This window comes from Zosterops lateralis (genome assembly GCF_965231275.1).
Source record: "Zosterops lateralis genome assembly, chromosome: 12".
NCBI lineage: Eukaryota > Metazoa > Chordata > Aves > Passeriformes > Zosteropidae > Zosterops > Zosterops lateralis.
This window is the reverse complement of record NC_139772.1, coordinates 13,584,165-13,809,952: the sequence shown is the minus strand read 5'-3', so window position 1 is coordinate 13,809,952 and position 225,788 is coordinate 13,584,165. Positions and strand designations below refer to the sequence as shown.

The following is a 225,788-nucleotide window of genomic DNA, read 5'->3' as shown; positions in this document are numbered from 1 at the left end:
TGGGAAGGAGCAGCCTGTAGAAGGATGTGGTAAGCTCCATGGCTCACATGGGCTTGACACCTTCACAAGAAGAACTTTCCACATCAGACCCACACAACACTGGGAACAGGTTGATCTCATGCCCCTTCCCTGGTCCCCTGAGCCAGGACATTCCTCACATGGCCATGAGCAGACAGTCGCTGCCTTGATCTTGCCTCCTCCAAGCCAATGCCCATTCCCTGATTGTCAAGTGTAACACAGCACCCATGGAGGGCAGCAGACCCAGGGGATCCAGTCTCCTGGCAGAAGGATGGGCACCTGCATGGCCAGCACATCACCAGCTGCTGGCCTTGCACTCCAGCAAGACACAAAGGGCAGGCTTGCCACATCTCAATGCAGCATCTGTGTCCTTGCATCAGGCATTTCTGCCCCTCCAGAAGCTGGCAGCCAGGGGCACAGGGAAGGAGGGTGTGAGCTGCAGCAGGGCTGCTGTCATCAACATCTCCACCAAACGGGGCTCCATCGGGCTGTGCCTCAGGGTGCCAGAGGCCCCCATGTACCCGTACCGGGCCAGCAAGGTGAGGTGCCAGGGGAGGTGCTGGAGATGCTGTCCCAGACATGGTGCCCATGGAGGGGAGGGAGCCCATGGGTCACCCTCTGCCCCAGACACCCACCCCCTGTCTGCTTCTCCCAGGTGGAAGCACAGAGACCAGGACAGCAGCAGCCAGGACTGAGCCTTTCCAGCAGCTCAAGCTGATGCATTGTCCCAGGACCAAGTTCCAGTTCCCACCTCCACAGACATTTTCTTTCTGCCTGGGAAATGTCTCCTCTCCTGCCCACCTGATATAATTAACCCTCTGCCCACCTCCTGGCGGGCTTTGGCTGGCTTAGCCCTTGGGAGGCCTTGGATGGAAATATACAAGGGACAAGACAAAAGATATCAAAAGAAGCTCTTGTCCCGGGATCTTTGTCCAAGGTGTTTATTCTTCGAGGAATCCAGGGCAAAAGAGAGAGAACAAGGAAAAGTGGAGCATTATGTAGCCTCCCACTCAGGAAGAAGATAGCTGGACATCTGCCAATGAGGTCAAGAGGGGAAGGAATGGTTAAACTATATGGTTTCATACTCCAGAGGTCTTGGGCGGGGGGGGGGGGACACCATTCCCCAGAGAAATACAACAATTCCCTCTTTTTTGTTTAACAAATTTACAAGAAAAACCTTAGGCTCATTTTGACACGGGATTCAGGCTTTTCCACCACTTGCAATTGGTAGGGAAGTCAGATTTCTTCAGATTCAACCACTCTATGTGATTGACTTCTGAGGTAGAAAGTATGAGGCCATTGACAGCCTTGAAAATCAAATGACGTAGGATCCCGAATGCAATTGTTACAAGGAAAAGGATTGCAAGAAATAACAAATTTGTTTTAACTATGAAAGTCCACCACCCTGTGGAATCCCCAGCCCCTGAACTGTTCTTTGAACCAATCCTCAGATTCTTGTTTCACTTGTCTGATCAAGCTGTTCATGCTTCGAAGGGCAGTATGGATGTTTAGAGCTTTCGAGGTCAGGTTCATGCAACAGAGTCCTTCAAATTCCTGGCATTCATGTCTATGCAGGAGCAGGAGGAAGTCGATCGCAGCACGGTTTTGAAGTGTGGCCTGTCTCGTAATTTTCTTGTCCTCTAGGAGAGAGCTGATGGCAGTGGATGTCAAGTCTGCCTGTTTGACCACCCAGCACTCTAGATGGCCCAATTCACCTAGAGCTTTGGCTGCTGCAACCCATGGAAGGAACAGGGACACAGCATCTCTTTTTGACTTGGCCCAATGAAAAATTTCTGAGTTATAATTTGGGTCCAATTTGTTAGCACTCCTCTTTTGAATTTTGTTTGCCAATTTGTTTTTGTGAGTCCATTCACCAATCAAAGTTTGGTTGGGTGTCAATACGGACAATCACCCTATGGTACATGGCCCTCCTAATAAAAGTCAAGACGGAATTCCTGCCCATGTTTGATCTCCACAAATCAAGAACAATCCCTTAGGGAGGCTTTTGGGACTTGAGTCAGATGGGTTGTCAGCTGCAATATGGCTTATATTATGATACCACCTTTTTGCAGTAAACTTCCCACAATATTGTCTTATATCGTCAGTGCTATGAGGTTTTGGGACGATGGAGAAATGTATGCAGTATGACACAGGGGAAGAACACAATAAGTCTAACTCTTGGGGTTCCTGAGCTACCTTGGGCAAGCTTCGTAACCACTCCTCCAAGGGCTTCACGATCCCCACAGCTTGCTGCAGATGTTATTTGTGTGGTCAAGGGTGTGTGACTAGGATTTCATTGGACCTATATGCGGCCAAACCTGCTGGAAATTCTCCAGCCTGCAGTGGAATTCCTACCAGACAAGTGGACATAGGGTTCTTTGCTGTTGCAGTGGACAAACATATGTTTTCCTGCTGAAGTGTCTGTGCCACGGTCACCCAGACATTTTGGCAGCTGAGGGACAATCCATGCCGTTACCAGACTGTTCAGTATTAACAAGGTGACAACTTGGATGGGGCTCGTCATGAGGTTGAGCATGAGGTAGGTTTTCTCTAAAAGGGAAAAACAAACATTTTTAAAACATGTTGAAAGTTTCTGTTTCTGCCGGAAGAAACCCACACCTAAGAAAATTCTTTTTCCTACATCCGGCAGTGTCTTCTCTTTGAAGCAACGGCTACTTGCCTCTCATCCCCTTCTGCTGGAGCTGGATTTTTGGGGACAAAATGTTTCATCCACTTCTGGGGAATCCACCGAGGGCCTGAGGGAGTAGCCACACATGCATAGCTACGACCCCAAGTCACGAGCTCATAGGGACCTTTGGTTTCCCAAGTTTCTGGGTCCCTAATCAAGACCGGTGGATGCTGAGACAATTTGAACCGATTGCCACTGTTAAAATGATGTACCACAGGTGGACTCATGTTTTGAAATTAACAGTTCAGAAAATTGACGGTAAACATGGCTTTGCAGAGCTTCTGCTGTGGGGACATCCACGCAGTTGAGCTGCTCTGTCTAGCCAAGACCTGCTTGAGCGTCTGGTGTGTACACTTGACCACAGCTTGATCTGTGAGGGAGTGAGGTATGCCAGCCTTACATTCTACTCCCCAGTGCTGGATAAATTCCAGGAACTCCTTGGACACATACGGTGGGCCGTTATCAGTTTTGATTTCTTTCGGAATCGCCAATACTGAAAAGGCTTGCACTAGGTGCTGCTTGGCATGTGCAGACTTTTCTCCTGCATGGGCAGAGGCATACACTGCGCCTGAATACGTGTCAATGCTCACATGAACATATTTGAAGGCACCAAAAGTAGGAATGTGTGTGATGTCTGTCTGCCACACCTCCCTACTGCCAAGGCCCTGGGGGTTAACCCCTGTGCCCATCAATGGCATGGCCTGGAGCTGGCAATTGAGACAGGTGGTCACAATGGCTCGAGCCTGACTCCATGTTAGCAAAACTGACGGATCAGACCTGGCACATTTTGATGGTATTGTTGGTGACTCAGCTTTGCCTGTTGGAAGATGTCAGGGAGATGTGGTTTTTCAACGGGTGCAGCAAGGGCATCTGCATTGTGATTCCCTTCTGCAATTTGACTTGGCAAATCGATGTGTGACCTTACATGCATCACATAGAATGGATGTTCTCTATGAGAAATTAAATAAATTAGCCTTGAAAGCAACCTGAAAAGATGTTCATTCTCTATTTCTTTGAGCACGGCCTGCTCTGCTCTGGACACTATCCCCGCTATGTAAGCAGAGTTGGTTACCAAATTAATTGGCTCCAAGAACTTCTCAAAGGCTCTTACCACTGCGGCCAGTTCAGCCACTTGGGGGGATCCTTCCACAAACTCAACATCAGCTTCCCAGTGCTGAGTCTGTGGATTTCTCCACATCATCACTGACTTGTGAGAAGCCCCGGATGTGTTCGTGTACACTGTGAGAGCCTTAAGTGGTCTCTGACTCCTCTTCTCACGAGGAATGAGGTGGAATTCCTCATTGAACAACTTGTGAGATGGGGCATGGACTGATATTTGTCCCCTGTAGCTGTCCAGAGATAACTGGAGACTGGTATTGCCCTGGAGCAAATGTTCAAACATCTCTTTGGTCAGTCTCTCAGGAGAGTTCCTTCCTCCTCAGAAAGTTTGACAGGGAGGTGGATGCATGTAAAATCACAACCCGCCAATTCACACAATCTCACCCTGGCCTTCTGAATCAGCTGAGCTATCAATTCTTGTGGCTTAGTGGATCTTTGGTGAGAGAGGAAGACCCACTCTATGATCAAGAGTGAATCTCTCTGCCCCTCGATCCATTGAAAAATCAAACCATGTAAATGTGGCAGCTTTCCTAGAACAATTAAATGGAAAGGCATGTTTGGCTCACGCCAATGAGCCTGTCTCTCTGACAAGGCCTTCTGTACCTTTTCGATTGCCATCTTTGCCTCTGGGGTAAGTTCCCTGGGAGAAACCAGTTCCCTCTCCCCCTTCAATAAATTGAAGAGGGGGGCTAGATCCTCATTTGTGAGGCCTAGCCAGGGTCTTACCCAATTCAAAGATCCACACAAGGAGTGAAGATCTGCTAGGGTTTTGAGATTGCACTCAATTTGCAATTTCTGCGGAACAACAATCCTTGCAGTATTTCCAAACCCCGGTACTTCCAAGGTGGCATCCTTTGAACTTTATCTTCCTGCAATTGAAATCCAGCAGAGGTTAAAACCTTAACCACTAGGTCAAGTGTGTGTTGGAGTATAGAGTCATTGGGGGCACACACAGGCACATCATCCATGTAGTGAAGGATGACGGCATCCTTTCTCTCGGCACGTACCGGAGACAGCAATGAGGCTACATATTGTTGGCATATAAAAGGGCTGGATTTTAGACCTTGGGGCAAAACTCTCCAGTGATAGCGCTTCACTGGGGCTTCTTGATTGATGGTGGGAACTGAGAATGCAAACTGTGGGGAATCTTCTGGGTGTAATGGGATTTGGAAAAAACAATCCTTGATATCTAGGACAGCCAATTTCCAATCTCGAGGAAGCATTGTTGGAGTAGGCATCCCTAAGTGGAGTGGTCCCATGTCCCCTATAATTTTGTTTACTTCTCAGAGATCATGGAGTAGCCTCCACTTGTCCTTCCCCGGTTTCTTTATTACAAAGACTGGGGAATTCCAAGGGCTTGTTGTCTCTTCTATGTGTCCTTGAGCCAATTGCTCCTCTACAAGCTCCTCAAGCACCTTGAGCTTCTCTTTGCTTAGCAGCCACTGTGCTACCCATCTTGGGGTATTATCCAACCACATTAACTTTTGGGTAGGGTGCTCCACAGTGGCTATTTTCAAAAATCCTGGGGTGTCTTAGGAATGACCAACTGGACTCCCCATGGGACATGGTGTCTCTCCTCCACAGGTGGGCCTTGTATTCAGCAACAAACGGACGGACACTTGTCAATTTCCTGTCAGGTCCCTCAATTTGCACTATGTTTTTTGAGATTTTTGCCTATGCGATTCCTCCTATGCCCTGAAGTTTGCCGCTAGAGGTTGCAATTCCCAATGTGATGGCCACATGGTCTTAGGTATAACTGTGACGTCTGCAGCTGTGTCTAACACCCCATCCACATGGAGGTGCTCTGAGCCACAGGCTATGTCACATGCCAGAGAGGGTCTGTCTTCTCCCAACACCTCTGCCCAGTAGACTTCCGGTGATTTTCCATCTGCTGTGATCTCTGCTGGAACAGGAATGGCTTGGGCAAGAATTTGCCCCTCTACCAGGTAAAATGGTGGATGGATACAACGTGCCAATAGCATCAGGCCTGTTATCTTTCCCTTAATGGTCATAGGTGGTATCTCAGTCTGTGAAGGCATGTGTGCTGTGTCCCCAGTAACAAAATACTCACTGTCCAGTCCCATGTGGTAAACCATCAGGTCCTGTGAGGTGTTTGACAGGTCCACTGTAACAACAGCCCAATCAGCAGACGTGAAATGAATACATTTGGTAGTCACAAGCCTTATTCGGCCTCGCAGATGCCAAACCTTGTTCGTTGAGCATTTGGCATTTTTATTTTTCTGCACCCCCACACTGTGTGTCTCTTCCTCCCCCTTTTTTTTTAAGAGAGAGGCTTTAGTCAGTGCAGGTCCCGCTATATTTGTGTCTTTGTGCGTAGCAATATTAACTGTGGGGTCGTGCTGTGAACTCAGTTTTTTCGTTTGTTAAACTTCTTCTGCTTCTGGTTCTGTGGGCAGGGCCTGGCAAAGTGTCCTGGCTTTTTGCAACGAAGGCAGACGATGCGCTGCAGCTGTTCTGGTGACATTGGTTGCTTCCTTGGTCCTGGCACTGCAGCTGCCGCAGACTGTGGTTGTGTCAGTCCTGCATTCCTTTCAGGTGCACTGAACAATTCTGCTTTCCTGGTGCAGGCTTCTATCATATGTGCAAGGCTAGGCACTGGCTCCAGCGGGAGGCTGAGGATAATTCTATGGCACATCTCATTAGCATTTCTTTGAGCCATCTCTTTGATCAATTCTGCCTGCACCAACAGATCTTGCACCTGTCTTTCCACTTACGTTCTCAGCCAGTCCACAAACTGCAAGAAAGTCTCTGAAGGAGATTGTGTTATAGTTAGACAGCTGCCCTTAACTTCAATTGTCAGTAACTGGTAAAATGTTTTCTCTGCAACATTTCAGATCTTATCTAAAAGTGACTTGGATAATAATTGAGTTTGCTTTTCTGGGCAGTACAAAGCACCTTCAACAAAGAGATGGTCGTGTGTAATATCATAACCATCATTGTCTTTAGTTTCACTAGGAGTTTGGTGAATCTCTTGTAATAATGTTGACAATGCCCTTTTCCATCTGCTTTCCCACAGATCATACTCTGAGGGAGTTAACAGGCATCTGAGTAAGTCCTTTATGTCACTGGGTACCATCTCATTTGAATTAAGAGTTGCCCTCATCATGTCTTTAAAAATTTCACTAGATCTTCCAAATTCTCTCTGTATCTTGCAAATTTCCTTTTTATCTTGGTAGGATAACGGCTGATAAGTTCTCCTGGCGTTTCTCCTACCAAGATAAACAACAGGTGCCACAGAGGGTATGCTTTCCTCAACATTTGTCTGAGTTGTTAGAATTTCTGCTGCGCTTTCAGTGCCCAGGGAAGCAGGAGGTATCCCCTCTCCCACCCCCTGGGGTCTGGCAAGGGGCAGCCCCCCTGCTCCATCCCAGGGTCTCAGGGGAGGCTGCTCCTGTACCCCTGCCGTGAGGGAATACCCTCTCCCCTGGGGCTGCAGAGGACCTGCCTCTGTCACTGTGGAAACTCAGAAACTCAGAGGGAGGGGTAGGCAGTGGGAGGGAGGGTGGGGTGGGACAGGCAAAGGCAGGAATGGGTTGGGTAGAGGGTATGGGGTAGGGGCGGGGATTAGGGAGGAGAAGGGATGGTGAGGAGGGCAAGCAAGCACACGAGGTCTGCTGTTGCTCTCCACCAGGTGTTGCTGTGGGTAAGTCAGGAGTCCTGTGGCGATATGGTCATTCCCAGGGTCCTGTTTCTGTCAGGGGGGCTCGTTAACCCCTCCAGTTCAGGCACAGAGGAATCAGGAAAGAAAGAAGGATTATTCGGAGGATTTATCTGTGTCTGTCTGCTGTTCTCTGCCTCCAGCAACTGCTTGTGAGCTTGTAAGAATATTGGAATAAATAAACATTTTTATCACCATTTTCAACTTTTAGAGTTAATAATTGTCCAATTTTGTCCCAAAACGAAACGGAATGTAAATCTTGCAAATCAGAATCTGGAATTTCAGTGCTTAGCCAGTAGACAAATCTTATTAGTAGCTTTCTAGGGATTTTAGCATCAGATAAAATATTTTTAAGGTGTGTTATCATTCTCTTCTGAGGGACAGACAGCCGCACGCCCATATTTCTTGATGTTTTAAAGGCTGTTTGTCCAATATCTACCTCCTGACGCGAAAAAAAACCACACGGCACGATTTCCCCAGCTCGCTCGCTGCTGAGAGAGCAGAGACGAACGGGGGGAACCCGCAGTGCCGTGAGAAAGTGTGACACGGGGGGGTCCTGCCACCCTAACCTGGCCCTGGGACCTGACCCGTGCCATGCAACCCCCAAAACGCAGTCCATGCCAGGCCGAGGCGACCCCACATGCCGCAGATCTCTGGCCGGCAAAAACCCAAAAGAAAAAAACCCGTGTTTATTCCCAAGCTGCATCTGCTGGGTCCTGGTACCCCCGAGAGCCGTGGCTTCCATGGTAGTCCACTGGCAAACCCTGCCCCACGAGGTGCTAATCCTGGGGCAGCTGCAACAAGGGGGGATTTTTACCTATTTCCTGTGGACTGTGGAACAGCATCAGAAGTTCTTGTCCTGGGGCACGAATTATTGGCCGCACCCCCAAGCACCCAGAGCTGCAGAGAAATGGAAGGGTAGGTGACAGAGTAGCTGGATCCACTCAAAAGCTTATGAGACCCCTAAACAGGGCTCCAGCTACTGCATGGGCTTTCCGTATTTCATAAAAACCGATGATGAATGCCAACTGAAAAAATTAACCCTCTGCCCACCTCCCAGGGGACTTTGGCTGGCTCAGCACTTGGGAGGCCTTGGATGGAAATATACCAGGGACAAGACAAAAGATATCAAAAGAGGCTCTCCTCCTGGGATCTTTTTCTAAGGGGTTTATTCTTCAAGGAATCCAGGGCAAAAGAGAGAGAACAAGGAAAAGCGGGGCATTATGTAGCCTCCTGCTCAGAAAGAAGATAGCTGGACATCCGCCTGTTGCCCCACGTCTTTAGAGGGGCAACACGTTAAGACGTGGGAGTGAACCTTAACAGAAGACAGCAAGCAGCAGCTTGGTAAATCATAGAAAGCTCTTTATTATCTGACTCCAAAGGCTTATATACATTTTGTACAGAGGGCCAAGATTAGTCCAAGGAGGTTACAACCTCCTAACTCCATTGGTCAATATGACCATTAGTCAAGTTCTCTCTCGGAGAACAAAAATGCAAAACATACTGATAATTTCTAAAAATAAAATATTGTTTACATGAAGCAGCGTGAGAAGCTGCTGCAAAGACTCAAACACTTGAAAGCAAGAAATTCAAGAACAACATCCGCCAATGAAGACAAGAGAGAAAGGAAGGGTTAAAGCATATGGTTTCATACTCCAGGGGTCCGAGGGGGAAAAACCATTCCTTAGAGAAATACAACACCCAACCATTCCCTGGCTTGTGCAGGCAGGGCTGTGCCTCTTCCAGGATGCCCAGAACATGGGGATGAGGTGCTTGGTTGTGGAGCTTCAAGAAGAGAAGGGCTTGGTGTCCTGGGCTGACAGTGCTCTCTATCCCATATCGTGGACTCCTTTGTTATGTCTAACAGTTGTCCCTTCCCTGTAGCTGGGTGGGCACTGTGGGCTGGCTCCGCTCTCTCGCTCTGGCGCGGCTTTTGCTTTGGCTTCCTGGCTTTTAGGCGTGCTTCGCTGCCTTGCAATTTCTGCTTATATTCTTGCCCTTACGTTTTTCTTTTCTCTTTCTGCCGCCTCTGTGCTCTGTTTGTTTGTTTTCCTTTTTCCTTTCCCTCTTCTCCCTTCCCCCCCCCACCCCTTTAAGATTTAGGACCAGCACCCGGAGCTGATCTGGCTGGAGGAGTCCGAAGAGGATCGCCGGGGCTCGTGAAAGAAGCTCTGCGCCCTCCCCCTCACAGTAACCTGAGCTTTTTCTGTTCTTTTTTTTCCCTTGTGTCGGGGGGTGTTTATTCATTTGTTAATAAACCGGTTTTTTCCACTTTGTGTTCAAGAGATTCCTTCCCAAACCCAGGGTTGGGGGAGAGGTGGTGGAGGTTTTGTTATTAGGGGACTCATTGAAGGTTCTCCCCTAATTCAACCCAAACCAGAACACCTGGGAAGCACCTTCCCTCCCCTTCCCCAACCCACATGTGTCCCTGTGGTCTCCCTGTACCCCCAACCTTGGCAAATTCTGGCAGCCAATGTCTCTCTGCTCTGTCTCCACACCCAGCCTTAATCCACCCCTGTCTGAGCCCGGGGCAGGATCCCTGTGCTCTGCCCGAGCGCTGTGTGTCCCTCTGTCCCACCTGTGACCAGCCATCCCCCAGATGAGGGCAGAGGACAGCTGGTCCCTGTGACCCACAGCCCCTCAGGCAGCTCAGCCTGGGCAGGGGAAAGCCAGTCCTGCAGGGGCTTGGAAGATCCGTCTCCTCTCAGGAGAGGGGCCCTGCTCCAGCTTCTCCAGTGCCTCCTGGAGGGGAGGTCTCCAGAGGGCAGTCACGGTGCCATGAGACACTCATGGGGATGCCAGTGACAGCTGTGAGTCGAGGGCAGCTGTGGCACCACTGAATCCCAGGATGAGGAGTGAGCTATCTGGGAAGGGGCCATCTCATGAGCTGGCAATGCACAACAGAGCTGGAGGTGCTTGGCAGGAATTTATTGAGGGTGTGGGAAACGTGGGAGCAGTGGCACAGGGTCCCTTCTGGCTGCCAGGATCCTGAAGTGGTGTCTCACCAGGGTACGACCTTCCCTTCCCAGTCCAGGAAGGCGCCAGTGTCCTTCTCTGAGAGGGAGGAGATGACCTTCAGCATCCCTTGCACGCTGTCATCCACTGTCACAGGGGGCTGTGGGGCAGAGGGGGAGATGCAGCCCATGCCTGAGGCCCTGGCCCAGCCAAGGCTGGGGGAAGGAGGCGCTCCAGGGGAAAGGGGAAAGCTGAAAACTCTGAACAACCAGGACAGAGGGGCCGAGCAGGGAACCAAGGGGGATGGGGACACCCAGCACCCAGGACCAGGACAGGGGCAGCTGCCCCAACAGCGATTGGGCAGGCAGGGAAGCCATGGGCATGGAAAACCAGCACAGGAGCTCTGATGGCCCCACCCCAGTGGAATTCCTACCACCACTTTTCCGCCACCGCTGCCCATGTCTGTTTGCACCCAGCCAGGGTGGAGAGCGATGCAGAGGATGCCGTGCTCCTTGTACGCCAGGGACTGGCACTTGCTCAGCATGTTCAGAGCAGCCTGTGGGGAGACAATGAAGGGATGGTGGTGGGAAGGGAATGGGAGCCTGCAAGAGAATTCAAAGCTGGGCAGGGGTAGCAAAGGTGTGACAGTACCTTGCTGCAGCGGTATGAGGTGGCTTGGACCACGTCCCAGCGAAAGCGAGACCCGATGGAGCCGCCAATACTGGATATATTGACGATAGCAGCCTTGCTGCAGCTCAGCCCTGAGCCTGGGCTCCCCTGGGCAGCCCTCTTCAGCATGGGCAGGAATGCCTGTGAGGAGACAGAGGGGACGGGAGCACACACAGACATGGCCCAGGGCAGGGGAGAAGCTCCTTTCACAATGGAGAACACTGGCAACAGCACTGAGACATCCCCTCTCTTCTTCCCAGTGCCCCAGCCTGTCTGTCTCCAGCTCCTGAGCTCCAGCCCATGGCTCCACAAACTTCTCATGAACTGAGAGCCCATCAGGGCACCAGAGCAGTGACAGGAGCCCCTCCCACTGGCCCTTCACAGCCTCTATAATGTCCAGCTTGAGGACAAGGGAAGGGATTCTTCTGGAGCTGTGCTGTAGTGCAGGGGACTCACCTGGCCCATCAGCAGGGGCCCAATTGTGTTAGTGGTGTAAATCTCTCTCATGTCCTCTGATGTTTCAGCATCAAGTGTGTTCATCTTCACAATTCCAGCATTGTTGATGAGGAGGTTGAGCCCAGAGCCCCCCAGGTGCTCCCCAACCTTGGCTGCAGCTGCCTTGATGCTGGCAGGGTCGGCGACTTCTGCAGAGCCTGTGTCCCCGTGGTGGAGTCCCCTCTGTTCCCCCAGAGGTGGCAGTGCCCCATGGCCCCGCAGGCACCAGCCCCTTGGCACAGCTCCCTCCCAGCACGGGGCTCCCAGGGTGTGCCCAGCCTGGGCACTCGCCAGAGGAACTGGGGCAAAGGATCCCCACCTCGGGGCACCTACCGAGCGGGATGATGATGATGTTGGGGTGCTTGGAAGCCAAATTCTGTAACACCTGTAAGAGAGGGCACTGTGTAGGCATGGAGAGGCTGAAGGGGCTGTGCAGAGGCTCAGTCTTTCCCAGGCAAAGCCCATGTCACTCCATCTCTGTCCCTGCACCACTTTGTCTCCAACACCTGCTCGAGCTGCCACATCTCATGGGGCTCTGTGCCTTCTATACGTGCCATGTGCCATTCTTCCCTCCACACATCCCATGCACAACTGGTCCTGTGGTGTCACAAGCCAGCTGACCTGTGCTGCAGGTGCCCGACTGCATCTCCAGACACTTGCAAACACCATTCCTGATCCAGTCTCCCCCTGCCCCGTCTCACCTGTGCTCTCTGTCCCTTGGGGTCCCGACAGCCTGCAAAGATCCACTGTGGTGGTTTTGGCATCCTCAGGAAATGCTGGACGAGCCCCAGGCCGATGCCTCGGTTGGCTCCAGTCACCAGAACAGAGTGGACACACAGCTCTCCCATGTTGCTTGTCCTCCTGTGCTCCTGCTTCCACTGTTTGCTCTGCTCCGTAATATTTCCTTATATCATTTTCCACAGACACCCCACCCACTCAGGGTTTACACCAACCCTTGGATCCAGGAGGAGCAACTGATCCAGCCCTTCAGATTCCAGGAAATAGATCGTAGCTGGGAGCCAGTCCTTGTATACAAAGGGCAAAAACCTTTGGTGAGTTCAGGCAAATTCTGCTGTCCTTGGGAAACCCAGTGCCATAAGGCAGGAGAAGATGGGGGTGAGGTGGGAAGGATCAGCCTGTAGAAGGATGTGGTAAGCTCCATGGCTCACATGGGCTTGATACCTTCACAAGAAGAACTTTTCACATCAGACCCACACAACACTGGGAACAGGTTGATCTCATGCCCCTTCCCTGGTCCCCTGAGCCAGGACATTCCTCACATGGCCGTGAGCAGACAGTCGCTGCCTTGATCTTGCCTCCTCCAAGCCAATGCCCATTCCCTGATTGTCAAGTGTAACACAGCACCCATGGAGGGCAGCAGACCCAGGGGATCCAGTCTCCTGGCAGAAGGATGGGCACCTGCATGACCAGCACATCACCAGCTGCTGGCCTTGCACTCCAGCAAGACACAAAGGGCAGGCTTGCCACATCTCAATGCAGCATCTGTGTCCTTGCATCAGGCATTTCTGCCACTCCAGAAGCTGGCAGCCAGGGGCACAGGGAAGGAGGGTGTGAGCTGCAGCAGGGCTGCTGTCATCAACATCTCCACCAAACGGGGCTCCATCGGGCTGTGCCTCAGGGTGCCAGAGGCCCCCATGTACCCGTACCGGGCCAGCAAGGTGAGGTGCCAGGGGAGGTGCTGGAGATGCTGTCCCAGACATGGTGCCCATGGAGGGGAGGGAGCCCATGAGTCACCCCCTGCCCCAGACACCCACCCCCTGCCTGGTTCTCTCAGGTGGAAGCACAGAGACCAGGAGAGCAGCAGCCAGGAGTGAGCCTTTCCAGCAGGTCATGCTGATGCTTTGCCCCAGGACCAAGTTCCAGTTCCCACCTCCATAGACATTTTCTTTCTGCCTGGGAAATGTCTCCTCTCCTGCCCACCCATTCCCTGCTTTGTGCAGGCAGGGCTGTGCCTCTTCCAGGATACCCAGGACATGGGGATGAGGCTTTTGGTTGTGGAGCTTCAAGAAGAGAATGACTTGGGAAGTGTAAAAACATCCGAGGTGCCAGATTGTAGGAACATTCCAGGACAGTAGGGAGAAGGAACTCTGCAGACCTGAGATATTCTAGAAACATATGGTTTTATTGCAAGGGTTGTGGGTAAAAATGGCTTTGCCATCAGCCACCAGCCTCAGCTGAAGGGAAGCCCCAAAGAGAGGGAGAGAGAGAGGGTATGAGGTAAGAGAGACCGCAGGGATAAAGGAGGTAAGAGAGCAAGGATGTTATTACAATACATTATGTTTCCTTTTGTGTTGAATATTCTAATTTACAGTGACCAAAGGGCACACAATAAAAAACCTACAAATATTGCATACAGCCAGTGAAAACTACTTTATTACCTTATCATCCTATATTCTAAACATTAAAGACTATTTTTCTTATCTACCTTTAACCTGATAACTTGTCAGGGCTACTCCCTTGAGCCTTTTCTTTTCTATCCCTCAACCTATCTCCACCTTATCACCGTCTTCCTGCCTGCCATGCCCACATCTCAAAGCTGGGTTTCATTTCTATTTCACTCACAGGTTTTATATCTTTAGTTTTTCTGGCCAGGCAATCATATTTATAAGCTTTTCCTCTCTCATCTTTCCCAACAGGGAAGCACCTTCCCTCCCCTTCCCCAACCCACATGTGCCCCTGTGGTCCCCCTGTACCCCCCACCTCTGTAAATTCAGGAAGCCAATGTCTCTCTGCTCTGTCTCCACACCCAGCCTTAATCCACCCCTGTCTGAGCCCGGGGCAGGATCCCTGTGCTCTGCCCGAGCGCTGTGTGTCCCTCTGTCCCACCTGTGACCAGCCATCCCCCAGCTGAGGGCAGAGGACAGCTGGTCCCTGTGACCCACAGCCCCTCAGGCAGCTCAGCCTGGGCAGGGGAAAGCCAGTCCTGCAGGGGCTTGGAAGATCTGTCTCCTCTCAGGAGAGGGGCCCTGCTCCAGCTTCTCCAGTGCCTCCTGGAGGGGAGGTCTCCAGAGGGCAGTCACGGTGCCATGGGACACTCATGGGGATGCCAGTGACAGCTGTGAGTCGAGGGCAGCTGTGGCACCACTGAATCCCAGGATGAGGAGTGAGCTATCTGGGAAGGGGCCATCTCATGAGCTGGCAATGCACAACAGAGCTGGAGGTGCTTGGCAGGAATTTATTGAGGGTGTGGGAAACGTGGGAGCAGTGGCACAGGGTCCCTTCTGGCTGCCAGGATCCTGAAGTGGTGTCTCACCAGGGTACGACCTTCCCTTCCCAGTCCAGGAAGGCGCCAGTGTCCTTCTCTGAGAGAGAGGAGATGACCTTCAGCATCCCTTGCACGCTGTCATCCACTGTCACAGGGGGCTGTGGGGCAGAGGGGGAGATGCAGCCCATGCCTGGGGCCCTGGCCCAGCCACGGCTGGGGGAAGGAGGCACTCCAGGGGAAAGCTGAAAACCCTGAACAACCAGGACAGAGGGGCCGAGCAGGTAATCGAGGGGACCGGGACACCCAGCACCCAGGACCAGGACAGGGGGAGCTGCCCCAACAGCGATTGGGCAGGCAGGGAAGCCATGGGCAGGGGCTCAGGACAGCAACTCCCACTCAAGGAAAATCTGCACAGGAGCTCTGAAAGCCCCGCCCCAGTGGAATTCCTACCGGGTGTCCAGTAGCGCTGCCCAAGTCGGTTTGCACCCAGCCAGGGTGGAGAACGACGCAGAGGATGCCGTGCTCCTTGTACGCCAGGGACTGGCACTTGCTCAGCATGTTCAGAGCAGCCTGTGGGGAGACAGGGAGGAGATGATAGTGGAAGGGGAAGCAGGGGCTGCAAGAAAACCCGTGGCTGAGCAGGGCAGGGTTAGTGAATTTGCCCCCAGCAGGTGTGACAGTACCTTGCTGCAGCGGTATGAGGTGGCTTGGACCAGCTCCCAGCCAAGGCAAGAAGAAATGCAGCCTGCAGTGCTGGATATGTTGATGATGGCAGCCTTGCTGCAGCTCAGCCCTGAGCCTGGGCTCCCCTGGGCAGCCCTCTTCAGCATGGGCAGGAATGCCTGTGAGGAGACAGAGGGGATGGGAGCACACACAGACATGGCCCAGGGCAGGGGAGAAGCTCCTTCCACAATGGAGAACACTGGCAACAGCACTGAGACATCCCCTCCCTTCTTCCCAGTGCCCCAGCCTGTCTGTCTCCAGCTCCTGAGCTCCAGCCCATGGCTCCACAAACTTCTCATGAACTGAGAGCTCATCAGGGCACCAGAGCAGTGACAGGAGCCCCTCCCACTGGCCCTTCACAGCCTCTATAATGTCCAGCTTGAGGACATGGGAAGGGATTCTTCTGGAGCTGTGCTGTAGTGCAGGGGACTCACCTGGCCCATCAGCAGGGGCCCAATTGTGTTAGTGGTGTAAATCTCTCTCATGTCCTCTGATGTTTCAGCATCAAGTGTGTTCATCTTCACAATTCCAGCATTGTTGATGAGGAGGTTGAGCCCAGAGCCCCCCAGGTGCTCCCCAACCTTGGCTGCAGCTGCCTTGATGCTGGCAGGGTCGGCGACTTCTGCAGAGCCAACACAGGGGAGGTCAGAGCCTGTGTCCCCGTGGTGGAGTCCCCTCTGTTCCCCCAGAGGTGGCAGTGCCCCATGGCCCCGCAGGCACCAGCCCCTTGGCACAGCTCCCTCCCAGCACGGGGCTCCCAGGGTGTGCCCAGCCTGGGCACTCGCCAGAGGAACTGGGGCAAAGGATCCCCACCTCGGGGCACCTACCGAGCGGGATGATGATGATGTTGGGGTGCTTGGAAGCCAAATTCCGTAACTCCTGTTAAGAGACAGGACACTGCGTAGGCATGGAGAGGCTGGAGGGGCTGTGCAGAGGTTCAGTCTTTCCCAGGCAAAGCCCATGTCACTCCATCTCTCTCCCTGCACCACTTTGTGTCCAACACCTGCTCGAGCTGCCACATCTCATGGGGCTCTGTGCCTTCTATACGTGCCATGTGCCATCCTTCCCTCCACACATCCCATGCACAACTGGTCCTGTGGTGTCACAAGCCAGCTGACCTGTGCTGCAGGTGCCCGACTGCAGCTGCAGACACTTGCAAACACCATTCCTGATCCAGTCTCCCCCTGCCCCGTCTCACCTGTGCTCTCTGTCCCTTGGGGTCCCGACAGCCTGCAAAGATCCACTGTGGTGGTTTTGGCATCCTCAGGAAATGCTGGACAAGGCCCAGGCCGATGCCTCGGTTGGCTCCAGTCACCAGAACAGAGTGGACACACAGCTCTCCCATGTTGCTTGTCCTCCTGTGCTCCTGCTTCCACTGTTTGCTCTGCTCCGTAATATTTCCTTATATCATTTTCCACAGACACCCCACCCACTCAGGGTTTACACCAACCCTTGGATCCAGGAGGAGCAACTGCTCCAGCCCTTCAGACTCCAGGACAGAGATCCTGGCTGGGAGCCAGTCCTTGTATCCAAAGGGCAAAAACCTTTGGTGAGTTCAGGTAAATTCTGCTGACCTTGGGAAACCCAGTGTTATAAGGCAGGAGAAGATGAGGGTAAGGAGGGAAGGAGCAGCCTGTAGAAGGATGTGGTAAGCTCCATGGCTCACATGGGCTTGATACCTTCACAAGAAGAACTTTCCACATCAGACCCACACAACACTGGGAACAGGTTGATCTCATGCCCCTTCCCTGGTCCCCTGAGCCAGGACATTCCTCACATGGCCATGAGCAGACAGTCGCTGCCTTGATCTTGCCTCCTCCAAGCCAATGCCCATTCCCTGATTGTCAAGTGTAACACAGCACCCATGGAGGGCAGCAGACCCAGGGGATCCAGTCTCCTGGCAGAAGGATGGGCACCTGCATGGCCAGCACATCACCAGCTGCTGGCCTTGCACTCCAGCAAGACGCAAAATGCAGGCTTGCCACATCTCAATGCAGCATCTGTGTCCTTGCATCAGGCATTTCTGCCACTCCAGAAGCTGGCAGCCAGGGGCACAGGGAAGGAGGGTGTGAGCTGCAGCAGGGCTGCTGTCATCAACATCTCCACCAAACGGGGCTCCATCGGGCTGTGCCTCAGGGTGCCAGAGGCCCCCATGTACCCGTACCGGGCCAGCAAGGTGAGGTGCCAGGGGAGGTGCTGGAGATGCTGTCCCAGACATGGTGCCCATGGAGGGGAGGGAGCCCATGAGTCACCCCCTGCCCCAGACACCCACCCCCTGTCTGCTTCTCCCAGGTGGAAGCACAGAGACCAAGACAGCAGCAGCCAGGACTGAGCCTTTCCAGCAGCTCAAGCTGATGCTTTGCCTCAGGACCAAGTTCCAGTTCCCACCTCCATAGACATTTTCTTTCTGCCTGGGAAATGTCTCCTCCCCTGCCCACCCATTCCCTGCTTTGTGCAGGCAGGGCTGTGCCTCTTCCAGGATGCCCAGAACATGGGGATGAGGTGCTTGGTTGTGGAGCTTCAAGGAGTGAAGGGCTGGGGAAGCAACTTCTCTCCCCTTCCCCAACCCACATGTGCCCCTGTGGTCCCCCTGTACCCCCCACCCCTGTAAATTCTGGCAGCCAATGTCTCTCTGCTCTGTCTCCACACCCAGCCTTAATCCAGCCCTCTCTGAGCCCGGGGCAGGATCCCTGTGCTCTGCCCAAGCGCTGTGTGTCCCTCTGTCCCACCTGTGACCAGCCATCCCCCAGATGAGGGCAGAGGACAGCTGGTCCCTGTGACCCACAGCCCCTCAGGCAGCTCAGCCTGGGCAGGGGAAAGCCAGTCCTGCAGGGGCTTGGAAGATCTGTCTCCTCTCAGGAGAGGGGCCCTGCTCCAGCTTCTCCAGTGCCTCCTGGAGGGGAGGTCTCCAGAGGGCAGTCACGGTGCCATGGGACACTCATGGGGATGCCAGTGACAGCTGTGAGTCGAGGGCAGCTGTGGCACCACTGAATCCCAGGATGAGGAGTGGGATATCTGGGAAGGGGCCATCTCACGAGCTGCAAATATGCAACAGAGCTGGAGGTGCTTGGCAGGAATTTATTGAGGGTGTGGGAAACGTGGGAGCAGTGGCACAGGGTCCCTTCTGGCTGCCAGGATCCTGAAGTGGTGTCTCACCAGGGTACGACCTTCCCTTCCCAGTCCAGGAAGGCGCCAGTGTCCTTCTCTGAGAGGGAGGAGATGACCTTCAGCATCCCTTGCACGCTGTCATCCAACGTCAAAGGGGGCTGTGGGGCAGAGGGGGAGATGCAGCCCATGCCTGAGGCCCTGGCCGAGGTAAGGCTGGGGGAAGGAGGTGCTCCAGGGGAAAGCTGAAAACCCTGAACAACCAGGACAGAGGAGCCGAGCAGGGAACCAAGGGGGATGTGGACACCCAGCACCCAGGACCAGGACAGGGGGAGCTGCCCCAACAGGGATTGGGTAGGCAGGGAAGCCATGGGCAGGGGCTCAGGACACCAATTCCCATCCAGGGAAAACCAGCACAGGCGCTCTGATGGCCCCGCCTCAGTGGAATTCCTACCCTGTATTCGTCAACGTTTCCCATGTCTGTTTGCACCCAGCCGGGGTGGAGAGCGACGCAGAGGATGCCGTGCTCCTTGTACGCCAGGGACTGGCACTTGCTCAGCATGTTCAGAGCAGCCTGTGGGGAGACAATGCAGGATGGTGGTGGAAGGGGAAGCAGGGGCTGCAAGGTGACCTTTGGATTATCAGGGCAGGGTTAGTGAATTTGTCCCCAGCAGGTGTGACAGTACCTTGCTGCAGCGGTACGCGGTGGCTTGGATCAGCTCCCAAGGAAAGGGAGAACCGATGGATCCACCAAGGCTGGATATATTGACAATGGCAGCCTTGCTGCAGCTCAGCCCTGAGCCTGGGCTCCCCTGGGCAGCCTTCTTCAGCAAGGGCAGGAATGCCTGTGAGGAGACAGAGGGGACGGGAGCACACACAGACATGGCCCAGGGCAGGGGAGAAGCTCCTTCCACAATGGAGAACACTGGCAACAGCACTGAGACATCCCCTCTCTTCTTCCCAGTGCCCCAGCCTGTCTGTCTCCAGCTCCTGAGCTCCAGCCCATGGCTCCACAAACTTCTCATGAACTGAGAGCTCATCAGGGCACCAGAGCAGTGACAGGAGCCCCTCCCACTGGCCCTTCACATCCTCTATAATGTCCAGCTTGAGGACAAGGGAAGGGATTCTTCTGGAGCTGTGCTGTAGTGCAGGGGACTCACCTGGCCCATCAGCAGGGGCCCAATTGTGTTAGTGGTGTAAATCTCTCTCATGTCCTCTGATGTTTCAGCATCAAGTGTGTTTGGCTTCAGAATTCCAGCATTGTTGATGAGGAGGTTGAGCCCAGAGCCCCCCAGGTGCTCCCCAACCTTGGCTGCAGCTGCCTTGATGCTGGCAGGGTCGGCGACTTCTGCAGAGCCAACACGGGGGAGGTCAGAGCCTGTGTCCCCGTGGTGGAATCCCCTCTGTTCCCCCAGAGGTGGCAGTGCCCCATGGCCCCGCAGGCACCAGCCCCTTGGCACAGCTCCCTCCCAGCACGGGGCTCCCAGGGTGTGCCCAGCCTGGGCACTCGCCAGAGGAACTGAGGCAAAGGATCCCCACCTCGGGGCACCTACCGAGTGGGATGATGATGATGTTGGGGTGCTTGGAAGCCAAATTCTGTAACTCCTGTAAGAGAGGGCACTGTGTAGGCATGGAGAGGCTGGAGGGGCTCTGCAGAGGCTCAGCCTTTCCCAGGTAAAGCCCATGTCACTCCATCTCTGTCCCTGCACCACTTTGTGTCCAACACCTGCTCGAGCTGCCACATCTCATGGGGCTCTGTGCTTTCTATATGTGCCATGTGCCATCCTTCCCTCCACACATCCCATGCACAACTGGTCCTGTGGTGTCACAAGCCAGCTGACCTGTGCTGCAGGTGCCTGACTGCAGCTGCAGACACTTGCAAACACCGTTCCTGATCCAGTCTCCCCCTGCCCCGTCTCACCTGTGCTCTCTGTCCCTTGGGGTCCCGACAGCCTGCAAAGATCCACTGTGGTGGTTTTGGCATCCTCAGGAAATGCTGGACGAGCCCCAGGCCGATGCCTCGGTTGGCTCCAGTCACCAGAACAGAGTGGACACACAGCTCTCCCATGTTGCTTGTCCTCCTGTGCTCCTGCTTCCACTGTTTGCTCTGCTCCGTAATATTTCCTTATATCATTTTCCACAGACACCCCACCCACTCAGGGTTTACACCAACCCTTGGATCCAGGAGGAGCAACTGATCCAGCCCTTCAGATTCCAGGAAATAGATCGTAGCTGGGAGCCAGTCCTTGTATACAAAGGGCAAAAACCTTTGGTGAGTTCAGGCAAATTCTGCTGTCCTTGGGAAACCCAGTGTCATAAGGCAGGAGAAGATGAGGGTGAGGTGGGAAGGAGCAGCCTGTAGAAGGATGTGGTAAGCTCCATGGCTCACATGGGCTTGACACCTTCACAAGAAGAACTTTTCACATCAGACCCACACAACACTGGGAACAGGTTGATCTCATGCCCCTTCCCTGGTCCCCTGAGCCAGGACATTCCTCACATGGCCGTGAGCAGACAGTCGCTGCCTTGATCTTGCCTCCTCCAAGCCAATGCCCATTCCCTGATTGTCAAGTGTAACACAGCACCCATGGAGGGCAGCAGACCCAGGGGATCCAGTCTCCTGGCAGAAGGATGGGCACCTGCATGGCCAGCACATCACCAGCTGCTGGCCTTGCACTCAAACAAGACACAAAGTGCAGGCTTGCCACATCTCAATGCAGCATCTGTGTCCTTGCATCAGGCATTTCTGCCACTCCAGAAGCTGGCAGCCAGGGGCACAGGGAAGGAGGGTGTGAGCTGCAGCAGGGCTGCTGTCATCAACATCTCCACCAAACTGGGCTCCATCGGGCTGTGCCTCAGGGTGCCAGAGGCCCCCATGTACCCATACCGGGCCAGCAAGGTGAGGTGCCAGGGGAGGTGCTGGAGATGCTGTCCCAGACGTGGTGCCCATGGAGGGGAGGGAGCCCATGGGTCACCCCCTGCCCCAGACACCCACCTCCTGTCTGCTTCTCCCAGGTGGAAGCACAGAGACCAGGAGAGCAGCAGCCAGGACTGAGCCTTTCCAGCAGCTCAAGCTGATGCATTGTCCCAGGACCAAGTTCCAGTTCCCACCTCCACAGACATTTTCTTTCTGCCTGGGAAATGTCTCCTCCCCTGCCCACCCATTCCCTGCTTTGTGCAGGCAGGACTGTGCCTCTTCCAGGATGCCCAGGACATGGGGATGAGGCTTTTGGTTGTGGAGCTTCAAGAAGAGAATGACTTGGGAAGTGTAGGAGCATCCGAAGTACCAGATTGTAGGAGTGTTCGAGGACGGTAGGGAGAAGGAACTCTGTAGACCTGAGATATTCTAGAAACATATGGTTTTATTGCAAGGGTTGTGGGTAAAAATGGCTTTGCCATCAGCCACCAGCCTCAGCTGAAGAGAAGCCCCAAAGAGAGAGGGGGAGAGAGAGAGGGTATGAGGTAAGAGAGACCGCAGGGATAAAGGAGGTAAGAGAGCAAGGATGTTATTACAATACATTATGTTTCCTTTTCTGTTGAATATTCTAATTTACAGTGATCAACGGGCACGCAATACAATACCTACAAATATTGCATACAGCCAGTGAAAACTACTTTATTACCTTATCATCCTATATTCTAAACATTAAAGACTATTTTTCTTATCTACCTTTTCCCTGATACCTTGTCAGGGCTACTCCCTTAAGTCCTTTTCTTTTCTATCCCTCAACCTATCTCCACCTTATCACCGTCTTCCTGCCTGCCACGCCCACATCTCAAAGCTGGGTTTCATTTCTATTTCACTCACAGGTTTTATATCTTTAGTATTTCTGGCCAGGCAATCATATTTATAAGCTTTTCCTCTCTCATCTTTCCCAACAGGGAAGCACCTTCCCTCCCCTTCCCCAACCCACATGTGCCCCTGTGGTCCCCCTGTACCCCCCACCTCTGTAAATTCTGGCAGCCAATGTCTCTCTGCTCTGTCTCCACACCCAGCCTTAATCCACCCCTGTCTGAGCCCGGGGCAGGATCCCTGTGCTCTGCCCGAGCGCTGTGTGTCCCTCTGTCCCACCTGTGACCAGCCATCCCCCAGCTGAGGGCAGAGGACAGCTGGTCCCTGTGACCCACAGCCCCTCAGGCAGCTCAGCCTGGGCAGGGGAAAGCCAGTCCTGCAGGGGCTTGGAAGATCTGTCTCCTCTCAGGAGAGGGGCCCTGCTCCAGCTTCTCCAGTGCCTCCTGGAGGGGAGGTCTCCAGAGGGCAGTCACGGTGCCATGAGACACTCATGGGGATGCCAGTGACAGCTGTGAGTCGAGGGCAGCTGTGGCACCACTGAATCCCAGGATGAGGAGTGAGCTATCTGGGAAGGGGCCATCTCATGAGCTGGCAATGCACAACAGAGCTGGAGGTGCTTGGCAGGAATTTATTGAGGGTGTGGGAAACGTGGGAGCAGTGGCACAGGGTCCCTTCTGGCTGCCAGGATCCTGAAGTGGTGTCTCACCAGGGTACGACCTTCCCTTCCCAGTCCAGGAAGGCGCCGGTGTCCTTCTCGGAGAGGGAGGAGATGACCTTCAGCATCCCTTGCACGCTGTCATCCACTGTCACTGGGGGCTGTGGGGCAGAGGGGGAGATGCAGCCCATGCCTGAGGCCCTGGCCCAGCCACGGCTGGGGGAAGGAGGCACTCCAGGGGAAAGCTGAAAACCCTGAACAACCAGGACAGAGGGGCCGAGCAGGTAATCGAGGGGACCGGGACACCCAGCACCCAGGACCAGGACAGGGGGAGTTGCCCCAACAGCGATTGGGCAGGCAGGGAAGCCATGGGCAGGGGCTCAGGAGACCAACTCCCACCCAGGGAAAATCAGGACAGGAGCTCTGATGGCCCCGCCCCAGTGGAATTCCTACCGGGTGTCCGGCAGCGCTGCCCATGTCTGTTTGCACCCAGCCGGGGTGGAGAGCGACGCAGAGGATGCCGTGCTCCTTGTACGCCAGGGACTGGCACTTGCTCAGCATGTTCAGAGCAGCCTGTGGGGAGACAATGCAGGGATGGTGGTGGGAGGGGAAAGGGAGCTGCCAGGGAATCAAAGCTGGGCAGGGGGAGTGAAGGTGTGCCAGTACCTTGCTGCAGCGGTACGAGGTGCCTTGGATCAAGTCAAAACCAAAGCAAGAAGAAATGGAACCACCAATGCTGGATATATTGACAATGGCAGCCTTGTTGTAGCTCAGCCCTGAGCCTGGGCTCCCCTGGGCAGCCCTCTTCAGCAAGGGCAGGAATGCCTGTGAGGAGACAGAGGGGACGGGAGCACACACAGACATGGCCCAGGGCAGGGGAGAAGCTCCTTTCACAATGGAGAACACTGGCAACAGCACTGAGACATCCCCTCTCTTCTTCCCAGTGCCCCAGCCTGTCTGTCTCCAGCTCCTGAGCTCCAGCCCATGGCTCCACAAACTTCTCATGAACTGAGAGCTCATCAGGGCACCAGAGCAGTGACAGGAGCCCCTCCCACTGGCCCTTCACAGCCTCTATAATGTCCAGCTTGAGGACAAGGGAAGGGATTCTTCTGGAGCTGTGCTGTAGTGCAGGGGACTCACCTGGCCCATCAGCAGGGGCCCAATTGTGTTAGTGGTGTAAATCTCTCTCATGTCCTCTGATGTTTCAGCATCAAGTGTGTTTGGCTTCAGAATTCCAGCATTGTTGATGAGGAGGTTGAGCCCAGAGCCCCCCAGGTGCTCCCCAACCTTGGCTGCAGCTGCCTTGATGCTGGCAGGGTCGGCGACTTCTGCAGAGCCAACACAGGGGAGGTCAGAGCCTGTGTCCCCGTGGTGGAGTCCCCTCTGTTCCCCCAGAGGTGGCAGTGCCCCATGGCCCCGCAGTCACCAGCCCCTTGGCACAGCTCCCTCCCAGCACGGGGCTCCCAGGGTGTGCCCAGCCTGGGCACTCGCCAGAGGAACTGGGGCAAAGGATCCCCACCTCGGGGCACCTACCGAGCGGGATGATGATGATGTTGGGGTGCTTGGAAGCCAAATTCCGTAACTCCTGTAAGAGAGGGCACTGTGTAGGCATGGAGAGGCTGGAGGGGCTGTGCAGAGACTCAGCCTTTCCCAGGTAAAGCCCATGTCACTCCATCTCTCTCCCTGCACCACTTTGTGTCCAACACCTGCTCGAGCTGCCACATCTCATGGGGCTCTGTGCCTTCTATACGTGCCATGTGCCATCCTTCCCTCCACACATCCCATGCACAACTGGTCCTGTGGTGTCACAAGCCAGCTGACCTGTGCTGCAGGTGCCTGACTGCAGCTGCAGACACTTGCAAACACCGTTCCTGATCCAGTCTCCCCCTGCCCCGTCTCACCTGTGCTCTCTGTCCCTTGGGGTCCCGACAGCCTGCAAAGATCCACTGTGGTGGTTTTGGCATTCTCAGGAAATGCTGGACGAGCCCCAGGCCGATGCCTCGGTTGGCTCCAGTCACCAGAACAGAGTGGACACACAGCTCTCCCATGTTGCTTGTCCTCCTGTGCTCCTGCTTCCACTGTTTGCTCTGCTCCGTAATATTTCCTTATATCATTTTCCACAGACACCCCACCCACTCAGGGTTTACACCAACCCTTGGATCCAGGAGGAGCAACTGCTCCAGCCCTTCAGACTCCAGGACAGAGATCCTGGCTGGGAGCCAGTCCTTGTATCCAAAGGGCAAAAACCTTTGGTGAGTTCAGGCAAATTCTGCTGTCCTTGGGAAACCCAGTGCCATAAGGCAGGAGAAGATGAGGGTGAGGAGGGAAGGAGCAGCCTGTAGAAGGATGTGGTAAGCTCCATGGCTCACATGGGCTTGACACCTTCACAAGAAGAACTTTCCACATCAGACCCACACAACACTGGGAACAGGTTGATCTCATGCCCCTTCCCTGGTCCCCTGAGCCAGGACATTCCTCACATGGCCATGAGCAGACAGTCGCTGCCTTGATCTTGCCTCCTCCAAGCCAATGCCCATTCCCTGATTGTCAAATGTAACACAGCACCCATGGAGGGCAGCAGACCCAGGGGATCCAGTCTCCTGGCAGAAGGATGGGCACCTGCATGGCCAGCACATCACCAGCTGCTGGCCTTGCACTCCAGCAAGACACAAAGGGCAGGCTTGCCACATCTCAATGCAGCATCTGTGTCCTTGCATCAGGCATTTCTGCCACTCCAGAAGCTGGCAGCCAGGGGCACAGGGAAGGAGGGTGTGAGCTGCAGCAGGGCTGCTGTCATCAACATCTCCACCAAACTGGGTTCTATCGGGCTGCCCAGGACATGGGGATGAGGTGCTTGGTTGTGGACCTTCAAGGAGTGAAGGGCTAGAGAAGCAACTTCTCTCCCCTTCCCCAACCCACATGTGCCCCTGTGGTCCCCCTGTATCCCCCACCCCTGTAAATTCTGGCAGCCAATGTCTCTCTGCTCTGTCTCCACACCCAGCCTTAATCCAGCCCTGTCTGAGCCCGGGGCAGGATCCCTGTGCTCTGCCCGAGCGCTGTGTGTCCCTCTGTCCCACCTGTGACCAGCCATCCCCCAGATGAGGGCAGAGGACAGCTGGTCCCTGTGACCCACAGCCCCTCAGGCAGCTCAGCCTGGGCAGGGGAAAGCCAGTCCTGCAGGGGCTTGGAAGATCCGTCTCCTCTCAGGAGAGGGGCCCTGCTCCAGCTTCTCCAGTGCCTCCTGGAGGGGAGGTCTCCAGAGGGCAGTCACGGTGCCATGGGATACTCATGGGGATGCCAGTGACAGCTGTGAGTCGAGGGCAGCTGTGGCACCACTGAATCCCAGGATGAGGAGTGAGATATCTGGGAAGGGGCCATCTCACGAGCTGCAAATATGCAACGGAGCTGGAGGTGCTTGGCAGGAATTTATTGAGGGTGTGGGAAACGTGGGAGCAGTGGCACAGGGTCCCTTCTGGCTGCCAGGATCCTGAAGTGGTGTCTCACCAGGGTACGACCTTCCCTTCCCAGTCCAGGAAGGCGCCGGTGTCCTTCTCGGAGAGGGAGGAGATGACCTTCAGCATCCCTTGCACGCTGTCATCCACTGTCACTGGGGGCTGTGGGGCAGAGGGAGAGATGCAGCCCATGCCTGAGGCCCTGGCCCAGCCACGGCTGGGGGAAGGAGGCACTCCAGGGAAAGAGGAAAGCTGAAAACTCTAAACAACCAGGACAGAGGGGCCGAGCAGGTAATCGAGGGGACCGGGACACCCAGCACCCAGGACCAGGACAGGGGCAGCTGCCCCAACAGCGATTGGGCAGGCAGGGAAGCCATGGGCAGGGGCTCAGGAGACCAACTCCCACCCAGGGAAAATCAGCACAGGAGCTCTGATAGCCCCGCCCCAGTGGAATTCCTACCGGGTGTCCGGCAGCGCTGCCCAAGTCGGTTTGCACCCAGCCAGGGTGGAGAGCGATGCAGAGGATGCCGTGCTCCTTGTACGCCAGGGACTGGCACTTGCTCAGCATGTTCAGAGCAGCCTGTGGGGAGACAATGCAGGGATGGTGGTGGAAGGGGAAGCAGGGGCTGCAAGGGAACCTTTGGATTATCAGGGCAGGGTTAGTGAATTTGTCCCCAGCAGGTGTGACAATACCTTGCTGCAGCGGTACGAGGTAAATTGCATCAGGTCAAAACCAAAGCAAGAAGAAATGGAGCCACCAATGCTGGATATATTGACAATGGCAGCCTTGCTGCAGCTCAGCCCTGAGCCTGGGCTCCCCTGGGCAGCCTTCTTCAGCAAGGGCAGGAATGCCTGTGAGGAGACAGAGGGGACAGGAGCACACATAGGACAAGGGAGAAGCTCCTTCCACAGTGGGGAACATTGACACCTGCACTGGGCCATCTTCTCTCCTTTCTCCACTGCTCCATCCTGCCAAGCTCCAGCTCCTGAGCTCCAGCCCATGGCTCCACAAACTTGTCATGAACTGAGAGCCCATCAGGGCACCAGAGCAGTGACAGGAGCCCCTCCCACTGGCCCTTCTCACCCTCCAAAATGTCCAGCTTGAGGACATGGGAAGGGATCCCTGTGGAGCTGTGCTGTAGTGCAGGGGACTCACCTGGCCCATCAGTAGTGGTCCAGCTGTGTTGGTGGTGTAAGTCTCGGTCATGTCCTCCAATGTTTCAGCCTCAAGTGTCTTAGACTTGATCATTCCAGCATTGTTGATGAGGAGGTTGAGCCCAGAGCCCCCCAGGTGCTCCCCAACCTTGGCTGCAGCCGCCTTAATGCTGGCAGGGTCGGCGACTTCTGCAGAATCAACACACTGGAGGTCAATGACCCTGTGGTGGTTTGGAGTCCCCTATGTCCCCCCAAGGAGTTGCCCCTCACAGCTGCCTCCAGTGTGGAGTTCCCAGGGCTGTGATGAGTGCCCATGCATTCACTAGGGGAACTGGGGTGAGAGGGATACTACCTAGAGAGATGATGACCAGGTTGGGATGTTTGGAGGCCAAATTCTGTAGCTCCTGCAAGAGGAGTCACGACGTTAGCACCGACAAGCTGAAAGAGCTGTGCCAAGGCTCACCCAGCAAAGGCAGCCAAGCTCCATTCCTGCACCACCATGTGCTCAGCACCCTGCTCCATCTGCCCTGATCCTAATGCACGGGGAACACTTCACAGCTCCTGCATACACCACGTATCTCTGTCCCCTCCACACATCCCATACACAGCTGCTCCCACAGTGTACCAGCCCAGCTGCCGTGGGCCATGGATACCCAGCTGAAGCTCCAGCTCCTTGCAAACACCATCCCTGTTCCAGTCTCCCCCTGGCACTGCGTGCTCCCATCCCCTGGCTCCAAGAGCTCCCATCCTCCTGCACAGCCACTGCCTCCCAGCCCAGTCTCACCTGTGCTCTCTGTCCCTTGGGGTCCCGACAGCCTGCAAAGATCCACTGTGGTGGTTTTGGCATCCTCAGGAAATGCTGGACAAGCCCCAGGCCGAGACCCCGGTTGGCTCCAGTCACCAGAACGGAGTGGACACAGAGCTCTCCCATGTTGCTTCTCTCTCAACTCCAGCTTGCACTGTTTACCCAGCTCTCTAATATTTCCTTATAGCGTGTCCCAGCCCACGCACTCATGGCTTGCACAAATGCTAGCTTCTCTCTGGGAGGAGCAACTACTCCAGCTCTCTGAGCTGCAGGATATCGGTCCTGGCTGGGGACCAATTCTAGTCCCCTAACGGCACAAATCACTTGGCTTTTCCAGCCAAATTATGCATTCCTTGGGTAACCTGATGCCATAAGCCATGTGAGGCTGTTTGTGAAGCGGGGAGGGAGCAGCATGTGGGTTGATGTGAGAAGCTCCATGGTTCGGGTGGGCTTGACACCTTCACAAGCACCCTGTGGGCTTGATAGTCTTTGCACATTGTACCAGGCTGTGCCTCAGGTGGCCCTGAGCAAATGTTTTCTGCCTTGTTCCTGCCTCTTGCAAGACAATAAGCTCTCCCTCATTGTGGAGCAAAAGACCAGTGAAGTAGGAAAGCAAACCCAGTGTGGTCTCCTGGCAGAAGGGTGGGGACCTGCATGGCTGGCACAGCACCGTGCTGCAGGTCATGCACCCCATCCCTTGGGATACAGTCCTAAGTTGAGCTATTCCTTTGTTCAGAGCCTCAGAGGACTCAGGCACCTATGACATTTACCTGCAAAGAAAATGCCCTTCTCAAAGCCTGTTCTTCACCTTGCCTGTTGCCATGAGGCACTAACTGTTCTGTGCTACTGCCAGTGGAGCCCAGTGCTGTTCGGTACCTCAAGTAATGCATTACAGGTCTGCAAGGCTGGATCAGGTGCACGTGTACATCATGTATTCCTTCCCCACTGTAAGTGAAGACCCATCTCCAGAAACCTCTTGCCAACCCCTTGTCTTCCTACACTGAGTCCCAGAGCCATTGCACAGGCTGCTGGGCACCAATGGAGACAACACTGCACACATGTCACCTTCTGCCCCAGGATATCTTGGCAGCAGCATTGACTAGAACAGCTTCATCCCAGTGGCAATGCCAAGTGTGTCTCCATGCTCTGGCAGCAGCTGATTTCCTCCTGCCCACTCCAGCCTGTTTTCTGGGGCTCAGCTGGCAGATACTGTGAGATAAGCAGGTCCTTCCCTGCTCTGACTTGGGACCACCTGCACAGGGTACCCTCCCCAAACCCATTTGGGAGGACACACATTGGCTTCTATGGCGAGTCAATCCCTTATCTTCTCTCTGCCAAGTCTGAGCCTCTCCTTAAGTTCCATGCAATTTTTTTTCCCACTTTGTCTCTTGAGGTTAATTGGACCTCTGTCTACTTTTTGAATTTTCCACACTGGGTTGAGACATTTCTTTCCCTTTGTGAATTCCTACCACTTACCAGCAGTACAAATCTTTGGGTCTTTTAGCTTCTGTCTCAGACTGATCTCACACTGAGGATCTCCCAGATGGCTGGACTGGCATTCAGGCTCCATAGATCATTTCAGTATTTCCTTTCCAATGACCACAGCCCTCAACTATACTTGCCAACAGACACACCAGAGCTCAAATCCTCCAAAATAAACTTCCATGGTTTTCTTCCTCTAGGTGGAGGATGAAGCCATCACACACAGCCTTTTTGAAACCTCCACAGTGCCTCAGAAGCAGATAGCATCAGAAAACAAATAATTAACATTTTAAGTCTCCTATTTTTGCTGTGTTACCACATTTGTGTAGCCTTCCACTGTTTTGGAGCTGTAACTTTATAATATTGACTTTGCTCTGGGGCCCCACACTGCATTATTGATTATTAGAGTTTAAACAAGCACTGCTTCACCAGGAGTTTAAGCCCTGGTGAAGTTGAAGGAGTTTAAGCCTGGCATGAAGAGGCAGAGGAGAAAGAAAGCAGCCCAGCCTTGTCACAAGGGCTGCTGCTGTCCCCAAGCCTCTGGAAAGGATCTTGGTCCAGCTCCTAAGAGGGGATTCAGATGCTTCCTTTGCTCTGAAATGTTCTTGCATGATCTAAATTTCAAGCTGAGCATTAAAGTTCTCAGAATCATAGAATCATTTAGGTTGGAAAAGGCCTCTGAGATCATAAATTTCAACAATTAAGCTAAGAATGACAATTCCAGCACTGAACCACATCCCCAAGTGCCACAACCATGCATTTTTAAAACACTTCTGGGATGGTGATACCACCAATTTCCTGGGAAGCCTGTGTACCAGTGCTTGCCAGTCCTTTCTGTGAAGAAATTTTTCCTAATATCCAATTGAAACATCCCTTGGCACAACCTGAGGCTGTTACCTCTCATCCTATAACTTGTTACTTTGGAGCAGAGCCCAACCTCACCTGGCTACACTTTCCTTGTCAGGGAGCTGTAGAGAGTGATAACAGTCCCCTGATTCTCCTTTTCTTCAGGTTGAGCCTTCCCAGCTCCCTCATCAGCTTCTTATCAGACTGGTGCTTCAGACCTTCTCCAGCTCTATTGCTCAATGTCTTTCTTGCTGTGAGTGGCCCAAAACTGAACACAATATTCAAGGTGCAGCCTCACAAACACCAAGTTCAGGGGCACTGTAGCTCCCCTCCCACGACCCCCCAGGCTGCTGCACATTTTACCCATGGATTGTTTTCACATCCCCACAGTGGGAAGACTCAGAGCCAGTTTTCCAAGAGGCAGTCAACCTTTTCCACCCTCAGCTGCTGGAGGCTCAAGCGTGCTCTCAGTCACTGAAGTGATTGCACAATGACAGTGCTGCTGACAGAAACATGGAGGAACATGCTTTTCTCTGCCTGCCAGGGGAACAGGGGTGTGGCAAATTTAGTTTTAGTACACTTAATCTACTGTAAATAAGAAATAAACTCACTGGTATTTATCAGGCTGATTTGCTCCACAAAGTATTCAGATCTGTCATCATCTATTAATCATTTGCTAAAGAATCAACTGATAGTGATAAGTGAGCCAGCCACTCATCGAGAGGTGGGGTAAGACCAACCCAGCACTGTAACTGAAGCTGGGCAGTACCCATCCTCCCTGATTCATTTTCTTTCGGGCTGAAGAGGATTAGTGATCTAGTGGGGGTTGGAAACCCATGGCAGGAGGGTTGGAACTGCATAATGTGTAAGGTCTCTTCCAACAGAAACCATTCTGTGATTCCATTATATGATTCTGAATAGTGACACCCCATTGTTGAAGGGACTAGGAGTGAGAGCCTGAGCTTACCTGCAGCTCCCAAGTGAAGTTCCCATGGCACCTTTGTTGTTTTACAAGCAGACTATCATAGCTGGAGAGAGACAGCACAGATCTTTGCTGAACTCCTTTTCTCTGCTTCTTCTTTTCTCTAAGGATAGGTGGCTGGGTTATCCTTCATGCTTTAGCATAGTGCCATGAAGAGGGACCTCAGAACCACCAAGCAAGATGAATTTGCTTTCCCAGTATTAGATTTGCGAACAGAGATGGCTGAGAACAGGCTGTCACACATGGCTGATATCCTCCATCTCAGGAACAATAAGGCACAGGCTAAATGATCAGCTTGTGACTGCCTTGGCCTGACATCCACATGTTGGAGTGAGAAAAGGAGGCACATGTAGGTTTAGGAATAAATACATGATAATGCAGATGTTAATTTAAGAATCCAGTTGAAAAGAATCATTAAGTCTTATTAAGGAAAGACATTTAAGCAGGAAAGAGTGAGTATAATCTTTAAATTAAAAAGCATAAAAGAGACTATTGAAAATTTACTTCCTGTAAAGTTAAAAGCTGAGCACCATGCTACTTCAAAAATGCCATGCCAACCTAGATGATGTGACCCATTGCCCACTAGCTGGGCAGAAAAAATGCAGTCTGTGAACAGCAAAAACTCAAATTGTTCTATAAGTAGCCGTGGACACTGCTTGAGTAAAATGGGCTGTTCATTCTGGTTTCAAATCATATTTGTAAAAAGGAAGAGGGGGGGGAACCTACTTACCTCTTTTTTTTTTTTTTTTTTTTTTTTTTTTTTTTTTTTTTTTAATTAAGATGTTCCTCCTCTTCCTCTAACTGCATTTTTTTCTAAATCCAGTGACTTAAAGCAGCATTTATGATGGATCCATCAGCTCAGTGCAAAGGACATGTGCCCACATGTATTTTGTTCTTTACAGTGCAGAAACTTTAACCAAATTACAGCATCAATGAGCTGATACAGGAATTACTAGTTTTGATTTTTAGCTAAGTGAACTCAAATACTTTGCCTTCTTAGGGACGTCTAGTGGAAAATGCCCTGCCCATGGCAGAGGGGATGGAACTAGATGATCTTTAAGGTTACATTCAACCCAAAACATTCTAGGATTCTATGATTTATACCCCAAAACAATTCACCAATATCAGACTTGGGCTTGACCAGGCAGCTCGAGTTTCCCAATGCCTTTTGTAGTGAAACTAGAGCACTCGGATAAGCCTTGGGGCTTTTTTGCTTTATTATTATTCATTGGTGTTCTTTTTCTTTTGATTGCATTTCTCATTATTACCTGCTGGAAGCCTTACAACACTTAACTAACAAGGTTTTCAAAGAATGAATGGATAATCCTCTATTTCATTCATGGGGAATGGAGGCAAAAAAAAGCAGGTCAAGCAATGTCCCCGCCTGCCAGAAGATACTCAGTTACTGATACTTGGAGCTGCCTTTCTTTCTGGGTTCACATTTGAATTCAGAACAGGCTCCTCCAGCCCTCAGCTGTGGCTGCACTTTAACTGTTTCTGCACAGCAGATTGCCGGGGGTCCCAAGGCTTTTCAAACAAGCACTTTTTGGGAAGAGTTCATCAACGTAATTTTCCTGCAGTATGTAGGATCTGTGTGGCATAGGTGGCCAAACCTTGACTGTGGTTCACCCTGAGTGTTTGTACCCCCAGGTCATTATTTGCTAAACTTTGCTATAGACAGAGCAGCATTTCTGGTGAGAAGTCACCAAATTAATGGCCTGAATACGGAAGAAGGCAGCAGAAGGAGAATGGGACCTTTAATCCCAATATCTGCTAAAAGGAAGGTTTTTTTCTTAGTATTTAGTAGTATAATCAAAGATTTATTTTTATTAAATCAAAATAAAATCAAAGATTTATTCTTATTAAATTCCAAGTTCTGTAAAAGAGAAGAAAGGTCTAAAAAGATTTTAATATCCTGAAGTAAATTAGGGAGCAGAGGCTCCTGTGTACTTGAACCACCACGGAGCAGGATAGAGGATAGAGTTAGCACAAATCATCTGAAGCTATTACCAGACTGATGTAAATATTTAGTTTCTGATTTATTTATCAGTATCAGAGATGTTTTGTGTAGTGTTTGTCAAACACTGATAAAAAGAAGCAACATAAATAACAACCTTTATAAACCTCAGAGTTGCTCAGTCATTATTTCACTGTTGAGATCCCAGTTGTGTGCTCACCATAACGGGATTTTAGTGGGTATCTGGCTGTCCATACAACAGCTAAAAATAAAACAATAACACCCACCTCAGGCTGGCAGCAGGGCTGGTAAATGCAGACCCCCTCCAGACAGCATCCTCCAGCTGATGCTGATTATCTCTATTCTGTTCTCCCTTTCCCTCCAGCCCTGTTTTCCCATCCCTAGATACCAGCAAACCTTTTCCTTGCTTTACTCTACACTACCCCTTTGGTGCAGCGGTTTGACAGGTACCTGACACTCAGCAACAAAAATAAGGGGAAAATATCCCTCAGAACACCTGGAAGCCCAAACTGCTGCCTAAATCACAGAATCATTTGGGTTGTAAGGAACCATAAAGACTATCTCGTTCGACCCCTCTGCCGTGAGCAGGGACACCTTCAGGCTGCCTGTCCAACCTGGCCCTGGACACCTCCAGGGATGAGGCAGCCACAGCTTCACTGGGCAACCTGTGTGTGATAAATGTGACATTGGGGTAAAAATTCGTGATGAAAAATATAGAAATATATGTTAGATTGGTGTTAATATAAGAATGTGAAAAGGTATAGTCTGTTTTAAAAAATTCCTCTCTAGCCAAGTGGCTGCCCATACAGCAACCACTTCTCAGCCTGAGACAAAGAGCAGGACAGGAGCCATCAGGATGGACAAAGACACTGGCTGACCAAGATAAGAATTGGCATCATACCCAGATGAAAAAATTCCTCCCCGAATGAAGAGAGATTCCTCATCGGAGACTACACATCGGAATAATCATGGACCAGCGGGCCTGAGCCGCATGTGAAAAGAACCTTCCCAGAATACAATTTGCAAAGTTGGACAAATCCGAGAAACCCATTCAAAGATGTATTTGGACTATTTGCTAGACTATTCCCCACACCTGTTTTGCCTCGGGACACGAAAAACCCTATAAAACCCCGAGCTGCAATCCGCTCCATGTGGATTTGGGAAATCTATACCTTAGAGTACAGACCCCTGTCCACCCAGCGCTGCGCTGCACGTCCTATTTGTGGTTTCTCTCTTTATCGGTGATTAGGATTGTTTTTCTAATAAATTGTTTCTTTATTAATCCGATTTTTGCCGTTGCATTTATAACATGTGGAAGGGCCTTGCCACTCTCATAGGGAAAAATTTCTTCCAAATAGCCACTCTAACCTTGCCCTCTGTCAGTTTGAAGCCATTCCCCCTTGTCCTGTCACTGCAGGCCCTGGTCCAAAGTCCCTCCCCAGCTCTCTTGGAGGACCCTGAGGCACTGGAAGGGGTTCTAAAGGCTCCACAGAACCTTCTCATCTTCAGGCTGAATGTGATAAATGTGGCATTGGGTAAAAATTCGTGATAAAAGAATATAGCAATATATGTTAGATTGGTGTTAATATAAAATGTGAAAAGGGTATAGTCCGTAGAAACTTTTCCCCAGCCAGGTTTCCACCGTCCCCAGTCCTGGGACAAAAGAACAAGACAGGAGCCATCAGGAGGAACAAAGACACTAGCCAACCCAGATAAGAATCGGCATCGCACCCAGACAGAGAAATTCCTCCCTGAACGAAAAGAGAATTCTCCGCCGAGGAATACACGTTGAAATAAACATGGGCCGATTATTGAAATAATCATTGAAATAACCACTGAAATAACCATGGTACCTTGAGGCACTGGAAGGGGCTCTAAAGGCTCCACGGAACCTTCTCATCTCCAGGCTGAACAACCCCAACCCCCTCAGCCCGTCTCTACAGGAGGGCTGCTACAGCCTCAGAGTATCTTCGTGGATCTGTATACCGGATGTATTGCATCTGATAGTCCTGGAAAGAGCCAAATCATGTGTGTTTCCAGGCAGGCAATGAAAGCAGCTTGTAAAGGGACTGGTACTTCCCCATGCTGAACTGGTTTAGTTTGGGCTGGTTTGGTTTAATTTTACTCTTATCTGTGGTGAAGGTCGGTGTGCTAAAGGTGCTGAAGACACCACCCCGGACCTGTGCCAGCTTTCTCCCTCACCCACCGCCCTTGGCCAGAGTCCCCTCAGCCTCCCGCTTCGCCCCAGACCCCTCCAGGGGGGGCCGCCAGGGCCGGGACGCGGTAGCTGTGTTTGCCCCGGCCCTTGGGTGGGCAGGCAAACACACACACAGGCACACACAGGCACACACACGGTCCCTCCCCCGCGGCGCTCATTCCCGGGCCCGGGGCAGCCGTGAGGCCCGCGGGGTGGGGGGCGGCGCCAGGCGGGCCGGGCCGGGCCGGGCGGCGATGGCGGCGGCGCGCGCGGTGCTGCTGACCGGCTCCAACCGCGGCATCGGCCTGGAGCTGGTGAAGCAGCTGCTGGGCTCGCCGCGACCCCCCGCCTGGATCTTCGCCACCTGCCGGGACCCCGAGGGGCCGCGGGCACAGGTCAGTGCGGGCCGGGGGGGCGGCGGTCACACGCTCGGCCCCTGTTCCCGGCCTGAAGGGCTCTGCGGCCCCCGCCCTGCCCGCCCTACCCTGCCCCGGGTAAAGCCACCTCGGGAGTGCAGCCGGCCAGGAAGCGGCCGTGTCACCCTTCAGGCTGGGCTGTTTGGGCTGCGCTGGATGTGCCCGAACCCGCCCTCTCGTGCCAAGGCTTCTCTGCACGGGCAGAGCTGGGCTGGCCTCGGGCTGCTCGGGCCGGTTCTGCTGTGTCACGCTGCTCTTGCAAACTCTGGAGGTTCAGAGCATGGGGTTTCCAAAAGCGCTGGCCAGCGGAGCTGTGGGATGCCCCTGTCCCTGCTTTCCGCTTTGCTAAAATGGGAGAGACTCACACATGTTGCTTCTGCAGGGAATCACAAAGCTTCCCTGTTCTCCCAGCTTTCTTTACATCCAGCTTGTCTTCCTCTGCTTTCTGCATCCCACTGAAATACTAATAAGGGAGAAACTTGCTCTCTGATAGATCCTGGCTCCAGCTAATTTGTTTGTTGCATCTTCTTGTACGTGTGTATTATTCCATGTCAGTAGTCCTGGCGCAGTGAGAACCCACCCTGCTGCCAACCCAGGAGTGCCCAGCTCCTGCTGTGGCTGGTGCCCACGTCGGCTGGGTCAGAGATAGGCCAGGTCTTTTATTTTTGCCCCACTCTTCCTCCCCACGACTTGCAGGGCAGATGAGATCAGGGCTGACTGGAGGCAATTTTCCTACAAGGTGGTCCTCATGCACCTCTCCTAGCCAGGGGGTCCTTCCCTAAGCCTTGTCCAGCTGTGGTACAGTGAGGGCAGTGTTGTCAGGGTGCTGCTGAAGGCATGACCGCAGGACACAGAGAGCAGAGTATTGTTCCACCAGGCTGGTGTCACATCACTTCTCGTGCCCTTTTGTGTGCCTGGACCCAGTGTTGGGGTGGGGGAAGTTCCTGCTGGGATGGTATGAGGCTGTTGAGGCAGGCAGGAAAAACAGGAGAGGACAAATACCTGTCGGCCACCACAAACCAAATAATGGGTTTTACATAATTTCCTGTGCCCAGGGCTAATGTGGGAAGATGGGGTCTGGTGGGGAATGCCCAGAGATAACTGACAGTGAACCACAGCCAGTGCCAGCAGCTCTCCTGCTCCCTCTCCCTCTCAAAATAAGCCACCAATTTCTGTTTCTCCTGTGGACATGTTTGAAAGAGGTTTTTAGTTCCTTTTGGGCACATTGAACAAGGTGTTTGGTTTCAGGTGGTAAGGTTCCTGCCATAGTTGGAGACTCAGAGCAAAGAGCTGCTAGGAAGCGTGAAGCAGAAAGTTTCCTTTTTGAAAAGAGCTTCTGAATCCTCCACTATGTGAGTTGGCACAGGCAGGCCTAAAACACATAGAGTAAATTTATTTCTGTTATCTTGATAACCAGGGGATCCCTGAAGCAACACCAGGCAGAGGTACAGCAAGGTAGAGATACAGGAGACATGGATACTGTTAAGATCCATGCTAGTGGATCACTGGCTGCTGTTTACATGGTTTATCAAGCATTATTCCCAGCTGTAAAGTGACTTTAATGATTTACAGTCTTCCTCCCGAGACTTTTAACCCACTCCTCCCAGTATCCACATAAGGTGAAAACAACCAATAAAAATGTCCAAAGTGGTTAAATTCGTTAATCATTAATAAAATCCAGAGAAAGTGGATCTGGGACTGGCCTATCCAGATGTGATTTCCTCAAAGGTCAAGTCTGACATTGGCACTCACAGGTGTTCCTCCTCCACCTCATTTCCAGCAGCCTCTGGGAGACACTTCACATGATTCCCCTGGTAAACTGGTCCTTCACAGTTTGCTCCCATCCTTTGCTGTGGGTCTGGCTGGGCTGTGGATGACCCTTTGGGAAAGTGACCACAGCATCTTGCAGTCATGGCCATGTCATGCCCTGAGCATGTGCACATTGCTTTGTGGAGCCTGGGAGAAGCCTGAGAACTAAGCCAGGTCCCCATCACAGCTGTTCACAAGCACTGAGTAACACCTGGAAGATGTTTCCCTCAGGGTGGGCCATTGATGGCACCCACAGCACCTTTGCCTCGTGCTGATTATTTCCGTGTCTCTTTTTGTAGGAGCTGAGAGATCTGGCATCCAAACACCCAAACCTGGTTCTTGTAAAGCTGGGTATGTGTGCTCTGCCTCTGAGCTGGTAAATTTGTGACTGCCAGCCATGCGTGCCCCATTTCTCCTTCCCTCCCTCCCTCCCTCCCTTCAGGCTGTACTTGAGGATCTAGTTCTTCAGAGCTGCTTCAATTTCTGCTGCCAAAACCCCAGCTTCTCCAGACCTGTCTCAGCCTCAGTACCCCATTCCCTGGAGCCTTCTTGCTCCATGGCCACAGAACCAGAATGTTCTTGAGACCCATCCTGGCTCCTGAGCCCCTGGCTCCCCCACCTGAGTGACCACATCCTTGCTGTGCCTTGATCCCAAGTCCTAGGCAAGCCCGGGAGGGCCCTGGAAGGAAGGCAGCTCCTGTGGAAATGCTGTAAGATCAGCCCAGAGCTTGAACAGGAGCAGAAGTACCTTGCAGAGCTATCCCACAGCAGGTCCCAGCACATTTCTCTTGGGGACTTGTCCCCCGGAGACTGCCCTGGGTACTCCGGAAATTGCTCAGACATAGACTTTGGAGACGGTGGCTGCTGGGAACTGATGCAGCGTGGCAGTCACAGCAGCGGCTTGCCCCCAGGGTGGGCTTTTCCTGGTGGGAGCCCTCAGCTGGGGCGGAGGAGGCGGTGTTGGGATGAGCCGGGATGAGTTGGAGCTGGTTTCACAGCACCATCTGGTGCCCATGGATGGAAGGGCCGCGCGGGCCAGAATGCGCAGCGTTCCTCGGCATCCTCCCATCCCTCTTCTGCCCCGTGGCTCTCAGACTGTTCTCTCCCACTGCAGATGTCGAAAACCCCTCGGCTATCACCGATGCGGCCAAGGTGGTGGAGGGGAAGCTGAACGGGATGGGGCTGAACCTGCTGATAAACAACGCTGGCATTTACACCCCCACAGCCTCGCTGGAGACGGTCGATGCAGAGGACATGGTCAGGGCATACAAGACAAACGCAGTGGGGCCAATGCTGATGGCCCAGGTATGGGTGAAACTCTGGGGATGAAGTTTGGCCCAAGTTGAGGGTAGCCCGGGCTGTCCATTTCTGTCACCACAGAAATCTTGGAGGGCTTTGCCAAATTTCTCAGGGCTGTGCAATGGAGGGCTAGGGCTGCTCTTCAAGCCTAAGCCTTCTGCAGCCTCTCTGAATTGTGCAAGTCTAACTGGGAGCAGGCAGGGCCACTGCAGCAACCCCTGGGCTCTCCTGACATCCTGCTGTTCTTCCTCCCCCTCCCTGGGTTGCAGTTGCTATAAGTGAGACTGTCTTGAGGGACAGGTGTCTCACTAGGTTGTTTCTCCCCAGGCCTTCCTGCCTCTGCTGAAGAAGGCTGCCCAGGACAGCAAAGAAAAGGGCCTGAGTTGCAGCAAGGCAGCCATCATCAACATCTCCACCATCTTGGGGTCCATCAAGAAAACACCTGATTCCTTCTTCCACCCTGTCATCTCCTACCGCTGCAGCAAGGTATGGAGGGTGGTGACCTGCCCTGGCTCTTGAGTCCATGGGGGTCAGGGCTGCCCTTGCCAGGCTGGAAGCACCTGGGATCAAGAGATGGGACTTCCCAAGCTCCTATGGCATCTCCATGCCCACCTAGGGGAGACACACACCATCTCTTGAAGATCTGGAATTGCTTTTTCTCCCTCACCAAGAGGCAGTGATGGGAAAGGGAACCTGGTTCATGGAGCCTGTTGCTGCCCATGGATGATACTTTCTTCCTCACCCAGGCTGCCCTCAACATGCTGACCATGTGCCAGGCTCTGACCTACAAGGAATCTGGGATCCTGTGCGTGGCACTGCATCCTGGCTGGGTGAAAACAGACATGGGCACACAGGAGGTGAGTTCTGGCCAAGCAGGTTAACAGGGTTAATAGGTGGAACCCAATGCTACAAACCTGCACAGGAGGTGTCCCCAGGTGGCCAAGATGGCTCTCTGGAGGGAGGATCCACGTGAAAATGAGCTGCCTCTCAGGCTCCAAATTGCCCATGTCTGTGTTGGGCCCCTGCAAAACATGTGGATGCTGTCTGGGAAGTAGCTTCAGCACATATCAGGCTGCTTGTTCGGGGGGCAGAAAGGGGCTTTAGGCAGCCTGGAAGATATGCAGAAAACCTGAATCCAACAGAGCAGGGAGGAGAGGAGCAACATCATCCTATCCTGTGCCCCATTTCTTGAAGAACTGCAGCTCTGTGAGGTTTCCACTCATCCTACAGGATCCATGTTTTGCAGTACAGCACTGGAGTTTTGAGAAGGCTGCACAAAGCATCTCATTTGCAGCAGGGATCTGTTCCTGTTTAGTTAAATCTGTGGCTGGGTTCCCAGCCCAAGCCACCTCCATCCAAGCCAGCAGTGCAGATACCCAACCATCCTCCCACATAGTGGACTTGCCCCAGCTCCCGTGGCTCTCTGCTCTCTCTGGGTGGAAGGAGCCTTGCTGTCACTGCACATGAGACACATGGGTGCTGCTGAATGGCCTGGAATGATGGTGGTGTCTCATTTTGCCCTTTGCAGGCTGACCTGACAGTGGACACAAGTGTGCGAGGCTTGTTGTCTGTGCTGCCAATCCTTTCTGAGAAACACAGTGGGACTCTGCTCAACTGGGAGGGTAAAGCTATCCCCTGGTGACTGCTCTCTATCCCTGCCAGGGACTCCACAGTGCCACAGGACTCCCTGAGTGCACCAGGGTGCTTCGCCCTCTGTGGTCTGCAAGGGACCTAATTGGGACTCCAGTGGGTGGGCAGGATGTGTTCCCTGTCTTCACCTTGCTAATAAATAAAGTCAGTTAGTACCTGTGCCTTCTCCCAGATGCAATGTCTCCACTCTGACTGTCTTGTCTTGCCCCTGCAAAAAATAGCCTGGCGTTATTGTATGAACTTGGAGGTGTTTTTCCTGTGATCTGAGCAATCTGCCTGCCTTGGCTTCAGCTGCTCTGAGCTGAAGTGATGTCCCAGGGCACATGTAACTCACCCAAAGCTCTACTGTCCTCCTGTTGTCCTGCCTGGCTGCTGGGTGTGCCCAGGTCTGCCTGGTCTCTGCCATGCTTCCACCAAAGCATGGTGTATTTGCCATAGTTTGCTTGGGATCACTTTGTGTTGGACATGGTGTCTTTGGGAGCAGCCTCATGGTTGGAATGGGAAGACTAGACACTACAGTCCAGTTCTGCAATTCCAGGCAGGCAGCTCTTCCCATGCTGGTGCCTCAATGGGGCATGGTACCCCTGGGTGGGGGAAATCTGGTCCCATGGGGGATCACCGCACTTCTGTGGGATGGAGAAGCTGAGAACCTTAATAAGGTTGCTGGGCAACCCTGGACTGCATGTGAATTTGACTAGGAAGTGGTACCAGCCCCAAAGAAATGGATTTTGGGGTGGTATTGGGGTTTCTCAGGAGGGTTTTACCCTTTTTGGAAAGAGTTTCTCTTAAAGGAGCATGGCCAAAAGGAGCCAGGACTCCTGCAAAACCAAGCCTGGTCTCAGGTGGGCAAAGCAACCTGGCCTGCAGCACAGGCAACCCCCTGCTCCTTCCCCCTGCCACCAACTTTTCTTTCTCATCTGGAGGACCAGCTGAAACATCTGAGTCCCTCTGGACTTTGCTGGGATTGTACCTCTTCCTGGAGTGGGAGCTTGCCTGCCACCACGAGCTTTCCTGGGAATCTTGAGGCCAGGCCCCACCTGGCTGTGCAGAGGAGCTGTGCTCCCCATGCCCAGGCTGACATGCTCTTTTCCAAGCCTATACTGTGCTCTCCAAGGCCCTCAAGAGCCAGCACTGCAAGCAGAGCTGCAGGGAGCTGTACTCACATCAGGCACCCACTGCTGCCTGGGTATCCCCTGCCAGGGAGACACTGCCTTCAGCCTCATCCTCAGGAGAGCTCTGAACCATCTGGGCTCTTCCACCTAATCCAGCCACCCGATTTCCCATGTAAATACTTGCTCTTTTCTTTCCCAGCTCATTTCTGTGCCAGAGTGGTCAGTGCCCGCTTGGGCACCTCCCTATCAGTGCTGCGGTAACAGCAGGAGAAGGGAAGGAATGGCTGAGGGACAGGAGCGTGGGTGAGGGGCCTAATCCTGCCAGTGCATTGCTGTTCTCAGCCCAGTGCTGGCTCAGAGACATGGCCAAGCCTCCCCCGATGTGCCCTCCCTGCCCCTTGGCAGAGGTTCTGCCCCAGTTGCTCCACACAAGCCAGCTGGAGCCTGGCCAGCCTCCACAGCCTGGCTCCATGCCCATCTCTCTCCATGTTTCTCCCTTCTGTCCCACACCACGTGCTGGATCCTGGGAGATGAGCAATGCCAGAAATCCCACCATGGATTGCTGACAGCTTACAGTCATCATCCCCCTCATGGTCCTTGCCAACCCCATGAGATGTGTGTTACTGCTCCCTTGGGAACGTGGCAGGAGACAGGACTGCTGATGGCTGGGACAAGCTCCATCAGCCTGGGACATCACCTGGGATGTGGTCAGGTCACCCAGGGCATGGGCAGCCCTGTGTCTTGAAGGTGGTAGGAGGAGGAGTGGGAAGCTGTGCAGGTGGAATCCAGTCTGGCACTACTGGACACAGCTCCTGGGAAGAAGGACTAACCCCAGGGCACTGCTGGGCATTGAAGCACCTGGATCATCAGCCTGTAGGAATCCCAGTGCAGTGGTCTTTCCTGTGGGTGTTGGGATAGCAGGCTAATTTCTGTGCAGAGCCAAGTGGAAACAGGTAAGTTCATCCCATTTTTAAAGCCAACACAAGACTGGGGCAGGATGACCCAGCTTGGACCTCTCTGCAACTGGGATTTACCCTGGTGAGTGCTTTGCCTTTACAAGTGCAGCCAAGTGCTCTCCAGGAGGCCACCCTTCCACCCTCTGAGACAAGGGAACATATGCTGGAGCTAAGCCTCCAGGGGCTGTGCCACCCATTGTAACTTGGAGGCCAGGGACCTCTGAGAGCCTTAAGGTGCTCCAGGGTACGTGTTCTTCAGGAAGCCTCAGTAAAAGGCCAGATGGGCAGGTCTCCCTGCTCAAATGCTTGCCAAGTAGTGTCGGCTTTTCCTTTGCACAAGTTCCGGGTGTTTGTGCTCATGGAGCTGATTATCTCCCTGTTTCCTCTCCTGCCTGATGTTTCCTGCCTCCCTCCCTCCCTTTTGCTGCTTTTGCCCTTTGTGTCAGGCTTATTTCCTGGCTCTAGGAAGTGTCAGACCTCAGTATCCCCCCTGCCCACTGGGATGGCAGCACATAACCCTGTGTCCTTTCACTGGGTGCACAGCAGTGCCCCAGGAGATAATTGAAATCCCAGCTCTACCTGACCAGCTAGCTGCTCCCTGGGAGCACAGGTAGCTTTGGACAGAGTAAATGTATTTTAGTAAGTATGATCCATCTGCTTTTACCAGCTGGTCCATCTCAATTCTGAAGCTGGGGCACAGGTGCCAGCATTGGTTTCAGCAGTGGGGATAGCCAGACAACCCCTTGAGCACTCTACTCTTCCTGAGGCTGCACAGGGTCGTGGAAACATGTCTGGGGACTTCCAGAGACCATGGGTAGGGGAAGCTGTCACCCAGAGCAGCTCAGCCAACCTCCCTCGGCCTCTTTGGAGCCATAGTAACATCTAGGGGCAAACATCTCTCTGCTCCAGGGAGCCCAGCAGCTCTCCAGGCTGCAGGGATTGACCTCAGTGATGGGAAAGTCTCGCATTTCCCAGGGTCTTCCAGCAGCTGCCTTAATCCAGACCAATAACCACTGGCAAAGACTTGTTGCACCAGGAGCTGGAGTCAGGCAGGTTTGTGGGTTGGGGTAGGAGCAGTGAGGACATCGGGAGTCCTGACCTGACTTGACAGGATCAGGGCAAAACCCATTTTGAGAGACACCCTCCCACACCCGACTGGGGCAAACAGCAGCAGGCAGAGCCTCCGTGAAAGGCAAAGGCTGCTACAGGAGGAGAGGGTCAGAAAAAGGAAACAACGGAAAAGGGCTGCCCCGCGACAGCGATGCAGCTGCGGAGGTGGAGCAGCAGGCAGGTCACAAACAGCCGCACACGAGGAAGTGCTGGGACACCAGCCAGCGTGGCCAGGCTGCAGCAGCTCCAGGTGCAGCAGATCTTTGCTGAGAAGGACCAGGAGCAGAGGCAACCAGAATTGCAGGGACCGCAGCCAGGACCTGGAGATCCCCTTTGCAGGAGTCATCTTCCAGCCAAACTTCCTTCTGCCAAGGTGTGCACAGTCTGTGATGTGGGGGGTGGGGCAGCAGGATGGTCGCTGTGGGGACCACGTGCTGGGTGGCACCGTGGTCCTGGGGCTCTGAGGCCTGGGAATGTGACCATTCCCAGAGCCCCCAGCAGTGGGAAACACTGATGCTGGGAAGGCTGGACTGTCTGGGAGTGCAGGGTTTGGGGGGTGCTGGGGTCCAGGGCTGCCGTCAAAGCACAGGGACCCGACTTGAGTCCGTGAGAAATGAGGCTCTGGAGGAGGAATGACCGAGTCCCTGCAGCACCAGGGCTGCTGAGGAAGCCGAGTGGGACCAGCAGATAATGTGCTGAGGCTTCCTCTGGCACAGCTGCAGCTGCAGGGCTGGGGTTGCTCCATTGCTATCAGCCCCTGCAGAGCCCCGTGCATCCCTTCTCCCTCCTGTATTATTGTTTGCTGGGAGGAAGCAGCTCACCAAGTCCCACCTCGAGCTTTTAACCCACTGGTGCCTGCCCTGATGCTCTCTACTCACATCAGCCAGAGCCAGGCAGGCTCCACATCTTCCCTGGGAGGATGGTTTGCTACTGGGAGCTTGCTCCAGGCTTTGCCTCCCTGGCAACCGGCAGCAACCCTTGACTCATCTCCCCCAAGCCATGTTGTCTCCCACAGGTCTCCCACAACCCCTTTTGCAGAGGGCAGACACTGGCATTGTCTCCTCTAAGGCCCTGAAAGCTTTAGATAACAATTATTCCCTCCTTCCTCTCTCTTCCCCTTTTTAGCTGGTTGGATCCTGTCTTGTGCTTCCTCTGGAAGCCCCCTGGTCTGCTGGGGGGGGCACCATGGAGGCAGCAGCTTTACCAGCTTCACACAGACTTAACCCAAAACCCTAATAAGGGGTTTGGAGGAAATCCATCTTGGGAAGAAAACTGCAGCACTTCACCAGCTTCGTTTGACAGGCTGGGATTTAATCAAACCCTGAGATCTCCAGAAGTGCTCCTTGGGGAAGTGGAAATCAGACAGAACATCTCAGCAGCCTTCTCCAGATTGTCATCTTCTCAAAAAACTGAGCTCTGCCAAATTGTCCCCACTTCTCGACTGGCAGGGAGGGGACATCAGTGTCTCATCAGCACAAGCTGGGCTGTGCCCTCTCTGGTGATGACCACCGAGGGACATCTTTCCTGAGCGTCAGTGTCCCTGCAGGAGCAGAGGTAGGTCAGCCTGATGGGGTGATGCAGAGGTGCTCCACGTCCCCTGTGAATACACACGGATGTTGATGAGACCATCACAAGCCCCTGTGCTCCCTGTGCACCCCAAGAATAAACCAGAGGTTTGCCTGATCTGTGCCCTAGGGCCCTGACACTGCCACACCCATGGATCTTAAAAAAAACCGAACCCATTTGGGAGTGCAGGAGGGTGCACCCATGGGTCACAGAGAGGTGCTCGCCCTTCCTCCCACAGATGGGCTCTGCCCATGCCTTTGCCCCCAGGGATGCCCACAAAAGGGATGATCCCTTGGCCATAGCACCCAGTCCTGCTCTGCAGGGTCCTGCCAGGGGTTTGGAGCAGGTCAGCCTCTCCCTGCCCATCCCATGGCACCAGCTGGGCCTGAATTTCCAGCTTTTGCAGAACAAGGTCCCGGGTGGCTGCACTTGGAGCTGGCACTGTGCCACGATGCCAGAGTGCCTGTCCAGTGCTGTGAGTGTGCAGGGGGGGCTGTGGGGGTGGCAATCAGCTGTGGCAGGCTTCCTGCTGCTGTCTGCAGGACAGGAGTTGCTAGAGGGGTCATCTCCTCAGTCCCCAGAATGTCAGCACACAAACGTATCTGTTCCAACTCTCGACCCAGACCTGCTGCCCTGGAGCATCTTCCCCCACTTGTTGTCTCAAGGCAGTGGAGTTAAGACCCTGTCATGGCAAGAGCAAGGATCCAAGCTTATTCTAATGAGTTCTCTCCCCCATGTCCCTCTCCTTGGAGCCAGGGAAGTGACGCTGGGGAGGAACTTGGCTCCTCTTGTTTGTTATTACAGGATAAAGTTACCCTTTAAAGCAGAGCCAGTGCTGTCAGGGCTGCATACCATCCGGGAACATCGCTCCTTCCAGCAGCTCCACACACTTCTGGTTATTGTGCTTGCACAGAGCCAGCCCAGCCCTGGTCACAGCAAGGGGGATGCAGGTGGGAGGATCCAAAAAGGAGCCTCCAGGCTCTTTTCTTCCCACCCTGGGAAATTTGGGAGAATAGGGAAAAGGCCTCTCTCTGGAGAGCTTTTCTGACTCTAGAATATGTGGAAAAGAGGAGCAGAAAGCAAAGGCTGGGAGCAATGAAAGGAAAGGGGGAGCTGGATGTGGTTGGGGTGTTTTGGGGTTTCTTTCGTCTCCTGGGGTACTCACTGGCTCAACTGGGGACCCTCTGGATAGGGCATGTAGCTGGTTGCCCCAGTTCACAGGCTGGGCAGCAGTGTGCAGCTGGCACCCATCCCATCACCCCACAAATCCAGTGGCAGCTCAGCATCTCCAGACAATGTGCAGAAGGGAAGAGGGCTGGCTTCTCCTTTGAGCTGCAGCCTCTGTCCCTGGGGGTCCCAAATCTAGGGGACCCCTCGCTCCTGTGAGCTGCCCCCCCAGGAGACACCCCATCACCCCAAGGCTTTGCAAGACATGGGGTTTTCTTAGCAGCAGCCTGGCCATCCTGCCCACACTAGACCCTCTGGAGGTGGCTGGGGACTTGCTCAGGGTTTGACTGCCCCATGCTGAGCTATGACACGCCTGCAGGGTGGAGGGGAAGGAAGCTGACCCAGTGGAGCCGAGCCAGGAGAGCTTCCTGGCAGTGAGCTCCAGTCTCCAGTGCCTTCCAGCCATTTCCAGCCATTCCCCAGCCTGGCATCCACCAGCTCTGTGCCGTTCAGGAGGCAAACGCCAGCTGGGGCCCTGACACCGCCACCTCAGCGGGGTGTCGAGGGAAGCCTGACTCATCCCCAGCCGGAGAATCTGAGACTTGCACATGTAAACAGAGCTGGCCCTCGCATGCCAAGACATGTGACAGATACAGGAGAGACCGGCTGGAGCCACAGCCTGGGGCTGGTGCCATTCACACAAGTGCTAGAGGCATGAACAAGAGCTGGAATGGGCCCGGCTCAGGAGCATCACTTGGCTGGGGAGGGTGTGGCAAGATCCCTGCTATCAGCATGTTCCCCCTCTGCTACCCCTACCCCATTGGCAGCTTTTAGCAGCTGGTTTTAGTCCTGATCTTTCTGTTTGACTGCCACTGCTTTCCTCCAGGGACACCCTTCCCAGCACAAACTGGGACTGTTTGGGCCAACAGCTCAGGAGAGGTAGAATAGCTGCAGGATGACCAGGGCAATGGTGGCCTTGCCACCTCTGGAAGCATTAAAAAAACACATGGATGTGGCATCTGGGGGACGTGGTTTAATGGTGGGCTTGGCACTGTGGGATTAACAGACTTGATGATCTTAGAGGTTTTTTCCAACCTTAATTATTCTGTGAGAGAAAAACTCCTGAGATACCATCCCACAGTGCTAGCTTCAGAAGCAGAGTACAACTTGCAGTGTGAGGAGGTCTCCCTGTATGTCATGCTGGGATGGAGAGAGTGTGGAAGTGCCAGTCTGGGAGCACAGAGGCTCCCCAAGTGCCTGTTCCATCTCAGGAGCAGGAATCACTCAGAAACCTCCCAGTTATTCAACGTGCTCTCCAGCACGTGATTTCCCTTGGGTTTCGATGTGCCTTGCTGTGGGCTCCGGGCTGGGAGAGCTGTAGGCCAGTGAGGAGAGGAGATATCACAGCCACTTCCTATCCTTGTTTACCCTGCACAGCCGGTTTCATTTCCTTAATCCCCATCCCAGCATTTTCTTTGTTGTTTTCTTTGGAGGGGAGGGAGCTTTGCTGGAGGCTGGTGCTCGGGGCAGTGAAGGAAGCACTTTCACGCTCTGGGAGACCAGAGTGGGTGCCCACTGCCTGTTCCCAGGTGGACTCACTCTGCTCTTGGGTGTAGCAGGTGCAGCTCACAGGGGGACAGGGACCCCACCTCAGCAGTGGAGCAGATCAGGGTGTGTGTGGGATCCCCTGCCCTGCTTGGGAGGCCTATATTTACATGCATTTGCATACAGCTCTGCCAAATTTGCAGACTCAGCCCTGCCAAAACACCTTGTGCTCGGAATGGCCTTTTGCTCTCACATCCTTATAGCTTTGGGTCAATGTATTCCTACCTCAGCCAACCTGACTGGCCAAGCTTTGCTTCATCTGGTGCAGTGTTGAATCCTCAAGGCTGCTGACACCTCAGCTGTGGTCCAGCTGTGCCATTGTACAGTTGTGCCAGTTGCCTTGCCATTGGCTACGTCTGCTGGGCTGGGCTGGTTTCTGGACTTGCCCACAATCTCAGCCTTCCTGCTCAGTGTTGGACCATAGCAAGGGACTGTAGGAATCTTGTGAATCATGGATACTTTTGGAGTGATCCTGTGGGTGTGTGCATGATCTGGTTCCTGCTGTACTGAGGTGGGGATGGCTGCCTGGTTGCAGGAGGTGGAATGATCCCGGGGGATGTTCAGCCCCCCAGGCTGAGCTGGGATAGTGGTTGGAGATGCTGCCAGTCACCTTCCCAGAGTGGAGGAGGGAGTTAGGAGGGGGGACAGGTGGCTGGTGGCTGGAGAGTCTAGACCAGTGCTGTTCTGCAGCTCCTTACCCTCCTGGCCTGTGCTGGGGCTAGACTTAATGAAGTCACAGTCTGGATGTCTTCCTGGCTTTGCTGCAAAGCCCTGACCTGGATCCCAGATTGCTGGCCAGAGTCTGGGAGAGCTAACCAGCACCCAGTGCTGGCCAACACTGGGTTTGTGGCCACTCTGGGGGTATCCTGTCTTCCCTTTCCCCAGCCCCACGGGACACCCCATGGAAAAGGACAGATTGGGTCAAGGCTGTGCCCCAGCCTGCTGCCACTGTGAGCTGGCCCTGAGTGTCGGGGAAGGTTTTCCAGCAGAGCTCAGAGGACCTGCTGGCACAGCCTTTCTGTGCTGCTGGCCAGTTCCCCAGCATGGCCAGGGCCCTGGTGAGTCAGCTGGAGCAGCAGCTCACATTGCTCATGCTGCATCAGCGCCGCCCTGGCTCCCTTAGCTTTTTACCAGGTTGTGTTCCCCAAAAATGCACAGCTGGAGGGATGTGGAGCTCAGTGCTGGGGTGCTGGGATGCTGGATGCTCATCCCTGAGGTGGTGGCAGGGATGGTGGCAGGCTCTGTGGAGGCACCTGAGCTGCTCAGGGGGGTGGTGGCTCTGAGTGTGCTCAGCCCGCGTGGCTGTCCCAGTGCAAGGCTTGGAGCCCTGGCCTGTGTGTGTTGCCTTGCTCCAGCACTGAGCAGGAATGCTGAGCACGCAGCAGCTCCAGCCTGGAGCCAAGGGCTGGCCTCCAGCCCTCCAGAGAGAGGGGAGAGGAAGACGTGGCTCCAGGCCCAGCCTGCAGTGAGAAGAGCAATTTGGGCAGAGACCCGCGGTGCGGGGCTCCGCCAACAGCTCAGACCTTTCTCTGTACCACAGCAGGCGGCTGCAGGCAGCTGCCACGGCTGTTGCTGAAGCTCCAGGAGGAGGGGAATGTGCTTGGAGTGGTCTTGGGTCACCAGGCTCTGGAAAGGTTTGATCCTGTGCTGGGAGGAGCTCACTAATGCCAGCAGGTTCTCAGACTAAGTGCCCTTGGGTTCAGGGACTCTTCCCTGCACCAATGCCCAGCTTCTCAACCAGACTGCTGGGAAGCCTCCTTCAGCAACAGGAGTCCAGGAGTATCCATATCCATGCTGGCAGAGTTAGCCCAGGAGTATCTGTATCCATAATGAAAGGATTAAACTAGGAGTATCCATCCATATCCATGCTGGCAAGATTAGCCCAGGAGTATCCATATCCATAATGAAAGGGTTAAACCAAGATTATCTGCATCCATGCTGGGAAGGTTAACCCAGGAGTATCCAAATCCATGCTGGGAGGTTTAACTCCTTCCTGCAGCAGGCACCATACCTCCATAAATCCAGGAGGGAATTTTGGAGGGCAGGCAGGCCAGGGGAGCTGCCGGAACTCGGGCAGGAGCCTGTCCTTGTTTTTGTTTGCCAAGCTGGTCCGTGCTGAGCAAGCTCCCAGAGCAGCCAGTGCAGTGTGCCAGCCCTGGCCTTGGCACAGGGAGTGCTTGGCTCCACAGCCCAGCCTGGCAGGGCAGGCAGGCGTGTGGCCGAGGGGAGGGTGCAGTCCCCTTTCCTGCTGTCTGCAGGGATACAGCTGATCCCCAGCAGCAACCAGGAATGCGGTTTTACTTTGGGATGGTGGTGCATAGGTAAGTGGAATGTGGTAATGTGGGTCAGTCTACCTCCAGGCACCCCAAGTTTTTACTGAAAAGGTGGCCAAATCCTGGAACAGACTTCCTAGAACAGACTTCCTGGAGAGGTGGTTGGGGTCCCAAGCATGTCAGTGCTTAAGAGGCATTTGGAGGGAGCATAAAACAACATGCTTTAACTTTGTGTCAGACCTAAAGCACTCAGGCAGCTGGCCCCAATAACCCCTGGATGTCACTTTCAACTGAAAATGTTCAGTGGTGACACCATGTCCAACTTGTGGGTGGGATTCAGCCCCCCACTTGATCCAGGTAGGATGCTGGATCAAGTGATGACAGGGTGGCACAGTGGTACTGAGTGTGCCGAGCACCCTGGTGGGACCAGGGACAGTGACCCAGGCACTGGGACCTGGGTTGAGAATGGAAGGACATAGGGGTGTTGGTTGTACAAGAAGCTCAGCATGACCTGGCCATGTCAGCTGGCAGATTAGAAAGCCAAACATATTCTGGAGTCCATCCTCAACAGAGTGAGTAGCTGGCTGAGAGAGGGGATTCTGCCTCTCTGCTCTGCTCTGCTCTGCTCTGCTCTGCTCTGCTCTGCTCTGCTCTGCTCTGCTCTGGTGAGATCCTATCTGCAGCACTGCATCCAGTCTGAGGACCCCAAAATAAGAAGGATGTGGACCTTCTTTGAGTGAGTCTGAGGAGGCCATGAAGATGCTCAGAAGTCTGGAGCATCTCTGCTGTGGAGACAGGCTGAGGGAGTAGTGGCTATTCATCTGGAGATGAGAAGGCTCCAGGGAGACCTTGGAGTCCCTTCCAGTATCTAAAAGGGCTCCAAAAGACCTGCAGAGGGACTTTAGAAAAGAGCACAGAGTGACAGGAGAAGGGAGAATGGCTTCCAACTGACAGAGGGCAGGATTAGATGGGATATTAAAAATAAATTCTTCCCTGTGAGGGTGGGGCGGCTCTGGCACAGGTTGTCCATAAGAAGCTGTGACTGGCTCATCCCTGGAAGTGTTCAAGGCCAGGTTGGATGAGGTTTGGACAAACCTGGTCTAGTGAAAGGAGTCTCTGCTCATGGCAGAGGGTTGAAACCAGGTGGTCTTTAAAGTCCCTTCCAACACAAACCATTCTGGGATTCATCAACCACATGGCTTGGTGGATCCACCCTGGCAGCCTTTCCTTGTTGGCCTTTTGGCTTGGCTTTTCCCTGGTGGCCTCAGGACCTGCTGTCTCCTCTCCCATTTTTGCATCACTTCTCCTTCTGTGTAACCAGGCCAGTCTGGAGAACTGGGCTGGGAGCTGGGATGCCCTGGTTCTCACTGAGCAACCTCGGCAGCAAATGCTCTGCTCCTTGATGTGGCCCCAGGAGAGTGAGAGTGGTGCAATGATTTCCTTGTCACTGATATTGCCCTGCTCCACTGGGCTCCAAGACCTGATGATGGTCTAATTAGTGTTTCTGCCTCACAGGGCTGGCGGGAGCACTGCGCAGCCTTGTCCTTGCATGGAGGGTGTCTCACCAGGGCTGCAAAGGCTTCAGTTCCATTTAAAACTGGGTCGACTCAGGAGGATCCAGGACAGATAGGAGAGAGATAGTCTTGGGAGAAAGGAGAGGAGCAGGGTGCATCCCCCCAACAGGCATGTGGGTTCCTCACCCCTCCACCCTCAGGGATGCTCAGAGGTGTCAGGGTTTAGGAAGTGGACTGGCAGTTGTGGAAGCAGCACTGTGTGACTGTGGCATGCCTCGGGTGACAGCCTGCATTTTATACTGCAGCTGCCTGTCCCTTAGTTGGGGAAGCTGGGAGCAACTCTTCTGCTGCTTCCCTAGGATGCTGGAAGCTGGTGGGATGGGGAATGTGGATCGGTGCCAATGCTCTGCTTCCCCACAGTGGACTTTCTGATTGGCAGAGGTTTGAGCATGGCTCAGTTGGATGCAGGAGCTGTGGGGGGAAGGCAGGGTGGGGTGCTGGATGTCACAGAGGTAGGAGCAAGGATCTTGGGGTGCTCCCTCTGCCACCGACTGACTGACTGCACAGCCTTGGCCGCGTCATTTCACTGCTGGAATGTGAAACATGCCCGGGGTCTGTCACAGAGCAGTGACGCCTGGGAGGCTGCAGTGGCCCTTGTGAGGGGGAGACGGGGGTGGTGAGGGAGGAGGTGTTGCTCCAGCCATCGCTTCCGTGGCAAGGGGAGGCTGTGGGTGCTGAGTGCGGCAGGAAGGCAAACAGCCCGGGGCCAGGCAAGCCGGGCTGCTCCCACTCCCCTCGCCTCGGGGGAGGTGGGACCCTGCTCCGGCTCATGGCGGGGCTCGTGGAGCCCTGCGGAATGTTGATGGGGCGGCGGGTCTGGAACCCCCGCGGGGCCGTGGTGGCGGTGGCAGGGGTGGCAGGGGTGGCAGTGGTGGCGATGGCGGTGTCGGCAGCGGTGTCGGTCGCCTCGGGGAGGGAGGTGCTCCCGTCCATGCAGCTGCCATTGGCGCTGGCTGGGCCGTGGTTTCCTGCCGAAATCACATGGCTCCCGCGTTTCCATGGAGAGAGCCGGGGTGGGCGCTGCCAAGAGCCTGCACGAACTCCCCGCTTGCTCCCGTCCATGGGAGTGGAACAAAGGGGATGCACCGAGCCAGGCCCGCTTTCGCCCCGCGCCTCGTCCCCCGCCTCTCCTGGGACATGTGAGTGCCAGCGGCACCTCCGCACCCCGCGGTCACGGGGGGGTCGTGGGGAGCGGGGTTGGTGGCCTTAGCAGGGCGACACCCTTGGGGGGGCCACGTCGCCGCAAGACACCGCCCGCCCGCGTCCCCCCTGCCGCCACCCCGGTGGGCGCCCCGCGCCGCGCTGGGGGCTCCGGGCACGGCCGGAGGGCGGGGACGGGGACACGGACACGGGCTCCGCTCCCCCGCCCCACTGCGGCTCCGAGGACCCTCCGCGCCCCGGCCGGGACCGTGGCCGGAGACGCCCGGAGAAGGAGCCGCCTGACAGCGGCACACCAGGGCGAGCACCCCCGGTGTCACACGGTGCTCCCCAGACCCTGTCTGGGATAGATCAGCTTCTCCAGCCGCTCTTTTCGCTCCCGGGTTTGGAATGACGCTGGCGGCACGAAGCGTGTCCTGCCCCGGCTCCCTTGGGGCTGCAGGCAGGGTGCGGGCAGGGGTACGGCGGGCGGAGGAGAAGCCGCCCGTGCCCATATAGGGCCGTGCCCGAGCGCCGGCGGGACGGCAGAGCCCTGCACCCCGCGGGAGAGGCTGCAGCCATCGCCCCCAGCCCAGCCCCGCGCCCGGGCGGGACCCGGTGGCTCCGGGGGGACCGGGGTGCACCATGTCAGCCGGGCGCCGCCTCCTCCTCCCGCCGGGGTGACGGAGGGAGGAATGCTCGGGGGAATTAATGAGACAGATCTCGCTTTGTTGCTGGCCCGATCCTCCTGTCTTCCCAGCCCTTCCCAGCCTGCCAAGAAGTGCTCGGGAAGGCCTCGCACCATTAACCCTTCCCCTGCCGCACCTCCGGCCATCCTAGGGCGTGCAAACAGCCCCAGCGGGTTTCGCCCTTGCCACATTCCCAGAGGAGACTCTCGAGGGCACTAGGAAGTCCTGGCCATCCCATAAACCCCATGTCTCCCGTCTCCTGGCTGGTGGCCTCACTGCGTCCCCCGGCAGGGCTGGGACGTGAGGCTGTGACGCCTCGCAAAATCCGGCAGTGCGGGGCTTGTCACCAGCTTGTCACCAGCGGCGTCGCCTCCTCTCGGCTTGTGGGGGTCTCCAGTGCATTGCCACAGTCCCCTGGTGGAGAGGAGCTGTGGTGGCATGGTAGTATCCCTGGCACGGTGGTGGCTGAGTCCCCATGGAGGACATGGCAGGATGGAGTTGAGCATGGAAATGGGGGCAGCAATGGACACGGCAGTGATGGGGGATGTCAGGCAGGGGGTGCAGCTGAGAGGTGTTGGGGTGTAACCAGGGGATAACTGTTAATCTGTAGTGAGGACAGTGGTGAGGACAGGGGTACGTGTTCCCAAGCCTTGCTGAGGCTCCTGGTCAGAGCTGCTGCTTTGCCCAAGAATCTGCTGGCTGGGTTGCAGCAAGGTGCCTGCGATGGGCATAGTCCAGTGCTGGCTGGACGGGAGGAGCTGGATGGGCACAGGGTGTTCCCCAGGAATGCCACCAGGCTGGGCTCCAGATGGTCCCTGTGCCCTCAGCGGATGCACTGGAGCTCCTGCCATGACACTGACCTAAAGGACAGGACCCTGGGAAACCCATGGCGGGCAGGGAGCAGCTGGCATTTGAGATCCCCAGGGCACAGTGAAGGCAGCCCAAGCCGTGGCTTTGCGTGGGCTGAGGCCAGTGCTGGGCTGGGACGAGCTCCCCGCCGCGTGCTTTGGGGTTATTTATAGGGCTGCCATTTATATCGCTTCTATTTCTGCTGCCGTGTGGGGACCATGCGAGGAAGCGAGGGGGGAGGGCTCGAGTCTGCCACCGCCCCGTGCCCGGCCCCTCCAGGGAGGGATGCTGCTGACAGCTTTAGGGCCAGCCTGGCTGGGGGTAGAGCCTGGCATGGCACAAGGGCTGCTCCTTCTCCAGCCCTCAGGGCATCCACTTGTGGAAAAAACTCTGTTGGGCTCCCAGGATTTTTTGGAGTTGGCTTTGCCAGTTTTAGCAGAAAATAAAGTCTGAGCAGTCAGCTGTAGCACTGTGGTGGAGGTGACCACCTGCAGCTCTAGGACCAGCTGTCCCAGTCCAGGACAAGTCACTTGGTCACTTACTGGGCTTCTCCTTCAAGCCATGACTATGTGTTTTCTTGCCGAAATTGTCATCTCCTGGCTTTTCCCAGGACTGCCCCATGTCCAGGAGCTTTATGCCCCCTCACCAGGCTGGTGCTGATTCCATCCCCACAAACCCTTTTTGCCAGCCATGACTTTTGACACTGACTGAGGCTGGCCTATGCTCTTTCCTGTCAGGTTTCCAGCTGTGGTGACATTCCCAGGCACTTAAGGATGTCTGTGGCTGGGGAGCACTTGTCCAAAACAGTCAGAAATAGCTTCTTCATCACCTTGGTCTTTGGTTCTGGTGCCACCAAGGCAGTGTCATGTTGGGGCTGGTAGCTTCTCCAGGGGTGAGTGGGCTCAGCCTCAGTGCTGGTGGTCCCTGGGCCAGCAGGGAGAAGCTGGAGAATTTCCCTAGGACTCTGCTGGCAGAATGTGGGATCTATGGAAAGCTGGTCTTCTATCCCATGGAGGGCAGGGAAGTGGGAATAACCTGCTGGGTTTTTCTGCCTGTTCATAAACTGGCCGAGGCTGTACATGTGTGTCTAAGAAAGGCTGCCTTTTTTTTTTTTTTGCATGTTCAGCTGTTGTGGTTGGGGTGGGGATGCACTGGGTGGCTGCCCAGGCCTGGTAAGAGGAAGACATAAAGGGACATCCCCAAAAGAGAACACCTGGGGCATTACACCCACATCCCTGATGCAGAGGAGATATTGAGGCATCCACCCTGGCAGGTTGAACTGAGCCAGAGTGGTGAATATGCAGGGAAGCCCCCTGGGCTGAAGAGTCACATGGAGTTGTCCCTTCCTTGCACCCACTCCCTATCCCTGCCCAAGCCAGGAACAGGGACTCATTTAACTCAATTACCACCCTGGAACTGCTGGTGTGACTTGTGCCCTTCCTCTGCCCTCCCTTGGCAAGGTGTCCTGACCTGTCAAACCCTGCCAAGTGCTGTGCAGGGTGCTCTGAGGTGCTCAGAGGGCATGACTGATGTGATGTGTCCTTCTCCATTGCCCTCTGCCACTTTTGGAATGCCTGACGCTGCCTTCCTGCCTGCTCCTGGTGGTCTCCCCAAGGGTGATGCCCGGGGCGGTGCCATTCCAGGCACCTCACCCAAGTGTCAGCTGCCACACAGATCCCCCTGGCACTGCAGGCTACGGAGAGGCAGAGTCTCTGTAAGCAGCACAGCCTGGCTGTCACCCCTCCGAGGGAAGCCTGGAAGTCCCCTCACTCTGCGTGGCACCGGGGAACGCCCCTCCCGCGGCTGGGGCAGCTTTAGCCTGGCTCTCTCATTAACCTTTAATGAGAACAAACAAGCTGGCATGGGCCGGCGCTGCGGGCGCGCTGCCTGGCCGTGTGCCGGGCGCTGGCCCCGCACGGCTGCCAGCACGGCGCAGGCTTTGCACAAGGATGGTCAGAGCCGGGGCGGTGCCGGCAGTGATGCCGTCCCCTGGGGAGAAGCAGCACGGGGTGAAAAGCCGGGTGGTGGCCGCTGCCCACGGCAGCCGCCAGGATGGGACTCTGCCCGTCGGTGGGGAGAGCCGGGGGGATGCGTTGTGTCCAGGCAAGGTAGGAGACTTGGTCTTCATGCAGGTTCTGGAAGGCTGGGGTGGAATTGGGCTTTGCAGCGTGCTGGGCTGCCGGCTCCCCACGGCCCGGGCACTGGCATGGAGGCTGCAGGATGGTGGGCACCTGGGATGGTTCTTCTTTGGATGCTTCTCAGAACCAGCCCAGCCTCACCAGCTCCAGCTGCTCTCCCAGTGTGGCTGATGCTGTGCATCCACCTGGGCACCCACCTGGGCACTGGGACCGGAGGGTGCCCGGGGTCACAGCACTCTCTGGTGACACCACTGCAACCCCAGCTCTGCAGGCCTGGCTGTGGCTGGCTCCAGAGCCACTTGTGGGTGCCCATAGTGGGGCAGCCATGCCACCATACATGGGAGTCCCTGATGCTTCTTGTCCCCTAAGGGACCTGCAGGGAGAGGACCTGCTCTGGGCTGGGGAAGCAATGCCACAACAGGCTCACTCTCTGGGGGAGGGGTTAACTTTGTGAGAGGACCTCATATCTGCAAGGCCCAAGACTGTCCCAGTGCTTTTCCTCCTGAACCTCTTCTGACCTTGCTCTAAAATCAGCAGCAAACAGGAAAGAAGCCTGGGAGGGAGGTGTTTCTTCCTGCTCCAGTGATGTGGTGAGGGCAGCTGATCCCTGCCTGGACAGAGCTGGCTCCTCCAGCCTTTGTCCGACCTAGAGGGGGGTGCCAGTCTTGGGTACTCTCAGGACCAGCACCAAAGCATGGGACATCTGTGCCACAGAGTCTCCTGGTTGTTTAGGGTGTTGTGGGCCTGAGAGGTGCTGCTGGCTGCTGGGATTGGCATGGAGGGCAGGAGAGTCTGCCACACTGTGCTGTGGGAACTGAACCCCCATGGAAAGCAGGGCAGACATTCTGACATGGGAATTGCACCCCAGCATCTCTGGAGAGCCCTGTGACAAAGCCCTGGCTGAACTCCTCCAAGGCTTTGGATATTCAGGATACAAAGTAGGGACTTTTGAGCAAGGAAACCCTTTTCCCAGTGGCTCTTGGGTCTTGGAGGGTGCCCACAGGCATGCCACGGGATTACATGCTGTGGGAAGCCTACAGCAAAGCCACGGTGGTTTTATATATACATAAATATAACTATATATATTTACTGTATTTGTATATACTTATATTTAAACCCAAGCAATGCAGAAGCGAGCGGCAGTGGTTGTGAGCATCAGCTGCCCACGGCTTTGTGCCTGCCCGCAGTGGAGCCAGCAGGGATGGGGCGAGGGGCTGTGCATCCCCCACCCAGCCTCGGGGGCGGCTCAGGGCCGGCGGTGCGTTCGGCAGGGCGGTGTGTGCTCCCGGGCGTGTGCTCGGCCCTAGGAGCCGCCGGGAGCGGGGTCTCCAAGGGAAGTGATCCGGAGAGGGGCTGCAGGGGGGGTTTGCAGTGTGTTCCCCTCCCTTCCACCCGTGCCTCGGTTTCCCTAAGGAAGCGGTGGGGAGGGAAGAATAGGGACCGAAGTGTGCTGTGCTCCTGGAGTAGCCGGTGCTGGTGGGGCTCCTTCCCTCCAAGGGGGTCAGGCATCCTCCCGTGTCCTCCCATCCTCCGTCCCCTTGAGTCACGCCGGGGCTGCGGCGCTGGGCAGTGATGTCAGCCCGCGGGCAGGGGAAGCGGGGGAGGAGACTCTGCCCGGGGGAGCCCTCCGGCCGCGGCCCCCGCACTCGGGAGGACAGACGGACGGCATGAGAGAGCAACCACCAGCCGGGACGCTGAGCCCAGCCCGAGGGGGATGTGCTGGCGCAGCACGCCATGAATGGCAAACCGAAAGGTACCGAGCACCGGCAGCTCCAGGGCTCCCCAGCAAACGGCGATAATTTGGGGACCCCCAGCTGTTTGAGGCTCCCGGGGTGATGCGGCTGGGCTCAGGCGGGGTTTTTTGGGGCGAGGAATTTTCTTGAGAGGAAAGCTCTCCCTGACAGGGACACCAAGGACATATGCACCCGCCACCTGCAAGGGACACGGTTGTCACCGTGGCTTGTGATGATGCTGTGTCAGGACAGGGTGTCCGTGCAGCACAGGACCCCCTGGCTGCCTGATCTTGCTGTTGCCTACACTGAGATCCGGGATGGGCTCTGTATCTCAAAGGAGAGGGGCCACAGCTACCAGCTGCTCTGGGGTGATGCACCCCTGATGACACAGCAGCCCCCGATGCCATGGCAGCACAGTTTTCCTCGACAAACTGGGGGTTTTTTCCCCCTCGTGCCCCCATGTCTGAGGAGGACAAACAGCCCATCTCCATGTCAAGCATCCCTGGCATGGTGGCCCCAGGGGACCTGGGCAGAACAGAGGGCCTTGGGGTTGCTTTTGTGCACTTGGAGCAAGTTGGTCTGGGCAGGATGTGTAGGGGCAGCTACTGGTACCCAACAGAAGACCCTGGAGATGAGGTGGTTAGGGGGAAGGTGGCATGTGGGACCTCCACAAGATGATGCCAGTCCCAGGAGGATCCTTCTAGAGGATCCCAGCACTTCTGAGAGGGATCACAGCCCACTCAGGAGCGGAGTCTGCTGCCCGTGGCCAGGATGCAGCCCCGTCTCACAGGGTATGGAGATGAGTGGTGTCCACGGGGATCCTGACTGGCTCAGTTTGTGCCTTTGGTGGTGGGGGACTCACTTCACCAGGACCTGGGCTGGTTCCCAGCAGCCATCCTAGAGGACACATCGGGCTTGAGCTTTGCCAGCTTCTGGGAAACCCCCTCTCCCAGTAGTGGTCGCTTCCCTTCGTTACGGCTTGGGTTTGCATCTCCTTCTGGCTGGAGACAGGGAGCCCATGGGATGAGTGGCCAGGTCGGGGGCTGTGAGCCCCCCCAAGGAACTGGCTGTGAGTGTCTGCCTGTGCCGTGCCCTGCCCTTCCGCAGGGATACTCCGCGGGGTAAATAAGCACTTCCTCCAATTCTTCCCATTCGCAGCTCCTTCCCTTTCCTGCTGCCCTCCCACTTGGCCCAAGGAGCCAGCAGCCTCCCATGGCCGCTGATATCAGCGCCATGTCCCTGCTGCCATGGGGCTGACAGCACCCAGCACCCATCCAACCCAAACTGCCGAGAGCAGCCAGCGCCCAAACAACCAAATCCACCATTCCCTGTTCCGGTGGGGGCTGTGACCTTTTGGCTGGGACTTTCTCTCCGAGTGAGTCACAGGAGCCGGGATACCATTCACTGACTCATCTCTGATTCCCAAAAGCCCCCAGTCCCTCTCCTTGCTCAGCACGGGGAGAAGCCAGGGCTGTCCTGCCTTCCTGGAGGAGAGGCAGAGCGTGGAGAGGTCAGGGAAGAGGCGGCTCTCAGGCTCCTTGTGACCAAGGCGGCATGACTTCAGTCCCCGGATGCTCCCATCCTCTGTGCTGCGGGGGGATGAGGAGTGATGGGAGGGAAGAACTGCTCCAGCCCACGCTGGGAGCCGGCCAAGGGCCGTCCCGGGGCCGGAAGGGGCCGGCGGGGGCCGGGGTAGTGCCTGGGCTGGGGCAGCGGGGCCGCAGCTGTGCAAACACGGATGCAGCGGCTGCTCCGGGGGGAGCCGAGCCAGCGGGCCGAGTTCACAGGCTCCCAAGGTCATCCCCGCCGTGCGCCCAAGTTTCACCCAAAGGTGCTGGGGCGGGGCGTGGCAGGACCCCCCACTTGCCGCAGACACCACAGGCGGGATGGATGGTCCTGTGGCCATGGTGGCCTCCCGCACTGAGGGACGCTGGTGCCCTGCTGTGCCCCGAGGACGGCCGCAGTGCCATCAGTGCAGGGACCACAGCCCACCCACCCCCTCGGGGGCCCGAGGTGCTGCTGGTGGCGAGTGGTGCTGCAGTGTGCTGGGTTGGCCACCCTGGGCATGGGTGGCCTTCAGTGAGTGACATCCCTGGCAGTGCTGGTCACAGCACCCCCAGTTCGCAGGGCTGCAGGGCCGGGGACTCAGGGGGAGCCAGTTTGGGGCGTCTCCGACCAGGGCAGTGTTGATAAACCCGCCGGAGCGACCTGAGGCTGGTGTCTGAGTGTCGGAAACAGAAACCAGCTGGGACCAACCCAGCCGGTCGGACTGCCCCCTCCGCTGCTCAGACCAGCATTCTTGGGATCCCAATCATCTCCAGAGCACCGGGCGTCGAGAGAGGAGCCAGCGGCCGGGCTGGAGAGCCCCGGGGTGGGCTCCAGCACCCCGCGCTGTGCTGCCCGCTCAGCTGCTCGCTGTCCTTTTGGCCGCTGCCCACGGGCAGTGCTGGCCAAGGACGGACAGAGGGACACACTCCCAGGATTGCGTTTCCTACGCTGGAAGATCTGGAGGCAGTCTGTGGCGCGGAAAAGGTGAAAAGCTTGATCGAGAGGCAGGTTTGTTAGCACTGAGCCCTAACTAAGGGCGGGGGGTGGTTGGGCTTGCTGGGGCTGAAACTTTGGGGCAGGACCTCTTCTGCTCAGGAGAGAGAAAGGATGTGCTTTAGCCCATAGCAGGGGCATGTGTGTGCTGGTGCTCTGCTGGTGCCAGCCTCATGGTAAGCCTGTCACTGGGCTCACCAACCTGGGCAAGATATGATGCTCAGAGGTCCCTTCCAAGCGTGCCCCAGGCTCTCCTCCCTGCGGGGGCTGGCTGTGCTGCTGGTACCAGGTACCTCTTATCTCGGTAATGTCAGGAATGCACTATGCTGGGGATTTTTCCTCCTCTGTGAGCCAAGCCCAAGAGTGCCAGGAACAGAGACCCCACATCCTGCCTGCCCGGCATGTAGGCAGTGCTGCCCTTTGGCACCCGGCTGGCTGCCTGCCAGTGCTGGGCTGGAGCATCCTTGGGGCTCCTGGAGCATCACTCCTGCAGAGCAGGGGTAGGGTGTCCCCCTCCTCCAAGGGGGCTTGGAGTCCTGGCACAGGATCTTGGTTGCCAGGCCTGGGGATGCAGGGTGCCACGGTGCGTTGTTGTGGATGTTTGGGGAGAGCCAGGTCCAGGGCTGGAGTGCAGGGATGTGGTCCTGTCAGCAGCCACTGCTCCCTGTGCCAGTGAGGGAGCCTCCAGTGCTTTGGAGCAGGACCCAGCATGGCAAAAATGTCTGCTGGAGCCTCTGAGGTGCCTGGGCAAGTGGCTGCAGATTGCTCTGCCTGCTGGGGAGTTGTGCTGGGGCATCAGTCCCCTCCAGCACATGCAGCATCCTTCTCCCCCATCCAGCATCCTCCTCCCCTTGATGCTCTCAGCATCCTTCTCTCCTTTGACAGCCTCAGTGTCCTTCCCCACTGCGGGCTCCTGCCTGGGAAACCCTCCTTAGAGGTCCTTCTGTGTTCCAAAATGGCAGTGTGGGCTGGAGAAGGATGGGTTAGCAGGACTGTCCTCACCCTGAACTGTGACCTGCCCCACACATGAGAGCCTTGTCCTATGGGTGGTGGGTGCTCTCCCTATGGCTGAGCCACTGCAGCACCCAGCTGGGAAGCAAGCATGGGTGCCACAGGCGCTCCTCACTCAGTGGGGAGCAGATTAAAGAGCCCTGCAGAGGGTAATCTGCCCAGGCCTGCAGGTCAGCCGGGCTGCCAGGGATTACAGCTCTTCATAATGAGCTTAATTGGGACAGTGTTGTCCTGGAAAATGGAGGGACTGGCACCCAGATAACGCGGTGTCTGTGGGACCCACCGAGTGGCTCTGTGGTGTGGGCTGGGACACGAGTCCCAAGGGGGAACCAGATGGACCTGCTGCCTCCTGGCTCCACTGGGATAGAGGTGAGTGGTGGTGGTGGATAGCTTTGGCTGCAAATGGCTCCGGCACATCCTGGGGCTGCAAATCCTTGGCCCGAACCTAGTGTGTGGGGTGGTGAGGGGCACAGTGCTGGGGGAAGCCCACCAGTGCCTGAGTGGGTGTGAGCCATGTGGGACCAGGCCAAGCTGGGTCCTGGGCATGGGGAAGGAGTGGGGATGGTGGTGGAAGCACCAGCAGTGTCTGTGTCCCTGTCGTGTTCACTGTCGGCCATGCTGGAGACAGGAGGAAAGGCAAAGTGAGCTCCTTAGGATGGAGGGAGCTGGTTCTGGCTCAGTCTGTCAGCCAGAGAAGCTGTGCAGCCCTGGGGTCCTGCCTGGCTGTCCCTGGTGGGGGGTGTGACTGCCAGGCACTGTATGGGCTCATCCCCAGCAGCTGCCACAGCTCTGCTCAGGGCTGGGACAGAGGGACTGACCTGCCATCAGTGGTGACCAGAATGAAGTGGAGCGTCCTGCATTCTGCTCCTCCATGGCTGCCCTGTGGTCTGGGCTCCTCCCTGTGCTCAAAGTGGTACTGCTGAGGGTGGCAGGGCCAGGAGCCCTGTTCTCCCCTGCACTTGCCTTGTCCTTTGGGCTGCCCTCCCCAAGCTGCAGCCCTGGCCAGGGCTACAGGAATGGTTCCTGTAGGAGCCAGGTCCAGGCCCTGATACTCAGAAATCTGCTCCATCCTCAGTTGGCATCAACTGCATTGGCTGTGATGGGGACAGGCAGGCAGGTCACAGCAGTGGTTTCAAGGCTTCTGACACTGTCACCGCCAGGAGCAGAGGACGGGGTGCAGCAGCCATGGGGCTGGACACGTGTGGCCTGCACAGACTTTCCAGGGTCTGGCAGGGAATGGCTCAGCCTTCCCCCACACAGAGCTCCTGGCAAAGCTGGGAACTTGCCAAAGTACTTTTTTGTCCTTGGGTTTCCCTCCTGGTTGCTGTAGTGAGCGGAAGCAAGTGAGGAGACAGTGAAGGGCTGGGCAGCCGGGTCCAGCCCTGTGCCTTTCCTGCCCCTGAAGCAGGGTGGCACGGGTGACAACGGATATGGGACAAGGTGGGCTTCAAGAGGAGGTGTCTGGGCTTGGGGACCATGTCAAATTTGCCATGGACATGTCTGGGAAAAGCCATGATAGGCACCAGGCATCAGCCCCTTTCTGTAACTCCCATAGGGCCAACCTGGGACATATCTGGGTGTGTCCACTGAGAGCTCCCAGTGGTGTGCCCACTGAGAGCTCCACTTCACCAAGGGCAGTATCTCTGGGAGTAGCATGGGATCTGTGTCCCAGTACCAGGAACACCAGGACTGAGAGAGTGGGAAGTCTCCCAACCCATGGTCCGTGGGTGCCATTCTCAGTCCTGTCTGCATATGTGTCCTCACCCTGCTGGTGGTGACCCTGATGTCTCATTGTCCCCAGGGCGGCCCTCCAGGTCACACTCAACGATGTCACTGTCTGTGCGCCCGCAGCGCCGAGTCCTCGTCACCAAGATCAATAGGAGCCAGTCCTTTGCCGGAGTGAACTCATCGGCCGACCGGCCCTTCAGGTAGGAGATGGGTGCTCATGCTGCCTGCCACGAGGAATGGGGACAGGCCTGGGCTTTGTGGTGCATCCTGAGGCTCCTTCCTATCCAGCTGTCCCAGCATCTCCCTCAGGGATCTTTTTGGTAGCCAGGGGCTGTTGCACAGGGGGCTGCAGGGAACATTGAGGCCATATCCAGGCCCATCATCCCAGCCTTTTGCCATGTCATGTCCCAGGTGGGGTGAGGACCCTGCAGCCCTGTGTTTGCTGCCATGAAAGCACAGAGGGGGCAGGTGTAGCTCACCTCATTTTTCAACCAGCTCTTAAGACTTTCCCTGTGATTATCTCATAATGTTTAATGGGTGCAGCAGAGCTGGGGTGGCTTTGAAGTGTCTTGAAGGCCTTGACATCCTGTGGCAGCCAGTTTCAGGGTTGAGTGCTGGTGTGAATCAGGGTTTCCTCAGGGCCACCTCAAACCTACCATTTGAAAGGTTTTGCCAGCTGCCCACCAGCTGTAGTGTGAGGAGCAGCTGTGCCCTGCTCCTTCTTCTCCATCCACTGGTGATGTTATGGTCCCTTCATACCCTTCCTCCTCCTCTCTGCAGCATCCCCACATGCTGCACTTCCCCACCAACCCTCTCTGTACCATCCTTAGTTCCTGACTACCGTCTTGCAGGTAGTTCTTGGGTAGCAGGCAGAGCCTCCCTGTGCTCTGACCTCCCACCCTGCTCAACTTTGTCCCCAGGTCCTGTCCAGCCTCTGGGTCAAGTGACACTTTCCAGGTCACCAGCACATTGCTGGATTTGTGGGTACCAGAGGGGCCCCTTAGAGACAGAGAAGAGGGAGGAGTTCTAGATGCCTGCAGCCAAGTGGTTGCTGGGGAGATGCTCGTGGGAGATGCCTCCAGGGACCACGGAGGATGGGAAGAAGAAAGAATGGTGGAAATTAGGTGTTTACCCATCGCTTGGGATGAGGCCAAGACATTCATTTCCCCACTGATGATTCGGGGAAGTTTTTTGGTCACTTCTGTGAAGAGCAGCACAGGATGGGAGGTACAGCCTGAGGCTGGGAAATGAGGAGCCCACGGTGTCTCCTGGGCACTGGTGGCGTGACGGTGCTTTGGAAGGAGGAAGGGAAGAGCCAGTGTGAGTGAGGCGTTGCTGGCTGGGCTGGGGAGTGACTCCATTGCACAAGGCAGGAAGGGTGGTGTTCGGGTCCCAGCGCTGGGTCGACATCCCGCGGGTTGGCTGGGGGAGGCAGCTCCATCCAGCAGGTTTGGTGACATCTGGAGAGGCATAGCATCAGTGAGCACGTCCCTGCCCCATGTCACTGTGCTGGGTGATGAGGTGACAGGGCTGCTGGTCCTCACGATGCTTCTGTGCTGGATTGGGATCCTTGTCTGACCCTGGAAGCACAAGGTGGCATATTTCACCCTCCCAGAGGGAGCAAGTCTATGCCCCTGGCAACCTGGGTGCTGAGATGGAGCCAAGCATGGCCCCTTTAGAGGCCAGCCAGGGCTGGAGATGTCACCATGTACCCTCCAGGAATTCAGTTTGACTCCAAATGGTGCCATCTTCCTTTGCCTTGTCTCCCCCCAGCTGGCACCAGGGATCCCCCACCTCAGCAGAGGCTACACCAAGGCCAAACTCTTGGACCCCACTGGGATGGTGTTACCTTCCTGTTCTTCTCCATCTTCTTTTGTGGTTTCTAGTTGTCTTTCCCATGGCTTTGGGGCAGCCAAATGCATTGCTGGGGGCTGCAGGCATGTGGTGCAGGCAGCACTGCCCAGTCTCATGGCTCTGTGTCTTCCAGCCCTGCCGGGTGCTTAGAAAGACTGCCAGGGAGTCCTGGGAGGGGCAGGCAGGTCCCAGTGGACTTGGCCTCCATGCCAGAGATCGCCCTCATCTTGAGACAGGGTGCCTGGCTGGTTGGGGCACCCAGAAGGACACTGGTGCTATGTGCTGATCCCAGCCTCTCTCCCCAGGAATCTCTCCCCTTTCACCCCCACTGTTTCCCGCAAGACTGGCTCCAGGGTCAGTAGGATGTTCTCAATGTCCCACAAGTCCCCACCACCCAAGGTGCCTCAGCCCAACCGCCTGGACGAGGTGTATGAAGCTCTCAAGAAGGGCCTGACGTAAGTGCTGGGTGGATGGAGGTGGGGAGCTCCTGAGGGGCATGGGGACAGCTTGTGACATGGCTTAGGGTTGGCAGCTTTCTGCTCTCACCAGGCAGGGACATGCCAGATCTCTTGGGCACATTGCCTTGGGGTCCCAGATTGGGCAAGGTCCCACATCCCACCACATCCCATGTAGAGGCATATATGGATTCCCACACCGGTGTGCTGGATCAGAGACTGGGGATGTGTTGCCACCTGTGCTGGGTGGGTGTGGGCTATGGGGAGCAGGAGCCCTGGACACAGCATCCCAACCTGACCCCCATGATGTGGTTGCCCCCAGAGCCTACCTGGAGGTGCACCAGCTGGAACTGGAGAAGCTCAGCACACAGATCCGTGAGTCCAAGAGGAATTCGCGCCTGGTGAGTGCCACTTAGGGGAAGCCCTATGGGGAATGGTGCTCCGGGTAGATAGCTGGGGTTGTGGGCACAGTTGTAATAACTCATGGTCCATCTGTGCCTGGGGCAGAGCCTGTTTCTGTGGTGTTGTAGGGGCCAGCCCAGGCTCTGGTGTTTGGGGCTCCCATCCCTCTGTTATGCACTCTCCAGCCCTGGCTGGGTGCTGCGTATCCCACTGCCGTGCTATGGGTGGTGGGTGCCATGTGCTGGGTCTTCTTTGGGTGGGCAGAGCTGGCTTTGTGCTGTGTCTTATCCCTCTCATCTTTCCTCCAGGGCTTTCTCTACGATCTGGATAAGGTAAGCGGGATCAGTGTCTCATCCCCCTTGTATTCCCCTTCCTTGTATCTGGGATGTGCTACTGCTAGCCTTTCTCTGCTAGCACTGCCCTGATGTCCTGTCCCCTGGGAAGGAGAGGATATGGAGCTCTGCAGGCAGGGTGGTCCAGGTGGGCAGGGAATGAAGTAGAGATGATCTTGTAACCCCTTTCAGGTAAACAGAAGCTGTTGTTAGTGAGTGCAGGCCTTGGGTTAGCTCACAGTCTGGGAAAAAAAGCATTCTGGAGCCTGGCTTGGCTCCTGGAGGACCTTCTGGTGCCTGGGAGTCTGGAGGAGGCTGCAGCACATGGGTGCCTCTCGCTGGCTGCCACCCTGCAGCTCCCTGCAACTCCCAGGACCTGCTCCAGCCTCAGTGGGGACACAGAGGCCACATCCTGACCTGTAGCTCCTCCATGGAGGGGCTGCACTGCTGCTCACACCATCTCCTCTGCTTTTCCAGCAAGTGAAGTCAATCGAGCGGTTCCTGCGTCGCCTGGAGTTTCATGCCAGCAAGGTGAGAGCTAGGGCAGTGCTGAGGTGGCCATGCTGTCCCCAGCCCTGCACCCCACTGCAGCTCTGGCCTGTCCTTGCAGATAGATGAGCTGTATGAGGCTTACTGCATCCAGCGGCGGCTCCGTGATGGAGCCCACAACATGGTCAAGGCTTACAGCACAGGCTCGCCAGGCAGCCGGGAGGCACGCGAGAGCCTGGCTGAGGCCAGCAAGGGCTACAAGGAGTACACGGAGGTGAGGCAACTGGCTGGGGTGGGCTGGCACGGTGCTGAGTCCATGGGTGGCTGCTCATGGGTCTTGTCCATCCGTCTGTCTGTTCCCAGAACATGTGTCTCTTGGAGAATGAGCTGGAGAGCCAGCTGGGCGAGTTCCACGTCCGGATGAAAGGTACCATGTCCTGCTCCATCACTATCCTGCTGCCTGCCTGCCTGCCTGCCTGCTGCCTGCTGACGCTCCTCTGCCTTCTCTTGCAGGACTGGCAGGCTTTGCCCGGCTTTGTGCTGGTGACCAGTATGAGGTTGGTGGGACCATATGGGTTGGGTTCTGCTTTTCCTCTTCCCTATTGTCCTAGGGGTGTCACAGGGGTGTAGGTGGGTGCTGGCATGGAGGGCATCTTGCAGGGTGGTGGTGGGTGGCATGGGTCCATGGCCATGCCTAGGGACATACAGAGAGCACCCATCACCCTGGGGTTGTGTCTCCCCCATACCCATATCTCTGCATCCCCAGATCTTCATGAAGTACGGACGGCAGCGGTGGAAGCTGCGAGGGCGCATCGAGGTGAACAGCAAGCAGGTGTGGGACAGCGAAGAAATGGTTTTCTTGCCTCTCGTCACAGAGTTCCTCTCCATCAAGGTACAGTGTATAAAAGGACAGGGATGGGGTGGGCCAGCTATCCCCCTGCATCATAGTCATTTAGGTTAGAAAAGACCTCTGTGATCATCAAGTCCAACTGTTAACCCAGAACTGCCAATCCCACCATTAAACTGTGTCCCCAGGTGCCACATCCACATGTTTTCTGAACATTTTCAGGGATGGTGATTCCACCATTTCCCAGGGCCTCCTTCCAGCACCTCACCGGAACATGACCCTCACTGGGCCATGGTTTCATTTCCTCCTCCTCTTTCTCTCCTCCTTCTTCAGGTGACAGAGCTAAAGAGCCTGGCCAACCATGTTGTGGTGGGCAATGTGTCCTGCGAGACCAAGGACCTTTTTGCGGCTCTGCCCCAGGTAGTGGCTGTGGATATCAATGACCTGGGCACTCTCAAACTCAGCCTGGAGGTGACCTGGAAGTGAGTACCTCAGCAGGCATTGCTGGTAGCACAAGGCAGTGCAGGGGATGCCCAGCAAGGGATGACCCACCCCAGGCTGTCTCCCATCCCCAAACTGGGCTGTAATTATAGAAAACCAGAGCTGGTCTGGAGGGGGTAGTGGTGTCTTGGGACCCCCTGGGCTGGTGCATGCTCCTCACCTCCCTGCTGTCCTCCCCAGCCCCTTCGACAAGGATGACCAGCCCTCGGCAGCCAGCAGTGTCAACAAGGCTTCCACGGTGAACAAGAGGTTCTCCACCTACAACCAGAGTCCACCTGACACACCATCCCTGCGGGAACAGGCATTCTATGTAAGTGTGCTCCAGGCAGGGCTGCTCAGGAGACATGGCCAGTGGAGGGTTCCACACAGGGATGTGCCTAGGCAACGTCTCAGAGGGTGGCACAGCTCAGGGATGGGTAGGCAGCTCCTTCCTCTCCAGCCATCCCACCAGGACTCCCCAGTACCGGCACCTGCTCCTCCCTCCCACGTTCACAGCTCCTCTTCTCTCTGCCCAAGAGCCCGGAGCGGGCGGCTGACAAGCGTGGTTGGTCCTTGCTGGACATCTTTCGGGAGACACTCTTCGAGAAGCTGTCTCAGAGCTGCTCCTGCGGCGATGTCTCCTCGGCCGAGCTCGGGAGATGGCCGCAGCAGGGCCGTGTAAGTGTGGGGCTGGAGCAGGCCAGTAGCTTAGCCCAGCCCTGTGGCCATCCCGCAGTAGCTGTAGCCACTCCTTGTCTCCTACTCACTATCCCTCGCTGATGCCCGAAGGCCTGATGCTGCCAGGCTGGGTCTGGCTGGTCCTGCAGAGCTAGGGGAGCCTGGGTTCACCCCTGTACAAGAGCTGGGCACTAGTGAGTAGACAGCTTCTCTGTGTCCCTGTGCTGGTGGCATGGGTGTGGTACTGGTGATGGTGCTGGTGAGATGGTGCTGGTGTGACAGTGCTGGTGTGGCACTGATGTGATGCTGTCATGGTGCTGGTGTGACTAACCTGGAATCAGTTCAGTTCTGGTGAGCCACAAAATTGGTCTGGTGGCCGGTGCTGTCCCCACCAGCTGGTGCTGGAGCTGTTGCTGTCCTTGCAGCTATGGTGGTTGGTGTCCTTGGCTCCATGTCTTGGAGCATGGATGTTGGCATCCCACTGTGCTAGGAGTCTGCTGGCATCCCAAGGCTCCAAGACGTATAGGGCTGTTCATGGGGAGCTGGATTGCCTAGTGGCATTGGGTGAGATCCAGTGCTGGAATCTGCCAGGTGTTTGCTGACCATCCTGCTGTGCCAACAGAGCCATGGCAGCCTCAGTGCCCTCCAGCTCAGATCAATCCTGCCCCTACTTGACATGCAGACAGCTGGAGGAGATGGGGCCTTAGGAGCAGGGTTTCAGCTGACACCATTCTCCCCCTCTCCAGAACATGCTGCGGCGCCAAGAGGAGCTGGAGAACGGCACAGCCTGGTCCATCTCCTCTGAGTCCTCGGATGACTCCTCCAGCCCCCAGCTGTCCAGCAGCGCCCGCCATACCACACACAAGCCCATCGTGCAGCCTGAGGTGCAGGCCTCCGCCCCCGCCATCGAGATCTCCTTCTCCCAGCAACCAGAGGAGGCTGACGCTGTGCTTGGGGCCAGTGGCAGCAGTGTCCCCTCTGCTGGGAGCCAGCCGGAGGAGACAAGTAGCCGTAAGAAGGAGACAGTGGCCAACGGGCATGTGCCCTACTCCCGGACTCTGAGCCACATCAGCGAGGCCAGTGTGGATGCCACAATGGAGGTCAAGACTGCGGAGAGCCCTTGGGAACCTGCGCCCAGCACAGAGAACTCAGGGATGGATGAGCAAAATGCACACCCTCTCCCCGGTGCTGTGGTGGCAGCTGCTGTGGCAGGGCAGGACAGGGCCACTGAGGCCAAGCCCCGCGCCTCCGTGGCGTGGGCCACCTCCTGTGAGGAGGAGGCTGGCAGTGCAGAGCCAGTGCAGAGCCAGGCGCCAGCACAGAGTGACTATGGCACCGGGATCCCCACAGCACTGGCACAAGCCTCTGCAGAAGAGAGGCCCATGTCAACCCCACCACTGCCCACTAGCACCCCTGAGGTGCCACGGGGGAAGATGGTGGATTCAGGTCTGGAGGAGGCAATTGGCCTCCTGGGCTCAGCTCTGGATGACTATCGGGGACAGTTCCCGGAGCTGCAGCCCCTCGAACGGGAGCTCAAACGTCTGGAGGAGATGCTGCTGGTGAGGGGCTCTCAGCAGTGTCATGGGGTGAGGGTGACAGGGTCATTCTGGCTGGCAGTGCCTGGGGATGATGGGGCAGGGCAAGCCATGGTGGCAGTGCTCAGAGAAAATGGAGACAAGACGATCCCTGCTGGCAGTGCCCAGGGATGATGGGGATGGGGCCATCCATGATGGCATAGCCTGATAATGCAGGTGGCAGGGCTATTTTGGCTGGTGAGCCAGGATTCAACTCCACCATGCCTTCCTCCACAGCAGAAGCAAGGTGTCTTCCTCAGCCGAGCCTCCAGCATCAGCCTGACAGTGGAGCATGCGCTGGAGAGCTTCAGCTTCCTCAACACCTCTGACATGGAGGACTCAGAGGGCTCTGAGGAGGAGCCTCTTCAAGATGAGAGGTACACAGTGGGGCTCATGGCATGGGGCACAGGGCAGGAGATGGCCTTGGGGCAGTTGGAATGGGGGATGTTCAAGGGTGCCCAAGCATATTTAGACCTGTTCATCACAGCTTAGGGAAAGTCCAGGTCAAGAACCAGCAGTAACTGGTCATCCTGGTGGCACAATGTCACCCTGCAGCTCTCCATGAGGGGTGGGCTGGAGGCAGCCCCTGTGCCCCTGGGACTTGTCCTCTGCCCTGTGGATGGGGAAGAGCCAGGTTCAGGTGTCCTGTGCTGATCCACTGCCTTGATCTCTCCTTGGCTTGCAGGAGAGCTGGCAGACCTCTGCGCAGCACCAGGGCCCCCAGCGCTGGTGAGATGGGAGCAGATGACACTGGAATGTGCAGTGGTTCTGAGGCCAGCACTGACCCCATGAGTACTGGCAATGAGTTCCTCGATAAGGCTCTGGTGCTTCACCTCAACAACTGCAACCGCCTGCTGCTGGTGAGGACCAGAGTGGGATATGGCAGCAGGGGACACCCGGGGGTGGGCTGTATGTATCCCCTTGAAGAGGGTCTTGCTGCAGCCTGGAGGCTGTGATGTGGGCAGTGAGCTCATCCCTGAAGTCCCTGGTTTGGCTGTGCCTTGCAGAAACTGGGCACCTTTGGTCCCCTGCGGTGCCAGGAGATGTATGCCCTGGACAGGCTGCTGCGGGAGTCACAGGTGCTGGAGATTGTGTGCCAGCTGACGGAGGAGCGCGCAGGAGCAGCCAGCTCAGCTGCTGATGGTAAAGAAACATAGCTGAGGGGACCCTCTGTGCCATCCTGGAGGCTGTGTGAAGCCTGTATCCCCAGTGCTGGGCAGTGAGGGACCATGCCAGACAGAGGGCAGCTGTCACCCACCTGCTGCCATGGCCTTGGGGAGGTTTGACACTGCCTGTTCCCACAGTGGTGCAGTTCTCGACACGGAAGGAGGGTGTGCTGCCCCTTTGGGACCTCTGTGTGGAAGCGCCCAATGTCTACACCTGCCCCGTGGAGCGGTTCCTGCAGGTTCTCAGTGCCCAGTATGCAGCTCCCATCAGTGAGCAGCACTCCGGTTTGGCCGATGCTGGTGAGTGGGTGCCCAGGGCTGTTCAGGGAGTTGCCAGCCTCACTCAGTGACCATGAGTGGGAGGATATGGGTGCCAGGATCTCCACAGAGGGGTGACCGTGGCTGCTGCAGACCGTAATCCTGATTCTTTCCCACAGTGTGTGTGAAACTGGTGGAGGACGTGCTGAATCGGCGGCTGCCCCGGCGGCCTGGCAGTGCCCAGAGCGAGCAGGTCACCATCTTCCAGTACTGGAGCCACTTTGAGTCGCTCGGTGCCCTGGTTCTTGACACCTACATGATGGAGCTGGCAGAGGAAGGTGGGTGTCCTCCCACCCTCCTTAAGTGCTGGGATGGGGTGCCATAGTATCACCATAGTGATTGATCACCTGCAGCAGTGCCATGACCATTCTGGGGCATCACCCAGAGGTTCAGCCATCCTTGGGGTGCGCAAGTCAGTCTGATCCAGAGTGCAGCCCAGTCCCATGCTGCCTTCCCATATCCTTGCTGTGGGTCCCCAATTCCTTGGGGGGCAATTCCATGCATTGGCACCTTGTGTGGGGCCCCCTCTGCCCAGCATGGATCCCAGGTGCCCAGGGATGGGTGGCAGGGGTGTGCCACTCCCCACACCTTGGATGGTTTCCCGCAGCACTGCTGGCACAGAACCTCAACTCGGATGACCAGGACGTGGTGCTGCGTGCCCTGAAGCGCATGCCCGAGGGCCACCTGAAGAAGGAGGGACTGAAGGCACTGAGCCTGCTCCTTGTGGAGGGCAACAGCAAGGTGGTGAGCGCCGTGTCAGCCCAGCTTCGCAGCCTGGCAGAAAACCCCCGCTTCCGCCAACGGGTATGTGGTACATGATGAAGCCAGGGATGATGTGGGCTGGTGCCACAGCCCCTGGGGTGCTGCCCCTCCTCTGCTACAGATGGTGGCACTGACTCCCCCATCTTCCCCAGGCTCTCGTGTGCTTCCTGGAGCAGCTGGAGGATGAGGAGGTGCAGACACGTGTGGCAGGGTGTGCGGCGCTGGGCTGCTTGAAGGTGAGGGATGTGGGGAGGAGGCGGCAGGACCTCCAGAGGAAGAGGAAACCCATGTGTCGGTGACTCTCAACACACCTGCACAGCCTCCTGCTCCTGGGAGAGAAGAGCTGGAGATGCCCTAAATGTGCTGTAGCAGCAGGCAGGGGCAGAGAAAGAAGGAAAATGAGGAGAAAAAGAAAGGATGAGGGGCTTTTCTGCACTATGGGGCCTGCAGCGCCTTGTGCTATCTTCCTCATCTGACTGTGTTTCTGCTCCAGCCCTGAGAGCTAAAACTCATCTTGTCCCTTCTTCTGCAGGCCAAGGAGAGCATCGAGCAGCTGGTTTACCTGTGCCAAACAGACAAAGAGCCTGTGCGGGAGGCAGCCAAGCAGAGCCTGATGCTGTGTGGTGAGTGTCCTGCTGTTTCTCTGCTTGCTCCCCACCCACAGTCTCGAGTGGCATCTCCTGGTGCCAGCAGTGCCCATGGGAGATGGGGCTCCATGGCTACTCCACGCACTCTGGTTCATCATGCCCCAAGCTCTGCCAGGCAAGAGAAAGCTGGCAGCGAGGGCCAGGCATCCTGTAGCCACAGCACTAAGCCTGGTTGTTATTTATTATTTGCTAGATGGCCCTGAGAGAACCATCTGAGTGTGTCTCTAGGCCTCCAGATCGCGGCAGCTGCTGCACAGGTTGGGACACGTGAGCTGTCCTCGTACCCCTTGTCCCTGCTCTGGCCGCTTTGCTCACGAATGTCTCTGTCTTAGAGCCTGTCAGCTGTGTCACATTTTGGAGTCTGTGTGTCTTGACTGTTGATAGTGCACATCCCACTGGCACCCTGACACATGTAGATGCCTTGTGTCTTATGTCCCAGCAGATTGTCCATGTCACCATCTCTTGCTGGGGATGGCCGCTGCAGGCAGATTTGCAGGCAAAGACCTCAGAGTGAGCCTGTAGCATGGATGTGTGTATCCCTGTGTATGCCTGGGGGTCCTGGGGAAATCTTTGGACCCCCATGACAGTGCATGCAGATGTGCACAGTTGTTGGAACCACCAGAGCTGGCACAGCCCTGAGCTCTGGTACCTTGGGCCCAAGTGAGGCTCTCCACAAGCCAACACTCCTGCAGCCCAAACACAGGTTATCCCTGCCTCACCTGGGCAGCTGAGAACAGGATTTGCAATCTCTGAATCAGAAGCTCTGGGGACTTTTGATCCAGGTCTCAGCTGGGATCCCAGGGTGTGCTATAGAGAACAAGAGAGGTTTCCATGCTGTGGCCATAGCACGGAGGCTCAGCTCTACCAGGTGTTAGGCATGTTTCCCTGGAAAGGTCGGGGTAGGTGGGCAGGGGACAGAACTTCTGCAGTTTGTGTCACTGATTGTGGCATGTACTTGCAGGGGAAGATGGTAAATCAGCTCACCGGCGACTGGAGGAGACCCTGGATAGCCTCCCGCGGATCTTTGCACCAGCCAGCATGGCCAGTACAGCTTTCTGAGACCCACGCGCACCCACCTGCCATCCCTGAGGGCAAAGGCACTGCTGGGCCACCCGGGCTTGCACGGACTGGGGACCCGGCAGCACACCACAGTATTACCCCGCCCGCCGGCAGCTCGCCACGGCCGCACACTGCCTTACGGAGCACCGCTTCCCTGTCCCCTGCCACCGCCCCACGGGTGCCGCCTCCGCACCTCTGGGCAGGGGCTCGCTGCACATCCCACCCTCTGATCGCTATTTAAAGTACCCGGGGAGCCCACCCTTCCTGCCCCCCTTGTCCACTACAGCTGCCAGGACTGGGGTGGCAGGAGAGGTACCGGATTTCTCTGCCTCCTCTTGCCTTCCTCTTGCTTGAGGGCACGCGCCCTGTCCCGGAAGGACCTGCACTTTGGAAACCTCGCTGTTTCTTTCCAGGAGCTGCCAGGGCCATGGGGACTGCTGCCCTCTGCCACCTGGAGTCCCCAGGACTTAAATAAAATGAAATATGAGATATTAATATATTCTGCTGGCGTTTCTTCTTTCCAGCTCCACGTGCTCCTGTCCCTCCCCTGCTTGTGGCTGTAGGGAGTGTAGTGAGATGTGGCCTCAGCCCAGAGCCTTTCCTGGCCTGTTGGGAAGTGCTGTGGAGGGCAGGGGCAGGAGGAGCGATAGAGGGACAGACAGACGGATGGACAGAAGCTGCCACCTTTTTTGTTTGTTTTGTTTTATTTTATTTTTTATTTACAGATTTTTGCAGAAAAACAAAAGCAAAAAATTCTTTTCTATAATGTCTCTATAAATCTATATATAATGTAATTACAGAGAATGACTAATTTTGATTTTAAAGCAGAAATAAAAACCTTTAAAGAGTGTCGGTGTCGCTGTAAGGGTGTTTCTTTGTCCTCAGTGCCCTGGGACAGGGCAAGTTGGGTGTCAGCATAGCTGCCTGGAGGGTGACAGAGGATGTAATGGGAAATAATTGTGATTTTTGGCTCTGCAACTCAGCCAGATGTTGCCAAAATTTGGCTGCTGGGCGTGGGATGCATCACCCAAGGTGGTACAAGGTGGCCACACAGGATGAGAGCCACCAAAATCAGGGCTGCCCCAGGAATGGAAACAGCCCTGTGTGTGTGTGTGTGTGTGCGTGTATATCCACACATTCTCCATCTCCAGCTGCTGTTGGTTATCTAGGCCTTGACTTCCAGTTTGGACTGGTAAGGACCCATGTCCAGCACTGGAAGCAGATTGCAGCAGCTCTGGTGACCAGGCCATGTTCCCAAATGTCCCCACACCGGATGGGTGTGACAGGGAATGCTAAAACACCCTGTGAGCTGCTCTGTCTCACTGGCTGTGCCTTGTCCCAGGATATCCGCTGTCCCCACCTCACACAGGGACACACCACTGGGCTGGAAGGGAGGCTGCTCTCTGTGACTCCTTTTGCTGCTTGTCCCTCACCAACTTCCCTGAGGCTGGAGGTTTTTTTGGAGGTTTTTGTTCCCCTCTTGTGCAGCTCCTCAGCACCAATGAGCTGCTGGATTGTTGGAAGCTTACTGAGAAGGAAGGACTGTTTCCTCTGGCTCTCCCAGGAACTTTGCCCTCTTGGTGGCTGTGACAGCATAGTGCAGCAGCATGGTGTGGGCCACCTCCCTGACACTCACAACACAATTGGTTCTCACTGCTTTGATTAAATTTCCTGAGTTCAGTGGCCTTGGCAGTATGTGGCTGGTGACATGGAGCCTTCCACCCCACCGAGGAGGAGGCGGCATCAGGCTACAAAGTGCACGGCAGAGTGTTGGTCTTGTGCCACCTCCCAACCAGGCTGGGCAGAAAGGGGGGGATCCTGAATATTTCTGCCCGCATCATGAAGTAGGGCTGCTGGGGCCTTGCTCCTGCATCCCTGCGTGGTGTCACCGTGGGTCTGGGGGCCCCCAGAACTGCTCCCCCCCCTCTCTGTGATGTGTCTTTTTTGATGGTGATTTTTTTTTAAGCTTGTATCATTTGCCTTTCTCTTCTCAAACCCCACACATCACATTCTGCTGGTTTAAATCCCTGAACATCCACCATGATGATACACCTGGGGAAAAATAACTCCATGCACCAGTACCTGATGGGGGCCAACCTGCTGGGAAGCAGCTCTGCAGAGAAGGACCAGGGAGTCTTGGTGGACAAGAAGCTGTCCCTTAGCCAGCAGTATGCCCTGGGGACTAAGAAGACCACTGGTATCCTGGGATGCATTAGGAACAGCATTGGCAGCAGGTCAAGGGAGCTGATCCTGCCTGTCCAGCCCTAGTGAGGCAACATGTCATGTGCTGTGTCCAGTTATGGGCTCCTCAGTACAAGAGAAACATGGAGTTCTTGGAGCAGATCCAACCGAGGAATACAAAGATGATTAAGGAATTGGAGCATCTCTCTCACAAGGAAAGACTGAGGAAGCTGAAGCTGTTCAGCCTCGCGAAGTTTCCACTGAGAGAGGACCTCATCAATGTCTGTCAGTATCTGCAGGGAGGGTGCCAGAGGATGGATCAGGCTCTGCTCAGCAGTGCCCAGCAACAGGACAAGAGGCAACAGGCAGAAACTAATGCACAGGAAATTCCACATGAAAATGAGGAAGAACTTCACTGTGCAGGTGACCATACAAAGGAACAGGTTGCCCAGAGAGACTGTGGAGTCTCCCTTACATGAAGTGTTAAAAACCATTTTGACACAATCCTGTCAATGCCCTCTAGGATAACTGTACTTGAGCAGAGAGGTTGGACCAGATGATCCATAGTGGTTCCTTCCAACCTTACTAGTCTGTGATTCTTTACCCCCTGCCAGGTATTAACAGACATGGACAAGAAGCCCCCTTCCAAGCCTTCATTTTTCCAGCTCTCATGACAGCTGCTCCAATCCCTTAATCATCTTAGTGGCCCGTATGGTCCTGGGAAGAGAGTAGTTTAGACCCCAAAGGCAGCAGAGGCAGGGACATCTCCCCAGTCCTGCCAGCCACCAGTGCCAGAGCAGGGGCACTGCCATCACCAGTAGAGCTGGGGATTTATAGTCCCCAGGCCAAGCAAGGCCCATCTATCAGTGCTTCCCATGGTTTCTAAGCATATCCCAAGGATTTACAGCCTTCACTTCCTTCTTCCTCACTGTAGCAGAGCTTTTGGGGGCTGGCTTAGGCAGAATGTAGCATGTCATGGTGCATGTGGTCCCTTCTGGAACACCCCCTCAGCATAACCACTTCTGGATGCAGTTTTATCTGCAGATGGGATTGTGGGGAGGTGTAACTAGGGGACACTGCTGCATTACTCGTCCCTTAGCCTTCATCCACCTGCTTTGGGGGCTGGATGAGCTCCAGGAGGGAAGCACAGTGCTTTTCCCAAAGCACTGCATCACACTGTCAGCTTTGGGCTGCAAGAGATGAGGGATGTAGGTCCCAGCTGGCATATGCAACTGCAGACCAGAGCACCTGAGAGGTGGAAGGTGGCCCAGCCCTCTCACACATTAGATCTCTTTTGCCCTTTCAATAAGTGCTGAAAAATAAAACCAGCCCAGTGCTCTAGTGGCCAAAGCCATGAATTTAATTCACTCACCTACCTGGATGTTCTCCTTGCCCTGCAAAAACCTTGTCCCCTCCCTGCAGCACAATTCCACTTTCCAAGATAAGCTACACCTTGACTGTAGAGATCAGAGCAGGAAAGCAGACTTCTGTCAGGGTAGGCAGGGAACTGCAGGCCAGCACAAAATTACTCTGCTCCTGGAATTGCAAGCAATAATCCCGTTATTTATGTGGCTGTAAGAACATGTGGGGAAAAAACCTCAAATAGATTAACTTAGGAATCTATTGCCCAGCCCCTTGCTGTGAATGGGTCTATGCTGGTATTGCCAAAAACCTCTGCCCTATTGACACCACCAGGTCACCTGGAATTGCAGGACTGCCATTTTCAAGGACCGAACTTCAAACAAAAGTTCTTGATTATTGGACCTCTCAGCTTCATGGGTGAACTCCCTGAGAGCCACTTTCACAGCACACAGGGACAGACACACCAGTGCAGAGCACGTTTTGCGGCAGCATTTGTTATTTCAAAGGAGACAGTGTGCCAGCACCGTGTTTGTCAGCCAAATCTGTGTCAGCACTTAAAACATCCCCCTCCTGTACGGACGTGCTTGTGCTCAGCAGCTACTTGCTTTTCTTGTAGGAGCTGCAGCCCGTGGGAGGGTGTCTGTGTCACAGTTATATTATCCATGTGCTCTGGCTTGGGGAAGATGTTCCTTTTCCTCGCTTACTGCTGGTTTTGCTTTTTTCAATTTCTTTTAATTGGAAGGGTGCATATGGATTCTGGAGCACTCTGTGGTATCGCTTTTTACCTGCTAGTTTCAGGAAAGTGTCCTGAGGAGCCCCTGAAGACCATCAGCACAATGTTCCCTCCTCATGCACAGCATCTGGGCTGGTGCAGCTGCCCGTTTGACACCAAGAGCAGGCACCAGCTATAATGACCCCAAGGAGACACTGCCACTTTGTGGCAGCACAAACCTCCTATCAGTCATTCTATTAGAAACCACTTAAATATTGATGCAAAGTCATTTTTGGGGGTTGCAGTTTATGACTCTCCATTCTGAGCAATCTTAAAGTTGGACCTCCCACCTTTTCCCAGGCTTGCGGGAAATCATGTTTCCAAGGCACTCACTGGGGCACTTAGAGATGACTGGAACAGCTAAGCAGCCTCAGCTGAACCACAGCAAAGCAACAGCCTCCCTGTGAGCACTGACGTGTTCCTTGCAGGGCTGTCAGGCACATCTGTATGGGCTTGTTCTCCAAGGACCACTCCTGGAGCAACAGCCGGGGCCTTGTTTCATAGAGAGACCAAATAGTGCTTCAGGCAGCCTTCAAAATTTAATTTAATGCTCTCAAGCTCAACTACTGTCTTCCTTAGAGCTGATTTAGAGTGGTGACTCCTGAAGGATTGTGCAAGTGATGCAAGAGCAGAGCTGGAATGAGGAGGGTGAGCCCACCGGGGGCCTCAGCAAGGTAGTCGGGAGCTCCTTGGCTTCCGTTCTTTCCATTCTGCTCATGAGCAAGGCGTCTCTGGGAAAGGCCTCGCTCAGGCAACTTTTCTAGATGGAGCATCTGCCTCTGGGTGTCTAATTTGGACAGGCTCGGAGACTGATATTCAGGAGCACTCACAGTTAGGACTGAAGCTGGGGATTTGAATTCCCTGCAAATCAGCTCAAAAGCGCCTCCAAGTGAGGAAACCCAGGATCAGTAGGGCAGACCCCCGCACTCGCTGGTGGATGGTCGGGGACATTTCTGGCAGGAGAGGTCCAGGAATAGGTGCTTGCCAGGAAAAAAACTTCTGCTTCCTAAGCAGAGACATTCCTACTAGAAAGATGCGACCGTCTGCCATGGAATGGCTCAAACAAAAGGCAAAAGGATCATTAGCACCCATTTACACCCTGCCCTGGGCGAGTATTCAAAGCAGTTTTACACACAGGCACTGCTCCTCTCCATTTTGATTCGTGCCTGAGCTAAATTTTGAGCTTAAAGCAGGATTCGTGGCTACAGACGAAAGATATGCCTTTCTCCCAAAAATTGCAGCATGAGAATTGATGGCTTGACAGTTAAGAATGTACGTGATTTTTTTAAAAACTCACACTACAGAAATGTTCTGAGCAGATTCTTCGTGCTGTGCTGACTTAATTTTCTTCTACACCAACTCATTTAGTGGCTAAACGGAAGGCCATGGATATGTGGGGGGTTTTTTTTATTTATTTTAGCAAATCTTTTGATTGTCCAACACTGGACTCAAAGATCCTTGTAAGCATCCTTCAAATTTTGAATATTCTGTTTCAATGATTCAAACTTCTCATGCAGTGAAGACCCCGGAGCTCACGGTTGTGGGCTACACCGTCACCTCTCATAATTAATGGGCACTTTTTTTACCATTGCTTTGTAGGTAATTTATTTCTCCTTCAGCCAAGGCTCCATCCACACAGCTCATCCTTTCTACCCCCTCGGTAAGCTGCCAATGCCCCACTGAAACGGGCTAATGGACTTATCTCTGCCATGATCCTGAGAAGGAAACTTGTTGTCAACAATCCCCAAAGGAGTATCGGCACTCAGAACACAGCCCACGGCGCTCTGCTGCTTTGCAAGGACTTGAGAGAGCTTAGGCTTAGGCAGGAGAAACCCGTAAAGCTGGGTCAGGGCCTGATCTCACTCTCAGCCCAACTCCCCTGGCAGAGGGACCCTTCTCCCCACAGCACAGCTTAGCAAGTCATCACCATTATTCATAACAGGATTTAAAGACACAGTTTACACATGCTAATGTATGCTAATTTTATTTTTTTTCTGATGGGTTTTCACTTGTTAAGCAGGTTGTGGTAAAGCCTAGGCTGTTGAACAGCTTTTACCCCAACCTGCAGTGATATCTCAAGAGGTACAAATTTGAGGCAAGATTTTTAGCACTCTTTAGTTCTACCATCACAGGTTTGTGTTGAGGTTTCTTTACATTTAGATTTCTCTCTGAATTCCTGACCTTATTGTCCTCCAGGGACTGATAGGGGAGGGGAGTAAAACGAACAAAAAAAATGCAGCTTCCTTCCAATGCGTCTGATTTTCGAACTATTAATATTTTAACCCATTACTCTTGCTCCATTTCACATGGATTTATGGAAAGAAAATACCAAGAGGATGCAGCATGAGCTCATAGAATTCTCCTCAGCTTGCCTGTCAATCAGCTCTGGGTCTGCTACAACACTGCTGGAGATGAGAAAATATGTTAAATCCAGAAGATTCAGCAACTCGGGGAACTGCAGAAAATGAAAGGCAAGCCCCTGTGTGTTCTCACATAAATTCATGCATCTCACCAAGGGTGCCGTGGCTCTTTTCACCATTTGGGGATAAGTTGTGGACAGAAAACACCATGGTGTCTAACTTCTGACAGAAATTAACCTTACTGACTTGCCCAGGAGCTCCCTACTAAACACCTGGTGGCACATCTACCACTCCTGCTGTGCTGAAGCTGACTTGACCTGTTTTGTCCTACTCGATTGAGATTGCAAAGCCCAAGATCCTTAAAAACACCAGGAAACACCATCTTAAACCACAGAATTGTAGAATCCTAGGATCTCCTGAGTTGGAAGGGATCCACAAGGACGATCAAGTCCAAATCTTGGTCCTGCAAAGGACATCCCCAAGAATCACATCACACGCCTGATGTCCAAATGCTTTTTGAACTCCGTCAGGCCTGGTGCTGTGATTCCTGGAGAACCTGTTCCAGTGCCTGCCCACCCTCTGGGTGAAGAACCTCTTCCTAATACCCAGCGTAACCCCTCCTGACACAGTTCCATGCTGTTCCCTCAGGTTCTGTCACTGGGCACAGAGAGCGGGGCTGCCCCTCCTGAGGGAGCTGAAGCCCACGATGATCTCTGCCCTCACTGTCCTCTTTTCTAGGCTGAACAAGCCGAGTGCTCTCACACACTCCTCACGTGGTTTCCCCTATAGACCCTAATTCCAGTCACTTGTTTATTTACAAAACTATCCTATGACTTTCCTGCTGATTCATTCATGATTGTACTGACTCCTTCCACCTTAAGGAAAGTTTGCAACCAAGCCAAATCCCTCCTCAGCACAGAGCATTGACTTTCTCTGTGGCCTTATTCTCCTGAGGAGCTCCTTCCCACGGAGCTGAGGCAAAGCTTCCTGCTTTGAAAGTTTTGCAGAGGTGAAGGGGCAGTTTTGGCTGAGGTAAAGAGGTCGGTTTTTGATAAGGAGCAGTTTTAGATGAAGTGAAGCGGCCAGTTTTGGCTGAAATGCAGGGCGGTAGCGGCTGAGCAGCCGGCAGTGCCTGCCTGTCCGTATCTCGGGCATCACTAACACAGACCGGGCCCAGGCCGCCCCTCACACCGCCCCGCCGGCCGCGCGGTGCCCTGAGGGGAGGGAGGGGCGCTGCCTCTGGCCCCCCCCCCGCTGCCCGCCCCTCGGCGTCACGTGACGCGGTGACGCACGCACGCACAGGCGCGCGCGGGGTGACGCCGCGGGCCCCGCGCGTTTGAAGTTGGCGCGCGACTCGCGCCCCGGCTCCCCCCCCGCCCTTGGCCCCGCCCCGCCCCGCCCGCCCGCTCCCAGCCTGCCCCGCGCGGCCGCTTCCCCGCGCGCGCCGGCCCCCCCCGCCCCCCCTTTCCCCCCCGCCCGGGCCGGCGGCCGCGGCAGAGCCGCGCTGGGTGGCGCGTGCGCACTGCGCCCCGCCCGCCGCCATTTTGTGTCCGAAAGCGACTGTGGAGCGATTAAACCGCGGGGCTGGTGCCGGGGCGCTTAAAGCGGCGGCGGCCGCGGCGGGGCGTGCGGGGCGCGGCGGCTCCTCCGCGGGGCCCGCGGGCGGCGCGGGGCGGCGGCGGGGCCCGGCGGCCGGAGGGAGCTCGGCGGGGCGCGGGGCGCAGGTAAGCGGCGGCGGCGGGGGGTTTGCAGTCGCGTTCTCCGGCCTCTAGGTGTCACGATGGGGCTCCGGCGCGGCTGGGGCCCCGCAGCGGCCGCCGCCGGGGCAGCAAGGGGGGCTTTGTCTCCCTCTACCGTCCCCGCGCCGCCGCCGCCGCCACCGCCGCCATTCCCCACAGCGCGGCGCTGGGCTGCGGCACCGCCCGGGCCGCCCGCCCTCCTTCCCTCCCTGGCCGCCGCCACCCGCCGGCCCCGACTCCATTTTCTTTCCTTTGTCTCCTCCACCGCGCCACCGGCGCTGATTAACCGCCCCATTACCGCCCCCTCCCCGCCGCGCCTGCCGCCCCCCCCTTTCCCTTCCCTTCCCGTCCCGCACGTCCCTTCCTTCCCCCCCTCCCCCGCCCCGCCGGGCCCGCTCCCCTCCCGCCCCGTCACCGCTTTCCCCCCCCTTTCTCGCACCTCCGCGGGGCTCGCCCGGCGCCCTCCGCCCGCCGCCCGTGTCCTGCCGCGGTGTCTGGCCGGGCGCTGCCCGCGGGGACCGCTGCGTGTCCCGCTCCCGCCGGCCGCCGCCTCGCTGCGCTGGCGTGTGCGGCGGAGTGAGAGGCGCTGCGAGGCGCAGAGCGGGACTCGAGCTCCCTCTGCAAGGCAGGCTGAGCAGCGCCATGCAGCAGCACCGGGGCGGGCACGGCTGGGGGGCGCCCGCTCTCGCCGCGGTGACCGGCCGGCAGCCCCCCCGCGCCACTCCCGGAGAGCGGCGGCCCCGCCGTCCTGTGTCCACCCCCCCATCCCCCGTCCCGTCCCCTCCGCCCCACTTCGGGCCCCCGGTCCCCACGGGGCTTCAGGCTTCGATCGGGAGCACCTGGGCTGCCACCGAGCCACCGACCAGCTGTGTCGCTTGCTGGGACCTGGCCCGGCTGCCCGACTCGCGGGACACCTCCCGGGGAACCTCCCGGGCCTCCGCGGCCGGGCCCTGCCCGGGAATGGGGCCCGAAATCTCATGGCAAAGGACGGCCTTATTCCCCCCTTTCCGTGGGTCTGTGCTGCTTGGGGGGGGGAACACAAAACCCAATTCTTTTTGTGATGCAGAGGAGGAAACCGCACATGCTCTGTGTCCAAACGCTTTGCTGTTTGTTCTCTACATCAGCTTTAGATTTCTTTAGAATATATGTCCACACGCTATCGGATTTGGCCTTGTGTTAACCTTGTGAAATGACTTCGATAGAAGGGTTTTGTCGTGTTGTATGGTTCCTTCTCCGTTCAGTGTAATCCTTAGGTCTTGCCTGTTGGTGAGAATGAGCTCTCTTTCCTGTTTGTGACTTCCTATTTTTTTGCCGAGCCTTTCTTCCCTTAAATGCATGCATGGCCGTTCCTCATCTCTCACCAGTTACTGGTAATAAACTCCAGAGGTTTTTCTAACTCCATTAGAAGCATCTAAAACACTGTTTGCCACTTCCAGTGTACGTGCTTTTGTTTCAGTGCAGGAAGTGTGTAAATATCGCCTCAAATTCTCCAGTTTATTCATCTTGTGCAGAGCCTGTTGAATTTGTAGGAGCCCGTTGAGTATAAGAAATAATCCCGTGCAGTGTTCAAGCTGTTCTTAATTAAACGATCCCCCTAACACTTTCCTTTAGTGTAGAAGACATCAGCAGAACCGAAGAAAGACGCTATTTTAGTAATAAGGGCAAAGCTTGCTGCCTTTTTTTTTCCTTAGGTTGATGGATTTTTGCTTCCATTTTGTTTTTCTTCTGGATGTGTAGGGCTGGCTCAGTTTTAGCGTCATCCACTGTACATGGATGGTTATTAGGATGCACAGAAAGGCTCAGGAAACTTTGTGGGGTATTTTTGATGAGTAATATCTGAGCAAAAGGTCCAAAAGTCGAGTTCCTGTAGCCTCCAGTGGCCCTGCAACTGAAATGATACAGCAAGGCTCGTCCATTTCAGACAGAGCTTGGAGAACTGTCACTACAGTGTTAAGTTTGCTGGTGACTCGTGCCTGCAGTTACTGAGGGAAGGAGCTATTTCCAGAGCTGTGTTCGTGTGAGCAGGCTGGATCTTGACTATGATCCGTAGCTAATTTGTGCATCCTCACCAGCTCCTGGGGCTGCAGGTTGGTACCCGCCTGCTGCGCTCCCGGGGCTGTGCCTTGAAATGCCAGAAGCTGAGCCGTGTTATTCTTGACTTAATTCAGTATTTACCTGAAAAATCTAATTATGTAGGATTACTAACTTGTTATGGAATTTCTGTGCACAGCCTACTCCAGAATTTAATTTCTTCTCCTCCCCTGAGGACTTCATGTCCAAGAACTCATGCTTTTCTAGATTTTTGGAAGTTGGATGTTGAGTATTATTAGGCCTGTCTGTTCTTGGAGCGGAGCCAGCCTGTTCCTTTACTTATCCCTCATATTTAAACAGGTTCCACTGACCTGTGGATGGCTCTCCCTGCTCTGTCCGAATGGTTTTTTGTACATTAGCTCTTTCAGCTACATTGTTGATTTTATTTGCATAAAAAGGCCCTAATTCCCCATCCTGCCAACTTCATCTTCTCTTAGCTCCTTACCAGAAAGAGAATGCTCGAGGGAATAATAAGCATTAGGATCCCAAATGTGCTTGTATATGCTCTAGAAATCCGTGTAATAAGGAGCAGCCACTGCTTTACCTGAACACAAGGGCACACACTGACAAGAGCTGAAAGAAACCAAAGCTTTGACTGCTTGTTTTGTTTGTGTTAACTTACTGAACTGTACTGATTTATTTGCTTAACTGTAAACCCCTGTTCATCCATTTGGCTTTAGTTCAGATGCCCAGTTCACTCTTTGTTGTACTAAACCTTGAAATGTCAATACAGTATCAAGCTCTGCTACTCTGTAACCTCCGTGGTCTTAAAGACACACACAAACCAGGAAGTTCCCTTTTACTGGTTATGTTTAGTGCTGATAACAATGGTTCAGATCATACGTGGCCCTCATTCTTTCAGGTTTTTTACTGAAACTTAGAATCTGTCTGTCCTGACTGTAGCTGAAGATACTGCTTTTTTGCCCCCCCCCCCTTTTTTTTTTTTGTGCTGAAGGATATTCGAATTTCATTTACAACACCCTGTTCTGCTGCTCCTCCCACTTCTCCCCAATAATTCATCAGTTCTTAGGAATTAAGTGAGGTGTGCTTATCCCAGACATATTTAATATGAAAGCTAAAGAGTTGTTGCTCAGCTGACTGATCTGTTTTTCTCTGATTAACAAAAATAACCTCAAAAAGAAGAGCAGAATAAACAGAAGGTGAGTAGGGAGTTTTATGTTTCAGGTCATGTTAACATTCAAGTAACAGTACACAGAACAACTCAGTTTGGGTATCCAATGTAAATTAAAGCTAAAGTGAAGTTTTCCTCAGTATTACTAAAAACTTGGAAGCTATAAAATCTTAATTTCCTTCCAGTGTGGTTCTTAACAGGTGAAAAGAGAAGTAGTGCAGAGCAGCTCTCAAGAATGGCGCAGTTAACGTGCGTTGGCTTAGGGGACATCTCTCATAGAATGGACTCCCGAAGCATTATTCTCTAACTATCCCTACAGGTGAAGTTTTGAGTCATAGATAGAGTTGCATTTCTGATGTAAAGGTTTGTTTTTAGAGACCCCCCCCTCAGTTCAAGCCCTCCCACAGTTACTGTCAGCTACCTGAGGATTTCAGTGTGCTGTGTGGTGCTCGTGTAAGAGGTGATGCCAGAGATGTTTGAAAGTATCTAAAAGCACAAGGGCAGTGATCAGTGTTGAGATATGCTGACCAATGACACCAGTAAGGGCTTCTGTAATGGGAGCAGTGCAGCAAGCTGAACAACAGGGTATTTTTTTATTCTCCCTGTAGTTCAAGTAGTCTGCCCAAATATATATTATTATGTCAGTCAGTTAGCAGCAGCATCTTATTTTTCTGCTATAGCTGCAAAAATTCATTAAATTTCTAAAGTTTCATGGATTTCACTGGAAAGCTTTGCTCAAATGTAAAGACAGGGTTAAGTAAGTTCATCTTAGAGTGTTTTCCCATACTGTAAAAAAAATTCTGTTGACAGCATTAAATTTGTCAAATTCTGGCAAAACAGAAGACAAATTGCAGATTGTTTGGCATGTGAATTGCACCCCTGTCTGTATTAATAATGCATCACCATTAGAAGTTTGTACATGTCTTAAACATCCACAGGTAAAGTATATTAAAAAAACAAACACAAGCCAAAATTTAACAAGAAAACTATTTAAAACCACCACCCCCCGCTAGAGTCCATTGGGAGGTGAGAGAGACATTTACCTTGGCATATTGGTATATTTTTCCACCACTGGAATATTTTTAACTGCAGTATTGGAAGAGATATTTTATAGTCAATGCATTTTGGAACAGTAGTGAAATTCCAGGAGGTCGGAGAACTGCTGGTTTATCAGTACTAAAAGGAGGTGGAGTGGATGAACATGGCTGTGCAGGGAGGGTGGCAGGCCCTAAAACACCTTGAGTGTTTCACTAGCTCTGCGTGGTGTTAACACACATGTAGTTCACTTTATTAACAGCTCTCCCATTTATTCTTAATACAGAATTTAGTTAACCTAGAGAAAAGTGTTAATCCTAGTAACTAAGGCTTTAAGTAAACAAGAGCTTGTTAAATTTGTTACTTGATTTTGTTAAAGGACTTGATCTTGATGACCTTACTGTGTATTAATATTGGTACTAAGTATCAGTAAATGCCATTTAGTTCAGGATTAGTCTGGGGGTGTATGAGAGTGAATAGTTTCCATGGATATTCAGCAAAAATTAGTAATTGCTTGTCACAATTTGTTTTCATTAATGATTTTGTTGGTGAAAAATGTCTTTAAAAACTTGTTCACGATAAACTTCTGGTTCATGGAAAATCACTGGGCACTGAGGCAGCCATTGTGACTGTCAGGTGGAGAAGATCCAGTACAGTGTGTCTGCCAAGGCTGCTACATGTAAAGCTGTGCACCTGGGAACAAGGTATTCCAGCTGAATTTAAATCAAGGCACATGGTATCCTAGAAAGCAGTGACTGAAGTGTTTTGGAGTCAGAGTGAACAAACAGCATAAACACAAGTTTCCAAGGTGATGCTGTTCCAAAGAGGCTGATGTAGTCATTAAATACATTAGTGGAATAAGCAAGGGTAATGTTCTTGCCCATCTTGTGGGATGGGATGAAGTCATTCCCAAAATCCAACATATGGTTTTGGCCTCAGCACTCAAAGACCTCCAAAAAATTGCTGTGTGAAAAAGGATTCATCTCCAATTTGATGGAAAATTAAGCTGTATTGCCATGCAGTAAAATGTTGAATGTGTGCTGTGCAGCTTCTCATCAAAACTGAGGTGACTTGATGAGAGTCCTCAGATATGTCCCTGACAAGATAATACTGGATATTGGTGAGCTTGCTCTAATCTTGCTGACAAACACAATATGAATTTGTAGCCCAGTAAGTTCAAATTAAAAGGCCTAAGTTTTGGTGATTAACTATTAGATTGGTATGAAGAGCAGTTGTGTATTTCTTAATTTCTTAACTTCTTTGAATCAAGATTGTGGGGGGGAAAAAATTCTGACAATTGCTTCAGTGAGCTGCACAGTTTCTTATATATTTAGAGAAATGTCGTTCATGAGAGATCAGACTCAGTGACAAACCAGGGGTGCTAAAGAAAAAGGATGGATAGCACCTCCTTTTCTCTTGAACCACATTCCCTCTTTTTGAACAGGAAGAGGTTTAGGACTTTTCCATTTCAATCAAGAATGTGATCAAACCAGTAAAATCTTCTAAATGGGGGAAAATAAGCAGATATTGATAAATATTGGAGGTTTGTCAAATAGTGTCCTACATACTTGGTCCAGACTTGTGACTAATACATCCTGATCTGAGGCTGTGGCACTGGGGAGCTGTTGGAAAGATAAATGTTACTTCTCTGCTGCCAGGACAAGATGCTGGCTCGTGTCCAGCTCACTGCCTACCAAGCAGCCCAAGGACCTTGGCATGAGCACTGCTGCCCAGACAGTGCTTGTATCAGCAAAAGGAGTTTTTCCTTCCTGGTTCTAAGCATGGAAAATGCTCAAGAGGGTGAAGCAAGGTGATTTTTATTGAATCCACTAAAGAAAGCATAGCTACATAAAATTTTGTGTTACATAAAATTATTTATTGACTCACTTTATATATTGCATTTGTGTATGTTGTGTGGAATTATATTGTCTGCAGTGATCCTAGTTTTAAACTGGATGCTGAGTAAAATACTGACTTAATCAGGAATTAAACTATGAAGCATAAAGCTGTGGAAGAAGGAGTAAACAACACAATAATTTTAAGCTATGTTAATGCCTTGTGTGGAGACTTGACACAAGTGTTTGACACTTTCTGAGCTCTCCAGGATGTTACAGTGAACAGCTTGATGGTGGCCTAAGCATCTCTAGGTGGAGATTGCTGGAAGCTAAGGGTTTTTTTTCATGTCTTACTTATGTTAAAAAGATGAGAAGGAGATATATAATCTTGGGAACTCAGAGCTACAGAGCAAACTTGCATATAATCCATGTGCTTCTCTGTGTGGTAGTTTCAACAGAAGCAGATGATGCTTGAGTTTGGCAATTCTGGTTTCCTCTGGCTGTTTTTAAGAAGGTGAATGGTGTCACTCTGCTGCTGCCCCTTGAGTTCTTCACAGAGCTCAGTCTGTGCCCAGTCTGGCTGTTGTGCTTCCCTGTGCTCACACAAGCCCAACTTCTTGGGTAAATGCAATGAGTTCTGTGGTGAGCCTATAGCTTGTACGAGTAAAAAATGAGGTAAATATACCACAATTGATGGAAAGCCTGTTTTGGTCAGAGACTGTGGAGATACTGTAGGTTTGGAAGGGGATCCTCAGGTCCAGAGGCAAAGATCCCTAATCCCTTGACTGGGTGTTGGGATATGGGTGGTAAACCACAGACATGACTGATTGCTCTCCCTGCACGGTGTTTCCTGCTAGAGTTTTTGGAGACACAGTGCTGGACTAAATAGACAGTGATCTGTCCTTGTAGGGCTTTATTTTATGCTTATGTTGGATAAAGGATTTCTTTTTTTTCCTTTTTTCTCAACCTGTTGATAAAAGCTATACAAGGATGTTTTAAATTCTTGATATTTTGGGATAAACACCGTAGCATTTAGGGAGGTAAAAGTCAAGGCTTCCCTGGAAAATTAGGTTGGCTTGCATCAGGATTGTTGTGGCCCCATCTCCTTCCACATGTGTGCTAGCAATTGCATCCCCAAGTGATGAACTGGTGAGCAGAATTTGAGTCATGAGGGCAATAGCATGTAAGTGGATGTGGAAAAATGCAGCCTCAAGTTTGATTTGAGCCTTCATGGAACCATGCCCCAAAATATTTTGGGCTAAGTAGAGGCTTTCTGCAAAGGAAGCCAAAAGCACAAGTAGAAATAGCACCATTTGGCTATTTGTAAACATTTTTTACTCTTTTGAAATGGATCTGTAAACTTCCCTGTATGTTTAAAATTGTTGTCCAGGCAATTGAATTCTCCTATTGTTCAATGTTGAAAGAGTCACGGTTTCTCTGGACTGGCTCCTGGAAGAGCCTTTCACTGCAGTAGAACCAGTAGTGATTTTTGGCTAATTACTTCAGCTTCTTGTATAGTTTTTCTGTCTCCTTGTATTTTATTTGCGAAGCTCTTCCCTTGAAACCACTTCTAACATCCAGAGATTTAAAATGAAAGCAGGAAATGCTACTGAATTGAAAATACCCCCTGGTTTTGGTTGTATAATTCAATGACATAAGTTAACATTTTAACCAGTAGCTTTCTCCTGTGTGCTAAACCGTTTGCAGTGGAAGTGCAGTCTAAACTTCAGTTTTGCTTTCCTAGTATGTACTGAAAGAAAACCCCTTATAGAGGCATTTCAAGAGTTTCTACATTACAGGTTGGAAAAAAAATTACATTTTTGAAGGCTAGTAGTTTCAGTCAAAGCTTATCAGATTATTAAAACCTTTCTTCTTTTCTTTTCGGAGGATGGAAGAAGTTAGTGTTATCCAGCATTCCTGCTGAGTATATAACTTACTGCCACCTCTGATCTTTTAAGAGAGATTTATCGCTTCCTGTGGCAATACTGAATACTCAAAAGGTACTCATTGATTACTTGATCCTTGCCTACCTTCCGTATTTATTAATACTCTTCTCTCCTTCCGAGAGTGACTGCTGTTGACTCCTGCCTGCTCTGAGCTACCTGGAGCATTATATGATCTCAGACTGCCTTATGCTTTCCTCCTGTAGTGTGTGTGGAATTAATTTTGTCCTGTTAAAGAAGCTGTATCCTCTCCTCGTCCTACCAGCATTTTGACCTACAGGAAGAAGAATTTGTGAGCTTCCATGACAGTATGATGGAGCCACCTGTCAAATATTTAGATTCCTCACTTCCCTGACATGACATCTGTAATGTTTTTGGAGACATCTGCTTTGAGTGGCTTGTGTAGACAAATCCTTAGGGGTGATTTCTCCCTGTCCACCAGACTCAGAGGAGGGAAATAGCACTGAATGTTTGTCCTGCTGTATTATTAGTCTGTCTCTTCCTGGTTAGAAGTGCTTGATCCAGTGCAGTTGTTGGTCAGTACGATGTGCTCCCTCTTGAAACAGGCTGTCCAGTGCTGGCAGCCAAGGGAGAGTTTTCATCTGCCTTTTGGCACCTTTCCTATTGCCTATCTGACAAGATACAATTTCTTGTTAACATCTTGGAGAAAAGAGCATACAATAGCCCTTACTACTTCAAAGACAGATTTTTCCTTTTTTAGTAGTTTAGATTTACTCACTGTGGTCTTGGGTTTTCTCCTGCAAATTAAAAATAGTGAGGTCTCTGGTCAGTACTGCTTCTTCTTTTTCTTACTGAAGTTCCTGTAGGATCCTTGTCTGATGTGGGTCTTCATACTTCATAGCACATGTGATTCTCTGTCTCCTAAACAGTGAAACACAATATTTGTGCTTTTCAAATGCTGTTCTCTTCAATACTGGGTGGATTTGGATATCCACCACTCTGAAAGTGCAGATCCCCACTAGATTGCTAAGAGTTACTGTACATCTGTTCATTTGCTGAAGAACTCATGAGTATATGAGAGCTTGCAGAAGTGTTCCAGGGCCTCTGGATCATGTGTGGAAGTGAGTGCTGAGACCAGTAAATCTCAGTCCTAGGAGCATCATAGTTATAACTGTGTAGATGGAAAAAGGTCTTAATGTTTGTGTTTGAAGTTTATCCTTCATTTTATGTAGTGCCAGAGAATGGTAAAATAGTTTTGCTTGGAAGGGACTTCGTGTACCCTGATTCTACCCCTGACTCAGTGCAGGGCCAGCATTGATGCTAGATGAGGTCAATTAGGGTTGTATTTAGGAAATATTCCTGTTTCCAGAGCATCTCAGAGCAACCTGCTCCAATACTTGACCACTCGTTGTTGCAGCTGGTCTGTTGCACTTGTCCTTTGACTCTCTGCTTCCAAGAGTGTGGTTCCATCTTCTCTTTGCTTCCCTTTAAATTTAGCAGTAGGATCTCCCCATGGTCTTTTTACACGACATCCCCTGGGTTTTTTCACAGCTAACTTTGTCATTCTGCTGTGTAGGTATTCTATTCCAGCCACCTCATTGTTCTGGCAGCCTTCTGATGTATTTTTTTCCCATGTGTTCTAAGCTCAGCAATGGACATGTGAGTGAAGCATTTTAAATTTTCAGTTTACGCCTGTTTTCCTTCAAGCTTATCAAACATTGCCCATATGTCAAAGATCTGATGGAATGTAAATTCATGCAAGGTATTTTATGCCAGAGAAATACAGCAGGTATTTAGCAGAAGTTTAGTATCATCTTTGCAGTGAAGGAGAGTAGAAGTGACTTACTCTCCCTTCAGGACATTCCCTCGGAGTGGATCAGAACAAGAATGCCTTGCATTTTTGGAGCTCCCTGGGTTGTACATTAGTAGGTTGATACTTGAGCTGTGTCCAAACAGCTTCAAAACATCTCTTAAAAAAACTTGACAAGTAACTTACTCTGTTGATTAGAGCCAATATCTTGTAAACTGAGAGGAGCAATGGCTGTGCCTTGCATTAACTCCCCAGCAGTGCTAATCTACAGAGATCCCTGGGAAATAGTCTCTGTTTGTGTTATCTCCAGTGTAGAAAAGAGTTGCAATTACTGGTTTGTTTTCTCTTCCTCCTTGTAAGAGTTTGGGTACAATCTTTATTTAAAACAGCTTTCTTTACTATTAAATAATTTCCCAAGCAGAAGATTAGCTTTGAAAAATGGAAGAAAACTATTCCTTGATTCTAAATTTCAGGAAACCCAAAGTGGATAAAAAGATACTTCCATTGAATTCAGTGTGTTCTGTTGTCTTCTTGTGTGTGTGACAAAACCTCTGAGGTGATAATATTCCACGTGGGAGGTGTTCATTTTGTATCAAGTGTCATCTGAAGGGAGAAGTCCTTCAGTCTTGAGACTTCCTGTGTTAATTGACAAATATCAAGTAAAGTTCAGGAAATCTTTTCCCAGGGTTGCACAGCACAGAACCTGGCACGGATGCAGCTTGCATCAGCAGTCTTAACATGCCCTTAGCAGTGGAGCACACCCCATGTATCCTCTGAGCATCCTCTTTCCTGGTCAGGGCTTGTGTGTAACATTCGTGATTTTTGCAGAGTGAGTGTTAAATAAAAAGATTTCCAGATTTTTTTAAAAGCTTATTATCACTGAGCATCCACAGCTCCAACAAACCTCTTATCAATAATGCTCTTTGAAGCTGATAAACAATTAAAAATAGACTTGCCAAGTAAAAAATGCAGCCATGACCCAGACTTGAGTGCCTTGTGCTAATTAAATGACAGAAGAACCTGGAGGTGAAGCACTTAAAATCAAAGGGTGTGAAATCCAACACTGCTTGGCCCTCATCACTGGATGCAGCAAGAATACATGCCTCTCTTGAGAATTACTCCTCTGGACTTCCTTACCATTCCCAGTTTTTTTTAGCATGTCTGCACAGTGCAGGCTGACTAAGATTACAGAAGAAGTAATGTGTTGTCTTGTAAATACTGTATTTCTGTAAACGTGACTATTTTAAGCCCTTAATTGATAAGGGTAGTGAGGCTTGCTTCAGTGAGCAGAGACTGCTGTTTCTTAGGGTATCAAGGTTAGAACTGTGGTAGAGCTGATTTTGTTATTTGATATAAACAGTATATCCACTGCTGTACTGACCGTGTGTAAGGAGTGATATTCACTCTAATTTACACCTCTTCAGTGATAAAACCTCCTTCAGTGTGCAGTATGCTATTCCACAGCACAGGAGAAAAAGGCCATCTGAAGTAGGCAGAGCTGACTCTAAAATGTCACATTGCACTTGTAATCTGACGTGAGGCATCTGGAGCTTTAGGTTGTCAGAACTGTAAATGCTAAAGAGTTTGAGAACAGGTAGGTAGAGAAGCTTCTAAAATGAGTTAAATCATCCTAGTGAAAGTATTAAAGCTGATTAAAATATTCCTTTGGTTTTGCTTATGGCTCTTTAGGTAAGTGAAGGGGTCCTCAAGCAGTTATCAGTGCTGCTCTGTTAGGGGTGTGGGACTACACCTTTTGTTAAACAAGCATTAAATATTGAACACTGCTTTTATTTACTCCCTTTTCCCCCTGCCTGTTACCTTTCTCTTTTACGTAGTTTCACTAGTTCATCTGTTCTGTTCCAGAGTGAGTTCTGACCTCGAGCTGCATGAAGAATAGCCAGCATGAAGAGAACAAATCAGTCCAGGCAGAAGTGCAGAAGCGTCAAGAACATAAATGTAAATTGAGGGGGTTTAAAGTGTGGTATGTGTTCCATGCTGAGGCAGTAGTTTCCCGAACATAAAGCTTAACATTGTGCTAGTAGAAACCCTTTTGCCCTGCTTCTCTTTTGGCTGCCCTTAGTGTTGGGGCACGTGAGAGACCTAGGGATGGAAATAAGTATCCTTGGCTTGCTGAGTTCTGGCCTGGATTGATTTCCTGAGCAGTAGCTGCAGTCTTGAAAGTGCTTGTGCTAACATGAGGAATAGCTGGGCTGATGAAGGGAATGAGTGGGCAGTTTAAAGGCAGGAATGGTTTCTTTGCAGAGTGGGTGTGTTTGGAAATGAGACCTTACTGCTTCCTGGGAGAAAGGTTTGGTTTCTTCCAAGGTCGAGTGCCTTTGTGGGATTTTGGGGTTTTTTTGCTTCATCTGCTTTGAAGGTTGATTGTAGCACTTTTAGGTCTTGGTGTATGAGAATATTTGGAATATGAGTCCAAATGAATTAGGGGTGTGTTTAAAACAATGAAGCTTCTTAAAATTTCAGCCTGAAGGTCACTTTAAAAGACTCACCTGGATTTGATTCTGTTTGTCTGCTCCAACACTTACTAATTCAGACTAACTTTTCTGTGATTCAAAAGCAAGGATGTCTTAATTTAGGCTCTGGGAGTTTGTCTTGTCCACCACCCTTCTGCCATAGGTACTTTCAAAACTCTACTGGAATTTCCTGTCCCTGCTGCAACAACAGTAAACTGCAGCTCTGTGTTTGACAGCCTGACATTAAGTTAACTAGCACTGACTTTAGTTTTCCTTATGTGCATCAGGGTGTGATTTGTGGGGTGACTAATAGTGCATGGGCAGCAATTGTTCATGGGGTAGGACCCAAGTTACCATCCCAGGGATAAGCACTTCCTGCTCCTCCAATTTGAAGCCTGAATTCCCTTGTCCTGGTAGAATATCACTACTTAATGAGTATTTGTGCAGAGATAAAAGAAGTAGCTGTTCCCCAAAAGTTTATTCTTGGATACTTGTTCATCTAGATGAAGCCTCAGAGGAAAACAAAATCCAGATACTTATTATGAAGTCTCTAGAATGCCATGAAACTTGTTGCACAGGTCTTTTTTTCAGGTGTGGGAGTGGCTGGTATTGCCATTTTGGTATGACGCAACACTGCATCAGATGGCCAAAGAATCCTGTTCTGCTCAGACTTATTTTGAAGAAATATCTTCCTTTGCTGTTAGCAGTTTGCCAGCAGCCTAAATGAAAGCCTAAATTAATGTGTGATGGGAGAAATGACCACAAATACTTGTTGATAAAACAAAGAATCTTTTCCAGTATCTTCCCATGGTATAAGGCTTCACTTTTTGTGGCAATGGATTTTACAGACTGTTTAACCTGAAATAATTTTTGATTCTCAATTTAATACCTATAAGTATTCTGATGGTCTTTCATCACTTTTACATTATGAAGACCTGTAAAAGGGAGGGACTGATTAGTTTTATGGTCTAACATCAGCTAACAAGAAATTCCTTTGTGACTGCTTCTTTTAAAGCGTAAAGCTTCCTGTATTCTACACCTGATTATATTGTGTGTTTGTCCTTCTGAAATGGGCTGTCAGGTTAGCAAAACATGATGACTTCCTTACTAAATTAAGGAAGGAAACTTCTAAAAAATTATTGATGAGAGTATATTTCACTTGCATTTCTCAGCTTTCAGTAGAGAATTCTCTGAATGAATAAAGACCTAGTGTCATCTAGTGAGATGCGCTGGCAGTTATTGAAAGATATAGCGAAAAATTAAAACTAAGATTTGAAAGAATGTTAGATAGGAATGGAAGGAGAAATTAAGGAAGAATGGAATAAATTTTAAGAACATTAACTAATTTTGTCTCTATTACCTTCTCAATAGACCTTTAATTCTCCAAATCTAAAGGAAAAGCAAGGGAAAAGTTACTATTCCAGAAATAAAGCTGAAATGCTTTCATCAGTCTGCTTTCTTCATCAAGGCTTTCCTTGTTAGATAACAGGACATCCCAAGTGACTTGAATATGTTGGGAATTTGTTGTCAGTAACTGCAGTGATTTTTTTTATCTTTTGTTCCACAGTGCAAGTTTCAAGCAGTTGATATTATTGTATCTGCTTTTCTCTCCATTGTAGGCTGCAGCTTATTACAGCAGAATTAGCAGTATTAGTTCTGGAAGAGCCATGATCTGGGGCTTTCTGCCACTGTCAGGTGCAAGGATTAAGAGGGAGCTTGTTCAGCAAACAGCTGAGGAAAGATGTGGAATTGAGTTTCCTTCTGCCTGGCTGGGGGCCCTGGATATATTTGTTTCCATGTCTTGCATGAACTCCCCGAGTTTCTGATCCAAAGTGAAAGGTCAGCTTTATTCTGAGTAATTGCAGGAGATCACAGGTGTGTGCTACATGCTGAATGAAAAATAGGGGTCAGTGCTGAATGAAGCTTCTCATTGCTTTCCATCATTTCATGAGACACAATGAAATTGGAAAGAGCTCTGCTGGAATCCCTGAGCAGGAGTAGCAAGAAAATTTCTTCTGTAGGTTACAGGAGGAGCAGGGGGAAAAGAAAGTGGGGAAGTATAGAAATGGCACAAGATGCATTTTGATTCTAACTGCACCAAGCTGGCTGTGGGGAGTGTCCTGTAGCCAGGGACAGGCTTGGCTGTGCCCTTGGGAGTCTGTAGGGATTGAAGGTAAAGATCACCTTTGATAATATCTGGGCCAAAGTGTGCTGCCTTCATGTGATCATAATAAAAGGTAACTTTGGTTCGCGGGTAACAACTCAGTGAATAAAGTACAAAAAGTACAATATAATAAAGTACAGAAGGGAAACTATATAATCTATATAGAGATAAATACTATGAAATTCAGACTGTCTGCTTCCCCACAGACTCACTGTAACCCAGAGGGATGCAGTATGCTTGAGAGAAAGCACTTTCACTGTAGTGTGCCCTGGGTGGATGTCACAGAGTGGAGGGACACAGCTCAGTGTAGCCACCTAGCTCACCAAATGCAAGGTTCCTTGTGCTGTGGTTTGCTGACAGCTTTATGCTGGTACTGCAGCTTGAAGTGGCCCTGGTGATCTCTTTCCTCTACCAAGCATTTGTGTGAGGAATTAGGTCAGGAACTGAACATGCTCTAACAGAATTGTTTTTCTCTGCATTAGTTTTCAGCTGGAATTAGTTCTCGATCAAACTGATTATGGTGAATTATTCTGTCACTGTGAAGGAGGAAGTTGAGAGCAGCTCTTTGGACAGTGAGTGCTGTGTCTGCCTGTCTTACAGGGACCATGAAACTACTACACAAGTGAAAAATCTGGTCTCCTGTCTTGTTAGTGAGGAAAAAGTGCATTCCTCTAGATGTCAGCTTAGTGTAGGGATCCGCTTGAAAGCTTTGAATCACTCCCTGGAACAATGTGCTCTTCTTGCCCTATTTAGACCAACCTCTCAGCACAGACACCTTGGTTAGGCAGTCACCACCAGCACTGACTGTCTTCTCTGATCCCTTTACAGGGTCAGCAGTTAAGGAAACCATCCTTCTACAACTCTGCATTTTCCAATTGCAGCTCTCATTCCCATAGCTGGTTTATGTATTTCTTGGGGCTTAATCTTGACAGGGCCCTTTTCATGCAGAGAAAAAGCAAAACCATTTATTAACCTGTGGTGAAGTTTGCTTTTCTCTTCTAGGTTTCTTGCTTTTATTTATGCCCTCCAAGATGCTGAAGTATTTCTCAGAATAATTGCTTAATAGTGGGTTAATGAGATTGCCCCTTTTTTTTTTTTTTTTTTTTTTTTTTTTAAAGCTGCAATAAATGTTTGTCCATTTCGCTCTTGTTTGCTTTCAGTACCAGTGTTGTAAGTGACAAGGAGGAAATGAGAAAATAGCTGGAGATGGGTGTAGCAGTCATAACCAGTGGATATGGAATTGATTGCAGTAACCAACTAAAAGTCTTAAGTTTTTACTGTGAGAAAATTACTTAGTGAAAGAAACTTACCCAGTGTTTTAGTTTCTCCTGTTGGTTGCAGCTCTTTGAAGTTTTGTATACGAAAGGCTCAGCTGGCCTGTTTGGATATATGTCTGTCTGCTTTAGCATAAGTTAAGCTCATGCCATGTTCATCTCTTATCAGGGTGGCTCTCCTGGAGGAAATGGAAAGAATGGAAAGGCTGCCTACCTGTTAAACTGCCTTATCTTTGGCCGTGCTTAGCTGGGAGACTTTTCAGGGAAAAGATACAGCTATTTCATAGTGGGAAGGAGAATGGCCATGCACTCCTGCAGTTAATCTGCATCTGCTTATGCCCATAAATACTTAGACACGTGTGGACTGCAAAGAGGAAAGAAAAAAGTCTGTTGTCTATAAACCCTGTTGGAGATATATATAATGTTTTTAATGCTTCTACAATTCCCTTCAAGTACCTAGAGGAGCTTCAAGAGAGCTGGAGAGGGACTTTGGACAAAGGAATGGAGGGACATGACAAGGAGAATGGCTTCCCACTGACACAGGACATGGTTAGATTGGATATTGGGAAGAAAGTGAGTGTATCTGGGCTGATAGTCCCCTGTGCTGTAATCAGTAGGACAGTTGGCATTAAATTACTTTCTCTCAATCAACCTTTTGATTCCTTTCATTCAAATGAAGTGTCAGTTGTATGAAATGAACAGCACTTCTTATTTCTGCTTGTTCCAGCTTTTTAGATGCGCTGTCCATCAGTTGTCTGAGCAAGCTTAGGTCTGTTGTTTGGATGTCACAGCTCCTTACCTGGCTAATTGCATTGTGACAGTGCACTGAGCCCTGGTGTCATGGTGTCTCTTGGTAGAGCCTGCTGAGTGAGCCCCTGTGCAAGGGCTGGCTTGAGCTATTAGTGGGAATTTTGTTTTCAGATCTTCTTTGGTCTTTTTTTTAGTCATTCTCCTTATTGTGGAATATTTTCTCTTTTGCTTTTTTTCAGTCTTGATTTACTGTATCTTTTAACCTGCTGCTTTGTTTTCCTTTTTAGATTCAGTCATTGTGGAACTGAGCTGTGGTGTAAGGTAGCAGTGCCTGGTAGGAAGAGAGCTGGAGACAAAAGCCAGAAATAAAAAGTTGAGAGAAATTCTGCAGTTTTTATTCCTGATGTTCTGCTATAATGATCTTAGTCATAGCAAATGACACGTGTCCTCCAGTAAATACAAAACTTGCCTGTGAGACTCAGTTTATGAAAAAGGAGAATTAGGGTAAAGAAAAAAAAAGTAAAAAATTAGCAAATTGTTCAAGACTGAGTAAATGAAAAATGGCATGGACAACTAGTGCAAAGCTTACTGCAGCAGAGATGGAGTCTTTACAGAGAGCTTGCTTATTTAATAGGAAAGCACCCATACATTTTCCTCTCAAATTTAGGGTACATCCTGTGTCCCCACCCTGCAGCTGAAGAAGTTTGAAATTCGTAAATCCACGCTTATTCAGAGGAAATCTCAGCAGTTTCGTGGGATTTTTGAGCTATTCAAAGCATCAAGTGAGACAACTCCTGTATGTTTTTGTAATTTTATATGTTGTTAATATGGCATTTAGTATATTGTGACAAATCCCTGTGGCCAGAGTTTGGTTTAAAACCGGACCTTTTCAGATGCACTAATTTTGATAGAAAGGAACAGACAATCGTGGATACTTTGGAATAGGCAGGAGTAAATGCTGGTCCGTGTGCTGAGTGTTGGAGGCCAGGAGGTCTGGATCAGGATGCAGCAGCAGGCAGGAATAAACAGATGCCTTGGAGGTGGCAGGGTTGGGGTGCAGTGGCAGGGTTGGGGTGCAGTGGCAGGCAGGGATGGAGGTGGCAGGGTCAGGATGGAGGTGGCAGGGTTGGGGTGCAGTGGCAGGCAGGGATGGAGGTGGCAGGGTTGGGGTGCAGTGACGGGCAGGGATGGAGGCGGCGGCCCCAGCCCCGGTGCAGTACAGCATCTCGCCGCTCGGGGGCAGCCGTGCCCCGCCGTGTAACCCGCGACAGGAAACGGGGTGAGAGGTGACAGAGGGACAGGGAGCAATAGCGGGGTCTGGGTTTCTTTACCGGACGGCTGTAAGAATCCATCCATTCCTTTCACACAGGTACACCCCTCACTGTGAGTGTCTTCAGCCTGAGTCTTGCTGCAGACATTTCCTTGGTCTCCCTATACCACCTGCATTCCTAGGCTGGCAAACTTCCTGACGATGTGAGCCATATGCCAAACTCTTCATGTATGCCAGTAGCCTGTTCCTTGGTGGACATAGGATTTTCTGCTTTACAAGTCAGAAGTGATGCCTTTGTACTACTCCACTAAAGAATCATAGAGGACACTGGCAAATTTTGGCCAGTTGGCTTGCTTTCAGGTGACTTAGCAGTGTTGTTACCAACTAATATTGACAGTGAATGTGAAGGTCTTTGTGAGGGCTCCACCTCTGCTCAGAGCTGCCTATGCTTGTATTAAGGTTGTAGACCTCTGCTCAGCACCAGAGTTGCATGAGCTTTACAGATGGACTTCTGGCATTTTTCCCTCAGTCTTGCATATTTTATTGTTACCTCCTTGCCTGTTTATCACATTTTTGTGTTGTTTAGCTGTGTCCTTCCTTTATTTGTCCAGACACTTTTGGTCACTTAGAAAGTCTTCCCCCTGCAAATACTTAAGATAATTGTAAAACACTTTTGCAGTTGCTGTAAGCCAAAGACCTGCTCTGTTCTGATTGCCTGCTGTCTGGTGTTAAGTACTTACATCATCTCGTGTACTTCAGCTGTTTGTCCATATGGATTTGCTCCGACTTGAAAAGCTGACGGGTGGTAAAGGGAAGGAGAGGCGGGATCCCTGCAGGGAGTGCACATGAAGCCATATGTCGGTATTCCTGGGTATCTGGTGCCCTCTGGAGACTGTGCCTGCCCACGACATCATGAGTGTCAAGACAGGACATTAATTTATGTCCCTAACCTGGGCAGGCTGAGGAACATTTCAAGTTTTATTGTTTTCACAGTGGAAGTGGAGGATACTAGGAAAGACAGTAAAGCAAGAACTGTCTAAAACCAATAGAAATTACATGTCTTATAATTTTTAAAGCTAATGGAGACTTGTGCTTCATGTTTGTCTTGTGTAAAATCAAAATTGAGTACACAAGATTAAGCATAGATATTTGAAAATAGTATGGGGATTTTAAAGTGTTGAGTTAGCAAGAGAGATTAAATATTTATATTAATTCACTTAGCTGGTCTGAGAGGCCAGTCAGTCTAATGGGAAAATACAGAGGTCTCTTAGCAAATCTGGAACTGGATTCAGGAATTTTTCACAGGCATAGTAAGGAGGCTGGCTTTTTTTGTTACTTTCTTCTTATCCAAAATTGACCTTGGTACCTTTTTAATGCTTAATGAGGGGTATAAGAAATAGGATCCTGATGCCAAGAAAGTGTTTGGTGGGTTAGGGACCTCCTTTTATTTTTACGAAGTGAACCACCTGGAACAGAGATGGACTTACAAAATGCTCCTTTACTATAATCGTATTCCTTTCATTTGGGAAAAAGACAGCTGCAAAATGATAATTTCTACTAGCTGTTAATACTCTTGAAACAACCTTCCTGCATAATGAGAATAGAGGAGTTTAATATTTTTCCTCATGTGCAGTGAAGAGCACTGGGTGATCTGAAGAGGCACAAAATCTCAGTGTTGTTTGCATGCAGCAATTGTCAATTACGGTTTAAGGCCCACCAAAATGCTGAGCTTCTATATTGATTGTTTGTGACCATATGGATGGATTTAACACAGGTATCATGAGATCTTTTGAGTCCAACCAGCTCAGAGTTCACATCATTTACACTGAATTAAAATTTTACCTGAGCTGTGTCTCCTGCTGTGGCTAATTCAGCCAAGGAGGGAGTGCACAGTGCATCTTTGGATCTGCTCAGGGTCCAGTAGTGCCAGAAGTAGGAGCAGGAATTGAGCTCCAGGCTGCTTACAAGAGACATACTTGCCTAACTCCTTTATGTCCTTACGTTGTTCAGAGGAGTTTAGACTTGAAGTAATAGTAGTTTGATATGAAATAAGTGCAATTTATGTTCTTGTGCTTAATTCTTAGTGCCTTCCTGGAAAAGTTCAGCAGTTCTCAAATGTAGTAATTTCTTTAAGGCTGGCTTTTTGATTTTAACAGTGTGGTAATTTTGTACCTTTAAAATTTGTAGCCACAGACTGCTTCTGGTACTGCTAAGCTATGTGAAATGATTAAACAAGCTCAGTAAGGAATAATACTGCTGTGCATCTTGCTGGTGGGATTTGTGGTCTTTTAGAAATGGGAACATGTGTATCACTTAATCTCTCTTCCTTGCATTCCTTCCTTTCCAAGAAGCTGACACCATTGTCTCGCTGCAGGCAGCATTCTGTGATTGTCTTGGTTTGCAGTGGTGATGGGCTTGTGGAGACCTACAGCTCTCAGCTCCTGTTTTCTGAATATGATCAGGATGGGTTGGGTGTTTCTAGTTGGGCGACTTGTTCTTCTGTGGGGTTTGTGCAGTTGTTAAATACATTGGATGGTGTGCAGCATTCATTTTCTTGTTTTTACAGCAGGAAGGTGAAATGGAAGGTGAGGCAGTGGACGCTATTGTGGAGGAATCAGAAACTTTCATTAAGGGAAAAGAGAGGAAAACCTATCAAAGACGCCGTGAAGGGGGACAAGAGGATGATGCTTGTCATATACCACCAAACCAAGCAGATGGAAGTGAAGTGGTGCAGGATGTCAGCAGTGGGGTGCAGATGGTGATGATGGATCAGCTGGATCCAACTCTTCTTCAAATGAAGACCGAAGTAATGGAAGGTGCAGTGCCTCAAGAAACTGAGGCTACTGTGGATGACACACAGATCATAACACTTCAGGTTGTTAATATGGAAGAGCAGCCTATAAACCTTGGTGAGCTTCAGCTGGTCCAAGTACCTGTACCAGTGACTGTACCTGTTGCCACCACGTCTGTGGAAGAACTGCAGGGAGCTTATGAAAATGAGGTTTCCAAAGGAGGCCTGCAGGAGGGGGAGCCCATGATCTGTCACACCCTCCCTTTACCAGAAGGCTTCCAAGTTGTGAAAGTGGGTGCAAATGGTGAGGTGGAGACCCTAGAACAAGGTGAACTTCAGCCACAGGAAGATCCCAACTGGCAAAAAGATCCAGACTACCAGCCACCAGCCAAAAAAACAAAGAAAAACAAAAAGAGTAAGCTTCGCTACACTGAGGAAGGCAAAGATGTGGACGTCTCTGTATATGACTTTGAAGAGGAGCAGCAGGAGGGTTTGTTGTCCGAGGTTAATGCAGAAAAGGTGGTGGGCAATATGAAGCCACCAAAACCAACAAAAATTAAAAAGAAAGGTAAGTTCCTCATCTACAAATGGATTTTGAAAATGCTTTTGTTGTGGTGATTGCAGTGTGATTGAGGCAAATGAATACGTGCACGTGGGAGGAGATCAGACATGCCCAGTGCTGCTAGTTCACAATGTAATAGTGCTTGACTGCAGTATTTCTTGGGCACACCTCCCTTTTCCTCTCTATAGGCTGGCAGGGAGATCATTTTCCACAAGTATGATACTGTGGCATTAATATTCTTATACAACTATGATTGAAAAGATTGTTCTCTTTGCTGTACTACACATGTAACAGTTCATGTGCATGTTTTACATCAGGAGCCAATGGTATAATTAATTCTGTGGGCTTTTTCCTAACCAATTGCTGGGTAAGGTAGATGGTGCAGAATACAGTAATAAGTGTGTTTGATTTTTGTTAAAACTAAGTTAAGGAGCCCTTTTTAGAGTGCAGAAGGAACATTAAGTGCTGGCATACCAGTGAAAATTGAATCCAAACCAGCCACAGGCAATGCGGTTGGATTTAGTGATGCATGGTGATTCCTTGCAGTAGTTACACCTCAAGAGTCTTTCCTCTTACGTTAGACCACAGTACTGTCAAAGACTAAAGATGATTTCCTTCATGACAGGTGTAAAGAAGACATTCCAGTGCGAACTGTGCAGTTACACTTGTCCGCGTCGTTCCAACCTGGACCGCCACATGAAAAGCCACACCGATGAAAGACCACACAAGTGCCATCTCTGTGGCAGGGCTTTCCGGACAGTCACATTGCTGAGGAACCACCTCAACACTCACACAGGTACTCTTGGTTTTGCATACATTGTTTTTGTAGAATCTGCTTTACCATCAGAACAAATAGATTGAAGACAGACCCTTCTTATTTTCCTAATTCCTCTTATGGAACAAGTTGTTTAAAGGAAGTTCCTTCTTTTTTAAAAGAGGAAATGGTGTAGTTGTTTTCTGCGTGGCCAGGTCAGATGCAGAGCTTGTCCTGTTCACAGGTACAAAATTGAGCTGAGGCTTGATCTCAAGTTACCTGAAGTTACAGAAATGTTCTTTTTGCCTTGAGCATTAGCACTTGTGTTTTCAGCTTGTGCCCTACTGCCAAAAAAGGCTGTAATTCATAATCCCTCATTTTCTCTGCTTACTGAAGCTATTTCTAACTAGCTGGTTTCTGATGTGTAAACAAGCAAGTGGTACAAAAATAGAGGAGTCTATTTCCTCACTGAAAGGATATTAATTCTCTAAGATCTTAAATCTATTAGTTATTTATACAAAACCTCTGACTTTTGTGCATTCTGTTGCTCTAATTTAATCTTTCAAAACATGAAAGCAGTGTTGCTAATTCACTTTAAAAACATAAAATAAAAACCCACAACCAGCACTGTCTCATATTTTCTTTTGTCACTAAATCTCTGTGTCACTGCCTTCCTGTCTTGCTGCACACCATTAGGTACTCGCCCTCACAAGTGCCCAGACTGCGACATGGCCTTTGTGACCAGTGGAGAGTTGGTTCGGCATCGCCGCTACAAACACACCCACGAGAAACCATTCAAATGTTCCATGTGTGACTATGCCAGTGTGGAGGTATGGGACTTGTTACAGTGCTGAGTGCTTCCTTGTGCGCTTCAAAGCTTCTTCACCATCTGTTACAAACTCTGTTCTTAGGCATTTCCTCTTTGGACATTTGGTTGAAAGGCTCTGGGCAAAAGAAGTTGTAAATCAGGGCTGCTCTGGGAAGCAAATGGTGAGGTTTCCTCAGTGAATCAGAAAGTAGTTTGAGATCACTTACAGAAATTCTAGGTGATACCTGTTTCCTCTTTGGAGACAATAGTAGTCACAGTTTCTTAAATTATTTGTCCTTTAAGCTGATTGCAGGAATTGTAGTGTGCCTCATGTTAAAGGAGACAGACGTTTCCTGCTGCAGTGGGATATCCTTTCAGTCCACAGTGCCCTCCCATTTTAGAAACATGCATTCTGCACATCATCTGTTTATGCCATGAAGGTGTCTGTAGCTAGAACTAATGAGCCTTTGTTTCAGTATTGGTAAAAAGCAGCTTTGCTAATGTTAGATGATAGCTTAACTTGCCTGAGCAGATTAGACATTCTTGAATGCCTTCTCTCCATGCAGTATTGTTAGATATTTTATAGGGCAGCTTTTATATTGTGAAAGGAAATTTGAGCCAGATGATGAGCAACAAAATTTTAAAAAATGGGATGTCTGCAATGGAAGAAGGCTACAGTGGGAGAGCTTGAATAGGGGCTTCAGGGTTTTTTTTTTCCTGCCCACGCTGTGCCTGCAGTGCTGTCACTTCAGGTCCTGTGGTTTGAGAGCTGAATAAGTTATGCTGCAGAGGTTTTCTTAGTATAAATTAGGAAAGAATAACCAAGTTGGTCCTTATGAGGTCATGCTGCTTTTTGTAGGCATAAGTTGGTGATTAAGCAGCGTGATCAGGCTGAAGTAGAAAATGCCATAACTGTTGGTGTTCTTGCTTTGAGCTGGGTTTGTACCTTCTAAATAAAAGCAGGAGAAGAAAAGAATTAAGCTTCCCCACACCACTTCCCTGTGTCTCTCCAGGATATTTTAAAATTTAGGGTATCTTCAGATGCTGAGATGGTCAGTAACAGTAAGGTAGCACAGAGTGTAAATCAGGCCTCGGTGAGTGTGGGAACAAGCATCAGGCAAGACTGGGAGTGAAGCAGAGAGGTGACTGGGAGGTGAGGTAGAGTGGGCAGGAGCAAGTGTGTGCAATGGGAAAATGTCACTAAAATGTGCTTGTTTGGTTTTGTGCCTAAGTAAATATAAACTGCCTTAAACTCTTGACAGGTTTCTTGTAGTTTTGGTAATCTGGCTTGCTCATCTGTACTAAGTTCAGTCCTACTCTTGGCTTCCAGGTTAGCAAATTGAAACGCCACATCCGTTCGCACACCGGGGAGCGCCCGTTCCAGTGCAGCCTGTGCAGCTACGCCAGCAGAGACACCTACAAACTGAAGAGGCACATGAGGACCCACTCCGGTACTGATGCCATGTTCTCTTTGTGTCAGAGTGCTGAGGCTACTGTGTCTGCTGATACACAGCAAGCAAATATTATTGTGCAGTTTAATATAAAATCTTTATAAAGCGTGTAGCTGTTGAGAAGGCACCGTGTTTTGCAAGCACTTGCAGATTTATAACCTGATGAAATTACTGCACTGAGAAATGAGCTTGGAGGATTCTGATTTCTAGTTTGATTGTGAGGTGGTAAAATGCAGGCACCTCTAGTATGAACAGAAGAAACTTCTGTTGGCAGTGTTCTAGTTAGTTGAAGGGTAGAGCCATTTGCAGTTTCATGCTTCAGTGCATTTTTAAAAGCATCCCATGCATGTTTGTTCATAAAGATGCTAATTTTTTCTTCAATATAAATAGGGATGATTTTAGCACAGAATGTGACTGCAGTGCCAAATTAATCATATTGCTAAAATTGAAGGGGGGAAAGATGCCCTTTTATGTATACATGAACATTCAGAACTTCCACCCAAAAAAATCTCATGTCACTTGCTCTCTTCTGGCAGCCTGCATACAGTATTGCCTGCATTTCTCAGAGTAAGAATAATTTCACTTCCTTAAGGATTCAACTTCAGTTTCTTTGTAGAAAGATGCTTACTGGAGCTACAACTTGCAGAGAAAGATGCTATTGAGAGCTTTCAAGAATTACAATTTCTGTTGTCTAGCTGCATGTTTCAAGTTTCTGGGAGGTTGTTTGGGACTTCTTAGTGAGATTTCTTTTTAATAAAAGTACTGGTTCTATTTTTTCCTGAAGGAGAGAAGCCATATGAATGTTACATCTGCCACGCTCGCTTCACCCAGAGCGGTACCATGAAGATGCACATTTTGCAGAAGCACACGGAGAATGTGGCCAAATTCCACTGTCCTCACTGTGATACTGTTATAGCGAGAAAGAGTGACCTGGGTACGTGTCTCCCAACTGTGGCCATGTGCTGAAGATGGTACAAAACTTCCCAGAATTAGAGTTCACAAAACCCAACCACTGCCTCTTAACCCATTACCCAGTCTGGTAACTGCACAACATGAAGCACAGCTTCACATCTGGGCCTGGTAACACACACCTTTAGCTTACCATGGCTGCTCCAAGTTAGAACAATTTTCAGTTTCTTCTCATTATTTGATTTTTTTTTTCCCCCAAGCATACAAGGTAAATTACTGTTTTCCCATAGATACAAGGCATTTATTGAACTCGGACTGACATTTTGACAGCATAAGGATTAGGATCTGAAAAGCAAGATCACTTGACTTAACCTCCTGCACATTGGAGGCCATTAAGTTCCATGCAGAGATATTTTCATCAAGTTAAAAGGTTTGAATTAGGCCAAGCATTTAACTTTTCAGGATTTGGAGCTGTGTGCTCAAAAAAGCCCTGAGTCCTTGCAGTAGGACATTGCTGATCTAGAGAGCAGTACCCAGTGTGATTCCAGCAGGCAAGCTCTTACATTTCTAGAAGGTGACAAACAATATTGTGGCCAGAGCAGCTGAGGGGAAGGAGCCATGATTTGGCAGAACTTTCTGTCTTTAAGCAGAATTATCACCCAAGTAATGGGAAGGCAGGCTCCTTTCCAGTAAAGACAAGTGCTACAGTGAGAGGCAGTTTGAGAGGAAGGCAGTCAGTTGATGTCAGGAGCAAACAAGCTGATTTATAACAGAGGAAGACCAATGTTAGCTATGAAGAATTTTTCTTCTAATAATGCTTTAATCTACCCTAAGCTACCTCGTGCAGCTGTGGTATGCTCTTAGTTGGAGGATTTTAAAGAAGTGACTAAAACCTCTGTTGGGGATTATCTGTTGGTATCCCTATTGCCTTCTAGTCCTGTCACTCTGACTTCTAATCCTGCAGAAAATCCTGTTTCCTCCACTGAATTACCTGGCTTCTGGCTGTATCCAGGCAGTTCAAGTTAGTCTTAAACATAACAGTCCACAAGACATTTTAGTTTGACAATCATGTGTCATCAGATTCAAATCCTTAATCAGCACAGATTGCAGCTAATAACCAAATATGGAATCCTGTGGAAAATCTTAATAGTTTTTGCAAGCTCTTGCTCTGTTTAGAAATTGTTCTAGTTGGTTTTACTTGAAAGTCCTTCAGGTTTTTAGTTGAATCCTAAGTTAACTATTCCACTGTTTCAGCTGAGCTTGGGAGGGAGGATCACTGAAGAGCCGTGGGATCATCTTTGATGCTAGGAAAGCCTTGGTGATGAAAACTTTTGATTCTTTTTCCTGTAGGTGTCCACTTGAGGAAGCAGCATTCCTACATTGAGCAGGGCAAGAAGTGTCGCTACTGTGACGCTGTGTTCCATGAGAGGTATGCCCTCATCCAGCATCAAAAGTCCCACAAGAATGAGAAGCGCTTCAAGTGTGACCAGTGTGATTATGCCTGCAGACAGGTGAGCTATAGGAGTGTTAGGACAGCAGCTGAAAGTACAGGTTGGAAATCTTAGCTGTTAGATTTGACCAGCTGTCAAGATCAAATTAGCTGTCTAAATTTTTGAAGGGTGTAAAGGAGAATACAAGTGGCCCTTTCTTGATGCGATTCTGTCCTGTACAGAAGAACCTTCTGATTCACAAACATGCTGTACCCGTTGACCAAGGGATAAGAGTCCGTATAGGATGGAAGCAGCTAGGACTGAATATGCCATGAACAACAATCAAGATGTTCTTGCATTGCTGTGGAATCATGCTTTTCCTGATACTAACAATAAAATTTTGGCCTTGTTTTAGCTGAAAATTCATTTTTCTGTATCCATTTATGCAAATTTCCATTTTTCCTGTCCATGCCAGGAGCGGCACATGGTCATGCACAAACGGACCCATACTGGAGAAAAGCCTTATGCCTGTAGCCATTGTGACAAAACCTTCCGCCAGAAGCAGCTCCTCGACATGCACTTCAAGAGATACCATGATCCCAACTTTGTCCCTGCTGCCTTTGTCTGCTCCAAGTGTGGCAAAACATTCACTCGCAGGGTAAGGGAGTATCTTTGGACTGGGGAGGGTTGGGGTGGAATGAGGCTTTTTTAGCCAAGGGGAGGGAATTGTTTACCCAGAAGGAAAGATGGATGAGGTACTGGGTAAAATGTGAGTCTTTTGATAGATCCCTTCTCTCTGAGGAGAAAAGAGAGAGAATTCAAAGTTGGTACCAACACACACTTGTGTTGACATAATGAGCAATGTGGAAATGCAACTTTGTTCATTAAGTTAATAAATGTACGCATTCCTCCTAAAGAATCTCTCTTTAAAAAAGCAAAAGACACAGTTACCAGAAATGTGTTTGAAAACACAGAGCCAGAATGTCTAATCTTGAATTTAATGCATATTTTAACTTTTCTTGTGTTTTTAATCTTTCACTGAGTAGAACACAATGGCCAGACATGCTGATAACTGCTCTGGCCTAGATGGTGGGGAAGGAGAGAATGGAGGCGAGACAAAGAAAGGCAAACGTGGCCGAAAGAGAAAGATGCGTTCTAAGAAAGAAGATTCTTCTGATAGTGGTAAGAACAGCTCAGTACCTTCTGAGAATTACAGGTCTGTGATTCACTGTGTGTGTTAGCTGCTGGTTTGCCAGTTCGGCAGGTCTCTTCTGGCACTTGAAAGAGTCTTGTCTGGTTGGCAAACACAGAATGTGGTGATACATGGCCAAGTATAGAGGGATGTACTGCCTGTGAGGGATAATATAGATTCTGCTGTCCCAAGCCTGTTCCAAGACAGTAGTTTAAAAAACACTGTCTCACACCCCTCATGTCAGCTGTGCCATTCCTGTCCTGCCTGTGTGGGAAACTCTGTGGTAATTTTTTTCAGAGTCCCACTGTGGGACTCTGAAAGTCTGTGTGGTTTTTGCAGTGCGTTGCTATGAAATGTTACTTGATCATTCTTCACCATTACTGGTGGCATGTCCAGACAACTCCACCACTGAATAGTTTGGCTACTTCTGTGGGGGAAGGCTGGAGATTAATATGAAGGAAAAACTCAGTCCTAGTCCTGTCTCCTGGTAGATGAAAAACTTATCATGTCTTCAACAGGAAGAGCCAAGTAGAATCTCAAGACCAACCAGTTCAAAGATGGTTTTGCAAAAGGAGTGTTGCTGATTAGTCTTTTATCTCGAGTGCTTTATGTAATTAATTAAGGGGTGTAGGTTGGGAGAACAGGGATATTTCTGGCTAGACTGTGTATCTGAAAATCTTACATGGCAAACAAGTTTTAGGATGAGTATGATCAAATGATTTGCGAATCTTGATTCAAAAACTGTAGAAATTGATGCTTAAACTCGTATTTGTATAGATATTTGGAAAAATTATTTGTATAGATATTTGGGAAAATGTACTCGGTGAATTAACTAATTGTCCATTTAAAACATGAAAAAGTAATGGAGGCAGGGTAAAATAACTGATGGAAGATAATTCAAGATGTGGCATTCTGGGGTATTGCGTTCTTAAAATCTGGGAGTTCAGCCTGTTCTGAAAACTTTTTTATTTATTTATTTATTTAGTCTAAAACAGTTTTTTGTGGGGGAAGCTGGTCAAAAGTCAGGCTTATTAATGAGCTGATGATACACAGTAAATGATGGCCGTGATGTTCTGTGCTGAGGGAATCCCTTCAGCCTCAGTGGAAGCGCCAAGTGTGGGTTGAGCTCAGGAGTCATTTGGTAGATATGAAGAATTGACGAGTGAGAGCTGAGTAGCTGTAAGAAAGATGTGCTAATCACCTTCTTGAGGAATTGCCTTATTCACTGTTGTGTTTATTTGGTGATCTGCAGTTTCCTGAGGTTTGGCAACTACTAAATACCTAAAACTTAAGAGCAAAGCTGGGATGAAATAAACCTATTTGTGTTAATTTGAGGAGGGAGGAGGGGAAAGACTAAATAGTGAATGATAGTTTTGTCTCCCGGCTGCCCAGCATTAGAGAGAATGTTAATTGATAGTCGAGGGGAAATTGCAAAGAACCTCTAAAAAGGTGAGACCTGAGAAATCCAGTAAATAAATTCCTCATGGGAGATATCCCTTGAGTGACTGTAAAATTGTGCAGCATCTACATGCTTTCCCTTTAGTTAGATAAAAAGAAGTATCCTTGTGGCCCATGTATTCTTGGGTGAAGCTACTCCTCTAGTGAGCAGCCTTACACATTAAAGGACAATCATTTTGCTGTCCAAACAATATTATCCTCTTTGACATCTCTCACTGCTTTTTGTCTGCTCTGGTTTTGCCCAGAGCGTTCTGAACGTGTCAATGGGTCCTCACCTATTAACTTTAAGGAGTGCTGTGAAGAATAAAGAGAGCTTGAGGGGTAGGAGACTGGATACCTGTTGGGGTTCTTGTATTTCACAGAGATCCTGGAATGGCTGCTACAGCAATTTATGTGGGATGAACCTCTTTTATCCTTTTGCCCCTCTATTTTCCCCAGACTTCTTGAAATCACCTCATCCCCTCCCCCAAACCTTGTAAATAGTCCTGTGCTATCCAAAGTAGCCTTCCTCCTGCATGTTGTTGTGTCCCAGCCGATGGTATCAAAGGTGATCTCAAGAGCTGCTTCCCGTGACTCACTGGGATGGGTTTCATACCTGGTGGCTCTCCTTGAGTGTCCTGGACAAGAAGTTTGTTCCTCGGAAGCTGTGAATTCTCACCTTCCATTGTGCAATGCTGTGCCCTCTGTGTTGTTTGAGTGGGACTTGAATGGGCTGTTGGACCCTCTGATGGGCTTGGGAGTAGCCCAGAGGTGTTATTTGGTCTCTTGTGCTGTTGTCTCTGAGCTCCTTTGTGCATGTACAGAGTAGCTTTTACGACATAATCTAATATAATTAAATTGCCTTTTGCTTTCTGAAGGACAGCTTGTTCCTTCTAAGTGAGGGTAACAGATTAACAACCTGTGGCAACAGTTTCTGAACAAAGGCCTTACTTGCCTTCTTTCTCGGCTGAGTTGACTCCTTTAAATTCATCCCTTTTGGGTGGGATTTGATGGTGCTTCTCTGTAGATTAATATGTTTTATTCCTGTTTAAACTGAAGATTTATCTGACATCCTTTCTTACAGAGGAAAATGCTGAACCAGATTTGGATGATAATGAAGATGAGGAGGAGACAGCAGTAGAAATTGAGGCTGAACCAGAAGTTGAGCAAGAGGCTCCTGCACCACCTCCCAGTAAGAAAAGAAGAGGACGACCACCAGGCAAAACTGCTGCGCAACCAAAACAATCCCAGCGTAAGTCACTAATTGAAGCTTACCTTACCCTGCTTGCTTGAGCACCTTTTTCCTTGGATTTCCTTGGTTCTTGTAGATGTGATCCCTTCAAATGAGATTCTTTTAGAAGTAGGTAATTGTACTTGTCTCTACGTTGCTAAGAACTTACCTTGAAATTTGTTGCAAGGGTCATGAGGGAACATGGCCACTTCAGGCCATGCTAAAAAAGATAGGACATTATTTTTTGTTTAATATTGTTTCATTTCATTGTTGGGGAAACTGCTCACTTCTTTTTGTACCAGTTTTGTTGTCTCTGCTGACATATAGTCCTTGGGAAAACAGTGGTCAGTAAAAACATCATGGCATTCTTATCTGGCTAGCTTTTGCAGGTGTTGCCACAAATGAACTTGGCTTCAGGCCGTTAGTTTTGAGCAAGGACTGGTGTAGATGTTGTTTCAACTCTACAGGGATGTCCTTAAGAAGAGACATTGTAACTGTGTGAAGTCGAAGTAAATAAATTTGGGGCTCAAAGTAGGACAGGAAGTTAGATTCTTTAAGGAGATGGTGGCTTCCTCAGTGGCTTGGCTGTCTGCTCAATGCTACAAAGTATGGCCTGTTTTCTCTCTGGAATTATTCTGTGGAAACATTTAATGCTGAATTTTTCATCACTAAATTCCCATGAAATTTAAGTTTTGCCTTAGGCCCATGTATTGATATGGGGTTTGGTTTCATTCATTATTCTACAAAATCCATTGTTTGAAAAATGTTTTAGTATGAAAATGCACACTGGAACTGTTGTCCTGGGAGTCCATCTTCATAAAGGGGCAAGAAAATAGATGCTTGATGCTTGGGTGAGTGAGGTGGGGTGAATTGCTCCCCACTGTGGTAGTGCTTGCTGTGGGCCTCACCTTTCCTTGCCATGGAAGAATCTTAAGGATCTACCCAAGAGCTGCTTGAGGCATGCAGGCTGGCTCTGGAAACAGTAAAGTAATCTGTTTCTCCCCTCCTCCTCCTTTGTTTTTGCCCTTCCAGCTGCAGCAATCATTCAGGTTGAAGACCAGAACACTGGTGAAATTGAAAATATTATAGTTGAAGTGAAGAAAGAGCCTGATGCAGAAGCAGCAGAGGAAGAGGAGGAAGCTCAGCCTGCTGTAGTGGAAGCTCCCAATGGAGACCTCACCCCTGAGATGATTCTCAGCATGATGGACCGGTGATGGAGGAAGACCACGTTGGCTGACTGAACTGGCCTGGGCTGTGTTTAAGCGGCTCAAATCTATTTTTTTTTCCTTTAATCTTTTTTCTTGGCTTTGGGAAATGCATCATTTTAGACCATTTTACCAAACATACTGAGAAATAAAACGATGTTAGAATGTGATTTAACTAGAACTTGCTGTTTTATGTTAGCATTACAGGATCATGGAACATTAGGAAATATTTTGGAGTCCTTGAGGGTTTCCTCTGAGATGCTTGATTTAGTTTTGCTCTGAACTGCATTGTAAAGCTGGTCCAAGGGCCGTGTTTACATGCACCAAGTTTTAATATACAAAAGTGGAAGCCTTGACTAGAGTATGTGGAAAACCACTCCGGACTTGCCCTTCCAGTTCCCAGAGTCCTTGAGCCTCTTCTCTCGGTAGTGTTTTTAACTGTAAATGCAGACTTGGGAGGGTTCTAGACTTTTGAAATATTTTTTTGGTTGGTTTTTTGTTTTTTTGTTTTTTGTTTTTGCTTTCTCCCACTGAGTAGCTCCGGTTCTCCAAGTCAGCTGCACATGGTAGTTTTGGCATGCTCCAACTGGTTTCTGTCCTTAATATGCTTTGCTTTCTGCAAAGCATTTCTGTAATGGTCAAGCTTGTAAATAACTTTTTTTTTTTTACATTTTAATCTTTTTCCATTAATTAAGAGGTATGCAAAAATGCAGTTTAAAGAAACCCCAGTATTCTAATTCCTTTCAAACTAAGTGACAAGAGAATTGATAGAGTGTAAATGTTGGAAAAGCTGTTGATAAGGTAGAGAAAAAATGTACCCAGACTATTGTTTGCAGAACAAGAGAAACTCACATGTGAAATCTGGTTTTGAAGCACAAAAAAATGTATTTTATAGAAATTTAGACTGGCTTGGGTTAGAAGGCACTGACAGACCATCTAATTCTACCCCCTGCCATGGGCAGGGACACCTTTCAGTAGAGCAGCTTGCTCTGAGCTCTGTCCAACCTGGCCTTGAACACTTCCAGGGATGGGGCAGCCACAGTTTCTCTGGACAACCTGTGCCAGGGCCTCACCACCCTCACAGGGAAGAATTTCTTCCTAAGAGCCCATCTAACCCTGCCCTCTGTCAGTTTAAAGCCATTCCCTGTTGTCCTGTCTCTCCATTCCCTTGCCAAAAGTCCCTCTCCAGCTCTCTTGTAGGCTACCTGCAAGTTCTGTAAGGCCACAATTATGTCATTCCCAAACCTTCTCTTCTCCAGGCTGAATACCTCCAGCTCTCTGTCTTTCCTCATAGGAATGGTGCTCCATCCCTCAAATCATGTTTGCGGCCTCCTCTGGACTCGCTGTGGCAGTTTGATGTCCTTGTCCTAGGGATCCCAGAGCTGGATGCAGCGCTGCAGGTGGGGTCTCACCTGAGTGGAGCAGAGGGGCAGAATTCCCCCTTCCTGCTGCCCACAGGGCTTCGTATGCAGCCCAGCACACACCCCTGGGGCATATCCAGTCTCCCTCACCAGCTCCCCCAAGTCCCTCTCCCCAGGGCTGCACTGGATCTGTTCTTTCCCAGCCTGGACTGATCCCAAGGGTTGCCCCAACCCAGGTGCACCACTGTGCCCTGGGTCTTGTTAAGCCTCCTCAGATTTCCATGGGCCACTTCTTGAGCTTGTCCAGGTGTGGCCTTGGATGGCCTTGTCCTTATTAGTGTGTCACTGCACCCTAAGCTTGGTGTTACCAAACCTGCTGAGGGTGCACTCGATCCCTTCATCTATGCCATTAATGGTGATACTAAACACTGGTCCCAGTATGGATCCCTGAGGGACAGCAGTCACTGCTGTCCATCTGGAGTCTGACTATTGACCACTGCCCTCTGGATGTGACCATCCAACCAATTTGAAACATATAATTAACCTTTTTGAGTTATAATTTCACAAATACATTTTCTTTGCTCTGTCTTGTAGTTGTATTTTGTGTTTATGAATCCTATGTTAAGACAAAAGTGGTGATTTATAAGTGGGTCACTGCAGCCCTCAACCTGGGCCAGGAAATTTTATTAATAGGTCAGTAATTCTACAATTTTTGAATCTCTGATAAAGACAAAAAAAGGAATAATGTGAAATACAAATGATGCCTGTATATGAAAATGTCACATGTTAAAATATGTAAGCTTTTTATAGAGCCTCAGTCTTGCTGATTTCAAACAAATTTTTCTTCTATGTATCGCTTTTAAGAGAGCTATCAGTTTAGCTATCAGACTCTAGGTTGATGCATTTTTGTACTTAGCTGTACTGTGTGATATTTTTCATTATTTTAGGAAGCCAACATGGGAAAAAATACTGTTATAAAATATGTAATGGGGTTTGAAAGCTGGGAAGGAGAATATACTGCTGTACAGCTAATAAATAATAACGGATTAACACGTGTGCTCACTGGCTGCTTTCTTTGTGTACATCAACGGTGCGACCTGGCAGCCATCTCCAGATGGAAGAGCTGCTCTTCCCAGAAGGATGCTGTCAACAGGGACCAGCTCTTTTCTCGCTGCAGGTGTTCCCTCTGCCCCATGCCAAATGCAAGGTACCTGTCCATGACCTTAAAGCGGAGTGTGCTGCCCTGTGTGTAGGGGAGGGAGGATGTGAAATGCAAATGTTGGCATTCACAGCTTGAGCTTGGAGTAACATGGGAGTAGTTGTGACTTCTGTTTGTTTTGACTGTGATTTGATTTTAAATGGTTATAGCTGGTGGGTTTGTTAACAGGAATATTGTTTCCATTTCATTCTGGAAATTGAGACTGGTACTTGGGTGAAGTTTCTGTTGTTTTTTTTTTTTAGTTGCCTATGACAGCAGCTTAGAGTGCCAGCTGTGGGCAGTCACTGCAGGTTCAGGATAGTACCTCCTACTGCTGGTACAGAAGTCACTGCAAATGACACTACTTAGGAGACTGTAACCAAGCACAAGAGTTGCTAGTTCTGGTTTTCACTAGGTTTTTGGTGACTTGTTACCCTTGGTCTTTAGAGATGGTCCTTCTATGACTTGCCAAGGAAAGCCTGTCTGGAGGTGGAAGCTTGGAGTCCTGAGCAGGCTGGAGGTTTCCTGTAGCAGGTGCGAGAGATAAGGGCTGCTTCTGTGAGAAGTCAGGTCTGGCTGAGAAACTGGTAAATCCTCAAGTGCTTTCCCAGCTGGGCTTCTGCATTCAGGAGCCAAAGATGTCTCAGTCTGAGGCAGTGCTGAGATGGTTTTACATAAGCCTGGAGCTAGGGAGGCTTTGTGGTGAGCAGGAAAACCAAAGGTGTCCTTGGAATCTGTAAGGGGAACCACCATCATCACTTAAACCTTGTGGCTCAACCCAGTGGTGACAGGTGAGGTGTGAAGGATGGTGCAGTGGCTTTGTTTTAGGTGGTGCCACACGTGCCCCAGCAGAGCCCTCCATTGGCCGTTGTGAGTGTTCCATGTGCAGCAGCTCATGCTGTAGTACCCAGGCCTGGGTGACACCAAACCAGGTGCTGCAGCTCTCCTGGAATTCAGAAGAGCTGGGAGGAAGGTGGCTGTGTGTGAACAGCCTAATGAGAGGCTGAAAGGAAAAGAGCCTGAGAGATGTATTTGTCTGAAGACCCCAGGTGTGGTTGGTCCCGAGTGGCCTCTGTAGTGTTCATCTGAGGAAACACCACTCCATGAAGGGTTATGGGCTGTCACCATGTGCTGACCTCATGCTCTGTCCTTTGAGCCCTTCAAGTGCCTGCCCCTGAGGTGGCCCTGCCAGTGGCTTGGCCATTCAGGGCCCAGGTGAGCACTGCCACCCCAAGAGTCCATGACTGAGAGCTCAGCCAGGGTATGGGTGACTCTGGGGGGAGCAGGGCACAGCCCCACCTTTAGCCAAGCGTGGCCGACCCCTCCCACCAGACACAGGCACTGGCAATCCAAGAGGTTGTGAGACATGCAACATCCAGTCTCTGGCAGGTACCTGCCACAGGTGCCATCACCCTGCTGTGATGCCGTTGCAATTGCCTCTTCCACTGCCAGTGTCCCTGGAGCTGTAGGCTCAACAGCTCTCTGAAGCCTTAGCCTAAGGCACAGGGCAGCTTGCCACTGGGGTCAAGGTGCCCATTCCTGTGGGGGGGGTGGTTTCCAGATCAGAAAGGTGTAGGAGCAGCAATGCTGGGGCCTTGGCAGGCCTTTTCCAGCACCAGTGTTCCTGGAGCTCTAGGCTCTTTGGCTCTCTCACCCCTAAGCCTAGCCCTAGCCCTTAACCCCAATCTGAGGAGCAATTTCTGAGCAACTTTTTTACTATGATCTCATTCTAGAACTTTCTTCACAGAGCCCAGTAGAGGTTTAGTGAAAATGGAAGCTGACACCCTGTGGATGTCCTCCTTTGTTCCCCAGCCTCGCATGTTACCTTGCGATCTGCTCAGTTGACCTGGTTTTTCTGTGCTTGCTCAGTCAAGGGTCCTGTTACACAGACTGGGTTTTATTTGATTTGAGCTTGGGCTCCTGCCTTGGGCAGGGATCTCTGCTTGTGCCTCTTGCAGCCTTCTGGTTTGCCCTCAGAGGAGCTATTCATGAGAGATGCAGAGCATTATCCCAGCCAGATGCCGAGGACACGCATCCAAGGGCAGCATCCAAAGCCTGTATATGGACAGAACAATTCTGCTCAACCCAAGAGCTGTTACCAGTGCTGGCAAAGCTGGGCCTTGGGCTCTGAGTGGAAAGCCAGGGCTGGGATGGATCCAAGGAGCATTGCTGCCTCTGCCAGTGGCCTGGCCTGGCTGCCATCCCTGGTGCTTGGGCTGCTGTTCTCTGCTGGACACAGAGGAAGGGGGTTGCTCTGGACATCCTGATGTGCCTGTGCTTGCACAGAGGTAGAGAACACTTGTGCACATGGATGTCTGGCCCACTCCTGGAGTATATGTCCTGCTGCACTGGTGCTCACAATGTTCCAACATGTGGAACCAGTATTTTGGGGAATGAGCTTTGGATGCAGCTTGCCTGGAGCTCCTCTGTGCTTCAAGTCTTCCAGAGAAGCCATTCTGATGTGTGAAAGGGGACAGCTGCTCCCTCTGTGTCCTGAATATCCTGAATATGACAAAGCTGGGACATGGTGCCCTTTTGAAAAGTTCAGATACCAATAGCCTGGACTTCTCTCATCCTGGAAAAAACATGGATCCAGCCAGCACTGCTGCTGCTGGTGGCCCCTGACTCCACTGGGTTGTGAACACCCTGTGCCCTTCATCCTCCTGGTGCTCATTCATCTGCTGATGTAGCTCAGGAGGCTTGAGGAGGTGCCTCGACGGAAACTGGTCCGTGCCCTGAGCCATGTTCTCCCCCATCACCTCCTTGAGATGAGTTTTGTGCTGTGGTTGGGCTCTGTGAAGATGACGTCCCTGCAGGGAGATACTTCCTGCCTTTGCCTTCACACAGAAGGTGGTTTCAGAAGCTCTGTGGCCACAAATGCATGTGGCAGGAGGGCAAAGTCACCCATCCCTTCCAGGGACCACCTTCTCCTGAGTCATTCAATCTCTGGGAAAGCTCGGTGAGCTCCTGGTTGGCAGATTGGAGCCTGGAGCTTGGAAGTTTGTCAGAAAGGAGCAATTTAGGAGAAGCATCCTGATGGATGCTGGCCACAGGGACCCAGGCTGCCGGCTGAGAGCAGCTCTGCCTCTCTCTCAGCACCTTTCCTGAGACTCTAATGGGGCCAAGCTGAGCCAACAGTGGGAAATCTTGAGTCCAGGGAAGCTGTGCAGCATGTCATAGGACACAGTAGCTCTTCCTGGTCCAACAGCTTCCTGGATGAGTGCAGTGGTTGATGTGCTCAGTCCTGTTGCTCCAAGGAGGTTACTTGGCTTCTGCCTCTTGCCCTTGCTTTGGGACAGCAGTTTTGTCACTTCAGCAGAACACCTGGGGCATTTCTGTTCTGGAAAAGCCCTTCCTCCAGCATCCTGCCATGGGTACCTGCATCCATCCTCCAGAGAGCAGCCTGCAGTGGGCATTAGCATCCATCTCCATTAGCTCCCTCTGCAGATTCCCAGTGCAAAGTGATGGAGCTGGGCTGACTGCCCAGTGCTGGGAAGGGTAGACTTTCCCATACCCCACTCACCGGCCATCTTCAGGCTGAAATATGTCCCCATGAAGCGCCTCGGGAGATAGGGAGAGGTCATGGATCCCCAACCCTGGAAGGCCGGAGCTATGGGGAGATGCTCCGTGCCGGGAGGGGTGTCCTGCTCACGCAGGGGAAGCCAGCCGGGAGAAGAACGGTGCTGTGCAGCGACGCCCTCTCCTCCCGGCGGGGCCGGTGGGCCGTGGGCACCGTCGCTTTCATTTCGCTTCTCTTGCTCAGGCGGTAAATCTCGCCTGACGGGGCAGGAAGAGGCACCGGGAGGGGGAGGAGGCACCGAGGCGGCGGCGCTGCCGGTTGATAACCTCAGCGCTTCCTCCCGGCAGGGTGCCTTTCCCGCGGCGCCCAAGGATGCTGCCCTGACACCCCGACACCTCATCCCCGGGCAGGTGACCCCGCGGTGCCAAGCATGGCTGCGTTCCCCGGAGGGATCCCCAGCGAGCTGCAAGGTAAGCATCGCCCGCCGCCGCGCTGCCGGGGCATCGCTGCCACATGGAACCTGCCCCACGGGGCCTGCTTGGCCCCACTTCGCCTCGCCGGGGCTGCCAGAGTCACTTTTGGGTCCCTCAGCTGCCACAGATGAGGTTCAGGGGGCTCAGTGTAGTATCTGGAGGCTCCTCTTGTCCACAAAACTCATTTGCCTGAGTATGGACCTTGGACCAAGAGCATCCCCAGATAACCTGGCTCTTCAAGGATGGGATTCTGCGCAGCTCAAGCTGCCAGATTTGTGGGTGCAGCTTGGTGCTGCTCAGTCCCATGGGCTTGGGTTCCTCTGGCTAATTGGGAATCCCCAGCAGCTCCCCAGGAAGGCACAGCCTGCAGCTCAGTGTGAGGGCGTGTGAGGTACCACCGCTCACAGCCTTCCCTTGGCTGATGGAAAAAGCAAAAGGCCACAGAGATCTCGGGGCCCTTCAGCCTCATCAGCCCCACCGAGGCTTGCAGTGAGGTGGGAAGGAGCTGGGTCACCGTGTCCCCACAGCCTCAGGTCGTGGCTCTACCAGAGTGGGCCCCTGGGGATGTGTGGCTCAAGCCACTGGGCCCATGGGGCTTGATGTCATTGTGAAAGCCTGATTTGCTCTGCACAGTGGTGGACAGCTGTGGTTTAGGTCCTGTTTCTCCCAGTGAGAGGCATGAATCAGAAGGCATGGAGGTGGTGCTCAGGGCAGGAGCAATGCCCGCACTGGCCACTGACTGTGGGAGTGACCAGTGTGTGAACTCGGGGAGGCTGGCACATGTGACCACCCTGGCTGCTCTGTGGAGAGGAGGGACTTGGGTGACCAGCTGCTCCCAAGTGGTAAATTTGGAAAGGAAGAGAAATCAGGACCCTCTTATCACTCAGTGCCAGCTCCCAGTGGGTGAGGCAGCAGGGGCAGTGTGAACCAGCAACCCCAAAGCCCTGTGCCTGTGGCAGAAGATGGGGAGGTGGGTGCATCACCCAAGAAGTGAAGGAGATCCACAGGTGGTGAAGTGTGAACCTTGTCTGAGAGCAGCCGGGGTCTGACTGTCAGGTGTGGACAGAGAGAAGATTATTCAGTTGGGGACAATATCCCCAAGAGCAGCAGGGTGCGTGGGAGAGGACCAAGGTGACTTCAGCCACCTAATTTCATGTGGACATTGTTTTTTTCAGAGGGCATCACCACCTTCCTGGGGACAAAGAAGGTGCTCCTGGTGCTGAGCATCCAGTTGCAGGTGAAATCCAAGTATGATGACTTTATCTTGGTATGTGCAGAGTCTGCCCTGGTTCCTGCTTTCCTGGTTTCCCCAGGAAGGTGTTTTATGGCTGCAGTGAGGGACAGGGGTGGCTGCCATGTCACCACGGTCCCTTGTCACACCTTGCCTAGGTCCTGACACCCTGGCGAGCCTATGTGCTGTCTGTGATGCTGCCTGTGAGAGTAAGTGTGGAGACCCTGTGCCATGGTACAATCCTGGGGTTCCTGGGGGTCTTGGGGCACTGAGGGGAGTGACCCATGAATCACCTGGGCCACTGGGTCTGGGAAGGCCTCAAGAGGAGGACGAGGAGAGAGATGGGGGGAAGGGGAGGGGGTCTTGTTTGGGGACTGGTGAAGGGTGAGGCCAAGGACTATTTGAGGCATGGGAAAGTGTGGGAGCTGGGGAGGAACCCTTGGGTTTCCTTTCTCCATCAGCACTGGCATTGATCCTGCTCCTCTCACCCACAGGTTCACAGCAGCTTCAGCTTCCTGGAGGTGAGGGAGATGATGGTCCAAGAGCCCAGTGTGGTAAGTGGCACCAGCAACTGGGACAAACCCAACCTGGGCATTATCCCCCCCTCTGCCCACTCCCCTGTCTGGAGCCCACCGTAGGATCTGGGGGTGTTCTGGTCCCCACTGCACATTGAGGGTCACCAGTGTTGATCCTCGTCAGGGTATTACCCTGGAGCTGGAGGGGCAGGGAGGCACCCAGGGGTGCTGGGTAGATGCCTGCATTTCTTCCCCTCTGGCATCCACAGACAGTGCCTGGCCATAGCACCTCCTGCTCAGCAGGGACAAGGTGACAAATGGCTGCAGGCTTACCAAGGTGAAGACAAATTTAGCAGGAGGGTGTTTTAAACCCTGTTAATCTTCTTAGAGAAGAGCGGGCACATAGGGCAGATGTGGCAGTGGGAGGAACCATGGAAGAGAGGAACTGGATATCAAGGCTTGGATGTGTTGGCCGAAATAGGGCAGTGGTCCTGGTCAACCTCCTGTCTGGTCCTTTCTAACATCCTGTCTGGCTTTTTCCTGTTAAAGCATCATCAGCAACCATGGCCTGTCTCCACCCAGGGTTTCTGCTGCTCAGCAGGCTGCATGGCTGAGCGCCGGGGGAGAGAACTGAAGGAGATGGGCAGAGACTGAGGGGTGTAGGGAGTTGAAACCTCAGGGTGGAGGGGGGCGAGACATCTGACTGGGATATGGAAAGCCCAGGGATTGTTAATGTGCAGGCAGTCCCACGCTCTCCTGCCTCCACAGCCCCGGGCACTGGCGGAAGCGCTGTCCTCGCGCGATGCCAGCAGATAATTGTCATCCTGCTCCCACGCCTCAATCAGCGTGTAATTAAATCAGGGAGCATGTTGCCATGGGATTTTTTTTTTTTTTTTTGGTAGGAACCATAAGCTAAAAAAGCCCTAAACCTCGATTAAATAAATTCAGGGAGGAAACCTCCATCCTCCAGCTGCAGCTGCTGCAGGCAGAGACAAGGCTGTTCTCACCTCACTGCATCGAGCTGCCTCTGCATCAGCTTAAGTTGAATTTTCAGGAGGTTTATGCCTTATTTCTGCACACTAATGTATTTTATCTCAAATTCCTGGTGCTCACATCATTCCCTGCACTTATGGTGCCCTGGCTGGGTTGGCAGTGAGGAGCTGATGGCTGTCACCATTGTGTCTGGGGGCTTGGGGACACTATGTGCTGCCAGCTCACTCAGGCATCTCTCATCCTTTGGACCCTGCAGGTTGTCATAGAAACAGATGCAGCGTCTTACGCCTTCCGGTTCATGTCCTTGGATGATTTGGAGCAAGTTGTTATCCATGTCACCATGTCTCTTAAGAAGGTCTTTCCAGACTCATCCCTTGGGTAAGAGTCTTCTGCTCTTGAGAGGTGGTTGTGTAGGAACCAGAGCAACCCCTTTGCCCAGAAAAGTCCCTGATTGTAGAATCCTGGAATGGTTTGGTTTGGAAGGAACCTTAAAGATCATCTAGTTCCAACCCACCTGCCATGAACCCGCAACTAGAAAATCCCAAATATAGGATGGGTCTACAGCAGTGCTTTTAGCAGGAGAAAAACTCATGGATGGAGGCAAGACCCTGTTCCCTCACTGAGTATTTCTGGCCACTCTACACACAAGGGCTGTAGCTAAGCTCTTGAAGGGGTGGAGATGCTCTTCTCCTGGCCCACTCTGACACACCCCTCTGCTCCATCCCCAGGACACTGCTCAAGAACTGCCCCCCCAGCCTGTATGAGAGGATCCAGCAGATCACAGACTCACTGGAGGAAATGCTGCAGATCAACCCTGGGCCTTGTGGTAAGTCCTGCCATAACTTCCTTCAGGCAGGACCAGGAGGGTTGGAGCATTCTGGGGACCATTCCAACCCTGCATCCATCAACAGCACCTCTGCTGACAGCCCCCACCTCTGCCAGCAGGGCACCTGTGATGGCTTTGGTCAGATGGAGCCCTGCTACTGGGGTCTGCTGTCAATCAGCCCCCCCCATCCCATGGGACAGCAGCAGGTTAGAGGGAATGTAGTTCCCCAGGAAGAAGCAGGACAGTAGACAATATTGCTCAGAATCTACCTGCAAGGACCTGTAGCTCTGCATGCTTCTATTCACCTCATATGGCACCACTGCAGAGCCAGGAGCTTTTCCTGTAACCTGGTCTGGAGCAGGATACCTCCATTATCACCACAGCAATGTGCCCTGCCTGGTATCCACATGGATCAAGCAAAGCAAGTCACAGTGGCCCCTGTTTGGGGGCTGACAGTAGATCTCTCTCCCCTTTGATAAAGGAAGGGGGAGCCCTCAGCAACTCTTCTGAGTCCCTGTCATCCCTCTCCTGCTTCCCACTCTCCCCAAAGTTCCCCTCCAATGTCACTGTCCCCAAAACTGCCTTCTCTTTGCAGGGGGCTTTTCAGAGACCTACGCTGCTCTGTGTGATTACAACGGCTTTGCCTTCCGCGAGGAGATCCAGTGGGTAAGGTGGCCCATCCCATGGATGTGACACTTGGTGGGCAGGGAAGCAGGATGCTTGTGGGTGCCTTGTGGAGCTGCTGGGGCTGGGACAGTCTGGGAACTGCAGCTTTGCCTGGCTTGAGTGCCCACTGCTCCTTGGTGGGTTGGAATCAAAGTGCAGGTGGGAGTGAGGTGCCTTGGACCACGTTGTTTCCCAGACTGTGATCGAAGGGGAGTCTCTGGAAAATCTGTGACCTTGCTGGGTGTCCTAGTAGAGGAGAATCCTGCTGAGACCCAGCTATAGCAGGACTCACTGTCCCCCCTTCCTCTGGACACTGATCCCAGATCACATCTCCCCACTCCCTCACTCCCACCAGCCTGGGGTGTGTTGCCTTCTGACCATTCCCTACACAAGTTGTCCAAGACTCACCAATCTGTCCTACCAAACCAGGACGTGTCCTCTGCCAGCCAGAGCATTAGGGAAGGTTTTAGGCTTTGGGTTTAGGCAAGGGACTCCCCAGAAGAGGCTCCCCAAGGGCTCAGCTCCCTCCAGCAGCACCAGGCATCTGAGCCCTCCTCAGAACCCTGTGCTGAGCCTGATCCATGTGTCCATCCTTCTGGGAAGGATGTGGACAACATTTACCACAGCCAGGACTGCCGGGAATTCAACCTGCTGGACTTCAGCCACCTGGAGAGCAGGTGAGTCCCCCAGACATGCTGCCTGCAGTGTTCCATGTACCAGCACTCATCCTCATTCTCCCTGTCCCTACTGGGGGGCCCAACATGCTCTTCTGCCCACATTAGAAGCTTTTATAGCTTTACACGCCCCAGGGATGCCACATCTGCAGCCTGACACTTCCTGTCACCAAACGCTGAGGCCTGTCCCATGGGGCAGCAGCTGAGAGTCCAGACAGCCTCTCTGTTCATTTTTAACTCTTAGATCAGCCTGGGAGCTGTTTATGGGGCTGAAAACCCAATGTCACGTCAGCTTCTTGCAGCTCGTGGCTGTCAGGTGTTTCCCTATGCAAAGCAGCTGGTGCAGCTTGCCACCCTGAAACTTGCACTGCTCCCTACCAGCCTCCCAGATATCTGTTATGGCCTTGTTATCATCTCATATCATCCCCTGACAGTGGGGCTGTGAGCTCCAGCTCTGCCTGGAGTTCTCCATGTGGTGCTCAGCCATGTCTCCATCCCAAGAAAGATGGAGCAAGGTCTCAGCTCTCAGGAAAGGCAACTGCCAGGCTGGCCTGCAGGGAGTCAAAGTTCTGGGTTGAGTGTTTTGGGGAACAGAGGATCTGTGTTCAGCTGACTGAAAAGGAGACCGTTTTAGAGATTTCTTTGGATGAGGAAGTAAAAAACAAACTTGTTTCCACTCAAGCAAAAACCTGTGGTGTTGTTCACATGAGAGCTCAGAGTTAAAAAGAATTCAAAACCCCGAGGCTTAGATAGAAGCATGCAAATATTTTGATTAATTTTATTTTCCCCAAGGGAATAATCTGGAGAAGATGATCTGTACCTGTGGGTTGCTTTAAACCCACAATCCCCAATCCTGTTCTGTTGAATGTTGTATTGGGGTGCATTGAGGTTGGGTGTCTTGGAGCGTCCCAGAGTTGGGTCAGTTGGAGCACCCTGGTTTTAGATGTGTTGGGGCACCATGGAATGGGTGTGTTCTGGCATCCTGGGTGTCTTGGGGCACCCTGGGGCTGGATATCTTGGGACACACCTCAGCTGGGTGTTTGGGTCACCCATTTGGAACTGGCCTTGGTTCATCCTGGCCCTTGACTCCCTCATCCCTGTCACCCTGCAGGGATGTGGCACTGAGTGTTGCTGCTTTGTCCTTCAACCTGTGGTTCACCAAGCTCTCCTGCAAGGATTTCAGGCTGGTGAGTGCCAGTGCTGTGGCTCTGGGTGCACTGGAGGTGGCCAGGTTCCTCAGAAAAGCTTTCTTCTTCCAGAATCAGGAAATTTCAGAGCAGCTGCTCTACATGCTCAGCAAATCAGTGACACTGGAGGAGCTGGTGCTGGAGAACAGTGGATTGAAAGCGTAAGTGAAGATGTTGCAAGGCAATGATGAGCAGGATCTTGGCAGCCTGGTGGTTCTTCCCTCAGTGCATGGAGCAGGGAGGTCCGTGCATGGACCCTTGTGCCAGGGGTTGGTGGCTCCATCCCCTCCATACTGGGAAGTTCACTGGGAGCAGAGGCACACATAGCCTGGAAGGCCAGTGAATACCACCCACCCTTGGAGATGCTCTGCTTCCTTCTGGCTGCTCAGATGGAGCCAGGTCTGCCACACAGACAGGAACTGGTAGCATGTCCCTGTAAGACTACAGGGTTGGTGGCTGTGTGTTCCCTGGAGGTATCCAAGCATTACTCAGATGGGTGACCCTTCTCCCCACAGTGATTTCATGCAGAGGATGGCCCAGGCACTCAGCAGCCATCCCAACTCTGTCCTGCACACCATCAACCTCGCTGGCAACCAGCTGGAAGACAGAGGTACTCAAATTCTGGGATGGGATGAGTTTACACCCACAAAAACTGATGTTCAACTCCAGATCTCACCAGCAGCTGCCTCCTGTCCTGGAGGTTGCAGCTCAGGGCGGGATGGACACCCAGCTGTGCTGGCACAGCCATTCAGGACTCTCTGCTCCCATCAGGGGTCACTGCCTTCAGCCGGTACGTGGAGAAGAATTCCAAGGGTCTGCAGAGCCTCAGCTTGGCCAGGACAGTGCTCACAGCCAAAGGTAGAGCCCAGATGCCCTTGCCCCACTCCACAAATGGAGTGACCAGAGGGGCTGCAGAGACACCCTGGAAAGGGCACCTTCATGGATGAGATGTCCTGCTGCCCAGCTGGAGGGAAGTTCCTTTGCTCTGCTCCATGGCTCTCCCCAGTGCAGGGAGCCTATAGCCATCCATCTCTCCCACTCTCTTCGAGCAGGGATGAGCACATTATGCAAGGCCCTCACAGATAACAAAGCCATTGGATTCTCCCTCCGGCACTTGGACCTCTCTGGAAACCCCGGCACCCTGGCTGGGGATGACATCAGTGTGAGTATGCATGCTGTGATGGGGTAGGGTGACATCACTCAGACCCTGTCCCCAGTGTGGTTTGGATGGCTTTGGTCTCCTCTGCTCTGTGCCCTGCCCTGCAGCACCCCAGGGATGGAGATGTCATGGCTGCAACACCCCATGCCTGCCTGGGAGCAGCTGGGGACACCCTGGGGACATCCCCCTGAATGTCCCTGTGGGAGCGTGGGAGATGCCATCTGCAGCAAGGATGTGTCCCATGAGAGGGCGGGTTCCTGTGTGCACAATTCACCCCTGTGCTCAGCAGGAGGGAGGGGACAGGCTGGAACTGGGATTCCAGGGCTGCAGGGTTCTGGATGGGGGGTGGGATGGAGGGGCAAAACTGCTGAGCCCTCTCTGCTCACAGAACCTGCAGAGCCTCCTCCGCCATTGCCACTCGCTCTCCCACCTTAGCCTGGCTGGCACAGACTGTCCTCTGGATGTTGTGAGTACCATGAGGGGGTCCTGGCAGTGAGCCCTGCCCTCAGTCCTCCTCCATCCCCGGGCTGTGTGAGGGGCTGCAGTGCCTCTGAGTCCTCCTCCACATGGCTCACATCCCCACCCTGGCAGCTCTTTGGAGCCCTGGTCCACGGATGCCACACCAGCCTCATCCACCTGGATCTCTCCAAAAATGTGTACTCCCACAAGTAAGCCCTGAGATGGTGTGAGGGGGGTGTGGCACCCAGGGGGGGTGAGGTACCCAGGGGGTGGCTGGTGCTGGATTGCAGTTGTTGCCATGTTGTGCCCATCCTTTTCAGGAGGCTGAAAACCATCTCCCCTGACATCAAGGAGTTTTTCAGCCAGGCCTGCTCCCTCAGACACGTCTCCCTGGCAGGTACCAAGCTGCCAGCCGATGTTGTAAGGTGCGATTGGGCTGTGGGGAATGGATCTGGGGTGAGCACAGCCTGGGGAGACCTTGGTCAGGGCTGATGGGAGGATGGATGGATGGAAGGGGCTGTGAGAGGCAGAGCTCTGGGAAAGACACCTTCTCCAGCATCTCACTGCCTGGACTGTTGGGGGTGCCCCATGGCAGGTGCTGGTGCCCCATTTCTTGAACTGATGGGAGGGGCTTTGGTGACTTTTCCAGGGCATTGTTGCAAGGGCTGGCAGACAACAGTCACATCAGTGACCTGCACCTGGATCTTAGCAGCTGTGAGGTGAGGGCCCAGCAGCCATGGGCACCACCCCTCTGGCCAGGGGGCCCCACTGTGGCAGTGTGGGGAGGTCTGTGCCCTGTCTGACTTCCCCGACAGAAGGATCTCATTTGCAGGGATTGCTGCCTCCCCTTGTACTGATGTCTTGCTGTTTCTTCCAAGCTGAGATCAGCGGGGGCCCAAGTCATCCAGGATCTCATCCCTGATGCCAGCTCCATCAGTCACCTGGATTTGTCTGACAATGGTAGGTTGCCTTTTCCCAGCCTGGGAGAAAATCTCCTCCATCTCCTGGGCCTTCATGTCCAGTCACCCGGCAAAGGGAGGGGGGTGATTTCTTTATGCTCTCCTGCCTGAAGACTTGCCAAAATTTCTCATTTCACATATTTCTTGGTACAGTCCACTTCACTGAATCTGAAGTGGTCTCGTGTCGCTGGTTCAGGGTTTGAAGCACTGAAAGGGTTTCCCTGGGCAGAAACTCTTCCCACCTCTCTGCAGGTGTTTGTAGCCTTTGTTGCCAGCCTTGTCCTGCTGTGGCCTTGGAAGCCATGGGCAAGTGATCCTAATCATCACAAACATCACTTCTGCCAGTTGTTAATTTCATCTAGAAGGTCCTAAACTCTCAAACAGCCTTGCCAAGGTCTCACAGCAGACCGTGCAACTCCTCAATACCAAATGGCTCTGGGAGAGCTGATGTGATTTGGAGTCCTTCAGGACACTAGTGCTCCAAAAGTTCACACTCTCACCCAAAATCTCTGGTCAACTTTTGCCAAAATATGCTTCTATTTTTGGCTTTCCCAGTAGAGCATCTCTGTGCAGGAGGGACATACGTGGGTGTTGGTGCCTCGTGCCTTTGGCTGGGTGGACTTCTGGGTGAGAGATCCCTACTCATGCCTCTGGCCAATTTCCCTGGTGATGGTTCAGCCAGGAGGATGGCAGTGCAGGCAGCTGCCTGAAAGCTGAACTTGTCCCATGCTGTCCAGGGTGGTGGGTGGGTGATGGGGGGCACATCCCTGAGGAGTGACAGAAAGCAAGTGCCATCTCCAGCTCCCTTAGTTCCCCCATAGCTCACCACAGCCTTGGCACTCCAATATCAGCAGCCCACAGTGGCTGCTCCTTCCCTGAGGTCATTTCTGGGACCTCAGCTCTGCACAGGCCTTCAGTCTCCTTGAGGAAGTCAGGAAGGGAGGAAGATGCTCAGGAACTTCTCAGGAACTTCTGGGCATCTCCAGCATCCCAGTGTGGCAGCTTGGTGGCTCTGCAGGTCTCCTGTGAGGGACCACCTTGGTGCCACCTCCATGGATTTGTTGGAGCATCTTGGTGGGTGTCTCCCATCTCCCGCAGGCTTTGACCCCGACATGGTGACTCTGGTGCTCTCCATTGGCAGAAGCAAATCCATTAGGCACGTCTCCCTGGGGAAAAACTTCAACATCAAATCCAAGTGAGTGCAAAGCAGTAGCACCTAGGCTTGGAGCCATCCTGTAATGGTGCACCCACCTAGACTCTCTCTCTCCCATCAAAAGCCCATGGGCTGGTAGGAGTTGCCTGTCCATCCTGACTGCTCCAGTGCGGAGGGTCACCACTGCCAGCACCTGGTGCAGTGTCAGAGATGAGTCACATAGCCCAGGCAAGAGTGGGAGCTAAGACAGAGCTCTGCCAGCTGCCTCTGTGGCCCCAGGGCATGCACAAGTGACCCCCCCCACACATATCTCTCCTGCAGGGAAGGCCTGTTGGATGTCCTGCACCGCATTGTCCAGCTCACCCAGGAGGAGGATTGTGTAAGTCCAGCTTGCCCTCAGCCACCAGAACCATCCCATCCATGCACCTAGTCACCCTCAGCCACCACTGTGCAGTCTCCATGCCAGGGTGCCATCCAGATCCCTCCCACACAGGCTGGGAGCAATCCTCCCTCTCTCCCACTGCCATTCAAGTCCTTCTGCTTTTATTTTTCCTCAGTCTGAAGCAGAAGCTCAGACAGAGAAGTGGGAGCTGTTCCCGTCCATCTGGGAAAATGGGAGCTTGTGTCTGGCTAAAGGCATGGAGGAGACACTTGATGTAACCTGGATTCAGCACAGCTTTCCCAAAAAACCTCTCTTTTCTCCCCACTGCCTGCCAGGCATCTGAGCTAAATCCAGCCTGTTGCCTAAGCACTCATTGTCCTCCTGTTTCCTGGGGTTCAGCATCACTTGTTCTCTCCAAAACCAGCACCAGCCCAGAGGCTGCTGGACAGGAATGGAGGCTGAGTCTGAAGGGTGACATGGACCTTGACATGTCCTGGCCACCTGTCCCCCTCTTTGTTCCTTTTCCAGCCTCTCCAGTCACTGTCTGTGGCTGAATCGCGCCTCAAACTGGGAACCAACGTCCTGCTGAGTGCCCTGGGCAGTAACACCAGCCTCGTCTCCCTGGACATCAGTGGCAATGCCATGGGGGACACAGGGGCCAAGATGCTCGCCAAGGCCCTGCAGATCAACACCAAGCTCAGGTAGCAGCAGCTCTGTAGCACCTGTGGGTGACCCTGTGCTGGGTGGCCCTGATGTGATGGTTGTGATGCTGATGCCATCAGAGGAGGCTTGTCATGGCTCCTGATGGCCATGGATGCAGTCCTGAACCACCCCTGGTACATGGTCAGATGCTATGACTGCATTTTGCACCCATGGCAGTCATCTGGCAGTGCTGACTGGGGACATGTGAAGGACAAGAGAGCAGCTCAATCCCTGCCCTGGCGCTTGCCACCTCTTTTCCAGACTCCTGCCCAGCCCAACATACTGCAGACAGACCTTTATGGTCACTGCCCTCGCCTCATGCTCTGCCATCAGTTCCTAAAACACCATTTTTGACCACACTGTGTACACAAAGCCAAAGCAGGGGCTTTGCAGAGGATGGGGAATGGTTTTCAGCCAGGGCTGTTCCTCTGGGAGACATCTGTCCACAGGATGGTGCCTGAATATGTCCTCCTGGCCCTTCACTCCCTCCAGGCACCTACCTAATTTATAGCTCCTTGCAAAGTCCAAGTTCAGGGTTTGGATACTGAAAATTGTAGTTTTTAATCCCACTTTTAGGCTCTCTGATGCCTGGGGTCAGCCTTGGGCTGACTCTTGCTGGTACCCACCTCAGGGTGGTGTGGGTGTGGACAGGGCTCACCCAGGTCCTTCTTTTTGCAGGACTGTGATTTGGGACAGGAACAACACAACTGCCCATGGGCTCCTAGAGGTGGCTCAAGCTTTGGAGAGGTAAGGAAGGAGGGTCTTGGTCCTCCTGGCTTGTTAGCACCGTGCAAAAGACCCTCTGTCACCAGCATGTCACTGTCCCCAGGGCCTTTTTTCCCCTTGAATGGCAAGGCCATCACACAGTTTCATACGTGTCCCATGGGAGTTGGCCCACAGCTCTGGCCTTGCAGCCAGAAAAGCAACCTGACACCCATTTGGTGATGACACCCCCATTTCCAACCTCAGGGACTCCCCAGGGCTCTGCATATCAACCAGCACAGCCTCATGTCACCCAAGGAGCCCCCAGTGAGCAGGGGCACCAGGGGGATCTGGTGGGGGTGGTGATGTGATGCTCCTCTCCTCCCTGCCCGTGACAGGTGGGTAGAGTTTGTTCACCTGCTGAGCACACCCACCACCCTGTCTGGTGTTTGGCTGTGCAGATCTGAAGAAGGAAAGGTGCATGGAGAGCCTGGGCAGGTGGTCACTGCCACCCCATCAGGGTCTGCCAAGGGCTGGAGTTTGGCCATCCCTGCCTGTAGGGCTGGAAGTCAGGACAATGCCCAGTCTGCTGTTGGGTGGGCTCTGGGCCTGTGTCATGTCTGTGGGGACATGAACAGCGGGGATGAGCCCTGGGTGCAGCAGCACCTGCTCACCCCACTCTGCCTCACAGGAATTACACGCTCAAGTTGATGCCGCTGCCGATGAGCGACGTGGCGCAGGCCTATCGCAGCAACCCCGAGAGGACGGAGGAGGCCGTGCACAAGGTGGGGGGACGTGGGCTGGGGAATGCAGGGCCAGGTGCCACCATTACTGCTCATGGCCTCTTGCCCTTGCAGCTCCAGTCCTGCCTGACAAGGAACCAGCTGCGGCAAACGCTGCCGGCACAGACCTTCCAGCTGCAGCAGGGCATCCTCACCACCTCTTCCGAACAGGTTTGATGGACAAATTTCTGCATGGGGCTGCTCCTCACCTGCCCCAAACGACCCTGGCTTGCTCATGTGAGCTCTTGCAAGCAGCAAAACACTCTTAACCTTTTCTGAGTGGAAGGCAGAGCAGATTGGAGGGATGGAACAGGTTGCTCAGAGAAGTTGTAGATGCCAAATCTCTGGAAGTGTTCAAGACCAGGCTGGGCTTGAAAGTGTCCCTGACCATGGCAGGGGTGTTGGAATGAGAGGACTTTTAACATCCCTTCCAACCCAAACCATTTCATGGTTCTCTGGTGAGGGTGGGGGCGGATGGAAAGCAGATCTGGAATCCTGCTGATTACATCCATGCATTTCATGCATATGCACTGCTGAGATAACTTGCTGCTACACTAACCTATGCAGTGTGTTCCTGCCTCCTGTGCACTCTTGCCAGCAAATCCCTGCTGTGTGGCATCCCTGGTTATTAGGCATGGATGCTCTCAGAGGCTGTAGCCTGCCCGTGCCCCCTCCAAGCACATTCTTCTCTGGGAAAGTCACAGCAAGGAGGGGAACTGGCAGTGCTGCTCCACATGACACAGCCTCTCTGTGCTCCAGATGGTGAATGAGATCTGCCTGAGTGTGCAGAAACACGTCGATATCCTCAGCACCTGCACGGGCAGGGAGGTGGAGACGGACATCCTCTGTGCCGAGGAGGCCATCAGAAATGCCAACCTCTCTGTCAGTGTGAGTCCAGGGTGTGGGGAAACCCCCTCAGCTCAGCCGGAATCCATTCGGGATCGAAGCAGGGCATTGATTTGTTAATGACATCATTAACCAGCAGTCAGGGAATTCCAGAATGTCGATGCAACAGACACCACCAAGCACTTGCAAACATTGAAGTACAGCTGAGAATTTCTGAATTTTCTTCTAGAACAAAGATCAAAATATTCTTAATCCCCTTGCCCCAGAGACACACACCTCTATGCACATCCCCCACAGGGTTACAACCCCTCTTCCTCTGGTATCTCATGCTCACATGTCCCTCCTGTGGAACACCACCAGAGATGGGTGTTCCAGCTCTGAGAACACCCTGCAACTCACAGGGGTCCCTCCCTGGGGCACCTTCGTCCCACCCCAGCAATGAGAATTGTGGGCCATCAGCCCATGACAAAATCCATCATGTTGGCTTGGCAGCTCCTGGCTCTGTCAGACCTGGTTTGATCCTCCTGCTCTTGGTTCTCTCTCCCAATTGCACCTTTTTCTCCTCCTCTACTTCTCTTTAAACCACCTCCTTTCCCTTTTTCCCCAACTCTCTGGCACCCCCCTGGTTACCTAATCTGGCAGAGACAGGATGTAAGAAGACAATACTGATGTTGGAAAGGTGGTGAAAGTGTTGGTTAAGGGTTTCCCTGATGCAGGTAGCAGTGGAGTGGGGTGCAAGAAGGGAAGTAGAGGTGGTGGGGGGAAATTGAGGAGACACAGGGATTTGCATCCTCATCCTGTGAGGGATGAGGATGCCCAAACCTGGCCCAGCAAAGCCAGAAGATCACTGTGTCTCCCCAGCTGATGTGGGTGATGCTCTTCCGTGGGGCAGCCATGGATGCAGGTTGTGCATGGAAATATGGGAAGATGAGGTGACACGGGATGATTCACACAATCTCCCTTCCCATGTCAGATCCTGCCCCTCTTGTATGAGGCAGGAAACACCCCCTACCAGAATGGCAAGCTGCAGCACAAGCTGGAGTGTCTCACAGAGGAAGCATCACAGACCTGCAGCCGGGAGATCCAGGTGGGCACCCATGGGCAGCCTGGGAGATTTGTCAGCCTTGGCCCAAGGATAAGAGGGATGGTGTCTACTGAACACCATGTGAATCCTGATAGAAAGGAAACTGAAAGCTTTCTTTCCTCTCCAAACTTCAGGCAATCATGCAGGCGGTGCTGGACACGGCCCATGGCCTGTGCCCAGCTGTGGTGCGGAAGAGTGGGGTCAGGGATCAGCTGGTCAATGCCATGTCAGAGCGGATCTGCCTCCAGGACCACCTCAGCCTCAGCACTGTCCTGGACCAGATGGTCACTGATGTCTTCAGCAAGCTGAAGTGGGTGATGTGCTGTTCTTCCTTCTCGCTCAGTCACTGGCACTGACCCATGGGGCCAGGGGAGCATTCTGGGGGCTCTCTACCAACTTGTCCTCTGCCCACATTGTGGTAGAGTTGTACTGGGTCCTGCTTCTGTGTTTTTCCAGCTGCAGTTTTGCTTCCTGCTTGGATCCACTTTGGATGAGTCCCTAGGGTGCTGGGGAAACCCATGGGGTGATGTTGCTGCATGCACATCCCCTTGGCTGGCCTTGACCATCAACAATGGTCATTTGGCATTCTCCATCCCAGCCTGTGCCTATTCCCATTCCTGCTCTGGCAGCACAGAGCCAGCAAGCCACAGCACATGGACATGTCTTGGGAGCCCTTCTGTGAGCCACAGCCAAGCATCCATCTCCTCAGCAAAGCCCTCCTGGGGAGGTGGCCCCATGGCTTGCAGGGTTGGTGGATGCTGGCCCTGAGAGCCCTCTTTCTGCTCCCAGTGAAATCAAGCTGTCCATCACAGCTGCTGTAGCTGACTGCATCGTGGATGCCGTGGTGGGAGACCTGACCATCGCCCAGTGCAAACTGGTGAGTGCCGGGGGCTGCCAGCACCTGTGGGATGGGGTTGGGATGCATGTGGGGCTGGGATGGAGAATGGGGGGCTGGGTACCCCAGCATTGTCTAAGTATCTGGACAAAAATGCTGTGACCATGGATTTGCAGTCTGGGAAGCAGGACAGTTCCCAGCCAGGCTGGTTTTCCTCCCAGGTAATGGTAATCCTCTCCCAGTGTGGTCACAGCAACATTAACACCCTGAGCAAAGTTCCAGCGCTGCTGCCGTGAGGTGGGGGGTGCTGGGGTGACGCCGGGCACCGGCCACTCCTGCAGCAAGGCAGCTGTGCTGGGCTGGACACCGGCTAATCAGGCCTAAATCCGCTCACAAATCCCAGCCGTGGGTAGAGAGCAGAGCAGCACGGAGCACACAGGGCAGCCGAGCACGCTTCAGCCCCTGGGATAATTTAAGCGCTTCCTAATGGTTTTAGGCAGAGAGCCTCTCCAAGCAGGGGCTCGACCTCCTGGTGCTGCTGCCGGAGTCGGCTGAGGACGATGCCACAGCACTGGCACGGGGCAGGATTCCTCCGGACCTGGCTGCAGAGGAGGTAGGGTCTGGACCCGCCGCCGCCGCGTGATGCCCGCGGTATAACCGCCCTTTATCCGCCTTACCGGATGATGCCGGGCTTAAAGCCACAGCCTCTCTGGGTGCACCCCCCGGCACCCCCCCAGGGCAGTGCTAAGGCAATTAGTGCCGAGAAATGGGACCATTAACCTGCCAGGCCATGCTGCTGGCACAGGGAATGTGTCCTTGTGGCTGCCTGGCTGCTTGTACCTTGTCCGGCTGTTGCTGCTTTGGGGCCTGGGATCCAGTGTAGTTCATGGTTCTGGATGGGGAAGTATCCGGTCCAGCACTGTGGGTAGTTTTGGAGCTGGGACAAGATGGGGGGAGGATGCAGCCCTGACAGCCTAGGGGTGATGGAGGATTGCACCCATCACTGGGCAAAGCCTGGCTAGCTCAGGCTGCCATGGGATGCCTCTCGGCACAGCCAGCTTGTCCATGCCAGAGCTGCCACCATCTCTCTCTCCCTGCAGTACAAGATGGCCCTGCGGAGGAGAAACAAGCATTTCAGGAGCATTCGGCCCACACCGACTGTGAGAAGTAAGGTCACTGTGTAACTGTCCCTCTGCTGCAGCCGTGGGTGCCACGCTGCCTCCACGGGGCATGGCAGGGGTGGGGGGCTCACAGCAGCAACCCGGGAGCCTCATGGTCAGAGCCCCCCACAGTCATGGGCTGAGGGCATGTCTTGGGTTGCAAAAAAGACAGGACAGCAGGATCTGGATTCTTCAGAGAGCCTCTCCCAGTGCTGTGGTCAGGGGAAGCTCACCTTTACCTTGCTCTTGTGCTGGTTTTGGGCCTCAGCTGGCTCAGTGTCCTTGGGCAGTGGAGTAAATGCCCAGAACTCCCTCCCCACATAGCCAGCCGGGGGTAGGAGGTTTGTCTGTGATTGTGGGTGCCATGGTATCTCCCACAGCCATCCCAGGGTCCACCCTGGAGATAGACATCACCCACTCACCCAACAGCCTTGGGGAGAAAACATTGCCCATGGGTTTTCCTTGCTGCTGGTGTTGCCCCCAGAGTCCTGCATGTCTGGGAGGGGAGTGAATGTCAGGAAGGCACAGACAATGTGCCATCAGCCGATGGGTGACTCTGCTTTGGCTAAAGCAGAGCTCATGCAGACTCCAGCACCCCTGTGTCCCCAGGGGAACCCTGAGCCCCGCAGCACCCTGCAAAGTACCCATTCAGAAGGTACTTGAGGGGCTGAGAAGCCTGCAGAGCAAACCCGGGTGTGTTTGTGAGTGCTGCTCACCGGGCCAGCGCCGGCAAAATTCGTGCCGCACCATTGCAGGTCTCAGGGCTGCCTGCGGGGCTCGGCCCGGCCCCTTGCCTGAGCATCCCCTCACAATCCCCCCACAGCATCATCCCCTGCACGCAAACCTCCGGCGGCGGTGGCAGGATCCATCCCGGCCGCGCCGCAAAGCCGCCACGCACGCCCCTGGCGGGCACGGCCGCGCTCCCCTCCCCGCGGCGGAGCCGCTGCCCCGCTGACCCTCCGCGCGTGGGCGAAGGTGACGGCGCCGGTGATGATGATGGTGATGGTGATGATGATGGGGAGGCCTGGCGAGGGCGGGTGTCAACAGGGACCCTCTCGCCTGTCGTAGGTGTCTCGGAGCTGGAGCCGGCAGCGGGTCGAGACGCCAGCGGGCTCCGAGCTCACCGGGCGCCGCCGTCACTCAGCCCCGCCGCGCCGCCGGCACGCCCTGCCTCCACAAAGGATGCTGAGCCTGCGAGCGGCTCGCTCCCCGCCACGCAGCCTGCCACCGCCACCGGATTCCTTATGGACCTGCCGACCGCCGGCGAGAAGCTGGAGCATTGCACCAAAGCCAGGCCCCGGCCCAACCGCCGGCACAAGCAGCCGCCCAGCAAGCCGAATGTAAGGGGGGGCATGGCTGGCAAGGGAGGTGGGGTGTATTCGGTGTGTTTTTCCCATTTTCTTTTCCGCTTGGGTGAATTACTGCGGTCAGTATTTGTTGCAAGGCAGGAAAATGAGATGCGCAAAGACGCGGTGGGTTTATTATTCTGCATTTCAGCTGCTGCCGGAGCCTCCTCCTCGGAGGGGAGCAGCCTGAAAGGATGGGCAAGGGGGCTGGGGAGGGTGAGGGGAATCATCCATCCTCTTTCCTGCTCCCCACCGGGAGATGCTGAGCGGTGGGAGCCAGGAGAGGAAAGAAAAAACCTGCAGAGTTTGGGTGCAGAGGGCCAGCGATGTGTTTGGCAATGGCTCCAGCTGCCTCCCTCCTGAGCTCCATTTACTCCCCCTTATCCAAAATCCATCATCCCTGAAGCACTGGTGGCCACCACGGCTCCCGGTGATGCCGGTGGGGCTCTGCCAGCCGTGATGAGGTGGGTTGTGCTCCCCCCATCCAACAGGCGACTGGATGGGGATCCTGCCTTTGCACCCCCCCTTCCCAAAGGAAAAGTAACTTTTGGGTGCAGTCAGTGGCGAGTGCATCTCTGTCACCGTCTCTGGGGCTGGATCCTGCTGGCATCACCTCACCCCCATGCCACCGTGATGCAGCTGGATCCTTTCACTTGCTGGAAAGCCCAGGCTTGCACGGCTGTGGTGATGCTTGCCCTTGGATCATGGTGGGATCAGGGCTGGCATGAGGCCGGAGGGGAGGCAGGAGCTGTGTCCCACGGGCAGGGTGGGTGCTGGAGGTTGGCAGGGCCAGAGGGCCATCACCCTGCAGTGGGACAGGCTCGCCTGGCACCCAGGGTGGGCCAAGGCTTGAGCAAGGACAGGCTTTGATGGATACGATGTGACAGGGAGAGCAGATCTCAGATGGCTGGAACGACTCCTGAGCAGCATCAATCCAGCCGTAATGAAAAGTCATTATGGATTGAAATGCCACCGATGGGGAAGCGCCTCCCTCTCATCAATAGGAAGCCACTGATGCAGTGCCACATGCCAGGGAGAGGAAGGTGCCACGGAGAAAGGCTTGCCCATGGCATGGACCACTTTGTTATGCGGATGGAGCAGGTGGCTCTCATGCAGGCTGTGGTGGAACTCTAAGGTTGGACTCGAAATATCTGAAGGATGCAGATATGAGTCCTTGCAGGTCACCTGCTCCATCACCCTCCAGCAGCTCAGGGGTCCCTTTCTTGGAGCTCAGACGGAGGAAGCATCCCTGCCAAAGGCTTCTCCCACAGTTTGAGTGCCATACCTCAGCCACTGTGCTGGGCAAGGGGTTGTGAGGAGCCTGGGGCTGCCTGGACCTCCCAGTGCTCAAGGGAGGGAGCAGGATTAGAACTCAGATGCAGCTGATAACACCATGGTTTGGTTTTAATGCTGGGTACAACATGGAGCATGCCAGCCTCCATCCTGCAGGGGCACACACTTTTTCATGCCCAGTGCTGGGTGACACACCTTCATGCCTGGGGTCACCTTTGCCCTGTGCTGGGCTGACAGCAGCTCTCACTCACAGGTGCAGCCCGTGGCCTGTGAGAACAGCGAGGACAGGAGCATCACCCGCGTGGACGAGGGGCTGGAGGACTTCTTTGCCAAGAGGCTCATCACAGAAACACTGCCGTAAGCCTCAGGGTGCTCAGGGCCCCTCACCTGCCCAGCACACACCCATCCCCAGGGTTTCACTGCTGGTCCCAGTGCAAAAGGGATGCTGGGTAAAGCAGCTCACCCAGGGATATTGCCAAGGGCAAGGTTGGGGGAAGAGGAATGAGATGGCAGCCATGGTGTGCAGGATGTGGAGTCTGTTCCACAGTGGGAGGCAATGAGGCAGCACCCATGGGAACCATGCTGGGAATGGGTGCCCTTGCCAGAACACTGCTATCTCAGGTGGAGTGTCCAGGGTCTGGATCCATCTCTTTAGGGTGGGCAGGGAGAAAAAAACCTGATCCCTTACCTCTTGGCAGCCTGGAGCTCACCTTTTCCAATGCTTCATTTCTCCTCAGCTCCACAACTCCGGAGACCTGCCTGGGATCAGCCCCTCTGGCTCCCTCTGGTTCCCGCACCCTCAAGAAGAAAATTGGAAATTTTTTTGCCTTCAAGAAACCCAAATCCAGCCGGGGCTCGAGATGTGAGAAGGAGCCCGAGAGTGGTCCCACGGCCCCTAGGAGCAGGCGCTCGATGCTCAGTGACATTTTACGAGCCCCCAGTAAGGCGGGCGAGCCAGGGAAGCCCCTGAGTAAGTCGGAGGAGGGGGGGCTCTCTGCCGAGCCCCACACAGAGCCTGAGCACTGCCAGACCCCTGACTCTGCCCGGAGGATCCGGCCCAAATACTCTCGGGAGGGCAAATCCCAGTCACTCATCTTGCTGTCCGGGGAGGATGAGGATGCACTGGGGGTCAGGCATGACAAGGTAAGCACTGTCACAGTCACCAAGCTACCACCACTGCTCAGCTCACCTGGTGGATGCTGCTCCCACCCATGGGTGTCTGTGGGGTTACCAGGGGGTGTGGGGACACTGGAGTGATGACTGGGGATATCCCCACTGGGTCTTGTCCGTGTCACCATCTCCTGGCAGCATGGGGTTGGGAATGTGGGTGCCCCGCAGGCAGGAGTGTGGGTGCCATAGGTGCTGTGGTGGGTCCATGTTCCTGGCAGGGTTGTGTCTCTCCTGCAGAAGAGGCACCTGGAGAAGAGCGAGGGGGAGTTGTCCAGCTCCTTCGAGCAGCGCATGCAGGTCATGCTCCATCGCATCGGCGTCACCAAGGGCCCGGCTGCTGAGAGCAAGAAGCAGCAGGTGGGGACTGGTTCCATTTTTGGGATGGACGCTGCCCCTCCAGGGTGGTAGGAGATAGTGGTGCATAGAGTGGTGGACATCTCCCCTCTGGGACTGGCAGCACCCAGCTCTGTGCTGCCACTGCCCACAGCCTCTGCCCTATCACCTAACCCCCTGCAAGGGGTGAATTCCTAAACCCTGCATGGTGTCTGTCAGCCTGTTCCTTCTTGCCTGACATGCACCCATTCCCTGCAGCCACATCAGAGCCTGGCAGCAGCACTCTGCCATCTGCACCCATTGTCTCTGTGGGCACTGCCTGGCACCTCCCTTACCAGTTTTTTCCCCCTTGCAGAGCAAAGACAACGAGATCAAGAAAGCTGGCTCAGATGGTGAGAGGCTGCACCTGACCCCCACCCAGCTGGGCACCCATGGGTTGCCATGGGCAGACCCCCTTGGACTCCCAGCTGTGGGTCCCACTAAATTTTCCCCCTGTGGGCAGCTGGTGGCAATGGGCAGACCCCAGCTCACTAATGCTTGTGCTTGCAGGGGACATCGTGGACAGTTCTGCAGACTCCCCTCCATCCTTGAAGGCCCGCACACACTCTGTGTCCACAGGTGGGTCAGCAGTGGGTGCTGGGGGGTCACAACAGCCCTTGGGGCAGAGGGCTTTATCCCCTCTCTCTCACCAAGCATTGGGACTGGAGCCAACAGGGACTGGTGGGCACAGGCATGTGGGCAGAATTCCACCCTCGGGAGGGTGCCCTACACCCATGGGTGCCCATCCCTGGTGACGGCAGATGGACACCCAGCCCATTGCCCAGTCTCTGGGCTGGCTGCAGGCTGGTTTCCAGCACCAAGAACTGCTCCTGGGGCTGTCACTTCTGGGCGCCCACAGCTCCATCCTGCCTGCCCCACAGACGCACCCTTCCGCAGCCCAGCCGCCAGGACGGAGCCCAGCGCCGAGCCCCGGCCAGCCTGGAAAGCCCTGGGAAGGCAGCTGCCCGCTGAGCCACCGGCCACCAGCTCTGACCAGCCCCGGCGCTCCTTCACCCTGGCAGAGCCCAGTGGGCTGCCGGAGCCCGGGGGCCGGGAGGGCTGGAGCAGCAGCCTGCCACGGCTGGGCAGGAACGTGCCGGTGGCGCTGCCACGGAGGGTCAGCCATGGTGGGGAGGTGGGTGCTGGCACCCTGCCCGCCCTGCCCACACCACCCAATACTGAAGGTAGGGATGTATGAGGCACCCATGGGTGCTTCATTCCACTGCTGGCCTGTTCTTGGAGCCCTTGGGGATGGAGGGCAGCAGGGAGCCAAGCACACAGTGGGTGCTGGGTGATGATGGGGCCTGCCAAGCGGGGTGCTGTGGGCTATGCTCCAACAGCACCTCCCCATTGCTTACACAGACAACCGGCTGATGGCACGGCTGGCAGCGCCACGGGGGACCAGCCGCCGAGCACTGTCTGTCCATGAGGAGCAGCTCAGGGAGCCCGAGGGCCCGGCAGAGCTGGGAAGTAAGTTGGGTCTGGAGTGGGACCCCAAGCCCTCCTTGCACCTAACACCAATGGAGGTGGGTGGTGGTGTTCCATGTGCATGCTGGTGTTGCCTCTCCCAGCTGGTGGGTGATAGACAATGGCACTGCCACACTGGGAAGTTCACAAGGGGAATTCAGCACTAGGGTCAGTTCCAGCAGGAGCCAGGTCACAGTCCCCTTCTTTAATATGGGGCTGGGTTGTGTTTCCTCCAGTGGGCACCGTTCCCCTGCGCCTGCGGCGTTCACCTGTGCTCAGGCACAGGACCAAGCACGAGTCCCTCTCAGAGATGGAGGCTGAGCCTGGACCAACCTCAGATGCTGAAGGTGAGATGTTCCCCTCCCTGCTAAAGCAGGTGTTGGGGTTCCAAGGATCCCCCCATGCTTACACCAGCTCCTGTGACCCCTGTAGGTGCCACGCTGCAGGACTGGCCCCGTGCCGGGCTGGAGGAGCCGCAGGCTGGCACAGGCACTGAGGGTGAGCAGCCGCAAGCCCTGGCACAAACTGTTGGGAATGCACAAGACTCAGCTGCCGTAGACCAAAGACGCCCAGTGCCGGGCCAGGAGGAGCCGGCCCTGGGACAGTGAAGCCCCTGCATGTCACCACGCTGCTCCCAATAAAACCCTGCAAGCAAGTGCACCGTGCCGGGGTGCTTGGCAGCTGGGGTGCAGAGAGGATAGACGGGGCACCAGGCTGGCATGGATGTGCCAATGATGGCATCGCCCAATTTTCGCCACGGGGACAGCCGGGCCACCAGCATTGCCCAGGGACTGTCAGAGCCTGCAGGACACACCCAGTGGTGTTGCAGTCCCCAGAGCCCTCTGTCGCTGTGGGCTGCAGCGGGGGAGCCGGTGATTTTAGGCAGCCAGCTATTTTTAGGAAGCGTTCCCAAGGCACTTTCACCACTCCAGCTCCTGACCCCATGGGGTACTGCTCTCTCCAGCCCCCGCCAGACGCAGGCTTCCATCAGCGGGACCACCACCCACTGCCTTCCAGCACGCAGCTCCATCCCCGCAGCTCCCTGACGGCACCAGCGTGATCCTGACACCCCAGTGGCTTTCTCCTGTGTTGCCCTCTGCTCCGGACCAAACGCATTCCTTACACGGATGTTTACGACAAAGCAAGATGCTTGTTTTGGTTTTTTTTTTTTTTCTTTTTCTTTTTAATACAAGAGCTGTGTATTTAAAAAATATACAATTTTTAATTTCTACAGCATAACCCTGCGGGATATTTTTTGTAATAAACAGTGCAGGACCCTACCTAAACTTATTCAATAAACTATCCAAACTCCTGAGGTACCTTCGGAGCACGATCAGGTTGTGCGGCTTCTGCCACTGCTGCTATGGTGGCACTAGGTCACCTTTTGTCCCCACTTGTTGGGACAAGGCATTTGGAAAAGATGAAGAGGTGGGAGAGGGATGCTGGCTCACATATAGGCACTCCTGAATGAATGCTTTACACCCCTCTTAGCAGTGAGGGTATTGGCTTTCAACAGGTCACGTGCCAGCAGCCCTGGAGCCAGCCCACTCATCAGTCCTCTGGGGCACAGAGCTTCTGGTGTCCCCACACCCCTCCTTCAACCACTCTTCCCAGTGTTTTGACAGACCCATTGAAGAAATAAAAGAATGAAAGATGGGCTGGGCTCAGGAATCCTCCTCCTCAGCCAGTATCCAGCATGCCCACTTCAGCATTGCCTTTGAGATCCTGAGAAAACAGACAGGAGGAGCCAGGGTGAGAAGAAATCCAGCTGTGGATTTCTTTCTGCCCACCACTGGGGCAGCTGGTGACAAGGGGTAAGGCAGAGGTTGGGGACTCACTATAGGGATATGAGTCCCACTGCAGGAACAAGGGACAGCCACAAGTCCATGGCTGATATGGCACTGACCTGATAGATTGTACCTGCTGGCAGAGCTCAGGGCTGGGTGCCTCGTATTGGTACTGGGGTGTTCTTTCCACGAACTAGAAAGGCAAAGGGGAGGGTGAGATGGGTCTGCTCCAGCCACAGCACCCAGAGTGCTCCCCATGCAGCCTGAGAGCCCAATAACCCCAGAAAAACACCTAGGATTGAGGTCTCTTTCCCTCTGCTCTTTCAATCTTCTTTTACCCAGATAGCTAGGAAGATGCTCCAGCAATTGTTTGTTCCCACCCAATTGTTTAGCTCAGGCTAAACCACATCTCCACTATCTCTGGAGGGATTTAAAGGCCTGTGGATGTGGCAGCTGGGACTATGGTTCAGTGGTGGGCTTGGCAGAGCTGGGGAACCACTGGACTTCCATCTCATGGGCTCTTTTCCAGCATAAGTAATTACGTGATTCCCTCATGATGCACTCAGTGTTCCCAGATCCTCCACCATCTACATTGACACCTGCACTCAAGTTCCCATCCCCACTAGCCTGGTGAGGAAAGATCTTGGGGATGGACACCAGTGGTGTGAGCACAGAGAGCCTCCTCAGGCACCCCCAGCCCTCGGGGCTGCTTTATATTTACCGGCTCTGGAACTCTGCACTGCTCTGGCCTGGAGCTGGGCCCAGCTCTTGCAGAGGATGCTTGCTCTTCCTCCTCTTCCTTGTCCTCCTCAAGCACCTTTCTATGCTGCAACAGTGTCTCCTTTCTGCTCTTCTTTGCACCCTGTTGGCTCATGAGCTCCGATCTCTTGCCTGTGTCTCTCCCCTTGCCCTTCGAGGTGCCTGGGGGATGCTGCTGCCCACTGGGGGATGCTGCTGCTGGGTGCCTGGGGGATGCTGCTGCCTGCTCATCTTCCCCCATCAGCTTCCTCTTGGCACCTACAGTCTCTCCTCCCTTTGTGCTGGCATGAGCCAGTCCAGGCTTCAACACATCTGGAGAGGAAGCAGTGCCACTGGAGCAGGCCTGCTTCCTGTGAGGAATCCTGCTGGGTGTGGATTGCAAGCTGCTGCTGGGGTAGACTGGAAAAACTGGAGAAAGAGTGGGCAGGGTGGCCTGAGAGCCACTGGATCCCTGCAGGCCTTGATCAGCACACAGGACATCCCTGGCTGCCTCCGCAGCTGGTGCTGCCTCACTGGTGCTGATCTCCAGACTGGCCCCGCTGTAGGAGTGGAGCAGGGAGGGTGAGGAGGCCTGTACTGGCTCTCCCTGGGGCAAGCCCTCAGGAGAGCCCTGGCTACACACTTCCAACAGGTCCGTGGTGTTGCTGTCAGCAGCCACATCCTTTTGGGTGTTCAGGGGAGGGTCAAGTTGAAAGCTCTTCTCTAGTAAGAGGAAAAGCATCATCAGTTTGAACAGGGGGCTGGTGGTGGGACCTGCCCCAACACAAGAACAGTGTCAGGGCTGGAATGATGCAGGGCCAGGGCTATGGGAACACCGCAGCACTGCTTTATGGCCAAGGGAAATCAAGCCAGCATCCAGGGTGAGCTACACCCATTGAGAAGACAGGAGCTGTCTCCTGCCAGGAATGCAGGCGGGTTGTCCTGGGACATGGGGGACTCACCATCTGAAGAGCTTGGGGTCAAAGACAATGAGGGCATCCTGTTCCAAGGGTTGTCCAGGGATCCATCCAAGCTCTCTGATGAGGTCGGTGATGCAGCATCTGCAATGAAGAAGCTGGAGGGTTGATTTTGGCAAAGAAAGCAGCTGCCCATTCCCTGTGGGTCCCCTGTGCACAAGGTCTCAGAGAGACATAATCCTTGAGGGGAGCTCTGCAGCCCTTTCCAGCCCAAAATGTGGTGTATTCCAGTGAGACCCTTTCCAAGACCTCATACAGCAGGCAGTGGAGAGGCAGACACTGCCCAGAGAGCAGGCAGATATGAAGAAGGCCTTCTCCTACACCCTGCACTATTCAGGACAGTTCCTCCCTTCAGCTCCTCCTCTACATGGAGCTTCTGCAGGTAATTCTGCAGCAAAGCTTGCTGACACCAAGCCAAGTAAGGTGACACAAACCCATTCTGCTGCTGAGCCAGAGCCAGTGAGGAGCCCATACCAGGGCAGGAGACTCATGCTCAGTGATGGCACCAACATGACTTCTTCTGCTCCCAGTAAAATCAACCAAAGCTGCAGCTTCAAGAAGCTGGAGGATTGGGACCGTTCCCTACTTGTTCAAGGTCTTCCAAAGACCTGGCCACACCAGTACCTCCTCCACTCAATCCAAGGAGATGGGCTGAGTCAACTGTAGAGGAAACTAAAGGCTGGATGGGATCTGGAGCATTCATAGAAGGCCATGAGGACGATCCAAGGGCTGGAGCACCTCTGCTATGGAGACAGGCTGAGAGAGTTGGGGTTATTCAGCTTGGAAAATAGAAAGCTCCAGGGAGACCTTAGAGAACCTTCCAGTATCTAAACAGGCTAAAAAGGGCTGGAGAAGGACTTCAGACAAGGCCATGGAGCACCAGGACAAAGGGGAATGGCTTCACACTGACACAGGGCAGGGTTAGATTAGATATTTGTAAGAAATTCTTCCCTGTGAGGGTGGGGAGGCCCTGGCACTGGTTGCGCAGTGAAGCTGTGGCTGCCCCAGCCCTGGAAGTGTTCAAGGCTAAGTTGGACAGGGCTTGAAGAAACGTGGTGTAGTGGAATGTGTCCCTGCTCATGGCAGCGATTTGGGCTAGCTAGTCTTTAAGGTGCCTTCTAACACAAATCATTCTAGGACCTGGAGATCCTGCTACTTACAGCTGGTTTGGGATACAACACTTGGGTCTCCTGGCACTGTCCTGTCATCACTACTCTTTTCAGGACCTGCTTGGCTTGTATCTGCAATGAAAGGGGCACTGTTGGTCATATCTCCAGCATGAGGCACACACAGAGCAAAGGAAGTCTTCCCCCCACCCTAGGAAGCCCCTCATTTCACATGCCCCTGTGCTGCACTGCCTACCTGTGTACCCTGCAGATGCTGCCTCAGAAGAATCACAAACAACTGCCTCCTCCTCAGGAGGGATCACCAGGGCGCTGACTGGGACCATGAAAATGTCCTCACCCTGCTGAAATGAGACACATGACAGGGTTTTTTCTGGGCAATCCCTCTCCAGATGCAAGGACCAACCGTACCTGTCAACCCAACACCATCTCCCTCCCCAGCAAACCTCCAGCTCTGCCCAGTCCTTCCTCTTCCTCCTCCCACCCACCAGAGCACCCCAAGCTGTCACAGCCCCATCTCAGCCAGTCCCAGCAGACGGACTGACTGACTGACTGACCTCCTTCTTGCGCTCTGCCTCCCACTGGGTGATGGGAACCTCGTCCTCCACTGTCACTGGCTTATCCTTTGGTTTCCATAAATCCAAGCACTCCTCAGCATTTTCCTTCAAAATCTCTAGCTGGTTCTGTCCTATGGCATCAATCAGCTGAGAGACAGAGGGCTCTGGAACACACAGACATCAGTGGAGGAGACAGCTGAACTCAGGCAAGCCTCACTTGCAAACAATTTTACCCTGCTGCACGACTTGGTGACTGCCATGACACTGAAACCTGTGGGAACACCTAAAATTCTGCATTTCCTTTGCTTCTAGAAACCATCTTTCCTTTCTTCACACATCCTGGACCAGCAGCATGAGCACAGGCATGCAATGTCCCACTCTGCTTCAGCTGTCAGCATTATCCCTTCCTGCTTTGGGCTTAGCAACATATGCTTTTGAGATCTGACCAGGTTTGTGCTACCTCTGCCTAATATGGACCAAGCTGAGGAAACCCAGGGCTCCCTCAGGCAGTCAGAGCATTGTATGCCTCCCACAACCCTTTACCTGAGCAGGGAGCATTCTTCACAGCAAGATTCCTCCTGCAACAACCAAGAATACAAAGCCAGGTTAGGGCTGGGACACACGCAGCTCTTGGTCACAGATCAAGCACCCTGGATTGGAAGCAGCAACTTGTGAAAGTAGTGGATCCCCCACTGGGTGCTGATCTGGCCACTGGCCACATGCTCAGTATGCTAGGAATAGCCATCAGGGAGCCTCACCCCTGGAGATGGACTGATGGAAGGCCCTGAGGATCTCCAGTATTGGATCTCCAAGGATGAAGAATGAGCTGTGCAGGGCTCACCCACGCAGCTGTGCTGCCCACCACTGGCAGGAACAAGCTCCCCACAGGTGTTTCCTCCTAGCTCAGAGGAAGAGGCTGGCAATGTGCCACCACAATTTCATTTTTCATGGTCTACTCAAATCTGTCATGTTCCAGGGCAAGGAGTCACACAGGTTAACCAGGAGCTGCCATAACCTGTGCCAGCCCTTGCCAGTCTGCGGTAACCCAGTCTGAGGTTGCACACTCTCATCAGGGTGTCTGGATACATCCCTCAGCCCCATACTTACTGCCAGAGCTCCTTTATCTTCTTCACCACAGAGGGGTCTTGGTTCCTGCAGCAAGAGAGAAGGCAGTTACTGATTCCCTCCAAATTTCCATCTCTCTTCTCCCTCAACTTGGAGACAATCCCTTTTCCAAAAGAGATTGCCACAAGCAGGGCACATCAGAACACCCAGGGTCAGTGCTGCTGTGAGGAAGATGAAGTCCCCCTGAGCACAGCCCTCACCCACCCATCCCATGGGCCATACCCATCAGATGATTCCATCCTCTGCCTCTGCATGGGCAGCACGATGAACTGCTGGGCCGTGAGGTAGAACTCGCAGTCCTCCTGTGGGGAGGACAGAGCCTGTAAGGCACCCTTGAGTCCCACCTCTGCCCCTGCTTCCCCTGGGACCAGCCAGCACTCCCATACCCACCCAAGCTCTGCCACCAACCCTCCAGTCTAACAGAATGTCCCCTCAAGAAGGACAACCCCCTTGCAAAGGGGAGTTTGTATCTTCCTGCATCAGCTGATTGCTCTGCAAGAGCCACACACCAGGGGGGCCAGCCCAGGGCAGTCTGTGGGGACACCTCTGAACCCCTGCAAGGGGACAGTGGGCTGCTCTGCCACTAGCTCATGCAGCTCTTCTGCAGCTGCCCAACAGGTGACAGCCAGGTGACTCTGGGAAAGATGCACTCCACCCCCAGCCAGGGCTCATCCCTGCCCAGGTCAGCTGCCACAGACCCCACAGGAGCTACAGATGAAAATGAAAGGCCACCCTCACCTGCCTTCAGCTCCTGAGAGCAGCTGGAAGCAGGCAAGAGTGCAGGAGGCACAGCAAGGTAAGGGAACAGGCTGCTTCCAGTCCTCAGAACACTTACCAGCCTGGCCTCGTCCTGAAAACACACCGTGTACTTCTGGAGGACGATAATTCTGCAATTAAGGCTGGAAAGCCTGAGCTGCAGGTGGGCACTGGAAAAGGAGCAGAGCAGGAATGCCTTGAAGAATGGAGCCAGACTCCCTCTGACACACACAGTGGGGCTCCCACAAGAGCTCTGCCAACCATACCAGGGCATTCTGGAACATGTCTCAGCATGAGCAGCAGGCACCAGGGGCTCTTTATTCCTTACTAATTTCTGCCTAAAAGGAGCTTCTTCCTGCTGCTTATCCATGGCTCTGCTACCAGCACCCCAACAGTTGAAGGATGTCCAAACAGGGAAATGGAGGAAAGCACTGAAGGAGCAGCCCAGGCTACCATGGTTAATGCTCTGGCTCCTTCCACAAAACCCAAAGACTCTACAGTTCTCTCTAGTGGCTTCACAGCTTCTGCCATGAATCCCTGCCCAGCCCAACCAGAAGACACCGGAGCAAGGGCATTCCAACTCTCTTAGGAGCTCTTTCACACCAGCTTCCCACCCTGAGGTTGCTATAGCTTAACACAACCTGAAACAAGACCAGGCAGGAGCCCCAGCTCCTCACAGCAGCTGTGGAGAACTGCTGTCCCAGCCATGCCAAGTCGCGGTGGAACCCACTTTTCCTCTGCCTGCAGAGCTTCGGATGTAATGACCACACGGATGTAGCAGGATCCATCAGAGACCTGCACCACGGCGTCCTGGAGGACCCCAGGCTGGCCAGGAGCAGCTGAGTCACTCAAGACCTGTCAGGAGATTGGAGAGGAGTAAAAAAAGAACTCTTATTCATAGACCTGGAATAAGTTTCACAGGAAGGCGGTCAGGACACCAAGCCTTTCCTGCTCAAAAAAAAAAAAAATTAAAATCAGAGACGTTGATGAAGAGTTGCACATCCACAGCCACCAAACAGGGAACCACTGTGCACTTCCCAGAATTTAGATTTCAAAGGCTGTTGGAGCCCTTTGGGACAGTCCCTCTGGGTACCTACCCGTACCACCTGCCCAGCCAGGAAATTCTCACGCTCTTCCACTTGCTCATAATTCACCAAGAGGTCAGCAATCCATGGCTCCAGGACGTAGAGTTTGGGAGAAGCCACATTCTTGTCCACACACACAAGACTACATGAGAAGAGACAAGATGCTAAGTCATAAGCAGTGCTCCATCACCCTGGGAAGGGTTTTGCACCCCAAGCACAGCCACAAACCCAGGAGATTGCTCAAATCCACCCAAGTGCACCCACTTCTCTGCAAGGACCCATCCCAAGGGCATTGTGCTGAGGAAGCCACGCTGCTGGGGGCACACAGGTCGTGCTGCATCCTGCTCGGACAGTGGAGGGGTACACGCGTAGCTCTGGAGTATGCCCGGCCTTCTGCAGGACAGGACATTTATTTCTACCTCTTTCCATATCGTTTATTATCACCCAATAACTATTTTCCTGGGACCAACTCTTAACTATAACTGTCTGAAATGTGAAAGGGAGAAAAACTGAGGACAGACACGGGTTGGGTACCGGCTGGGCTGGGACAGATGCGGTTGGGGACAGGAAGGGGCTGAGGGCAGGCGGGAGATGAGGGCAGGCAGGGGAAGATGAGGGCAGGTGGAGGATGAGGGCAGGCAGGGGATGAGGGCAGGTGGAGCCTGGACCACACAGGGGCTGAGGGCAGGCGGAGGATGAGGGCAGGCTGGGGATGAGGGCAGGTGGAGCCTGTACCAGGCAGGGGCTGAGGGCAGCAGGGGATGAGGGCAGGCGGGAGATGAGGGAAGGCGGGAGATGAGGGAAGGCGAGGGATGAGGGAAGGCGGGGGATGAGGGAAGGCGGGGCTGGGCCCGGGGCTGGGCCAGGCGCTGAGGGCAGGCAGGGCAGGCAGGGCAGGCAGGGCTGACCCGGCTGACCCCCCTCCCGGCCCCCCTCACCGCTCCCCCGCCGCCAGCCCCGCGCTCGCCCCGCCCGGCGGAGCAGCCGCCGCCGCCATGGCCGCGGGGCCCGGAACAGGAAACGGGGCCCGGCAGCGCCACTTCCGGCGCGGGGCGGGGCTCGGGCCCGGCTCCCGGCCCTCCCCATCCCCGGCCCGGCCTTCATCCCGCCCCCGGCCCGCTCCCCGCCTTGTGCCCGCCCTTGTGCCCGCCCTGTCCCTGGGCTCGGCCCCGCCGCTTTCCTGGGCGTGCGCGTCCCCGTCTGGTAGAGACGGGTCTGGGGAGACCTTGGATCTTCTAAAGGGTTACAGGAGAGCTGGAGAGGGACTTTGGACAATGCCACGGAGTGATAAAACAAGGGGGAACTGCTTCAAACTGAGAAAAAGGCAGGTTTAGATTAGATCTGAGGAGGAAATTCTTCCCTGGTAGTGGCATGGGTCGCTGGCACAGGCTGCCCGGAGAAGCTGAGGCTGCCCCGTCCCTGGAGATGTTCAAGGCCAGGTTGGGGGGGCTCTGAGCCCGAGGGAAGGTGACCCTGCCCGCGGCGGGTGTTGGAACAACAGTCCCTTCCAACCCCGGCCATTCCAGGATTCCCCATCTTTTGGCCAACTCTCTAATACCGTTTGCCGTTCAGCGGTTCACACGTGATGCCAAACCATCCCTGGAACTCCACCTTGTTTTTCTTTTCTTTTACTTTTGGCTCCAGCTCCAGGTAATCCCAGGGTCTCCCCAGAGGGCAAGAAGCATCTTGCCACAAGAGCATTGCCCATCTTGTATCTCATCTTAAGGTATTAAAGCCTCCTCGTCAAACCTGTCAAACAACCTGGGAAATGTTCTGGCTGAAGGGACAACCCGGGAAATGTTCTGGCTGAAGGGATGGCAAAATGCTCCCCTCACCCAGCTGAGTTGTGAGCTGGGGCAGTCAGTGCCTTTTCATCCCTGTGCCAGAGGCTGTGGTTCCACCAGTGGACTGACGCTGAGGGCAGTGAAATGGCACAGCAAGATGGATGTTATTGTCACACTGTATTTGTTTGTAAGGCCAGGTTTTGGTGGGGGGAAGGTCTTTAGGGGTAGCTTCTGTGGGAAGCTGCTAGGAGCCTCCTCCATGTCCAGCAGAGCCAGTGCCAGACAGCTCCAGGATGGACGTGTTGCTGGCCAAGGCCAAACCCTTCAGCCACAGGGGTAAGGCTTCTGTGATAACATATTTAAGAAGAAAACAAAAGGGTTATTGTGCAGATGTAATTGCAGCCAGGGAAGAGTGGAGCGAGAATATGTGAGGGGAACAGCTCTGCAGACACCAAGGTCAGTGCAGAAGGAGGGGGAGGAGGTGCTCCAGGCACTGGAGCTGAGATTCTCCTGCAGCCCCTGGTGCAGACCGTGGTGAGGCAGCTGTGCCCGTGAAGCCCATGGAGGGCTTGGGATTGCAGAGATCTATCTGCAGCCCCTGGAGGAGCCCATGCTGGAGCAGTTGGATACCTGGGAAGAGGCTGTGAACCCATGGGAATGCTGTGCTGGAGCAGGGTCCTGGCAGGAACCTGCCAATCCATGGAGAGAGGAGCCCGTGCTGGAGCGGGTTTCCTGGTAGGACTTGTGACCCTGTGGGGGCCCAAGCTGGAGCAAGCTGTGCCTGAAGGGCTGCACCCCATGGAAGAGTGATGCATGTTGCAGCAGTTGGTGGAGAATTGTTGCCCATGAGGTGGACTCACATTGGAGAACTTCATGGAGAAGTGTCTCCCATGGGAGGAACCCCACGCTGGAGCAGGGGAAGGACTCCAATTTCTCTTCCTGAGTAGCAGCAGAGAACACCTGATGAACTGACTATAACCCCCATTCCCTACACTGCTGGGCAGGAGGAGGTAGAACTGGGAAGAAGGGAGTGGTGGAGGGAAGGTGTTTTTAAGATTTATCTTACTTCTCATTACCCTGCTCTGATTCTGTGAGTAACAAGTTCAGTTTGAGTCTCTTTTGCCTGTGAGGGTATTTGGTGAGTGATCTCTCCTGGACCTTATCTCCACTCATGAACCTTTGTTATACTTTTTCTCTCCCCTGAGCAGTTGCAGAGGGAAGTGATAGAGTGGCTTTGGTGAGTGCTGGGCATCCAGCCAGGGTCAAGTCACCACACACATAGAAGAACAGGCAGCAGGGTTTGCTCTTACAGACTAAAGCTGATTTCTTTGGAAAGGTTGCCTTTGGATGGAGGATCAGATCTTCTGAACATGACACCTCATCATTGTCCATTTGCAAAGGTCCTTAGAGCAGCATCTCCAGCTGGAGCAGGAGAGGTTCCACAAACTGGTCCCCCCTAGTCCTGCTCAATCACATCCTGTATAAGTGATTATTAATTACTTTAAACTATCTACACAACATCTCTGAACTCTCTGAAATGTGTACATTCCACTGTGTGCAAATGGTCTGTGCAGTTTGGGTGATGCTGCAGCAGGAACCAGCTGGGGAGGCCATGGGATCATAGAATCAGAGATTGGAAAAGACCCCTACCACCACCACCAAGTTCAATCCATCCATCATGCATAGGACTCCCAGACCCTCCCTGCAGGGCGGGGACACATGGAATCATGCAGGCCATTGTTCTCCATTGACTTTAGGTGCAACAGGAGCTCCTGGGGGATGATTCTATGATTTGGTGCTCCTCAGGCCTGTCCCAAAGCTCCTGGATCCAAGAGTCAGACGCTTCCCTGGGAGTTCAGCCCATCAATTGGTTCAGTCTCTACTGCAGGAAAGAGCTGGGGAGTACCTGGCCCACCCTGGGGCTGGATGTTTCCCTGCAGTGTGTGCCCTTGGGCACAGCCCTGGCTCCCAGCCACACCACAGTCACACCCAGGGGCAAAACTGAATTTTATCACAGGATCACCGAGCCATAGTTTGGGCTGGAAGGGACATTAAAGACCATGCAGTTCCAACCCCCCTGCACACGCAGGGACACCTTACAATAGACCAGGTTGCTCAGAAGCCCATGCACCCTGTCCATGAACACTTCCATGGATGAGGCAGGGATTGTCCTTCTATCACAGTTAATTATTATAGGTGCTGTTAGATAGCAGACTCTGAGGAGAGGGGTCATTCTGATCAGCCCTGGAGGGTTTTTCCCAGTGGTCTTGGAGGGTTTCTATGTTTCTCAGCCTGTTCTTGTGGCCAAGGAACACTTGTCTGTCCTGGCTGCTCTATCCTCAAGTCCTCAAGGGACATTCACCTGTCCTGACTGCTCCATCCCCAACCCTGGCTTTGGCATTGCACAAACTAAGGCCAACAAACTGCACTGTAAAGAGTCAGCGCGTCCAGCCTCGCCTGCCTGACCTTGGGTGAGGGGAGGGACAGTCCTGGGATCCCAAGAGGGAGGGAGGTGGTGAGAGAGAGAGAACCAAGTAGCAAAGGGCAGTGGCAGAGTCCAGGCAAGAGCAGTGCAGCCACAAGCAGAGCAGCATGGCAGGGCTCCACATCCACTCCGTTTTTGTGACTGGAGCCAACCGAGGCATTGGCCTGGGGCTCGTCCAGCATTTCCTGAGGATGCCAAAACCACCACAGTGGATCTTTGCAGGCTGTCGGGACCCCAAGGGACAGAGAGCACAGGTGAGACTGAGCAGGGGGAGGCTGGATAAGGAATGGTGTTTGCAAGTGTCTGGAGATGCAGTCAGGCACCTGCAGCACAGGTCAGCTGGCTTGGGACACCACAGGACCAGTTGTGCATGGGATGTGTGGAGGGAAGGATGGCACATGGCACGTATAGAAGGCACAGAGCCCCGTGAGATGTGGCAGCTCGAGCAGGTGTTGGACACAAAGTGGTGCAGGGACAGAGATGGAGTGACATGAGCTTGGCTGGGAAAGGTTCAGCCTCTGCACAGCCCCTCCAGCCTCTCCATGCCTACACAGTGCCCTCTCTTACAGGAGTTACAGAATTTGGCTTCCAAGCACCCCAACATCATCATCATCCCGCTCGGTAGGTGCCCCGAGGTGGGGATCCTTTGCCCCAGTTCCTCTGGCGAGTGCCCAGGCTGGGCACACCCTGGGAGCCCCGTGCTGGGAGGGAGCTGTGCCAAGGGGCTGGTGCCTGCGGGGCCATGGGGCACTGCCACCTCTGGGGGAACAGAGGGGACTCCACCACGGGGACACAGGCTCTGACCTCCCCTGTGTTGGCTCTGCAGAAGTCGCCGACCCTGCCAGCATCAAGGCAGCTGCAGCCAAGGTTGGGGAGCACCTGGGGGGCTCTGGGCTCAACCTCCTCATCAACAATGCTGGAATTCTGAAGTTGAACACACTTGATGCTGAAACATCAGAGGACATGAGAGAGATTTACACCACTAACACAATTGGGCCCCTGCTGATGGGCCAGGTGAGTCCCCTGCACTACAGCACAGATCCGGAAGAATCCCTTCCCTTGTCCTCAAGCTGGACATTATAGAGGCTGTGAAGGGCCAGTGGGAGGGGCTCCTGTCACTGCTCTGGTGCCCTGATGAGCTCTCAGTTCATGAGAAGTTTGTGGAGCCATGGGCAGGAGCTCAGGAGGTGGAGACAGACAGGCTGGGGCACTGGGAAGAAGGGAGAGGATGTCTCAGTGCTGTTGCCAGTGTTCTCCATTGTGAAAGGAGCTTCTCCCCTGCCCTGGGCCATGTCTGTGTGTGCTCCCGTCCCCTCTGTCTCCTCACAGACATTCCTGCCCATGCTGAAGAGGGCTGCCCAGGGGAGCCCAGGCTCAGGGCTGAGCTGCAGCAAGGCTGCTATCGTCAATATATCCAGTATTGGCGGCTCCATTTCTTCTCCCTTGCATTGGGACATAATCCAAGGCACTTCGTACCGCTGCAGCAAGGTACTGTCACGCCTTAGCTTCCCCTACCCAGCTTCGGATATCTTTGCACTTCCTCTTCCCCTCCCACCACCATCCCTGCATTGTCTCCTCCCAGGCTGCTCTGAACATGCTGAGCAAGTGCCAGTCCCTGGCGTACAAGGAGCACGGCATCCTCTGCGTCGCTCTCCACCCCGGCTGGGTGCAAACAGACATGGGCAACTCTGTTGGACACCCGGTAGGAATTCCACTGGGGCGGGGCTATCAGAGCTCCTGTCCTGATTTTCCCTGGGTGGGAGTTGCTGTCCTGAGCCCCTGCCCATGGCTTCCCTGCCTGCCCAATCGCTGTTGGGGCAACTCCCCCTGTCCTGGTCCTGGGTGCTGGGTGTCCCGGTCCCCTCGGTTCTCATCTCAGTCCCTCCCCCTGGCGTTGTCAGCTTTCCCTTTGCCCTAGAGCAGCTCTTTCCCCTGGCTCCAGCTGTTCCAGGGCCCTCAGCTAGGCCTCGGGCATGGGCTGCATCTCTCCCTCTGCCCCACAGCCCCCTTTGACATTGGATGACAGCGTGCAAGGGATGCTGAAGGTCATCTCCTCCCTCTCCGAGAAGGACACCGGCGCCTTCCTGGACTGGGAAGGGAAGGTCGTACCCTGGTGAGACACCACTTCAGGATCCTGGCAGCCAGAAGGGACCCTGTGCCACTGCTCCCACGTTTCCCACACCCTCAATAAATTCCTGCCAAGCACCTCCAGCTCTGTTGTGCATTGCCAGCTCATGAGATGGCCCCTTCCCAGATAGCTCACTCCTCATCCTGGGATTCAGTGGTGCCACAGCTGCCCTCGACTCACAGCTGTCACTGGCATCCCCATGAGTGTCCCATGGCACCGTGACTGCCCTCTGGAGACCTCCCCTCCAGGAGGCACTGGAGAAGCTGGAGCAGGGCCCCTCTCCTGAGAGGAGACGGATCTTCCAAGCTCCTGCAGGACTGGCTTTCCCCTGCCCAGGCTGAGCTGCCTGAGGGGCTGTGGGTCACAGGGACGAGCTGTCCTCTGCCCTCATCTGGGGGATGGCTGGTCACAGGTGGGACAGAGGGACACACAGCGCTCGGGCAGAGCACAGGGATCCTGCCCCGGGCTCAGACAGGGCTGGATTAAGGCTGGGTGTGGAGACAGAGCAGAGAGACATTGGCTGCCAGAATTTACAGGGGTGGGGGATACAGGGGGACAACAGAGAATACGTGGCATGGGAAAGAAGACAGAGGCTGTTTCCCAAACCGATTCCCTCTCCCAGCAGTGTGGAGAGAGCTGAGGATGAGGAGGGGTGACAATGCAGAGTGGTGAGCCAGCGAGCAGAGGCTGCAGCATGGGCAGGAGGCACCGTCCATTTGTCCATCACCAGGGCAGGCTGTTCCCTTCCCAGTCGAGGAAGGCTCCAGAGGTGTCCTGTGAGAGGCTGGCCAGCACAGACAAGATGCCCCTCACGCTCTGCTCCACTGTCAGTGGTGCCTGCAGAAAAGGACAATGGGCTGTAACAGAGAGCAGCTCTTGGGGAGGGTGCATGCCTGGGAGCAGCATCCATGGTGCTCATAGGGATATTTTTCCTTACTGCCACACCTGCTCTCCAGGCTGGCTTGGGGACACAGGGCTGGCTATCCCACGTACTCATTATGTTGCATCTTGCTGCCTGCTCCCTGCCTGCTCTGCTCCAGAAGATGGTCCTGGCAGCCCACAGCATCACACAAGATCCCCCAAGTGGCCCTGCTCTCCCCAAGACATGGGGATTCAGTGAGGGTCCTGCTGACCCTCCCTTGCACAGCCCAGTACCTCCTCTGTGCCCATGTCAGTCTTCACCCAGCCAGGATGGATGGCCACGACCAAGATCCCCTTGTCCTGGAGTTCTGCAGCCAAGCACCTCGTCACCATGTTCTGGGCAGCCTGGAAGAGGCACAGCCCTGCCAGCACAACCCAGAGAGTTGTGAATTTCCCTGTCCCCAGAGAGTGGCTGGGCAGGAAATGAGACATTTCCCAGGCAGAAAGAAAATGTCTGTGGAGGTGGGAAATGGGATTTGGTCCTGGGGCAAAGCATCAGCATGACCTGCTGGAAAGGCTTAGGCCTGGCTGCTGCTGTCCTGGTCTCTGTGCTTCCACCTGGGAGAAGCAGACAGGAGGTGGGTGTCTGGGGCAGGGGGTGACCCATGGGCTCCCTCCCCTCCATGGGCACCATGTCTGGGACAGCATCTCCAGCACCTCCCCTGGCACCTCACCTTGCTGGCCCGGTACGGGTACATGGGGGCCTCTGGCACCCTGAGGCACAGCCCGATGGAGCCCAGTTTGGTGGAGATGTTGATGACAGCAGCCCTGCTGCAGCTCAGACCCTCCTTCCCCGTGTCCTGTGCTGCCTGCTCCAGGAGTGGCAGAAATTCCTGATGCAAAGACACCAACGCTCCATTAACATGCAACAGAACCCCAATTTGATGACCATCCTGGAGGGCTCTGTCACAGACTGTGGACAAGCAGCTGGACAGACACTCCTGGAAGAAGTGCAGGGGATGGGGACGATGACCCAGTGAGGGGCCAGGCTCCAGCCTTTCCCCTCCCCAGGAAAGGAGTGAGCTGGTACAGTGAGCCTGCTGCAGGCAGACACTCCAGGTGGGGAAGAGCTAAGCACGGGGGATGCTGGGCTGGGCTAAGCTGCTGAGCTCCTCTACATAGGCACAGGAGATCCGTGGAGGTGACCTTATTTCCATCAAGGAACATCTTCCCAAGCAGGAGAACCTCAAAAGGTCCAGACGTACCTTGACAACCTGGAGTGGCCCAACCACGTTGGTGGCAAACACGTCGAGCATCTCCCGCGAGTCCAGAGAGCGCAGTGTGGCGTGGGAGCTGATGCCTGCATTGTTGATGAGCAGGTTCAAGCCCTGGTCCTTCAGATGATACCCCACAGCCTGCATGGCCCCTTGGATGCTGAGCAAATTCACTGTATCTGCCAGGGAAAAAGCAAAGTGAAGGACAGCTCTGAGGGGTCACACAGCAGCCACCGGAAATTGTGCTGTAGGTGGAATGAGCACTTCTTATCCAGAAAGGATGCAGCAGGTTTAGCAGATTAAGCACACTGGAATGAGCAGCAGTTTGTCCTCACCTCTTGGGTTTGCAGCCTCAGCTGAATTAAATCTTAATTCAATTCATTTTGGGTCGTGTTGGCGCTACTGGTAGGAAAAACTTGTCTGTATTTGCTCTCTGTATTCAAGGAATTTATGATCACACGAGGGATGCTTGCTCCTTGCATACTGAGACTCCCAGGTTTATTTCCACAGGGAGCCATGTTTTGCTTCATGCTGTTACCCACAAGGTTTTGGAGCTGACAGATGAGCTGAGGTGAGTGTAAGTAATAAAAGATTTGGGATGTAACCTGCAGTATTTGGTTGCAGGTTCTCAATCTGAATTTCCCTGTCCCTAGTGACCAAGTTGGGGGAACAACCCCGCTCATGCAACAAGGCACAACTGAAATTGGGCTAACAAGGATAAGCATCCCCAGTGCCTTTCTCTTTGCTTAAATTTTGGTGTAGTTTTTTAAATTCTGCCATACTTTAATTCCAGGATTTTTCTGACTTAGGCAATAAAAGTGGTGGTTTTTAAAGTTTGTGGCCAGCTGTCAGGGTTGCTTGTTAGGATTTACATCCTGTCCTGGATACTCACCAACTGAAGTGGCCATAGTTTGTTTGTTTAAAAGGGTCATATCAATACCTGCAGAATGTGAAATGGGCTGGTTAGGCCAATATTAAACTTTATATATTGCTTTTTTATACCTCAGGTCTATCACAGAGCCCTTAAAACCATGAATATTCATGTGTATGGGCAGGTTGGAGTGTGCCCTTGTTCCCGTGCACATTTCTGTGCCTGTTTTTTGCAGATGCCAATGTGATGAGCCTGCTGGGAGTGGGGGATTGCAGGGCTAGATTCCTTATTTTTGGCATCACTCTGATCCCTGAACTGTGTTTCTCCTTTCATGTTTAGAAAAGAGTGACTTAGCAAAGGTTTGCAAGGCTGAACATTTCTTTCTTAGAATATTTGCACACTGATAGACTGAAAAAAAAAAATTCCTGGAATGTACAACTAGCCTGATGTCTTTGTGGTAGTGAGCAAGTATGTGAGCGGCATGAGACTTGTTGCTACCTTGCGTTGTGCAGCACAGACCTTTGTAGAAGTGTCCTGAAAACATTTGAGGGGAATACCATGGAATAATCTGCTGTGGGGCTGCTGTGAGGGGAAGGAGCCTCAGGATTTGAGAGGATATTGCATGTCCAGTTGCAGGACAAATCACAGAGTGCTTTGGAGTTATTTTCTGGATAACAATGGGATGAAGTTCAAGGTTCTGTCATTCTACTACATGTGAGGGATCTTTTGGTCACCTGGTGAATGATTAACTGCTCTGTTTGGATTAGCTGAGTCATTGCTCCAAGGCATGTGGGACCAACATATTTTTAGTCCTTAACCCCCAAATTTGCTGCAATAACAAACTCTTGTCACCCTGGAAGAAATAAGGGTGGGAAATAAAGAGAGAAAATGAAAAGAAGGGAAAGATCTTACACATTTTTGAGTTATTTTTTAAACTTTTCTTTTTGAAAATCCATGCCTGTTACTGGTTTGAAGACAACTCTTCCTTACTATGGAGCAAGAGAGCTTGAAGTAGCTTCTCTTTTAAAAACATATCCTGTTGCTGTTGGTATTTAAGAGCTTTTAAGCTTATTTTGGAACTTTATTGACAGTCTGGGGCTTGTGAGTATGTTTTTAGTAAAGAGTGTTCATGTAGCGACCAGTCTCTTGAGATGTCCCTTTTACATTGGCCATGCTCTTCCCATGAGGTACTGCCAGTTGGGGCTCACAGCTCATTTATTTTTTTATTACAGAGAAGGTGTTTTACTTTAAAAATCTACTTAATAGCAAAAGAGAAATTTGCTGCCTCTTTCTAGTAAAGCCTGAATTCAAGAATGTCTTATTTTCTAAGAAATATTAAAAAAACCCTGAACTTGAACTGAAGTTACTTGAACTTTTCAGGTGCTTTTAAACAAATAAATAGGTAGGTAGATAGGAAGGTACTGATATGGCATAACCTTGATTCAGTTTTCTTATTATTGGCTTCAATGAAATACAAATATTTAGAAGCTGTGGCTGCTTCCCACCTCACTTATTACAGCAATGGCAATCCCAGTGCAGGCACTTTTCCAAAACATTTCTTTTGGATTTGGATGTTCTTTTGCTTCTTCATTAATAAAAGCAGCCCCCACTCTCTCAGACACAGGGGAACACAGGAAATCTCTGCTCCTCGAGACAAATCCTCAGCCTGGTGCTCCTTGTCTCCTCCTTGTCTTCACCCAAACATTGTCCTCCCCAGAGAGATCCTGTCCCTGTCCTGCAGCCTGGAAGCTTCTTTCCTGTGAATACCCCAGCTTTGCCAACTCCAAATGCCAGCCTGGCTGTCCTCCCTATGCTGTCTAGCTCTGTTTGCTGACCTGTGCTCCCAAATGCTACAGAAAAAGGTCACTGACTTTGGCCCACATCCATTGAAGGAGGGAATGACCAAGAGGACATCTCCCCAGTCCAGGCTGTGGACATCCCATGCCTCTGGGTCAGAGCATCGGCCTGGGATATCAGGCTGGGCAGATTTCCCACGTGTCATCTCTTGGGTCTTTTTTCTCCCTTTTTTACCTGAAAGAAATGCCAACCACGGCCACCTCCAAGCAGATCCCAAACCAACCCTCCTACTTAGGAACCATCCAGGCAGTTAGTGTGCCCTGCCTTGCTTCACCTTGTGAAGCCATGTGTCCCAGCCCAAGGCCTGGGCACTGTATTTAGCATCTTTGGGAAGAGACGTCATGCCTTTTCCCATGAAACTTGCTCAGCTGAGGTGTCCAGAGCCACCTCTGCCTCATCTAAAGCCAGTCTGACTGCTCCAGCCAGAGCACTGCTTAATTTGGGGGGAGAAGCTTGCTCAGGTGTGCATGGAACCCTCCCCACCTGGCAGGGCTAGAGCTTCCTGCAAAAGCTGCCCCTGGTCCCACCTCTCAAGTCAGCAGAGAGCTGGAAGCAAAGTTGGGTGCAAGGAGAAAGGTTGCTCCATACCTAGCTGGACCAGTTTGATGCTGGAGTGCTGGGCAGCTAATTCTTGCAGGGCCTGGAAATAAAGTGAGGGAGCAAGGGAGGAGGTCAGAAGCCACCAGTGGCATGGTCAGGTGTCCCATCCCTGCTCCCAGGTCACTGAACCAGGGTGGCTTTGCTTTCTTGGGGGAAAGAGCACAGAGCCATCCCAAGTGGATGGGGTAGGGCAGCAACCCCACAGTCAGCTGGGCTTAAGAACTGCCCCCCATCCTGGGTGATCCCAGCACAGAAAAGGGGTTGGCTGGCCATTGGCACAGCCAGGAGCGAGTGCTGAAGACATGTCTGCCTCTCCAGCCACATCCCACCTGGCCACACTGGGCGCTGCCTTATCCAGGGATCTCGGGGGCTTAGGAGACCCCAGAGCACTTCTGCCCCCACTCCTGGGATCCCCAGCCAGGCCAACAAGCCACCAGGGCTGCGGGGACTGCGGATCCCCACCGCCCACCTGGCTCAGCACCATCCCATTCCCTGTGCCCGCACTGACCTTCCCTCTTGGGCCCTTGGGGTCCCGGCAGGTGGCAAAGATGTGCTGGGGGGGCCGGGGGCTGGCAGCGAGCTGCCTCACCAGCTCCAGCCCAATGCCCCGGCTGGACCCTGTCACCAGGACGCTCCGAGCCAGCGCAGCCATGTCCCCAGCCTCTGCGCCGGGCGGTGACACATGGCAGGGTTGCCGCCTGCTCGGTGGAAAGAGGAGCCCGGCACAGCCCAGGGTGTGGCTCTGGGCACCCACGGGGACTGGGACAGTGCCAGCACCTGGCCCCTCACCTGCCCCAGATGGAGCCAGGCTCCCAGGAGGACCCAGGCCTCCCTCACAGTTGGCACAGGGGGCTGCGTGTCACCTGCATTGCTCAGATTCCCACCACTCTGCTCCTCTAAAGCCCCAGCTCCCAGAGTCTCTGTAACTGCAGAAGGGTCAACCTCTTCCACAGGCTTGGAAGACCACTACCAGGAAAAGAAGAACAGGTTCACATCTAGCTATGGACAGCAGTCTCCTGGTTTGGGGGCTGAGTTTGGGATGGTTGAATTCTGAGATGCTAATCCAAAGCCCAGTCTGGGAAGCACAGGGAGTGCAGTTTGTATACTGCAAGTTCCACTCCTGCCAACACTTCCCCCCAGAGCATCCAGGAGCCAGCAGAGAAGGACACCCCAACTCCCTGTAGCCTTGACCAGCCACTGCTGGATCTTCAATCTCACATCCATCACCTTCCTCCTTGCTGGAGGACAATGCTGGACGCTTATAAGGCCAAGAAGTGCTTGTAAAAGCAAGACTCCTGCAACCCAGGCCAGCCTGGGGGCAAGGATTTTTAGGATGCAGAAGTGTAAAAGAAGCAAAGAGCAGCCATGTAAAAAGCCTCAGCTGAAAGAGAAGAACTGAGGCAACATGAATATGAGGTGGAGCAGGAGAAAAGAAGAGGAAAGTAGTGGGGGTGGCTCCATCTCATTTGGATGTGCCTTGTGACACATATCTGTTGCTCAGTGCGCCAGGCGGACAGAAGTCCTTATTCCCTGAGTAACTGAGTGGTTCTACATTTGGCAATCACCAAAGAAACACTCAAGAGATGCTGAAGGGCTCTTACGTTTGGAAGATGAGCTTTCAGGTGACACATATCATGAAGGAGAAGACGCAGTGATGTTTCCTTCCATGGTGATGGACAGACTATGGCTCCCATGAGAGGTAAGCATGCTGGGCGTGGATTTGGATGGCGTTGGAGTCAGACCTGCTGTAGCAGATGTTCTTGCAGGTGTAATCACCCGCACAAACAATTGCACTGCACAGACTAGCCTGCTCTGCCAGCAGCATCCAGAGCAGAGCTCCCATTAGGAAAAAATTAGACCGGACTTTCCTCTTTTCCTCCCAGTCTCCTTGGGAAGGAAACAGCAGAAACAAGCGAAGAGGGCTACAGGACCAGGAATGGCAATAGGCCAGTGCCATATAGGGGAGTGACGTTTGGAAAGGGCTGACCGATGGCAGCCAAGGACAGCAGCACAATCACACTCATGCCTCCAGAATCACAGCCCTGGGCCAGAAAATATGCACCAGGGAAGAGATGAGACCAGCTACAAGATCCCAGTGCTATAGAGGCACCTAGGAACTATCCAGGTTAGAGGAACTGAGAGAACTCTACTAAAAGGCCCACAGAAGGAGCAGGATCAGCAATGACTTTGGAGTGAGTTGCCCAGGGCTTGAATCTGACCTCAAAACCCTCTAGTGAACCCACAGACTTCCCAGACCCCCTTTCAATGCTTGACTGTCCTGAGAGTGACTTTTTTTTTTGTCAGCGTGGTACTCCCCTGCATACATGCTGTGCCCCTTGGCCTGGGTCCACAAGGCCTTTCCCATGAGCTCCATGACCGGAGCCATGCACTGACTCCTCCTGCATCTCATAGCCTTGCCTTTGACCCCACAGAGCCCTGCAAAGACCCTGTAGCCATTACATCCCCCAGCAGGGCTTTGTTCACCCTCTAGCACCCCCAGCTCAGCACCCCCAGCCAGCTCCTCTCTGCCCCAGCCCCTTGGGGCTGAGCCCCACAGCTCCTGCTCCCTCCCTGGGAGCCGGCAGCATCATTGTTGCAAAATATGGGATGTGTCAGTATTATCTGAAGTCAGGCTGTTCTTTGATGTAAGACCTTTGTATACTTTCAAGCCTAATCAGCTGGAAAGGAGACCTAATCGCTGGAAGAGGCAGCAGCCGGCATCCCTCACTCAAGGACATTCTGGAACGAAAAAGATTTAGGGATTGCTAACTTGGCAAAATACTCCGGGTCCGTGTATCTTAGTGCTAAATTATATTCATTGTAACACTAAAAATCACACCTACAGAGCAAAAAGACGCTTCCGATGTGAAGGCCCTTCCCCTAAGCATGAGTAGAAGTTAGCTGGGGTTACATGATTTGTATGGAAGATATTAGTAAATCCTAAGAGAAGGGCTGTAGTTGGGAAGTTACTAATCCTGAATTTCTGTGTATAAAAAACAGCATGGGAAGTCCAGTGGGGTGCGCTGGGATTTGTGGAACACCACGAAGCACCCAGGCCGGGGCAGCGCTGAGTCACTATGTCTCACCCGAGTGTGTCATTATCGGCTCGCTGCACACCAGGGAACGAACCTGATTTTTGGGGAACATCCCAGTGCCGGCAGGGCGGGGACCCCTAAAATGGCGGGACCCGCTGAGGGCTCAGCCCGCCCGCGTCACGCGCCCGCCGTGTCCCGCCATTGCATCAGCCGGGGGCGGGGCGCCGCGCGGGGGGGTGGGGCTGGCAGAGGAGTGACAGCTCCCGCAGCCAATGGGAGGTGGCGTCCGGCGGAGGGGCGGGGTGGAGCGGAGCGGGCGCTGCGGCGCGGCCGGAGGAGCGGAGCGAGGGGCGGCGGTGGGCGCGCAGGTACGGCCCGAGGGGCCTGGGGAGCTCTGGCCGCTGGGTTTGGCTTCCGTGGTCCGGCCGGGACCCGCGGGCACAGGGGAGAGGGGCACGGAGAAGGCAGGGCGGGAGGGTGGCGGTGCGCCGGTCGCGCCCCATGCGGGCCCGCGGGTGATGCCGGGCGGCGCTGCCGGACACCGCTGTGCCCTCAGCCCTCCTCGGGCACTGCAGAGCGGGTGTGACTGGGCAGAGGCTCTGATAGGCCCTGCGGCCTCTGCTGTGCCTGCTTCTCCCCACCTCGGGTCCTTCCCTCCTGCAGCATCGAGGTTGGACTCGATGGTTTCAGAGGCCTTTTCCAACCTAATTGATTCTATGCTGTGAATACTCCCAGGCCTGCTCCTAGGGGGAATTCCCGTCTCTCCGCGCCGCCGCGGGCTGCTGGGATCTCGCCTCCCTCCATGGATGCGCATTGCGCTGAGCTGTCAGGGACAGCCCTGTATACCCGTAGGACACGGGCGGTGCTGTCCTCCAGGCTGTCACTTGCCTCTGGTGTGCGTGTGGGGATGTAGGTCCCCTCAAGGAAGGTTTCCAGGCATCACTAGCACTGTCTCTGCTTTGAACAGTGAGGATGGACAAGGTTATATTCGGAGGTCATTTTCAGACTTGCCCGTTCTATGATTTAGTCATTGAATCACAGAATGGTTTGGATTGGAAGGTCCCTTAAAGACCACCTGGTTCTAACACCCCTGCATAGGCAGGGACACCTTCCACTGCACAGTGCTGCTCCAAGCCCCATCCAACCTGGCCTTGAACACTTCCAAGGATGGGGAAGTCACATTTTCTCTTGGCAACCTGTGCTGGGTCTTCACCACCTATGCGGGGAAGAATTTCTTCCTAATACCTAAGCTAAATCTCTCCTTTTCCAGTTTAAAACTATTCCCCCTTGTCATATCATTATCCTCATGTAAAAAGTTGCTGTCTGTCATTTTTATAAGCCCCCTTAAATACTAGAAGGCTGTAATGATGTCTTTTCACGCTGCATTTAATCACCTTGAATGCTTGGTGACTTGGCAGTCCCTCTGTCCCCAGCAAGGCAAATGCAACTTACTAGGTTTAGTATCCATGTGAACTTGATACTTTATAACTATGTATTTTCAAAGAACAGGTAACTTGAGGTAGAGCCCCAGAAATCAGGAAGTTTGGGGGAGAGGAAATTTCAGGTTGACCCTTTCAGGAGTTGGAGACAATGATGCTGGTGTTCACCTTGAGCTGACAACACATCAGAGCGTTGTTTGTTGTTGTTTTTTTCAGACTGCACTGAGGTTTTGCCACTTTCCTGCCACTTGCTTTGGACAGTGGCAACTTGGAGCTTCCAGATGGAGACTCCACTCACTGCCAGCCAGATCCGGCAACGGTTCATTGACTTCTTCAAGGAAAACAAGCACACCTATGTGCACTCATCCTCTACAATTCCCCTGGATGACCCCACACTGCTCTTTGCCAATGCTGGTATGAATCAGGTAGGTTTCCCACTCTGGCACTGCCATCCTATGAACATATCTTGTTGGAACCTGTGAAGCTGTTTGCAGAGCTGTTGGGAAAATTATTGCTTTCTCCACCTTCCTTCTGGTCACAGAGAGATGGTTGGTGTATCCTCTGGAGTCCTCTGTGCTCTCTCAAAATTGGCAAGAGCACTGGAAGAGGTTCCTATGGTGAGAGCTCTGCCAGTCTTGTTTCCTTGACCCTTGGTAGCAGACCAGCCCTGGCACAAATAACTAATGGTGTCTTTGAAGAGCAGTTGAGAGTGCAAGGGCTCTGCTCCTGATCAGCACCCAGTTTTTTATTTTTCGTCAGCTGGGAATCTGACAACTTTCAGTCCCTTTGGAAGGCCTAGGGTTTGGTGGGCTGTAGGAACACCTGTGTGTGAGTGAGTGCTGAGTTCTAGACAGCCTCCTCATGGACAGGAGCAGCAGATTTGTTTCTGAAAGGTGCTTTGGGTATGTTCAGGCTACTGATATCGTGACATAAATGGCACTTACTGCTTTGCTGTTGCTTGCAACGTTTGAAAACAGGTTCTGAGTGCTTTTCTCTGTTTCTCAGCTTTTCTAGCAGTTCACTTGCCCTTTTTTCTCTCCTCACAGTTCAAACCCATCTTCCTCAATACCATCGACCCCTCACACCCGCTCGCTAAACTGAGCAGAGCCACCAACACTCAGAAGTGCATCCGAGCAGGGGGCAAGCACAACGACCTGGATGACGTGGGGAAAGATGTGTATCACCACACCTTCTTTGAGATGTTGGGGTCCTGGTCCTTTGGGGATTATTTCAAGGTAAAACAGACTGGGTGCAGCTCTGAATCTCTTGCACAGATTTATCCGTCTCTGTAAACTCAGCAGAGCAGTTGCCAAGAGGAAAGGGAATATATTGGCACAGTGGTGCATGTGGCTCCTTTGAAATAAATGAGCTTGGAAGCTGCCCCAGCCCTGCAGAATGATTTGAGATTAATTACTTAAGGTTTACAAAGCTGATTAAATTAACTCTGCTAGTTTGGAGCCTTCAGGTAGAGATTTTAGTGGCTGTCCCGGAGATGTGGGGGCTAACATGTACTATGCAGTTATGACTGACCTTCAAACAGGACTGATGATACAATAATGATTTCCTTTCCCCAGCTTCTTGCTAGTGTAGTATTCAAAGTTAGAATTAAAAAGCTTTTTGGAGGCAGTGAACATGCTAGGAGTTAACTTGGCTGCATCAAGACAGTCATATGACATGTTTTTTGCACCCTTTTCACAGCATGTAGGTTTTTTTCTTTCTTATGTCAAAAGTCAGAAAGTATTCAGCTGCTGATACCTACAGTAGCCAGTACTTTGGATTTTGAACAAAAGGTGTCCTTGCATTTGCTTGCTGACCTCATGTTTCCTTCTGCAGGAACTTGCTTGTAAACTGGCACTGGAACTTCTCACCAAGGAGTTTGGCATCCCTGCTGAAAGACTCTACGTCACTTACTTTGGTGGAAATGAGGCTGCAGGACTGCAACCAGATCTGGAGTGCAAGCAGATCTGGTTGGATTTGGGGTAAGACCTTTCACTGAGGAAAGTGCATGTTTTGACAAGCAATAGTTATTTATTTGGTTTGGATATTAGGGAAAATTCTTCACAGAACAGACTGCTTAGAGCAATGGTGGAGTCACCATTCCTGGAGGGATTTCAAAGCTGTGTAGCTGTGGCACTTTGGGGCATGGTTTAGTGGTGAGTTTGGCAGTACTGGAGTAATGGTTGGACTTGATGATCTGAAACGTCTTTTCCAACTTAAGTGTTTCTGTAACTCAATGATGGCCTGTGTTATGTGGCAGAACACATGTAACAGGAGACTTCAACAAAACTGAAGTGTCACAAATACCATTTGCAGGGGTGATGGAGCTCCCAAACCAGAGGAAAGTACTCATATTAGATAGAAGATACTGAGAGCTCTGGTTTCAAAATCTCTTGTGTAAGCTTTAGAGTCCTGCTTGGTCAGGTGAATGGGATGTCCTGCCCAGTGTGCTGCCACTGACAGCATTTGAGAAGATCATGGAATCATAGAACTGTAGAATGGTTTGTGTTGGAAGGGACCTTACAGCTCATCTTGTTCCAAGCCCTGTCCAACCTGGCCTTGAATCCTTCTGGGGATGGGGCAGACACAGCTTCTCTGGGCAGCCTGTTCCACTGCCTCACCATACTTACAGGAAGAATTTATTCATAATTTATATTATGCATCTGCCCTCTGTTAGTTTAAAGCCCTTTTTCTATCACTCCATGCCCTTCTAAACAGTTCCTCTCCAGATTTCTTGTATTCCTCTTCAGGTACTGAAAGGCCACAACAAGGTAATCCCAGAGCCTTCTATTCTTCATGCTGAACAATCCAAATTCTCTCAGCCTTTTCTCATAGGAGAGGCTCTTCATCCCATCAATGTCTTCTTGCTGATGGCTTTACTGAGGTGTTATGTAATTCTCTGTCTCCATCTGGGACCACTGCCAGGTGCCAGTATTCACTTGATCCCCTCAGCAGGGATCCTGAGTGTTAGACTCTTGGATTGACCTGTCTCAGGACACTAAGAATTCATCAGCACATCTAGAGAATTAGTGAGTTGTGGTTTCTCTGGCATAGCCTTTAGTTCGAGGAATTCTTTTAGTTAGTCTCTGTTGTTCAATAAATTTCTTCTTACAGGCTGGCTGAGGGCAGGATTCTGCCTGGCAGTATGAAGGATAATTTCTGGGAAATGGGAGACACTGGCCCCTGTGGCCCTTGCAGTGAGATCCACTATGACCGGATCGGGGGCAGAGATGCTTCACACCTGGTCAATCAGGATGACCCCAACGTCCTGGAGATCTGGAACCTTGTGTTCATACAGTTCAATAGGTGAGCCAGACCTGCTTCCAGTTTCCAGGTGAGCCAGGTTACTCTAGCTCAGTTTGGGAGGCTGCTTGGGCTGTGTGTTCTTTCAGCTGCCCGTGGCATGCTCGCCATTCCCAGTTATCCAGCAGCTGAGCACTTTGTGATGCTCTGCCCCCTTACCTCTTACTGGTACAGAAGGGGTTGGCCCTGCCTTTGGGACAAACTGAGAATATTTTCTCTGTTTATCTCCCTGGAGTTCATTAGGGAGTAAGTTGTTGTCTGCTCTGGGTCTAAGTTGTTGCTGAGGGTCTTGTTAACTATGTTTTATCAAAGTTGTCCTTTGTGTGGCTTGTGTGTGGTCTTTTGTCACAAATCTGATGGAACTAAATCTTACGGAGATGAAGAGAGAAATGGGGTTCCCCCTGAAGAGCTTCCATCCTTAACATTTCACCTTTCTTGGGCAGGGAAGCTGATGGGACACTGAAACCCCTTCCTAAGAAGAGTATTGATACTGGGATGGGCCTGGAGAGGCTGGTCTCTGTGCTGCAGAACAAGATGTCCAACTATGACACTGATCTTTTCCTTCCTTACTTTGAAGCCATCCAAAAGGTATGAACTGAAGTCTGACCTAGCTGCGTCCATTCCCTGAATATCTTGGGGAGATATGTGGGTCTGGTTGGACAGGGTGGTCTCTGCTTTCCCAGCTGCTGTGAGCCCCACACATTTGTACTTGGCTGAGGTTAGGAACCCAGGCTGACACAGTAATTGCTGCCCTGGGACGTATTTCCAGGGGAAAACAGGACAGTGAGTGGTACACTTTTCCCAGTTTCTGTGAACTGTCCTGATGGACACTCCTTGATCCTCTCCCAGTGGGAGATGCTCTGCAGTCCAACATGGCCAAGTGCCACCTTTTTGCCACATGCTAGAGGGCACGTGGTACTGCTAACCCAGAATCAATTTGTCCTTCAGTCTCAAACCTGGAAAATGCTGATGTGTAGAAAATTCCCTTAGCCAGGAGTCCTTTGCCATAAACCACGACAGTCACTTGCAGAACCTGTGTGCTGTTGCTGCACTGTCCTGGGTGGGGACCATGTTACCCATGCTGGGAGTTCTGTGTGCAGGTCCAAGGGTTTTTTTACCTTCGTGGAGGAGGCAGAGCTCCCTGGCTGTAGATCATGCTGGATAAAATGCAGGGAGAAGAGCCCAGGCTCCTGCCCCCTCTAAGGAATGAGGTGCCAAGCTCCAGAGTTGGAACTGGAGAGCTGCCTTTTTTCAGTGTTAAGTCCACTGGCTAGACACAGCCCCTGTGTCATTGTCTGCCTTCCTGCCATGTGCTGGGAGCCTGGCTGAAGGGATTGTGCCCATGGCAGGACGTTAGCACCATGTGCAAGCAGTGCATGGTTACAGCAGTATATCTTTCCCTAGGATATGAATAAAACCATCCTAAAAGAGGAAAGCTGGGACCATCTCCTGTGGGACAGAATTTGAAAGGTTTTTTGGCTGGGCAGGTTATGCCAGGTTGGAGTCCTTGAGCAAATGTGCAAAACAGATGATTTCCCTGTACTCTTCCCCTCTTCCTCTCTCTTGGGCTCTTAATGATGGGATAAATTGGGTTTTCTTCCCTCTAGTCTGGAGAGCTCTTGGGCATTGAAATGTGGGCCGTGGCACCATGCAGAGCCCACAGCTCCATGCCTCCCCTTGGTTCACTGAGTCGCCTCTTTCCAAGAGGAATATTCTCAGCTGTGGCTGTGGGTGCTGGGGTGGGCTTGGCTTCTGAGGCCCTTCCCTGTAATTGTGCCATGGTGCCACTGTCAGTAATTGTACCCTCTGCCTACTGCCTTCTCCTCTGCAAAGGGCACAGGTGCCAGGCCATACCTGGGGCAGGTCGGGGCCGAGGATGCCGATGGAATCGACATGGCCTACCGTGTGCTGGCTGACCATGCACGGACCATCACCCTGGCCCTCTCGGACGGGGGCAGGCCTGACAACACTGGCAGAGGGTAAGAACGAGCTGCTGCATTGTCACCACTCCCATTCTGTTCCACATGCTTTCTCTCAAGACTCTGGGATCTCTTTGGATTCATCATTAAAGCAATGGGTAGCAGAGTGTTTGCTCAGGATATTTGATGCTTGAATTGCTGTAGTAAGGTTCACCCAGAAGGCCATGATGCACAAGTCTGAAGGTTCTTGTGATCACCATTGCTGCTGTGCCAGCCCCCAGATAAGATAACTGTGGGCAGACAGGCACAGTGTTGCATAGTGCAGTGTTGCTGTTGAAAAAGCAAGGAATTTTGGGCTGGGGGGCTGTGCTGCAGGTGCCAGTGGACTCCATAAGCACACAGTGCATCATGGAACTAGGGCCTAGCACCTCACCTGTGCCTTGCTGCTGCCATGAGCAGCTGCTTGAGGAGAAATCCCTGTGCTCTTGGTCCTGGGATGGGATGCTGGTAGTGGGTGCTAGTGAAGCCCCTGAGAACAACTCAGATGTGTAACATTTGCGTGGGGGGCTCTGCTATTCCCTAGGTATGTGCTGAGGCGGATTCTCCGACGGGCTGTGCGCTATTCCCATGAGAAGCTCAATGCCCCCAAGGGTTTCTTTGCTACTCTGGTTGATGTAGTGGTGCAGTCACTGGTAAGTTCTCCTGTTCCACTGTATCTGCTGAAGACTTCCTCTGCTGAGGTGTGCAGATCTCCATGTTAAAGGGCTCCTCCTCTTGGGTCTGTAGGGAGATGCCTTTCCTGAGCTGAAGAAGGACCCAGATATGGTAAAGGACATCATCAATGAAGAAGAGGATCAGTTCCTGAAAACACTGAGCAGAGGCCGTCGCATTCTGGACAGGAAGATCCAGAGCCTTGGGGACAGTAAAGTCATTCCTGGTAAGGTTGTGACTTCTGTCTGGATGCAGCAAAGGACATTTATTATCCTGGATCATATAAGGGCTTAGGGAAGTTAGGGGAAGGGAAAGGGTGGGAAAATTAGAAGTGATGGGAGGACAAAATTGGAATCAGAAGACATCTCTTAGAGCTGAACCACCCATCTCTCTTCTAGCCTGTGTTCACTTGCTCAGGTTTTTGAGCTGCCCTGACACACATCTCTGTGCTGTCAGGGAGGAGCCTTTTGGATGTTCACGTTCTCCGAGCCTGTTCACTGTCCTGCCATAGCTCAGAGCTGGTGGGGGAGCAGGGAAGGAGCAGTGTCTCATGGAACATGAGAGGTGACTGCTTTCCCCTTTATCTGCAGGTGACACTGCCTGGCTGCTGTATGACACCTACGGATTCCCTGCAGATCTCACTGGGCTGATTGCAGAGGAGAAAGGCCTTGTTGTAGACATGGAGGGCTTTGAAGAGGAGCGGAAAAATGCTCAGGTGGGTAACAGCTCCGGGGCAGCTAGTTTATGAGGGGGCAGTAGAATTCCCTTCCTTGCAGTTGGTGGTCATGAGTTGCTCCTTTCTCATTGAGTCTGCTCACACCTCATATGCCCCATGGTTTGTCCCATGGGAAAAACCAGGACAACTGCAGTTGCTGTGGGGCATGTCTTTTCTGTACAGCTGGGGTTGGTTTTGCTCACTAGCAGAGCCTGGAACCTTGAGCTCAGCCTTCAGACAGAGAGAGCAGGGTGCTGGGAGCACCTCTGCTGTCCTGTTCTGGTTAGGGAAGTTATCCCCTGTCCAAGGATCAGTATCCAGGCAGGCCTGCACCTTGGGTGCATTTCTCAGTATGTTTGCTGCAGCAGCAGGGAGTGGCATTGACCAGCTGGGTACTTGCCTTGTCCTTACTGGACTCAGGCCCACTTGGTCTGCATGCTGCAATTGGCTGCTCTGAAGCCAGAAAAATTGGCACGCTCCAGGTGCTGGCACACAGCTTCCCAGGGCAGAGCTCTAAATCAGAGGATGCTGAGGGATGTAAGTGAGATGTGCAGCTAGGCTGGCATGCATTGGTGTTTCTTAAACCTTGATATTTGGCTGATCATTTCTCCAACCTTCTTCATTGGCAGCTCAAATCGCAGGGCAAGGGTGCTGGAGGGGAGGATCTCCTCATGCTGGACATCTATGCCATTGAAGAGCTAAGAGCCCAAGGGCTGGAGGTGACAGATGACTCACCAAAATACAACTACGCTTCAGATCCGAGCGGTACCTATGGTATGAAACAACCTTCTTACAGTCATGTTCTGCTCCTAAAGCTTCCCTGGCATGTAGCTCTGGGCTCCCCTTTCCTGGGATATGGAGTTGGAAGTGGAAGGCTGTGCAGATGAATAGTCTGCTTGTTACTAATTGAGCAGAGAAAGAGGACAGACTGTTTAGGGGCTACTGTACTGCTGTTGCCAAATTAAGGGAGTTCCTGTTCCTGCAGCTTTATGTCTCCACACTCCTGTGTTGGTGTTTCTCAGTTGCTCCTTTGCCAGTGCTGCAGGAGACTGCAGTTTCTGCTTGGCCTGCTGGAGGGTCCTTGGCTTGCTTGCTCTGGCTCTTCCTGCTAGTTTTTTGATTCGATGGAGATTCAGGGGGCGGTAGCCATGTGTGCTGCTGACTTTTGCTGCATAGGTGTGGAAGACAGTGACAGTCCCTGACTTGGAGGGCACTAAATGAAATTTCTAACTAACTGTTGCCTTACTCCTCTCTCCTTATCCCCTGCAAATGAGCTCCTGCAATAACTGGGAGAGGTTGCTATGACATTCTGCTCCCACGTGGTATCTACAAGGTTTTCCTGTTTTACTGACACTGCCTGTCATCCCGGTGGCAGATTTCGGGAGCCTTGTGGCCACAGTGAAAGCCATCCGCAGGGAGAAGAAGTTTGTGGAGGAGGTATCCACTGGCCAGGAATGTGGGATAGTGCTGGACCGGACCTGCTTCTACGCCGAGCAGGGTGGGCAGATCTATGACCAGGGCTACATGGTCAAGGATGACGACAGCAGGGAGGATGTGAGTTGGCCTGAGAGCCTTTTGCTAGACACAGTCTGACTCGGGGCCTGAGCAGAGGGGAGAAGGGGCCAAGCAAGCTCCAGCAATTTCCCATCGAAATCGTGACACCAGGTGTCACGCATTGCACAGGGCTCCTGTCTGGGGGTGCAGCATGGCATGGATGGGATGGAGTTTTGTTCCCCTTGCTCCTTGAGCTCAGTTCTGTGCTGCTGTTACCAGAATGTGGGTGCCTGTGGTGGTGGTGCTGAGGTGGGGAGCTCTTTCTGTGCCCTTTAACTGTGCCCCACCTTAATTCACTTCTCTGCTTTGCTGTGTGCTGTGCCTGAGGACACTCAGCTTTCTCCAGCACACACACCACTCTGGCTCTCAGCTGGGATCTTTCCAGTTGCAGCACAGACCTCTAGCTGGATGATGTCTCCCCTTGGCCTCTCACCCTGCTCACATGAGGCATTTCCCTCTTTGTACAGAAAACAGAATTCACTGTGAAGAACGTTCAGGTCCGAGGAGGCTACGTGCTCCACATAGGAACTCTGTATGGGAGCTTGAAAGTAGGAGATCAGGTCCACCTGACTATTGATGAGGTGAGTTAAAACATGGTGTAACACATGGGCTTGTCTCTTTTCTCTGGATTTTGTCTTGTTTCTTTTCATTGGTGCCACTCTGGGGGCCTGATATTTGGGTCCTGCTCTCCCTACAACAGATGATCAAGCAGTGTCTGGCTGACTCCAAGTCTCTCCTGCTTCATACCTGGCTTTCTCCTACCACAAGGCAGATAATGCCCAGCTAGCTCAGAGCCACTCTTGCTGGGTTTGCTGATTACAGGCAGAAACACATTTTGGGTCATGACTTGCAGGGAGGACATGTGTGGTGCCCCGCTGTGTGGGGACAACAGCACAGAGCCTGGGCTCCAAACATTGGTCCTGTGGGCTCAGCTGGCTGAGTAGGTGCTGGGTTGAGCACAGTCAGCCTGATGCATTTCCCTTCCCTATAGAGCCAGCACCTTTAGAGGGAGAGAGAAGGCATCTTGGAGTGCTTTTCCCTGCTGAGGAACAGAGATTGGTTATCTGTGTCCTGGTCTCTCCTTGGCCTCTCTCCACACAGGCCCAGCAAGGGAACTGCCAGAAAAAAAGCCATGCACAGATTTGGTGGGCTACATCTGTTCCTATAGCTAAAGCTCCAAGGCAGCAAGTGTGATCAGTTGTTTCTGGTGTCCTGAGCTAGTTAGAATTCTGTTGGAGCAGGGCATTAACCTCCTCTCCAGCTGCTGGAGGTGGTTGTGGCCCATCTGAGAGTGTTTTCCTCCCTCAGGCCAGGCGGAGGCCTGTCATGAGCAACCACACAGCCACCCACATCCTCAACTTCGCGCTGCGCTCGGTGCTGGGGGAGGCTGACCAGAGGGGCTCCCTGGTGGCTCCGGACCGGCTGCGCTTCGACTTCACGGCCAAGGGAGCCCTGTCCACTCAGGAAATCAAGAAAGTTGAAGGGATTGCCAACCAGATGATTGAGGAGTCGAAGGTGGGTATGGCTGGCACGTTGTATACCTTGAGTCTCTGTTTTGGGTGATGTGGGATGCTGGGAGTTTTGCATGCACAGGGGGATTCTGAGCTGCTGGTGCAGTACTGTGCACAGATTGCCATCACCTTAGAGGGTTTTGAGTAGGAAAACCCCCTTTGGATTGTTCTGTTCAAGCCCTCTCTAGGGTTGGAGTGTTCCCATGCCTGCAGTAGTGTCACATCAGGACGAGAGCCAAGTTTGCTGTAAGTTAGGCAGAGCAGTTTTGCAGGCCTGGCTGGATTTACAGTGTACACCCAGAGAACCCAGTGATGTGTCCCCAGTGGCAGGAGAGTTGCTCTGTCTGGTGTCAGGTGTCAGAGCAAACCCTGGGGGACCCTGCAATCTGCTTGGAACCATTTGCATGTGCAGTAGCACACAGAGAGTCTGAGCAGGTGGTATTGGGAGTTTTGAAGATGAGACATCTGCCAATAACTTCGTGGTTCTTGTAGCTCAACAAACCCCATCTTAGGTGAGGCACAAGACTTCCCTTGTAGGATCTTTCAGAGGAAGACATTTCCTGGGAGTGTGAGCCCTCAGTCAGAGCTGACAGGACTGGCTCTTACCTGCATTCCTTTGCTGTCCTCTGCAGACTGTGTATGCCAAGGACTGCCCTCTGGCAGCAGCCAAAGCTATCCAAGGACTCCGGGCAGTTTTCGATGAGACCTACCCTGATCCTGTCCGTGTGGTCTCCATTGGCATCCCTGTGGAGGAACTGCTGGCTGACCCCTCTGGCCCTGGGGGCTCCATCACCTCTATTGAGTTCTGCGGTGGGACGTGAGTACCTGGAGAGGCTGGGGAAGGTGGCAGAGTGGCTGAAAAGGAGTTCCTGTGGAGCTTCAGCTCCTGGAAGTGCCATGAGCGTACACTGGGCAACACCAAGGCAGAGATGGAGGTGGTGGTGATGATGTGCCTTTGCATTCCCAGTCCTGAGTCAATCAGTCTTTAAAATTACCTTTTGCAGGCAGGAAACTGCCTATATTGCCCCTGACCTTACACAGAGTCTCTGGCAGTGCTGGGAGCACAGGTCTTACCACCCTTTCCTCACTCATTTGCTTTTAGCACAGATTGTTTTTGCTGCCTGTTCCCACACTGCTGCATTTCCTTGGCAGGATAGTTGTCTTATTTTTGTGCTGATTCTTGCTGAGATGAGAGGTGGACTTCTAACTCTCTCTTGTGGATCTGTCTGGGTTCTTTCTAAAGGCACTTACAGAACTCCAGCCATGCTGGCCCCTTTGTGATTGTTTCAGAAGAAGCAATTGCTAAAGGCATTCGGAGGATAGTTGCAGTCACCGGGGCTGAAGCTCGTAAGGTAAGGGTAGGCAGGAGAGATTCTCTGTGAAATTCCACCTATTAACCCTGTGCCAAAGTTCCTGTTGTTCAAATTTGCACAATATCCTCGGAGGGACTCATGGAAAAGGGTGCTGCTGTTAGCAGACTGTGCTGAAGACCCTGACTGCACAGTCAAGAGTCGGAGCAGGAAGAGAGGGGGAAGTCTAAGGTGTAGGTGTTGTGGCAGAGAAACCTCGTTGGGTGTGTGGGATGGCTCCAGGGTTAGCTCAGGTTGCTTTTCTGAGTGGCTGCTGATGTAGAGCTTTCAGCAACTGGCCAGGCTGGCTGGAGAGTGGTGAAGTCTGAGAATCCAGTCCTCTGCTGCAGGAGGCACTGGCTATAGATGTGAGCTGGTGTTCCCTAAAGTGGGAGAAAGGGGTTTCATGGGGGAGAAGATTTCTCTTTTGGGGGAATCCTGGTAATCCTGGCAAAGAAAATAGACTTGGTGCCCATGTGCCAGCATCACACCCTGGTTCTGGTCAGGTGCTGCCTGCTTTGGTCCTGTGGCTTCCCAAGAGTTACTAAGTTCCATCCTGGGGCATTCCAGCCTTCCTTGCCTCTTTGCACTCTGGGGTGACCAAAAGCCCAGCCTACTCGATCTTCCAGCTTGATTTAACTCAGATTGTATTCATCTAGGCCCTCAGGAAAGTCGACAGCCTCAGGAAACTACTGTCAGCCCTGGAGGCCAAGGTGAAAGTCCAGACAGCTCCCAACAAGGATGTGCAGAAGGAGATCACAGATCTCAGTGAGGTGAGGATGGGACCCCCAGAGTGAATGGGACCTTCACTTCAAAGTGAATGGGTGGTATTAATGAGGCTTGAACTCACCTTCCTGCTCCTGTCCAATAGCCCTGCATCCCAAAGGTGCTGCAGCCAGCACCTGTTGCCTCGGGTCATTGGCACTGGGAGAGGAGTGCAGTTTACTGGGCTCTGCTAGTTGAGGCAGAGTTCATGAGGTGCTGCATCTCCTGCTATGATTGCTGGCACCTTTAACCTTCTCTACCTGGTCCCCTTTTACAGACACTGGCCACTGCTGTTATCCCACAGTGGCAGAAAGATGAATTGAGAGAGGCTGTTAAAGCACTGAAGAAAGTCATGGATGACCTGGACCGAGCAAGCAAAGCTGACATCCAGAAAAGAGTGAGCTGTGTGCTGGAATAAAGGACAGTGTGGGAGGGCTGTGGGGTGCTCCTTTGGGAGCTCTGTTAGTGTCCTGGATGGAAGAGAATTGATGTGTGAGTGCCCCTCACACTGTTCAGCCTTCCAGCTTCTCCTGCTGCCTCCTGAAGCAGAATTAACTCCATGCCTATTCCCTGGGTTGAAGCCTGGCAGCCTGTTCCTGCCCTAACAGTGTCCCTGGGTGCAGGCTTCCTCTTGGATCCCACTGGAGTTTTCTGGAGGAGGAATCATGCACGACATGCTGTCTTGCAGGCCACATACCTGCCTGCCAGAATATATTCCTCCTGGCTTCACAGTGTGAGGCTGCTCCAGGCTGGGCTGTGGGTGTGTTTGGGCAGCTTGGGGACCTCTGTCCCTGCTCTATCCATGTGGTTCTTGTGTTCATACACAGTTTGGATGGTCTAGTAGCTGACCACTGTTGTCCTCAGGTACTGGAGAAGACCAAGCAGGTTATTGAGAGTCACCCTAACCAGCCATGGGTCATCATGGAAATGGAAAATGGAGCCTCAGCAAAGGTATGGGAAAGTCTGATCTGTCCTCAGCAACCTTCCTTCTACCTGAGGAGCAGCTGGGTGGTCTCCCATCACTCAGGGAGGTGGTTCAGTGCTACAGAGCTTCCCTCTTGCCACCTGCCATCCCTGAGAAGGGGGAGGGACCACTGGGGTATTCTCTTGTGTCCCACCTCCTGGACTAGCACATGGGCTTGCAGGGGTGATGGGTTTTGACCACTTGCTGAGCTTCCAGACATAGTGGTAGATAGGGAGCCCAGCAGAAATCCCATTGTATCCCAGGTAAGACTCATCCTGCAGCAGTCACAACACTGAAATGTACTTAAGGGACTGAGAACAGCAGCTCTCCTGAGCCATGAAAATTGTGATGGTTGTGGCCCTTGCAGATCAGCTCTGGGAGTGGTGTCCTGAGCTGAGTGTGTGGACAGGGCCAGGCTGAGAGCTGTCCCCAGCACCATCTGCTCAGCTGGGTTCAGGTTCTGTCCTGGCCAGGGCTGAATCTGCTCCTTCCCTCCTCCACACACAAGTTTTTTTCTGAATGATTTCTGTTGGAATGAATGCTCTCTTGTGTGCATTGTGTCACAGTGCTGAGCCCAGTAAGTGCCAGGCAGTGGGGGCTGGTTGTGCCTGGTCTTAGACTGCTGTGGGCTTAACACCCTGTTAAAATTTCCTCTCCAAGAGTCTTGGAGCTGATCCTGCTCATTCTCTGGCCACCATCATCACCATGATACCCACGCTTCTGTTCCCAGTGGGTGCTGTTGCAGCATTTTCCCTGGTAGAAGGGTGCATCCCATGGGATGGTAGTGCTGGCAGCCTGGGGAGCTGCATGTTCCCAGTCCACCCAGAGCAGCACTGCTTTGCTCACAAGAGGACCCACTGCTGAGGCTCTGTGCTGCATCACGCTGTCTATGCAAGTGAGGGATGATGGTTTCCTTGGGAATAATGGACTACGTGGCAGTCTCCCTGGTTTTCCCTGCCTGCTGTGTCTGATAACCCTTGCAGGCTCTTCATGCTGCATTTGAGTCCTCCTAGCTCCCTTTGGAACAGCTGTTCCCTTTTTCTGGGAGGAGCTTTTTCCCCCCAAGCCTGTACACTCAAGCAAAGGTTTATTCTGAGGCTGATTTTGCCAATTCCTGTATACCACAAGGTGGGGAAATAAAAGCATCTTCTCCTTCCTGCCTTGGGGTACACGGGCAGGGTTTATGTCCCCCACCAAGGCTTCTACACTGCCAGGAATGTGAAGATGGCTCATGTTTGGGAAGAGGAGTGTTGCAGAGTGCTGCTGACTGGTTTAATGCAATTCCTGATCCCTGAGGTCTCTGTGGGTGCTGTTGGGGCTGGAGTTGGGCTGGGTGCAAGTGCAGGGAGGCAGTCATGCAATGGTTTTGTTCTCTTCCAGGCCCTGAATGAATCTCTGAAGCTGTTCAAGACTAATTCCCCCCAGACTGCTGCTATGCTCTTTGCTGTGGATAATGAAGCTGGCAGGATCACCTGCCTGTGTCAAGTACCCCAGGTAATGCCAAGAGAGTGTGGCTGCCTCTCCCTGAGCCCCCATGGAGGACCTGGAGCCTCCAGGCAGGAACTATCTAACATTACACAGCCAGGACTGATTGGGGTTTAACAAGAGCCACAGCCTTTGTGCTTGGGCTTATTGTCAGGCTGCAGAAGTGAGGGAAGAGGAGTTATGCTCTGCAGACAGGGAAGAGGAGGAGTCAGGACTTAATGGGATGGTAGGCACAGAGTGGGGTGATTGCTGTTCAGTGCTGACCACTGTGTTTCTTTTCCTGCCCAGGAGACTGCAAATAAGGGCCTGAAGGCCAGCCAGTGGGTGCAGGAAGTGTCTGGTTTGATGGACGGCAAAGGCGGTGGAAAGGACATCTCTGCACAGGCAACAGGCAAGAACGTGGGCTGCCTGCAGGAAGCCCTGAAACTGGCCACGGACTTTGCCAGGCTCCGCCTGGGGGAGCTGAAGAACTGACTGAGGGAGGAACCCCGGCCCCTTTGTGTCCCTTTCTGTCCCCTGCGCGGCTTTCCTGTCAATAAATGCTCCCTTCCCCGCGCTCTGCGCCCCGGCTCTGGAGGCGGGGCGGGATGGGATGGGGTGGGATCGCGCTGCCAGTCACAGCTTGTGCCCGCCCCCTGCCCGGGCCCGCCCCGTCCCCTCCGCTCGCGGTGTTCCGCCGAGCCGAGCATGCCGCTGGATCACCGCCGCCTGTGCGGCCCGGAGGAGTCGCAGCCGCCGGCGCTGTGGGCAGGGACCGCGGCCGAGGATGAGGAGGGCGAGGAGGGCGCGGGGGCGGCTCCGCGGGACCCCTGTGCCCTGCGGCCGCTGTTCGCGCGGGCCGGGCTGCTGAGCCAGGCGCAGGGCTCGGCCTACGTGGAGCTGGGCAGCGGCACCAAGGTGCTGTGCGCCGCCTGGGGCCCGCGGGAGGCGGCCGAGCCCGGCCCGGGCCGGCTGCTCTGCGAGTTCCGCCGGGCGCCCTTCGCGGGGCGCGGGGCGCGGGGCCGGCCGGGCGCGGCGGCGGAGCGGGAGGCGGAGCGGGAGGCGGCGGCGGCGCTGCGGGAGGCGCTGGAGCCGGCGGTGCGGCTGGGCCGCTATCCCCGGGCCCGCCTGGCCGTCAGCGCGCTGCTGCTGCAGGACGGGGGCTCGGCGCTGGCCGCCGCCGTCAGCGCCGCCGCCCTGGCGCTGGCGGACGCGGGCGTGGAGATGTACGACCTGGCGGTGGGCTGCGCGCTGTGCCGCCCGCCCGCGCCCGCCGCCCCCTGGATGCTGCAGCCCGCCGAGCCCGAGGAGCGCCGCGCCGCCGCCCGCCTGACGCTGGCCCTGCTGCCTGCCCTCAACCAGGTGTCGGCCGTGCTGGGCGGCGGCCGGGGCGGCCCGCCCGAGGACTGGGCGCAGGCCCTGCGGCTCGGCCTGGACGGCTGCCACCGGCAGTACCCGGTGCTGCGGCAGAGCCTCCTGCGGGCCGCCCAGCGCCGCGATGCCGCCGCCGCTGCCACCGCTGCTGCCGCCACCAGTGCCTGAGTGAGTGCCCCTGAGACCTGCGGCCCCCGGCCTGGGCATGGGGCGTGTCCCAGAGCCCGCCCAAGCTGCTTTCAGCACTCCCGGAGACCCCTGGAGCCTGCCTGATCCTCTCACCGCTGTTGGGGATTAAAATAAGTTACGTTTAGAATCTTAGAATTCTGTTAAGTTGAAGCTTAAGTTCAATTTTAACTGCTGGTGGACCTCCAGACCCAGCCTGATCCATGCCTCATGCTGCTGGAGACTGCATGAGCCAACCTTCGCACTGCTGGAGACCCCCTCATGCTGCCCACAGCTGGAGGCCCGAGAACTGTGCTCAAGGACACTGGAATCCACACCCACCCCAAGCACCCCGGAGTGCACCTGAGAAGCCCTCGTGTTGCAGGAGACCATTCCCGACTGGCCCCATGGGACCCAAACAGCCTTACACGCTGCTGAAGCCCACAAAGAACAACTTCCATACCGCCTCAGCAGCCAGAGCATGCCCGAGACCTCCCTCCAAGCAATTTCTGGCACTCCAGGACCCCACATCTCACCCTGGGATGGTCACAACATCAGGCTGAAACCCTCAGTCCAAGCTCCCCACCATATCCATCTGTGCAGGCAGCACCTATTCAGCACCAGCAAGAACCACACCATGGCATGGACTTCACATCCTTTGGACTTCTTGCCTAGGAAGTGCTTCAGGGTGCCAGAGTTGTGTTTTGTTCATTTTTTCATAATAATAAATAATATTTTTTCTGGTGAGTCCTCTGCCTGCATGGCCCTCCTGGGGTCTCTGCCAGCCATGGGCAGAGGTTGGAGGATGCGCTTCTACAATCGGGGTCACCCCCTCTGCTCCCACTGTCCTTGAGGAGTTCAAGGGGGAGCTGAGTGTTTCCTTGGAATCTGATTGTTCCTGGGGATGGAGTGGAGCAGGTGGTCTGGTCTGCCAAGCTGCACCATGGTGGGCTGGTAGGGAATATTCTGGATATTTTCCATTGGGAAACAGGACAGAGCTGCACTCATGCCTCTGGGCTGAGCCGTAGGAAAGACAGCATCCAGGAAAGCCCTCTGAGCTGGGGGCTTTGTTGGCAGCACATAAAATGGGGTACAAAACTGCACTTCAGATGGTTAAAAACCGCATTGGAGTTGAATAACCAGAGAAAAGAAATACAAATTATTTTTCTTTCCAACAGAATGCATTCTTTTACCAGAGCAAATTAGAAATACAGAACAAGTTCCCTACCAGTGAGAAAAGGACAACCGAGACAGGAGGGACACAACTGAAATGTGAAACTGGGGAGCACAGGTGGGGGACCAGGACTCTTTGGCTGCAGGCCAGGGGCCCTGGTGAAGCTCTTACTAGAGTCCAGCTGGCTGCAGATGCAATGCCTGGCTGAGAACAGCCTGTGGAAAACCAGTAAGGGAAGCACATTTGGGAACTGGGGCAAATGGGAGTGATTGGGTTGGCATTGCCCCACTGCTGGTCCTGCAGGTCACATCAGAGCTAAGCTTGGCACCATCCCAAAATCCCACAAAAGCCTTTTAAAGCTGGCTTAGCCTGGTTCCTTCTTATGGTGGGATGCTGAGCAGCTTTGAAAGCCGTCCTGGGGTGTATCTGCTACACCAGTTCCCAGGGTCTGAAGGTTGGGATGCCACTTGTTCCATAGGGGTGGGAGCCCTGGGCTGCAGTCTCTCCACAGCATCCTGTGGGTGAGATGATACTGGCAGCAAGGCAGATGGGGTTTGAGATGCTACTTTGGGACATGGTCCTTTGTATTTTTTTATTGCTCCCTTCCCTCCCCAGACTACTGCTTATCCATCAGTCTGAAAACAGGAGGAAAAAGAAAACAAGTGTGCTGGAACACAAAAACTTCTTTCACAGGAGCTGGCTGGCAATGCCCAGGGTGGGACACGGGGCTGGCTGCCAGTGGCAGGGGGTGGCCATGCCGAGGGTGGGCACCTCATGTCACTACCTGGAAATCTCAAAAGAGATAAAGAACACAATCTGGGAAGGGCTGGCCTCACAGGAAGGCCACGGTGTTCCAGTCCTGCTACCGGTTCCCCTTGGGGTCGGATATGTGGGTTTCCACCTGTGAGGAGAAACACGCAGCATGGCCATCCTGCAATGCACTCCAGCAGTAGGGTTAAACTCAGCACCCTGCCCAGCACGGGGGTACCTGGATTCCCCACCCACCTGAGGGACGCAGGTGTGGGAGTAGCACCTTTGTTAAAATGTATTTCTGCTTCGAGGGATTTTTTGTAGCCTTGGTACTGGAGTGATGCACACCCAGGGGGTTGCTGTGAGGTACTTGGGGATGTTCTGGTTGTGCCAAAGGTTTTAGCCCTGGCAAACAGCTGGAATGGCTTGGGAACCCAATTGGAGCATTTCTTCTGCTTCAGCAGCCCTCACCAGCAAGCAGGGGGGGATTTTAGAGAAGCAGAGAGCCTGGCATAGGATCTGACCTTCCTCTTACCATCTCCTCGGTGTCTGTGCTCTCCTCCGCACTGTCGATGTTGCACAGGTCGCTGTCCCCATCAGTCCCCATCCCCTCCTTCCGCTGCAACTCCTGTGACCCCTCACCACTGGGGATGGTGACTCTGTCCCTGGCTCTGCCCTCTTCTTCTCACTCTCTTTGGACTCTGAAAAGGCAGAGACAAGAAATTTGGGGTACCTGTGCAAGCATCAGTTCTGTCCTTGCCAGTTTGCCTTTTGCCAAAAGGTTGGTCTCTTCCCTGCCAGCCCAGAAAAGGATGTGGGGAATCTGCCCAGCCAGCTCTGGGTGTCTTGAGCACACAGGGAGGTTCCCCAGCTTAAGGCTCAGGCTTGTGTGCCCATGAGCTGCCCGGCACAGAAACACAAGTGTTGGAGGGTCTGCAGCCAGTTCCCTCACCCATGAAATGCTCTCTCTGCTGGTCCATGCAGTCCAGGCTCTCCAGCAGACCATCCACCTGTGCCTTGATCTGGCTCAGCTCTCCCTTGATGGAGTGCAGCTCTTCAGCTTGCTCTGTTGGAAGAGGAGCCATGAATATCCCACCCAAAGCCAGGAAGGCATCCCATCCTGGGCAGCCACCTCCAGAGCATCCCCCTCTCCAGAGCATTCCTGTCACAATTTATGACACGAAAGAATGACACACACCTGGGCAGGTTGAAGTAAAGGCAAAAAAGGAGAGCAGTTTATTATGATTTGGGGTTTTTATAGGATTTGGAGTTTGGTCAAGGATTGGTAGATGAGAGGAACAGCCCTCTGACCCCAGTGGTCAATTCAGAATTCCATCACAGAGAGGTATGAAAACAATCTACTTTTGTTTATATTACATTTGTGGGAGACTCCACTAGAAGTATGTAAACAAGATCATCAAAAGGTTTTTGAATCACAATGACACATTTGCCTTCTCTGGAGCATTCTCCTCCTCAAAACATTCTCCTCTATGAAACATCCTCCCCTCTGGGCATTCTTGGGGAACAGGAATGGATCCAGGGAACAGCCAACACACCAGTGCAGTTCAGGCTTTGTCTGCTGGAGCTAGAGACTCACAGCAGCAGGGACAGCATCAAGTGGGACCTCTGGGCTGCAGTGCTGCTCTAATGTATGAGACACAAGAGCTCAGCTTTCTCTTCCTCCCAGCCCTGTTGCACTTACACTTTGTCTGTCCTGTTGTGGAGCTGGTGCTGCTCCTCATCCTGGGCTGGGGACTCAGGCTGCTCTTCCTGCTCTCACATGAGTCTGCCTGGTCTTAACTGGGATACAGTTAATGAGTGGGGGGATTTTCTGATACTCATGTACCCTGCCAAGGGCACAAGAGCATGGTGGTGAGCACAACCTCAGAGGTGCAGCAGCAGCCCTTGCCAGCCAAGAGAGCATCTCCTGGGGTCCCTGTGCAGTAAAGGACCCCCAGCCTGGGCACTGCCCTGCCTGCATGCTGTCCCTGCCCCAGGTACTCCTCCCCAAGGCCCCCAGCCTGAGGAAGATGCAGCTCCTCCAAATAGGGAAACGCCACCGTGCCTTTGTCAAAGGCAAGGGGACAAATGCCCAGGGACACTCCATTTTTTTCCATGATCAGAGACCATCATGCACCAAACCCACACATGCTCAGCTCATCTCACTCCTGGGATGCCGCACTCACCGGTACGGGAAGTCATCCCTGTAGAGATCATAGTCCAGGTCACAGTTACTGCTGCAGGAGGGGGAGAGGGCAGAAAATGTCACCCAAAGACACTGTGGAGCAGTCACTGCTAGGCACCAACCCACCCAGTCTTCATCTCTGAGGAGCAGGAGGCATCCCGGAGGATCCCACACAAGCTGCAGCATGGTCCAGGAGGTAGCTCTGCCCTGGAAATTATCTTCCTCTGGAGCAAACAAGGGTGTTAAGGGGGATGGTGAGAGTCTCTAGGTCTGCCCTCAGCAACCTGCATTTAGAGAGCCTGATGTTAAATTTCATGGTTGTGGCTCTATGCACATGCTGCCAGCCCTCTTGGCTCCAAATTAACGAGAGATCTGTCAGAAGATCCCTTCCACTGCAAGCAGCAACATTCCAGTGATAAATCAAGCACTCTGGACCAGGAGCAGGGAGTGGGGAAAGGTGAACAAAGAAGAGGAGGGGGAAGAAAAAAGATGCCAAAACTCATTTTGCTGCTTCAGCTCTTGCAGAGTCAGGGAATCTAAGATTAAGCCAAACACGAGGGGAAACAAAGCTTTGATCTGAGCATCACTTGGAGCAGGGAGCCTTCATGCTGCCTGGAATGGGGGGACCAGGACAAGGTCCCCCAGGGCTCCAGATTTGGCTGCAGATGAACTTCTCACCACAGGATCAATGCAGGAGCTCAGGAGCAGGAGCTGGAGGTCTGCTGGAGGGCTTGCCCCACCCAGAGGGCAGCTTGGAGCCCATCATGGGGTAGAAGCATTCCCTGTCCCAATGCCACCCTGCTTTCTTCAAGAATCATCTACGCAGGACACAGACCACAGGCACCAGCCCTTCTGGTAAGGATGAGCTGGCAGCCATGAGGAACCAGAGTCCACCTGCTCCTGTGCTTCACACCTGGGGTATAAATTATTGGGGTGTATTTTGGGACCTTTTGGTCCAAGCTCACTGCCTTCCCAGTTTCCATCACTGTGATGGGCAACCAAAATCCAACCTAAATTTGCCCCCTGAGAGTGTGAAGCTATTACTGGGAGGCAACATCTGTAGCAGGTGTGGAGATTACAGGGCTCTACTTGCTTTCCTATTGCCTTCAGATGAGGAAGGGGAATCCCCACACCCCCTTAATGACACACACCAGGAGGAGCCTGGCAAGGACTCCAAATGGCACCTGTGCACCCGGTGATGCTCCAAGAGCCCTGTTGGGATGAGGGGATGTCCCTACCTATGCCTCCCAGCTGGAATAGCCAGAGGTGAGAGTGGCAGAGAGCAGGGGAGGGAGAGGAGCCCAGTGGGGACAGTCCCCAGCCCCCAGTGCAGCCCCCACCCCACACACAGGCACTCACTGGTACAGGCTGCTGCTGTGCTGCTGCTTCTGGCCCAGCCTGGCCTGGCTCAGCTTGGACTCCCTGGCCATACCCAGATCTGAGGGGAGAGGAGGGGAATGAGCAGTGGAAAGAAAAGGGAATGCCAATGTTCTACCCCACACAGACACATCTCTGCTACCAGCTTCCCAGCCGTGCTTCTTTCCTGGCTGGAGATGTCCCACTGCAGGGCATCCACAGGACGAGCAGGGGGCTGGCAGACCTCTCTAGATTTAAGTGTTTGGGAAGGGCAGGAGCAGCACAAGGTTGTTCCAGAAATGTAACAGCTCCATCTATCCCTTCCCATGGGTGCCCCTTCTGAAGGACCCAAAGCTGGGCAGGCTCCAATTAGGGTGGCAGAAAGCACCTCTGACGATGAGGGTAATTAACCTGCAGAGACATTTCCCACCACTGTGGTGAATCCACCTTTGCTGGGTCGTTGGGTTCATTTTCAGGGATATGCAGACCAGCAGGATGCCAAGGATGGGGGAAGCCCTGTGCCCAGCTGCTTCATCCCCCCCAAAGCTGCTGAGACATGTGTGATGATATGTGGGGTGGAGATGCCTCTGGATGCACAGCTCAGTGATGCCACATCACACCTCTCCAGCAATGCTCTTCATCTCTTTTTTTTCACGGCCAACATCTATATAAAAGCCAGCTTGAATCTATTTTTGCATATACATTTGAGAGGCACTGATGCTGTGGTTTGTGAATATCTCCATGTATTTAATTTTGTAATTTTGGGACACTCCACAACCTCTGTGTCCACTAGGGTGAGGAGACAGTAGGTGTGACCAGCTGTTCCATGGGTGACACTGTGGATGCTATTGCACCAGGGAACCCCACGCTGAAGCTTCTCAAGTCATCAGGGAGCATACCAGCCCGTAAGAGCAGTCTAGACCTCCCAGGAGCCTGGCCACAGGCCTCTCAAGCCCCACACTGTTGGAGCAAGGTCCTGCTATCCCTACAGAGAAGAAGGTTTCTGAGTGAGATCCAAGCAGAAGGAAACTGGCACTTATTTGCTTTCCAGGCTGCCACCTTGTGTGGTGAAGTCTGCGGACTGGCTCTGATCTCAGGGTGAGCTGGGGAAGGTGCTCAGTGTGCACCAGGAAATGCTGGCATCCATCTTCCGTGGGTGCAGCAGCATCCCTGGGGATGGCCACGCTCACTGCTCAGGGCCAGAGCCCAGTGTGGACATCCCTCTCTCCAGCCCATCATACCCACCCAGCACAGACAAATACTCTCCTCCCTGACAGCAGGACAGAGACCTCAGCACCCCAGCCAGGGACCCCAGCCATGGCTAGACACCCTGTCACAGGCCACTGGTATCATGGGAATTGTTCTGCTGGGGCAGGGGACCATCACCCCAGACTGATTGCCTATGTCTGGGCTCCCTCCCATCCCCAGTAACAGAAGGGTACTGGTAGAATATTCCTGTCCTGGTGAAGTAATGGTTTGGGGGAATAATGCATAGGGGACATCCCAGTACTTGGATGATATTCCTATCCTGGGGGGGGGGCGGGGGGGTGGTATTAGCAAGGGTGCATCCCAGTATTGAGACCACATCCCTGACCTGGTGTTAATGGCGTGGGGACAACCCAGAACTAGAAGAAATCCTTGTCCTAGGAGGGAATGGTATGGGGACATCCCAGTGCTATGAGGAATCCCTGTCCTAGGAGAGAATGGCAAGAGGCATTCCAGTACTGAGAGGATATTCTAGTCCTGAGGCTAATGGTGTGGAGGAGTTTTGGCATGGGGACATTCCTGTACTGGGAGGACATTCTTGTCCCAGGGACGATGGCATGAAGAGGACCAGGCATCCCGGGTACTGGGACACCATCCAGCCCCGGGGAGGGACAGGTACCGCTGTGGCGGGCTCCCCGGGGGATGCCGTGCCCGCGGTGGGGAACCTTAGAGGCACTAGAAGGCTGCAGGGGGGCACCCCCGCCTCGGTCACAGCTGCCGGCGCCGGTCGAGCATCCCAGTGCCGGGCGAGCATCCCAGTGCCGGGCGAGCATCCCGGCGCCGGGCGAGCATCCCGGTGCCAGAGCATCTCCCTGGGAAGGGGTGGGAGAGGAGAGCCGATCCCGCGGGGGAAGGGGCCCTCGGGGAGGGCGGGGAGCCGGATCCGGCCAGTACTCACATCTCCAGCCCGTGTCCCCGCTGCCGAAGAGCGTCATGGCCCCGCTCCGGCCCCGCACCCCCCGCCCGACCGAGCGCGCTGCTGCCGCCGAGCGCTGCCACCGCCGGCCGGGGGCACCGCGGGCCACACGGGGGTCTGGGGCAGCCCCGCTGCCTGTCCCTGCCCGCAGCGCTGCCGGCACCGCGGGGACCGGGCTCACCCTTCCCCGGGGATCGCCAGCCTCACCTTCATCTTCCCTGGGCGCCTTCCAGCTCCATCCTCCCGCCCCTTCCCACCTGCCGGACCCTGTCCTCGGGATCTTCAGCCTCACCCTCGTCCTTCCAGCTTCATTCTCCCGCCCACCTGCTGGACCCTGCCCTCGGGATCTCCATCCTCAGCCTCATCTTCCCTGGGCTCCTTCCTCCTTCCTCACTCGCTGGATTCTGCCCTCGGGAATTCCAGCCTCACCTTATCCTCCCTGGACTCCTTTCCACCTCCATCCTCCCAGCACCTCCCACCTGCTGTGCCCTGCCCTCCTGGCCACCGGCTCATTTCCCCCCGAGTTTGCCCAGTTTGCCCGGGGCCCCAAGCCCAGCACAGCAACGTGGACAGTGCCTTCCCTCGGCTGAGACAGTGCACAAGCAACAGGCCACAAAACGCCCCGGCTGAAGACATTTTAATTTCCACCCCAGCCCAGCACTAGAGTGGGCTGTTGCCTCCAAAAGCACCCAGTGACACCCACCAGTGCTGGGGGCACAGGTTTGCACCCAGCACATGGGGGGCTGTGACTTGTAACCATCCTGGGGCTGGAAGAAGCAGCTCTTGGCTAACACCATCCCTCCAAGACAACCCCACCTCCTGAAGATGAGTTCAGCCAAGGCTGGCCTTGGCTCCTGCAACCTCAGACCCCACTCCAGAGATGAAACTGGAGGTTCCACCCAGTGCAGGCAGGATGTGGGCTGTGGGGAAGAAAAAAAGGCAAACTGCTCTTCCCAAGGGAGAGAGGGTCTTTATTAATGACCGGGCAGATAATGAACGACCAGGTGATAGTGATAAACCCACCAGGCTGGGCTGTTCTCACCCAGGTCAGGACTATGGCTCAGAGCTGAGCCCAGTCCATACCCTGAGCTGTGCCAAGGTCTGCATCCCCAAAGAGCCCTCTTGGTCCTCATCGCACTGAAGCCACAGTCCAGACACAGCCCAGCTGCCAATTTTGGAGGAGGATGCTTTTGTACCTGGCTGTTGGTACATTTCCTGCCCAGTCTGTGGCAGTGACAGACGAAGATGAGGGGTAGAAGATGCTGTTTCAGGGATGTTGATGTACAGCACCCCCAATTCTTGCCAGGTCCCAGTGCCATGGGTCCCCTCAGCCCCTCATTCCCTCCACAAGTGAGGTGTGCAGAGATCCTCCTGAGCCATGGTCCAGGCTCGGCACAGCACCAGGGTCCTCCTGAGCCACAGGTTCAGCACAGCTGCCAGCGCTGGCCAGTTCCCAAGGCTACCAGCTCAGGAGTCCTGCTGCCACAGGGCGATGTGTTCCTGGGCTGCAATGGCAGTGTAGTCAGTGCCACCCACCCCAGGAGAGACACAGAGGTCTGGGTAGGGCTGGCAACAAGGGACAGACACAGCAGAGCTGGGGATTGGCACCTCCAGGGCCCAGCACACCCAGGAAAGCACAGGAGGGCTCCTAGGCGCTCACTCACCGAACTGGCAGATGTACCGGTTTCGGGTCTTGCAGCGCTGGTCGTTCCAGTTGAAGGCAGCTGATGCTTGCATCTCCACACAGTTCCCAAACCTGTGTCCCACCAGGATGGTGGTGAAGCCAGTCAGAAGTGACACCATGCAGAGTTTGGTGTCCTCTAGATCCACTTACCCCTGGTTGTCTGGCTGCCCAAAAGCGAAGCTGGTGAACGAGGATGGGTCACCCACATCCCAGCGGAAGGAAGCCTTGGATGTTTTGTAGGTGAGACCTGGGGGAGCAGAAGGTGGGTTGGCATGATTGCTAGCCCCCTGGGCACCCTTTACCCTGGCTACTGCTGTCTCTCACCAATCCAGAAGTTTCCAGTCTCAAAATCAGTGTCTGTCACCCTGTTACCCATCTCCAAGCGGCTGAGGTAGAAAGCCAGGATGTCCTGAACCTTCTGGTTTCTTATCTGGGCCAGCATTGCTCCTTTCTCCTGTGGGGAAGGGAGTGAGTCTGCCCCACCTGCGTGGCCCAGCACCACTCCAGGCAGAGGAAAGATGCCCGAAGGGGCGGGGCTGGAAGCATGGGTGGCACTTTTCAGTTGCACAGAGGTGCTTGGAGCGTCCCAAGAGCTCACCTGGCATTTAATTTTGGCTCCATAGTAGGTGTCAGCTTCAGGGGACACCATGAAGCAGTCGCTGTCTATCTGCACATCACAGGCGTGGAAGGGGAAATGGATCTTTGCTGGGGACACAAGGAGGAGCAGGTGGCTCCTTGTGCCAGCAGAGATGGGCCCAGAGAGGACCCTTTGCCCCACTTTGGGGTCCCCTGCCTGTGGAGCCCTGATGCCACCCCACAGCACGCAGGTGGGCGCAGACTCACTGCCGCACTCAGCTCCACCGTAGCCGGCATCGCAGAGGCAGGAGCACTCCTCCTTCCTGAACCTTCCGTGGAGGCACTGCCCGCTGCACCTCACTGTGGGCACAGCACTGCATTAGCTGTCAGCGGGCTCTGCAGCCCCCCTCATGCTGGCTGTGCTGCCCACACTGCACAGGCTGTGCCCATGCGTGCCCTGCACCCACCCTGCACACACATGCCCTGCAGCAGCCGTGCACAAGCCTCTGAAGGCTGCAGGGTGCCCTCTCACCTTGGCAGTACCTGCCCGTGTAGCCAGGGGGACAGGTGCACTGGCAGCTGCTCATGTCGAGGCGCCCACTGTTCCTGCAGCTCATGCGACAGGGGTTCCTGGGCACCTCTGAACACACCGGAGTGACAGTGAGGTGACAGGGGTGGAGGCAGCATCACCAGGGTCATGCAGAGGCCGTGGCGACAGGGGGGACTCACCGCAGAGCCCGCCGCTGTGGTCCCAGGACTTGAAGCAGCCAGAGAGGCCAGCGGTGCAGAGGGAGCACCAGGGTCCCTGCTTGTAGGGCAGGATGGGCGTCCCGGCCACCTCCCAGTTGCCCCTGACCCCACAGGCAGCTGGAGGAAAATGCCCCACCCACCCGGGCAAGCCACACCCCTTTCTGGGGCAAGCCCACGCCCACATTGCAAAGCCACACCCATTTCTATATCACCGCCCTGCCTTCGTTCCCCAGTCCCACCCACTTCCAGCACTCGGTCCCGTCCACAGCACTCAGCCCCGCCCGCTCAACACAGAGCCCCACCCAGAACATCCAAACCCTCCCCCTTCTAAAACATAGCCCTATTTGCATTTCCAAGCCACACCCACATCACCCAGCCCCACCCACTTCAGTGCACAGTCCCGCCCACCACCAGGACAAGCTCTCCGCCCCCTCCCCTGCCGCACATCCCATAGGTCAACCCGTGCCCCTCCCTGGTTGAGACCCCACCCACACCTCTAAGCCCCGCCCATTCACACCAAGGCCCCGCCCCTCGCAGCCACACCCACCACGCCCCGGCCCCACCCTTACCCCGGCGAGTAGGCGCAGGCGAAGGCCTCGCTGGGGCCGCGGGGGCCGGGGCAGTGGTGCCGGCCGCAGCCCAGCTGCCCCGCCGTGGCCCACACCAGCTGTGGGAGAGCATTTGTCACTGTGGTTCTGGGCCCCAGCAGCGCCCCCCGTGCCCCTCATGCCCACCTGGGTGTAATGGCGGCAGGTGGCATTGCCGGCACAGCGCCCCGTCCTGTAGTCATAGCGTTGTCCCTCAGCAAACCAGAGCTCCAGCACGGCCCCGAAGCCCCCGGCGCCCGCCGGCAGCAGGACCTCGCTCCAGCCCAGCTGTGGGGCTGGTGGGGGAGCCGGGCCCTCCAGGCAGCTGGCTGCCCGTGCCCCCGCCTGCCGCCCCAGCTCCTCGCTCCACTCCTGCAGGGATGAGCGTGAGCCACCCGGGGAACTGCCCAAGGGGGTGTGAGCACCACCAAGACGGTCAGTCCAGGAGGTGACTGGGGGACATCAGAGGGTCAACAATGGATGATGCTGCAAGGGACCCCCAGGGAGCAGTCCTGCCCCTGGAGTGGGCAGCTGGGGGGTGATGGAGGGACATTGAGGGCCACCACAGGACATGGGAGACACCCCTAGGGACCAGCCTTGCCTTTGGTGTGTTCAGGTGTGAGGTGATGGGGGAATATCAAGGGCTGTCACAGCGAATGGGGGACCCCACAGAGGACTCCATAGAACCAGCCCTGCTGTGTCCTGGGTGTGTGCAGGCATGGGCTGATTAGGAGGCATCAGAGGGACATGGGGGGCCCCAAAAGGCACCTCAAGGGACCAGCCCTGCTTTTGGTGTGCCCAGGATGTGGCAGTGCCAGTGACATGCTCTTCCCCAGGGGCCCCACACCAGCCAGCTCTTCTGCTTCAGTAGCGTGTTTGCAAACTACTGTGTATCACCCATGGGCTGTCCACCGCCCTGGCCATGGGGTGGAAGGTGGATGTGACATCGAAGGTGGGGGACACAGGACCTGCAAGGAGGCTCACCAGCTTCTGCATGTTGGCAGCAGGGGGCTGCACTTTGCTCCTCAACTTGTTGTGCAGTGAGAGCACCAGGAAGGTTTCCTTCGTGCTGAGAGCTAGGGGGGAAGAGCAGGGGATAGGGATGGGGCCAAGGGGGCTGAGGGGTACAAGTGCCCTCCCCTATCCCTGTGGCCAGACCCATCCCTGTGTGGCTGTGGCCGGACCCTTCAGGGGGCCGTGGGAATTCCCCCTGAAGGGTTCGACTGCAGCCGGGGATACCGGGAAGGCACCCGGGTCTCCATGGAGACTTGAGGGAAGAGAAGAAAGAGCTTTTGGGCTGGGAGCACAAAAGGGGCAAGGGGCCGAGGGGGGTGGGCAGCCCGCTGGGCCCCTGTCTCGCACGGGTGGGCTGAGACTGCCAGGAATGTACCCTCTCTGCCCCCCTGCCTCTGTCCTGCCAGGATCCAGACCCCACCGGGCAAGACCCATCATTAGCCCCCGTCACCACCTGCAGGACGCCCAGCCCCATTCCTATAGTAGCTCCATCGCATTACCAGCCCCAGAGCCCCCTGGTTCCATTGCAACACCGGCCCCAGAGCCCCCCAACTCCATCCCATCACCAAGTCCATGCCCCTTCTCCCAGCCCCATTCCATCCTCAGCCCCCATCACCCACCAAGCCCCCCGTAGCCACCCCTGGTGCCCCATCACCCACCCAGTCCCCCACACATCTAGTTTGGTCCAAGGGGACGATGCTCAGGGTGCACTCACTCCCCAAAGCAGCTGCCTCCCAACCCTGCTGCCGGAGAGGCAGCCCCTTTACCAGTTACCTCCCGGAGCCAGCGGGGACAACTTTTCTGGAGCATCCGACCTCGTCTCACCCTCCCTCCACAGCAGGAGGCTGCAAACCAGCAGGACCAAGAGCTTCATGTAGGTCCTGGGATGGGGGAGCAGACCCCCAGGCTCCGGAGGGAGGACTGGGGGGAGCCGAGCAGCCCCGCAGCAGCCCCGGCTTTGGGGCGAGCTCGGCCGCGCGCTCCTGCCTGCGTGTGTGTGTGTCTGGCTGCAGGATTTGATCCTATTCAGGGCTCCAGACAGGCACCGCTGGGCAGCGGGAACAAAAGCTTGACGGGTGAGTAATAGCTCTGTCAAAACTGTTGCTCGCTGGAGCGAATGTGGCAGACAACTCCCGGGGCCCCGGGCAGCAGCCCCGCCGGGATGTCCCGCAGCGGGGTCAGCCCTCCGTGCTCTGCCCCGGCCCCGCTGCCGAGCCAGAGTCGGGCGTGAGGGCAGCAGGAGCAGGGGTCGCAAGCGGCACCCACTTTGGGACACTGGGAGACTGGAAACCAAGGGGCTGGGGCAGCAAGGGGGCCCCTGCTGCCAGCCTTCCTCCTGCCCCATGAATTAAACATGCCGGGGAGGTAACACACACCGCTGCAGGCACGAAGCCAAATACCCGCTCCGGAGAGCTGGGCAGCGTGTCACAGGGTGGGAGGATGTGGGAGCCGGGGGCCGGCTGCGGGAGAGATGCCGAGCCCAGGGGGGTCATGTCTCAGCAGGCACCTGGAGTTAAGCAGGGGTCCAACAGCCCAGGCTGCTCAGGGAGCTCAACAGTATCATGAGAGCTCTGTCCCAGCACAGGGCTCCCAGAACCCATGCCAGGTGCTCTTCTGGCACAGGGCAGAGGTGTGGCTTCAGACATCCCTGCTCAGGAATTCTGAAATGCCACAGGCAGGAGGGACTGGGAGCATCCTACACACCAGCTGTCAGGGCTGAGCTGCGTGTCAACATAAAACCAGCTTGAAATGCTTCAGTTCCCTCAGCCTGAGCCTAAACCTGACCCTGGCCAGAACCCTGGCACCAATGCTAATGCCAATCCCATTTCTCATGCAAACCCTCCTGCTAATCTGAATTAGCAGAGGATCTGAACCCTTGGCACTGATCTTAACATTAACATTAACCCTAACAAAAAAATCCAACTTTAGCGCTAACAATTACTTTAATGCTAATCAAAATATCAAACCTAATGCTAACTCCAAACCTAATACTAATGTTAACTCTAATCCTAACCCCAACCCTAACCTCAACTCTAATCCTAACCTCATCCCTAGCCCTAATGCTGACTCTAACTTTAACCCTGACCCTTATGTTAATGCAGACCATAACACCCAGCTCCAGGCTGCAGCAGCACCCTGGGGTTCCCCTCTGAACTCCGGCCAGGGCTGAGCTCACCCCATCAAAGCTGTGCTGAGTCCAGTGAGCCCACAGCATTCCTGGGCTACCCTTCCCAGTAGCCCCAGCCCCACTGGTGAGCAGAACCCCTGCACAGAGCCTAAAGTCATCTTTTCTCCCAGGAGAATTTCCCAGGCTTAGCTAGTGCACGGGATTAGCCTCATCCTGCATCTCTGCATGCCGGGGAGCCCCAGAGCCAGGACTGGCCACGCGTTGAGCCCGGCACCGCCGGTACCACCGTCAGTGCCGTGACAGCCACGGCCTGGCCCCGGTATCTGCTGGCCCGGGACATGAAAGGCCCCAAAGCCTCTGATGTGCAGAGAGGGAAAGGAACGGAAGGGAAGGGAAGGGAGAGGCTAGAGCCAGTGCCAAGGGGAAACTTTCCTACAGCTCGGCCTCAGGCAGGGGAAAAACCAACAAACACATGGGCACAGCCTGCGGATAAATCCCAGCGAGTCCAGGAACAGGCTGTGAGCAGAAACGGACCATCAGCGTCTTGCCCCTGTAGTCAGCCCCGGCATGATGCTCCTCATCCCACTGCCAGCCTGGCTGGCCCTGGGCATCCTGCAGCTGCCCCTTGGGAGCTCCCAGGTAAGAAACTGCATTCCCTCCCCTCCAGCCCCACAGCAGACCTCCCTCTATGGGCTGCTCAGCACCTGCCTCTCACACCCCAGCACCCCAACACCAGCCCGGGGGGGGGGCGGGTATCGCACAGCCACAGCACCTGCGGAGCTGCCAGGGCCAGGGGGATGGTCATGGGGGTTTTCCCCTGCAGCAGGGAAATCATGCTAGGTGCACTCAGGGCATACAGCTTCTCCACAGCATCCAAGTGCCAGAGCAGGAATGGGAGGTGGAGGCGGAGGCTGGAGCAGACACGGACCCAGGGTCAGACTCCAGCCAGGATGGGAAGGGGCTCTGTCTAGGGCAGAACGTCCAAACCAACCCCAAAGATGCTGCCTGCTTGGAAGGGTTCTCCCAGGCTGTGGCAGGGTGGCAGGGGAATCCAGCGGGTGATTGGGGTGTCCCCATGATCCCCCAGGAATGCCTGAACTGGCAGCAGGCACTCAGCGTGGTGCGGCAGATGCAGAAGCTGCTGGTGGCACAGGAGGCTGCTCACCTGCAGGGCACACGTGGGCTCCGGCACCAGCTTTCCATCCTCCAGAGCCGCCTCCAGAGACCGGCCACCAAACACAACGGTAACCCTGGCTGGTCACCACCAAGGGTGACATCCCCACGGGGCCAGCTCTGATCCCCAGACCCACACAAACAGCCTGGACAAGGGACCCCCAGCTCCCTGTCAGGCTGAGGCTGGCTCCAGGCTGGCAATGTCCATCCCCACCCATGTCTGTCTGTCCACAGAGATCTGTCCACAGCTGGCAGTGCCCCTGAATGGACGGATGCTGGGCCGGAGCCTGCGGGTGGGCCACGAGGTTCACTTTGTCTGCGACGCCGGCTTCCGGCTGGTGGGCTCGGAGACACGCGCCTGCCGCCACAACCGCACGTGGAGTGGCACCCAACCCTTCTGCAAAAGTGAAGTGGGGCAGGGCTGGGGTGCCATGGGCTCTGCCCTTCCTATGGGCTCCTCTGTCACCCTGAGCTATGGGGTTCCATTGCTCTGCCCAGAGGCTGCAGTGATGGGCACCAGGGTTGGGCAATGCACTTCTCCAGCTGATGCTCATGAACTCCTTCTCCCTAGGTATTGATGACTGCTCCAGTAACCCGTGTGCCAACAGCGGGACCTGTGTGGATGGCAACCAGAGCTACACGTGCCTCTGCCCCCCAGGCTGGTCAGGCCCCAGCTGCCAGAGCCCCATCTACTCCTGTAGGTGCCTGGGTTTGGGCTGCAGAGGATGGGGATTCTCATGGGGACAGTACCTGGCCATGCTGCACCTGTCTCCCCCTTCCCTGGCAGCCCCCTGGAACCCTGGCCCCCACCATCTCCCCTTGCCCCAGCATGTGACACCTGCTGTCCCCTGCAGACTGGGTGACACTGAGCAACAGCTCCTTCAGCCGCCAGCCCCGCTGTGCCGAGGGCCGCTCGGGCTCCCGGCGCTGCAGCTGTGACACCGGCTTCCAGCTGCAGCCTGGTGGCGTGTGCCAAGGTAAAAGGGGGGTGAAGAGGATGGAGGGAGGGAACCAAGGCTTGGTGGCAATGGGACCTCTGGCCATTCCTCACTTTGTCCACCGTAGATGTGGATGAATGCCAGATCTACCAGTCCAGCCCCCAGACGCAGATTTGCCTCCATGACTGCCTCAACCTCCCTGGCTCCTACCGCTGCCTCTGCCCCCCTGGGTATCTGCTCCATGCTGATCGCAACGCCTGTGAGGGTAGGAACCCAGGGTGCAGGGCAGGAAGCCTCCCATAGGAAGAGGGGTGCAGTGGGGACAGCCCCACTCACCCTGTGTCACCGCCACAGACGTGAATGAGTGCACTGGGAAGCAGCACAACTGCAGCCAGGGTGAGCTCTGCATCAACACTTTCGGGGGCCACCGCTGCGTGCGTCCCAAGTGCCCCCCGCCACGCCACAACACCAGCTACGTCAAGACCTCTGCCTTGTGAGTACCACACTGTGCATGGCCCGGGCTGCGTCGTGCCCTGTCCCAGGGTGATGGGTCCTCTTGTGTGCTGGGGGCTGTATTGTGTCACCCAGGGGCAGCAGGGAGAGTGCCAGCCAGCACTTTTAGCAAATTGCCACATGGGGTGCTCAGGTGTGCTTGGCATGCTCCCTGATGGCCTTGGGATGCTGGGGGTGCAGGTGGGAGTACCCCAATACATGGTGGCTTTGTCCAGGATCCTGGCCCCTCTCAGAGCCCCAGCCTGGGGGGGAATGATGCTTTGGGCCACCCAAATAGAGGAGCATCCCTGATCCTGATGGGTTCCTATCCAGGAGGCATATCTGGCTCCATCCCTGGCCTTCAGCTGGGACTGTGGCACCCACCCAGTCCCAGCCTCAGAGTGTCACCCAGAGCTGTGTCACTGCAAGCCGTGGCATTTGCCTGGCAGAAACAGGGATGAGGCAGAGATCCAATGATGGGTACACTTGGATGCGGCTGTCTTGGGTTGCTCTGCCACACGACCGACAGCAAGGCTGGAGATGCTTCGTGGGGCACGGGCTGGGCTTGTGTGTAAGGATGAGGGCGGCTCCCTGGGAGCCAAACCGCGGCACTGAGTGGTGGCACCCTTCTCTCCTGGCAGCCAGTGCGAGAGGAACCCCTGTCCCATGGACAGCCGAGCCTGCCACCTGGCTGCCAGCTCCATCTCCTTCCACTACCTGCCGCTCCAGGCCAACCGCACCGTGCCCCGTGTCCTCTTCAAGATGTCCACCACCCGCTCCGTGGGTGACAGCCTGCGCTTCGCCATCACGGGCGGCCGGGGCCAGGGCGCCTTTGCCGTGCGCCGCTCGGACCGGCAGACCGGGGAGCTGCTGCTCACCAGCCCCGCGGCCGGGCCTGCCACGCTGGAGGTGGAGGTGGAGATGAGCGAGTTCTCCCACAAAGTCCTCCTGGGCAAGCACATCTTCAAGGTCACAGCCTTTGTGTCCCCATATGTGTTTTGATTCCCTTTGGAGGCAAGTGTGGGGCCGTGCCAGGGTTTCTCCTGGGGAGCAATGGAGCAGGTTCAGCTCAGTGGTCCCAGTTTTTGTCCCAGTTTTTGTCCCATTGGAGATATCCCTCTCCTATGCTTTCTCATAGCCACCACAGCAAAAACTGTGTCCTTATAGGAAAATCCCCATGGGCAATGGAAGGACCAGCCTGGGGGTGCCTGCCTCTGCCAGCCCCCTTCCTCTCTGCCCACATGGCACATGGAGGGGAAAGAGAGTGAGCCAACAGCACTTGGCATGCAAAATCAGCTTCTTGTATCTTGTAATCTCTAATAAAAGAAAAGTGGCTGTAGGAAGGGTGTCCTTCTTGCTCTGTGTTGTGTCCTCATGGGTCAAGGCTCCTGGGGACAGCTGGTGGCTGTGCTAATGGCAGGGTCAGCTTGCAGAGCTTGAGCTGCCAATAGAGCTACCAAGCCCATCCAGGGTCATTCAGTGTCCATATCCCTTCCAGCACCACTGTTCCTGGGGCCACACTGAAGAGTCCCCCAGCACAAAAATGGGAGATGGGCTGAACAGAGAATCACAGAATGGTTTGGGTTGGAAGGGATCATCTTGGGCCAGCTCCACTGCCAAGGGCAGACACAACTTCCAACAGGCTGCCCTGAACATCTTGCACAGCCAAGCCTGTCCTCAGCTGCCTTGGCAGTGCCCGGAAAACACAGCAGGGCTCCCTGGCACTGGTGGGCAGGGGATGATAACACGGGCTGTGCTTCCTCGTGTCCAGGAGAATTCCCTCTGCAACAGCTCTGACAGGAGCCGAGCACACGGCCAGACAAACCTGCAGCTCCCCAGCTCTCCAAGCACTCGAGCTGTCCCCTTTCGCCCATCTCCAGGGTGGGCTGTGAGAACAAGTGGGGTGCAGTGCCCCGCACTCCCTGGGCACCCCCTCTCACCCCCAGCACGGCCAGACAGAGCCTGTGCAGAGAGAGCAGCCGGGGGTTGAAAAGGTGACGGGGGCCTTTGGGGACAGCGGGCGGAGCACACGCCGGCCCCGGGACGCCTTCACTGAGCACACAGAGCCCTCTGAGGTGAGCGTCGGGCCGGGGCTCCTCGCACAAAGCAGCCGCTGTGCACAGCCCGCGGGCCGCCCATAAAGAGCTCCTTATTCCCGGCCCGGGCAGGTCACCGGGGCTGCGCTGGACGGGGCAGGGGAGCCGCCCCAGAGGTGCGGGCCGGGCTGGGCTGGGCTGGGCTGGGCTGGGCTGGGCTGGGCCGGGCTGGGCCGGGCTGGGCTGGGCCGTGCTGTGCTGGGCTGGGCCGGGCTGGGCTGGGCTGGGCAGGGCCGGGCTGGGCTGGGCTGGGCTGGGCTGTACTGGGCTGGGCTGGGCTGTACTGGGCTGGGCTGGGCTGGGCTGGGCTGGGCTGGGCTGTACTGGGCCGGGCTGGGCTGTACTGGGCTGGGCTGGGCTGGGCAGGGCCGGGCTGGGCTGGGCTGGGCTGGGCTGGGCTGTACTGGGCTGGGCTGGGCCGGGCTGGGCCGGGCCGGGCCGGGCTGAGGGGCCGCAGCTGGCCCGTGCCGCCTGCGGAGACGGCCTGGGATGAAAAGCAGGGAATTACGGGGTAAATATTTATCCCTGCACATGAGGTGTCCCAGCCAAAATGGACACCACGAATGGGGTTTTTACACAGGTTTTCTTCTATCCTGGAAACCTTCAGGTACAACTGGGCTAGTCACTAACAGCCACATCACTGATGTTAATGACAATAAAAGTTTGCAAAGTTCACTACAAGAAGGACATAACGGTGTTGTAGCAAGTCCAGAGAAGGGCAATGGAGCTGGAGAAGGTCTGAAGCACAAGTCTGGTAAGGAGCTAAGGAGGGAGCTGAGAGGGCTCAGCCTGGAGAAAAGGAGGCTCAGGGGGGACTTTATCACTCAACAACTCCCTCACAGAAGTGTGGAGCCGGGGGGGGTCAGGTTCTTCTCCCAGGTAACAAATGACAGGACAAGAGGAAATGCCACCAAGTTGTGCCAGTAGTTTAAATTAGATATTAGGGAAAATTTCTTCATGGAAAAGGTGGCCAGGCATTGAGATAAGGCTGCCCAGGCAATGGGGAAATCATCATCCCTGGAAGTGCACACATAAGGTGTGTGGATGTGGGACCTGGGGACATGGTATAGTGGCAAACATGGCAGTGCTGGGTTCGTGGTTGGACTCGAGGATCTTAGAGGTCTTTTCCAACCTTGCTGCTTCTATGATTCTATTTTCTCAGTGTTCTTGCTGCTTGTCTGGTGATGCACTGAAATGAAACGGTTGCAGCACCAAACCTGCCGGACTTCAGGAAGCATTTGGACAATGCTCTCAGACACATGGTGTGATTTTTGGGGTAGTCCTGTGCAGAGTCAGGAGTTGGACTTGATGTTTTTCGTGGATGCCTTCCAACTCAGGGTAATCTAAGATTCCATGCTCCAGACATCCCTGGAATCCATCTTGCTGGAATTACTGATGCCAGACGATGCTAGGAGGGTTTCAAGTCCATCAAATGCTATGTTGTCTTGGTTACCCAGGGGTATCCTTTATCCTTCACTGATAAGGCAGTCCTTAGTTCCGTGTCCTTTACTTTGTTTTACTTAAGCACAAACCACTGCAAATCCTCCAGTAAAATTCCAAACTCCCTAGTAAAATTCTGCAACCTCATTACTTAACAGTGTAAATCTGAATATATATTAGCAAAAATACTACATTTTCGTGCCATAAAGCCTGGTCGATATAATAGGGAATGGAATTTTCCAGGGGTGGGATGGCTTTAGCTCACAACCAGCCTCCACCGCTGGCTCACCGGGCATCTCCAGCCCCATCTGTATGGAATGTCACCCCTTGGAAGGCTGGGGAGTGTCGCAGGCAGGATTTCTCCGAGTGTGAGAGGACCCCGCACCGGGGCTGATGTAGGACGAGCCCTCTCTCCTTCCTCGACTGTCTCCGCGGGACGATCGCGCCCGGCGCGTTTTGCCCCCTGCGCGACGCCGTAGCCGTTGCCATGGTGACCGGCCCAGCGGCGCGGGGCCCGCGGAGGCGCCGGGAGCTGCCGTGGAGGCCTCAGCCGCCGGCCCCGCGCCCTGCCTGGGCATGAGGCGGGGCCGGGGCCGCTGCAAACCGCTTCTGCGGGGAGAAGGTGAGGGGTGGGAGGTGGTGGAGTGCGGGAGGGGTCTACGCGGCTCTCACCAGAGTGGCTGCCCTGGAAACCGCTCACCCGGCCCGGCCTCTGGTGCTTGTCCTTGCGTCCCGGTGCCTCTCTCTCTGTCTGCCCTGATAGTGGCTTCATGCTTTGTTTTTTATATTCAGTGTTTTCTGGAAGTGGCTATAAAGACGCGCCGGGCATACCCACTGCGGGTTTTGTAAGAGGCAGCTCAAAGTGACGCACCAGCAAGTTTTCAACAGCCTGGTGAGAAAAGGATTACATGATTGCTAATGATTTCTCATCAGTGATGAGCCAGTTGCCATGTAGCAGCTTAAATGATGAATTCAGGCGGATACTGCTAATTCAAAGGGTGAAATTAGGATTTTTATTCCAGACAACTTGTTGATAAGACTATGCTGATGAACATCTCTGCTATTCTTACCCACTCCTCTAGCAGTTGACCCAAAAAGACATTTCCAGCCTTTCACCAGGGACTGAAGGGCTGTTGGCATACCAAGGTTAGAATTGTTGCTGTGCTTACTCTGTTCCAGCCCTGTGGAATTGTTCTAGCACCGGAACCATTATCAAAAATACCACAAGTGAGCCAGAGACCTCTTCCTTTTCTTTCATCACTCTCCTGTGCATGTTAATCAGACTAATTGAAGTTGTTTGTCATGTTAGACGTTAATTTCACATCCTCTTTAGTTACTAGGGAAGGGTGAGAGTGGTGCAGAGGTACCTTGAGGCAGCTCAGGTCCAGCAGAGCTCCTTTGTGCTGGTTTTGTGATGCTGCCCCTGACCTGGTTTGCTCTCTCTGCTCTCTCAAGCTTTCTGTGAAGCAGAGCAGCCCGACTCTGTTGTTAGAAACTCTGCTGGCCCTGTGGCAAGTGAAAAGCAGCATCTAATAATCCACCACAAACTGAAAAAGAGGGGAAATTGCTTCTGAGCTCAGAGCTGTTTCTCTTCACGTGTGTCATCATTTTCATCTCTAACTTTATCTGCCTTGGAGATCTCTCCAGCACCAGGGCTCAGTCACAACACTTTTGTATCACATCTTTTTGCTTTCCATTTTTGCCTTCTGTAGATGAATGTCTGCAATAAACCTCATAATAAGATAGTTCCAGAGGATCTGGGCGAAGCTGTCCCTGAGGTGAAGACCCAGCGAGCCCGAAGGAATGGCTGGAGCTGGCCCCTGCACCTGTTCCAGGTCATTGCCTGGCTGCTCTTCCTCTTCTTCGCGCTGGTTGGCTTTGGAATCCTGGTTCCTCTCCTGCCCCGCCACTGGCTGCCCGCTGGTTACATCGTATCCTTGGGTGGAGAGGAGAACATGGGCTGGTACAAACTATCGCTGGGGGGTTTAACTGCCTTTGTTAGATAGCAAAGAAAGCATTAGAGAAAAGCACCTGAGCCAGAATATTTCTCACCTGTGTGGGATTTGTGTGTTAAGGTTTAAAAGACGTGTTAAATCCTTAACTGTGTACTTCAGTGTCCAGGAGTGTGTTTTATCTACCATTTAGTTGTTCATCTTACTGCAGTCTCCATTGATCCTGCAGATGCAAATGTGAGAGAAAAGAACTACCTGGGACCTCTGGCCACCTTCAACCGTAACCAACACGCACATGTCATTGAGAACCATCACTGCTATGTCTGTGATGTAGATGTGTAAGTATCTCTTCTTGCTACTGCTCTGTCTTCTTCACCATTGCATTTCACCATTAGTCCTTAATGTCAGACTATAACATTTGAAATTGAGCCCCTGAGCTGCTACGGTGCAAGTTAAGCTTCATCCTGCGGCAGGGTTCAGATAGTTGGGTAGGGGCCCCCTGTCAAATGTCCACAGGGTTTTGTGTTTTATTTCATTGCTCACGTTGTGTGGAGAAGGCTGTAGTGTGCCATGTTCCCTGGGTGTTGATGTTTTACCTGGCAGTGTGTAACTTCTGTGTGTGTATGTGTGCTTGTCTCTGGCTGGATGCTGGCAAGTTGCAGGAAATGCTTGGAGGGCAGGCATTAAGATCAACCTCTGTAGTACTGCTGAAGGGATTCAAATGAGAATTCAACAATGTCCAAATTAAAAATCACGCAGTGCACTGAAAGGTGAATTTTGTAGTGTTTGGGACTGTGGTCCAGCAGTGACAGATAAGTTTGGGAGATAAAGTCCTCCTGATGCTGAAGGTTTACTCACTATTACCAGGATCTCTGCTGCTGTATCCCCCTGTGTTTGAGTCACTGAAAAGTCATGATAATGAGCTGGTGCTGCCACACTAATGCCACCCTTTCTTCGGCAGGAGTGCCAAGTCAAAGCACTGTGGAACTTGCAACAAGTGTGTGTGTGGCTTTGATCATCACTGCAAATGGCTCAACAACTGTGTGGGCGAGAGGAATTACTGGTAAGAGCTTGGCATTGTGACAGAAGCACAGCACTGTATCAATGATGTGTCTCCTTCTCTTTCCAAGGTTCTCCTGTAACTCAGTCCAGTCCATACTTAGCCACTCAGAACCACTTTTCTTTTAGCCCCTGGCTGAACAGAATCAGTCATGAGAAAACTAGATGGAAAATACAAGCATAAATCATGACATTCAAATAACTGGGGATGAAATTGCTAAACTTAGAATGTTGTAGCTGAGCATCTGTAAGTTAAAACAGAGAACTTAGAGTTATTACTTGGTATTAGGAAAAGCTTACAGGATGTTAATTTGGTGTCTTTAGTGCTTCTGAAAGCTGGAGTAGGATTGGAACCATGATGGTGGTGTTCCAATGTGAAACAACCTGCATCCAGATCATGTGCTTTCCCTACAAGACTTGCCAGTTGGCAGGAGTCACAGCAGCATATAGGGACTTCTAATCCGTGCTAGGTTTGAGATAAGAATAAGTAGACTGTCACTGATGCTTCTCAATTTACTTTCCTGCACTTATACCCCGTGGAAAACAAAGTGGTGGTGTTGCTGGGTGCCATGTTACACTGCCATGTTCAGATTTTGTGCAGGGAGCTCTTTGTATGTCTGAGATGTACTTAAATGTTTTGTAACCATGGTTGCATTAAAGGGTCACAGTTTAGTCCCTCAGAGTAACAAATAATAAGTGTAGCTGTTCACCAGTATCTAGCATAAGTGCAACAAAGCGTGACAGTAATTTGAGATACCTGTCTCTATTAAAGGCTGGGATATTGAATTGTATGTGTGATGTTATTGAAGCCACTGAGACCTCTCCCTTTCTTGGCAGGCTGTTTCTGAATAGTGTGCTGTCTGCCATTCTGGGCCTGGGGCTTCTCCTGCTCATCGCTTCCTACGTCTTCGTGGAGTTCTTTGTCGACCCCACGGTGCTTCGCTCTGACCAGCACTTTGATGGTACAGCAGAGCTCCACATGAGCATCCTGGGAATCTGCCAGCTTATCTTGATGAGAGTTTGGATTCTGTGAGCTCTTCCACTGAGGAGAAACTCCATTCCTTACTGCTTCAATTTTATGTTTACTGTTAGAGTACCTCTGCTCAGCTGGATGGAATGTTTTTCCTTACAGAGCTAATTGCTCTTCCTAAAAGCCCTGCAGGCACCACGTTTCTTAGGCCTCCACTGCACAATGGGTCTGCAGCTACTTTTGAGTTAACAGGATTTCCAGCTGTAAAGTTTATTTAGAGATAATTCATACCTGGACAATCTACTTACCTCCAACTCTCTTTGTTTTACAGCTTTGAGGAACCACATGGACCGCTGGTTTGTGTTTCTTCCTGCATCTCCTGTTGAGACTCAGGCACCTGCCATTTTGGTGACAGCTGGGATTTTTATTCTTCTGAGCCTAGTGACCATGATCCTGCTGGGCCACCTCTTGACCTTTCACATCTATCTCTGTAGGTATTTTGTTCCTGTCATCTACACCCCCATTTCATTTTTGCTTATCTTCTATTCATCCTGCATTCACTGTGTGTTCAGCCATGTCAGTTATATACACCCATTGTTCAAGATTGCCATTGAAAACATGCAAAATTGGGATTTAACATTATATTTCTGAGCTCCCTCCTGTACCAAGTACAGTGCATGTGTAATGTGGGGCTTGTGTTGGGCCTCTGCAGCCATGTTTAAGCTATGTTATCCTGAAACTGAGAGCACTTGGGAGGGTATTGCAGAGGCCAAGTGGGATGAACTTGGTGTCAGCCGTGGTGCCAGCAATGGCACATTCAGATTGACTCTGATATGGCCTTTGTGAGTCTCCTCACTGTGCTCACCAGTACTTCTGTTGTGTGTGAGAGTCTGTTTTTTCCGTTACCCCAGAGAAATGTGGATGTACGGAGCTAAATTTCTGATTGGAGCACTGCCATCCAGGATAAGGTCCCTTTATAGAAATTGTACCATATTGATACAAGAATTGTGGAATTCAGAGGAAGAGGCTTTCAGAAAGGCTTCTCTTTAGATCTGCTTGTTGCTCTCTCAAAAAAGTATATTTATGTTTGTTTATGTAGAGATGGGCATCAAAAACTTTTTTTCAGCCATCGTTTAAAATTAAGCCAATGCTTTTTGGCTGCTGATGAAAGTCATGATAGGGAGAGGTCTTATATTTGCAGTAGTTGGTGGTGCCAGAAGTAGGAAAGAAGGGATGTAGTGGAAGAGAAGTGAGGACAGTGGTTACAGAGGATCCTTGGATGGATTTTCAGGTTCTCAGTTAACAGAGCTGCAGATGCCAACACAAACTAGGTCAGCACAAACAGCACAGCTCCAGAAGCAAAACAGTTGCACTGCAGAAATGTAGTGTTTGATAGGTGAATGTTGCCCAGCTGGCATGGACAGGGCACTCATTGAGGGCACTGACCATCATTTTCTTCTAGAGCCTCTTTGAGCATGACTGAAATTTGGGCATGCTGCAATTTTACGTCTTATGCAGAATTGACAGTTGGCTTTTCTGGGTTAATTCCACTGCCTGGAGATTTGAAAGGTTGATCTAACACTTTTTTAAGACAAAAAGCATAACAAAGCTCCAGGAAGGTTTCTTCTGAATGAAAAAGGATTATTCTGTTTAGTCTGGAGTGGTGTTTATCCTGTCCTTGTGTGCAGCTTCCACAAGAGGGTGCTCCCTGCCTGAGATAATGACCTACTTCATCTGTCAGACAGAAACCTCTGTGTGCCACTAGTGCTCTGGGCTTGGGGGAGATTTTGCTGCTCTTTCCTTGAGGTGATTATTTTTCCTCTTCCAGAATAAATTTCGAGCCAAATTAACTTCTACTACTTTTGGCCCAATTTTAAATCTTTATCTTTCATCTTACATGGAAACAGAATTATTGTTAATGTTTTTAACATTTTATTACATTATAATCTGCTGCCCTAAAGAAACTGTTCCCAGCTGTGCAGAATGTAGTGTGTAACTTGCTTTAAAGAAGGGGCGTCACCACACTGAAGCCTTTATTGTGTGCTGCTTATGAGTGTGCATTGCACTTACCACAGCATTTGCACTTACTACTGGGTTTCAGGGAGACAGACACAGTATGTCTGAACTTAAACTCCTCTTACTTCATACTATAATTCTCAATAGTCTCCTCTGAACGTTTTAAGGTAGGTAGTGTTGTAATGAACTGCCTTCCCTCTTTTGAGACTAGAAATACACTTTACCAATTCCAGCATAATTACTGTTGGTCAGTATTTCTTCATAAACTTTTTTGTTTTTCAATAATTAAATTACAGAAATTAGGTAGCACCCATGTGAGTGGTACTTCCCTTATGCTTCCATTAAAAATGACTTAAGTCAGGTATGACTATTAAAATTTAGTATCTAGTTTTGTTCCAAGCACAGTGAAAATTTCAGTTACTCTCCAGATTTTAATTACTCACTATGATCACTCAAAGAAAGTAGGTTATTCTCAAAAAAATAGGCCCATGTATTCAGAAATTCAGACTTAGTTCTGGAGGCATTTGGTGAAACATGGCACTTGAGAAGCTTGGAGGGAGGATTTTTTTTTCTTCAATACCGAGAGGCAGATAGCAGAATAGAAAGGAAAAAAAAATAGTAGGGAATATAGGAAAGCATATAGGATCATTCACAGACTGATTGTATTTTGCATGTTAGTGCTGCAGTGTTATCTGGCCAAAAATGCAGTATTTTAACTGAATAGCTGTATTAAAATATTTTAGAAGTTACACTGTAAGTGTTTAGAAACCAACAAAATCCAAATTAAAAATGGTTATTAGGCCTTTACTTATGGAGCAACATTCTGTTTTTCAAAGAAAGCAAAGGGTGCCATTCTAAGAGCACTTGCCAGCACCCTGCACTGCTCCTGTTAAGTAATCACTTGGCTGCAGATTCACATTCATCTCTATGTTCTCTCTTCTTGCCCAAATGGATCCTGAATTATTATTTCTTCATAAGGTGATTGCTTTAGCAGAGGGGCACTTCTCCTCTGCTCTCCTCCACTTCTCTGTGAAGCAGTCCTGTATTCAGAGCATGGTTTTGAGAGCATGGTTTAAGATATCAGTGATATAAATGTCTTCAGGCAGTGGGAGGATTTTAGTCCAGATGATCGTAGACATCTGCTTTAACTGCTGTGCTTCTGTAAAAAAGAAGGAATAGCTACCAGGCTGTGCACTAAAACCCTTCAGCATCCATTTCTGGGGCTTATTTTCTAAAAATTCTAAACGTCATTATGGGAAGAATGTCTGCATTTAGGACTCTTTTGGGTCTCATGAAGAAACCAAGTTGCTCAGAAATGTCACAAGCTTTTGGTCATTCATGGAGACAGATGTGTTTTCATGGGGACCTGAAGAGCTGATAGAGTCAGGGACATGTGAACTCTGGGCACATCTGCTTGGCACAAGGCAAGCTGTGCACTGATACTCACTGGTTTGATCAATATTTGCACATTAAGTGTCTCAGTCACTACAGGACACACTAACCTGCTCCATTTCTTCTTTCCACTTAGCACCCATACCTTCTGAGTGCCTACCAAGCTGTTTGTCCAGTACAGATCTTACCCTTGTTGGGCATGAATAATTGATTTGCCCTGAAATGAACTGAACAAATCACTACAATATAGAAGGCTGTACTATTCTAGGACACTTTAGAATAGCAGGACTATAAGAAAACATTGTGGTGGTGACTGTAAAGGATATAGTAGGATGTACAGTGCACAGGTACTTTTGGCTTAGATTATCAGTTTCTTCATGTTTATAGTTACTGTTTGATTGTATAGTTATTCAGCTCATTTATGTAAGTGCAGTCAGGGCAGGGCCTTTCCTGTGCTGACAGGTCTCTTTCTTCCCTTTCAGTGTGGCACAAGCTGACTACGTATGAGTACATCCTGCAGCAGCGTCCCCAGCAGCAGCCAGACAAGGTAGACAAGAAGCAGGAATCTTGTTCCTCCCAAGTGAGGCCCAGTCAGGTACTCATCCTACTCATCCTCAGTCCATTTCCCAGAAACAGCCTTGCTTATTTGCTGTGTAAACTTTGTTTCACTTTCTTGAGCTCCATATTTTAAAGGCAGTTGCTGGAGATAAGACTTCAAAGGTACTTTGATGGAGTTGAGTAGGATGTGAAAGAGTGCAAGGGCTGTAATTCCATGAGCACTTTAGGTATAAGCAAGTACTGCTTTCAAAGGAATCAATCCCACCCACTCTCTTCCTCCATTTGTTTTGGACCCTGCACTATCTTGTCTCTTCTGCCAGCACAGCTGTTCATTAGGACAGGGTGGGGGAACTCATCTGAGTAACAACAAACTTTAATAAAAAATAGTTGAGCTGGCCCAGCTCCCTCCCTCCCATTTGGTTCACCAAGAAATCACATAAATGCCTGGCTCAGCACAAATGAGGGTGACTGAAGAGTGGGAAGAATCCTTTCCTTGAAGAAGACAGGACCATCTGTTTGGGTGGCACTGCACATCTTGGGGGCTTGTGTCATGACTTCAAATGAGACAGGCTCTAGGGCTGGAGAAACTGGGGCTAATCACTGAGCAGCTAATAATACCAGTAGTTTAATCATCTTGAAAGTGAAAAGGACACTAGTTTTTCAGAAATGACCCAAATATCTGCTTTTCTTTGAAATGAGTCTGTATAATGATAAGGGTCCTTGTTATTACCATGCTGTTGATCTGTATCTCTGTAAAAAGAGTTCTAGAAGCTCTTAAATGCTACTAGACTCTGCAGAGTCAGATGTATGAGGCTCTGAGTTGAGAGGTTCAGTGTAATTTATTTTGCTACAAGGCAAATTATTGGATTAACTCAAATTTTGACTGCACACATTCTGTACTAACTTTAGCAGGGGCTTGAACTAGAAACTTCCAGAAATTCTTCCTAGTCTAAATTATTCTGTGATTCTCAGTCATGTGTAACTTTTCATTTTATGCAAATGAGTTATCTACTATGCAAGCAGTTTTATATTTCATAAGAAATTAATTAAATCCAAGCTTCATCCGAGTATTCTCTGTAGAGATAGTGGGATGTCTCTGGATTCATCCATAGTTCTTCCCTATCAAAGCAAAGGGGAAAGTGAGTTCATTCAGTTTTGTATAATATGAAGTCCCTAGCTTTTCATATATGTTTTTTACTGTTTTGGAAAAGTTGAATTTTCAGTTTAAACTGAGGTTTCTATAACAACAAAAATATTTGGCACTTTGTTTCACAGAGCTTTGCTTACTATGAAAATTAAAATAATCATAAAGCATTAGCTCTAATCATTAAGTTTCTGAATTTAAATTGATACTGCAAAGGTATTTGAACAGAGGTGAACTTCATGTGTGTGTGCACATTTGGGATGTTGGCATTCAGTGATGTTCTCCTGTCTGCACTGGTTCTTATCTAGATATGTGTGAATATGGTTAATTTGAAGCAGCAAGCCTGGAAGGAGCAGGGTGAAAAGGAGTTTGGTGTTTCAGGGCTGCAGTTAGGACTTTGGGGAACAAGAAAGACTGGATGATGCCCAGTAACATTGTTAAGAAAAATGTTAACCCACCAGATTTTCCTTGTTTCTTACATAGCAACCAGAGATAAACACAAACAAATAGATTGGAGTAGGAGGACACCAAGTGACTTGCCTTTTGTAAGCTGTGTTGAATACAGCCTTCTTTAGCTTGAACACTGCAACCCTTTGTAATTGATCCAACATGTTGTAAGCATAAAATGGAAATCATCCTCTTCCCACTTTTGTCTGAACTGTTCATTCATTTTAGGCACTGAGAAGAAACATGTATTTCCCCTTTAATGCTTGTTTTTGAGCCTTATTCAAGCTTGGGTGTTGGTTTTGGCTTCAGTTTTCCATGTCGGTTTGTGGTTAACTCTTGAGCTATGTTCAGGTTAAAGGATTCTTGTTCAGGATAAAGGATTCTTATGTACTTGTAGGATCCACAAAATAAGAGCCCTAATTATGCACATTTAAGTGGTTCAGATGTCACAAAAAATGCAAAACAGTTGGACACATTGAGCCTTTGCTTCTATTACCATACCTAAAGCAGGATGTGCAAGTTTTCTGTAGTCATTTGCAGTCCAAAGAAATATAAACTAAACCAAACCCTATGCTTTAATGCATAATTGCATTCATGCCAGGGAGCTATCTGGCTTTCATATGAGGCCAGCTGGGATGTGATTCTTCTCACATTCCTAAAACTTAGAACTTGCTTTGGAAACTTACTCAGGTTGGTGGGGTTTGATTTTAAATACTAAGCACAGATTTTACTCAGTTTCCCTTCCATTTTCAGTATTGTTTTTTTCTTCAAAAGTCGATGTAAAATTAACTTAGTCTTCACTCTCAGCCTCAACTTGCAACAGACCCACTTTCCTTGGGACAAGAACTTTTTTTCCTGTTCAATTCTGCTTGCCCTCCAGGCAGACAACACTTCAAGGCACTTCCTGACACTGAAGTGTTTGATAAGGGCAGCTGCAGTGGGCAAGGGAGCTGAATCCATCCTGGGCTTGTAAACCATGGACCTTGGGGTGGGCACGGCTGGAATTTGGTGAACATGGCCAGGATTTGCACGGGGGCAGAACTTGGGAGTCTATCAGTCCAGCAGTCTGCTTTCAGCAGGACCAGCAGCTGAATCCTGACAGCCCAGCTACAAAGGGTAGCCTGTGTTGATGCTGCAGTGGAAGGATTCTGACTCTCCTGCTAAATGCCTGGGAGCAGAGAGAGGCTTGGACTATGCTGTGGCTGTAGCTTGTGTCACACTGTGAGAGAACATTGTATTTTCTACTGATTGAATCTCATTTGTTTTAGTAGTCAGCTCTAATGCTTTACTTTCATTTATGTGACTGTTTTGGTTCTACATTATTTATAGTAGGCTGAAATTAACAAAATGGATCTAAAAAGCTCTTTCATTCTCTGCTTGGAAAGAAATTGTCCATGTTATTCTCAAGATGAATCATTTATTGAGCTCCCTTGAAATGCCAGTCCTGCAGTCCTGTTTATGTGCTGTGGACATTGAGTCCTGATTGTTTTCAGTTATTCTGTGCAGTGGGATGTCTCTGCTGCAGCTCATTTCAGCCGTGATCTGCTCCACTCTGAAAAGACCTGTATCTCCTGCCTGTACACTCACAGTGACACAAGACTGTGTCTGGTCTCCTTCCCTCATGACTCAGGTGCATGAGGCCTGAATGTAAATCTTGATTGTAAATGTCCCAAGGAGCTTTGAGGAGACATTTTGCACACTTTTTGTTCAGTTGGTGATGAGTGACAATCTGACTTGAGTTACAAGTTCCAACTGAAATTCATGTAGTAAATTTCTGCAGATTATTAATCTTGCACTCAGATAAATTTTTAAATCAGAAAGTCATGTTTTTGATTGCTAAACCAATTCCCTTCAGATGTTATGTTACCACCTAGAAAAAAGCTGAAATTGTTATTTTTTTCTCTTTTTATTTGCCTTTCCTTTTTATTCCTGACATCTGAAATGATTTCTTGGCCGCCACTGAATGTGCAGCTCCATGGATTCTTTTCTAGTTCAGAGACTGATGCTTTGTATATAAACTTTACACTGCTTTTCCCACATGCTTCACTTTCCATCTTTACCTCTAGCAATGTTGATTTCTTGTGCCATTTTACCACCCTGTAATTCAATATTGCAAAGATCTTCCGCAGCTCTTTGCGGCTGCCTTTCATTTTTAATGCCTTACATCAGGGAGTGTCATCACCACCAGGCTTCTCACTGCTCTGCTCTTTTGTTGATTGTTTATGGATTTGTTGAAGTGCAGAGGCCCTGGATCTCTCAGGAACCCATTTGTGGCGTGTCCAACTTTGACTTCATTTTCTCAAATTTGCTGATCAGGCTGTTCAGAAAAAATAGGTCTTCATGGGCTTGTTTTAGCTATTTTTGAAGCTAATGACTATCACATTTTAAATCCTTCCATCTTAACCTAGAAGTTACTTTAAGATTTCTTTGTAGTCACTGCACAGTGAAATACTTAGGAAGAAGTTCTCTTGATGATTATCCAAGTTTAAGAGCAGTTGATATGTGGTGTCAAGGTTCTTCTGAGCATGGATTAGCCTTTTTTGATAACAGAGTTTTATCCCTTGACACTCTGACCATCTTAACTGGGTGCTTTTGAGGAAGGACTGGGTTCCTTTCCTGTAATGCAGCACTTGGATTTAGGAGGCTTATTCTTATAATGTTTCTGAAAATATGCAATTTTCAAGTTCAGCTGTCATTACTCTGAGCTCACCCATACCTGAAGCAAATAAGTAATATATCACACTCATTTTTAAAAATCAGCAGGTTTTAGTCATACAGGGTCACACAAGAAATAGGAAACATTTAATGCTTTTTATGTACATTTCATGCTTCCATCTTTCTCACCTCCATTTCACATTTAAAAGACATTTTTTGCATTCACTGCAGAGCTCCTCAGATTGAACTGTGTAACTAATGGAAGCTTTAAGTGGTATTTTGAATGTGGTCCCAAGAAATGACTAAGCTGATCTCTGTAAGTGTGATTTGGTTTTGAGTCACATGAAATACTGGCTGGACTAAATGAATTAATCAAGGACTTCTAATTGTGCCAGTCTTGATTTTCCATCTTCTTAAGCAGAAGTTTCCTGCTGTGCTACCTGTAAGGGCAAAAGATGTCTGGCATGAGGAGAAAGAGTACATCTGTAATGAAAATCCCTCTTCTCCCCTCTGTGTTCATATTAGTCTGAAAATGTTGTTTTGGTTTGGTTTGGTTTGTTTTTTTTACAGGAAGCAGACTTATTGTCAGGTAATCCTGGCTACAGAGACCCTGGAATTCAAGTGGAGGAAGTCTCAACAGTAACTTCAGGAAAAAGGTGAGAAAAGTTGAGGATAAAATTCTCCTGGCAGCATGTCTGGTGAATGAGAACTTGCTGTCAAGGTCACTGATGTGCCCTAAAAGTACTTAGAAAGATCGGGAGCACCAGTATTTTGAGCAAGGCATGGAGAAATCTTTGAGTTTCAGGAGGGTAAATACCTGCAGGAATACTTGCCTTCCCTCTCCTGGGAAAATACCATTCCTAGAATACTCCCTTTAGGCTGTTTTATATTAAATATTTTATATGAAACTGGTTTCTATTAATTGTTTCATATTAAAATTACTTTAAGGCTGGCTGATTTGTCCTGTAACTCCTCTGTTGAGCTCATTATAGTTACATGATTTCAGGCTATGGAGAAATGCATCACAACAGTTACAAGTTTATAACACAGGCAAACACTCCTGGGAAAACAGGATCTTTGCCTCTTAATTAGTCCTTTCCTGTTAACTTGTGTCCCTGGGGATTTCCTTGTTATTTTGCACAATTGTGCAGGAAGAGTTTCCCTGCAGTTTTTCTGGGAATGCTGCATAAGGCAGGGGAGGCTGTGATCAGCCTGATCTGTGTGTGCAAAGAGGGCATCAGACTTAAGTGCTGTTTTAGGGAATCACCTTTGTGTGTCTGCTGTGTTTTTAGCTTTCCAAAGCTCTCTGTCCATAACCAAGAAGGTGACCCCAAGCAGAGCTCAGCCCCTGAGCCCCCATCTCTTCACTCTGTGGCCCCTTCTCAGGTAAGGAGGATTTTCCACACTCCCAACCTGCTGCTGACAGCCCCCCCAGGTGCTTGGGCATGGCCGCTCCAGAGCAGGCTGTGCCTTACCCCTGCTCACAGACTCTGCCTCCCCTCAGTGTGTGCCCTGCAGTCACCAAATCCAGGTGATGTTCTTCTGTCACTGCTCACAGGCATGATCAGAGCTATCCTACAGTCCCCTCATAAGCTCACAGCTGTAACACAGCTGTAATCCAGTGCCTTGCTGCCCCACTGCAGCTCAGTGACTCTAACTGTACTGCTTTGTTGATGTAAGAAGCTCTGCACATTTCTGTAGAGCAAAATACAACAGTTTAAATGTTCAAATAAGGCATCTGCCCAGGGAAAGATAGTATGTGTGTGGATATGGAGCTTGAGTGGATGGAACAGCTCTCCAAGTCTTGGACTGGGCTCCTGATATTCATGTATCTGTATCAGATGCCCTTTCCTCTTGCTCAAATGGCAGGTGGTGGTGCTTTTCCTCTTTCCTCCAAGCTTATTAATCAGTCTTGCCATATAGATAGTAAGAAAATTTTGTTTTCATCTATACTTTATTTGGGACAAGGACTATCCCTTTCTTGGGACATCCTGTGCTGTGGGAGTTTTGGTCCCCTCTTCTAGTTTGGCTTTAGAAATGCAAGTGACCAGTGTCTTGTACAATCCCCAGCTCTATGAGACAACAGCTTAAAGGTACCTCCATGGAGAGAGTCACTGTATGCAGATAATGTGGATGTGTTTTCATGAAATGCCTGTTCTCTATTACTCCTTCATAGTAGCTCAAATATTCTAAATATTCTTGGACTTTGGTTATATGTAGTGCTCATTATTCAAAGTAGGAAGAATTAAAAAGAGGTGACAAGTAAAAAAAAAATCACCTTACTTTGGGCTGGTGAGGTGACTTCCTTTCTCTTGGGCCACTTGCTTTCACAGCAACAGAAGAAAAGAAGAAAGAAAATGCAGAAAGGTTCTTCCTCAGCAATGGACAGTGGATCTAAAGCCCATGCTACACCTCCACCCTCATTCCCAGATCCCCCATCAGGTGAGAGTGCACCAGTCAGCTTCTCTGCTGAATCTTGCATAAATATATGTATTATTTGCTTTAACACTAGTAGATCAGCCATAGCAGAGTTCCTGGGCTTGTTGGTGTCCTTTTGGGGCTGAGAGATCTCTCCTTAAGGTTTCTTCTCCCTTTATTTCCATCTGCAGAGTTCTCAGCCATGGCTGCTGCCACCTCACCTTCCCACAGCCTTCACCTCTTAGTGCCAGCTTTTCCTCTGAGAGCTGCTGTGTCCCCCAGCAGCATGGGCCTCATCCAGGCAGCAGGACCCCCAGCTGACTATCACTCAGAGTCTGCCGAGTCCATGGATGAGATTCCTGTGGCTCAGACTCGCCTTGGGAGCCCAGTCCTTCAAGGGCCTCTTAAAAATAACTCAGGCAACTCTCAACATTATCCCTTGTCCACAGACAATCCCAGAGGAGGCAGGAAGAAGAACCTGTATTCTGAGCACAAGGCCAAGAAAAGAAGCTGCCAGCAGGACAGACGTGTGCAACGAGACCTGGAACTTTTTTCTAAGATTCCTGCTGTGTTTGTAAGTAAGAGCAGTGGAGAACCTCTTGGCCCTCAGCTCCAGCCCAGTGAGAGCACATCCGAGCCTGATCACAGAAAATGCACCAGCAAGCAGCACGTGGGCACACATGATCCATGCTCAAAGGACATAAGGACAAGCACCACAGCGGCCTAGGGATCATCCTTCCAAAGCCATGGCCTTTGGGAGCAGCATTAGTGCTGTGCAGAGGCCTACAGGACTCACCCCTCACTGTGCATGTGCTGTCAGGCTGCAGTGGGACATTTCCCATCCTCAGCCAAAAGCAAGAGGCAGCAAGGTGGCAAAGCTGGGGTAGCCTTGTTGCTCAGGAGAGCTCAAGTGCTTTCCCTGGGACAGGGCCAACCCCTCTTTGCCCTCTGCACGCTGGTACTGCAGTGACTTCCCAGCAGAGTGTATGGGGCTGCAGCTCTGCCATTCCCTGTGCCCTGAAAGCTGTATTTCCATCTGCCTACACCCTGTCAGTCTTTGGCTCATGCTCAGGGGCTTCAGCAGGTGGTCAGGGAGTAACCTCAGGTTTGCCCCATCCCTATACCGCTTTCCACTGTGCACCCTCAAGCCAAGCCCGCCACGAGTGTGTTCTCTGTAAGGCAGTGTGGTTTCACCTGCTCCCCCTTCCCAGCAGCCTGGGGTGCCCCACGCTGCAGCATTCTCATCACAAGTTTTGGGATACAGAAGGCATGTAACCTTTCCAATTCCTGGGCTGCCAGATCTGTATTAGTCCACAGCCAGGCCTGGGGTGCGTGTAGTGCAGAAAGGTCCCACAGCAGACAGTGGGGCACATGGTCACTGCCTCAAGCCACAGCATCCTGTGCTGGGGGTGAGCTGCAGAGAACTGTCTGGGCTGCCATCCTACAGCACCTGTTCTCTCCCTGCCCTCCTGACTTCCCCAGGCAGCATGCCCCATTCCAGATTCCTGGCTGAGGGCTGAGGCTGGGCTTCCAGCAAGCCCAGATCTTTCTGGCAGCCAGCTAATCTCAGAGCCCAGACAGCAGCTACACACACATCTCCATGGGCTTTGCCACCAGCGTGGCCATGTCTGACAAGATTTGGCACAGCCCCGAGCAGCAGCACTGGCATGGCTGGAAGCACATTTGCAAACATCCACAGCACAGCACACTGCTGGTGCTGTGAACAAACAGGTGCAAAAGAAAAGGAAGCCAGGAGAGTCTTCATCACCTTTCCAAATGTTTTGATGCATGGAAGGCACAACTGACCTTTCTCCAGGCTATGGTGGGTGCAGCTTAGGGAAGGAGAGGACAAAGCAGGGTGCTGTGAGAGTCAAGCTAAATTGTTCTCCTCTTGTCTAGCTCAGTCTGAAAGCATTCCTTGGAACTGGGTTAGAGCAGGACAGGGGTTCTGAGGGGGACAAAGGCTCTTTGGGCACAGTCAACACAGGACAGACAGGATGGACTCCCAGCCTTGATGGGAGAGACTACCCTGGGAGAAAGACCTGGAGGTGTTTTAAAGGGCTGCCTTACCACTCTTCTCTTGTCTGATTTTTGTCTCCTGAAAGAGCTGGGATGAGGAGCTTTTACTCTTCATCAAATTACACAACCTGGTGATCAGAAAAAGTGAAGTGTCATGTAGTTGTTGAAGTCATTTTGTCTCAGTTTGCAGGAAGGGCTGGCCTGTGGTTACACTCCTTGCAGCTTCCCTGCCTGCTGTGGCCAGTGGTGCCTGCTGGCAGTGTGACCCTTTGGAAAAGCAGGTGAGTGTAGACCAGCAGATATGGCACTGGGTGTCTACAGAGTCCAGGCCATTGCTCACCAATGGGTCCCAGTTAGACAAAGTCCTTGGTGTTGTTTCTCCTCGTGTCAACTGTCATCCGGGGGAACTACATCCTGCAGCAATGCTGTGCTCTTGCTATTCCAAGGCCAGCTGTCTCTCCATCAGAAAGCATTGATAATTCCTCTTTAGCAGGTGCCCCTGAGCAGACTTTGTGTGTTTTCTTACTCTGTCCATGCAGAATCAGGCCCAAAATCATGTATGGAGCTCTTCAGTAGCTCTGGCCACAATAAAATTTTCTATATTCTTTGCTAAATCGTTTCCTCCTTCCTTTTGCAGCAATTCCCAGCTCTGCCCCATTGATGATTCCCAGGCTGTTTGGTTGACTTCTCCCTGAGCCTCTGGAGTCCCAGAAGGGCTCAGCACTGTAACTGATGTGGGGGTGACAGCAGTGTCCTCTCCACAGGGCCTTTTGGGTGTTAGTGTCTTCCCTGAGGGTAGGGATCGGACCACCTTCTCCCCGTGGAACCCAGCCTGGTTTTTGTGCTGGAGCAGGGTGAGTACCAGAGGGAGGAGACGCAGCCAGCTCTGCATTGTGCTGCAGAAAGGCTGCTGTGCTCTTTGGGCTGAGGGGAATGGGGTTTCCTGGGCTATCAGATGTCCAGGGACATCCTTCTGCTGCCTTCAGCTGGAACATTTGCTCCACTCTGCTGAATAACTCAAGGCTGTCAAACATGCAAGGCTGTGTCCATGCATTGGAGCAGCTGGGTGCTGAGCCAGGAGCCAAGCTCCAGCAGAACGGGTTCCCAGCACTGCCAGTGTTGGACTCTGATCTCCTAAACCTCAAGGGCAGCAGGAGGATTGTGTGTGCCACATGGTGATTGAAATTGGCTGGGGTTTATGTTTTTGCTACATCCAAGGAGCACTGTTGAAGATCCACGGTGAGCACCCAAGAGTGAAAATGGTGAGGCTGAGACGGTTTTAACACCTGGACTCTACTTCCCAACTTTGTTTTTGTCCTCTTGGAGCTTTAACATTGATATGCTGTAGGTTCAAGTGTCAGTGACATTTCTGCTGCTCTGCATTAGGAATGTCCATAGCAGACCTGTAAGCAAAAGGAACAAGTCACATTGGGGTGCTGCTGCAGAGTCTAGCATGTGGACAGAGCAGTCCTGGGCTCAGCACCAGAGGGTTGCAATGACCACAAGCTGCAGCCCAAGACCATTGGAGAGCTGGGTTGAGGTCCTGACAGCGGAAGTCCTGATGCCTTCAGCTTCCCATCCCTGCCGACACAGAGGTCTGACATCCTCAAGCACCTTCTCCAACACTAGATAAAAGGTTTTTGCCAGGGTGTGAATTCTCCCATCAGCTGGAGGCAGTGCCCTGGACCAGCTGTTTCCACCACAAGACACTGTAGCTTTCTATTAGGAAGAAGCAATGATTTGCAGGATGACAGCTTTCCACAGTCCCCTGGAATCATGCCATGGTCCCTGGCCATTGTCTGGCAGCTGTGCCAGGCCCCACAGTGCCTGCTCCAAGCCTCCGCCTTGGCATGGGGATGCACTTCGTGCTTACTTTCATCTTTGAGCCTGGCTCAAGTTTCTTTGTTTCCTCTTTGAAGTCAAGGGGACCATCCTTTGGGAAATGATTTTGTAGGAGTCTGTTCCTGCTCTGCTTTTGACACGTCCTGAGAGCATCTCAATGAGCTGCCTTGAGTTGCAGGGTGGGGGAAAGGAAGTTCCTGCCAGAGGATGGAGCTTTCCCCCCGTTCCTGTGCCCGGTGTCGTGCATGGCATGACTGCAGCCCGTGCTCGGTGGCACACCCGGCACGGACACCGCACGCCCCGGTCCCCGGTCGCGCCGCTCGGCAGCCGCAGCTAAGCCCCGCTAATGCCTTGTGGACACGCTGTTGCTGGGGTGACCGTGTACATATTGCACAACCTCCGAAACACTTCTCTCTGTTTTGTAGCAACTCGCGCTAGAGAAGCGGCGTTCCCGCATAACCTCATCCCACCCCAGACACGGCCGAGCCAGAGAACCATTCCTGAAACGGGATGAGACCCGGGAGGCTGCGGTGCCCAGCCTCGGGGGAAGCGAGGGGCAAAGAGGATGAGGGTGAGCGCAGAGGGTGCTCAGAGGTTGTGCTTGTGCCCTCGTGCAAGCTCTGAGCTGCACCCCGAGCAGTCACAGCGCTCCGAACTCTGTGAGGGTGGGGAGAGGGACACAGTCCTAGAAGGAACCAGCCCAGCAGCCGAAGCTGCACCTCGGGGATGCAGCTGTGCATGAGCCTCGGTGTGTCTGGGGTGAGCGCTGCAGTGTTCGGCTCATTCTGTCCCTGGGGCAGGAGACAGCCTGGGAACATCCGGACCTTGATTAGAAGGGAAAGGCCCCCGGCGAGCTGAGCACTGAGCCGTGTGCATGCTCCTGCACCACATCACAGGACCTGTGCAACCTCCCTCTCAACTCCTGCCCGTCCCGTGGGCTGCGGACCAAGTCACAGCCTCCTCCCGGGCTTCCTTTTCCGGGCTGTGAGCAGCAGCAGCCAAGGACCATGCTCCATCCCAACAGGGCTGTCATGGTGACAACAAACGCACAACAAACCCCAGTCCTTAGGAACCGAAACCTGACCTGCTCAACCCGACCCCGTGGACAACTCACCAGCCGTGGCTCAGCGCCCCCTTACCCGGCTCTCCCCGTGTGTTGGCTCCTTGGGCTCTGCAGCCCCAGGAGCAGCTGGAGCTCCTACAGAAGAGCTGCCGACCTGAACAACTCCTCCTCCACCTGCTGCTGGCTCGGAGGAGCCAGGCTCCGACGCTGCCCACCGCTGCCAAGTCCTGCTGGATGCTCCAGCTGACATTACCTGGCTCCTGTCTGGAGCTGTCAGCTGGAAGCACAGCCAGACACCTGCTTTGGTGGGGAGCTGCAGGGCAAGCTAAGGATAAGGCTGTACCTTGGATAAGGCTGTACCTTCATCAAGACTTAACCACCCTCCTCTGGGTGGCAATAGTTATTCCCTTGTCCTTAAACCAGGAAGTTTACAGCTTGTCCCCACCTTCTGCAGGTGGGACGACACCCCTGGGTCCTTGACCCACTTCACAGCCAGGCACTGTCACCTCTGACCCTCTGCACCTTGGAACCTGCTTTCATATCATACGAGGAGCAGGAAGAAAGTGTGATCAGGAGAGTCCTCCATGTAGCTCACAGGCTCTCTGGCCACGTCTGAGCTCTACCAGCACAAACCAGAGAGAGGAAAAACAGTTCTTGGGGAGATCTGCCTGGACTCTGGCATCAGATGAGCCTCTACACTTGCCCTTCCCACTCTGGATTGTCCCCTCCAGGATGTCCTTGTCACCCTGCCTCTGGCTGTGAAAGAACAGCTCTTGAGGAGCCCCTGATGGAGGGGCCACAGGGTTGGTTGGGAGGGTGTAATCAAGTGGGGTCCTTCATGTGTCTGACCAGCTGAGTCACCCAAATTGGCCAGGTGTTCACACCTGAGGTCTCTGGCACCAGCCCTGGCACTCACCTCTGAAATGAGAGGTGAAGTTAGTGATCCCAAACTCCCAGAGCTGGTTGGTGGTTACCTCTGGAGGTCTCCAGACCCTAATTCAGGAGAGAATCAGTGTGAATGGGTTGTTCTTGGCTTTGTCCAATCAAGAACTGGCAACAGTGTCCCAGGAGAGAACAGGTCCCCTCAGCCAGGAGGGGGAGGTTGTCACTGGGGCTGTGTCCCCCAGCAAAATGCTCTGGGGGCACAAGCAGGACTGATGCCCTGGGACAGCTCAGCCATGGGGACACCTGTGACTGTCCTTAACCTGTGGCTTCTCTGCACAGAGACCAGGGCAGACAGACCACAGGGTTCCAAAGACTGTTGTTTGAGCCACATCCTGGTTTCCAAAGCTGCTGATTTCTCTGCAGGACCCCCAAGGCAGCAGCAAATCACACACTGTGTGTCCTGGCTGTGCACAGCAACCGCTGGTGCTGCAGCTGATCATCCACAATGCCAGCAGAGCACAGGGATCAAAGCGGGCTGTGGGCAAACAGCTGAGGTGGGGCAGTGAGTAAGAGATGTGGGTTGTGTTGGGGTTCCATGACAACCACAATATTTGGGTACTGCCTCAGCTTGCAGCACCCACTGGGAGCCCTGTGTGTGGCCATGCTCCAGGGTGGGCAGTGCTGG

The 225,788-nt window shown here is 52.8% G+C and overlaps 17 protein-coding genes and 1 pseudogene across 40 annotated transcripts; 9 read left to right on the top strand and 9 right to left on the bottom strand.

Moving 5' to 3' along the window:
- Positions 1-10,367: 10,367 nt before the first annotated feature.
- On the bottom strand, positions 10,368-12,480 carry LOC310914249 (C-signal-like). Of its 2 annotated transcripts, none has more exons than XM_083870277.1 (6): positions 12,326-12,480; positions 11,958-12,009; positions 11,586-11,773; positions 11,112-11,270; positions 10,894-11,016; positions 10,368-10,620 (listed from the first exon to the last, which is right to left on the bottom strand). In XM_083870277.1, the coding sequence occupies exons 1-6, from the start codon at positions 12,470-12,472 to the stop codon at positions 10,507-10,509; spliced, it is 783 nt and encodes a 260-aa protein (XP_083726403.1). In that variant the 5' UTR covers positions 12,473-12,480; the 3' UTR covers positions 10,368-10,506. The 2 variants fall into 2 exon arrangements, with proteins under 2 accessions (XP_083726403.1, XP_083726404.1); XM_083870278.1 differs by having other exon boundaries at positions 10,897-11,016.
- Positions 12,481-14,633: 2,153 nt separating this feature from the next.
- On the bottom strand, positions 14,634-16,922 carry LOC310914250 (C-signal-like). The gene is made up of 6 exons (XM_083870279.1): positions 16,772-16,922; positions 16,401-16,452; positions 16,008-16,195; positions 15,534-15,692; positions 15,301-15,420; positions 14,634-15,008 (listed from the first exon to the last, which is right to left on the bottom strand). The coding sequence occupies exons 1-6, from the start codon at positions 16,916-16,918 to the stop codon at positions 14,895-14,897; spliced, it is 780 nt and encodes a 259-aa protein (XP_083726405.1). The 5' UTR covers positions 16,919-16,922; the 3' UTR covers positions 14,634-14,894.
- A 1,542-nt stretch (positions 16,923-18,464) lies between these two features.
- Positions 18,465-20,762, bottom strand: LOC310914246 (C-signal-like). The gene is made up of 6 exons (XM_083870274.1): positions 20,600-20,762; positions 20,232-20,283; positions 19,839-20,026; positions 19,365-19,523; positions 19,133-19,252; positions 18,465-18,839 (listed from the first exon to the last, which is right to left on the bottom strand). Exons 1-6 carry the CDS (start codon positions 20,744-20,746, stop codon positions 18,726-18,728), a joined length of 780 nt encoding a protein of 259 aa, XP_083726400.1. The 5' UTR covers positions 20,747-20,762; the 3' UTR covers positions 18,465-18,725.
- Positions 20,763-23,033: 2,271 nt separating this feature from the next.
- LOC310914244 (C-signal-like) lies at positions 23,034-25,247 on the bottom strand. The gene is made up of 6 exons (XM_083870271.1): positions 25,028-25,247; positions 24,660-24,711; positions 24,267-24,454; positions 23,793-23,951; positions 23,580-23,699; positions 23,034-23,287 (listed from the first exon to the last, which is right to left on the bottom strand). Exons 1-6 carry the CDS (start codon positions 25,172-25,174, stop codon positions 23,174-23,176), a joined length of 780 nt encoding a protein of 259 aa, XP_083726397.1. The 5' UTR covers positions 25,175-25,247; the 3' UTR covers positions 23,034-23,173.
- Positions 25,248-26,539: 1,292 nt separating this feature from the next.
- Positions 26,540-28,681, bottom strand: LOC310914247 (C-signal-like). Its single transcript, XM_083870275.1, has 6 exons — positions 28,518-28,681; positions 28,086-28,137; positions 27,735-27,922; positions 27,272-27,430; positions 27,039-27,158; positions 26,540-26,740 (listed from the first exon to the last, which is right to left on the bottom strand). Exons 1-6 carry the CDS (start codon positions 28,662-28,664, stop codon positions 26,627-26,629), a joined length of 780 nt encoding a protein of 259 aa, XP_083726401.1. The 5' UTR covers positions 28,665-28,681; the 3' UTR covers positions 26,540-26,626.
- A 7,575-nt stretch (positions 28,682-36,256) lies between these two features.
- LOC310914248 (C-signal-like) lies at positions 36,257-41,370 on the top strand. Its single transcript, XM_083870276.1, has 6 exons — positions 36,257-36,418; positions 38,548-38,599; positions 39,363-39,553; positions 39,875-40,033; positions 40,294-40,404; positions 41,076-41,370. Exons 1-6 carry the CDS (start codon positions 36,278-36,280, stop codon positions 41,187-41,189), a joined length of 768 nt encoding a protein of 255 aa, XP_083726402.1. The 5' UTR covers positions 36,257-36,277; the 3' UTR covers positions 41,190-41,370.
- A 3,204-nt stretch (positions 41,371-44,574) lies between these two features.
- Positions 44,575-76,542, top strand: RIPOR1 (RHO family interacting cell polarization regulator 1). 6 transcript variants are annotated; one of them, XM_083870257.1, is made up of 23 exons: positions 44,575-44,748; positions 45,501-45,929; positions 64,460-64,586; positions 66,546-66,695; positions 67,018-67,096; positions 67,406-67,429; positions 67,907-67,960; positions 68,040-68,192; positions 68,282-68,345; positions 68,432-68,475; positions 68,685-68,810; positions 69,099-69,247; positions 69,447-69,576; positions 70,670-71,482; positions 71,735-71,874; positions 72,183-72,357; positions 72,505-72,640; positions 72,802-72,963; positions 73,101-73,259; positions 73,589-73,785; positions 73,896-73,979; positions 74,276-74,366; positions 75,352-76,542. In XM_083870257.1, exons 3-23 carry the CDS (start codon positions 64,486-64,488, stop codon positions 75,447-75,449), a joined length of 3,129 nt encoding a protein of 1,042 aa, XP_083726383.1. In that variant the 5' UTR covers positions 44,575-44,748; positions 45,501-45,929; positions 64,460-64,485; the 3' UTR covers positions 75,450-76,542. The 6 variants fall into 6 exon arrangements, with proteins under 6 accessions (XP_083726383.1, XP_083726382.1, XP_083726380.1 ...); XM_083870256.1 differs by lacking the exons at positions 44,575-44,748; positions 45,501-45,929 and adding exons at positions 53,574-53,699; positions 74,584-74,647; XM_083870254.1 differs by lacking the exons at positions 44,575-44,748; positions 45,501-45,929 and adding an exon at positions 53,574-53,699.
- Positions 76,543-83,810: 7,268 nt separating this feature from the next.
- Positions 83,811-117,780, top strand: CTCF (CCCTC-binding factor). 5 transcript variants are annotated; one of them, XM_083870261.1, is made up of 12 exons: positions 87,292-87,405; positions 95,534-95,626; positions 104,166-104,958; positions 105,578-105,748; positions 106,403-106,536; positions 107,845-107,965; positions 108,750-108,899; positions 110,225-110,385; positions 110,780-110,962; positions 111,351-111,486; positions 114,018-114,185; positions 115,197-117,780. In XM_083870261.1, the coding sequence occupies exons 2-12, from the start codon at positions 95,573-95,575 to the stop codon at positions 115,376-115,378; spliced, it is 2,253 nt and encodes a 750-aa protein (XP_083726387.1). In that variant the 5' UTR covers positions 87,292-87,405; positions 95,534-95,572; the 3' UTR covers positions 115,379-117,780. The 5 variants fall into 5 exon arrangements, with proteins under 5 accessions (XP_083726389.1, XP_083726387.1, XP_083726386.1 ...); XM_083870260.1 differs by lacking the exon at positions 87,292-87,405 and adding an exon at positions 91,844-91,956; XM_083870263.1 differs by lacking the exons at positions 87,292-87,405; positions 95,534-95,626 and adding an exon at positions 83,811-83,848.
- A 4,037-nt stretch (positions 117,781-121,817) lies between these two features.
- On the top strand, positions 121,818-144,873 carry CARMIL2 (capping protein regulator and myosin 1 linker 2). The gene is given in 41 exon segments (XM_083870284.1): positions 121,818-121,918; positions 123,097-123,188; positions 123,311-123,361; positions 123,647-123,706; positions 124,917-125,038; positions 125,389-125,486; positions 126,082-126,152; positions 126,756-126,829; positions 127,938-128,013; positions 128,086-128,174; positions 128,529-128,715; positions 128,717-128,772; positions 128,774-128,871; positions 129,066-129,175; positions 129,561-129,638; positions 129,764-129,840; positions 129,952-130,056; positions 130,281-130,350; positions 130,510-130,591; positions 131,689-131,785; positions 132,065-132,122; positions 132,654-132,826; positions 133,506-133,574; positions 134,221-134,314; positions 134,387-134,482; positions 135,071-135,199; positions 136,131-136,244; positions 136,376-136,551; positions 137,031-137,118; positions 137,573-137,689; positions 138,177-138,243; positions 139,305-139,576; positions 141,129-141,232; positions 141,613-142,018; positions 142,283-142,402; positions 142,734-142,770; positions 142,928-142,996; positions 143,299-143,601; positions 143,780-143,887; positions 144,121-144,231; positions 144,317-144,873. Coding segments are annotated over 41 exon segments (4,620 nt in total). The 5' UTR covers positions 121,818-121,878; the 3' UTR covers positions 144,493-144,873.
- A 158-nt stretch (positions 144,874-145,031) lies between these two features.
- ACD (ACD shelterin complex subunit and telomerase recruitment factor) lies at positions 145,032-153,032 on the bottom strand. 5 transcript variants are annotated; one of them, XM_083870268.1, is made up of 16 exons: positions 152,972-153,019; positions 152,298-152,426; positions 152,046-152,175; positions 151,679-151,803; positions 151,028-151,118; positions 150,415-150,494; positions 150,175-150,219; positions 149,611-149,645; positions 149,068-149,231; positions 148,749-148,854; positions 148,547-148,627; positions 148,011-148,142; positions 147,372-147,470; positions 146,393-147,135; positions 145,791-145,864; positions 145,032-145,609 (listed from the first exon to the last, which is right to left on the bottom strand). In XM_083870268.1, exons 2-16 carry the CDS (start codon positions 152,324-152,326, stop codon positions 145,549-145,551), a joined length of 1,995 nt encoding a protein of 664 aa, XP_083726394.1. In that variant the 5' UTR covers positions 152,327-152,426; positions 152,972-153,019; the 3' UTR covers positions 145,032-145,548. The 5 variants fall into 5 exon arrangements, with proteins under 5 accessions (XP_083726394.1, XP_083726393.1, XP_083726391.1 ...); XM_083870267.1 differs by lacking the exon at positions 152,298-152,426 and having other exon boundaries at positions 148,749-148,851; positions 152,972-153,032; XM_083870265.1 differs by lacking the exon at positions 152,298-152,426 and having other exon boundaries at positions 145,033-145,609; positions 152,972-153,032.
- Positions 153,033-156,338: 3,306 nt separating this feature from the next.
- On the top strand, positions 156,339-158,507 carry LOC310914243 (C-signal-like). The gene is made up of 6 exons (XM_083870270.1): positions 156,339-156,556; positions 156,872-156,923; positions 157,129-157,316; positions 157,632-157,790; positions 157,885-158,004; positions 158,306-158,507. Exons 1-6 carry the CDS (start codon positions 156,410-156,412, stop codon positions 158,417-158,419), a joined length of 780 nt encoding a protein of 259 aa, XP_083726396.1. The 5' UTR covers positions 156,339-156,409; the 3' UTR covers positions 158,420-158,507.
- Positions 158,508-158,796: 289 nt separating this feature from the next.
- Positions 158,797-167,128, bottom strand: LOC310914251 (C-signal-like). 4 transcript variants are annotated; one of them, XM_083870281.1, is made up of 6 exons: positions 167,023-167,128; positions 163,882-163,933; positions 160,557-160,744; positions 160,026-160,184; positions 159,586-159,696; positions 158,797-159,267 (listed from the first exon to the last, which is right to left on the bottom strand). In XM_083870281.1, the coding sequence occupies exons 1-6, from the start codon at positions 167,038-167,040 to the stop codon at positions 159,154-159,156; spliced, it is 642 nt and encodes a 213-aa protein (XP_083726407.1). In that variant the 5' UTR covers positions 167,041-167,128; the 3' UTR covers positions 158,797-159,153. The 4 variants fall into 4 exon arrangements, with proteins under 4 accessions (XP_083726407.1, XP_083726409.1, XP_083726408.1 ...); XM_083870283.1 differs by lacking the exon at positions 167,023-167,128 and adding an exon at positions 164,402-164,560; XM_083870282.1 differs by lacking the exon at positions 163,882-163,933 and having other exon boundaries at positions 166,980-167,128.
- Positions 167,129-167,233: 105 nt separating this feature from the next.
- Positions 167,234-183,188, top strand: AARS1 (alanyl-tRNA synthetase 1). The gene is made up of 21 exons (XM_083870558.1): positions 167,234-167,296; positions 168,584-168,792; positions 169,414-169,602; positions 170,201-170,346; positions 171,479-171,670; positions 172,111-172,255; positions 173,501-173,646; positions 174,170-174,278; positions 174,373-174,523; positions 174,888-175,012; positions 175,642-175,786; positions 176,388-176,566; positions 177,034-177,147; positions 177,875-178,081; positions 178,710-178,894; positions 179,321-179,429; positions 180,086-180,199; positions 180,469-180,588; positions 181,056-181,142; positions 182,536-182,649; positions 182,929-183,188. The coding sequence occupies exons 2-21, from the start codon at positions 168,649-168,651 to the stop codon at positions 183,112-183,114; spliced, it is 2,907 nt and encodes a 968-aa protein (XP_083726684.1). The 5' UTR covers positions 167,234-167,296; positions 168,584-168,648; the 3' UTR covers positions 183,115-183,188.
- A 125-nt stretch (positions 183,189-183,313) lies between these two features.
- On the top strand, positions 183,314-184,905 carry EXOSC6 (exosome component 6). The gene has a single exon (XM_083870399.1). The coding sequence runs from the start codon at positions 183,328-183,330 to the stop codon at positions 184,159-184,161; it is 834 nt and encodes a 277-aa protein (XP_083726525.1). The 5' UTR covers positions 183,314-183,327; the 3' UTR covers positions 184,162-184,905.
- A 1,289-nt stretch (positions 184,906-186,194) lies between these two features.
- LOC310914049 (RNA-binding Raly-like protein) lies at positions 186,195-191,824 on the bottom strand (annotated as a pseudogene). Its single transcript has 7 exons — positions 191,788-191,824; positions 189,627-189,705; positions 188,269-188,319; positions 187,785-187,929; positions 187,035-187,148; positions 186,618-186,783; positions 186,195-186,233 (listed from the first exon to the last, which is right to left on the bottom strand). The product of its transcript is annotated as an RNA-binding Raly-like protein (transcript).
- Positions 191,825-192,852: 1,028 nt separating this feature from the next.
- On the bottom strand, positions 192,853-197,290 carry LOC310914283 (C-type lectin domain family 18 member A-like; the record flags this gene model as incomplete). Its single annotated transcript, XM_083870333.1, has 12 exons — positions 192,853-193,310; positions 193,470-193,561; positions 193,640-193,736; positions 193,814-193,943; positions 194,088-194,194; positions 194,333-194,425; positions 194,598-194,705; positions 194,795-194,916; positions 195,385-195,482; positions 195,550-195,774; positions 196,387-196,478; positions 197,191-197,290. 12 exons carry the CDS (start codon positions 197,288-197,290, stop codon positions 193,273-193,275), a joined length of 1,302 nt encoding a protein of 433 aa, XP_083726459.1. The 3' UTR covers positions 192,853-193,272.
- A 1,631-nt stretch (positions 197,291-198,921) lies between these two features.
- On the top strand, positions 198,922-202,149 carry LOC310914274 (fibulin-7-like; the record flags this gene model as incomplete). The annotated part of the gene is made up of 8 exons (XM_083870322.1): positions 198,922-199,183; positions 199,632-199,788; positions 199,952-200,122; positions 200,289-200,414; positions 200,572-200,694; positions 200,783-200,920; positions 201,010-201,148; positions 201,789-202,149. The coding sequence occupies exons 1-8, from the start codon at positions 199,112-199,114 to the stop codon at positions 202,147-202,149; spliced, it is 1,287 nt and encodes a 428-aa protein (XP_083726448.1). The 5' UTR covers positions 198,922-199,111.
- Positions 202,150-205,209: 3,060 nt separating this feature from the next.
- Positions 205,210-221,915, top strand: ZDHHC1 (zDHHC palmitoyltransferase 1). 6 transcript variants are annotated; one of them, XM_083870440.1, is made up of 12 exons: positions 205,210-205,305; positions 206,396-206,614; positions 206,798-206,973; positions 207,597-207,698; positions 208,532-208,656; positions 208,996-209,154; positions 212,555-212,667; positions 217,447-217,532; positions 218,169-218,262; positions 219,210-219,318; positions 219,744-219,868; positions 221,497-221,915. In XM_083870440.1, exons 2-12 carry the CDS (start codon positions 206,396-206,398, stop codon positions 221,596-221,598), a joined length of 1,410 nt encoding a protein of 469 aa, XP_083726566.1. In that variant the 5' UTR covers positions 205,210-205,305; the 3' UTR covers positions 221,599-221,915. The 6 variants fall into 6 exon arrangements, with proteins under 6 accessions (XP_083726566.1, XP_083726565.1, XP_083726564.1 ...); XM_083870436.1 differs by adding an exon at positions 205,476-205,575 and having other exon boundaries at positions 205,239-205,305; positions 219,486-221,915; XM_083870439.1 differs by having other exon boundaries at positions 212,555-212,619; positions 219,744-221,915.
- The last annotated feature ends 3,873 nt before the right edge of the window (positions 221,916-225,788 follow it).

Bases quoted from the DNA above. Each gene is read 5' to 3' on its own strand.
- LOC310914246 (XM_083870274.1), bottom strand. From the start codon at position 20,746: ATGGGAGAGCTGTGTGTCCACTCTGTTCTGGTGACTGGAGCCAACCGA. The intron at 20,027-20,231 runs GTAGGTGCCCCG...TTGGCTCTGCAG, and splicing joins CATCATCATCATCCCACTCG to AAGTCGCCGACCCTGCCAGC. The intron at 18,840-19,132 runs GTAGGAATTCCA...TCTGCCCCACAG, and splicing joins GAAACGTTGACGAATACAGG to CCCCCTTTGACGTTGGATGA.
- LOC310914250 (XM_083870279.1), bottom strand. From the start codon at position 16,918: ATGGGAGAGCTGTGTGTCCACTCTGTTCTGGTGACTGGAGCCAACCGA. The intron at 15,421-15,533 runs GTACTGTCACAC...GTCTCCCCACAG, and splicing joins CCTCATACCGCTGCAGCAAG to GCTGCTCTGAACATGCTGAG. The intron at 15,009-15,300 runs GTAGGAATTCCA...TCTGCCCCACAG, and splicing joins GCAGCGCTACTGGACACCCG to CCCCCTGTGACAGTGGATGA.
- ACD (XM_083870265.1), bottom strand. From the start codon at position 153,030: ATGGCGGCGGCGGCTGCTCCGCCGGGCGGGGCGAGCGCGGGGCTGGCG. The intron at 150,220-150,414 runs GTATGGCCCATG...CTCTTGCTGCAG, and splicing joins AGGATGGAATCATCTGATGG to GAACCAAGACCCCTCTGTGG. The intron at 148,143-148,546 runs GTAAGTAGCAGG...CAACTCTCTCAG, and splicing joins TGTTGTATCCCAAACCAGCT to CCTGTCTCCATAGCAGAGGT.
- LOC310914249 (XM_083870277.1), bottom strand. From the start codon at position 12,472: ATGGGAGAGCTGTGTGTCCACTCTGTTCTGGTGACTGGAGCCAACCGA. The intron at 11,774-11,957 runs GTAGGTGCCCCG...CAGGCTCTGCAG, and splicing joins CATCATCATCATCCCGCTCG to AAGTCGCCGACCCTGCCAGC. The intron at 10,621-10,893 runs GTAGGAATTCCA...TCTGCCCCACAG, and splicing joins GCGGTGGCGGAAAAGTGGTG to CCCCCTGTGACAGTGGATGA.
- CTCF (XM_083870261.1), top strand. From the start codon at position 95,573: ATGAAGAGAACAAATCAGTCCAGGCAGAAGTGCAGAAGCGTCAAGAAC. The intron at 104,959-105,577 runs GTAAGTTCCTCA...CCTTCATGACAG, and splicing joins AACAAAAATTAAAAAGAAAG to GTGTAAAGAAGACATTCCAG. The intron at 108,900-110,224 runs GTACGTGTCTCC...TTTTTCCTGTAG, and splicing joins AGCGAGAAAGAGTGACCTGG to GTGTCCACTTGAGGAAGCAG.
- LOC310914247 (XM_083870275.1), bottom strand. From the start codon at position 28,664: ATGGGAGAGCTCTGTGTCCACTCCGTTCTGGTGACTGGAGCCAACCGG. The intron at 27,431-27,734 runs GTGAGTCCCCTG...GTCTCCTCACAG, and splicing joins GACCACTACTGATGGGCCAG to GCATTCCTGCCCTTGCTGAA. The intron at 26,741-27,038 runs GTAGGAATTCCA...TCTGCCCCACAG, and splicing joins GCAGCGCTGCCGGACACCCG to CCCCCAGTGACAGTGGATGA.
- LOC310914243 (XM_083870270.1), top strand. From the start codon at position 156,410: ATGGCAGGGCTCCACATCCACTCCGTTTTTGTGACTGGAGCCAACCGA. The intron at 156,557-156,871 runs GTGAGACTGAGC...CCTCTCTTACAG, and splicing joins CCAAGGGACAGAGAGCACAG to GAGTTACAGAATTTGGCTTC. The intron at 157,317-157,631 runs GTGAGTCCCCTG...GTCTCCTCACAG, and splicing joins GGCCCCTGCTGATGGGCCAG to ACATTCCTGCCCATGCTGAA.
- AARS1 (XM_083870558.1), top strand. From the start codon at position 168,649: ATGGAGACTCCACTCACTGCCAGCCAGATCCGGCAACGGTTCATTGAC. The intron at 169,603-170,200 runs GTAAAACAGACT...TTCCTTCTGCAG, and splicing joins CCTTTGGGGATTATTTCAAG to GAACTTGCTTGTAAACTGGC. The intron at 175,787-176,387 runs GTATGAAACAAC...TCCCGGTGGCAG, and splicing joins AGATCCGAGCGGTACCTATG to ATTTCGGGAGCCTTGTGGCC.
- LOC310914244 (XM_083870271.1), bottom strand. From the start codon at position 25,174: ATGGGAGAGCTGTGTGTCCACTCTGTTCTGGTGACTGGAGCCAACCGA. The intron at 23,952-24,266 runs GTGAGTCCCCTG...GTCTCCTCACAG, and splicing joins GGCCCCTGCTGATGGGCCAG to GCATTCCTGCCCTTGCTGAA. The intron at 23,288-23,579 runs GTAGGAATTCCA...TCTGCCCCACAG, and splicing joins GCAGCGCTGCCGGACACCCG to CCCCCAGTGACAGTGGATGA.
- LOC310914251 (XM_083870283.1), bottom strand. From the start codon at position 164,545: ATGGCTGCGCTGGCTCGGAGCGTCCTGGTGACAGGGTCCAGCCGGGGC. The intron at 160,185-160,556 runs GTACGTCTGGAC...TCTTTGCATCAG, and splicing joins GGCCACTCCAGGTTGTCAAG to GAATTTCTGCCACTCCTGGA. The intron at 159,268-159,585 runs GTACTGGGCTGT...CCTTTTCTGCAG, and splicing joins CTGACATGGGCACAGAGGAG to GCACCACTGACAGTGGAGCA.
- RIPOR1 (XM_083870254.1), top strand. From the start codon at position 53,621: ATGGGAGTGGAACAAAGGGGATGCACCGAGCCAGGCCCGCTTTCGCCC. The intron at 67,961-68,039 runs GTGAGAGCTAGG...CTGTCCTTGCAG, and splicing joins TGGAGTTTCATGCCAGCAAG to ATAGATGAGCTGTATGAGGC. The intron at 72,964-73,100 runs GTGAGTGGGTGC...TCTTTCCCACAG, and splicing joins CTCCGGTTTGGCCGATGCTG to TGTGTGTGAAACTGGTGGAG.
- ZDHHC1 (XM_083870435.1), top strand. From the start codon at position 206,396: ATGAATGTCTGCAATAAACCTCATAATAAGATAGTTCCAGAGGATCTG. The intron at 217,533-218,168 runs GTGAGAAAAGTT...CTGTGTTTTTAG, and splicing joins ACAGTAACTTCAGGAAAAAG to CTTTCCAAAGCTCTCTGTCC. The intron at 218,263-219,209 runs GTAAGGAGGATT...TTGCTTTCACAG, and splicing joins ACTCTGTGGCCCCTTCTCAG to CAACAGAAGAAAAGAAGAAA.
- EXOSC6 (XM_083870399.1), top strand. From the start codon at position 183,328: ATGCCGCTGGATCACCGCCGCCTGTGCGGCCCGGAGGAGTCGCAGCCG.
- LOC310914248 (XM_083870276.1), top strand. From the start codon at position 36,278: ATGGCGGCGGCGCGCGCGGTGCTGCTGACCGGCTCCAACCGCGGCATC. The intron at 38,600-39,362 runs GTATGTGTGCTC...CTCCCACTGCAG, and splicing joins CCTGGTTCTTGTAAAGCTGG to ATGTCGAAAACCCCTCGGCT. The intron at 40,034-40,293 runs GTATGGAGGGTG...TTCCTCACCCAG, and splicing joins TCTCCTACCGCTGCAGCAAG to GCTGCCCTCAACATGCTGAC.